Source organism: Sphaeramia orbicularis, chromosome 1, assembly GCF_902148855.1.
Source record: "Sphaeramia orbicularis chromosome 1, fSphaOr1.1, whole genome shotgun sequence".
Classification (NCBI taxonomy): domain Eukaryota; kingdom Metazoa; phylum Chordata; class Actinopteri; order Kurtiformes; family Apogonidae; genus Sphaeramia; species Sphaeramia orbicularis.
The window spans coordinates 26,649,151-26,937,508 of record NC_043957.1 but is presented as its reverse complement, the minus strand read 5'-3'; the positions used below and the strand labels follow the sequence as shown (position 1 = coordinate 26,937,508).

Here is a 288,358-nt window from a genome sequence, read left to right as displayed (position 1 = left end):
CACAATCTAAAGATAATGTTTCAGACATCGTTTCTTGTTCTTGTGGGTATTGACAGTTTCATGCTGCGGGAACCAACAATAATCACCATTTATGGAGAAATGAGTCTACACAGACAAGAAATGTTCATCCTGAATCGAGGTGTTTTCTACTTTGATTTTGATTTAGAAATGGAAATTGGTTATAGAAATAGATATAATCCTATTCCTTTTCTGCCCTGCAATAACCTTTAGAAGTACAAAGTGCATAAAGTGTCATAGAGACAAACTGTTACATTTAGCTTTATTTAACTCAGATATACATGTTGCCTAGGGCTTCCACAATGATGGGCCATGCATGTGCACAACAGGAGATGTTATCACTGGTTAGCTGTCAAGTCAGGAAATGAATAACTTAGTGGCAAGACCTCGCTGCACTGATGGTGTCGCCTAGGCAGCAAAGTCCTTCCTCACCTTGTGGCTCTGTGTGTGGTTTAGTATATGAGTTGTTTAGGTTGAACTCAATAACCTTAATCAGAAGATGCTATTCTCCTCACATGTTCAGCAGCACCTGAACTTCACGTATCAGGAAAGAAACAAAATCACTAATCATTACTTATGTTGGACACTCTCAGCCATAGATTTGCCCAAACACCAAATCAAAACCTGACAGCCAATGTGTCAGAGTGTTGTGATAAATGATCAAGGATTCTGTGATCAGTCAGTTTGTATATATACATTTAAAAACACCTCTTGTATCTTTATGCCGTATATATCTTTGCAAGCTTCTGCTCATTCATTCTCCGCATTTGCACCTGTAGAACAAAAAGAAATCAAATGTTATATATATGCTCATATAATACGGCAGTGGCAGTGTCACTGATAATCTGCACAGAACTGCTTTTTCCCCACACAGAACTGATCAGGAACTGAGACATAATCAAGATAGCACAGTTCTTATGTAAGAAGACAGTGGAAATAAAAATAGTGTGGTGCTGACTAAGTTCATAAAGCATCACGGATAATCATGACTGAGCAACTGATTGTTTATTTAGCATTTTCTAGCTTCACAAAGCATCTTAGTAATTAGTATTTTGCTTTTTTTTTTGCTAATGTTGATCAGAGACATTATACGATTGTCTTAGTGGAGGTACTCCTCAGTTATGTAACAGTTCTGTGCGCTGCATATCAAGATAATGATATGGTTCATATGACTCAAATGGTTTGACATGCAAACTAGAGAGAGCGGGGCTTATAAGATGTTTTCTCATTTGGTTTAGAATTTACTAAATCCATTTATCTAATTGAGTGCCTGATGAGCAGAGGATGATTAGCTCGGTATAGCCAATCAGTGACAACAGACGGGATTAATTCTGTGAATTCTACTCTGATCAAAGTACAATAAATGTGATTTTGATGTCAGCCTGTCATTGTACTGTACTACAAGGATGTTCCTATGTAATATAATATGATATATTCAGAAGACATCAGTATCACCTAATTAGTTCACAAATAATGCTGTGTGTTCTAATAATACTGTTTAATTCAGCAGGTGAAAATTACATTTGATGTATTGAATACACAATGAACATTCACTGCTTGCTCTCTGTTGTTGCATGAGGCATCTCTAAACCTGTCACTTCCCTTTCTATCCAACAGCTTGCTACATATATAATATGTGGGTGGCATTCATACCACTTTCTACAGCTGCAATGTACTTAACAGGGGGAAAATTGAGTTCTCCTTTCATTACTACTTTAATTAAACTGCAATAACTTACAGTTATATTGGTTGCATCTGCAGTCGCCGCTTACATTCAAGTCATTCTGACTTTTAATTTAAAAATTGCCGGCAACGATTACCTGATAGTCCAAGATGATAATATGTGTCCACTGGCTTGTGTGAAAGCAATTCTGACTGTGCATATATGTGTCTTTCTGTATGTAGTCATTTGCCCCTTTGCCATTACAATTATGGTTGGTTAATGGAAACACCATATAATAATATATATATAATAATAGACACAGCCAATTTTATTGTCCCCAGATAACCCCCAATCCCGCCAACTCACTCCCCACCTGAAGAAGGAAGACACAGCAGGAGAATCACTATGAGGAGATGAAAATCAAGCCCAAACCGGTAATTGTATATTTGGTTGTAATAGCAATTTTTTCATTTCCCTTTTGACAAGACATATTTCTTTGCAAATCAAATAACTATTATAAATTACAAACAAAATAACTACACACGATAGTAAAACTACACAGAAACATTTAGTTTAAAATAGCAGAATTGTGTGATGGTAAAACTAGAGCCATGCTGGCTCTGGTTGTGATCTATAAACTTTAGATTCTGTTCTCTGCTTTGAATGTCGACATAGCCTATTACTTCACCTGATTTTCATTCAGTCATTCATTTTCCATCCATCCATCCATCCATAGGACTATGGTCTGCTGGACTCTATCACTACCAACAGGTGAAGGTGAACCAGTTCATTGCAGGGCTGATGTACTGAGACAAACAACCCTTCACGCCCATGGATTTAGGTTGATGAATCCGCCTATGTAAAGTGCACGTCTTTGGATGATGGGAGGAAACCAGAGTATCTGGACAAAATCCATGCAGACATGGGGAGAACATGTTAACTCAGAAAGGCCCTGGGGTGGTGCTGAATTGAACCCAGTTGAGAATTGACGGTGCTAATCATTGAACCACCTGTGTCACCCTTTATCTGACTTCAGTTATTTATTTTTCTCAGTTATGTGCAAGTTCCATATAAGAAGGTCAGTGAAAAACCTGCTTTAACCCATAAAGACCCAGTGCTACTTTTGTGTCAGTTCCCAAATGAAATTTTCTCTCTTTTTAACCATTTTTAAGTGATTTATAACTATTTATTATATTATCCTCTTTATTTGTGAGTTTTTTTCCAATATAAATCGTGTGTTTGTGTGTGTGTGTGTGTGTGTGTGTGTGTGTGTGTATATAGATAGATAGATATTTAAGTTTAATAACAACTTTACAGAAAATAAACAAACAAACATAAAAAACAGTTGGTAAAAATTTAAATTAAATGATGCTACTTGATTGGTTTATATACTATGCTTGTGCAACATCACTAGCACACTGAGGCAGTACTTAATGTTTGCACAGTATGTATGTGAATTGAGAATGTTATTTCTTTACAATCAAAGTGAAAAGGTAGACAAGCAGAGGAAGCAAAACAAAAAGTGATAGATATCCATCATCTATGTATTTAAGTCCAATTAGAGCTCAGCGTAAATTCAAAGGTTATTATATCAAAACAGACAAAACTGAAGTAAATGTGACTTTTTCAGCAAAGATATCTAAACTTTGACCTACGTTTCCCAAATTGTTATGACATCTGTTCTGGGTCACTGGCAATCTATAAACCCAATTTGGTATGAATTCAACTAATTGTTTTGCTGCTCCGGACATTTGAAATGTCACCTATAATAAGCAATTGGGAAAAAAATAAAAATTCGTTAAAATTGGAACTTTGACCTACTTTTCCCAAAATGTAATCAAATCTATTCTGGGTCACTTGCAACCTATAAATCCAATTTGGTATGAAATCAACCAATAGTTTTACTGCTAGAGTATTAACAAACAAAGAAAAAAACCAAACTGAACCAAAACCAATACCTCTTGCCTCTCCTTCCGGGGGCGAGGTAATAAGTACAAGACACAGATAGCAGAACTCACACAGGAGTAAGGAGATGACAATCCTGAGGGGGAAAAAAAAGACTGAAGCAGCTGAAACTTACTTTATAGGCAAAGCAGTATTTGCTTGGCCGTAGTGGTAGGTGTAAAGTATAAAGTATGTATGGATGTTTAACTCCTATGAAGAGATTGTACTCAAATACTTTACCTAAAATAATCCCTCATAAATCGTTGTTCCTGCAGATTTATTTATTAATTTTTTTAACACATTCAGCCAAATTCACAAAGAATGAATGGTATCAACTAATTGGATGGAGAACGGTGTTAGATTTGCACCCTCAATCTACTCTGTGTTCAGGACATATCAACATGAGAAACACCCATTTCTACATAGAGGCATTTATTTATTTTTATTAGAGCTTGTCAGATTCAGATTCCTCATATCATTTTCATTTATTTATTCATTTACTTATTTATTTATTTTTTATTATTATTTATTAATTGGCTCACTTATCGGGCTGATCTCAGCCATGACAGCCATTAGAGGGAAAATACTGTCTATGCACAATACAATGATCCTGGAGAATTAAACCTGACCTCTGTATGACTGCCTTTTTCTGCATTCATCCCTGTCATTGCTTCATAGTAAACAGCAATCCCAATTCCAAACATCTGCATTATGATTTGATTTGCATTCATATTTATATATTTTCTAGATAGATAGATAGATAGATAGATAATCCCAAGGGAGATTCAAGTGCTGCATTATCACAGATCTTTGGTTCATAAATAAAAGCAGAACAAATACACATTAATGGGACATATATGGGCCAAAATGTCAACAATGTGTCTGCTGATGCTTTGAGTTGAAAAGTTGAAGTTAAAATCAAACAACAGAATAATTTAGCAGCCAAAAGTATGAGATTTTGATTGTGAGGATTAGTCACTGCTGGTTCCAACAGCTTGGCTGCATTTCCACCACTCATTTGTTCATTTTCTCAATTAGCTGGGAGCTGCAACAGAGTCAATCCATAGCATCTGTAGAAAGTCTCTGTCACATCTCTGAGCAGGAACATCAGAAATGATTAAGAGTTCATTTACTTGCATTTGCAGACTATTTGTGCTGTAGATGATTGCCTCATAGGCTCCAGCGACCCTAGTGAGGATAAAGCTAGTTCAGATGATAAATGAATGATTGCCTCATTATAAATGAAAGGAGTTTAGAAAATGTAGGGAGAAACCAAATCATTTACAATTAAAGAAAGAAAAAGTTAAACATCCGCAACAGCAACTGAATGAAAAGCTTCCAGTCTTCAGGTTTTTGTCCTGGCTCATGCATCAGGAGACAGTTTCAGCCTCTAAAAAGGGTTTCTGTCTAAAAATGTTCTGTTGCATTGAAATGAACTAATTTAAGGTATTTTTGGCAACTGTTAATGACGACCCATAGATGCCTCTCTCTGCAGGTATTTCACTGTTGTCCAACTGAAAGGAGAACTTGTAGCACAGCCAGAATACATTGGAGTGATTATATCCCATCTGGCCAACCTCTGAAATTCAGCTTTAGCTGGGAGAAACAGCCAGGACAGAGCCACTTGGGTAGGACAGTGGATGAATACATGCATGAATGGATGGATTAAATAATAAATAGATGGAGTACTTACCCTTATAATCAACACAGCTTATGGAAACTGTGATATCCTCCTGAGACCCAGCAATGCATTTTTGTCCTCCGTAGTGGACAAGTTTAAAAACTTTACTTAAAAAAAAAAAAAAGTGCTCTGAAAAGGACATATATATATATAAAATAAGAATAAAAAATGTATCTGAAAAAACTGTTGCATCATGCTGTTTCCAGTTAAGGCAATTATTTAATGTAAAATGGCAAAAATGTTTACTTGTTAGGTCTCAGGAGGTTCTGATTATCGCATACAAAATGTCCTATAAGAAGCTGTTTAGCTGTAGATTTCATACCTCAATATGACTTAAAAGTGCTACATGTATCATGTAATACGCATATACATATACAGGGTGGGGAAGCAAAATTTACAATGAACATTTAGTTGTTTTTTCTCAGCAGGCACTACGTCAATTGCTTTGAAACCAAACATATATTGATGTCATAATCATACCTAACACTATTATCCATACCTTTTCAGAAACTTCTGCCCATATGAGTAATCAGGAAAGCAGACGTCAAAGAGTGTGTGATTTGCTGAATGCACTCGTCACACCAAAGGAGATTTCAAAAATAGTTGGAGTGTCCATAAAGACTGTTTATAATGTAAAGAAGAGAATGACTATGAGCAAAATTATTACGAGAAAGTCTGGAAGTGGAGGAAGCAACAAAAAACGTACCAAAGCTTTTATTAAAGCTCTCAAATCCAAAATCCTAAAGGATCCAACCAAATCCATGAGAAAAATGGCAATTGAACTTGAGGTAGACAACAAGACCGTTAGAAATGCAGTAAAATATGATTTGAAGTTAAAATCTTACACAAGAACACCAAAACACTTGTTGACAACAGCAACAAATCCAACTTTAGCAATTTTTGGGAATCTTGTTTATGGCCGCCTTCTAGCCCAGATCTAAACCCTCTGGATTCTGCTATTTGGGATGTTTTAGAACATGCTACCAATAGAACATCACACAGCAATGTCGATTTTCTTAAAGATACTATTAAAGAAGAATGGGAGAAGTTGTCACCTGAATGTTTTAGGAACACACCAAAGGAGATTTCAAAAATAGTTGGAGTGTCCATAAAGACTGTTTATAATGTAAAGAAGAGAATGACTATGAGCAAAACTATTATGAGAAAGTCTGGAAGATACTATTAAAGAAGAATGGGAGAAGTTGTCACCCGAATATTTGAAGAACACTTGCGCAAGTTTCAGGAAGCGTGTGAAGGCAGTTATTGAGAAAGAAGGAGGACACATAGAATAAAAACATTTTCTATTATGTCAATTTTCTTGTGGCAAATAAATTCTCATGACTTTTGATAAACTAATTGGTCATACACTGTCTTTCAATCCCTGCCTCAAAATATTGTAAATTTTGCTTCCCCACCCTGTATACATAATACACAGTTGTGACTTCAGCAAACTTCACAAGAATTCACAGTTGGACCACAAAATGCATTTCACAAAGGCTAATTGTGCAGAAAATTCCGCAATCTGCTCCATTTTATGGATGCATTCATAAAAAATGGAGCCACTGATATGCTGGTGCAAATGTGGCCATAAACTTGTGCATCTGACTGAAATTTGCCTGTTTTGTACTTGACTTTCTAGTGTTCCAGGTGTTTCCCTGCATATGAGCACATGGACTGGCCCATAGTGAAAACTGCAATAGAGCAACCATAATCCAGTAAGTGTTTTTTTTTTTTTTTAAATGAGACATGCACACACAGATCTCACGACAAATACAAGCCACCATCATTTGTTATATAGTATGTTTAACACATATCTAATCACAATCTTATCACACTCTGAAACATTCTATCGCTATTTATGCAAATGTTAATTGATTGTATGACACCAAGAGCAACATGAAAACTGATCTGTCACGGCGTCTTCAAACTCCAAAAGAAGCTGCGCACATTTATTAACAGTGGTAACTTCATTAACAACAGATTGGCTAGATTCTGCAGGTAATTAAATATGGTGGGTGGTGCAGCTGCGACACTCCTGAATTCCAGTTTAATATGGTAAAATGTTTGCAATAAAGCAGTCTGACCTCCATCAGCACTTTTTTATTCAAGTAGCTATAATATAACACCCACACTGACCTGACGCCTTCATTCCTCCATATATGACTGAAGATTTTACACTTGATATCGTTAAACATTAATTCAGCTCCAGCTTCCTGCAGGTGTTAATTGCACCAGCTGAACTGCCTGTGGCAATTTGTGCTTGTCTTATGAATTAGATTATTTTTTTCTTTTTTACAATGAGCCTTAATTGCATTAAGACAGGATGATTTTATTCTGAATGTAATCATAATTTACGTCGATGTGAATGACCTAAATGTAATATCTGCTGGGCAGCACAGTTTGCAGAGAATTTCACTTTTGCTTCATGAAATACATTCAGCATTTCTGATTCATTTGCACTGGTTTGCACCAGCAAAGTCCTAAGTACTGTTTGCCATTTGTAAATCTTATTTTCAATTATAGATGATCTATGACCATTCTGAGACTGTTTACTATCTGTATTATGGCACTTAACCATGACTGCCACAAGAGAAAAATTACAACAGAAAAATTAAAGATTACACATTTAAGACAAGTGCTGCAATCCCATTATAACTTATCCCAACCACAGATATTATCGTTACCTCCTGGGGTCACAACACATCTGAGTTCCAGTCTTATTCCAGTGGGCCAAGCACACGTTATCAGCCATCAGTTCTCAGACTTTTGATTCAGATCCGGGGCCATGTTTGAACAATGAGCCCATTGCCAAAACTCAAACTCCACTGCAGCTCAAATAGTATGTCTTGGCATCTTAGTGTTTGGCTGGCAATTTTTAAGCTTCTGAGGGAAAGTCAGAACTCCGCTACATGATTACTCTCATCTCTCCAAATGGGAAGGTTTGCTTAGAAAGCATATTCTTCACTATAAAGTAGAATTAAGAAAGTATCCACAGGAAATAAATGGGTCGCAGCAATTACAGTGATAAACAGCAAAGTGAAAGGTCAACAATATAACATTTCTATAAAAATAATAGTTCCAACTATTAAAACTGAAGCTGTGACTCAATAATGGATATAGAATCTGGATTCCAGTATATGTTTAGTTTAAGCGTGATTAATATAACTGCAGATAAATTGTAATTCAAAATTTTGACTTAGTAACACAAAATGATATCATTTCTTACAAAACTCAACACAATGAACTACTACTTTGTGAACATAATCACAGTGTTTTCAAAATCTGTCTTTGTATCTCAAAATGATGGGACATTTACTGTTTAATTATACTGACTAAACTCCACTCTGTGATTATTCAAGTAATGCACGACTTCCACAAAGATCATAATTGCTGGACAAATCATGCCAACAAAAATATATACAGCTTTAATGAGCACCCAACAGAACCACGTCTCTAGATTCTTATAAACCATCAACTGAAGCAAAGCTCCTCTTCAGCTGTGAGATGGATACAAAACAAGCTTTGAAGCTGTCAGCCGTCTGCTCACCAGAGATGCTCCTGAGTGTTACAGCACAATCTATGTAAGGCTTCACACCTGTTTCATCATAATACCTTTATCCTCTATCTGCTCAGTGCAACTATGCAAAAGGTAAAAGCGTAACTAAGCAGCTGAAGAAACATACATATTGTTTGACTTAAGCTTGGAGGGATGTTTACTCTGAAACTCGGCAATTACCGCAGTGCGTTGACAGTGGAATCTTACACCTACACCTTGCAGGCTACTACCCTATTTATTAGCAGTTAGAGCCATATTCCTATACAGTGATAGATGTGTTAGCAAAAAAGAAAAACATGTCTCATAAAAATGTTAATGTGAGACTAAAGCCAAGTGAGGAAGATGGAGAAAAAAAAATGCAGAGACAATACTTGTGTGGAAAAAAGGAGACAAAAACTGCTTAGTCATGGCATATGGTTTCTTTAGTCCATCAGCGTCTGCCTCTGCAGATAGAATGTCTGTTATCTTCTTGAGGGACATTACTCCAAAAGTGTTTTGCAAACACAACATGCAAATCATTACCCTAGTTGCAAAAAAGTTTTTGCTTTAATTTCTCAAAGACCATGCATATCAAACAAAAGTTTTGCTGATGCTCATGAAAGCAAAAAGACGCCATGCTTTCCTTGCAGATCATTCAGCAGTGCTTTGAATGCACTTAAATCACAATAGTCAATATTCAAAATGGAACACCACCCCCATTCCCACCCCCTCCTTACCTCCCATGGGTTTTGCTTTTCATGTGTGATTGACAGGTTCATTAATTAGCTCATTAGAATAGCAACTTTCTGGACTGTGTAATGCTAAGCAGTTCTTCACAAGACGTGTTGGAGAAGACGTGTACTTAATAATCCTACTTGGCAGGTTATTTCACCATAGCAATTAAAAGCAACCCATTTTGAGTGACCAGTTGTATACATAATGTCTCTAAAGGCCAGAGGCACCTTCATTCTTAACAGCATTGTTTTAAGATTCAATTTGTACTTTGTGTAAATTAGATTGTTACTTGACTTAATGAGAGTTAGTTAGTAGTAAATGAGAATGTCAATGGAGGGACTCCAAGGTGGAGATTTAAGACAAGAGACTAAAGGATATGATCACAATTTTTCACTAGCTCCCCATCAACGTGACGTGGGATTTTAATGTGTCTCAAAATATGACCCATGCATTTTGACTTTTTTTTAATCTTAATAACTATAACTCATATGTTAAAAAGTCTGTCACTGATGCACAGTACTGTGCAAAAGTCTTAGGTGAAGATTAAGTTTGCTGGTTTAGAAAAGTTATAATAACCACACAAATGCATTTCACAGTCTCGTCTGTACAGCATTAAAAACAAATGTTTCAGGGAAAAAAAACAACCTCTATGAAACAAAGTGTTTTTTAGTGTGACCGTCCTTTGCACTTTATCTCAATCAAAAAAGTAGGCATGCAAGTTTAACACTTTCAGTGCCATGGGCCGATTAAATGGGCTTTACGAAAACAACCTGTAAAGTGCCACGGGCCGATCAGATCGGCTTTGGAGAACACGCCACATTTGTGTACAAACAAACCATCCACCCCCATTTCTTTCTCACATTTCGATGACGTTCTTTCTGTGTCCCCCTTTTGAGACCAATCAGACGGGAATTTGAGGTCACGCGACCGAATAATACTTTTATATCTTTTTAATGTTTCTTATTCTCCGGTGTTTCATCAGAGGGAGCCCTCCATGCCGGGGGGCGGCTGTGGACTCCGGGGGCTGTGGCGCCTTCTCTCACTGGGGTCCGCTCCTTTCTGGTGGGTGGGGGTCCCAGTTGGCCCTCTCCCACTAGTTGGGATGCGGGGCTGTGTTGCTGGTGCCTGGTCGCCGGGGTCGGCGGCTGCCTCCTGGTGCGGATGGCTCTCTGAGACAGCGCCTCCTAAATTGATGTTTTACTTTACTTGTACATTTTTGTTCTGGTCTACCCGTGCTCAGTCAGTCTTCTTAAGTATGTGTGAGCTTGTGGGTTTGCATGTATATGTGTGTGTGTGTGTGTGTGTGTGCGGGTGAGTGGGTGGGTGTGGGTGGGGGGCGGTACTGATTTTTAAACTGATATGTAAAGCACTTTGTGCTACAGTTTTTAATGTATGAAAAGCGCTATATAAATAAAGATTATTATTATTATTATTATTATTATTATTATTATTATTATTATTATTATTATGAATTATGCAAATTACGATCAATAATGAATCGGCTGCGTCCGGTGCATTTTGAATCTAATTAGCAATCGGTCGGATGTTACCGAGCGGTTTCCTGCAGGATTCTTCAAATATTATAAAAACGACGTGAAATACTGAAAAACGGCCAAATTCTGTGGCACTTTTAAGGCTTATTAGCCCCTTAACTGTCTGGCACTTAAAGAGTTAAAAGTACATAAAGTCAAGGTCTTGGGGAAAAAAAATTTAGTTTTGAAAAGTCTGGAATTTTTATTTGGATAAAGAGCAAGCACCCTGCATATATCTGTGATACATTCAGATGTGTAGAGTTTGGAAGTATAATAAAAGGCTTCAGTTATGTAACATATTGCCAAAGTTACCGTGATCTTTTTACTGTCTACATTCTCCACAAACCATCTTACACATAACCATAAAAAAAAAAAAAAACATGTCTCTTGTATTTTATAAATGACACGCTGTTTCTCGATGCGTGACACACACCAGATATGCTCACAGTTGGCTGCTCCAGTCTGTTGAAGAAAAATGGACTGCCATTGCCAAATCTGAAAAGCAAAACAACTGCACACAAGAGGCTATCCACCTGAAACCTGTGTGCTCCAGGTGTGAGTATCTGGATCTTCATCACATTTTGATGAAGTGGCACAAAACTCAAAGGGATATTTACTTTTTTTGGGTTATAATATGTATGTAATGTATGTATGTGAACATAATAATTGGGTTAGTCCAAACATGAATATGCATGATTGTCGGTGTCTATATTTTAGGCTGACAATGAACTGGCAACCTGTGCAGGGTGTAGACCGCCTTGGCCTGATGTCAGCTCAGCTAGGATCAGCTCCAGCCCCCCCGCAGCTGTTATAGACATGAATGGGTGCATGTTCACCAACATAAACATATGGCTCAGTTGTGGACTTGGCCAAAAGCGTTGAATCGAATAAGTTTCTAAACCTGTGAACAGTGGTTTTACAGTCCTGACTGACAACCTGAATGATAACAGTTCTATGACACATTTGAAATGAATGGTTTTCAGCTTTAGAAAACAGGCCTAAAAGCAACACCTGCGCACCACTGCAGCTCAAACCCTTTTCAGCTTTTTTCTGTTAAATTCTGGAAACGTAATAAAATATAGTCAAGAAATCATCTGAAAAACTGTTCATTTTACGGCAAAAAAAAGACACCAGTTATCATTTGCAGATGATAATGCACTAATGAGAACATAACCAACAATATATTTCCAAAGAAAAGCAGTGATAATCCACAAAAAATAAGAAATGCAACAATGTATAAGAAAAAAATGAAATAAACGTGACTGCATTTTCTATTGCAATTAAGTGGAAAACTATCATTGCAAATCTCTATCATTAAAAAAAAAAAAAAAAAGCTGCATTCTCTCTCTTTACAGTCCTGAAATATGTATAACAAGAAGGCTGAGAGGGCAGTTTTCTGTAACTGTAGTTTTTATGTTGCCTTAATTTTACACTAGACTGCGATAGAAACTCATTTTACTGCAAAAATCATAGCTGTGGTCAAACTAAGTGTTAAACGGCTTGTTGGCATATGAACCCCTGCTGTAAATACTCTCACACATTGCCAAAACAGAGGACTCATCAGTGTTCGTTAGTAAGCTGGTTGCAGTTGCTGCAGGTAACCCATTCATTCATCGGCATGTGTTTATTAACACATCGGCTAATAATAAATATGAGTCTTACATTTCATGACCTGTATATATTTGAATATATTCCCCAGAAAATCCTTGAAATACAATCTGTAAATGCATCTCAGAGATCATTTTCAGTTTTAGGTCAGTTTTAGGTTAGGGAAATTATCATTATTATTATTATATTACTTTATTTGTGTAAGTGTGTGAGCGAGACTGTGGATCGATGTGCTTATCATGTAAACCTGTTCTGTGTGAGTGTGGGTGCTTGAAAAGGGTGGGTGTTTTTGGATTTGTCTTGCTGTAAAATGTGTTGCAGGGTCAAAACACGATATTAAAAATCTCCCTGACAGGACATTTTACAGACAATTTGACAGATTAGTGTTGCTAAATGAGCCCCAATTTTACTTAAATTATTCCTTACTTTAGTTGGACAATAAGGGATTATCCAAAACAGGGAGCCACTTTATATTGAAATAAAGTTTGGAATGGCAGTCAATTAAAGTTCGCTCTCTGATGGGACATTACTGTGTTTTGACCTGCATTATTTTTACATGTGTTATTTTTTCTTTGTGCCTGGGCCCTCTCATAAAGCTCTTCAGCTTCCCAGGGTGTCCCATTTCACATAATGGAAATGCAAAATGTAATGTTTTTACACTTGGATTCTCTAATAGATATGTGAATAAAATAAAATAAATGAAATCTCCCCATGCCATTCAGGGCTGACCTCATTTTAGTCATCAACAGTCTTCTCAAAGGTGCCGCTATCACCAGCAGATTTCTCAAGGGCACTTGGTCCAGTGATGCTGAGCAAGCCACATCCTACATGCAACAATCTCCCTGATGGTGCCTGCTGACAGCTGGAAATCAGCTTGCAGTTGGACTGATCTGGGAACTGCTAGTTCAGACTACAGCTGCGAAGATTAAATGAAGAGATTACTATCACGTATGTGCTGAATCTGTCTGTTCATTATGTAGGTGGAGTCTTGCACTGCATCTACAATTTCATACATATTCAAAATGTGTATGTGTCTGTGGTATAAAGCGTTCTGTGTGAATGCATAGTAGCAGTCATCCTGCTTTGGGCATAGATCCACATCACTGCAGGTTGGACTGTGGTAACCGTCTCATCTTTACTGACATCTGCATTACCTGAAAGACAACATCAGCTGCTGAAAATGGAAATGGTTAGCGTTTTAATGTGAGAGATTTCATTGTATTAACTTATAGTGGTTATTGTTGCACTCAGAAGCGGACCATGCATTTGGTACCTGGGCCCTCAGTGGGGACTTACTCGACTTGATCTATGTGTTAATACCACCACTATGATGTTACAGTTATAGAAACCCTTAATACTATACAAAAAATACAAAACATATGGTATTTGGTGTGTTGAGGGTGAGTACCATTATTACTAATCCAAGAAACCCAGTTAAGAACTCCAACCCTCTATATAACAACCACACCTGTACCATGCACATCATCTGGAGCAGTTCAGAACCAACATTTATCTAATAACAGGACGAAAACATACTAAATTTAAAGAGTGATATTTCGCTTTTTTAAAATGGAATTATGCATTTCAAAACATTTCCCTGTGGTCTACATAAACTATAAATGCTCTGCTTGGGTCTGAATTCTTCATTAATTCAACTCCACAGGTCCATCTTCAACCCTATTTCTGAGTAGTGACACCAGAAAGGTCGTTTTGAGCGCTGGCCCTTTAAATGCAAATGAGCCACTTCACGCCCCACCCCCTCCAGGTTGTTGACTGTACTGCTCTGTCCCGTTCAACCAACAGCTGAACATTTTAGGTAATCAGCTCAAAGTTTGGACAGATTTTCAGTGTGGACTACAACCGCTGCTGCTGACAAACAATTATGTCGTACTCAAACAAATGTTTGTTGGAAGTCTTGACCATATTTGTGCAAATATTGTGACGTAACTAGTTATAGATGTAACAAATTAAGCAGGAATTAAAACAGGTTGTAGAAATCCACTCAATTTTTGCCAAAATGAATATAAAGACAGCTTTGCAGCACCTGAAGGGTTCAAATTCAAACTGTATGAACTATTAGGGACCAAATACATAAATAAATATACCAAAGACTAATAAAGGTGGGTTTAGCAAAATATGACCCCTTTAACACTTCAGTGCCATGGGCCGATTAAATCGGCTTTACGAATACAACCGTTAAAGTGCCACGGGCCAATCAGATCGGCTTTGGAGAACACGCCATATTTGTGTACAAACAAACCATCCACCCCCATTTCTTTCTCACATTTTGATGACGTTCTTTCTGTGTCCCCCTTTTGAGACCAATCAGACGGGAATTTGAGGTCACGCGACCGAATAATATTTTTATATCTTTTTAATGTTTCTTATTCTCCGGTGTTTCATCAGAGGGAGCCCTCCATGCCGGGGGGCGGCTGTGGACTCCGGGGGCTGTGGCGCCTTCTCTCACTGGGGTCCGCTCCTTTCTGGTGGGTGGGGGTCCCAGTTGGCCCTCTCCCACTAGTTGGGATGCGGGGCTGTGTTGCTGGTGCCTGGTCGCCGGGGTCGGCGGCTGCCTCCTGGTGCGGATGGCTCTCTGAGACAGCGCCTCCTAAATTGATGTTTTACTTTTACTTGTACATTTTTGTTCTGGTCTACCCGTGCTCAGTCAGTCTTCTTAAGTATGTGTGAGCTTGTGGGTTTGCATGTATATGTGTGTGTGTGTGTGTGTGCGGGTGAGTGGGTGGGTGTGGGTGGGGGGCGGTACTGATTTTTAAACTGATATGTAAAGCACTTTGTGCTACAGTTTTTAATGTATGAAAAGTGCTATATAAATAAAGATTATTATTATTATTATTATTATTATTATTATTATTATTATTATTATTACTATTATTATAAATTATGCAAATTACGATCAATAATGAATCGGCTGCGTCCGGTGCGTTTTGAATCTAATCAGCAATCGGTCGGATGTTACCGAGCGGTTTCCTGCAGGATTCTTCAAATATAAAAACGACGCGGAATACTGAAAAACGGCCAAATTCTGTGGCACTTTTAAGGCTTATTAGCCCCTTAACTGTCTGGCACTGAAAGAGTTAAATAAAAACACCACAGCCTACTCAGAGATGCTCATTATTTATACACAAAATCCAACCTTTCTTTGAGGAAAATTTCAGTGACTCTGTCATAGAGGTGATCTGTGTGTTTCAGTTCCATCAATAAGTCCTTTTTTATGTCCATGGAGGACAAGGCTGAGAGTCTCCTCTGTCCAGTTCTATTCCTGATATAAGTTTCTATTTTCTTGAGGACAGAAAATATCTGCTCAGCCAGCTAGCTAGCGTCGAGGTTGGCTGACCTCTCTTCACGATGTCTGACTTTTCTGAAAAAGTCCACCTTGAAAATGGATTTTTAAATATGACCGAGAGCATATCATTTTCTTCTCCTCCGTCACCCATTGTGGGCATAAAAAAAAAAAATTCTACCTCAACTGTATAAATACTTAAATTTAATTAAACTGAATTCTCTTTTTTGGTATGAATCAAAAAGAATATCAAAGCTATATTAAATAATAGTTGGGGGGAAATGCAACTTTATATCCAAAAATAGAAACATAAATTATGACCCTGGGTCATAACACTGGGTTAAACAGGGGCCAGGCTAAGAACTGATGATGCAAACCCCCCCCCATCATCAGATGTTTAAATGCAAGCTAGTGGTATGTTAACAACAAGCTAACAATAACATTACCATAACATGAGTATTGTTGTCTCCAAAACAATGTTTCCTTGGTGGATTCATAAAAGGCAGAGCTGAACAGAGTCATGAACTGAACCATGTTACAGTAGACAGGGTTATTATCCACACTGGGGAGAACATGTAATATTAAAGTACACTTTCTTTGTTTTGTTCGTTCCAGAGTTGTTGCCCATGGAAGAGGAGACAGATTCCGAGTTGCTGCGACCTTTCATCTGCAGCTTGCCAACTCCATCCTGCAGTACTTCTTCCACCTCTTCCTCCTCTCATCAAACCAGATCAGATAAGATTAGTTCAGATGGCCCAGTGCACGCACACACACACACGCATGCACGCACGCACGCGCACGCGCACACACACACACACACACACACACACACACACACACACACACACACACACACCATTTTTAAACTACTCACACCACCTACACTTAACTAAGCATAGCATTGTTATGTCATGCTGATGGTATGTAGTAACTGTTTCATTGTTTTGCTTTTACATTGGAAAAAGAAAGCAGGATTCTACCACTGAGTTGATAGTATATCTTGAGAGGTCAGAGGAGAAGTTTCTGGACCAGGACCTCACATCCGCTTTCTCCAAAACATCCACAGGCTGAATGAAATGGCCAGCACACTTGTGGGTCTGATGGGGCGCATGGTTTCTGTGATGGAGGGTCTGTCACAGAAATGAAGACGTCAAGATTGGACTTACCACTGTTTTTGCACAGCAACAGCACCTTGATTTTTCTTCCCCTTTGTTCACATTTTTAAACATTTTTACTTTTTTTTTTTTTTTTCCTATTTATCTGTCTTTACTTGTGTGAATTTACCCATTTGAAATGCAAAAAGCTCATTTTGTCCATGTTTTCTTATGCCTCACATAAACTTGGGTAACAATACTGCTCTGCTGACCTCAGTAATTATGTTTACAGATGATCCTTGGGCCAGATCAAGTGGTGGCATGGGGACACATTTCATGTAGCTGTCTTGAAAACTAAATAACTTATCTCCATGTTTAATACATGTATGAATAGGTCACAGTAAGTACTTTGACACAACATTACAATTTACAGAAATAAAATGTTGGGGTAAAAATAATTACTGCTGTGTGACATGGGGACTCAAAATGAACATAATTTTTTTCACTTTACACAAATGTACAAAACATGCTGTACTCATAAGAGATTTATACTAAATGAAACATAGGACTTTAGCTATAATGTTAAACTACAATTGTGATTGATATTGGATAAAAATGCTTAAATGATAAGATTTTCTGAACACAAGTATGTTGTGACAGGCACAGCAGTTTGTCACTTTGTTCAGTATCAGAATAAAAGAATTTACTGGAACTAAAACACTACAGATATGCTCATAAACTTTTATTTAACATACATATTACAAATGAAGTGATATATACAGCTAATAGCAGAGCATATTTGACACTTGCATAGGTACAATGAGGTCCTCCATGTTTGTTTATGTGCTTCCATACAAGCATCTCCCATACCAGACCCACAGTCACGTGTTCATGTTTTATTCTGATGTACTGACTTGGCTCTTGGTCTATGGCAGCGCTTTTCAACCTTGGGGTTGGGACCTCACGTGGGGTTGCCTGAAATTTCTAGTAATTGATAAAAAATTTAAAAAATTAAAACTTACTAATAAAAACTGACATTATATAGCCTAAATGTCATCTAAAATTAAAGTTTATTTGCAACATGTTATAGCAAACTATTACATGATCAAAAACAAATTGATTTTAGCCAAAAAAAAAAAAAAAAGTCTCTGTTTTGAATGTCTGGGGGTCACCAGAAATTTGTGATGTTAAAATGGGGTCACGAGCCACAAAAGGCTGGGAACCACTGGTCTATGGAAAAGCAAACCGGTTCTTTGGAGGCACCAGGTTGGAACCAGTTAAGCACTGGCTCTAGCACCAGCACCAAACTAGCACCAGGTTCTTTTTGGTAAAAAAGGGGTAATAGAGACTGAAATCTGATTGGACAAAATATCTTACATCCACATACCAAGGTTATAATAGTTTTGCATTTTTAATTATAGTTTAGTTTTAATTAGTTCTGACTTTTTTTTCTCTTATTCAGTTAGTTTTAATTAGTTTTTAGAGCAGGTTTGTTAGTTTTTATTAGTTATCGTTTTTTTCTGAATGCTTAGTTTTAGTTTAGTTTAGTTTTAGTATTAGTTTTAGTTATTTCATATATTTTATCTTCTTCATCATCCTATTCAAAGAAATTAGTGAGGCGCGGATATGGGTTACCCTGGACACTGTATTTGGGGGTCGGGTTAGGGCGGCTCATGGACTGAGCAGAGACACAATGTACCGTACAATGTATAAATTCACTATAGCAGGTTGAGGGGGGGTGCAATCCATACACGTCACTTACGTGAAACAATGCGAAGATGTGCAAAGCATGAGAGGAGATGCACAAAGCAGCCAGCAGTTAAAGCAGATAGAAACATATATAAACCAGCTAACCAGCAGTTAAAGCAGACGGAAACATATATAAACCAGCTAACCAGCAGTTAAAGCAGACATAAACATATATAAACCACTTATAAACATATATAAACCAGTTCCTCATCAGTAAACCACACCTCAGCAGATATCTCATCTCTTAATCATCTCCAGTTCCATTATTAGCCAACTTTGCTTCAGTTCAGTTTAGCTAGCTGTAGCTAGTAACATCAAACGTTTTTTAACATTCTAACAGGTTCCATACCTCTGTAATTTGATTAGTTTTCCTCCTCCTCTTTTCTCCTCTTCTAAACTGTGCAGTTCAGGGCTTGGAAGGCCTTTTCATGGTGATAAACTCTCCAGTTTTAACCTGGATGCTAGTCCTGTCTGACTCTGTCCTTTAGCTCTGCTCTGTCTCTCACGCGCACACACACGGTACGCCAAAAAAAAAAAAAAAAAAAAAACCCCGACCCATGTATCACTAAAGTAAATCCCAGACAGGACTGTGCTGCTTTGTCCCAGCTTTAGTCTGTATGTTCCAGGTAGAGTGGGGACCAGAAGACGACTGGAAACCACCAGTGACCAGACATGACAGACTGAAGTGTCGTATGGTGTCACCAGCTCAAACTGCTGGAGCGAAATAAATTAATTTCATATCAATCCGACATTGACAAAGATGAAAACGAAGGGAATTGTATCCATAATTTTTATACGTTTTAGTTAGTTTTGTAAGCTCACGATACAGTTTCAGTTAGTTATCGTTTTTTTCTTTTAATTAGAGTTTTTATTTATTTCAGTTAACGAAAATGTTTTTTCAATTTTAGTTTTCGTCATTTCGTTCGTTTTCGTTAACGATAATAACCTTGCCACATACACATACTAGAAGCAGTGCAGCCAAGAAAAACGCTTAGAAATGAAGAGAATCGTCTATTGGGAATACATTAACACAATTTCATGGAACAAATATTAGCATTAAGTTTGCAGATGTAGCTTAGTGTTTCCCCCGATGGCCTACCACGTGTTGGACTGTATTTTGTTCTGACAGCTAATTTGTTTCTGTTGATGCTAAGCTAAAAAGTATCTTTGTTGCCTAAATTCATCATAACAGCTGCACTGATTTCTTTGTAGAGGAAAATCCTTCAGCACACTCCATAGTTCTTCAGTACCTCTCAGCGCTCCCGTACAGCTGCAACAGTGGCAATACTAGCCACCATTAGCTGTAAATGCAGTCAGCTGACATTGTTTGTGTGCACATTTTGACTTGAAAATTTCACACCGGATGCTCAATTCTTACATGAAATCATAAAGTCACATGTCCTGTAGATTGAGTTATTTGATGCTAGTGCAGGTGCATCAATTTCTCTTGCTGAATTAATGTTTTTTTTGTTTTTTTTTTCCTGTCTCAAAGTCTTGTAAGTCACATAAGCACTTCAAAACACTGTTTTTTTTTTTTGTTTTTTTACATTTAAAACATGCTAGCTGGGTGACATTGTTACTGTCAGACAAAGAATCCTCAGTTCATATTTCACCATGGTTGAATCCACTTGATGTTGATAATAATATAAGTCTGAACAATAAACCTTGCTTTACCCTTGTCCAGAAACCTAAGAGATAATGACAACGACTGTACAGCCCCTGATAAGTCATGCCTTTGTAAGCGAAGGGCATCTCATGATCATATTGCAGCCGTTCACTCATCTGCTCAATCTCAGTCAGTAGTAGGTGTGTCTGATTTACACGTGGCCCCTGAATTCTCTCTTTATCCCTTCTGGTTCATGGTGCACTTCATGCTATGACAGTTGTAACGATCACTTATCCTTTCCAAAGTCATACACATCATGAGTCAGCAAGGTTTCCTTACTGCACAAGAGACATGACTGCAGGCGAAGACTGGTCATTGGTTTTTTTCTATATACAGGAGGGTCATTGTCTTGCAAGGGCACACTGCAAGGGTAGCATACTGTAAGGTAAGCATGTCAATAATGGTGACGTCCATGAACATGTATGCCATGTAAGCCCTCATGAGGAAATGGAAGGGCAAAACTCATTTTACATCCGTGACTTAAATGTTTTAATATCATCATGTGTATCACCAGCCATCTTGTGTATTTCTAGCTAGAATATTCTTCCCAAACATTTTTTTTTTATCTTTGTCATCTAAAACAAAAAACTACTTTTGAGGGCAGGAAACTGGACACATAACTCCCAACACACAGGACACAGATGAATAGTCACGATGACCCTTCAAATCAGAGGGAAATGAAACAGACAGTGACTGCTGGAGGTTGAGGTCCGCTGCCTGGAGAGTGGAGAGCCAAGACCTGGCTGGACTTGCTTGGCTGACTGATCACAGAAACACACCTTAGTGGAGGGTCTTGCCGGCTCAGAGGGGTCCCCAGTGATTGGAGTGCGATTGGCGTAGCTCAGTGGCAGATGGCAATGCACACAGCAGGCAGACCAGTGGAAACATTCATTTTACATGGCTGACGGGTGAGATGTGGCACACATGGTGTATGGTCAGATGGCAACAGGACACTACAGGTGGAGTGGACATTAAGACAAGTGGGTAAAGCTGTTTTTAAACTGTTTGTTCCTAAAGCTCATCAAATAGCAAGTCAAACTTTTACGACAAACCTGTATTTATATCAAACCATCTAATAATAAAGGATTTTCTTTGGATTTTAGTGTGTACTTTATCTGAAATGAACTACAGGGTGGGGAAGCAAAATTTACAATATTTTGAGGCAGGGATTGAAAGACAGTGTATGACCAATTAGTTTATTGAAAGTCAAGAGAATTTATTTGCCACAAGAAAAGTGACATAATAGAAAATGTTTTTATTCTATGTGTCCTCCTTCTTTCTCAATAACTGCCTTCATACGCTTCCTGAAACTTGCGCAAGTGTTCCTCAAATATTCGGGTGACAACTTCTCCCATTCTTCTTTAATAGTATCTTCCAGACTTTCTCGTAATAGTTTTGCTCATAGTCATTCTCTTCTTTACATTATAAACAGTCTTTATGGACACTCCAACTATTTTTGAAATCTCCTTTGGTGTGACGAGTGCATTCAGCAAATCACACACTCCTTGACGTTTGCTTTCCTGATTACTCATGTGGGCAGAAGTTTCTGAAAAGGTATGGATAATAGTGTTAGGTATGATTATGACATCAATATATGTTTGGTTTCAAAACAATTGACGTAGTGTCTGCTGAGAAAAAACAACTAAATGTTCATTGTAAATTTTGCTTCCCCACCCTGTACATACTTAAAACATTTTTTAAACTTGCCAAAATGATAGACATTGCATACAATGTAAATGTAAAGTTATAAAATATAAAACTGAAAATGTTCAGAGGCACCTGTGGATTAGTTGAACCTGAAAATTGTGGAGAGAACCATCTATTTAAACAAAGGGAAGGAAACAAAGACTAAGTTTCTCAAGTATAAAATCCTGAATTAACAATGTGCACCTGAATGCATCACTTAGTCCTCCAGTAAATGGTGATTATGTATGAAATGAACTTTTGATTCAGTCAGTATAAAAGGATTGCATTAAATGTGCCCAAAACAAAGTACAGACTGTGTACAATAAACTTTAAATAGCTCTTTTACTATTACTACTTTTTTTCCTGTTTATATATAATAATATTGATATTTGGCTCTCACAAAATCCTACAGCGCACCCAGAGTACTGTATCACATACCAGTTAGAAACCACTGAGGTAAAAGACTCTTCGTACCATGTAGGCAGTTGTTGGTGGTGTAGAAGCAGCAGCTGAAACAGACTCTCACTAATGGAGAAAAAACAGTAGTGGGAAAGTGGAAGTGGGCAACGCCGAGCCCTAGGCAGGTGTGGAACACAGGTGGGTGGAAACAGAGAGGCAAAGACACCAAAAAGCAGCTGGCTGAAGGTGTAGCTGATGGAGCAGAGAGAGGATACAGAAGCCTCTTCCACCAAGAAGCCAATTTCAGGAAAAAGTCACAAATTCTGGACAGGAACAGATTTGGCTTAGTAAAGCAGCGGATCAGGACAAAGTGGTAAATTAACAGAACTTGGCTACAGAGACTTCAGGTACGGTTTTCTGGCTGGAAGCTTTGCCTGAGAGGGACACAATGATCTGGCAGAGTGTAAATGTGGAGAGATGGCAGTTATACTGGTATGACTGCCTGAAGAGCTGCAGATGAGTGAACAGGTGCATGAGGAGAGCAGATGAAATATGACTGTTATGGTTTTAATAAGGCTACATTTGTCATTACAGGCATGCACCATGAAATTGAAGTTGTCAGCAATATTTTTTTGTGTTTTAGTTCAGACTGATCAACATCACATCTTAAGAGGAACAGTATGTAGGTCATTGACAGAAGAAATTATGCCTTTTCTATACAATTACTGTTTGATATCCATTAAAATAACAGTAAAGTAAAGACTGGTTGGTTGATTGATCATACTAATCCATTATTTTCAATCCCCATACTGTGAAATCTAACAGTTTAGTATGTTTCCAAAGTCACTCCTGGACTGTGTGCAAAACTAAACTGTGTACTTTTGCATTTCTTTTGTACAAAATGCCTCACTCACTTCTTCCAAAATTCATGGACATCATTCCCAGTGTTTCCTACTATAACTGCACAATCACAGCTACTGCAGCCAAATGTAGATATATTTATAGAAGCACTAATTATTTCACAGTAACCTTCTGATCAGTTGATTTAGATGTAGTGACATGGCATATATTATAGAGTAGACATTCTCTGTTTTATCTGTGCACACAAAAAAAAATACAACTGAGTTTTCAGAAAACTGTGGTGCAAAATTGTGCACTCTCATACGACAGTTACTTGGATCTGCACCAGTGTTGATATTTTTGCATCTGTCAGTATCCCACTTATCATTGCCACCTACTGCCAATTTGTTACTTTATTTTTATTACTACTATTTTTTCTCATTTTTAGTCACTTTTACAATTTTTTTTTTTTTTTTTTTTAAATTGTATTTGATATCTATATTGTCTTGTGTTGCTGTACTTTTGATTTCTCCCCTTAGGGATCAATAAAGTATGTCTTATCTTATCAGCGGCATAGGTCATTGCTGGGATGTTCTTCCACTGTTCTGTGTATGACGTCGGATAATGTTTGTACATCCTGTGTTTCAAGACGCTCCACATGAGCTGAGTTGACTTTAGAAGGACAGTGGTCTGCTTGGAGCGCTACTGGGGGTCACTGTCATGCTGAAATACACTCCTCTGACCAGATCCATCACAAAGCATAGACAATCTCTGCCTTCAAAATGCACCGTTGAAACCACAGTTGCATCAATTAATTTATTCTCTCTAGTATAATAATCTTTCATACAGTTCCATTGTTTGACTTTAGACACACATTGTAGCGAACACACTTTTCTTTCAACTTCCTTGAATCTGATGGAGTACTGTGTATTTGGCTATGACTTGAACACTCAGCCTCTGCCATCAGCCTATGTGTGATGTAGGATCTCCAACTGCCGTAAGATGGCTGAACAATTGTTGTTTTTTTTTAAGTATCTGGAAACAGATACTCAGGGCCAAGCTATTTTTTAATGTTCTCCATGTGTGGTGAGAGGATAAATCAATGCCACTCACTAAAGATGCGAACATGTGGTACTGATGGTGCCTCCTCAGTGACTGACTGATACCGTGCCTTCACTGCTCTTTCAAGAAACAGATCTCACAGTTCAGCGTTTTGCACCGCTACAGCTTTGTTGCCTTGTTGCCGGTGTAGGGCAGTCATGCAGTTTCACCCCCAAGCTGGATCTCCAAGCTGACCAAAGTGATATGTTTTTTTTTTCCATCATAATTTCTTAAGTAGCTGCCAAAAAACACATTACACAATCTCTGCAAGTTAAAGGGTACCTGTAGTGAATTTTCATTGCGGTAATTTGCATTATAGCTAACTGTCAAGTAAGCACATGTACTAAGTTGCTGCTCCATCACTCAGATGTGGTCAGAGACATGTTGCCTCCTTCATGGAATGTTCCTATTGGCTGCTTTATGTGATCAGCAAAGACATGCAATTTAAGTTTGAATATTAAATTTGTAACATTTGTTGCATTTCTTTAACACTCACTAATACGGTGTGTTTTCTGTTCACATGACCTATTACCCCTCATGAAACTAATGCTAATGATATTCCTGTTTAATCAAACCAGTTTTCCTGAAATTAATAATCATCACACCTTTACCCTACATTGTATTGGATTCAGACAGTGAAGGACCTGGATAATGAATAATGGGCATTGTTTACAAAAAGGTTGTGAACTACTGATTAAAGTAAATACAAACTAGCCAAACAACTCAGAGGCTCTGTCTGAGTCATCCACTAAATTGTGATTTTTCTATTTTGTAGTGCTGTCTAAATATATAGTAAAGACAGAGCTAACTCAAAATGGCCCACAATGGATAATAAAAAATAAGGAGTATGAAATTTATGCAATTATTTCTGTTAACAATCCCACAAAGTTTACTTCTCACTACTGCAACTACTTTAGTATTCCAGGATTGAGCCAGATCTATCTGCTTAAAGCTGTACCTACTGATGTGGCATGTAGCACAGCACTTGGTAAAAATTTGAACCTGAACAACCCGCCTCCCTCCAAAGCCCTGCCCACTTCACCCTGCCTGAGCTCTGACGCTCCCCTCCTCTCACATGATGCACGCAGTGGAAGTAGAGGTGGAGGTCCGGTCTGCTTCGGTATGGCCACAGATCCCTCCCTCAGCAATCAGACAGATCATCCACCTGCTGCACAGCAGCGGCTCCTGTTTCATCAGTAGACCCTGTATTTAAGGGTCTGGTCTGTGCAGCGCTGGGTCAGTGTCTTCACTGCACCTCATCACCTGGGTGGAGTGGGCTGTACTGTGAGCGGTGCAGACTCCGCCACTGTCCATAGACATTTGAGGTTTCATAGTCCATACATTTATCATCCTTCATAATCCTACATTGTGTAACACCAAGTACATGTATGTGGAGTCCTGCTCTCGCAAAAATTCAGCTTTGAGCAGACGTGTCAAGTACACCCGACTCCCGGACTTTATCTCCATCCTTCATTCACCAGACTCTTGCTCTGTTAATAAATCAGTTTTTTCCCTTCAACACCGTGCATTTGACATCTTAGACAGGAGACTGCAGTCAGTGACAGGAGGAGCAGTGTGAGTGAAACGTCAGATTCAGAGGCACCGGACGGTGGTAATGGATGACTAACAAGAGGCTCAGCCCAGCTCAGCCAATTATTTTATTTGGACCGAATAAAATGATTGGTCAGACTTTTATCAGAAATATATGTGAATTAAAAATTTCTGAGTTTCAAAACCTGGTGGATTTCTTGTACATTTTAGTTTGACACACGCTTATTAGGAGCATTTTAAGAATACAAAAGAAAAGTGTAAAAATGCCACATCATACAGTATAGCTTTAATGCTCCGTCCATTTTACAAATTTTATTTTATAAAATCAGATCATTTCCTCTTGTCCATATGTGAACAGTGTTGTAAATCACAAGCACAGAAATGTTTTCTAAACAGATTTTAAAAATAATAAATAATTAAAGCTGCAAGCAGCATTGGGCGGGACCTCGCACCGGGCGTTCCGCCTCCCCCGCAATCCGCCTTCCGTGACCATCGACACCTCAGCTCCACTCACACCTCTCCGTCCCCATACCAGTTCCCACCCTTTAGTGTCTGTCCTCCTTACATCTGTACAGAACACCAGCGACCCTCTGCTGAAACCACCATCACCTTTAAAATGAGACTTTTATTTTGGAAACCCTACTGTGTGTATGTGCATTTGTTGTGTATGTGAGAGAAAGAATCAGTTTGAAAAATGAATTGAAATTGTATGAATAATTGAGCATTAAAGTGATGATTTACCACATTTAAGGCTTTTATTTTGGAAAACCCCTATTGTGTGAGCATGTGTGTCTGTGAGAAAGAGTACTTTTGAATGAAGAAACATTGTACAAACAGTTGAGCGTTTGGTCATAAAAATGAAAAGAAGTTATGTAATAGACATTTTGTATTATTCTTAATTGGGGTTTTATTTTGAAAAAATGTACTCTGTGTACTTTGTAATGTGTGCAAAATTTCCAATATCCACAATACAATGCAGTAAAACCTGTTTTAAAATTAAAAAAAAAAATAAAAAAATTGGATGACCTGGGACTTCAACCAGGGTCCTCTTGTTACATAGGCAGCTACATGAACCACTGCACTATAGACAGACACTTACAAGTGTGCACCAGGAAGACTTTTATAGGGACTTTGTCATTGTTAAAAGTGAAAGTAAACATAGTCTTAAAAAAAAAAAAAAAAAATCGCCATAATTCCATAACCGTACGTCGTATCTGAAAAATTCTTTCACTTTTGGATTCTACAGACTAGTGGGAATTTAATGAGGTATAACTTTTTTGTGAAAAGTCTGAAATGAATAAGCAGTAATTGCAGAAATGTAAAGTAACTTTCAAAGGCAGATTGCCAACTTCCTGTTGGAGTTAGCTCATGAGTGTCAGTGTATGATTTGTCGGGCTCAATCAGACCAACATTTTGGCATTTGTTTCATGTTTCTGTGACATTCCTACTGGCCGCTAGGGCAGATTTTGTGTTTTTTAGTACATAGGTGGCGCTACAGAGTCCATTTTGGCACCCAAGGGGTTAATTTTGATATTGAATCAAAGTGTTCAGCAGCCATGACATACATGGCAAATTTGGTGAGTTTTGGAGCATGTTAAGGGGGTCAAATGGCAGTCTAAAGTGGAAAAAGTATGAAAATAAACAAATTGTTATAAATCAATAACCGTACATCCTATCTGAACAATTTTTGCATGTGAGCGTTGTGCTGAGTCCTGTGAACGTGTAGATATGTCACGTGTGGGGAAAAACTCCAAAGTAAAAAATGAGTTCCAAACATCGCAACTTTGCGGGCTTCTAAAAAAAAAAAAACTAAGACAGTTATGGAAAAAGTGCGAAGTAACTTTTTTGAGGAGGGTTCACTCTATCTTTTGGTGCTATTTAGAAGTCAATATGACAAACGGTGTCATCGGAGTTAGTTTTAAAAATTTTATTTTGAAAGGCATATTGCGAACTTCCTGTTGGAGATAGCTCATAGGTGTTAGCACGTGATTTGTTGGGCTCGATTGAACAAACGTTTTGGCGTTGGTTTCGTGTCTCTACGACATTCCTACTGGAAGTTTGCAATTTGAGCATTTTAGTTTGAAAGGCAAATTCTGAACTTCCTGTTGGAGTTAGGTCATGAGTGTCACACGTGATTTGTCGGGCTCGATGAGACAAAAATTTTGGCGTTGGTTTCATGTTTCTACGACATTCCTAGTGGCTGATAGGGCCGTTTTTGTGTATGTAGGGGGCGCTAGAGAGCTCATTTTGGCACCTATGGGGTTAATTTTTACATTGTATGAAATTTTTCGCCAGGCTTGACATGTGTGCCAAATTTGGTGAGTTTTTGAGCATGTTTAGGGGGTCAAAATCCAGTCCAAAGTGGCGGTCGGGAAAAAAATATAAAAACGAACGAAAAACAATAGGGCCTTGCTTGCAGGCAAGGCCTCTCACTGTGTGAGAGGGCCTTACCTTTCGGCTCGGTCCCTAAATAAATTCTGGTCTGTGTGGAAGGGGAAAATGTAGAGACTGGAAACCATGGCATCTTTCTCCATCATTTATATCCATCTATCTATCGATAGATATAGATTGTATTAAAAAAAACAAAAAAAAAACAAACTTTAACAGCCATAATATATCTTAATCTTGTAACCCAATATGCTATTACTGCTCAGCTTCATGACAGATTAAAGCCTCTGCATCTGCTACACACCGTATTATGATTAATAAGTCCAACAGAAACAATCTGTAAACATTTTTTATAGGACAATATTCATGTTAGTGTTGACATAGGAAAAGTCTTGGTATAGTTCTGGCCATGCTCAGGTGTGTGTTTGTAAATCACAGTTTATGAAGAGTTTTCAAAATAGACATGGAAATGAAAAATGTTAAAATGGGTATAAAAAAAAAAAAAATAGTAATACACCTGTTGACTGTTTACATGCCATGCTCTTTATACAAACCATGTTATGACTGAGTAAAATGCTTCACTAAACTCCTTCAGAATCACTCACAAAGCATTCATGCACCTCAGAGTGTGTGGTAATTTAAAATAGGATCTAGAACACAGGTGTCAAACACGCGGCCCGGGGGCCAAATCCAGCCCGCCAAAGAGTCCAATCTGGCCCCTGGGATGAATTTGTGAAATGTAAAAATTACACTGAGGATATTAACAATCAAGGATATTCAATCTTAAGTGGGTCAGACCAGTAAAATACTATCATAATAAGCTATAAATAATGAAAAAAAGCTATTTTTTTTTCTTTTTGTTTTAGTGTCAAAAAAGTAAAGTTACACAAAAATGTGTACATTTACACACTAGCTTTTCACAAAAAATATGAACCTGAAATGTCTTAAGCAAAGTATGTTGTATTTTAACAATATTCTGCCTATTCTCAAATGTTTTGTGTATTTGTAGATCCACTGTGATCTGTGCGTTGTGATGCACATGTATAAATGACAAACTGAGGTGTAATATTGTTAAAATTACACTTATTTTCCTTAAGCATTTTCAGGTTGTTCACATTTGTTCATGTTATGTACAAGTACAGTTCATAGATGTAAACATTTTAGTTACAGAATTTTACTTTTTTCACTCAAAAACAGAGAAAACTTTGGAGTTGATATTATTTCTAAGTTCTTATCCTATTATTTACATTATTTATTTACTGGTCCGGCCCACTTTATTTCATATGAGGCTGTATGTGGCCCTTGAACTAAAATGAGTTTGACACCCCTGATCTAGAACATAACCTCAAGACATAGTTTCATCTATTAAAATTGCATACGTGGAACCAAGTGCTTTAGAACAGGGTCACCAAGGCCTGAATAAATCATCATTTTTTACAGCAGCAATTAGCTTTAGATTTGAAAAACAAAACAATGATATGAATTTATTTGGAAGAAATGTATTGAGACACTCGTGAAAAATTAAAATATTAAAATAAAGCACTTGTGAGATATGCCAAAAGTATAGCTCTGAGTTCTGAGAGCTCTCCAGTCAGTGGGATTGAGGAGGATAACGGAACGCTCCAGTATGCCAGTCGAAGTGATTCAGACACCCAGTTACAATGGGATGCCGTGTTCATCTCAGCGCTTTGTATAAGTAGGGCATTCTTTTTACACTGCTGATAAACAGTGATAGAAAAAAAAAAAACAGTACAATTTGAAAACATAAATGAATAATTTGCACTCATTTCAGAGTTGTGTTTCAGAATCACTTGAGCCAAATATGGCGGCTAATGTATTCAAACAAATTCCAGGCACATGATATCTCATGGCTTCAGGGGTTTGGCAAAGGACTTGGTGGATCTACTTCTAACAGGATGCCCTTGTGTTTGGATGTCTGTGTAATGTGTGTGTGTGTAATGTGTGTGTGTGTGGGCAAACAATAGGCCAAAACAGATAGAAACTTGGCTTCAGTTTTAAGCCCTGTTGTTCTAGACTCAGAGGTCTTTGAGGAGCTTTTATCTCCACAGATCAAAGAGAGCTATAGATGGCACGATGTCAGTTTGAGAACAAACTATACATTATGTCACGGAGAGAGACATATGAGGTCATCTGGAAAACCAGGACATATTGACATGTTTTTCTCACTAGGTTTAGAAAAATAGGACCAATGGCCCTGTAGCTTACCGGCCAAATTATTGTATCAATCCACTTCCTACCTCTTATAATGGGGAAATTTTTCAAAGTCGCACCAAATCCAGAATCAGATCTGGATCCAAATAATTTCACTAACTTTTGTTGACATCATCATAAAGAAGCTATATACCAAGTTTGAAGTCAATCGGAATTGTAGTTTCAGAGAAGAAGACAATTGAAAGTTTTGTAACGGACAACAGACGCCGCCACCGGACGCCGCATGACGACAATAGCTTACAGCCGGTAAGCTAAAAACAGCCGAGAACATGTCGAATCAAAGTTGTTACTATATTTTACAGCTCATTATCTACTAATTTTGAAAAGTTATCATTGAATCCAATTTTTAAATTTACATCATAACTGGGATAGGCTCTAAGTGAACCCCGTGACCCTAGTGAGGATAAAGCGGGTTCAGATAATGAATGAATCATACAAACAATCTCTTTACAGTAACTTAAATTTATAATAATAATAATAATAATAATAATAATAATAATAATAATAATAATAATAATAAAAAATTGGCATGCTTTTTTTTTCTTACATTAAATTTACGTTGGAGTCTATGTTGAAGCTGGTCATTTGTTGACATTAGCTAACTCCACTTCTGAGGTAACAGTGGTCATACCATTGATCAGGAAGTGAACCTTTGAAAGTACATCTTTTTAATCTTTTCAAAATACCTAAAGAACCCACCCAGAAACCTGAAGAACATAGAAACTCCACCTAGAAAAGGTCCCCGCTGGACAGCACTTGGATCAAAGCCATGGACCTAATTGCTTTGAGACAGTAGTCACTTTTTAATTGACCCTCAAATTGGGCGACTAGAACTTGCGCATAAAAATTGCCCAATGGAAAACAACAATTTTGCCAAAAACTCTTGCTTTTTGATTAAAAGTTTTTGTGCTGGCAAGAGGTGGTTTTTCTGTCATAGTGAAATTGGTATATCATGCAAAACTGCAATGCAAGACCTTTTACCGCAACTAGAGTCACGTGAATTAAAAAAACAAAAAGGAAGTTGATGGACGTTACAACAAGCAAACATGGTGCAGTATGTGTGGACACACCAGGAAACCGAATAAATTTTTAATTTAGTACAGGATAGAGCAGTAATGTATAATAATGAATATATCTGTAAATCAATATGATATTAACGTTTGTCACCATGTTTATGGAATGATTTCTCATGTCATCTCGTGATAAACAAATCATCGCATTTGTGATTTAATGGGAAAACTGACATTGCGCACTTCTGTTTTTTTTTACATTAAGTAAATATTGGTAAAGTTTTGCGCATATGACCAATGGAAAAGCCACTACTGTCAACTACTGCACCACAATATATTTCTAATGCATTTTTGATCAAATTAATTTGTTTAAAGTAATATTAAGGGGGCCAGCACCCATGCGCCCTCTATGGACCAGCTGCTACTGGCCATAATTAAGTTGCATTTATTATAACAAGCATGAAAGAAGAGATTCATTGAAAAATATTGTCTATAGATATAAATGCACAGGTTGTTAACATTAATTTCGGCAAATGAGATAGCCTGTCATATTATATATACCACATGTCATAACCTGGAAGCTAACATTATCAAACATTTGGCTCAAAACTCAATCCAACACAAACATCATGTAAGCACATGTAAATGTTGCATTACTGAGCTGCATAAAACAAGGCTTTAGCAATGTATGATTAATGGATGTCATTCATCACTGTATATTTTAATAAAGATCACAATCAAGGCTTGGCAGTCCAATATCATAACTTCAATCACACCAGAAAGATCGGAAAAAAAGGGGAGGAAATGAGTTATAAAACAGACCAGGAGGACAACAGACTGTGAGAAGGGCCAGTACTTCTTGTACAAGAAAACACACATGAAGTTAAAAAAAAAAAGGGAAATCAAATATGTTATTCAATATATTTTCTGGAAACTGGTAGTTACTATTATTATTGAAATAAACAACTCTCTCCATGGCTACACAGTGCTGAAAGATGCACAGCAGGCAACCGCATCTACGATTTATCCATTTTCTTCTTATTATTTTTATAAATTGCAATAAAAGCAAAGCAGAATCAGAAAAAAGCCACAGTGTGGTTTTATACGCTGGTTAAGTTCACCAGTAACCAGACGTGTCAAGAAACGAAGTGCAAAGACTTCGGTACGTTACTTAAATAGAAATTTTGGTTATCTGTATCTTTACTGGAGTAATTGTTTTTCAGCCGACTTTTTACTTCTACTCCTTACATTTTCACGCAATCATCTGTACTTTCTACTCCTTACATTTTAAAAAATTGCCTTGTTACTTCTATTTCATTTTGGTTTGTCATCATTCAAATGGAAAAAAAAAAAAAAAAAAAAAAATCCAGAAGTGAATTTGATTGTGGTTGGATAAAAAGTATAAATATATACCATTGTGACACTATTGGTTTGTACGTGATCATCCCACCTGCACATGACACAAGTCACGTCACACTCCAGCAAGAACAGAACAGATGTATGTTGTCACGGGGGAGGTTAGGACCCAAATGCAACACAAAGAAGCAGGAGTAAGTTTAGTGTCCTTATTAATTCCAGGAAACACAGGAATTACTGAGAGGATTAAGAGTTCAAACAGTCGTACATCTTCAATAGCCTTAGTGGTGCTGAGACCAGGCAACTCACCGGGATGAAGGCGAACACGGAATAACGCCGTGATCAGGAGTTCAGCCACAGCAGACGAGCAGCCGACGAGGAGCACGCAACAGGTGAGTCAGGGACGAACGAGGGGTCAGAACCAGGAAAGCCAGACGAAACCAGAGGAGCAAAGACAGAAGACGTAGGCGGGGATGGAAGGCAGGTAGGTAACCGGGAGGCAGGCAGGAAGACGTGGTCAGGACAAAGGGCAGGTAGGCAGAGCAGGTATATACAGGTACTGAAGAACAAACTGGCAGAGAAGTGAATATATACTGTCAGCCTGATGAGCTGCAGCTGTGTACACAGGTGAACAGAGTTGGCTGATGAGGTGGGTGTGGCCGAGTGAGGGAGGGAGCAGACAGGTAGAAAGTGATTGGCTGAAAAGGTGTGGCACAGTGAGGGACAGGACAGCAGCAGAGAGTCCCAGGTGAAAACAATGAGAGTAATGAGGTGACAGGGTCAGAGAATAGAGGGAATGCACATGCGTCACTTCCCCCCTGGGCCACGCCCCTCTAAGTCAGATTGAGTGGCAAAAACAAACTGGCTCTACATGGCGGAGCACAGCAGTAACTACCACAAGACCAGGAAAAATGTGGAATATAAAATGAAATTAAAGACAATTGGACTGGACATGGATCCATACAACTACCAAACAAGTGGTCTACGAACATCGATATGTGGCCGGAAATCACCTATCCTGACATTTATATGAACCTGATTTCAACACCAGGAAAATACCCAATGCAAAGGCTGAAAGCATACAAAAGACAAAGAGTTGTTGACATCCTCGTCATCGTTAATTAGAGGATTACAGCTGGTGAGTGCTTTAATTCAACATACTATTGTTTTGGAGGTTTACTGTCAGTGCAGATGTATTTTCTTGGCGGTGATTGCCAAGGTAAAGGCCCAGCAGTAGTGCTCACAGTTCACTACTGATTTACTGGAGTTGAACCCTTAGTACTGACCCAAGTGAGTGGATGATCTACTGGTACTGTGGAGATTTAAGTAGAGTTAACATCAAATACTTGGTCCAACACAGCTACAACAGCTTTGTGCTAGAGTACCCCCTTATTTGGAAAACTAGGTTAGCCTCAGTTTAAGCTAGTTCACAAATTATGTAGAGCACAAGGTTCATAATCACACAATTGAAGACAAAAACGTTTCAGTTATGAAACATAGAACTAAATGACAAATGCTAACATTAAGAGCTTTACTAAGAAGTAACGTTAGCCAAAACGATATGTAATTTAAGGTATGATTTTACGCAAGAACACAGCATAAATTAATGTTACCTGACACAAAATGGCAACCACAAATCCAGGTTTCGTTGCCTGGATTCCAGTTATTTCTACGAATTGCAGCAATCCATCTGCTTCTTCTGTCTTTGGCTTTAGGTCGCCGGTAAAACGATAGCTCCGAGTGCTTTTTAAACCTATTTGTGCAATCAATGGTACAACAGCTCTGCCCCATTTTTTAGATTGTTCTAAAGTTTTCACAGTATTCAGGCCAAAGCTGCTACTCGTCTCCCTCTTTCTGCCACTCAGTGGACGTAACTGCGGTGACTTCTGCTAGTGGTGACGTCACATGCATACCCGCTATAACTGGCAGAGAAACTAACTGTGACATATGTAGCCTAGTATGTCAGTGTCTGTGGCACAGACTCAAGACAACTTGAGCAAAATGTCCCAACCAAGCACCAGCGAGGATGTTGGTACATTAACATTTTAATATGACATTATAGTCATTAGTTGGTTTTCCATTGGACATCTGCGCAAAACTTAACCAATATTTACTAAATGTCGAAAAAACATTAGTGCATAATGTCAGTTTATCCATTAAATCACTAATGCGATGATTTGTTTATTTATTATCACCAGATGACACAAGAAGTCATTCCATAAACATGGCAACAAACGTAAATATGGTGTTGATTTCATTATTATTGTTATTATTATTATTATTATTATTATTATTATTATTATTATATATATTACACCTCCATCCTGTACTAAATTTAAAAATGATTGGGTTTCCTGGTGTGTCCACACATACCGCAACATGTTTCTTCCTCTTCTTTGCTTGTTGTAACGTACGTCAAAATTTTTTTTTTTTTTTTTATTCACCTGATTCTAGTTGTAAAAAAAGGTCTTTCCGCTGCAGTTTTGCATGGTATACCATTTGTGCTACGCCCGAAAAACCCAATCTTACCAGCGCAAAAACTTTTAATCGAAAAAGGAGACTTTTGGCAAAATTGTCATTTTTCCATTAGGTAAATTTTTATGTGCAAGTTATATTTGCGCAATTTGAGGGTCAATGGAAAAGCGACTACAATGGCCTTTAGAAAAATGTTTTTTGGGGAGGTGGGGTAGTGCACTATAGGCCCCTGTGGTGTGGCCTGAGCTTTTGTCCTTATGGCATATTTTTTCTCCTTACATTTACTTTTATACTTTAAGTAGTTTTGAAACCAGTAGTTTTAGACTTTTACTGGAGTAAAAACCATGAGTTGATACTTCACCTTCTACAGAAGTCTTTTTAAACCCTAGTATCTATATTTCTACCTGAGAAATGAATGGGAATATTTTTGACACCTCTGCATGTAACACTAGCTGAATGAGTGAGCGATGTCTAGGAACTGTAACGCTGACATTTTAAGAACATTTACATAGATGGAGATGAGCTGTTATTGCCAGCTCATGTCTGCTCTAGAATGAAGTGAACACTGGATAGTGAAGATGAGTTGAAATAGTCCTATGACATGCTTAGTTACACACATAAACATCATACTCTCTATCCACATACTAAGGAGTATTAAATATATGACTGACTGTTGCAGTTGCAAACCACTGATGAGAATTTATCAGATACGACCTGGAAATTCTGTCATTTTTCCTCCTGTTTTTCAGAACAACAACTCATCACTTAAACATTACATCCACAAAACCAATCATAGCCACTACAATATCCATGTGGTATGTGCGTCAACCCCACACCTTTAAAAAAAAAATATATATATATATTTGGAGGCATGCCAACTACAACACAACCCCCTAAAGTCTGTACATGGGAGACTGAATTAATTTTTGTCATAGTTGCATTCAGTATAGGTAGAAAACGGTGCTGCTGTTAAGACATTAAAGATATTGAATTCATGTTATTTTTTCTCTAATGAGCACTTGCACTACAGCGTTTGACTGCAATACTTCAGTTGGAAAACAAAAATAAGTCAACTCCAGAGTAACACTTAAGTTGTTATGTACTGATCATTAGTTTTAATGTTTCAAAACCCACCTTGCTCTGAATCACTGACCTATATATAATGTGACAAAATGATGGAAGCAAAAATTATCTCTATAAGCGACTACATGCCGTGCAGTGAACTTTGAGGAATAAGTGTTCTTTTCTTCTTACCCTAACAACTTTGAATATGGATGTGAAAAGTTGAAATAATTCTACAGCTTCTATGTTTGTGTTGTGCTTCCATAAAACTTCTCACCAGGTCAAAGTGACAATTGTTTCTGTTCGCTGGCATCCTGTCAGGATTAAAACTCTCACCTCTACTCAAAAAGCACTGAATGGTCAGGCTCCTGTGTGCATCTGACCTGCTCCGCCCTTAAACTCCATGGTCAAACAGGCTAATTTTACTGTGTGTCCCATGAACCCACGCTTCTGCCTCTCCTGGCCGCTGTTGCTCAGGGTGACAAATGACCTGCTGATGCGGGATCACCGTTTTTGCTCCTTGTCCTCGACCTGACAGCGACTTTCGATACAGTGGATCATACCATCCCCCTGGATCGTCTCCGCTCCTCAACTGTCAGCTACAGCCTTACAGTGGTGCCAGTCCTACCTATCTGGCAGAACCGAGTGTGTCCAAATGGGGCCATGTAAGTCTAGGCCACTCCCAGTCACATGTGGGGTTTCACAGGGGTCGATGCACGGCCCCATACTATTCATAACCTACATGCTCACACTCGGTAGTGTCATCAGCAAACATGGGATGTCCTGCCACTGTTATGCAGATGACACATAACTTGATGTTGAAACTGTTCCTGCTGCAAAAAAAAACTTGTCCATGCTCCTCAAGGCTGGACTACTGCAATGGACTCTTTTTTGGGATTCCTGCCAAAGAGTTGCAAAAGCTGCAATAGATTCAGAACAGTGCAGGTAGAATCCTAATGTGAGCCAGAAAGTATTCCCACATTACACCCGTTCTGTTTTCAGTGCACTGATTTCCTGTTTCTGTTCAGATTGATTATAAAATCTTGCTCCTCATTCACAAATGCGTCACTGGACACACCCAATCACACCTACAGAAACTCATCTCACAGCAAACCTCCACCCACACCCTCAGGACACCCAGCAGCCTCCTCCTTTATGTTCCCACCACCAAGCTTCAAACCATGGGGGGCAGAGCCTTCTGTACTTTCTCAGGAGGCTGGCGTCATTCAACATCTGCAAAAAATTGATGCAGATGTTCTACCAGACTGTTATGGTGAGTACCCTCTTCTATGAGGGAGTGTGCTGGGTAGGCAGCATGAAGAAGAGGGACACCTCATGTCGGGACAAACTGTTTGGCGAGAAAGGCGGGCTCGGTTGTGGGCTTGAAGCTGGACAGCCTAACATCTGTGGCAGAGCGACGGGCACTGAGCAGGCTCCTGTCAATCATGGACAATCCACAGTATCTATCTATCTATCTATCTATCTATCTATCTATCTATCTATCTATCTATCTATCTATCTATCTATCTATCTATCTATCTATCTATCTATCTATCTATCTATCTATCTATCTATCGCTGCACCTCTGCTTTGAAACAGCCTCCCTGTTAAGCTTAGACAAACCAAAGCCTGGACTCTTTTAAAGCTAAACTGAAAACTTATCTATTTAAGAAAGCCTATAATTGTTGATGTTTTCATATTTTTTAAATCTATCCTTTTCTGCTGTAGCACTCTGAGATTCTCTGAAGGAAAAGTGCATTATAATTCAAATCTGTTATTATTTTTTATTATTATGATGATGGTACTACACGAAGTATCAGGCTTAATATTAGTAAGTACTCAAGAAAACTGCTTATACAGAACAGCAACTATTATTGTGAATAATTTGTACACCTTCATTTCCTTAAAATGTCTGGAATTTTCTTTTAAGTGAAAAAAAAAATCATCACCAAATTCATTGCCCTTCACCATCCAAATCAGCTCTTAGACAGCAGTGCTGAATGATGAAGCCAAGTTGATCATAAATCGGAGGTGTATGGTACATAAGGGTGATAGCTGCCCTCATATAAGAGCCATGTCCACGCATTCTTGCACCCAGGAATTGGAGAGATGCCAATAAATGAAAGCTGTGAGGGGAAGAACTTCATTTACAGGAAAATCAAAATCCAGACAAAGGAGCAAACACCAGTAATACTGTAAATGTCATGTAAGCAGAGTGAGGCTCACTAGCTGAAATTACAGCAAAATGGTTTGACATGAAAATGGAAGCAAGCCAAGAACTTCATGAAGATGACATACAGGATTGTGAGGTCTCACAAGTGGACCTAAAAACTCAAGAAAGCTGGTACCAACAGATGTTCAACCAAATGCTCAGTTTGATAGTGATACCACCCTAGATTTATCCCTTACTGAGGGCACAGGCACACAATGTTATCAGGGTTTTAAATCGCTTAAATATATAAATGATGTCGAAAAACCTCTTGCTTTTTCCTATTCAGAGAGCTTGGGTATACATTTCTCCACAAGTCTTTGATTGCACCCCAGTTCTTCACTGGATACAGCTGCAATAGTAGGTACCGTTGTTAGAAAGGCTCCAAATATTTATTTGGACTATTAGTCTTTACTATGTGTCGCTTAAAGGCGCAATGCATTATGGTTAATGGAGTAATAACAGAAGCATACAGAGACTGTAGTTGTTTCATCTCTTAATTTACTGTCGTGTCGCATTCCAGTGTTAGTGTGCACTCTTGAATACCAACCACACACACACACGCACACACATATGCATGCTGTCAGTGTTATAGCACATGCTGTGCTAGTCACCTCATTCCTGTTCTGTGCCCAGCCTCATTCAGTAAAGCTGCCTTAGACTGAAATCAAATCTCTTGCCTCTTGTGTCCTGATTGATGCCCTGGGAGCAAATGAAGCATACACCAATCAAACTAGCCCTATACAGTCCATTAGTTACCCTCACCCACAACTGTACTGTTTGCTTAGTAATGGAGTGTGCAAACATTAATCAATGATCATTTTGAAGAGCAACACACACAAAACAAATACCTTTCATAAAGTTGTAATGGGTAGTGTAGATTGAAGTGCCCATAGAAAAGGCAGAACAGTCTTACATAAAACTGAGGACGTAGTGGTAGTAACAGGAAGACAGGGCTTACACAGTAACAATGACAAGAGTTCTTCCTCTGTTACTTGTTGGCTGGGTTGAGATGAATTCAGGTGAACAGTGCATGGCCTGGATTCGAACCCATGGTTCCTAGGTGGCAGACAAGGACATTGCTGCTTGGCCAGAAGAGCAGGCTGGATGCAGTAGCAGGTAGAGGAAGCCGAACAACCAAAGACGACAGGTAACTGGAACACAGACTGGAAACTGACTCAGACAGAAATGTGGACTTGAAACAGACCCTGTCTTGGACAGGAACACAGGTGTTAAACAAAGAAACAGAGCTCAGGGAAGCTGGGACTGGCAAATGCCATGCTGTCACAGGTAGACACGAAAATGGGTTCACACTAGCAGATCTCCTAATCCAAGGTTGAAGGCTGGTCAGATTTCTGGGGCAGAGACAAGGACATGCGGTCAAGAACTGGCAAGATCAGAACCAAGGCATCAGGCAAGAACAAAGTGTTGGACAGTCTGGCATGCTAGGAGAACAATCTGACCCTGGTTGAATGAAGAGGTTTATATGCCAGCCAGCTGATTAGACACACCTGGGAGCACCAGGTGAACAGATAAGGCTGATGAGGTGTGGCAAGGTGAGGGAGGAGACAGCTAGTGATGAGCAAAGTGAAGCTGTCTGAAGCAATGAACCTTTTTTATCACAGTTTGTATTTTTCACACATGACCTGGAAACTGTTCAAAATTATTTAGCTTGTGTCCGGCCTCTTCTGGTCTCCCTTTGCAAACATAGCATCCTGCACGGATATATTTTTTAATTCATCCCTTCAAAATTTCCCAAAGTTATCTTCATCAGATGTGATCTGTTTAGTACTAGAACTTTAGAACTCCCTTCAATTAAATAATGATGATAATAATAATAATAATAATAATAATAATAATAATAATAATAATAATAATAATAAGAGTGTTTTACGCATTTAATTGTGTGATGGCATTGCGTTAATGATTGTTAATGTATTCTGTCAGTCTCTAACACCATAAACAGATAGGTTGCTGTCAGGCCTAGGAGCTATCATAACAATTATAATAATAATAATAATAATAATAATAATAATTATAATAATAATAATAATAATAATAATTATTATTATTATTATTTACCATTACTCTTACAATGCATACATGGATATTTATCTTAATCAGGCTAAATAAGTGGCAAGATGTTAATGTAATGTTTATTTGTACTGACTATATGTAGTGTTAGTATTTTCCATGTTTGGAGTACTCAACATTTTATCAATTTTGTTAAATCAAAAATTTTGAATAAATCCATTTCATAGTTCTTTACAATAATGATTGAAATCACAGAACAATTATTTGACCTATCATTATAGCATCATTCAAGGCTGTTCCCTTTTCTATTGAGAGGTCCCTGAAAATTTGTCATGAGACAATAGTTCGTCCAGTACCAGTTCACTGTACCAGACAAAGTTAAAGGGACAGTGGTATCCCAGATGTGAAATTCTTTTCCTCTCCTAATTGCTCATTCCACACCAATTGTGAGTCGAGCTATGCCTGGGTTTTGAGGACATCCTCCTCACTGAGTTGTGCATTGTGTTTAAAAGGAGGCATGATGAATAGAGCACCTCTGTTTGAAAACATTTTCTCAGTGTTGAAACCCTTATTAGCCATACACCCATCACCTGGCTCCAAGAAATCGAGGAGGCCGCACCGCTCTGTTAATTTGCTGTCAGAGATGGACGCAGTGAACAGGTTGGAGACAAATGTTATAGATCCACAAGGGACAATGCCAATCAACCCCTGAATGTCATGTTTTTATGATTTCAAAAAACCTGTGACTGGCGAGTTATAGATGAAGGCCTCTGACAGCGGATCTCTGTGCAGTCAATGATGACCCTCCCCTTCTTGTAGTATTCTCTAAGTTTGAGAGGCATGGTGTCCTACACACTCTCTCTACTCCTCCTCAGCAAGGATCCGAGAAGCAAGTAGAGATAGTTGGCCCAACTGATCACAGTGTGGCTAAATGTTGACACGCTGATTCCAAATATCTCTGCTTTTACCCTTTCTTGCATCCACACTACATCCCGGCAGCAATACAGAAAAAACTCATCAAGTAAATGCAGTTTGCGTGGGGGGCTAGGAGAGGTAGGAGAAAGTGGGTTTCCTTTTCTTTGTGCTTTTGACCAATAGACCAGTATCAAAGCTGATGGCTGAATGACCTCCCAAAAGCTACTGAAAATCTGCCCTGATGGAAATCTGGTATAAAACCTAAAATCTCTTAAAAATGACACGGTTGACGATCAGCTTCTCAATTTCTTTCTGCAGCTCCTCCACTTATCCTTCCAGCTCCTGAAAGCACCCACATGCCGAATCAAGGGCACGTTTGTAAGATTTAGGACAAGAGAATAAGAGCAGAAACATATTTTTGAGCCATTTTTATGTGTGGATGTCAGAGGTTGAGGGACGAAGGAGTGATTGGTGCAGTATGAAAACATATCTTTCTATTGGTAGACATTGATTGTGACTACATTAGGTGTGACCCTATGTATGAGTGTTTGGCTTTGTAGTGTCTGTGACAGCCCCCCACCTTTTGCGCACTAGGGGCACTGTCTAGTTCCAGCAGGTCCAGCAGTTAAGATTCACAAAATGTTTTCTGTCTGTTATTTTGGTGTGGTCAGGGCTGACAGTAACCAATATTGAACTAACAATAAAGCGACCAGTGGAATAAACTCTTGTCTAACCTTCTGACATCCAGTTTGATGCTAAAATACTACAAACTTATTGATACACAAATGTTCACATCTTTTTACTTCATTGGGTTTTAGGGATGTGGACAAACAATACATTAGTTAATCATTTTTTTTTATTTGCTTGTTTTGTTTAGGTTCTTATTACATCACCCATACAGATTTATCAGCAGTGAAGCATGAACTGCTACCAGTGAATCAGTGTTTGAACCAGTCATGTGGTGTATATGTCAAACGAAGCTTCGGATGTCATGGGTCACAGGATCAGCAAAAAATGAATCAAGCTCCAATACAAAGCACCTCTGAAAACTGGCTCGTTATTTTGACACGTGTCGAAGCTTTGGTGTCACAGGTAACATCGCTAGAGACATCAGCGAAGCGGACTGTGACAAAGGTATTCATGTGGTGCATGTGTGCCACATAAAATGTATGAAAATATGTTCACATATTACTTGCTGACTGTATTTTTTAGGTTTCCATGCTGTGCCTAGAGCATGCAGTCTTTTATATTTGGTGATGTGATGCAAGTTGAAGAAAACCCTACATTTTACTGAACTGACCTCTTAATATTTCAAAATTAAGAGGTAGTCAGCTAAAATCGTAAATCGCTACCGTGTTTTCAGACACCTTTAGCATCTCCTGTGACATGATGGATGTTTCCAAGATTCCTACCAGAAGCACAAAATGATTTTATCCCGAGCAGATGGGAGGGTGATTTACCAACTGTGGATCCTCGGTCATGTGGACTGGATGTCAGCTGAGTAGTCGTTTCTTGGAAGCTACAAAACTGATGGTGCGTCATTGTAAACGTGGGGAACATGAGTCAGGTGTTATAAAAATAAATCACTTCAGACTTTTAGTCATTAACCATTTGCAAAGGTTGAGAACTTCCAGTGAGCTTTTACAAAGTGGCTGAACATATGCCTAATGCTGTGCTTGCAAGTCTAGTTATTGATTGAGTGGCTGTGCAGTTGAAATGGTCTAATTTTTTACTCTTCACACAGACACATGTATACCAGGAGTAACGTGTAAACATAAAAACCCTGACATTTGATTTCATCTTTGATGTATGTAATACTAAGAGCAGAGTAGCAGTAAGTTGACATTCGCTTCTAATTCACATAATGAGATGGGGAACAGATGTCACAGCACGTACAGTGGCGGAATTAATTGGAAAAGATTGAGCAGGTAATTGGCAGTATCAAGGGTGATTTTCTGCTGAGAAGGTATATGCACAGTATGCACTCTGCATTTTAAAATGTTAAAGATGAGAGCAGAATAACATGTGGCTTGTAGCATCATAAAAGCATGTAAAGGAACTTGATCATTCTCTTCTTTGTATTATCAAATACATGCATGCAACAAGGTCATTACAGTCCTGTTCCTATTCATGAAAAACATGATCACACAGTGCACGGATAAATTAGTACGATAATGTCCTGTCTATATTTCACATGTACGTGCCATTTTAGTCTTTCAGTTGCTCCTTCTTGATGTTCTTTTACGAAACATAACTTGTTCTCTGCATCACCTCCCAAAACAAAAACATACTTGATTAACAAGACGTGAATCTTTCGTCAGTGTGTTCATTACCAACAAGTGGTGCCAGGCACAACAAACCCCACCCCTCTCACATGTATTGTAGCTTATTGTGGCATCGATCCAGCTGATGTCATCATGTCTATGCATGTGCTAATGTCAGCATATCAACTGCCTCAATATATGTGCCAAGTTTGAAGTAGATTGAAACAAAATTTATGTTTTTATAGACATATGAAATTTTGTCCAATATAAGGAAATGGGAGAAGAAAAAATATGTAAAAAAAATTAATAAGAAATTTAAACTTTGACCTGTTTGTCCTAAAATTTAGCCCCATCTACTCTGGGTCACTGAAAATCTCTAAACCAAATTTGGTATGAATTCAACCAATGGAGTTGCTGCTACAGACATGTGAAATTGCGCCCATTGTAAGTAAATGGGGAAAAAAAAAGATTTAAATAATTCATAAAAAAAATTTAACTTTGACCTCTATTTGACATCTATTGTGGGTCCCAGGGAATTTATAAACCCCATTTGGTATGAATTCAACCAGTAGTTTTGTTGCTACAGACATTTGAAATTTTGCTCATTATAAGTAAATGGGGAAAAATCATTTTAAAAATTAATAAAAAATTTGAACTTTGACCTACTCCTCCCAAAAACTTAATCAGATCTATTCTGGGTCACTGGCAATCTAACCCAGTTTGGTATGAATTCAATCAATAGTTTTGCTGCTAGAGTGTTAACAAACAGGCTATTCACACTGGGTCAGACATACTCAGGCCCAGTATGTATGACTGAGTACTTTGATAGTCAATGGGTTGGATTTATTTAATTGCATACCTCATTTTTTTTACTTTATAGATTAATACTGAGGACATCAAAACTATGAGGAAACACGTGGAATAATGTAGTAAACAAAAAAGTGTGAGACAAACTAGAAGGTTTTTTAAGTGTAAGATTTTTTAGAGTAGCCACCTTTAGTTTTGATGTTGGAATTGCACACTCCAGGACTGAGATTTGCGAATTAACACATTTCACATTATTCGTATAATTTACAGGTTTTTACAAAGATACATCCTATATGCCATGTGTTTATTTACTGAGCCTTCCTTATATTTGTGGCTCCTAAATCACTGGTCTTTTATTACCTCTGTCAAGGAGGTTGTGTTTTTGCCGGCGTTGGTTTGTCTGTCTGTCTGTCCATGTGTAAGATAACTCAAAAAGTTATGGACAGATTTGGATGAAAATTTCAGGAAATGTTGATACAGGCACAAGGAACAAATGATAAAATTTTGGTGGTGATCGGGGGGAGGACACTGATCTGCCTTGGTGGAGGTCTGGGCTCTCCAAGTGCTTTTCTAGTATTCTATTGCTTTCCACAAAAAATAGAGCAATTAACTTTTTGGGATTGTTTTATTAACAGTAATTTACTAAGATTCACCAATTTATTTGTACATGCACATATTATGGCTTAAATAGACTCTTCACCTCAAATAACCTTATTTAAATAAACAAATTCTATACAGGCAGTATTGGGATATGTTTAATTCGTGTGCTACATTGCTAAAAGGGGGCTGAGCCACAAACAATAAATATCATCATTTAATTTTACAGTGCAATAAATGTCATTGAATTGTCTTTTTTTTTTTTTTGTCAGTTTAATTCTGTTTCATTATCATGTACCAGATGAGAAACGGCCTGGTTTCTTCAACTCACTCAAGAAGAAAAATCAGCCTTTACTCTTAAAATAAATATTTTACATTCATTGCGATAATTAACCACTGACATGAAATTATAATCATAACAATATGTTAACCAGGAATTGTCCTACAAGCGATACATGTGTCAATTCCCAATACTTTTGTGCATGAAGTATATTTTATTTTGTATTATGCAGTATTATGAATTATGCAGAAACATCTATCTATCTATCTATCTATCTATCTATCTATCTATCTATCTATCTATCTATCTATCTATCTATCTATCTATCTATCTATCTATTTTTTTTAGATATTACAAATGTTTGCAACAAATATGCTTGACAGTTACAATGCAATTCAAAACTAAGATCTGTTTTCATTTACTCAAATCTTTATTGAACTGACAAGTTATACTTTGACATAACCATATATTGATAGGATTTTCCCTCTGTAACTGGACAACTCAAAACACTGACACTATACTTGTTTTGGGCAGAATATTCACGTCTGTCATGTGTTCTGCTGGTCTGTAATCCAGGCCTGTGTGGTCATTTGAGGAATATGTTGCTCCACATGTGTAAAGCATCTTGGATGTGATTTGCAGCGGTTATTATCTACGAACAGCAGGACAATATGGACTCCCACATGCATCCTGGCTCTAAAATTCATCAGTAAATCAAAATTAAAGGGTAATTATGTTACTTTATTCCTTCAAGTGCAGAATTTCAAGTTTTAGAAATGTTCTATCCAATTGGTTTGTTTTGTTGTTTTGCTTGTGCAGTCCTACAGTGAGCTAATCCGACCTCTGTAATAGCTTTAAAGTTCAAGGTGAGTGTGGTAACTGTTTTTTCTGTGAATAATGTTATGATGTATCAGAAGTAGAGAAAATCACACACCAGTAACACACAAAGTAATATCTCTAATGTATTAACAGACATAATGTATCATCAGCTTTAGCAGTGAAACATCTGCTATGCTTCCACCGCTTGCCCCGATTGCTGTCTGTCACACGCACACACACACACACACACACACACACGCACACACACACCTAAAAGCAACCGTTACATAATGTGTTAGGTAACAACATGGCAAGGCTTTTTTTTAATAGGTCTCTGCCTATTTCAGCAAATCACTCTGAGATCAGACTGTTTTGTCTTAATTTGACTCACCCTTACAGAAAACATAGAGGATATCTGAACTCTTCCTGCCATCTTCCCTTCATCTGTGACAGCCTTTAACACAATGATTCAGTGCCTGAATGGTTTGCCCCCCCACCCTTTGCCTTTCAGAGCTTTTAACTGTGTGCATTCTATCCAGAGAAACATCATCCTCAGATCTCCTGATTTTAGACGTACCAAACACCTGTTTAAAGACTAAAGGTGACAGAGCCTTTTCTGTTCAGGTCCGAGGCTCTGGAACATTCTGACCCTAAATCACATGTGCACAGTCCACTGAGCACATTAAATCTCTTTTGAAGATGCACCTATTTGCACTGGCTCTTAATACAAGTGTAAGACTTTTATTTGTTTAAGCTTTTGTCAACTATTTATCCTATCACTGCAGGGGTGTCAAACATAAAGCCTGTGGGCCAAAATTGGCCCTCCAAAGGGTCCGATCTGGCCCACAGGAGGAATTAGCAAAGACACTCAAACTGGGTTTCCATTACAGTTTTCCGCAAAATAAAAGCAATATTTGTACAAGTATTCCCACTTGTAGGTGTTTCCATTGAAGAGTGTTTGGCTTCTGATGTGTGATTCTAATAAAGTCCCTTCTATCCATCTTGCGATATGTCGTAGTTCTCCGGGGGGGGGGGGCATCCCGAAGGAAAGGCCTTATTTATGGCAGTGGCCACGCACTTGTCATGACCGCGACTTCTGAAAATGGGCAAAATGTGTTTCCATTACACGTTTGCAAAATACTTCTATATTGAAATGTCTCAAAAACCGCCTCATGAGCATAAAAACTTTTTTTGGGAATGGTTTTTGCTACATTTTTGTGTTTCCATTACCTGTTTTCTATTGCGCAATTTACATTTCTGAGGGTGATGGAAACCCAGCTACTGACAGCCAAGTTGTATTGATCATAAAGTTTATTGCTATTTTTTGAGTTCCATATGCTTGTTACTAAATCTTTTGTGCAGAGCTGAGACATAATATTGTTAAAATTCACTTATTTTTCTTAGTAAATCCCAGCTTGTTCATGACTTTTCAGGTTATTCACATTTTTTGTTTAAGTTGTAAAGGTAAATATTTTCATACTGTAATTTTACTTTTTACACTAAAACAGAATAAATTGTAGTTGGCATTATTTGTAAGTTATTACACTATTATTTTGCTGGTCTGGTCTGTTTGAGGTCAATCTAGGCTGAATGTAGCCCCTGACCTAAAATTTGTTTGACACCTATATGTTATTGTGACCATTTTTATCAGTTTTAGTGTATCTTGTATTTATTTTTATTGTATCAGTTTTAGCATGTCTTGTATTTGTACGTACAACTTTGTACAGCACTTTGTGCTGTTTTAAATGTGCTAGAGAAATAAACTTGACCTTAACCTTTCTATGAGGAACAACCAGAATATGATGAGATTTTGAGAGATGCAGGTTGTTGGATTGGGAGGAAAACTTAAAATCAGTCAACTCTGGCCCTGAAGATGATTGTATCGTGGTTACACCTGAGACCTGACAGGTTTCTATCCATCATCTAAGAATATGGGCTGTATTTTCATTATGGTATGCCATGTGGTACCGCAGTACCTTAAGGTATTAAAGTCCCCAGAGCAACTAGTCCTAACAGTAAGGCCCAATCCTACTTCACCCCTTTGCCCTCCCCCTTACACCTGCCCCTTGGCCCTTGCACTTGGCACTACCCCTTGAGGTTGAAACATTCCTTTATGAAATGGGACAACCCTGCAAGACCTGTTACATCATCAGCAGTCATCGATGCTGCTATGAACAAGACAACTTTGTTTCCAAAAGAATTCACCATACTGTCAGCAGCTGTAACTGCCTCTGTTTCATGGATTTTGGGCATCTTTTTGCAACTATCAACCACAAACCGCAGAAATGCAATCTATAACACATTGAAACGGCATTAAATGGTCGATCAAATGATTAAGTAGTTTACGCAGAAAATACGGACATTTGTGTGTTTCTTTTGTCACATTGCTGCATGTTTTGCTGTGTTTACCTCCATCCTGCTGATGTTTTGAACAAAATTATGGGAAATTTCTCATACCCCTCCATTTGTACTGAGGTCCTGAAAAATCTCTGTTTTGAGGGCCAAACCACCCTCCCCTTTAGCCCTTCCCCTTCAACTCACTGAGCATCAGGACAACACTACCCCTTCACATGAACACGCAAAATGGAGGGGTAAGGGTAAGGGGGAGGACCAAGGGGTGAATTGGGACCGGGCCTAAATTTAGTAAACTTCATTATGTACATATCCATCATTGAAATGATACAATTTTATGGTCAGTATTAGGAACACTTCATCTATATAAGACAGCCATTATAAGATGCTTGAAAGAGGTATATTTTCAAATCAAATTCTAACCCTGAAATCAAGAAAAGAAAGTACACTCTCCTTGCAATTCTGTGGTTTTACAAATCAGGACATAAAAAAGAACAATCTGTTGATGTTTACCAGCTTCTGATATAATTTAGATGTGATGTCAAGAGTAAAAGAACACACAATAAATTCAACTGTGCCATTAGTAACGTAACAAAAATTAAGCCAGAATGGAGAAACAGTTTGTGAAAAACTAGGTACTCCCAACTGCTTCCATAAAAATTAAGAGGGTAAGTATGAGCCAGCGAGTGCAAATCAAATACATGTGATTTAGTGATCATAACGTGTGATCACTTCCATAAAAGTGGAATTTTTAGCAGTTTGCTGGTCTGTGTGTGTTAACACAATGCCAAGTAGGGAAAGACATCAGCAGTGAGCTTCGAGAAGCAATTGCTGCCCATCAATCTGTGAATGATTCTAACGGCATTTCCAAAAAATCTGAAGTTCATAATTTGACAAAGAATGATTATTCACAAGTGGAAAGCACTCTAGGTAGTCGTCAATCTTCCTTTGAATGGACGTTCCACTGACTTTACCTCAAGGTCAGACTACACTGTGATCAATGATCAGACCTAAAAGTAGAAGAGAAATATACTTATACCTGGGCTGGGCGATAATACGATAACGATATATATCGCGATATAACTTTTCATGCTCGATACAATGTCGATAGAATCCATTCGCCCATGTTTTGACACACATAAGAACAGCCAGTAAGTAGCGCCTCACCGAACCAATCACGCTAGAGTCATGTCAAGTTAGGCTGACGCACACAGCACAAGCGTAAGAGCAGCTGCAGCACACGCTAATGTTTGGGCTACAGCGGGAGGTAGTGAGTGTTCCCTCGGGAGAAAATATAACAGAACTCAGGTGACCATTTTGGTTTCAGCGTACAACAGAGTCATAAAAGCTGGGAGTCGGACATTCAAAGCATGTTGTCTTACTTTTGGTTTATGCCAGTTATGGCACAGAGATACGCACGGCTCAACGGGGTGTGGGGTGTCGGGGGGGTGTAATTACCTCCGCCAAGATTATGTTTTCATCAGGGTTTGTCTGTTTGTTTGCCTGTTAGCAAGATAACTCAAAAAGTTATGGATGGATTTGGATGAAATTTTCAGGAAATGTTGATACTGGCACAAGGAACAAATTATTAAATTTTGGTCGTGATGGGGGGGGGGTGATCTGCCTTGGCGGAGGTCTGTGCTCCCCGAGTGTTTTTTTAGTTCTAAGAGCAGAGGAAGGGACTTCTCCATAAGTACCGCAGCATATGCATTTCTTCCTCTCTCTCTCTTTCTCTCTCTGATGTCTTCACAACTAACTTATGAGTAATGGAAAATTTAAGCTTGACAAAATTTTGTGATTTGATTTATATCATGATACATATCGATATTGTCTGATATGAAAAAAAATTATCCTGATATGATTTTTTTCATATTGCCCAGCCTTACTTATACTGTATATTTAATTAAACACACACACAAACATACGGGCAAATTAATTCTGTTAAAAACTGGACACAGTCATTAACAAGCAGTAAAGTTCAGTTAGCGGTGAACTGCATTCACCCTCATCATGACAAGTTCACTAATAGAAACAGGTTAAATTACACCACATATCTGTCAAGAATTAATAAGTTAAATAAGCAGCGGAGCTCCATGTGCATTTGGTCCACATGACAGATCAAAGAGCCCTGACAGGTGGTCATTATGGGATGGGTTTTTTTTTCTCCTTGTGCATACAAGCATGAGGTCAGTGGATCATCTACTACATATGAGCCCTACAGCAAAACTTACTAATGCCACTGGGTGCATTCCAGCTGTCTAAGCATGAGATCACACATTTATACTTTTCTGTTCATTCCACACTCACTCAGGGACTAAACGCACACTAGTCCTACACTATTGAGTGTTTGAAGTGAAATATGAAGCTGTGGTTTTGTTAAGGGTGTGTACACAAAAAAAGAAGAGAAACACTTTTTCTTCTTTGCCTTGAAACATGACTATCTGATCTGTCTCTTGTATTGACTAGAGTTCAGTTGCTCTTACTATGCATGTTTTATTCTCTAACCTCTAAGAGTACGCATGTTCTTGTGAAAAAGCTTTTTTGATGATGGATGCAGTGGAGACATTTTTAATGACAACTTTCTTGCAACGGTCCTCCACATTGCATTTAAGAAGCTTCTCATTATTTCACATCATGTGGCAGGAAAGATTACCTGAACCTGTCCGTTTGACAGTGGAGCTGTAGTAGTCTTTTTGAGAAGATGCTCATTATTGTCTGTGATGGAGATCAGTTTTTTTAGTGACCTCCACAGTCACAAAATTGTCCAGCCTCAAACCGAATACAGAGCCAGCCGTCTTGATAATTTTATCAAGTTTGTTGGTGTTGCTGGCAGCCACAAAGAATATGACGCTGGCCACAACAGACTGGTAGAATATCTCCAATATCTTGTTGCATACGTTGAAGGATCTAAGCTTCCACAGAAAGTAGAGTCGGCTCATCCCCTTCTTGTGCACAGCTACAGGTGTTGGATTTCCAGTCCAGTCTGTTGCTGTTCACCATCCTCAGGTATTTATGCTCCTCCACCTCCTCCCCCCTGATCCGTACATGGACTTGCAGATACAGTTCATTTGGAGCACTCCAGAGGTTTCTTCACAGTGTTTCCAAAGACTAAAGGATGACTGATTAGGATCATGGAATAGGTGAGAAGCTGCAAGGAGAAGATTAGACATTTGAGTTTTACAGTTTGAATCTACAATATTATGACAGTTAAGTATCTACTGCTGAAGAACGTTTGTCTGTGTTCAGAAACATACCACTACTTCCTATAGTAGTAGACAGTGCAGTATACTGCATGCAAAAATTATTACGATGTACTACTTTACCACATTAGAATCAAAGGAGACTGAAAAGGCATTCGGTTGCTTCTGAAAACTTAACATTCACTTTCTGTGGCACTCTGTTGTATATTCCTGAAATATAAAATGTTAAAACTAGCTTTCATAACTTCTAATGGTTGCTAAAGTCTGTAGTTACTTACAAACTCTCAACTGTGTTATATTAGCAAGATGTTTCAGCACCATATGTTGGACATACTACAAATAAACCTCAGTGCCCATATGCACATTGTGATGGACACAGCCACACAGGGTAACATCTTTACAAACACACCATCACCTACGGAAGCGTACTGCATTCACAAAAAAAAATTATTTTGGCTCTGTTTTTCTGAATTAATGAGATCATTATCTCATAATTACGAGAAAAAATAAGTTAAAAAAAAAAATCGGCGCTGTTTTTCTGAGTTTACGAGATACTGTTTCCTGAAAAAAAAAAAAAAAGCTCTGTTTTTCTGAGTTTACGAGATACTGTTTTCTGAAAAAAAAAAGCTGTTTTTTCTGAGTTTACGAGATACTGTTTTCTGAAAAAAAAAAAAAAGCTCTGTTTTTCTGAGTTTATGAGATACTGTTTCCTGAAAAAAATAAAATGTGGCTCTGTTTCTCTGTGTCAGTGGGACAGTGGTCCCTGATCCAACAGGAGCTCCTTCTATCTATGCTGCTGCTGAAAGCATGAAGCGAGGAGCGTGAAGTTGTTTCCGTTCTTGTAACCGGTTCCGATTATGGATCATGGAACTAGTTTCGTTTACAGAAATCAGAACCAAGCTGTGCTCTGACCTCCAAGCCCCGCTTCGTGCACGGATCAAGCCCTTCAAGCACACTGGCGCTCAGAGCCTGTAGCCCTGCTTCCTGACAAGGCACGACCGCGGTGATGGGAGTTGGCATTAATGAAGTCAAATAAAATGACATTCACCAGCATTAAAGAAAATATACACAGCAGAAGAGTGCAAATGAGTATTCATTTATTTGTCGGACCTGATGGAAAGCATTAGTCAGAACTAGATCCATGGAGGAGCAGCTTGGTGTACTGGTTCGTCCCCGCCCCCGGATAGCTTTCCATCAGGTCCAGGTGGACAGGTATCCGCTCCCCGGTGTGCAAGCCAGACTGGAGCGGGTGGATGGAGCAGCTCAACTCGACAGAACACCGGCGCTCGGAGCCTGTAGCCGGCTTCCTGACAGGACACGACGCAGTGATGGGAGTTGGCATTAATGACTACCACTACTGGGACTCCTGCCATGGGGCGGGTGTCCTGTCCCGGTGCATTGGGCCGACCAGGTGAACCATTGTTTTCCATGGCTGGTGGTCCTGTGCCAGCTGCTCTGCGTCCTCCATTGTAACTCCATGTTGTTGGAGGTCGCCTGCAATGATGTCGAACCATCGGGTGCGGGACTTGCCTTGTGGTCGTTTCCAGTCTGCGGCCTTTGGGTCAAACTGAAGGATGGCTCTTGTTGGATGGTCAGGAGGGAGGCGGAGGACATGACCGAACCAGTGGGTGCGACATTGCGCGGCCAGGCTGGATGCTTTGGGCTGGCGTGTGCGGGCTCCAAGCACCTGATTGGAAACCCGCCGGGTCCACCTGATGTTTTCAATGGTTCTGAGAGCCCTGCTATCAAAGCCATCTATTCTGGCAGCCAGAGTCTGGTTTAAGGGCCATGTTTCCGAGCCATAGAGCAGGATGGAGAGGACGGCAGAGTTGTAGATCCGGAGCTTCGTCCTGGTGAGATGGTCTGGTGCCACAACAGTGGTTTCCAGAGAGACTGCAGAGCTGATGCTGCCAGGGCCCTTCTGCGGGTAATCTCTGGTTTTAGGTCCCCGTTGTCTGTCACCATCCCAGATACACAAAGCTCTTGACAGGTTCTACAATGTCATTACCAAGCTGCAAGGGAGGTGGATCCGGCCCATCACTGACATGCATGAGGTTGGTTTTTGTCCAGTTCACTTGGAGGCCAAGCTTCTGTGCCTCTTCACTGTATCTGCCCAGAGCATCTGTCAGCTGCCTGTAGGATGTGCTGAGCAGGATGGTGTCAGCAGCGTACTCCAGGTCCTGGCATTAATGAAGTCAAATAAAATGACATTCACCAGCATTAAAGAAAATAGAAACAACAGAAGAGTGCAAATGTGTATTCATTTATTTGTCGGACCTGATGGAACGCATTAGTCAGAACTAGATCTGTGAAGGAGCGTCTTGGTGTCCCGGTTCACCCCCCCCACCCCCATAGCTTTCCACCTGGACCTGATGGAAAGCTGTCCGGGGGTGAACCGGGACACCAAGACCCATATTTTCTTTAATGCTGGCGAATGTCATTTTATTTGACTTCATTAATGCCAACTCCCATCACCGCGGTCGTGCCCTCCAGGAAGCCGGGCTACAGGCTCCGAGCGCCGGTGTGCTTGAAGGGCTTGATCCGTGCACAAAGCTGGGCTTGGAGGTCGGAGCACAGCTTGGTTCTGATTTCTGTAAACGAAACTAGTTCCATGATCCGTAATCGGATCCAGTTACGAAAAAAGAAAAATGAAAAACAGAGCTTTTTTTTTTTTATTTTTTCAGATAACAGTATCTCGTAAAGTCAGAAAAACAGAGCTTTTTTTTTTTTTTTTTTTTTTTTCAGAAAACAGTACCTCGTAAACTCAGAAAAACAGCGCCAATTTTTTTTTTTTTAACTTATTTTTTCTCATAATTATGAGATAATTATCTCATTAATTCAGAAAAACAGAGCCGAATTTTTTTTTTTTTGTGAATGCAATACGCTTCCGTAATCACCTTATTAGCTTCATATCATATTATTTTTATAAGTTTGGTTAGCAGCACATGGTCTTCAGTTGCAGTCAGTCATTGAACATACACAGTTTAGTTTATTTTGTATTTCTTTATTTTAATCTTACATTGGAACATAGGTGCACATATATTAACAGTGTAAGGGGGATGATTAAATTATTTGTTTTGTTATATTAATCCTTGGTTCTTTTGTTTGAGTTACCATGTGGAGTGTCCTGGCACCATGCTGATGTGGGGAAAAGGTGTGGCTAAGGGTGGAGCAGAATTATATACCGCAGCCGCCTCGTCAGAAGGAACCAAGGCCTGAATTGTCATGGGGGGATTTAATGCTATCGGAGCTTCAGTTGTATTTGGTTATAGTTAGTGTCCATTTTTTTCCCCTTGTTTGTTTAATGGTTTAGCCAAGCCACTATGTTCCCCCTTTGTCTGATTTTGTTAGGTCAGTTTTTGTCAGTTTGTTTGATGCATCAGTTCGTGTTCTCAGCCTTAGTTGCTATTATTTTTGAGCGCAGTTCTGTTATGTTGACCTGTTTTACATACTTACTTGTTAAACTATCATTTGTAATCATTTTTTGAATAATTTTGGGTGAATAAAAACCCACATGTGAAACTTTAGTCCTGTGTCTTGGTCATCTTACTGCTTGGTCCTCAACATGCATCATGATTACAAATGTGTTCCCCAGTGCAACAGCTCACAGAACAGCAGTGACATGTGGTACCAGAGAATCTAGCTTCTCAGGGCCCTTGAGCACATTTCTAAGAGGCCTTGCCGTGTGACCTGAGATTCATTTAAACCATTTGTCACAGTCACATCCGACACCCCAGTCCTCCCACTACAATCTTCTTTCCCTCAAAGTAGTTTGCTTCATCTGTCAGTCTGCGAATAAGTGGAACCAAACAGACCGGCTTCTGCCACTTCATCATCAAGCATCTTCTCTACTGACAAACTGAGCCGCACCATCTTGGAATGTTACATAAAACTACTATAACTGATTTTATCACTTGCATCAGTCCCATTCTAACTATCTTTTCCAAATTCCCTGTCATTTTCAAACACAAAGCTTTTGGCGAACCAAATTTAGTTTTAATAAGCTTATGCAATGTAATAACTTTTATTTCCATCATTTTATGGACGCGTAATGTTGCTGAACGATGATCACACTGCTCCCACAGGCTTAGACTGCAGGTGCTAGGCATGATGGGTAATCACTTCATCCACCTCTCTTCTCACCTTAGCCCCTTTTACATAGGATTACTGTTACGGGAATATTCTGTCTTTATTCTGGAATGACACCTGTGTAAACAAAATGGAGGGATCATTAGGTCCCACCTCTGTCACAGCTCTGTAGGTAGTAACAGAGCCATGATAAAGGTGGAATCATGATTCCAGAACGCTATGTACAAGGAACACCTCTCGCTCTGCAACCAAGGTGTCAATTTGATAACATATTGATAACATAAAAATGAGCGTGGGCCGTGTACAGTAAACAAATATATCAATGTAACCAGAAAGATGAACTGGGGAGACGCTGAGATCTACGAGCTGTTGTCACTTCAGGCAGAGGACTCTATCCATGCTAACATTTGTGGAACTGTGAAAGACTCTGGAGAGGTTAACAACACCACTATGCTTGCGGTACTTCCACCGTACAAGTTATACGTCGCACTATACGTTGCACTGTGTCACCGCCCCTTTCATTCTGGAACACAGGTCCGCTGTGTAAAAGTCCAACCTCTCTCACCTCTGTTACTCCTTTGGCTTGGTTGTGGAAACCAGTCAATGGTGGAAAAAAAGTGGGATCACCATCTCACCTTTTTTCCCTGAGATCTCTGTAAAAGTGGCTCTTGATGCAACCATCAGTCTGGACTCATCAGACCATTTTCTTTTGCTACACAGTCCACTCTTTAGTTTCTCTAGCAACCAGATGGTTTTTTAAGAAATGAGAATCTACTCACCGGCACTGCATCAGTTAGGGTTAAAGAACTTAAGCATATTGACCACTGCAGTAATTATCCATTGGAAGGGTCCTACCCGTTTGCTCAGTTAAGACCAGATTGACTTTTTTGGCCCAGCTAATCAACATTTTAAAATCAACACTTCAGCAAAAGTCAATATCAATCTATTGCTTTCCATCACACACTAGTCCACTGGTTGTGGTGGCATGGTGGTGCAATGGACAGCACTGTTGCCTCCCAGCAACAAGGTCTTGAATTCGACTCCAACACCAGGGACCTTTCTGTGTGGAGTTTGCATGTTCTCCCTGTGTTTCCGTGGGTTCTCTCTGAGTACTCCGGCTTCCTCCCACCATCCAAAGATGTGCACTAGTAGGCCAATTGGTTAATCTAAATTGCCTGTAGGTGTGAATGTGAGACTGATAGGTTGTGCGTTTCTACAGGGTGGGGAAGCAAAATTTACAATGATCATTTAGTTGTTTTTTCTCAGCAGGCACTACGTCAATTGTTTTGAAACCAAACATATATTGATGTCATAATCATACCTAACACTATTATCCATACCTTTTCAGAAACTTTTGCCCATATGAGTAATCAGGAAAGCAAACGTCAAAGAGTGTGTGATTTGCTGAATGCACTTGTCACACCAAAGGAGATTTCAAAAATAGTTGGAGTGTCCATAAAGACTGTTTATAACGTAAAGAAGAGAATGACTATGAGCAAAACTATTACGAGAAAGTCTGGAAGTGGAGGAAGCAACAAAAAACGTACCAGAGCTTTTATTAAAGCTCTCAAATCCAAAATCTTAAAGGATCCAACCAAATCCATGAGAAAAATGGCAACTGAACTTGAGGTAGACAACAAGACCGTTAGAAATGCAGTAAAATATGATTTGAAGTTAAAATCTTACACAACAACACCAAAACACTTGTTGACAACAGCAACAAATCCAACTTTAGCAATTTTTGGGAATCATGTTTATGGCCGCCTTCTAGCCCAGATCTAAACCCTCTGGATTCTGCTATTTGGGGCGTTTTAGAACATGCTACCAATAGAACATCACACAGCAATGTCGACTTTCTTAAAGATACTATTAAAGAAGAATGGGAGAAGTTGTCACCCGAATATTTGAGGAACACTTGCGCAAGTTTCAGGAAGCGTATGAAGGCAGTTATTGAGAAAGAAGGAGGACACAGAATAAAAACCTTTTCTATTATGTCAATTTTCTTGTGGCAAATAAATTCTCATGACTTTCAATAAACTAATTGGTCATACACTGTCTTTCAATCCCTGCCTCAAAATATTGTAAATTTTGCTTCCCCACTCTATATATGTCCAGGTTGTTATTGAGAATGAGAATCAGTTCTCAACTAACTTACCAGGTTAAATAAATAGACTAAACAGCAACACTGCATCATCACTTAAAGGAGCCGAAAATAGGTTTGTGGCCAAAACTGTTACTGCAATCACATTCAAAATACTGTAGAGCATGGTATCTCCTCTGCGTCCCCCCCAGACTAGAGGTTACCAGATCCAGCATGAGTGTCTACTACAAGAGACAAGCATTTTCTATTATGAATGAATGAATAAATACAATTGCATTACAGTCAATAGTGGGAGACAAGTAATATTTTTATCCTCTTTGAATAATGTCATCACTTACATATATGATGTTTGTCAGTTCGAAAGATAATTTTTACATGATGTAACAGATTTTGAAAATACATGGATAGAAAGACTACACACATCTCTTGAGAGCTGTTAAAAATGTCTCTGTAGTTTTAGTGTGACCAGACCAGATTTTCACCCTTTTTTTTTTCACCTGTCCTGTCCAACAATTTGGCCTCCAATATAAGTGTACTGGGAGCCATGAGTTGCTTGACAGTTTTGATCAAAGAGGGTTTTGAAAACAGGAGAGGGGTTATACACAAACAAACATTAATACAGATCCTGAAACAGAAAAAAACAATTGGCAAAAACTAAACAGTAACAACAACAGAAGAACATCAGTGAATTTCAAGACCAGAATAGTCACCCATTTTAATACTTTCAGGATTTTAATATCCAGGAACTTTCACCTCCCAAAGATTGAAGTAAAATGTCGCAAGGTAACAGTCATTATGGACTTGGTGGTGTTTCTTTACTATTTTTTTAACCACAAACTCCAACTTTCTGGCTTCATAAAATGATCTTTTAAATGACAAACTAATGTGTAAATAGTGGCACAGTTGTCACTTTTGTCTCAATTATTTCTATAGTCACACAATCTGAGTCCAGAAATTATTGCTAGTGACCTACTTTCATAATTGTCCCATTATCAGGTCCCACAGAAGCCCCACCCACTGTTTATGCTACATTACTATGACAACTGGCCATGCTGAAGGGCTTCTATCCTGCAGTGAAAGTGTCAAAACTGAGCCAAGTTGACTGGATTCCATCAGTGGAAACATAATATTATTGACACCTGCTTTGACACAAGGGGGGGATCAGGCACTTGTGTGATTTGCAGCAGATCTGCGCTGAGAGTTACATAATACACTCCACTGACATATGTTAATAATCAACTGATTTTATAGTCTTCTCCCAGTTAAGTTTTATGGGATAAGAAAATAAAAGGCATTTATTACATCATAAATGTCAAGGCTTGAAAAAATAGTGGTTCAGATAATAAGGATCTGACATAGAAACAGTGAAAAACAAGGGGCGATAGAGTTGCTATTATTTTTCGGTAGACATTCTGTCAAGAAATATAATTGCCATCAATCAAATGTGAAAAGCTCATTAAAAACAATGCTTTTTTGATTGTTTTTGGAAGTAAAAACTTGCAACACAGAAATGAGGAATAATTTATCATGCTTTATATGCAGTCTTTTGAATAAATTTTGAATAAAACACCCATTTACTGTACAAACAGACAACAGCTATTCCATGAAAGTCGTGATCACTAATTTTATTTCAAAGAGCATAGTTTGAAACATTCATGTAATTTTAGAGCAATTAGGAATGAAAACTTATTTGGGACAAAAATATTTAGAAAATAGATCAGATTAAAACACTGGAATATAGGAAAATTTCTGATTGTAAAACATGATGAACATGCTTTTAAAAACCTTATTATTGCAATTTTAGAAGGATAACCACACACATATATCAACCCAGAGCTCCCAAACAGAATCGAGTAAATGGAGGAAGTCAAAAAGTAGGTTAAAGGCATTTTAAGGTATAGCTTAGGAAAGCAGTCATTTCACTGGCATTTTGTACTGGGCCACTGTCACATTATTAAAGCTAAAATGACACCAATTAAATAGATGTTAACACTGATATATGTAGTACATGTGGACACAAAGCTATTACTCCATGCCAATGTTCAGAGTGAATCAGAGGATAAGCTTTTGATACTTCACAGAGAATGAGGCCTACATGGTCGAGAACGTCATGTGTAGTTTCTCGTTCATTGGAAGAATGTGGGATTTTAAGGGTGTATTCACATCTGGAAAGTCCTTTGGTCCGCTTATTTGGTTCAGATCGAATGCAGACTATTTTTTTCGTTTGGGTCAGATCCCATTTTCATTGCACTTTTTCCTAGTGGACCAAAACTTGTAAACAGAAGCACGTATATGATGAACTGTGCTGGCACTGGACAGAAAAGTCGGGGGTGGGGTAAATCAGAGATGGCGGGTATTGATAAAAAAAAAAAAAAAAAGAATAAATAGAGGTCCTAGATGACCATTGACCAAATGTCAATGAGACATTCAATCTCCTCATTGCTCCACGTCTGTCCATGGTTCATGGCTGCTGCTCTGGCTTTTCATGCGGTTCGGCTACTTCCAGTTTTTGTTTATTACCCACAGTATCACACGGCTATGGTGGCTCATCAAGCACAAAAAGGCACATGGCTTCTTGGTTTGTTTTGGCTCGAGGCTGGTTATATTCACACCAGAGTGATCCGACCCAGAGTCCGTTTGGAAACAGACTGAGACCATCTCTTCTAGGTGGTTTGGTTCAAATCAGAGTTTGCGTGTTTGTATTCACATCTAAACAAAGTCTGGACTTTCCAGGGAAACACTTACGTAAAGATATGCTTTTATGTACAGGGTGTCGAAGCAAAATTTACAATGAACATTTAGTTGTTTTTTCTCAGCAGGCACTACGTCAGTTGTTTTGAAACCAAACATATATTGATGTCATAATCATACCTAACACTATTATCCATACCTTTTCAGAAACTTTTGCCCATATGAGTAATCAGGAAAGCAAACGTCAAAGAGTGTGTGATTTGCTGAATGCACTCGTCACACCAAAGGAGATTTCAAAAATATTTGGAGTGTCCATAAAGACTGTTTATAATGTAAAGAAGAGAATGACTATGAGCAAAACTATTACGAGAAAGTCTGGAAGATACTATTAAAGAAGAATGGGAGAAGTTGTCACCCCAATATTTGAGGAACACTTGTGCAAGTTTCAGGAAGCGTGTGAAGGCAGTTATTGAGAAAGAAGGAGGACACATAGAATGAAAACATTTTCTATTATGTAAATTTTCTTGTGGCAAATAAATTCTCATGACTTTCAATGAACTAATTGGTCATACACTGTCTTTCAATCCCTGCCTCAAAATATTGTAAATTTTGCTTCCCCACCCTGTATGTCAAATATTTGAGTATAGTTTTAATTTATAACAATTTTGATTTTATATACTGGATATTTGGAACCAATATTCACTTTTAAAGTCTCTGAAAAGGTTTGTTAAGCATCTTTGTGTTATTTATGCAATAAATTATATACATTTTTCAAATCGGATTTTATCTGTTTTGTGTTTTTTTTTTTGTCCTTTTGTGTTGATGTAGTAGGTTAAAGGGAAAAAATAACAGGCAGATGAGAATAATGAAGTTCTGCTGAAAAAAAAAAAAAAAGATACCAAACATGGGTATAGAAAACATTTCTTTATATAGTATATAAAGGCAAAATCAAAAGCACTCAAAAACGGCCAATACAGGCTCAGACCCCTAAGGGTTTAACGGCCAATCAAAGTAGGTCTGAATACAACTTAAGACTGAGAGTCACCACTCTGAGATGAGGTGCTCGAAGATGAAATGCTGTGTTTATTTCAAGGCCAAATTTGTGCACAGATAAGAGCTCACACAGCAACCAAACACAGTCGGGAAAGGAAGACACCAGTCGTTTTTCCATTGACCCTAAAATTATACAAATATAACTTGCGCATAAAAATTTATCTAATGGAAAAACGACAATTTTGCCAAAAGTCAAATTTTTCGATTAAAAGTTTTTGCGCTGGCAAGAGGTGGGTTTTTGGGTGTATTGCAAATGGTATATCACACAAAACTGTGTTGAAAAGACCTTTTTTTCGCAACTAGAGTCATGTGAATAAAAAAACCTGGATGTTGATGTACGTTACAACAAGCGAAGAAGAAGAAACATGTCGTGGTATGTGTGGACACACCAGGAAACCCACTCATTTTTTAATTTAGAACAAAATAGATATATTCATTAATAATAATGAATATATCTGTAAATGAACACCATATTTACATTTGTCGCCATGTTTATGGAGTGACTTCTCATGTCATCTCGCAATAATAAATAAACAAATCATCACATTTGTGATTTAATGGAAAAACCGACATTACACACTTCTGTTTTTTTGACATTTAGTAAATATTGGTAAAGTGTTGCGCAGATGTCCAATGGAAAAGCAACTACCTTTATACCCAAAGGTTGCTACGTCAGATGTTTACTGCACGCATTAGACACATGATAATGATAGTAGTTTACACATTAGATGACATTTAGTGTACAGGATGATAATGATGAGAATACCCTCTTCTTGATACAATGAGTAATCACACTACAGGACATACAAAGACCATAACAGAATAGGACGCTTACATCAGACCTAATCAGTAGTAAGAAAACAACTGGGACGCACGGTAATGTTTGTATCAAAGAGTCTCATTATTCCCCATCTGATACCGGTTAACAGCAGGAACAGTGTGTGCAAAACACAAACCTGTCATATTCATGTGTTGCGCATGCTCATGGAACATAGCATAAGCAGATGTTATCGTTTGTGTGGCAGAGACACAGAGTGAGTAGAATTGGTAATGTAGTCATTAGAAAACGGGCAGTGGGAATCTCATTAGTTTTGACCATTTCATAATTAGACAGGGGATTTATTATTAATCAGGCCATTAAGCATGGAAGGGCTCAGTCTTGTCCCATGCCCCCTCTTACTCTTTATCCCACAGCTCCTGTTCACACAGGTTTGAGTGGCATTGCCAGAGGTGTGACTGTATGAAAATGCGACCTCGGCTTCACGACCCTGGCCTAAGTTGAATACTAAATAGACTCAATGCATGCATAGAAAACCAACTTCCTATACAATGACAAAGAGGAGATTGAACTTACAGACAACAAAGGAAGTTTACCTGCCTGCCATTTCAATCATCGTCACTATATTTTTGCAATTACACATTCGCCAGCAGCTTTTCATTGCCACCTTCGCTCATTCTTAGGCATGTTGGAAAAGGACAAAAACGCAAGAAAATGCGGCAACCATAAGGACCTGCATACTCAAATCAATCAGATGGGCTCCTTAATTCAGCTCTCAGTATTGAAATGATGTTTGTATGTTTATAGATAGAGATGCAGATAAATTTTATTAATCCCCAGAGGAAAATTCACTATCTTTCAGCTGAAGAAAAGAGAAAAAAGCTAAATACATTCTGACTCAGTCTGGGCAATATATCACATTAGCAGTGTTTTTCTTTCCAATTAATCGTGTTTTTGCATTCTGAAATCCATCAAATTGAAATTAGGGCTTACTCTGGAGTCCTTTCTCAACAAAAAGTCAAAATGCACCAGGTTTGTTGTAAGATTTTTAATATGAATATAAATAAATACAGCTCTTTTTTTGTTATTTATTGATATTCCACACATATTTTGTATATTTTAGTAAAACAAGCAATTTTTATGTTTTATTATGGGGTCATGTAGATAGAAAAAAAAAAATCATAAATCATCTGTAATACTGAAAGAAACATTAGAATTAGATTTTTTGGCCATATCTCCCAGCCCTCATTCAGCCAATGTAGAAATAACAGGGATTTGCATATAGCTACAGGGGGTCTCAAGGCAGAAGTGTTTGCTGCAGGCATATTTTATTTTCACTATTCCATCATTTACACTGATCTGACTTAATGCATACTTTAATGATGTTGCCTATCAGACTGAATTACTGAGGCCTCTTGTATCTTCAAACACAGATGTGTGCATGTGCAATTCAACAATCAACGTCACACATAAAAAAATCCCACTTTAATTAACTTGTATATCTGAGTAATCTAAAACACTCAGCAGGTTTATACCAAATAATGAACAAATTAACTGCAAACTGCTTTTACAGCCATTCCTCTTTTCCGAGTGAAATCAGGATTTTCTGTCTCTGTATCCTTCTAAAGAAACTGCAAAGAAGCTCATTTCTAGTCAGTTTAACCCATAAAGACCCAAACAGCCACTGGCAACCAATATCATCTACTGATCTAAAATGTTAAATACCTTTTTAACCAGTAAACCTAGGCTCTGTAGTGACCGTGGAAACACCGTCATCATCTACAACATTGATTCACCAGTAAAACCCATGGAGTTTGATAAATAACAGTGATGGAGATTCTTCTTTTTACATTCAGTTATTGATATCTTCACTGAAAAAGTCACTGTTTCTTCAGTTTTCTCTGTTTTTGATATAAAATCCCCCAACCTTAATCCTTTATGGGGCAAGTGACTATTTTTGGTAATGTTCACATACAGCAATAGTTCCAGTGAGGAAAGTGAGTCAACAATCTCAGGTCCAATGTGGTCTACAGGGTCTGTAAGGTCCACCTCTGCATGAACAGTGAGTGTACCTGCTTTGTTAGGTACCATGGAGTAATGGTACTAATGTAAGGAATGATGTTCAAAGGGATAATGTGGATGTGGACAGGTGTCTGGATCAGTACTTATGTTGTTGTGATGCTCTAAAAGTGATGTTCTAATGTTCTAAAACGCATGTTCCTTTCACCTTACACCTTTGTTTTTTTTTGTTTTTGGGTTTTTTTTGGTACTTACGGGTAAGGAACCAAATATGCTAACTTCACTGACCTTGATTTTCTCCATAATACATTTTTTTTAAATTCACAAAAGTAATGAAGTCTTGTCAAGTCCTCCAATAAAACACTAAGGTTGAAATTTAAAGAGTCAAACTGAGCTTTTATGAACATCTACATGATCAGTAAATTAAATTAAATGTGGGAAAATACCCTTTTTTCACTGAAAAAACACACAAAAACTGAGGATAATATAATAATAAATGGTGATAAATCACTTACAGTTAAATATAGAGAAAAGTGCATTTGGGAGCTGCTGCAAAAGTAGCACTGGGTCTTTATGGGTTAAAACCAACTACTTGAGCGTTTATCATAAACATCCTTTTAGATATTTGGAAAGGCTTATATATTGTGGATCGGCATGATTGATGTGGATTACATTTAGGCATTTAACCTGAAAGTTCAACTAACAGAATATTTGGTTTTTGATTTTAATGGCATAAAGACATAGTTCTACTTTTGTGATAGTTCCCAAATGATTTTTTTTTTCCTATATTTAACCTTTCTGAAGTGATTTATCACCATTTATTGAAATATTGTCTCTTGTGTTTTGCTTTTTTTGGTGAAAAACTGGTATTTTCCTGTATTTAATTTACTGATCATACGGTTGTTCATTAAAGCTCAAATTAAAATTGATGGATTATTAAATCTAAAACAGTGAAAACTGAAGAAAAAGTGACTTTTAATATAATAATATTATAAAAAAAAATATATAAAATATATCATTAACTGAACATAAACCCAGTGTGTCCATCCACTGTCATTTTTCAAACTCCATGGGTTTTACCGTTGAATCAGTGTTGTAGAAGATGATGGTGTTCCCACGTTCACTACAGAGCCTCTGAACGTCCAAATGGGTCATATCTGATAACCATGAAAAGATGACAAACTTTATTTTACATCTATTATTTACACGGATTGATAGGATTAGTGGATGAGCAGGTATTAAACATTTTAGATCAGTAGATGGTTTTGGTTAATGAAGGATGTTTGGGTCTTTATGGTTTAATAATCATTAAGGTAATCCTGTAGAAGCCTCCATTAGACATAGACTTGAATTAAAACAGTGGTGCATCCTGTCACACACAGCCGACGTCAGGCTTATGTTCAGCCTGGCAACTCTGCATTGTGGGTCAGTAGCATAGCTGTGGCTAGGCTAGCAGGTTTGTTTCACTTTTTTTTTTCCTGTGATTCTTTAGTGTCTGTCAGCACTAGAAGTGTTTGGTTCATTCGCTTTAACCTGCTTTAAGTTTGTGTGTTTTTACAAATGCCAGTGCGTGAACATCTGACCTGACTCTGGTACAGCCATGCAAGATTCACACAGGAACTAGGGGACATTAGTGAAAATGTTATGCACATTTCCCACATTTTGTTGTTCTACTGTCATGCTTTATCATCTCTACGAAGCCACAAGTGTGAAGACTGTCTAAATTATGAGTCACTTTCTGAGTGGAACATACACTATGTAAAAACTTCAAATTTGTGTCACAGCAAACCATATATTATAATATTGGCCACATAAAAGGTTTTTATGCCAGCCATAGTCACATTATCTCGTTGGCAAATCCAAGAATCACATGCATGAATTCTGTTTTTGGCCTTTTCCAGGAGCCTGCGGTATTATTTAGTTTCACTGCATCATAATCTTCATCATCATAAACTGTCCTCAAATCTTCCCTCGCTCTGTGCCAATGTGTGTGCTGCTTTTTGACCTATGACATTTGTTTCACTAGTGATGCTTATTGGCCTAAACTGGCCTTTCAAGTAGAAGCTTGTAAAATCAGTAATTTTTACTTATGTGTTGTGTCTTTAAGGATGAAAAGTCAGGCGTTTTTGCTGGTCCATCATTTCAGTGATCTGTGGTATTTAGTAATGTGACTGGAGACCTGCAGCGATAAACACTGATCCAATATGATGCACATAGAACAATAGCACAGGTCTGTAAATGTTTAGTTTCATTCACACAGCCCGCATGCTGACAAAGAAATCAAAGAAATGTGATCTAACTGCAAGGTTTTGAGACTGTGAATCCATGAGTCCCTGCCTGAGCTCTCCTTTGGAAATGTTCACATAGAATGTAACCTAAAAATGGCAAATTCCCCCTTTTGCACTACTGCCAGGAATTAAATGTTCCAAAGTACGGACAATTAAATACATTTTCACCCTGGACTGAGGTGGAACAGAGTACAGTGAGTCAATAATGATGCAGTTTGGGAGGTAAACGTAAGTAAAAAATGCCAAAGTAAAACAGTATTAATTACCTGTTGTTAGCTAACCAATGGGCAGTCTATGGTTTAGCTTGACAAGGCTAAGTTAACATAATACTAACTAGAAAAGTGCTCGGAGAGAGCTGACCTCCGCCAAGGCAGATCAGTGCCGCCCCCCCCGATCACCACCAAAATTTAATCATTTGTTCCTTGTGCCAGTATCAACATTTCCTGAAATTTTCATCCAAATCCGTCCATAACTTTTTGAGTTATCTTGCACACAGACAGACAGACAGACAGACAGACAGACAAACCAACGCTGGCAAAAACAACTTCCTTGGCAGAGGTAATTAATGTTAATGTTTTTTCTCTCTTGTTGCCAGCAAAGGCATTTGCACAATTTAAATGACCATCTACTGACAGCCTGGACTGCAATAGAGGAGTGGGACACAATACTAGTTTGGCATGGCTGCGATAGCCACACTCCGGCAGTTTCTCAATATCAAGGATGCAGAGTACAGTTTAGTGAACTCAGTGAGTACGGTGTGGGTAAGAACGGTCCCAGAACTTCCTACTTAATAACTTTCCTCCCTGTCTCTGCTGTATTTCTGTCATCAGCTCCCTAACGTATAGGGATGGGAATCGGTAAGAATTTAACGATTCCGTTCCATTATTGATTTTGCTTATCGATCCAATTCCTTATCAATTCTCTTATCGATTCTCATTCGGTGAGGGAATAGAGGAGTACAAACAGGTGTGTTTGCATTAACTGTCTTTTATATTTACATCTCTTCACAGAAAATATAACATATACAGTATGTACAAATAATAATAACAGATGACGTCACGGCCCGGTTTGGGGGGGGGGGGGGGGGGGGGGGGGGGGGCATACAGTGAAAGTGAAACTAAAGATGCTTCACTAATTCCTCTATTGCTGCGTTTCCACTACGTATAACCAGTTCGACTCTGCCCGTCTCTTTATGCATGCACATTTTCTTGTACTTTACCGTGTTGCGGTCTTAATCAGTGGATTTCCCCATGCCGGGATCAATAAAGTTTAATCTAATATTATCTAATCTAAACAGTAAAGGACATCATGACTTAATAAGTAGATGAGAATGTAATGTTCTATAGAGAATACAGCTGAAGCATTCACCATCTTCTGTCTGCTGAGTGTATTGTTGGCAGCATGCAAAGAGGTTTCTGTTTGGTTTGTGTTTTGCCCAGAGTTTTGTCTGAGACAGAACTGCACCATGCTGAAAGTAGTGCAGACAGACAGAAGAACGTAAACAGCAGAGGCCATTTAACTAGAGTTGCATCTTTTCTATTCCTCTGCATGCACACTCTGATGTTGTCTGGAAGTCCATGTTCACTGCCAAAGGATTGTGCCCAGAATCCTCTTGAATACAGCAACACAAGAAGAAAGTAAGAAATTACAGAGTGTGATGTAGTCCTCCTAGTGTTCTACATGATGGATGAAAATGATTGCAATTATATGAGTATATGCATTGCTGCTTAATTAGAATGTTATGCATTTTGCCTATAAATTGTGTTTTATTTGTTTCACTGCAGGTTTCATACTACTAAAGGCAGTTGCAATGCATTGTCTTACCACTAAGAGCTGACTAAGTAGTGCATAAGGTCTATAGTAGCTGATGAATATGCTACAGGGCAAACATGATTCAGAGAATGTAAACTAACTTATAAATGGAAAAAGTAAGTGTTTACATCTTACACTTAGTCTAAATTACTGAAACTCATTTCAAATGATTTTAAAAGTGTTTAGTTCAATTTTTCTTAAAGCAAAACAAGCATTTCTTCTGCCAGAGAGCTTTAAAGAAATAACTATTCTTCACTGATTTATTTATACACTCAGGGACTCAATGAAAGCCTGAAACTAAGTGTACCCAAATTAAATGAAGAGCCATCATTGGTTAAGCCCCCTCATCATTTGATTGAAGCAGCATAATATAGGTTACCGTTGCACGGGCCACACTCCACCTACGCAGCATGTGGATGCTCATATATGCACAATCACACAACAGACCACATGCACTCCCACTAGCTTAAGCTGAAGGATTAGTGATTGAAAGGCTAAAGCGTGGGAACCTCTTCTTCTCCGAATGCTTCCACGTGAAATCAGGTCTCCTGAGGGAAATGACATCAGTGCGGTTCAAAGAAAGATCTGTGCTGTAACAAAGGAGGTGAAACACAGGGATTCACAGAAGGTCAAGCCCTCAGCTATTGCAGGCAGAGAGTGCACAGGTCTGCACCTATTCAACCACCACGAACTATTCAACAAGTAGGAAACGTCTCTCTGCGTATGCGTCATACACTTGATCAATAACAAAGTATGGCAAATGTGTGTGGGCAGCTCAGACGAGTTAAAGTCCCTATAATCATCATCTTTTTTTCCCCTCTTCTTACACACGAGTTTATTTTTTGTCTATTTTTTGAGGTCACCACAGTTGACACTAAATGAGAAGCTTTTGATGAAAAAAGCCTTGAAAATATTTTAGTAGAACTGAAAAGTGGCTAAATTCATCCAGAATTTGTTGCCTGAAGCCTTGGAACTAAAGTGGGTAAAAGATTACATCATTGATGTTTTAATATATTTTTAAAATGGCATTCTTTATTTTACATGTGATGCTTCCATGTAAATGTCACATCTAGAGTCTAGGGCAAACTTAAAATATTCCCAAAAAGAGAAAGACAAACAACAACAACAACATTCAGTGAGATAAGTATAGTGTCATAAGGTGTGTGTGTGTGTGTGTGTGTGTGTGTGTGTGTGGGGGTATGAGAAACATTACACATGGCTAGAAAGTGCAGCAGCAACTTCACTGCCAGATGCTATTAAACATACATACTGAACCTTAAGGATCTTGACTTGTTTTCCAGAAAAGTTTTCTTCCCTGTTTATTACCCTGCCCCCCCAAAGGGAAGGCATGGGGTATTGTTTTTGGTTCAGTTTGTTTCTTTGTTTGTTAACACTCTAGCACCAAAACTGTTGGCTGAATTCATACCAAATTGGGTTTCTAGATTGTCAGTGAACCAGAACAGACCTGATTACATTTTGGGAAAAGTAGGTCAAAGTTAAAATCTTTTATGAATTTTTAAAATCTTTATTTTTTCCCCATTCACTTATAAATGGTGAAATTTCAAATGTCTGTAGCAGCAAAACTATTGGTTGAATTCATACCAAATTAGGTTTATAGATTGCCAGTGGCTCAGAATAGATGTGATTACATTTGGGAACAGTAGGTCAAAGTTCAAATTATTTATGACCCCCCCCCATTTACTTATAATTAGTGAAATTCAACATGTCTGTAGCAGCAAAACTATTGGTTGAATTCATATCAAATTGGGTTCATAGACTGACAGTGACCCAAAATAGATGTGGTTACATTTTGGGAAAAGTAGGTCAAAGTTTACATTTTTAATGAATTTTTTAAATCTCTTTTTTTCTCCCATTTACTTATAATGAACAAAATTTCAAATGTCTATCAAAACACTAATTTTGTTTCAGTTTACTTCAAACTTGGCACATATATAGAAGCAGTTGATATGCTGACATCACCACATGCATAGACATAAGCTACAATACGTGCGAGGGGTGGGGTTTGTTGTGCCTGACACCACTTGTTTCCTTCGAGCTTTCCTCACCTTGTCGAGGCTGCCAGCTTTTGGACCAATGCCAGGATCTCTCATGAGGACCTTAAGATTTCCCCACTGTCTCTAGAGTTCAGCCCTCTTGAACGTTGAATAGCAGTGTTGACATTGTAGGTATGCCTTTACAGTTGTCTGATTCAGGGGCTGTCTCCATATCACTATCTCCCCATTTTGTTCATTTTAAGATTATGTTACAATTTGCTCCTACTGAGAAGCGATTCTAATTGTTCCTTTCTTTGTTCGAAACAAAGTGGGAAACATGAGGCGTGGGCAACAACTCTATCAATACTGTGTTGGCTTCCCATTATCAAATTGGACTTTTGTCAATTTACACAGTAATGGGCTTTGTCTTGGACCCTTTCACCATTGTTATCAAGTTATTTTGAGTCCTTTTTTTCCTCCAGAGTGCCAGTTCAACAAATTTGGCTATCTCACCTTGATTTCATGAGTCTGGATGATGAACAACAGCGGCCTCTCTCTTTGTGATGATGGTGATGATTGGGGGCCAATAGGCTTTCTCATATCCACTGTAACTGGTTAACTCTCCTCACAGTGTTCTTGTACAGTAGATCAAACACAAACTCAGCACCAACTGAGCAGATAAAGATTGGACTTTCATCATTATATTTTTCAAGTCCTTAAATGCAACATGATGAGAACTGAAAAATAAAATATATACAGGGTGGGGAAGCAAAATTTACAATGAACATTTAGTTGTTTTTTCTCAGCAGGCACTACGTCAGTTGTTTTGAAACCAAACATATATTGATGTCATAATCATACCTAACACTATTATCCATACCTTTTCAGAAACTTTTGCCCATATGAGTAATCAGGAAAGCAAACGTCAAAGAGTGTGTGATTTGCTGAATGCACTCGTCACACTCGTCGAGATTTCAAAAATAGTTGGAGTGTCCATAAAGACTGTTTATAATGGAAAGAAGAGAATGACTATGAGCAAAACTATTACGAGGAAGTCTGGAAGATACTATTAAAGAAGAATGGGAGAAGTTGTCACCCCAATATTTGAGGAACACTTGCGCAAGTTTCAGGAAGCGTGTGAAGGCAGTTATTGAGAAAGAAGGAGGACACATAGAATAAAACATTTTCTATTATGTCAATTTTCTTGTGGCAAATAAATTCTCATGACTTTCAATAAACTAATTGGTCATACACTGTCTTTCAATCCCTGCCTCAAAATATTGTAAATTTTGCTTCCCCACCCTGTATTTAGAGACATTTTGCATCACAAATAGAATAAATAACCACAAAAATGTATTACTATGAAGCAAAAAACACCAAAATAAACCAATAAATCATTTATCACAAAACATGATACATCAGAACCTTGCTAGCTCAAACATACTTGGCACACTGCTTCTTGGAAAGTTCTAATAAAGTAATTCACAAGGATCAAGCCCAACCCTACTTCACTGTGACCAAGGGTGGAAATAGGAAGCACCTAAACAGGAACTTAAATAGGAAGTGGCAAGAACAGGAAGTGACATCCAATACCAAAGTGACAAAAATTGATTAAAAACATCTATTAACCCAAAAAGGTGATATTTAATTTGTAGTTTTAAGCAAAATTGTATACAGAATCATTCAAAAATAAATAAATAAGTGAAACGCCCTCAGAAGAGCACACTCTTCATCTAGATCAGGGGTGTCAAACTCATGTTAGTTCAGGGGCCACATAAAGCCCAATATGACCTGCAGTGGGCCGGATCATTAAAATGATAACATAATAATACATAAATAATATCAACTCCAAAAGTTGTATGTCTAATTTCTTTGTTTTAGAGTGAAAAAAGTAAGATTATATTATCAAAATTTCTACATCTACAAACTATCTTTATAAAAAATAATGGAAAAACATGAACCATGACCAAAATTAAATTTATTAAGAAAAAAAGTGCAATTTTAACAATTTATGCCATTATTTGGCCTCAGCTTCTCAGTTTTACATGTTCATTACAACTTCCAGATCACAGTGGATCTACAAATACACAAAACATTTAATAATAGACAGAATATTGGTAAAATTACTCTTAAATCTCTTAAGACATTTGAGGTTGTTCATATTTGTTCAGGTTTTTCACATTTTTTGTAAAAGGCTAGTCTGTAAATGTTACCATTTTTGTGTAAATTTACTTTTTTTTTTTTTTTTACACTAAAAGTGAAAAATATGTGGTTTTCATTATTTATACTTTCTTATGATAGTATTTTACTGGTCTGACCCACTTTAGATGGAACTGAACTAAATTTATTTTGACATCCTTGATTGTTAATATCTTCAGTGTAATTTTTGTATTTCACTAATTCATCCTGCGGGCCGGATTGGACTCTTTGGCAGGCCGGTTTTGGCCCCCAGGCCGCATGTTTGACACCCCTGATCTAGATAATGCCATCTCTTTAGACAAGTCTGACCTCTCAGCACCAGGGGGTTTTTGGATCAGTTGTCATTTTTGATGTGATTAAACACAGATGACAACACAATTATTAGAATTACATTCCATTTCTTCTTTTAAATCCTCCTAGATCGTATGTACTGGACCTTTAAATAGGAACAGCTCATTAGGGAAAATCCTGGAGCAGCTATTGCAGTGAATGGCTGCGGAGAAGGCTCAGTGATATTGATCTTATACTATTTGAGCCTTTTTGCTGTCTGAACTTTGCATTACAGAGCAGTCTGTGTCCTCAAATATGGAGAAAAGCCTGAAACAACAGAAATAACTCAGCCTGACAAACTTTATAGATGTGATTGCGCCAACCTTTGTGAATAGGACCTTAAAAACAGGGCAGACTGGGAGCACAAATGCATCACAACTGGTGCACTATCAATGCTTTTATCTTTTACTATGTTGTTTTACGAAGTTTTAAGAAAAGGATAATAAACATGACTGAATGTCTCAAATGGAACTTGTCTCCAACCCATCTGGTTTCCTTTAACTTCTCATCCATCAGCTGCTGTTAACAAATCAAACACTTGAAAGCCTTACTGTTTAGTTTTTCCTCTACGTTCTCTCCACCTGTTTCTCTCTGTTATCTTGTTCATGAGGATGTTGTGACCCACTTTGAGAAGACCAAATGACTTGGGTTTAACTTGTAGTCTCAATAAAGCACCTTTATAACAAACCACTCCCTATCTCCTGCTGTTACGGTCAGTGTATCTTTTGGCAGTTGGATTTTCTTTTCAGAAACAAAAGAAAGACTAGTGGTGAATTGATTTTCGTTTTAAAATAGAGGAATTAAAATTGAATTTCAAGGCGTTTTTCTTTTTCAGTGTCAAAACAGATTAACCAACTTTAAAAAAAAAGGATTGATTTTTATTTTTTCTTTCTAATAACAAAAAAGAAAGTTACTACCTGACAGAAGTCGAAAAACAGACCAAAAATGGCTTTTTTTTTTTTTCATTTTCTGAGATCGGATGTTGTCATTTTCAAAGAAAGAGTGCTAATGCCTAGGTCACAAAGATTCTTACGAGTGATAGGCTTGTGCAAATCTTCCAGTTCATATGAAATCTGGACATCGTAGATATGCTCCCTCCACGAATGTCTACAAACTGGAATATTTGTACAAGCCCATCGTTCATAAGAATCTTTGTGACCTAGGCATTAGCGCTCTTTCTTTGAAAATGGCAATATCCAGTCTCAGAAAGTGAAAAAAAAAAAAAAAAAAACAGGCGTTTTTGGTCCGTTTTTTCCATTTATATCAGGTAGTAACTTTCTTTTTTGTTATTAGAAAGAGAAAACAAAAACAAACAAAAAAAAAAATCAATTTTTAAAATTTGGTTTATCTGTTCTGACACTGAAAATGAAAAACACCTTGAAATTTGATTTTAATTCTTGTATTTTAAAATGAAAGTCAATTAACCACCAGTTTTCTTTTGTTCCTGAAAAAAAAAAAAAAAAAAAAATCCAAATTACTAAAAGATACACTGACCTGTTACCCTTCCTTCTTGTCATTCAGCACCCAAGATTAAACAAACAAAATCCACCCCCCAGCATGTATCCTTTCTGTTCTCTCAGACCTATTAATTCCTCAGATTGGTGCAAATTATGCTCCCACTACTCCTTGCTTCTTGCCAAATGGTCTGGTCCAAAATGGCAGGCATAAGCTGTGATACATCTTCCCACACCTTATCAGCTAACTACATAAAATGAAAGCCATGAATCCTCTTTCTGGAAGCAAAACATGGAAATTTGTCTTTTCTCATTTTCAGGCTGATGCGACAAACTACATCCACATCTGGTGTCATTCTGTTACAGGTGGGTCTGTCTTTGATCCTCTCAGCCTCTTTTCTCCTTTACTAATTTTTAGTAAATTAATATGAATTAGTTCTACTGCTAAATAAATTAAATATGTAAATTGCATAACTTTGGAAGTGGGAAAGTAATGACGTTCTTAAAGTTTTAAAGTGGGGTTGTGTGAGGTATTTACCCACAGCCAAAGTGTTGCTTGGATCATAGTCATAGACTGGATATAAGATGTCAACGGAGGAACCAGGATGTCACACAGGGGTTCTGAACTGTCACTTTTAAAACCAGGATTTAACTCTTTGGTCTTTTGGAGCCGTATTTGGACAAAAAGATCAGATCTGCTGGGGTGCAAGGGATGATGGGTAAGCTAATGCTATATTCCAGCGTACTGATTTGGTAAAACTGTAAACTTCATCAAGCACCGTGTAGCAAAGTCTTTTAACATTTAATAGGCTTTTTGGATTAACCTATTAACCACAACCCCAGTCTGTTAAAAAAAAAAAAAAAAAAATCTTTTTCATTATGTAAATAGAAATGCCAAAAGTTCAACTCTGTACGTGAGCAAGCTGTCAATCAAAGCTTGACATGCCAGACATAAAACTCTTTAACTCGACCTGATCTCTTAATCGCAGAGCAATTATTTGAAGATGGATCAACAGATCACATATTAGAGGTCAGTGAATGTTTTTTATGCTCACCCTAGGATTCGTCAATGCTTTTCTTCTGAACTAGTGTCAGGCTTTGTAGTCAGGAGGATAATAACTGTGAGTGGTATGTTGAATAATGACAGCTGTACAAACCCAATTCCAAAAATGGGTGCTGTGTTTGCAAATCTCATGAGCCTACATTGTTATCAGAACAGAACACTGGCCTTCTATTACACTCATTTTTTGTGTTGGGAACTCCTCTGCTCTAAGTTACCACCAAAGAAAACACGTTTCATGCATCAAACACTAATTTACTAAAGTTTTTATAGACATATATACTTTAAAAGCATTAAATTTCAAATGAACAGAATGTCTATTGTAGTCACATACATTTGCAGTTATTGGAGATCCCTACTACACTCACCATTGCAGTCTGTACTCACTGCACAACTGCCCCCCCCTTCACTCCTGTAGACAATTACATTGGTTGCTATACATCTACAAAACCTTTATTGCTAAAACACTGCCTTGTCTGCGCTCACTACTCACCACTGAAAAACCCTACCCATCTGTACTCTTCATTCCAGCAGTTTCATTAACCTCCTCATTCCCAAAGCCCGTACCATTCTCAATCATCATTCCACTTTTCTGCCACATGTAACTGCGATTCTTTGCAATGATCCTTAAAACTCATTCATACCGCTCTCATTATTTAACTCTTGTATGGTGTTTAGGTGTGTGGGACCCCTTTTTATTTTTTATTAAAAGACAAATAATGAGTAATTATTTTTTTTATGATTTTTTTTCCTCTCATATCTTGATTATAATACATTTTATTAGAAAAACAAACTAAAAATGAGTCGTACTTTAATTCATAAATGTGATCTAGCAAAGGCAAAAGGCAAATACTAAACATACATGCTTTTTGTGTTGCTTGTAATTAGGATGAAGTAAACATCTGTTGAGTATTTTAGCATAAAATTGTTTGATTATGTTGAATTAAAAACCCACAAATGCAGCGGGTCCACCACACCCACGAATACTGGCAGAATGACAAAAATTTGAACACCACACAAGGGTTAAAAGATCAGTGAAAGATACACTTCTGGACCACTGCACCTGTTTTTAGCTTTTCTATTTGTTATATGTCATTGTGATTGGCTCTGCTGTGTATCCTGCTTGTTTGTTTGTTGTATAATTAATCTGTTCTGTCGTTTGTACATGCAACCTGTGCTGCTACTAATTCTGTTTGTGCGCTGCCTCTTGGCCAGGTCGTTATTGTAAATGGGTGCTTCTATGAAACTGGTCCCTAAAAACAGGACTGGGGGGCTAAAAATTCAAACCAAATGTAGACTAATGTTATGAAGCAAGTTTAGAAGCACTTTGGGTCTATTTTAAAAATAAATATTTAACTGAGATAAAAAAGAAACAATTTTTCAGAAAAAACACATTTTTAGATTTTTTTGAATTATTTTTTATACAAAAATCTGTGTGTAACACAGTAAAAAGGACATGAAAATTATGCACTATTATTTGTTTTAAGTATCTTTTTATTCTCTCACAGGTACATTTTGGGAATCAAAGTAAATATGCAGGGCAGAGTGTTTCACAAAAATGACTGCTGTTGCAAAATCACTCACGATTTATTTGTGTTTAAATGGGCAAGTTCATCGTGTAACACGAGTGGACACAATGAGTTACATACGACACCTGGAACATTTATGAAAAACCTGTATGTGTGGATTAGAAAAACCATGAGGATTGCCAAAAATTTAACACAGTGTCTTTATTTATAGTAGAATATAAAACCATTTCAAGCCATGTTTTCCAGATCAAATGCACTGACACCTGGGTAGCTCTTCCTGTCCCAATTTTGGTCCTATTTTTGGCCCCAATATTTTATTAAAAATTGATTAATTTTGAGATAACTCAGTGCAAGAGTAACTTTTTTTTTTTTGCATTTATCTGAGGTCATCATTAGGTACATCTATAGGAGACAGATGTAGGCTTGGTGATGTAGCAGCTACATAATGACGTATTTTAATTGGATCACATGGTGTTGGTGACGGTAGCAATTTGTGATATATATCACTGGTTCACTTTAGGTGGGGGTTTGGTAGCGAGTGGGTGATGGGGGGTAGCTCACTTTTTTGCTGACCGCTTTGTTTTGTCCTTTTAAGTACATTTTCTTGTTATGGATTAACTTAACACCAATGAACTAAATTGCAAGATGTTTTAATGCTTGGATGCCTGAAGATTTTTTTGTGATACAAAATAAAGGAGTCTTGTTTTAAACCCTGGATTGTTCTTAGGACTGAGGCGCATCGGGCAGTTTCCCCCAGTTCAGCCGCTCGGCAACATGAACTTTGTTCGATAGTTGCCAAAAACATCCTTGGGAGAAATATGTCGAAATTTCTTTTTTTATTATTGGGTCTAAAAAGCTGGTACCAAAATTAACCCAGTTTCATAAAAACATCCTAATGAGTATCAGTTCTCAACTAACTTACCTGGTTAAATAAAGGTTAAATAAAGAAATAAATAAATAATATAAATTGTTTATGCCAGTGTTTCCGTATGCTTCCAGAATGAAACTGTGCTGATCTACTGTAGGAAAACACAGTAACTATGGATAAGTACCTCAAAGTATCCCTTTAATCAAAATGCAGTTTGTGTTATTCTACGATATGGTTCCTCCCTTCCTGTGTCCTTGAACATAAATTTTCGCAGCACCATCCTTCTATTACTCACACTGGCTCCTGTTTACCTTTGAGAAGTTATCTCAATAAAGAAAAAAGTGAGCCCTAACAAAGAACAGCTTTGGAATAATGCTTGTAAACTCGGCTCAATCTTGGCTTGTCACTTCAAAACAAGCTGAGGAAGTAAATGTGAGGAAAACAGTGGGGGAAGGAGCGAGTGGAAACTGGGACAGATACGTGAGAGAGAACAGATCGAGACAGATACGCCACTAGAAAGCGAAATCTTTCAGACCTAGCAAAGGGTATTTGTCTGTTTTGAGTCAATCTGTCAGTATCAAGAAGTAAGCCAAGAAACAGGGTAAGCTTCACGTAAGGGTGACCTATTGACTATGCCTCAAGGTGTGTCCCATGGTGGAGCTTAGATGACCGGTTTAAGCAGAAAGAGAGGATTTACTGATGGTAGACAGTGAGTCACTGGGGAAAACATGACAGCAGCTATGACTTGCAATTACAGCAGTAACCACCCAGAGGAGTCCAACCATCTGAAGGGTGTTTGAGGCAAAAAAAAAAACAAAAAAAAACATGAGCATTGATGGTGTGGTCCAGAGCACAGAGCACAAGATATAACAGCAGACAGAGTGATACAGCAGAGACATTTCCCAAGTGGCATTGCACATCTGCTGTCAGCCTCATTAGTGTTAATGACATACGTGTACTGCAGAATCTGTGATGCTATGTGATATACAACTCTGGAAAATAAAATGATGTACCACAGGTTTTGCTATTTATAGGTATGTGTTTGAGAAAAAGCAAACACTTGTGTTTATTCAAGAAACCACTGACAATGTTTTTCCCATGTTTCGTATTAAAGCATTGTGTATTAGCTTGCAGAAACTGATAAATGATCAAATAACAAAAGATTTTCAGACCTCAAATAATGCAAAGAAAACAAGGTCATATTCATTTTAAACAAACAAATAAGATTCAGTGGAATAATAATGATTCTCAAGACCCTTTTACACATTTTTCTGTTCTGGGAATATTTACTTTATTCTGGAATGACATCTGTGTAAATGAAATGGTGGGATCATTTGGTCCTACCTTTATCGCAGCTTTGTAATGCCTCTGGAGGTAGTAACAGAGCTGTGTTAAAGGTGGAATCATGATTTGTGAACACTATGTAAAAGGAACACCTCTCGTTCTGCAACCAAGGTGTGACAATTTAATGCTGTATTACATGTGTGACCCCTGCACCGGGGGGAATTTAAAAATGAGCATGGGCTGTGTACTGTAAACAAACATATCAATGTGACCAGAAAGATGTCGAACTGAGAAGACACCGAGATCCACGAGCTGTTGCCACTTTGGGCAGAGGACTCTATCCATGCTAACATCTGTGGAACGCTGAAAGACAGGCTGATGCCTGGAGAGGTTAGCAACACCGCTATGCTCCGGGTGTCTCCGATGTGCAAGTCATACGTCACACTATACGCTGCATTGCGTCACCGCCCCTTTGTTTCTGGAACACAGGTCCGCTGTGTAAAAGTCCAGCCTGTCTCACCTCTGTTACTCCTTTCATCATCACCACCTCACCTTTTTTCAGGGATCTCTGAGTAAAAGTGGCTTCAGTCACAGCTTTCGTATGTCATTCCTGGAGCTCAAATACAAGCATTGTTTAAGGCCACAGTTTATCGACTGAGTTAATGTCTGTGAAGAACACCCCTAGTGCTCTGTACAGTGTATATGTCTGCACATGAAAGGCCTCTGTAATAAATCTTGCATGAGTCTTCCATGTAGAAGACTAGGGATCATCATCAGCTAATGGCAACCCAGTATAAGAATGTATCCCATCATTTACAATCGTTTCTTTTCCATCAGTGGATGCTTTGTCATCATTATATCACCCCGTAAGGTCAAGGGGAATTTTGCAATTCACCCACCAAAGCTTAGAGTTATAGTTCATCATCATTTAGGATCAGTCTTATCAAAAGTTTTTACACATATTAAAAAAAAAAAGGCAAAGTAAGATATTTAATCATCCTCCCACAGTATCAGTATTTGTTTCAACCAGCCAGTGTATGCAAAATCACAAAGTGTAGATGATTATATTCTAACTAATTACACAGTTCAGTGTACAGTAATTAAATACTCTTTGATTTCACACATTAAAACTACATTAAACCCAATCAAAAAAAATTTACCCAAGGCTCTCAGTGGTCACAGCCCATGACATAATACTGATTTTATTCACCAGCTCTCAGCACAGGTCAGGCCTCGCAGATCTGACAGCATATCTGTTTTGGATGTCCTTTGGCCACGTCTAAAATTAAAAGGCAACAGAGCCTTTGCAGTTTCTCCTCCGAGTCTGTGGGACTGGCTGCCGTTAGACATTAGATGTGCTGTTTTTATCTCCATTTTTATATCTAGGCTAAAGACATATTTTTGTTCTCTGGCCCCTCTGGCCTACTAATCTCTCAATCTGTTGCTGTGTCTATAATTCTGTATGTGTCCCTTCTTGTTTATTCTTATTGTCAGTATAACTATAATAAATAATCAATATATCAGTGTGTTATTATTACTTTGTCCTTGTGTTTTACTTACATATGTATTTACCTGCTAAGTAAATGCATTTATTAGCTTGCTATTTGCCAGTAAAATGTGCCCTTGCACAGCATTTTAATGTGTTGTGAAATTACTCTTACTCTTTTCAGGGTTTATTTCAACTAATTTCACAGGCACAGGTTTGGCCGGTTATGATAGCGCTGTGCTCCCCAGAGTATTTCATGGATTTGCATCATAGTGATAGTCAGTCAAAAAGTCTGAAAAAACAGAAAAGTGACCAAATAACTGAGGCAAGCTCATTTAGAGTATAAACAAGTTTATGGAAAGATTTTTTTTCTACAACTTTCCTTTACAAATAAACATTATTATTTACATAAATGCTTTCATTTTTGGTGTGGGATTACAAACTAACACTCCAAAAAAGACTGAAAGTTTGATTAAACTTCTGTTGTACATGATTGAGATCACCATGTTCCACTGTTTTATGTTTGTAGTCACTTTGGCTGTAACCCCAGACTAGATAAAAAAGAGTGGATTAAACTATGCCAAATCCCACTGGTTTATAAACTACTGCTCTGAGGCTTTGAGTTTTGCATTTTAGCCATCAGCATCTTTTTTGGAGCAAGAGGTAACTAAATTTGGACAAGAGGGTGGAGCTGGAGAAGAGTGAGGGGTCAGACAAATGTATATGAAGATGCATTGCACATTCTAACAATGACAGGAAGCTGTTCACTTCCTGTCTCCTAAATGGGCATGGCTATAAGGGTTTATTGTACTGGTAAAATAAACTATCATCATGCTTTTACAACAAACAATATTTTATCATTATTATCATTTGTTTTCCTGCTCATTTTTGCCTCCAAAAGACTTGTGTTGTGAAGTTTGTTACTGAGACAGGTATTATAAATAATACTATTTTAATTGACATTTTTGAAAACTAGAGCTTTTTTATGTGACTTTGGGACAAACAAAACGGGCAGAATCTGTAAATAATGTTCATGTGTTGGAATGAATGGGGTAGGATCTGTGGATAGTCTCTTAAAGGGGCAGGACTATGGATAAACTCATGCAGCATTAAGAAATAAAACCATTTCCAGTGAATCATCTTGTTCTTGGTGAAATTTGCCAAGTTAGCATTACTGATAACTTACTGAAAACAGTGCTAACTAGCAAATACTTATATGGTGGTGTAAATACTTGTGTTTGATAACAGTGATGTCAAGTTTATGTAATGCATAAAAACACTAATTAGCAGTCTCGTTTACAGGCTATACAATCCTATAGGCTATCTAATTAATGCTAACATTAGCAAATGTAAAGTAACGTATAAATAAACAAATAAAAACATGTCATTTCATAAAACATTTGTGTGACACAACTCAGTGTTTCTACTGGGAAGTCGATGCTTTGGTTCAGGTCTCAATGGAGACTTTTTTTTTTTTTTGAATCACCATCTAGTGCCCATCAGCAGGATTACATTGTAATCTACATTGTTTTAGGAAAAAAAAAAATCCCCACTTGGATTTAACTAAGCAAATAAGTGAAATCCTTCCACTGAATAATTACTGCAGTGATTTCTATGCTTCAAATACAAAGAAGTTATTTAAACCTAACTGATGCAATGAGTAGATTCTAATTTCTGAAAAAAACAAAACAAAACAAAAAACACCAGTTTGTAGAGCACAGGTGTCAAACATGCAGCCCGGGGGCCAAATCCGGCCCGCCAAAGGGTCCAGTCCGGCCCTCGGGGTGAATTAGTGAAATGCAAAAATTACACGAAGAAATGAACAATCCTAACAATATTGTCATGTATTTACACTAAAAAAAAGTATAATTTCACAAAAAATGTGAAGACCTGAATAAATATGAACAACCTGAAATGTCTTAAGAGAAGTAAGTACAATTTTAACAAGATTCTTTCTGTTACTTAATGTTTTGTGAGTTTGTAGATCCACTGTGATCTATAAGTTATAATGTACGTGTGCAAATGATAAACTGAGGCAGAATATTGTTAAAATTCCACTTATTTTTTCACATTTGTTCATGTTTCTCACATCTTTTGAAAGGATAGTTTGTAGATATAAACCTTTTCATAATGCAAATTTACTTTTTTCTCTCTAAAACATAGAGAAAAGTTTGGAGTGGACATTATTTATATATTATCATGTTATTATTTTACCGGTTCGGCCCACTGCAGATCAAATTTAGGTGAATGTGGCCCCTGAACTTAAATGAGTTTGACACCCCTGTTGTAGAGAGTATAAAGACTGTGTTTCAATGGAAAAAGGTGATGACCTTGACTGACCTTGTTCCATTATGATGGTGGCATTGAAGTTCGGCAACAATACGTTTACAAAAGATGATGGAATTAGGTATACTACCTCATTTATTGAAAAGACAGTTCAACATAGTATTAGGTTGTGGACTTTTCTTGGCCAGGCTGTATACTTTCACATTAACTTTCAGGCTGTGTTCATGGGCTGTAGTCAGAAATGGTAAATGGACTTACATTTCTATAGCACTTTTATACCTTAATGGTAGCATTTTACAATATATCACATCCATCCATTTGCAGACATAAATGTACACACAAACACACACACATCAGTGGACACAACCGGGAGCAACTTAGCGTTAAGTGCCTGGCTCAAGGCCACTTTGACATGTGGAGTGGGGCCAGGGATTGAACCATCAACCTGTAAGTTTGTAGATGGCCAACTTCCTGAGCTACAGCTACACCTAATATTTTCATTTTGTACTTCTCCAGTTTGAATCCAGTCAACCATGAATTATATGTGTAAGTGTGCAGTTAATTCTATGATCTATCACATTACTGTGTTATTAACTGGGGGGGTGTTAAGTGGATGGGTGCAAGCAAGTGGTCTCAAAGGTCACTGTATCCCCTACTTAGTAATCAGGAAGTGTCAGGCCTTGCATCAGATACAGTGGAATTAATCCTCCCCACTTGGCTCATAAAAAAACTCTTTCTGTGTCAAACCTTACTGTTTCCACTTAGTTAGACAGCTCCTCTCTTTCATATGAGTGTCTTATAAACCCCAGAGGCAACTGTGTTATGTATAATGGTGAATGAAATTATCAGCCATTCCTCTTCCGGCAAAGCAGGTGGAAGAAGAGATAATATACCCTGTTTCCCAAACACATCTTAAGGCTAGAGTGATGCATGTCTAAGAAGTAAATTCAGCTCACTCTTCAGATGCTTAATGGCCTTGTGACAGGGTAAATATACAGTAAATGAGGGATGGGTAAATAGGGACTCTTGTGGCTCCTTAGGACCAGGAGATATTCAGGTACTACTGATAAAAGGATGCTATAGCGAGAGACTCACATTTAATTTGTATGACTATATGCAGGAGGAAGTTGCAGTTTAACAATGTGATCCACTGCTGAATGCAAAACTAAATATATATATTTCAGATATTTTAGAAAAATGCAAAACGTACCCATTGAATTCACTGAGTGCGCCTCAGGGTACTCTGCACTGAAAGTGTATTTCTACTGTGATGAGAGCCAGGTGAATAAGTAGTATGAAGATGTTGTTTTCCTCGACTTGGAAATTTATGATGTGCAACCTAATGTTAATATTTATTTTTGTCCATTTGTATGTTGAGATAAGGCTTGATTGCATGTCAAATGATCAAATTAAAGACTTGATAGTGCATCAGCATCAACACACACATTACTCTACATTTCAGGAAATGAATGGGCAGAATTGAACTGTTGAATTTACAATAAAGATATGAATTACATTTACATTAAAATTGTGCAAGCATGCACTTAATTTTATGGCTATGTTGTTCTGGTCAGCTGTTTATTGTTTGCTTTACGACATGAATTCCCTGATACATTCTGGTATCAGTAGTCTACACTGTTGAGTTCCCCATTGACGTCAAGTGTCAGTGGGTTGTCTATGAGGCAGCACAGAGCTGTTTTTTTTCACTGCAGGGAAGCATGGTGGTCATTGGCTAAAATGTATAAAATCATTCCACGTAAAACCCTCCCACAGACGTTCTGCATCTCTGGGGGTGAATGGGTCAGTAGGTGGGCCAGGACGCTCGACTTTGGACGTTGGATTGGATGAACTGTTTGAAAGAGTAGGTATTGGTCTGAAGGGCTGAACCCGATTTGGCTGACGCTGAAACATGCCGGCATCAGAGCACGTCGGAGCTCAGTCCCATGTGGGTATCAGAGGAAGAGGTGGTTTACCAAAGTGCCGTGACTACATCAGTGGAAGAGAAAAAGGGTCAAGTCATACACCTCCAAGTGTGTGTTGCTGTGGCTTTATGGTATACAAGATGAAGATGAACAGCCTCAGTTAAGCATTCCTTTAATTTTTAATTGCTTTGCTATAATACAACTTTTATGATGGAGCCATAAGATGAGCTTCCCCTGTTTTAAAGACCAGCAGCCACCACTGGTGTATACATGATGCAAATTAAGGAAATCATTACAAAAACAGACATACAACACACCTGTAAACATCCTTGTGTCACCAAATGCTTAGTTAAGTCAAGGACACCTCTTACTCATCAGAGAACATTTGTGCTAAAGGCTTTTGTCTTAAAGCTGGATAAGCATGGGCCCTGAGACAGCTGATTGTGCATCTTAAGAATCTGGGAGGATGCAGGAGGGATGCGAAAGATCACTTTCAGCATCTTCTGTTTGGACCATGAACTACATGACACAGTGATCCTACTAGATGTGCATTCAGTGCTGTCTAACCGTGTTCCCTCATGGGTGGTGAAGTCGCCATAACACACTGTAACTGAGAAAGTGAGAACACTCCTCACTACATTTCTGTTAAAGTGCTTCACTAAACATCCAGTTGCCCCCAATTTTTTAGCTGCCACATTAAGAAACGTCTCTAGCGTGCATACATATTTAAATAAAATACTTTGGTTTGACGTACCACTTGTGTGCAGCAGAGACTAATGTCAAGAAATGCACATGTACTGCTGCAAAGCAACTAAAGACCAGTGATTTTTCAACATTATTGTAGTACTATAAAAGCCTTCTTAAGGTTTGTTTTGGATAATACCTTATTTTGAAGGCAAAAAGGTGAGAATGTCATCAGGTGGCATGAATTTAGATGGAGGTAAATCCTAGAAGCTGAAAGTGTCACTGAACGATAAAACCTGAACTGAAAGTATATGACTCAATTTCATGATGTTAGAGCAACAAGAAAAAAAGTATACAGTTGGGAATAAAGACACATGGGATTAACAGATTACATCAAACAGCACAAATCAAGTTAAGGATGAGTTATGTTCACTCAGAACACAACAGGGACTGTGTTTAAAGATTGCCTCCAGACATGTTACAAGACATAATAATAATAAAAGAAAAAAACAACAACTCTGAAGTGAATAAGAATTTGAGTCAGATATGGTTCTCTTACAGAAAGGTTCAGTGACATCATTAAAAATGGTTAAATTAACATCTCCCTCCCTCTCAGAAAAAAACACAAAAACCATCAATATGCAAATAGTGCAAACCATAAAATGTTTACTGTTGCCCTTAAAGTCCACTCATGCACATGCAGTGGTGACTTCAAATTTATTATCATAATGCTATGACTAAGGGTGGGTGATGCTGCAAATTTTGGTAATAAATCTGATACCAAGTAAATGAAGGGTCAGTATTACAGATACCAACACTTTTTTCTTGACATTTCATGATCATTGAATGATTTTGTTTGAAAAATATAAAGTCAGTAGTGCAAAATTAAACAAAATTAACAATAGACTATATCTAAATATAACAATATCAGCAATGTGACATTCTCAACAACACAACAAAAATACCTTTCATTCCACACAGATATTTGGGAAAAATAAAGTCAAAAGTGAAAATAAATGGCACACTACCATTGGTCCCATATTCCTCATTCACAACCTTTGGCTCTTTGTCCACAAAGCCCTCTATGGAATTATCCCTTGAGGTGCCCTTTTGGGCCCTATTCCACTGTTGTTGACAATAGATTTAAAGATTTTTGCTCAGAAACAATAACATGTTTACATTTTTTCCTGTTATTGCGCTTCTCCTCTGAGTTACTGTGTCGTCTTAGAGAAAATACAGTTTTTTCTGCAGGTACAGATGTGTCAGTTACCCCCAGGTGTTTCTTTACAATCTTGCCCAGAGAGGGTAGTGGATCTCCATCCCATGGAATTGACTTCTCTTCTGTGTACCAACACATTTCAATGATGGCATCAATGCCAACTCTGTCCATATCCCACCTTCTGCTGCAGGTTGGGATGGAGAATCCCCTGCATGGGAGCGTGAGGTAGATGCAGGAGCCACTGTTGACACAGAGCTGGTGGCAGAGCTTGTGTTTGGTTCAGGAGCCAATACTGAATGAGTCAAGGTGTCACTGGTTGCATTTCAGTGATCAGTCGTTTTTTCATATCTTCAACATTTGCTGTGTCCCAGAAGCCAAAGTTTTTAAGTCTTGTGTCCAAGTAGGTGCTGATACCCAGACCAAATGTTTTGACTAAATGGTTTCAGTAGCTCTGAAACGGTGCTAGTACTGTGTTGACAGCACAGCAGCTAGATGGTTATCTACTTTGTTACTCCTTCGATTGTTCTCAAGACATCAAGAGACATCAACCATGGACCAACCTTCCTTACTCAAGCATAGTGAGCTCTTTCCAAAAAAGCAAAGTACAGAAGTAACAGATTTCTTTTACTGAAGTAGTCTCTTGAACATGTTGAACACAGTTCCACCTTGTTTTAATTGACTGTATGAATTTGCGCTCTGGAAACTTCTGTTGTTTCTGAATTTCTTTGAGCTTCTCTTTTGTGATTGTGTTGTGGTGAAAAATAGCTACAATAGCACTGCATCACTGCTGGATGTCAAGAAGATCAGGGAGGGCCTTAATGAAAGTCTTTCATGGCAAAATTTTTGGTGTGTGCAAAGCATAGATGATGAATGCATAAAGCAGCAACTGTATTGGCACCATAATGTGTGATTACAGCCTGAATTTTGGTAGTTCATCAGTTGTTCTTCATTCAGAGCATGTTGTCATCACTGTGTTTTTCCTGAAAAACTACTGATTTCTAGCACATACGCTTGCATTTGCCAGTTCTCATCAATAATATGGCATGAGACAGTTATGCACGTAAGCTTCTGTGGTTTTTGATGTCACATATCAGTTGTCAATACAGCACTGTGAGCAGAATCTAGACTTTTTTTTTTTTTTTGAGTGACACTCTTCATACAGTGATAGTATTTTCTCTCCCATGAAAAATGTCCAACTTGGAATCTTACAGTGATAATTGAGTGTCTTAATTACATTTTTAAAACCCTCCTGCTCAACAACAGATAGAGGTTGTAGGTCCTTCACAACCATTTTGGCAATGCTCTTTGTAATTTCTATGGCTCTTTGTTAGTCGTCTAGGTGAAATAACAAAATAATAATAGATAATTGAGTCTATAACCTATCTGCATGTAGCCTAAGTAGGAATACTAATGTTCCTTCAACAGTTAATACAAAAGGATTATTATACTGAGCCAAATTGATATTTCAGGTGTGAAGTATGCATTTTTTATATGAGCATATATTTCTGAGTCCCAGTAAAACATTTAAGAATTAATTCAACACACTGAATATATTTTAATAGTTTAAAAAGTTTGATAAAATTACATCTCTGATCACCAATTGCACTTTGAAAAAAATAACAATAATTAATGCTGGGGACTGGTAAATCTGAATTGTCACTTTTATAAATCACCTACCTAGATATTCTTTGAGTCTTTGACCTCGGCCAGTGACCTTTGTCTCAGTACCAGGATTGCCTTAGTTTGCAGCTCTGAGTTTGTCTTGGGTGCGCTGCTTTCATATGTTTGTTCAGATTTGGTACCACGGTACATATGTGACCTGTATCCAATCTGTTAAAGACAGTTTGAACTGCACAAATCTGATTTTTTCAAATTCAACCCAGGCCACTTTCATATGCGGTCCTAAATCCGATACGTATTTGATATTTTGCAATGCCACTTCAGTCAGAATGGCCAGGTCGTATTTATCTGACCTTTATGTCATTGAAATGCGACAAACTTCACAATTCTGCCTCCCAGGAGCATCACTTCTGTAAACAGTGCGTGTCTGCCTGGTCACATATTACATCAGGACCTTTTTTACGCATGTGGGTCACTTCAGGATAGGGCTGCACAATTAATCAAATTTTAATCATGATTACGATTTTGGCTACCACGATTAAATTAATCCGATTGTCGGCAATATTTACATTTAAAATGTGGGCTCTGCTGCATATCTAATTATGCACTTTCTCAACCAGTAATCAGCCAACCACCAGGGGGCGAACGCATGGTTAAGGCTTCATTAAGCTGCCTAAATAACAAGCGATTGCATCCTGCAGCGGCAGCCTCAAGTCACTCAGTCACTTTCAAGACTAATGAAAGTGAGTAATGTCGATAGAAGAAAGTTCAGCAGCGATCGGATATGAGGAGCATCATGGTGAGGAGATAGTGCCTCGAAAGGGTTCAACATCCATTGCTTGGACTTGTTTCAGATTCAAGTGACATTAAACAAGAAGTCATATGTAAAGAGTGCAGCAGAGTTGTGTCTGCCCCGCAGGGTAACACAACTAATCTGTTCAACTATCTGAAAAAACATCACAAACACAAATACGAGGAATGCATGAAGGCCAAAGCTAACGTTGCTTCACAAAATCCCTGTCTGTGTCCAGCAGCAACCCAGACAACCATAAAAGTGACCCTGCAGCGGGCTACACCATGTCCATCTGCCTCTCAGAGACACACTGAAATAACAGATGCAGTATTGTTTTATTTGGCCAAAGACATGTTTGAAAAATGGTGTGTGTGTGTGTGTGTGGGGGGGGGGGGGGTAAAGAGGGAAATCATAACTGTCGAGTTCTTTGCAACCATGTTGACCTATGGCCAAGCAGAACAATGGAGCTGTACCTGTCCTTGACAATTCACAATATTGACAAGGATTTTCAAATGATTCATTATTCCCATAGGACCACTCAGGAGAAGCTATAGCCCAGGTACTGTGGGAGGCATTGGCTTCTTGGAGCCTGCAAGAGGAGAGACTAGTCTGCATCACAACAGACAGTGGCTCTAACATTGTCAAAGCAGCTTCTCTAAATAAATGGCAGAGACTTCAGTGCTTTGGCCATAGGCTCCATCTAACAATTGGTGAGTAGGACGAATAAAAAAATAAAGTTATTTTAAAAATAAAAAAATTAAAAAAAACAGTTTAGTTTATTATTCACTTGTCCTTAGAAATAATACAGATTGCAAGAAAACATGAAAAAATATATACATATACAGGGTGGGGAAGCAAAATTTACAATATTTTGAGGCAGGGATTGAAAGACAGTGTATGACCAATTAGTTTATTGAAAGTCATGAGAATTTATTTGCCACAAGAAAATTTACATAATAGAAAATGTTTTTATTCTATGTGTCCTCCTTCTTTCTCAATGACTGCCTTCACACGCTTCCTGAAACTTGTGCAAGTGTTCCTCAAATATTCAGGTGACAACTTCTCCCATTCTTCTTTAATAGTATCTTCCAGACTTTCTCATAATAGTTTTGCTCATAGTCATTCTCTTCTTTCCATTATAAACAGTCTTTATGGACACTCCAACTATTTTTGAAATCTCCTTTGGTGTGACGAGTGCATTCAGCAAATCACACACTCTTTGACGTTTGCTTTCCTGATTTCTCATATGGGCAAAAGTTTCTGAAAAGGTATGGATAATAGTGTTAGGTATGATTATGACATCAATATATGTTTGGTTTCAAAACAATTGACGTAGTGCCTGCTGAGAAAAAACAACTAAATGTTCATTGTAAATTTTGCTTCCCCACCCTGTACATGAAACAAAAGTATGAAAAACAAAAAGATATGATTTAAAAATGTTCACATAATTGAATTGTATGTCACCTATGCTAATATAATGGAGTGCATGTCAGTGAATGAATTATCAAATGTTATATAATATGTAAATATTTAAATTTAATTTAAATACATATTTTACAATTTTTCAAAAAAGTTAAATAACAAAAAAAAATAAGTTTAAAAAAGTGATTGGATGAATGTACATACAAGATAAAATTCTGTTGTAATTTAACATGAGTCTAATGTTCTTTTGTAGAGAATGCAATGAGAGATCCATGGATTGACTGTGCAGGAGGGTTCTGCAAAAACACTTGTCAGTAGTTTCTCCAACAGCTGGAGGCATAAAAAGGAGCTAACACTGGCTCAAAAGGAGCTGAAGCTTCCAGAGCATGGGCTGAAGACGGAATACCCCACAAGGTGGGGATCAAGGCAGGCAATGATCGTAAGAGTCCTGGAGCAGCAGAGGGCCATTTCGCAAGTCTTGTCCTCTGACCGAAAATCAAGACACCTCATCCCAACATGGCAGGACACTGACATCCTGGAAGCCAGCAACAAAGCACTCCACCCTCTGATTGGGTTTACTAATGCACTGTCCAGTGAGTAGTATGTCAGTGTTTCTTTTGTGAAGCCAGTCCTCCACCTGTTCATCTGCTCCATCCTCAAAGTGAGTGATGATGTTCCAGACCTGACCAACACCATCAAAACAAAAACTTGCTCTTACTTGGAGGAAAAATACAAGGATCCAGGGACAGAAGAACTGCTTGACATGGCTTCTGTTCTTGATCTACACTTCAAGCTGAGATACATCAGTGAGGACAGGACTGCACCAATCCAGACCAGACTTAAATCTGAAATAGCTGCCTCTGCAAGCATGGTTAGTGATACCCGTGGATACATAGATACAGAATTTATAATAAATGAAAGATATTAAGTGGATTAAAATGCGCTAAAAGGTCACTGATGTGTAATAATCTGAATATGGATGCTAAATATGTTTCATAAGACTAAATTAGTTTTCTATTTTATTTATCATGTACTTTTCAAGGAGAAGGGCCCAACTGATCCATGTGGAGGGACTGCAGACAGTGCAGAGAATGCTCCCAATACATCTACGAAAAAAAAAAAAAGACCTCGGGGAGCTTCTTCAAGGTCACTGGGGCAGCCACACCAAGATCATCTCCTCACCTGGAACAACAGGCTGTGGCCTTTGAGCTTCAGTCTTACCTACAGTGTGCCAACTTTGACAGTGAGGAGGACCCACTGGACTGGTGGAAGGAACATCAGAAACTCTACCCACGACTTTCAAAGCTGGCAAAAAAGTAGTTGTGCATTCCTGCAACAAGTTCCCCATCAGAGAGGGTCTTTGCACTGGGAGAAATGTCGGGACCTGCCTTCACTCGTCTCTCAAGCCAGAAAATGTTGAGAGGCTGCTGTTTCTTGCCAAAAACCTGCAGGCTTAAGCCTAATGTTATTGCCTTTTCTGTATAAGCTGTAATTGTTTCCATTGAGTTGCACTTTGTGACTGCACTCTGTAAATTGCTTATTTATTCAGTTAGCCCTTGGTAAATGTTAAATTCATGGGTAAATTTTATTTTATCTTTTTTATTATTTATCATTTATTCTTATTTAAAGTTTCATTTTACACCAAAAACTGCTTACATATTGTTTATTTAAAAGTAGTGCAATAAAAATACAGATGTTTTTCCTAACATGATGAATAACCGTGATTACAATATTGATCAAAAATAATTGTGATTATCATTTTGGCCATAATCATGCAGCCCCTCTTCAGGGTCGCACTCTTCAGGGTCGCATTCAATTCGTAGTCAGAATTGATAGAAGTTTTATTTAATGTGTAATATGAATGAGCATACAAAAAAAATCAGATTTCACCAAAAAATCCAAACTGGTCATTAAGACCTGCTGCCCGAACATAGCCTTAGTGTCTAATTGACTCTTGACCTTGGTAGAGGTCTGTGCACTTATAGTTTAATTGACTGTTATTACTCTCTCTTATAAATTAGCTTGGTGCCCTTCATTGTCAGAGAAAGTAAAACATGATTCTTGCCTCTGCCCTTTGTATGATTTGCTCTAAAATTTAAAAGGTGCATCCTTGACCCCTGCCCTACTCTTGCACCAACTTTCATGGAAACCAGTGCTGTAGATTTGGTGTAGTCTTACAAATATAGAGAAAATATAGTCCTGAGAAAAGGAAAGTAAACCCTCTTTAAATCAGGATGTAAGGAAAAATCATATAATCCTTACCTTGTTCTATAATTATTTAAATCTAATTTCAAGTGTAAAATAACACACAGTAGATTCTACTGTATCATTATTTATTTAACAAATATGAAGCCGAAATGGAGAAGCAGTGCATGGTCGATCCCATGGTTCTATAGCTTGTGGAACCACAAGTAATCATTTTCTGTATGACTGAATAAGTCTCACACATTATTGTGGAGGAATTTTCGCCTATCATTGGTGTAAAGAGGTTACAAAATTGCTTCAGTTCTTTGAGGACTGTTGCCATTCATTTATGCACAGTTCTTTTAAGGTTCCACCACAGCATTTATTCAGCATATTTATTATCTGGACTTGGACTGGACCATTCCAACACCTTGAGTCTTTTCTTCTTTAAGTGGTTTTATTTTAGATTTGCTGGTGTGATTGGGAACATTGTCCTGTTGCATTATCCAATTTCAGCCAAGCTCTAGCTGTCAGACAGATTTCCTCAAATTTAACTCTGTTATACAGAGGAGTCCGTGGTCCACTCAGTGACTGCAAGGTGGCCAGGTCTTACGATAGTAAAAGAAACCAAAACCCTCCCCATTCCACCACTGTGTTCGACAGTTGGTATAATGCAGTGTTTTTCAACCTTGGGGTCGCCTGGAATTCAAATGGGGTCACCTGAAATTTCTAGTAATTGATTAAAAAAAAAAAATACTGATAAAACATATCTTTTAATGAGATAACATATATTTTCATTCATTCATTCATTTTCTGAACCCGCTTTATCCTCACTAGGATTCACGGGGGTCGCTTGTACACCCTGGACAAGTGGCCAGTTCATCGCAGGGCTGACATTTAATATATTTTAGTATAATTAAAACATCAGGCTAGAGAAGCTGTTATACCTTTTATGTTACGTTATTTGTATATTTGGATACGTGTTTGGTATTAATTTATTCTTGTCCTAACGCTAGAGCAGCTGCTGATTATGCAGAACATTTGAGCAATACCTTGTTTTAATAAACAATTTAACATAAACACCGTATCCATGGGGGCCACCATTGTTGTTTCACAGGCTATGTGACGTCAGAGCTCAGAACTGGGAGTACATCGATGTAGTATGAGTTCACAGGTGGGAAGTCATGGGTTTGACTGACATTCCTGCACATTTCCACCAGTAGAAGGTTGGAAAAACACGAGTTATGGGTGGCCTGGAACGCATCATAAGTAATCTCTGCACAGTGGGCCCAGGTGTGCAGCTTCACTCTAATGAGCTACAACTCACAGCCACCAGTTGGAGGTACACCTCCAAGTTGACATCACAACCTGATGACAGTCATCACAAACACTCCAGAACACCACTATCACTATTATATACAGTTGTTTACAAGATTTCACCACAAAAAAACCAAAACCTCACTAAAACACTGTTAAAAGTCATCCAAATCTCCCATCTCTGTCTTACCACCTGTGCTCTGCTCTGCCTGCTCTTCCCCAGCTTCTCTCAGCTCCACTCACTTCGACCCCTCCCCCACAGGAAATGGGGGCCTCTACCATAAAGTGCTATATAGTGTTGGAAAGCTCAGAATCTCAGCTTTCTGATGCTGTGTGAATTTTGTGGATAGAGGAGTTAAGGTAATTTGAATACTGTAAAGTGCAAAATGTGGCGCCGGAGTGACACCTGTCGTTAAAGGGTTACAGTCATCGCTGAGGTCTTTCGTCCTTGACATCGTGCTAACACACAGTCTGTGCATTTACATGACAACTTTTATTCCTGGTTTAAACTGATTAAAGGTTAGATCCTATCTAAGATGCCCACGTAAACACCTCATTTCAATTGAAAAAGAAAAGTTTGGATTAAATTTAAACCCGATTAAAGTCACTGGTTTAATCCACTTTTGATTCCGGGCTAAACTATTCCCCGGACATGTAAACCCTTTATTCCGTTTGGACTTTATTCCTGCCATTCTGCACATGCTCGTTGTCTTGTCCCGTCACGATGACGCACACATTCTGCGTTGGCGGAAGACTATGCAATGCAGTCTAGTCAACCCAAACTGTTCCAGTGGGATATTCTGATGGGATCTACCAGCCTCTAAAACCCTGAAGGAATAATTCATTCACCACTTGTTTTTTATTAATTCATTTGTCATGGACTAATGAATTCGATAAGTGGGCAAAACAGTTTGCACTGCAGTGCCTTGTTTGCCTTGTTCTCGCAGCCCTTCCGTTAGCTTAGCTTAGCCTAGCTTAGACGTAGCCAGGCTTTTATTGGTGACTTGTAGTATTTTGTGAGTGATTTTGTGAAATTCAAGTCTCCCTAATCATTACTTTAGTCCAGTGGGGTCAATATGATCACAAATTAAGGCTCAAATCATTGCGATGTGACTTACTGCAGTAATAAAATCTTGGGAAATAAAAACTAATGCAAAGCTAAAACAGTAAAGCAAAGCTAATTTAGCGCATGCATCCCTTCCAACAAAAAGATTTTCCAACTTCCATCAACACAACAGTCCCAAGATTGTATGAGTGCAGTAAGTCGTGGATCTAAAGAAATAATTAGGGAGAATCGGATTTCACAAAATCACTTACAAAAGACAACAAATCACCTTTAAAAAAATGGCTATGTGTGACCATGGAAATGCAGTGACTATGCTAAGTTAAGCTAACAGAAGGGCTGCGAGAACTGAATGAACGTTTCTCATGTAAACCTTTATTCGGGTTTAACATTTCCATGTAAACAGAAGAGAAAGTATAGTTCTGGATTAATTTCTTCTGGAAAAAGAAATCGGATTTAAAAAACATCATGTAACCGTACCCAGTGAATGCTCCAGATCGGCACACTGCTAAAACTTTTGCTTATATAAAAGTGTTTTTTACTCTTGATGGATAAATCAAAGCCATTCGATGAGCAGCAGATGGCTTGTATTTACCCTCTTACCTCCTATGGAAAAAGCAAGGGTGTACCACTTTACTTCATTTTTGTGAAATAAATAATACCACGAAGGAAACTGCCGCATATTGGTTTATATTTGAGATTCTATTTTACCCGACCTGACACATAAATCCATAGAACCAAAAAGGGTATACTTTCTTTTTCTCACAGCAATTGCACTTAAGGATGGAAGATGCAACACCACTCCTTGCAGCGAGGTTAAAATAAAGTCAAAACACTAAAGTTACATAAAGTTGTTGTGACGCTTCTGTGATGTGATTTGGAGATAGTGTGTGCATCGTCGTCATGGATATCATCAATTAACTTCATACCAACTGAATGAAAAACAAAGTGATACAGAAAAATTCCAACATGATCATGTAACAGTCTGATGCAGTCTACCTCAATAAAAAAGGAAAACATTTATTGGATGTGTTTATTTGAGTTTTCAATCACACTGACTAACATTGAGAGGGTAGGAACCATGACCAGACCAGTTACCATGTTAGTATATAAAACAGTATCATTGGATTAAAACAGTAAGACATAATAAGAACAACAAAAACACAATCAAAGCCAGAACATTTAAGATAGCCCATATGCATTTAAAAAAAAAAAAAAAAGTTTTGAAGGGTTCTTTGAAGGACTCCACGGGCTGTGGATTTGTCTGTCAAAGATGTGAAGTAAAATAAAATGTTAAAGTACAAATAAAATGTTTTTATTATTGTTGTTATCAAGTCAAGACCTTAACGTTTAAGTTCGATAAAGACAGTAGGACATTTGGCCCTTTTCAAGCTTAGTTACTCAGCAGCTTTCACCAATGTAAGTGTTGCATTATAACAAAAACACTGAGGTGACTCCAGCTCAAAAGTGTCGTCTTTTTTTTTTTTTGTCTTCTTGAAAGAAAGACAGGATACTATAATTAAAGAATTAGACTTTTCCAAAACACTTTTACATCTCTAGTTATAACTCTTCCATAATTCTTCAGAAAATCCTTTCATGTTGTTAAAATGGATTTGCCAAGACATTGTCCTCATTTCACAAATTCTAATTCAGTGCTGCCTCTGCTGATTAATACAATTACTCTGCAGTTTAACTTAAAAGAAGCGGCTGCTACATGACTCCTTTCTTGTCTTGCTTTAAACCTTCAAAGGATTTTTAGATGTGTCTCTTTAAGGTGACGGTCAGTCCATAGGCCCTCATTACATTTAAAAACACAATAGCTCAGTAACTTTCTGACAGAATTTCATAAAATTTGCATACTTGTTGACATGAACTCAAGGAGGAACTGATGAGATTTTTATGGCCAGAGGCTGACGTAACTGTAGCAAAACAAAATGAGTTGAGCCGTGTCTAGTATTGAGATTATTAAGCAACGATAGTGGTCATCCATGGTTTAACTTAGGGTTCTTGGTTAAAAAGTTACTAGTACTCACAAACAATGTACAATGCAAACTAAATCATACACCAGTCATACATTAGTCCTGACTATAACTTGTATATCAAATGCAAGATAACTGGACGACAACGTTAATATGTTATTAATTTTAGAATATATTTAAGGTACACTGTTTAAAGCATCCATATAAAGCAGACTGTCATTTAACTTTGCCTTTTAAAAGGTAAAAGCAATGCAATGCCTCTCCATCTCAGGGAATTAATCACAAAAATCAAAAGAAAGTGTAGTAGAAAAGATAGTGTTAAAGTGTCTTGAAGCATAAAACCACCGATGCCCACTATAAAGAGCAACTGGAGATACTGGCTCCAATTGCTCTCTTACAAAATGTCAGATGTCAACTTGACACTGCTAAGTACACTATGACAGTAACAGACTGAGAGAGACAGTGGCTCAGAATTGAGTGTATGCAATTAATACGAGTTTTCTGCAAATGTGAACTGCATTGTCTAACTGCGTGTAATAATTTTTTTTGTGGTCTTTTGTGAAATAGATGGCTTTTGTAATAAGGAATATTTCTATAGAGAAACCATGTAAATGACAGAAGCACAACACTGGTGTTATTTCCTGGCAGTGAAATTTGTAGTTTCTGTCACGGTGTAGCAAGGATCCACAAGCAGACTTGAGGTGTAACAGAAAAGGCTCTTTACTGAGCCACAGGGAAGTCTACAAATAATAGAATGTGTGGTGTAACACGCTCAGTACAAAAACACCAGTAAAAGTGGTTGGTGACTGAATACAGAAGAAGACACGCAGAGTACAACCGGTTGGTGCATTGGAAGGGTGTGTCATGTCGGCTCCCAGACGGTGTCTGGATTTTTGTCTGTCTTGTCTGTCTTTTATGTTGTCTGTCATTTCCTGTTTTATTTTGTTAAGTTTCCCTCATGTGTCATGTCTGGTGTCTTTACTTCCCCTCCTTGATTGTTTCACCTGCTCCTGATTACCTGACTCCACCCTGATGTGTTCCACCTGTGTCTAATTGTCTTCCCTTCCTCTTGTGTATTTAAACCCTGTGTCTTCCCCTGTTTCTCTGCCAGTTTGTTTGCTACACTCGTTGTGCTTTACTCACCAGTGTTTTTGGATCCTGTCAGTCCGTCTGCCCATTGTGACCCGTTTTGTCAACCGACCACCTGTTCTGTCTGCTCGTCTGTTGTGAACTGGTTCGTTTATCCAACTTCCGATTCTGCCTTTCCCCTGTGTACCTCAGCCTCCAACGTCTACCTGTGTGTTTTGACCCTCGCCTGGATTTTGACCGTGAGTAAAGCCTGCTCCTCATGTCCCGTTGCCTCCTGTTTTGCTCTCCCGTGTATGACCTGGCCTGTTTTTTGACATCCCTTTGTTTTGCCCTAGTCGGGTTGCTGTCGGGATTTCTCCAGCTCTGCTGTGCTGACCGCCCGCTGACCCCGCTCACAGCCCGGATGTCGAGTCCAGAAACCCACGCCTTCTCAGATGTGTTAATTATTCTGTGTTGTGTTTTTACCCCTGTGATTGTGTCTAAAACACTCTAAACTTTACATCTGTTTGCTGGTCTTGCATTTGGGTTCAGGCTTTGTACTCAGTCCGTTACAGGGTGTTGCTGACAATACCTGGTTGAGAGAACGGAAACAAAGAGGCACCAGCATTGCCAGATGGGAAATGACAAATTATTTTATCAGAAGTTTAAAATTTATTGTATTTTGAGGAAAGGTATCGTACACCTTCATAAACTTTTGTTTATGTTTCGTGTTGCTGTGCTACATCATGCATCACTCGTGCTACGTCGTGCATTGATTGGCTGTAAAGAGGCATGTGAGACAATGCGTAACATCAGGTGCAGTGCAGGATGTATTCTGTTTGTGTTTACTAATGTACTGAAGGGGTCAAATTATCATACATTATGGGATTTTTGGAATTATTGATCTTACAAAGGGCAAAATTATCGTACAAATACAAAAATTATGTCTAGCAACGCTGAGAGGCCCAGCTAAAACATGCAGGCAGAGACGAAGGAAATAAACCAACGAAGGGGAAAAGTGAACTAAAATGGTGTGTGCTGATTGGGGACAGGTGTGTGTGTGAAGAGCGGCAGGTGAGGTGAGTGACAAGTGATGAGACAGGTAATGAACAGATGTGATAGTTTGCACTCTTTGTGGGTGCTTTGTAAATTACATTATATATTTTTGTCTCATATGCTCTGGTTTTGTACATTCCAAAATCATGGAAACAGTCGTGGCCCTATATTAGAACATTTTGCAAGTTGCTGAAATTACTTGCCAGCATTTGACATAATATTTCATATTTCATATATTTCTGTGGTATGTCAGTATCTTCAATAATTCAATGGCTGTATTAGCTGGGCAAGTCAACCCCCTCTCTCTGTTAGCCTAGCTACATTAGCAACTGTTACCATTAATTTGACCTTTACATTACATAGAACAATTTCATGGGAAGAGTTTCATACAGTAAAACTTTGCTTTTGTTTAGTGCAAATAATCATTTCAGGCTAGAGTTAAGTAAATTTGACTTCTGAACATGAAAGAAATGTTGAATAATGTTTTCACTAAAAGTGGCTGAACCTTGAAGTATCAGTGCTCAGGGAACAGATCTGATTGACATATCATATATTGATTTCCGTGACGCCCTGCAGTGTTACTGGTCATCCACAGTAAAGAGCTCCCACTTCACCAGAACTTTAGGCATGCATTCCATGCAGTAAATCAGATATGAGCTCAGCCATTCAAGTCTAAACTGATCGATACAAGTTGCATGTGTCTCACCTCTACAAAACACTGCACAGTGAAGCAGCATATGACTTTCATCACAGTTTTTTTTTTTTTTTTTTTCAGATTTGTTAAACCCCAGTGATAGCCTAATTCTCACTAATCCATTAGTCTTTCCGTGCTTATGCACCTGAATCACTTCCCTCACCAGAAACCTGAATCTACTTACAACCCTGTGGCATGCAGCCTTGATGGTAACCATTTCAGGATAGGATTAAAGTTTCATGAGAGTATAAAAAGTGGCCATGCAGAGTGGTAGATGAATGTTATGTTACTTTATGTTGATGTGATGTATTCTATATACCATAAACAGGTCCGGTGGTGTGTGTTTACAAGAGCGGAAGCACACAATGAGAGCTGTTTTCCAACGAGGAGGAAGAATCTGAGTGTGGGTGTATGTCTCCCCTGATGTTTTGATTAATGTCATGTTGAGTCGCACAACTTCCTGTCAGATCAGAAGTTGTGACGTCAAAGGAGCCTGCAGGATAATCTCAGTTATTATGTGTGAAAGCTCATCTTCACTTAATCTACTGCTGTGAGCATGTTTATTACAGAGAAAGTAATAAGTCAGATCCCCGAGCATATGTGTGTGTGATACTAAAGTGGTTTGGATTATGACTGGAAACAAATCCTATGTAATGATGCATAAATACGTAGATTTTATTATTCAAGTCAATAATTCAAGGTTTGAAAAAAAAAAAAAATTCAAGGTTTGCAGGTATATAGCAAAATATAACTTCTACTCATACAGATGTAATGATCATTCATTGTACAGTGTTTATGATCAAGAGTACCAAGGCTTCGACAGTCGAGGCTGTACTTGAAAATGCACTGCATTTATTAAAATCATCTATAAAGAACTGTTTGGTATTTTCCTCTTCTTAACCCCACAACACCAAACGTATCATATTTGATACATGAGTTTTGAAGCCCTCTACATGATCAGTGTGATTTTTTTTTTTCTTGAAAAACCTGATGTATACAATTAGATACATGCAATACACAGATAACCCACCAGGGGGGAGAGATTTGTTCACCAGAGGCCTTTCCAGTGACACTACAAGACTGTCATCAATGAGCAAGGAGGCAGAACTTTGACAGGTTTGAAAAGGAATTTCCAATTTGTTAGACATGTTTGTGTTCTATTATGTTTTTGTGTGTTCAAAGATAATATTTGAGCATTGAGACCCCATGATACAAAATTGAAACTCATACATGGAAATTCACATTTGAAAAAAAAAATTTGGGAGTTGTTCAGAAGGACCAATAAAGGCTCCAGTTTCAAATAACTAGAATTTTCCATTAATAATTTAATGGTTAAGGCTTCACAGGGTTAAATATATTTCAGTTTTGTTTATCTCCTTCTAGATTATATCAGTGATTCCCTCAGTGCAATAGAGGCCTGGTGGGCCGCCAGGCCTTGCTTGCCCAAGCATTGCTTGTTTATATATTTTAAAGGAGTTTGTACATGGTAGAACTAGTGATACCAAAGACGCTATTTAGACCTTTCAGCCGTAGGCCAATCTGGTGGTATGGTTGAAAGTGCAATGGGTCAATACGTGAACACATCGGGGGTGTGAGGTCAGGTGTATTTTTCATCACCTGAACCCCGAAAACCACTGCCTGTCTCGATGATGAGGTAGAACCAGTGCGAGCTAGCATGGATGTTGGCACGTCATCAGAGCAGCCTTCTTCAAGCCACAATGGTAAACATTGAACCAGTGGATTTAATCCAAAATGGTTAATTGACCCTCAATTTAGCAGATGGCTCCACAAGACCGAGTACAGTAAGCATGTTTAGTACCCTATGAAAATATTAACAATATTATGTGTGCTAATTTCATGTTGGTTTAGCAAATGTTGCTATTAAGTTCAGCATTAGATATGTTTTGTGCTTTGTTTTGAGCACAAGTATTGTGTAAGTATTTTGTTTTCACTTTTCTGCTTGCACTTTAAGTAGGTATACATTTTTTTAATGTCAGTTATGAGATTATTTTTTAATAGATCAAGACAGACCTCAGAAACAGCCTGCAGGGGAAAAGCCTCACTGACTGCTTGCGCATCAAAATAAATGGTCCCTCTGTGGCTGAGATGGACTACCAAAAGGCTCTGGAAGAGTTCTTTCAAAAGCCCAGACAGACTGCATGCACTAATATAGCATGCAGCCTGTGCAACAAAAAGTAGAAGCGATCACACGGTTCAGCATACCTTTTCAGCCTCTGTTCAAAGAGTTTCCTGCTTTTACCCCGGGCCTTGGCCATGTTTGCATTTTTATTTATGTTAATTTATTTTACTTTTAAATGTGACCATTGCATGACTTTTTAAGATTCACTGGCCAATTATTTAATTAGGATTTAACTTAAGTGAAAACAATTGATACCATTTATTTTAATTGCATTTTTTGTGTTTGTTAAAACAGTATTTCAGAGAGTGCCTTTTTGTTAGACTCTATAGTTGGTGTGTAAGTATTGTTAATAAATGTCTTACAATAACACATAACTGTCATAATTTCATATTATCTGTTAACTTTTAACTTTTTTTTTTTTTTTTTTTTTTTTTTTTTACAAAAACATGGTGGGCTGCCAGTGGGCTTCCATAGTGGCCCTACCACCAGGCTTCGCAAGATTTCTGGGGGAAACCCTGAATATCCTGAGACATTTTGGTCATCATTGCCATACCCTAAATCAACCAAACACCAGTGTATAAGGGCATTTGAGGTTCGTCCCAGTGAGCAGACTGCCCTATAGTCCCAGTTCTAAAAAGCTGGGACATTCATTCATTCATTTTTCCTTAAAGTCTCATAAACCAATAGTTATTTTATAATTCACTAGCGACATTGTACCCGCGGTGCCATTGTATGATAGCACCCTCCCGTGATGCAACAGTGGCATTGCACCCGTACGCCGTCCTGTGCTGCAACATCGGGACATTGATCGGACAAACACTTGTCGGACACAGAAACGTCCATTAAAGTAGGATTTAGTTTAACAATAGAAAAAAGAAACAAACAAACAAACACACATGTTACATGTTTATTCCCAGAAAATGAATCATTTTACAAAAAATAAATAAATAAAACAAAAAGATAATGTTAGAGCATGTCTCCCAAAGGTTGAAGCAGTGACCATGTTTACCACTGTGTAGTATCTGCTGTTCTATTAACAACAATCCTTAAACCCTGGAATTGAGACCAGTTGCTGGAGTTTTTGGAAAGGAATGTTGTCCCTTTCTTGTCCACTAGATAATTCTAGCTGCTCAAATGGTCCCTCTCTTCTTTATTCCGAAGCATGCAGTGTCCAAAAAAAATTTTGATTCAATTTTTTGTGACCACAGAACAGTTTTCCACTTTGCCTCAGTCCATTTTAAATTAACTTTGGCTGAGAGAGGACTTCTGTGTTTCTGAATCATGTCCACATATGACCATACCAAATTCTAAATTGGGTTTACAGATTGCCAGTGACCCAGAATAGATCTGACTACATTTTGGGAGCAGTAGGTCAAAGTTAAAATTTTTTATGAATCTTTAAAATTGTTTTTTTCCCCATTGACTTAGGATGGGTGAAAATTCAAATGTCTGTAGCAGCAAAATTATTGGTTGAATGTATACCAAATTTGCTTTATAGATTCCCCTTGTCCAACAATAGATGTGGTAACATTTTGGGAAACATTGGTCAAAGTTTAAATTTTTTATGAATTTTTAAAATCTTTTTTTCCCGTTTACTTATAATGGGCAAAATTTCACATGTATGTAGCAGCAAAAATATTGTTTGAGTTCATACCAAACTGGGTTATAGACTGACAGTGACCCAGAAAAGATAAGGTTACATTTTGGGAAAAGTAAGTAAAAGTTAAAATTTTTTGTGATTTTTTTTTTAACCCCCCCCCCCCCCCCCCCATTTACTTATAATGGGCAAAATTTGAAATGTCTATAAAAACATCAATTTTGTTTCAATTTACTTCCAACTTGGCACATATATAGAGACAGCTGATATGCTGACATCAGCACTTGCATACACTGTAAAAACTGACTGTAGAATTAACACAAAAAAGTTGTAAAATTGCAACATAAAAAAACTGTATGTGACAATACCATGCAAAGTTGTTTATTTGAAAAGATTTTTGTGTTAACAATTGAATCAAATATAGCTGTATTTTTTACAGGAAGAGTATGTGAACAAAACCAGATTTGTATGTAGAAATTATGTATTTCTATTGTTTTGAGAAAATAAAACTGTAAACTGAAAAAGAATGTGATGCTGTTTAAATTGCAAGACCATAATGTTGAAATAACAGCCTATTTGCTTTTTTTTTTTTTTAAATAAAAAAGTTATAAAAAAGTAAACATTTAACATTTTAAATTTGTAAATGAATGGGCTGGTAGAGTTGGTAGAGCGGCTCGTCCAGTAACCAAAGGGTTGGTGGTTTGAATCCTGGCTCCGACTGTCCGTATGTCCAAGTGTCCATGGAAGAAACTGAACCCTAAATTGACCTGGTGGCTTTGGACACCATGAAGGTGTATAAGATGCACTGAATAATTGCAGTCCATTTACCATTTAAATCCAGTGTTAAATCTACATGTTTAAAATGTTAAATCTACATGTTACTCTGTAAATATGTTTTACAGTTGGATGTTTTTTACAGTATTGCTCTGGAAACCACAGCTGCCAGTTTTTTTCCGTAAAAACAACAGGATTTTTTTTTACAGTGTAGACATGATGACATCAGCTAGATCGATGCCAAAATAAGCTACAATATGTGCAAGGGGTGGGTTTTGTTGCGCCTGGCACCACTTCATCAGATCTTGAAATTACTAAATTGAATTTGAATTTTTTGCCATTTAACAGATTTAGTTGCAAAATTTTCCTCCAGCTGCTTCTTCTTAATACCATATACTTTTCTTTTTTTTCCCTGCCCTATCTCAAATTGCCTTTTTGTTTACTCTGAAAATAGTTGAATTTCTCAATTAAAATATTTAATATGTGCTCTATGTACTGTTGCAAGCTAAAAATGGATTTATGATGAGGAGAACCAGAGGTAGTAATATCTTCGTTAAGTAATCTTTTTTTTCCAATACATAACCACCAAGAGATAGTAGGGAATGACAGATGTTTGAAAGTCACACCAGGATCTCATGAATGAGACTGCTGATACTGACTATTAATATTCACATTTATGGTAATATGTCAATCCTACAGTTATTACCAGCTTTGTTGACTTTTCATCAAACTGTGAAGCAGTGTAAATTACCACCTTTTATGGTTGTGTGATTAGAGAACTGAAGTACTGGAATGAGAAATTGAGATCTGTTCATGGTTAGAATTTTAAAACGTGCATGACTAACACATAGTAAGCCCAGCAGCATCAGTTAAGGTCGTTCAGATTTTATACATGCAAGTTGAGGACAGCCTGAGCATATATACATATATAGAAGTCTGCTTTAGTCCATACAAACAGGGTAGAGAGGTTGCATTTGTGTTCCCATCATGCAGAGTTAATATTTGGCCAAACATTGCTGCCAGGATAAATATTCCATGTTGGTTGTGGTTATTTAGCCAGGCAGTTTAAACCTGTCACTCTTGATTCCATATCCCTCCCTTTTATGTGTTGTGACTGGTTACTTATATTTATAAAGACAAAAACTAAATGGACACAGTGTCTTTAGTAAGAAATACCATATTTCTTTTGTGTTTTTTTTTTTTTTTTTTGCATTCACACAAATAGCACGCATCTTTTTCCGAGGTCCAGCACAGGCTTGAGATTTATAAGCCAAAGAGACAGTAAAAAGCTGGAGGACAAGCAGACAAGCATGGGAGCAGCTTTTCTAATTCAAGCTCTGTGATTAAAGAAAAATAAATTGCTTGGCAGAATAACAAAGTAACTGGTTATAAGGAGCCTGAAGCTAACGTCTGAATATCCATCTTTGGAAAACCAAGTCAACTTTTAGACAAGAGTGTGCTGAATTAAAGAACAGTCAGGTCTTCAGCATATATGGAGCTGAAGCTGCTAAAGATTCACTGCTGCTTTAACCTTGCTTTGGCCTTAACTTTGACACTTTTGTGCATGTCAGGGACTTCTAATCACTATGCTACTTCGCCTCTCTTAAGAGACTTCTTTGCCCTTAAAATGGTAATCGCTCTACGCTTGGGCCGATTTCAAATGCAGTGCTATATTTTCTGCATGCAGTCCATTTCTTTCTTTCCATTTTCTTTGTGCCCATTGGGAACCTTGTGACGGAGCCAGTCATGAAGAGCCTGATAAGACGCAGACTTAGAGAGGAATGTAAAATCCCTCTTCGCTTTCCTCTCTCTCCATTTGTACATATAGGAGAAATCATAGATGATACCACACCTGATGGAACTCTTTTTTTTTTTTTTTTTTTTTTTTTAAACACACAGGCCACCTTGAATATATAAAGTTCATGAAAAACTCTAACACATTTGCACAGCATATTCTGTTAAAGTTCTTATATCATCATGGATATCAAATCCACTTTTCTAAAAGATCTACACAGGAGACAAATGAAATGATGAGTTTGAAGCAGTGATTCCAGGTGGTCTCTTACAAGGTAAAAATGGTCACAGATTTATTTGATGACTCTGAAAATGCTAGGAAGTCGAGTGAACATCCTTGGTAATATACCCCAAAATCTGGTATTCTGCTCTGAAAGAAAGTTTATTGACATTTAACCAGTTTTTTTTTTTTCATTTTTGACTTAATTCCACAAGGTTTGTCATTATACAAGACAGTCATGATGCCAGAGCATATACTTTCTGCACAAAATATTTAGCTTGTTCCAGTGGCGGCTGCTCGTCTTTCAGACAGGGGAAGCTCATTGTCGGCTTACATCAAAAAAAATAAAAAAAATTGTCAAGTTATTTAAACATAAATTCGGCCCTCCGTATCTTTTTAAGAAAATGCTCAGTGACCTTATCGTACCAAGTAGGCGTCTTTTCCAGGGACTGGACCAGTGTCCTCTCAATGTCCAGCAGAGCTAGGCTGCTTAGACTAACCTTGGCCCATTGTGTTGTGGGTGTAAGACTTCAGCCTTTTTAAACAAGAGATGCTCCTTTCACTCCGACCTAGCCGACAGTTTGACTGATTTAACTATCTACAAAACGATATTAAACTCGAACTAGAAATGATTAAATTATGTAACTGAAACAAGAAAACGCTGAAATTATGTTAAATTGAAACAAGGAAGTCCAATGAGTGGGTTTTATTCACAATGCAAGAAATGAACGAGTAATTTCGTAGTGGTTTCTCTCTGATTTCACAGCAGAATGTGTGGCGGTATTAAACTGAACTGTGTCAGTGAAGGAGTAGATCTGAAAACAGCTGTCAATCAAACGGGATTCAGCCTTTCGACCGATCCTCCAATCAGTAAGTGGGATTCTGGCGTCCAGCCTGGCCGAGCTCCGCCCACAGCTCCATTCACCCCCAGAGACGCCCGGCCTCTGGGGGCGGGACAACATCGTGACATTTATCCAATTACCGTCCAGTTTTGAGGCAATGAAAAAAACTGTTCCACTCAGTCCCATTGAAGCCCAGAGACGCCCACAGTCTACAGACAAATGCACTGAGCAGAGATCGAATGAAAAAACAGCGCAACAGGAATGGAGAAGTGAACAACATTGTGTTCGTTGATTTGTGATAAACCTGATTCTGAACAAACTCGTCTTTGAGATGAACGTGTTCTAACACATTTGTAGTCAATAAAATGTCAACACAACCGAACATATTTAACTATTTAATTTTCGTAATTTTAGGGGAAGCCGGGCCTCCCTTGCAGTCTATGAGAAATCGCCACTGGCTTGTTCTTACCCTATCCCAGCAAATAAGACCTACAAAAAAGTTCCCTTTCTGAAGTATGAGTTTTTAATAGTCATCTAATATAGTGCCTTCCTTGTGTCAGAAAGGACAGTAAAACCAAAAAAATAACCTAATCTTTTTCAATTTGACCCTGCTCACTCCACAAATTAAACCTGTCTTCCTATGCGGTGGCATTAACTCTTCAACCCGAGACATTTTTTCAGGTAAACGTGCTTCTGTGAATTTGTGTCTGTTTCAGTGTCATAAAAGCTGCTGTGAGTATGTGTTTGTATTCTTTTTCTTCAGCGGTTTTGCTTTACTGTGTGTTTTAGGGTCAAAACAGTGTGGAATAACAGAAAAAGACAAAAGCCCCTTTTACACAGCACTTCTGTTCTGGTAATATTTCACCTTTATTCCAGAACAACGTCTATGTAAACGAAACGGTGGGATCATTTGGTCCTGCCTCTGTCATGGCCGGTGTTGGGCAAATTACTTTTTAAAAGTAATTAATTATAGTTACTAGTTACTTTCCCAAAAAAAGTATTTGAATTAGTAATGGAATTACTCCTTCATAAATGTAATTAGTTACCAGGGAAAATAATTATTGCGTTACTTTTTTGAAAAACCTCAACTTGTCCATGACCATCACATCTCTCGTGCCTGGCTGAGCGAACCAGGACGGATAACAGCTGTTAGATCTCAGTGCATAGTAACAACAACAACATTTTACTGCTGGTAACGCTAACGGCATTGTAACGTTTCAAATAGTAATTCATTAGATTACCCGCTACTGGAAAACAGTAACGGTGTTAGTGACACCATTATTTTTTAACGTGGTTATTCCCAACACTGGTCATGGCTCTGTAATGCTTCTGGAGGTAGTAACAGAGGTGGAATCATGATTCTGGAATGCTTTGTAAAAGGAACACCCCTCGTTCTGCAGCCAAAGTGGGATGTTTTGATAACGTATTGCGTGTGTGACCCCTGCGCCATTGAATTTAAAATAAGCGCGGGCCATGTACAGCAAACAAATATCAACATGACCAGAAAGATGTTGAACTGGGGAGACGCCGAGATCCGTGACCTTTTGTCACTTCGGGTGGAGGACTCTATCCATGCTAACACTTGTGGAACGGTGGAAGACGGGCCGACTCTGGAGAGGTTGGCAACACCGCTATGTTTGGGGTATTTCCAACGCGCAACTTATACGTTACACTGTATGCTGCACTGCTTCACCACCCCTTTGATTCCTGAATGCAGGTCCTCTGTGTAAAAGTCCAGCCTGTCTCACCTCTGTTACTCCTTTAGCTTGGCTGTGGAAATCAGTCAAAGCTGGAAAAAAGGTGGGATCACCCTGTCACATTTTTTCCAGGATCTCAGTGTAAAAGTTGCTAAAGAGAGGAATTGAAGTTTTATAGGTTTGTACTAAATAAGGCACTCAGAATGTACATCGATAAGAGATTTAAGATGTTGAACATGAACTGTGAACTGGACCAAACTGAACGACAACAAGTATCGGAATTTTTGTCCAGTAGTTTTTGTTTTGGGGCTCTTTTTTTCTTAATCAGTCCAGCTGCTTTTTGGCACCTGGGTGAACTCCAAAAAGCGGTTTCATGGTCGAAACTTGGTAAAAACACAGTAAAAAAAAAAAAAAAGAAAAGGAAAATCACCCCGACACTGTGAACAGTAAAAACAAAAAATGACAAGGAAAACTGTGTAAAAAAAAGAAAAAAAGACTAAATCATCTATTTTTATAGCAAGTCAGTCTCACTCACGACTCTGTGTGTTGTCCCCATTACACAGGCAGCTGGGGGTGCACTGAGCATGCTCAAATTTCTATGAAAGTACAAGGTCTATTCTATTGGCACCTTTTGAAATTTTTCCAATTGACCAAACAGTTCAATTTTTATGAATATTTAAAATAAATCATACACTCAGAACAGTCATCACAGACACGTCAGGGACTAAACGGTTAAACCAGACCCTTTTGCTAGTGGTAATATTTGTGCTCACAACTGCACATATAGGAATTATTATCTTTATTTTAGCAGGTAGAGTAAACACTGAATATCCTCAAGGTATTTTCCAGTCGTCGGGGAAGCTCATCATACGGCAGCTTAAGACAACACATATAAATAGAAGAAGAAAAAAACAAATCAAGAAAACATAATTTCATAACACAAGCTCCAAATATTCACATTGCAACAAAAAGGCAAACATCCTACATGAAAGCACAGCACAGCTCAAACAAATATATGAACACATGGCCATAAGTCCCTCAACCAAATATAGAAGGACACTCTATCCATATCAGCACTGGATAATGTTGGGAGTTACTGTGACATATTTGACCACAGTTGTGTTTTGGGTATTTGCATGTGTTTTATTAAGGTGCAGTGAAATGAGTTCTTCTGGACCAAAGTGCATTTAGACATTTAGACGTTATTATTGCAAACAGCAGTCAGTAGTAAATAGAACAAAATGATAATCAATGCACTCTACCTATACAAATAAGCTAAATAAACACATCAGCGTCACTGTTGTTGAATTGTCACCAAACCATCATAGGCAAAAGGTAATTAACATGATAATTAACTAGAGATTCCAGAGCTTTGCCCCCATCCAAATCCAGAACATGTTTAAGACACAGTACTAAGTTTAAGTGTCCTATAGTTAGGGCTGGTTATCATGGATAATTTCCTTAACTGATTCAATTTCGATTCATAAGGTTCTGAATCGATGGATCACAATTCGAGTTCAGTAATAATTGATTGATTTAGATTCATTTAGTGATACCAAAGTACAATTTTGAGCTGTAACCTGATTATCTGACTACCGCAGCCATGCAACACATCAATACTGGTATCAATAATGACTTTAGAAAGGAAATAAATATGAAACTTCAGCAGTAAATAGCTGAATCTGCTCTTAAATAATGAATGGGACAGAAACATTGTCATGTTTCTACAGTGGTTCAGAACGGACTTCTTCATCATCTTTATTGTGTTATATGGCTGCTGCTTCTAGTGTTAAGGCACGTTACTATCACCTATGGCTGAGTGTGGATCCAAGTTAATATTCCTACAACAACCGGCTTCCGCAACCTGCCTCTGAGAGCCTCCGCCGACCAGACGGTCTGGGTGGCCAGTTCTTCCACACCCCTCCCACACCAGAACTGTTGCGAGCAAGGTCAAGACGCCCAGTCCCCCCCCCCCCCAGGGCCCCACAAGATGGAGCCAACCGCACCTCAGCATCGACAGTACCCGGGTCAGGTACTCGCCGTCCTGCTCCGAAAAATCGATCTCATCCACTATTACTTGATAATGCAAAAATAAAATAAATTCAAAATCGATCAAATTGATTTTTTTTTACCCAGCCCTACCTATAGATTTAGATTTTCAGGGCGGACAGACATGTAGACAGACTGAAGCAATGACTGATTGCAATGTCCTTGTTGGGGAAAGAATAAATTAAAGAAGAATGGGAATAGGAGCACAAATCACACCATCCGAAGCACTTACATAACAGCCTTATTTATACTGTTAAAAGTCCATGGGCAATAGGCAGTAATGAGGTGTCCCTCCTGGGCTACCATAGGGCAAGACACATATTTGCTTCCTACTTCTACTGTTTGTTTGATGTGAAGTTTGAGTTGTTCCACCCAATTCTCAGTTAGCTGTTCTCTGCATTCTGCTGAGATGGTTTTTGCTGTAATTTGCAAGTACTTCTCTTTAATTTAAGTTAAGATACACTATAGCAGCTGTTTTTCCTAACTGCTGTTGCGTATGTACTCTAGGTCCCACTCCATAGATCCCTGTTCTGAGTAAACACCCTCCCAGGAGTCTGGTGCACTAAACCACATTATGCATTTATCTGGCAGCCTGCTAATTCCTTTCGTCTGTTCTCTTCAGAGATGCTCGGTACCATGTGGTTTTGTGTTTTTGGGGGGTATAGTAGCAGCATCTCCCTGCTCTCACTCTTTAGTTTTGATCAACTTTTCACACATCCTTCAACTACTATGGAAGGATGTATACAAATACTCTTTTAAAATAGAATTTCTTTTCAGTGTCGTGTATAGATTTACAGGATGTTCATAAATGAAAGTTTGTTCTCTAAATTTTGTACCATTTCGAAATGTTTGTTGTGTATTACTATACATACATACATACATACATACATGTTGTAATTCACTTCAGGATTCTTTGGAACCTTGGTGTCATCTGAAAAACCAGCTTATTGTTCCACCAGATGTGGTTGGAACCATCGCACTCAAGGATGTGACATTTGTGAAGGTTGTTGAAAAATACACATCATAAAAAATTAACACACCCCATGACATATATATATATATATATATATTTTAACCTGTTTTTTGAGCCTCCGTAAACATTTGTGAAAGGGTCAATATGTACATGAATAGCATTGACAATAGCTAGCTCTAAGTCAATTAAACATTCTCAGTTAGATGTCCATAACAGTGTGTCCAATGAATGAGGACTCTTTGGTTTTGTGTTCAGTTTCTTCTACTTCAGGGACACTGGTTCCACCACTCCACCATGTTTTCAAATGTGGAAATAAATAGTTTATTATTTATTTTTGTCAATTGGTGGATTGCTTTTCTACCTTGAGCTGAATAACTAACCATTTATCAGTGCCATAGAATGACTTCAGATCATTAGTTCATTAACGCAGCCCTAAAGAGAAAGTTAGAAAAGGTGTTAATGCTGTAGCCGGATGACGGTGGAGTGAGTGAACAGACTCAAAAACAGAAGTATAAATTATATTATCTTCCTCTCCGTGTCAAACCAAATTCCTGAACAACCATGCTGATTGGTCCGTCACCAGGTCAGTACTGGGACATCCTTTGCAAATGACATTTACGCAGACAGATGATCTTAAAGAATGAGCCTAATGGACTCGGTTTTGACACTAAGCTGACCTTTTGCCTCTCAACATCTGTGTCCCATTATTCTTGCTTATCCAGAGGTGAAGATGAACCCAGAAACGAACAAAGGACTGAATGATAAAATCACTCTATGTGCCATGTAAATAATGTATTACATTATGTGTTAATGTTGATTAACTCAGCACGTTAACTCTTTTATGCATGTAATACTTAAGCCATTTGCCTGACCTGTGGTTTCACATATGTGTGTCCTGATCATGTTCACGGTAAATTATGTGAAAGTAAGAGTATCACTGCTTATAGCATGTCTGAATAATCATGCTATTATTTTACTGATGCTTAAGTGAGGTTACAGGTGATGTATGAAGTTTAAGGATCTTATTTGAGGATGCAAAGTTTTCTTACAAGGCTAAGCCACAGTCCTCTCCCCCTCTGTCTTCCCAAGAGGGAAGAGAAACGTGATATTTTTGAATATTCACGAGGAGGCGTTTTCCCGCCGAAAACAGACAAAGAAGGCAACGCCCCAAGGCATCGATAACTCATCTATATGCACGAGGAAGGCGTGGCAAGCTGGTTTTTGGACAAACTATAAAAGTGAATGAAACCAACTTTTCTCCAGAGCTGTTCTATCCTCTAAGCTCTCCAAAGAGCTTTTTCCACCCTGGCTGCTCTCACCTACGCAAAGAGCTTTCTCCACCTCTTCTGAGCTCTCACCTAAGAACAAAGAGCTTTCTCCAAGGAGTCTTGACCATCTCCTTGGCTCTCAGAGCTGTTCCATCTTCTCCTGGCGAGCTTTCCAGAACCAGCCGCCAGAGCCAGCTGTGAACCTCCTCCAGCCAGCAGAACTTCAGAACTCCAGACCTTCAGGCCTCCAGCGCAAGCACGTCGCTTCACAGCCTGTTCCTGCTTCGAACTACGTCAGAAGACTTCATCCATCCGCCGTCAAGGCCGTGCCAGTTGCTGCATCCGCACCGCAACAACTTGTAAGAAAACTTGCTCCTGATTTATCTGAGTTGGTGTTATTCCAATTTAAGTAGGTTTACCTCAATGTAACCTCACTAACATTATAATATCTTGAATATAGCTGTCTGCCAGCTTAATCTACATATTCTCCTGTCCATAATCTCCTGCTCCTTTGGTTGTATTTGTCTCTTGTCTTTATGTTATTTGTGTGTCTTAGTTTAGTTAATAAAGTAGTTATGTGTATATAAATCCATTGCCTCAGTTGTGCTTTGTGTACTATTATTCACACATGGGTTCATCTGTGCAGTCAACGAACTATCACCTATGCAAGATTTCCAAATTATTGTTTTGAGTTGATTTAAGTTTAAGTTTGGTTATAAATCTATACTTAAATTAATCAATAAATCAACATTCAATTAATAAATAATTTGGTATCCAATTCTTGCTACAATGCACACTTTGGAAGAGGAACTGGTTTCTGTGAAGGCTGATGTCCAAACCAGTTAAAGCAATGTTCATTCTGCCGAGGTCCTTACCACATCAACTGGTGCTACAGGGGAAGTACTGAAGGCACACAATAGTGATCATATGGACAACAACCTAACGACCTGCTTATCGAGACCCATGACATACACATGTTACACAGGTGGGATCACCATCTCACCTTTTTTCCAGGATCTCTGTGTTAAAGTGGCTTATGACAAGTTCAAGCTCCATAAAATACTTTTGTCTTCCTCATAGTTGTTGCTGTTGTATCAGTTTCCATCCTTAAAAGCAAATGACTGTAGTGTTGACTGGAAGTCTCACACAGGTACCTGGAAACTGTACTCTGTATTTATGCTTCAAAATAATGTGGTGATAGTAGTTTTTGCTGGCAGGGACAATTAATTTTGTGACTCCACAAAGTTAGTCCAACAAAAACAGTTGAGTATTTGTTCAACCGACCAACTTCTCACCTATTTTGGCTTACACCTTTCTCTTTCTCGTGCTACTTTCCTGCTTTTCCTGATACTCGGGAGATGTCCACGTCACCACTACACTATTTTTCCCACCACTTTCTCCAGCAATGGACTTCATTGTAATTGTCTTCTCCATCCTCTTTTTCCAGTCCGTACAATATGACATGTCCACCTATGTTGTCATGGTTCATACTTCAACTGGGAACCAACTTTCCAGGTTACGAGCCAATTTACTTCTGGTCAAAATCCTCCAGTTAAAAATTAGTTGTGTGAACTGGAACAGTATGTATTCCATGTTTGAGGTGAAGCAGTATTTGAGTCCATTCTGATAGTGAACTGAAATGAAGAGAAACCAGTTCACCCCTAGAAGGTAAGAAAAACTTGTTGGAAAATTGCATAAAATTGCAAAACGGGTGTAGGTAATATAAACTGTATGCTGAGAAGTAAAAGAAGAAAATTTTTTATTATTAAATATTCACTTTCACAAATGTGTTTTTAAAGTGCACAATCTCTCTTTGCAACTCTCATCAGCAGCTTCAGCAAATTGTTTTGACTCCAATCCAACTTTTGTTTACCTGCGGCTGCTCGTAATTGAAATTTAACATGAAAGCATGGCCAGATTAATGAAAAATGAATATAGACAGATTATTTCCAAGTCAAGGTACATAAGGAACTAACCACAGATATACTGAGCTGTGGATGATGTTTAAGTTTTACAGCACTGTAGTAAAATTGGAGCCATGACCTATATTTCAAACAATTTAGCTGTGAGATTAAGTATTGGTGCACTTCAAAGGAAGCAAAGAATGCATGGCCTTGTTGCCTTCAGCAATGCACACTCGTCCACCTCAAAGTTGGTGTGGAGCTGGCTCCCACGTTTCTATGGAAACACTACAGATGACAGGCAGATGGGTTTACTTTATTTGATATCTTTATCTGATAGATCTGGATGACAGATTATATGGTTTGTGTGATCAGTGCTTCACAGTGATCCTCATTTTCAAATCATCCTTTCTTTTGACTCTCACACTATGACTGACTATGATATCTCATTTGCTCTCCCTGTTTTTAATCTCAGTCACTTCCTGTTCACCTCTTTCTCTTTCACTCTCCAATCTCTGCTGCCTCCTTCCATATTAGGCACCACAATCTCAATATGACGTTGGTCTCTAATAGGGGCATTCATTTGATGTGAAAATAGACTGAACTGAGGCTGAAGAGAAGGAAGTGCAAATGGGAGAGGGGCTTGAAACAAGTGGGTGTATTAACTGTGAGTGCTGATGTGTGTGTGTGTGTGTGTGTGTGTGTGTGTGTGTGTGTGTGTGTGTGTGCGTGCGTGCGTGCGTGTGTGTGTGCGCGCACATGCATGTGAGTGTGGGAGAGTGACTAAAAGCAACCAATAGAGATAGCAGTGTGTCATAATGCTCCAGCATGGTGCTCAGTCAGATCCCGGGATACTGTCACTTCCTATCGTCCTCAACACTGGTGTGTGCTCTGTGGGCCAGCAAGGTCTATAAGCCATCACAGAGATGTAGATATAAATACTACAGCCTCTTAGCTACATATTCTAATGTCCTCAGGTACACGCTACCTTTAAAATATTGATTTTTAATGAGTCATCAAAAGAGTTGGTTTTAAGCAATAATATCAGTACTCTGATGCTGTTGGGATATTTTTTGATAATACACAAATCAAAGAAAATACATTCACCATACATACTGTGATGGAGTCAGATTTTACACTGAGTCCCAGTATTATGCAGAGGATACACAGACATATCATCTAATGCCCCTTTTCCACCACCAGTGTCAGCCTGATTTGTCTTGACCTGGCATTGCTATTTTGGTATTTCCACTGTGTGAGCACCGGGACCACCACATACTATCAGATACTATTTCTGGTCAATCCAAAATCCCTACTGTGTCAGTATGTATGACCAAAGCTAACATGAAATCTCCAAAACCAACCCAGCAAGTGTTTAAGTCGTCTATCTTCAAAAACTGACTAGAGGTTTGAAGTATAAACAGTTATATTCTAGTCTGGAAAACATCTTAGATTTCATATCCAAATTTAAACTTATAGTTTTAAGATACATTCTCCTCCATTAATACTCATAGTTACAGTTGCACTTAAGACAACGTCACAATAGTTTACTCTGCTTTACTATGACAACCAGCAAGCTGAGCAAGCATGATGCCTGCAGTGATAACGTTGCTCACTAGCAGCCAAACCAAGCCATGTCAAACTGATACCAACAGAGAAAAAGGGGCATAAAAGACTCACTATTAGAGTAAATTAATGGATGCTTCACTAAACCCTGGTCGTTTCCTACATTAGCAATCATAACTAGTGACAGGAGGAGAGTGAAGGTCAGTGTTGTTAACTTAGTGATTTATGTCATTAGATTGGAGGATTTGGTGAATTTTAAAACCCCTTAAGTAATAGCACCTTGTGATCAATCAAATTTATCACTCAAATTGTATTTATATAGTGCCAAATCATAACAAAAGTTATCTCATGACACTTTACATATCAAGTTGGTTGAAACCAAACTTTAAGCCAATTTACAGAAACCCAACAGAATCCTCCAGGAGCAAACACTTGTGACTGGTGACAGTGGAAGGAAAAACTACCTTTTAACAGGCAGAAACCTGGAACAGACCCAGACTGCGGAGGATGGACGTCTGCCTTGACCAGTTGGGGTTAGAGATAGAGGGTAAAGGAGGAGAAAAAGAGAGAGCGTTAGAGATAGAGAGAGACTGGGGGAGAGGGGGAGAAGGGGGGAAGTAGGGGGAGACACATGGATGGAACTGATGCCCAGATAACTGTACTAGAACTGTCAAAAGTAGATCAGCTGGTGTTAGTATAATTACTAAAACCAGAACAAAGGTCCATGACTGTTAATACTACTACTACAAATACAAATACAAGTACTAACAGTGGATATACTACTATTACAACAGTTAGTACAAATAATAGAAACCTCTTCCATCTATGGAACTATATAATAAACACTATCATAACTATATGGATAAATGAGTGATGACGATGAAGGCAGGAGAGAGGCAGGACCACAGCAGCAGGTCCAGAGATGATCCAAGGAAAGCCTGTCATGATCCTGTGCGAACCTGTGAGGAGATAAAGCACAGAGACTTTGGGGGAAGAAGTCAAGTCAGTAACAAGTATGAATCTGTCAGCTTTTTTGAACAAGTTCAATTCCTTCAAATTTAGTGTCAAACTGATTCTAGAGGATGTTTCTACCAAATCAGTTCTGGTTCATTTTGTTCAAGATTCCTGGAAAGTCAGCAAATGAACCTACTTCCTTTTCTATATTAACAGGATCCAGTGCATAATGAACAACAGACCATAATAAGAAACTTTTTTTCAGTCAAAGTAGTCTGTTTTTACCTTTTCTAAAACATTGGTAAATTAGTTATTGATGCAGTGAACTAAAACCTGCCTGTTAACTCTTTCTTTTGCAAATTTCTAGTTTTTCTTTAAAGTCCTTAAAGAACCACATGGCACCAGTTCCATGTTGATGGAGGAGGGTGATATATATGCCCTACCAGTGATCAGAGACCCTGCTGGCACACACACACACACACACACACACACACACACACATATATATATATATATATATATATATATATATATATACAGGGTGGGGAAGCAAAATTTACAATAAACATCTAGTTGTTTTTTCTCAGCAGGCACTACGTCAATTGTTTTGAAACCAAACATATATTGATGTCATAATCATACCTAACACTATTATCCATACCTTTTCAGAAACTTTTGCCCATATGAGTAATTAGGAAAGCAAACGTCAAGGAGTGTGTGATTTGCTGAATGCACTCGTCACACCAAAGGAGATTTCAAAAATAGTTGGAGTGTCCATAAAGACTGTTTATAATGTAAAGAAGAGAATGACTATGAGCAAAACTATTATGGGAAAGTATGGAAGATACTATTAAAGAAGAATGGCAGAAGTTGTCACCCGAATATTTGAGGAACACTTGCACAAGTTTCAGGAAGCGTGTGAAGGCAGTTATTGAGAAAGAAGGAGGACACATAGAATAAAAACATTTTCTATTATGTAAATTTTCTTGTGGCAAATAAATTCTCATGACTTTCAATAAACTAATTGGTCATACACTGTCTTTCAATCCCTGCCTCAAAATATTGTAAATTTTGCTTCCCCACCCTGTATATATACACACACACACACACACATATATATATATATATATATATATATATATATATATATATATATATATATATATATATATATATGCTCATACATTTACATACCCTGACAGAGTGTGCATGGGTCTTGGATGTTCCAACATGACAATGACCCAAAACACAAGGCCAAGTCGACCTGTCATTGGCTACAGCAGAAAAAAGTGAAGGTGAAGGAGTGGCCATCTCAGTCTCCTGACCTCAATATCACTGAGCCACTTTAGGGAGGTCTCAAACATGCAGGTCATGCAAGAAAACCCAAAATCTTAAAGGAACTGAAGGTGTTTTCCCAAGAAGAATGGGCAGCTTTACCAGCTGAGAAAATAAAATCCCTCATCCACAACTACCACATAAGACTTCAAGCTGTCATTGATGTTAAAGGGGCCAATACAGAGGATTAACAACTAGGGTATGTCAACTTTTGATCAGGGTCATTTGGATAGTTTCTGTTGTCAGTATGATTTAAAAAGAGAAAACACATTTGATTGATAATAACTGGCTTCACCAAACCACTAGCCACAAGTGAAAGAAAAGTTTTTGTATTATCATTCATGTACTCTGAGAAATGGCCACAGAATCACAAAAATTCTGCTAGGGTATGTACACTTATGAGCACAACTGTATGTGTCCGGTTCAGAAACACACAGACAGCAGCTGCTAGTTTCAACTTGACCAGTCATCTGTGAATGTATGCACCTAAGGACCAGTCATACTCCTCATCTTCAATTCTAAAGTACTAACAAGTAACTTCAGTCGCCTCTAAAAATGCATTCACAGTCTTGGATAATTGTGATATTTGTCAGTTACAATGCCACAAAGATACAGATTAGAAAGTAGTTGACAAGCTACTCACCAAGATGAGCAGGACTTTGTGAATGATGAGCTGGATGGGCTACATTTTTCAGTTAAACAAGGACAAACCAGACCTTTTTTGTGTTTGGCCAAAAAAAGAATCGAGTAAGCATTAGTCAACACCTCAAGCCTCAGGCTCTACAAGCACAAAAACCAAGGCTGAAATCTTGGCAGTTAGCTGTTATGCTGCATAAACTGGAGCAAAGTGCCAGTAGATAGTTGTGCACCCAATTTAGCAATTTTAAAATCCAGGTTAAAACGCTTATCTTCTCATGCACCTACGACTCAGCCCTAAAATCCAATTCGTACAACAATTCTGGTAATATCCTTTCTTTTATTTTTACAGTATTATTCTATGTACTTTATTTATTACATATAATAAATATAACATGAGGCTGGTATTATATAACAGTTGTAATGTTGAATGTTTATTAATCTTTTATTGCTTAAGCATTATGTTTTTTGTTTTCTTCCTTTTGTTTATGTAAAACACATTCTGTTCTTTTTGTGCATTAAATGTGGTACAAGTACCTTTACTCAGCTTTGCTCATACGCTACATAACCACACAAGCTGATATTGAGGTATATTTGATGTTCTGACAATAGGATGAGAGGATGTGGGCTGTATCTACGAAATTGTGTGGATTTGAGCTATAATTCTTTTTATTTTGCTGCATATTCTTTAGGTCTATTTCATGCGTCAGGATGCTGAAAAATAGATATCCAGGTTACTGTCTGTGCACGTGCTGAGTGCAGCTGTCATTCACATTACACAGGAAGCTGCCGTGTACTGAGACAGGGAAAAAATTGGAGATACATTTTGCTGTTTGTGCTGTTCCTTCATCCCCCTCACACACTGTCTGACACACAAGCGCACACAGACTGTACCACACAGAGCGACCTCTTGGATTTCTTCACCTTACACTTGTTTTGAAAAACAGCCACTGCTGCCTCTCTCTGGACATCAGAAGGAACTGCAAAGTGTTTGTGAGCAGGGAGAGTAATGACGCTCCTCTTCGGCTTCACTGACCTTATGACCTTAATATGTCGTACAGTGTTTTACTTTTACTGCTGACTGTAACACCACACAATCCATTCAGAAAAAATTCAAATTTGGAAGTAAAATGTAAAATCTGTCATCACTTTGCCCTTCAAAGTGGTTTCATTTAATTTCATCACAGAGCCCAAGGGCATATGTATCTCAGACAAAAACTGGCTGACATTAAAGACCGATTGAAGTCTTTCATGTTGTTTTTCATTGTTTTTTTCATTGTATTTCACATGTGCCTGGGGTTGTCTTAAAGGACTACCAGGCAGTATATAGAATAGCTGAAAAACAACATAGCTAAGCATATGGGTTACACTATCCTATCTGTCTCTACATTTCTCAGCTTTGTTGTTGTTCCCTGGAGTTGAGCACAATTCTGCAGTTTGTTCAACCTTTCTGACTTGTAGCTTGTTGGAGATTATCATTGTCTACTTGGAACGAAGTGAAAAGAAGCATATGGGAGGTCTGTGAGCAGAGCTGTGCAGATGTCATGTTTGCCAATAGTATGAAGTTAGGAGGAAACCACTGTTTGTTTATGTTTTATTATTCGTATTTGTAACCTACTCAGTGTGATTCAGAGCATGATGTGTATCTATATGTATAATATATTGTCAACATCAGTGTTTGTTATGGTGGTTCAATCTGGATAGAAGCAGAGGATGACCAAACATCACTGTTCTCCCCAGAGTCATCGTGTAGATGGAAAATTCAACTGAAGTGGTGCAAGTTTCCTGTATGCAGCATAACAAAAGCCACATTTAAAAAGCATGTACATGAGATCGTTGCATGCATCTTCCTCAAAATAGAAAATATAAAATAATTTATATATAGCAACTAAAGTAAACTAGAAGTAGATATCCCATTTCTTTCTTTTTCTTTCTTTCTTTCTTTCTTTCTTTCTTTCTTTCTTTCTTTCTTTCTTTCTTTCTTTCTTTCTTTAAATGCGGTTGTTAGAATAGCACTCATAGGTTACACACATCTGTATTTGGATATCATCATGATTTCTTCTTCAACCAAAAACTCAAACATACCTGGTTATTTTGATAGAAAATAAAATAATGTATCTTACAATTTTCAAATTGGTTGGTGTATCTGATAGTTTACATCAGTGTTTTTCAGCCTTGGGATCTCAACCTCATATGAGGTTGTCTAGAATTCAAATGGAGTCACCTGGAATTTCTTGTAATTGATAAAAATACAAACAAAATTACTAATTAAAAATATTTTTCAATGATTCAATATATATTTCATTATAATTAAAACACCATACACTTTCCTAATAAAAATCAAGTTTAAATAAAATAAAGGATATAATATCTGAGAGGGCATATCTTGATCGACCCGATCATGTGACCGTGTGCATTACTACACTTCAACCTGCCCGGATAGAGAATGGAAAGTTTTCTTCGCCCGCCTGGCCCGGCTAAGACATCTCCAAGAGAGAAATGTCTCAGTTTTGAATGCCTGGGGTCGCCAGAAATTTGTGATGTTAAAATGGGGTCATGAGCCAAAAAAGGTTGGGAACCACTGGTTTATATTATAGCTCTGTTAGCTTCTCTCTGCTCTGTTTTTAGACATAAATCAGCCACAGTAAAACCACAAATCACCTCTGTTTTCTGTACGGTTTGTGTTGCCGATGGTTGCACGAAAAGTCAGTTTGGAATTGAACAAACAAGGTCAGAGCTGTCACAGTTTAGTCTATAGTCCATGGATCAACGGCAACTTAGCAAAAATAATAACATCACATAATGCCTTCATACCTTCATAAGCCTCAGAATCAAACTGCCTCGTGTAGAAGAAACACTGACTTTTCACCATCAAATTCTATTATTTCAATTTAAAGCTGTGTCCAGAAAACAACAGTGCTTCTAGATTTTGTCATTGTCACTTTATTTGACTCCAAAGGTTGTTTCTTAATGGTTCTCATCCCATCTGGACACTTCCTGACACTTTGCTCAAAGGCCCTATGGTGTTAAGTTTTCCTCACCATTCCTCACTCACTACTCCCTCTAGTGGTCACAAAAAATCCACCAATCAATCAATCAATCAATCAATCAATCAATCAGTCAGTCAGTCAGTCAGTCAGTCAGTCCGTCTATAAGAGGTTTACACTTCATTGTATTAAAGCACAGGGAGCCTTCCTGTGCTTCTGGCTACAAGTAAGTGAAACAACTGTATTTATTTATTTATTTATTCTAAAAATTATTATGTAACAGCACAGTAAAATACAACTGCTGGGCATGGAAGAGTTGAAGGACCTTCAGCAGTCTGATGAGGTCAGTTGTATTTATTCTCAAAAATTTACCATTAAACACTTGGTGATCAAATATAAAAATAAACCTGCAACTGCTGCCAAAGCTGATGGCATGCATACTTTTTTCTTTATTTATTTGCTTATTAAATTCAGATTTTGAAATCGCATTATCATCAGAATATAAATCAGATTAGTACCTTCTCATTGTGCAATCCAGCTGCTTAAGCCACATCCTACACTAAACCTGTGCAAAGGCTCCTTTATCTGAGCTATTTTATTAGAGATTCTCAGATAAATGAACTCATCCTGCTTCATTTGGAGCTCAGGCACCTCAAGTCTATCCAGCCATTGATTAGAGATGTGCTCAATAATTCAAATAATAGCATCTGAAAAGAGCATGTAATTCATCATCAGTCATGTCACTTTGGTGTTAGGCAATGACCCTTGCAGACATGCCAGCTAAATCATCCTGTGGCATTATGGATGGGGTCATTTGTAACTGTGTCATGCTATGATTACTACTTTGTTACAATGGATCCCTCTGACCTCAATGGGATTTAGAGAGTAAAGAGTTTTGTTCATTATAATCAGAAGGGTGGGTGTCTGTAATGAGTTGAAGTCAACAAGGTGATGATGCAGGTTGTCATGAGTTTTACCGAAAAGTCAAAGTTTTGACCTACTTGGAGGGGTGCGTTTGGCATTCAGAGGTAGCCTACTGTGAGAATGTGTTCAGATGTGGTTCTTTAACAAACACTGAGGTTGTCATTAGGCTTGTATTTAATAACAGATTGAATTATAAGTAATAAGAATAAATGAGCCTGTGAGGTCCTATGTTACTTCTTATGAACTGTTTAATGTGTAATAGATGCTGTGTTGGCCTCATATACTGGATATTACATGCTATTTCATCAGCAGTATGCAGTGCAGTATATTATATGTGAATGTTAATGCAATAATTACATAGTGATTTTGGTAAAAAAAAAAAAAAAAAAAAATATGAGATAAGGAAACTGTCAAAAAGAATCATGTGCATAAGATAGAAATATGGGCATATTATTCTATACTTGTGCAATAAATAAATATTTGTAAACTCTTGAATGAGTTTAGTTGTACATAAAATGTATTGTGTGTATTTTATCTGTCAGAATACGAATGAAAAATTTTTGACATCAAGAATTACAAACACGAAATGCAACTTCACGATTACGCTTTCTCCATTATGAATACGAATTCACCAGTGTGACTCTACTGTCAGAAATATGTCACCACTTCTCAGGTGTTATTTATCGAGCACAAGATACAGCGATACCCACAGACCGCACATAATGTTATGGGAATGTTCTATTAGGGTCAGCTCCCCCTACTGTTTATATGAGTACGTTAGTTCTTGCTATGTGACTAGATTTTGTCTGTAGGAAATGCATGTGTATTTCAATCAAACAATCAATCAATCAGTCAGTCAGTCAGTCAGTCAATCAATCAATCAATCAATCAATCAATCAATCAATCAATCAATCAATCAATCAGTCAGTCAACCAAATGTACATGTAATGAATAATAATCTTTGATTTTTCCAAAGATAACATTATTTTGTATAAATTACAGAATTAACTGTAAATTTCTGGCTAGCCACATTTATCACCTTAACACCTGAATTTATTTACAAATATAGTAAATCATAAATAATTTGTGTTTTTGCTTTCAAGCAGCTGCTAATGTAAGTTGAATTTGTTAGTTTGACTATATCACATAAACCAGATAGAAATTTGGGTTTGATGCAAATTTGCGACAACAGGCATAATGGTCAGTAAAGGCTGTCCAAAGGTTCCCAGGTAGTTATCAACTATGTCCAAATCAGCATTGGGGGAATACATATGCTGTTTTGACTGATTCCGTAATGGATGCAAATTTATGACAGTGGATGTTAAGGGGTAAAGAAAACCACTGCTGTTATTCTACCACTTTGCATATTATGATAAAGAGGGACTTTAGTTAACTAATGATAATTCCCACAATATCTACTATTCTGCCCCTGCTTGTGTGTGTGTAGTGACTAGCTCGGCAGATAGACAACAGGTTTCCCAAGAAAAGTCGGACGCTGAAAACTTCTCTCTAAAGCTTTTACTTGAGACTCACTGTAAAACTGCAAACATACATACAGAATATGTCTCAGTTCTGTTCATTGCCTTAGTACATTTACATGGCATTACACATTTAAATGAATAGGAAATAGATCACTAGCTTGATGCTAACTTGAATGGGAAAATTCATAGACACGCAAACGATTAGCATGTACAGATTAATTTAAGATTTATAACGTATTTTTATCCTGCAACAAAGGTTTACATCAGAGATATTTTTACTATTCATTCCTACAAGGACTGAACATAAAATAATCACAGGCAAACATTTTCCTGGCCATACAAACAGAGTGAGAGAAACATGTTCGTTTAGTTCCTTCTTATGTCTGAACTGACTAGGGGAACATCGAAAGTACAAAATATACGTTACTGCAACTTATTCTGACCACTAGAGGGCCCCCTGTGCTTGCTTTTAACAACAGAACATCACATCTACCAAACCAGATCTTTGTGGTTTCCCCTGAAATGGAATATGGCATTTGTTCATTATTTAACATTTTCATTCATTTTCATTTTGGTATAAATTGTCCAGTTCAGGGGAAGGTAAATAAAACAGTGGAGAGCACAGTGTTGCAATATATTGCTTTAAAATGGGAAATGACATTTAAAATCACATTCTATTGCAGATAAAACACTGTGCACCAACTGTAACTGAGTTAAAGAAATGAGTTTATCCCTTCTGAACCCTATCCGGTATCTCACTAAATAATAATGTTATAATAAAATGGCATACAAGTGTGCTGTTGTTGACTCAGACCCTGACATGGGTTTTATGGCACAGTGAATCAGACTTAACAGTGGGGCTTGTCAAAAGTATGTCAGACAAAGCAGAAAGTAGGCTAAATCTAACTTTATGTATAGGGCCATCTATGCAAGATTTTCTCATATTAACTATTAATATAAAGTTATCTCTTATTTTCGAGAAACACCTCAGACCAAATTCTAATTGTTGGAACAGCTATTACAAAAGCAAAAGTCCAAATATTTGCAACTATAGCATTATTTATTGCCATAAAATAGATTCACAAAAGCAAATATAATGTTTCCTTAACATCACCCTAAGTTACATGAATAAACATTACATACATCTTGAGGATATGAAAAGTACAGTTAAGGAGTTAATTGTAAATAGATTTTCCATAGCATACAGAAATAGACTGATAGAAGAAGTAGTGCAGCTCCATAGACAAAAAAAAAAAAAAAAAAAAAAAATCTAACCTAGGGGCTTGAAAATTAATATTCAGGAAAGTACAGCAGATATGAGAGGCTCATCAGTCTGCACCACAGTGGAGTTTCTAAATGCAATGAATATGTAAAAGTGTTTGTTATTAAGGCCTGCTTTAAAGTTTCACGCATTTAATTAGCAACAAAAAACACAAAACAAGTATTGAGTTTCATATTTATCTTAGGCTTTCTCCAAATGTTTTCAGTGCTTAAAATTGTATAACATTTGAACATATATTTAAACATTTATTATTTCTACTAATATTGTTTAATAATTTCAGCGCAGAAGTAAACAATAAATTCACACAGCGAGATTAGTTTATCATGAAGCTAATCCCCTAAAGCTAACTATGTCCAAGAGAGATCCCACTTTATTTTGCCAAAGTCTAAGTTTGTAAATTATGATAATAATTATTAAAGAACTTTCCAAATACCAAGCTAATTCTGTCTGACCTCTTGAAGGTTTAGGAAAGTTTCCACCAAGCGGTATTTAAGGAGCTTCTGTAAATAAAGGAAACTGAATCAGAAAAAAAAAAAGTAATTGCAAAGGAGAGGATGTTTTATGTAGATGAGGACTGAGGTTTCTTCTTTTCCAGTTTGATGAGAATGCCCTTTTCTGGTCGTAGGATGAGCTCTCCGACCGGACGCAGCTCTTCACGTTTCTGACAAGCTTCAATGTTGAAGTTACGCAGAATGGATGCTAAAACCACCTTTTCTTCCATTTGTGCAAAACGCTGGCCTGGATAGTAAAAAACATCCATAGATTTATTGAACTAAAACCATCTCTCATTGGGAAAAAAACAAACAAACAAAGAAAGTAAACAGTCCTTGACTTACCAATACAGTTGCGGAGTCCGGCAGAGAAAGGAATGTATGCATAAGGAGGCCTTCCCACTGAGTTTTCAGGCAGGAAGCGCTCTGGTCTGAACTCCTCGGGTTCAGGGAAGTATCGTGGGTCACGATGGAGGGCGTAGGTGATGATGATAGCATTTGCACCTTTGGGCACTTTGAATCCTCCTACAAGTACAAAACAACTTAGTCAAAACAAACTGATCATAATTATTTTCTTATTTCCTCCATCTTGTTTTATTATTCACATGATATTATGACTTTTACAACCTTAAAGATAGAATGATGAGACCAGTGCTTCTTTTGTGGCAGTTCCAATATAGTTTTTCTCTCTATTTAACTTTTCTTTAATGATTTATCACCTTTTTACTCAAATATTATGCTCTGTGTTTTGCATTTTTAAGTGAAAATCTGGTATTTTCCTGCATTTAATTCACTGATCGTGTAGATGTTCATTGAAGCTCAAATTAAAGTTGAGAGTTATTATATCAGAAACAGAGAAAACTGAAGAAAGGGTGTCTTTTTCAGTCCAATCTGTCATTAACTGAACACAAAGCCAGTGTTTCCATCCACTGTCATTGATCCAACTCCATGGGTTTTACTGGTGAATCAATGTTGTCGAAAATGATGGTGTTTCCATGGTAACTATGGAGCCTCCAAATGGCTCATATCTGATGTCCGTGAAAAAATGAATTATTGTATTTTACACCAGTTATTGACATGGATTGATAGGAAGAGTGGATCAACAGGTATTATACAGTTTAGATTAATAGATAATAGTGGCTTTTCCACTGAACATCTGTACAAAACTTTACTGATATTTACTAAATATTGAAAAAACAGAAGTGCGTAATGTCAGTTTTTCCATTAAATCACAAATGCGATGATTTATTTATTTACTATCGCGAGATGACACGAGAAGTCATTCCATAAACCTGGCGACGAATGTAAATATCACGTTGATTTACAGATATATTCATTATTATTATATATTACCCCTCTATCCCGTACTAAATTAAAAGATGACTTGGTTTCCTGGCGTGTCCACACATACCACGCCATGTTTCTTTTCAAACTCTTCTTCTTTGCTTTTTGTAACATCCATCAACATCTGTTTTTTTTTTTGTTTTTTTTTGATTCATGTGACTCTAGTTGCGGCAAAAGGTCTTTCCATTGCAGTTTTGCATGGTATACCAATTGCGCTATGCCCGAAAATTCACCTCTTGCCAGACCAAAAACTTTTCATAGACAAACGAGAGTTTTGGCGAAATTGACGTTTTTCCATTAGGCACATTTTTATGCACAAGTTATAGTCATGCCATTTTAGGGTCAGTGGAAAAGCGACTACCATTGGTTGCCAGTGGATATTTTGGTCTTTATGGGTTAAACACTGCAAACACTGTATTTAAAGAATTCACTTGGCAAATATTAACTTGATACCAATTTTCATTTTTTCCATTCAGTTCTAGTCAGCTTCATGGATGTTGCAGTGTGGTAAAACTGAGACTGACTACTCAGGGGCCCAATGTGGAGACTTCCCTCAAAACAATCTGGAATAAAAAGTACTTCTGTTTGCATTTTTTTTTTTTAATTTTATTTCATAAATTCATTGTTAATTAATTATGAACTCCAAACAAGAAGTAGACACTCTCTGAGGCCCTTGTCACTCCTTAGATACAACATCTATGCTTTTGAAACCCAATAGTGTGCATTTGGATATATGATGATGATTAAAACTAAGACTAAATCTCCAATGGATGCAGTGATTATAATTAGGTTTTAGCTTTGTCTTATAACTTGGGAATCATGTATACATACCAATACCACTTCACTCCCTCTCTTCAAATCCAAACTCAAAACCCATCTGTTTTGGACCGCTTTCTCTATGTGACCACAATTGCATTGTCCAATTTTTAACCTGTCTTTTGCTTTTTACTCTGTTTTATTGCTTGTTTTATATTCTCCTGTTTACTGTACGGTGTCCTTGAGTGCCAAGAATTATTATTATTATTATTATTATTATTATTATTATTATTATTATTATTATTATTATTATTATTATTATTATTATTGTTGTTGTTGTTGTTATTGTTATTGTTATTATACATGAAAAATATTTCTCTCTTAAGTATGGTATTCCAAACACAAAGAAAAATATATCAGGGCATAACTAGTTTATGGTATGAACAATTCATTTATGACGACTCCATGGATTTATATGTACCGTTGTTGGATGTAATCACCTGGATCAAAAGAGGAAGGGGGGCAGAGAGACTTCTACTGTATGTACAGGCCATCAAGTCTGGTATTACACACCTGGATACATCTCAGTTTGAGATGCTAATATAACCCCTTTGTTAAGGACTATCACTTGACCCTTCATCAATTTAAGCCCATCTTTAAAGTATCTTGCCTTGGGTAAATTATCAGCACAAATATTTTCTTGTCCTGTGTCTTACCAGTCTTAGAGAAAAGCATAGCACCATTACAGCTGATTTAATTGACATTCTTACAGCTGCAGCTGTAAGAATGCAGCTCTTTTTTTCTTCTTTTAGTGGATAATTTTTTTGGCTGGTCTCTTTTCTTTCTTATAGTGGATAATTTTTTTAGGCTGTTCTCTTTTTTTCTTATAGTGGATAATTTTTTTAGGCTGTTCTCTTTTTTTCTTGCAGTAGATAATTTTTTTGTCTAGTGGATAATTTTTTTAGGCTGTTCTCTTTTTTTTTCCTTATAGTGGATAATTTTTTTGGGCTGTTTTTCTCTTTTTTTTTTTCTTGTAGTAGATAATTTTTTTCATCTCGTGGATAATTTTTTTAGGCTGTTCTCTTTTTTTTTCTTGTAGTAGATAATTTTTTTCATCTCATGGATAATTTTTTTAGGCTGTTCTCTTTTTTTTTCTTGTAGTAGATAATTTTTTTCATCTAGTGGATAATTTTTTTAGGCTGTTCTCTTTTTTTTTCTTGTAGTAGATAATTTTTTTCGTCTAGTGGATAATTTTTTGGCCTGTTGCACCTCTGGGCCACCGTACTCAATCCCAGTACCAGTTGTATTTTCTTTTTAAATACATGGCATTGTTTCTTCTGTAACTGGATTTAATGCATGTGTTATACAGCTGCAATTCCTACACCACTGAATGTTCTCTATTATTATCACGTATGATTGCAATTATCAGTGTGAACTATTAAATAGGATGGCACTGGTTTTATTTGTTTTTAAGGTCATTTATTTGTGAAAATACTGCATGCTGTATCACTTCCTTTTATCTTTATCTTTACCTTTATCTTTATGTGGGCCCTTATCATACATTCCTAGCTGATAATTTTCAGCGTTTGGTGCAATGGTTACCATGGTAGAAAAATCAAGTTTGTGTTCTTAAGTCAAGGTTAGGGAACCAAAGCACAAAGCAATGCCTTACATTCCCTTTTAAACTTTACTTTTAAACATAGGTTTAAGAGTAAACACCAAACACACATTATTTCCACATCAGTGATAAAAAAAAAAACACCCAAGAACTACTAAAACAAGACTGTAGTTTAAATAAAACTTTAGTTTTGTCACATATTATCAGTCTTATTATACAAGGTTCCTGAATAACAAGTGAAATGTTGGACATCCTGTTATTTTCTAGTATAATTTTCTGCATAGAAAATCCACTGGGTTAATTTTTTTGATCCTGTAGTGCAAAAATGGTTCAACAGAAGTGAAGCTTCACAAAATATTGCAAATATAATTTTTTTCTTATGTGTAATACAATCATAAGATTAAACTTGAAATGTATTTCTAGTCTTTACTTTTGCACCTTAGAAGCTGATATGGTACTGTATGGAAATAGAGACACTGTTTTAGTATATTCAGTAACTTCTTAAAAACAAACATCAGCATACAGGAAATGTCATGAGTCACAGTGTCTTAGGACATACTAACTTTTTTTTTTTTTCTAAATAAATTTAATATATTACGGGTCATCTTGGTTTTATTGCTTTCTTTTTAATTTCATTCTACAATTTCCTCCGGGATTATAAAGTATCTGTCTAATCTAATGTAATTTAAAAATACCACTGCCCTAGGGGGGTTTGCACTTATATAAATAAATATGTCATTCAAGTGCCATCACTCTTCTGTAACTCACTGAAATGGCAGTCTTCACAGAGGCTGCGAGCAAAAAAGGGCACAGATGGATAAAGTCGTAGGGCCTCTTTGATCACACACTCCAGGTACTTGAGCTTCTTGAGGTCATCTGTGGTAATGGGTCGCTCAGATGCACCTTTGCACAAGAAACAATACATGCTATTAGAGTTTTACTGCACAACATAGCTAAACCAAACAGAGAATAAATAGGTGCATAGGTTAATAAGGTGTTGCAATGATTAAATTCATAGTTGCTGTGGCACTTTGTCCCATTTACCTTTTACCTTCATGTTAGATTAAAAATCAAACACTAATGTGCTGTCCCCATATATCTGATGTCATGTTTTTGATAAGACTATAAAATAATGATAAAACTCATTATTTTATATGAGTGTGTTATCAACAGGTGTGGTAACTTTTTTCTTTTTGTTTAAATAAGAAAAGCAAATGCCCACACACTCTATACTACAATTGAAACGTGAAACTTTAAGTGCATAAATAAAGCGACATGAATATAGTACACATGACTGTTTGCATCACAAAGAGATTTTTCTTGCCATGTACAGGGTGAGTCAGAAAAAACGCTCTTTCCATTTAAAGAAATTGTACTGCTAAAACGGAAACACTGATTTTTCTTTTGACCATACAGTCATATTGATGTGGTTATTGAGCATGTCTGGTGATCTAGTCATAGATTTATTGCATTGCATAAGAGAGAGAAGGTCCATTGTTTATTGGGCACTGAAATACCTGCCAACACAATGTATGCCACAGTGAACAAACTTGAAATTGACAACAATTACAGGAGTCGGGGCTTTGCTTTCACATTCAGGACATAGGCCTACATGACAGTGCCCAAGGAGTTTTCATCATGGCAAGACCACAGCGATTGCAGGTATTATTTCCTCATCGAGTTGTCTGTTTGGGTCAGGAGAGAGAGTAGCCACCTAGATCCCCGGACTTGACCCCCCTTGATTTTTTCTTGTGGGGGTATCTTAAAAACCGTGTGTATCGGACTGTTCCACAAACTCTTCAGGAACTCCGAAATCGCATCACGGCTGAAATCCAAGCCCTACGACGAACACGAATGGCGAGAAGAGCTGTGTTAGAGATGCGACAATGAGCACAGATTTGCATCAATCTGAATGGTAGCCAGGTTGAAGGTCGAGCCGGACGACTTCGTTGAGACAAAACATTTTGATGGCGAGTAAACATGCTGTGATGGTTGACAATTTCAATTTCATTCACGGTGGCATAAACTGTGTTGGCAGATATTTCGGTGCACAATAAACAATGGACATTCCCTCTGTTATGCTAAGCCATAAATCAATGATTCAATCGCCAGACATGCTCAATAACCACATCAATATGACTGTATAATCAAAAGAAAAATAAGCATTTCCATTTCAGTGGTACAATTTCTTTAAATGAAAAGAGCGTTTTTTCTGACACACCCTGTACAGAACTGGGCTTTCCTTGTTTTGCTTTCACTCTGAGGTTGCAATGAAGAGACTGGTTATGTTAAATACTCCAGTAAAAAGTTTATGCTTTCTTTCTTTCTTTTTTTCTTTCTTTCTTTCTTTATTTATTTTTACCTTTATTTAACCAGGAAAACCTCATTGAGATTAAGAATCTCTTTTTCAAGAGTGTCTTGGCCAAGACGAGCAGCAGTACATTAAATAGTTACAGACAGACTTCCATACATAAAACGAATACACAAAAAGCATATAGACAAGTCAAACCTTCTAAAGTCAACTCTGCAAAAAGTGCTCATGAAATGTAGACCAAAGTGCATCAGGCAAAACATCTGCAGCCAGATATCTCCCTCTCTAAGTCATACAACATCCTCTTAAAAGTGTCCAATGAAACCAGATCCTTCAGTTTCAGGTCTTTTTGTAGTTCATTCCAGGTGAATGGGGCCGCATACCTGAAGGCCTTTTTCCCCTGTTCAGTTCTAACTTTAGGAACAGACAAAAAGAAAAGATCCTGAGAACGCAGATTATAAGCGTCTGTGGTTCTGCGACTGATGTAGGTCTGAAGGTAGGATGGGAGCAGACTTAGAACAGACTTGTAAATTAAAATACGCCAATGACTCAGTCTGCGAGCCGACAAGAAAGACCATCCTACACGATCATAAAGTAGACAATGATGGGTAAGAGATTTAAAATTGCTGATGAACCTCAGACCTCCATGATACACACTGTCCAGTGACTGTAAACTATGGGTGGAGTCATGCATTAATGTTTATTTAACAGGGACAATACATACAGCATTGACACCAAAGGGAAAATGTGATGCATATAAGACATCTAGCTTCAGCTAATTTGCAGTCTTTGTCCTTGGTCAGGCCTTTGAATACTATAAAATAATATAATGAACATTATAAAATAATATGGTTTGTAGTTTGATAAGGAGCTGTGATCATTAATTTGTCTTGTCTATTTGGAACTGGTCATTTGTTGTCAGCTAATGCTGCTTCTAAGCTAACAGTAGTTAATTTTGTCCACTGTTACTGCTGTAGATGAACAGAAAAGAGGAGGGAGCAACATTTTCCCATGATGTTATGTCCAAGCTTTGGAAATTCAAAGATATTTCTCAAGCACAGTTCCAACGTTTTATTATTTTGTGATATACTCAACCAGCGCTTAAGGGTAAAGTTATTATTATCATTAGTCACTTTTCCATTGGACACATGCAAAACTTTACCGATATTTACTAAATGTCAACAAAACAGAAGTGTGTAATGCCGCTTTTTCCATTAAATCACAAATGCAATGATTTGTTTATTTATTGTCACGAGATGACATGAGAAGTCATTCCATAAACATGGTGACAAACGTAAATATGGTGTTGATTTACAGAAATATTCATTATATATTACCTCTCTATCCCATACTAAATGAAAAAATGATTGGGTTTCCTGGTGTGTCTACACATACCCCGCCACGCTTCTTTTAAAACTCTTCTTCTTCGCTTGTTATTACGTCCGTCAACATCCTTTTTTTTTTTTTTTTTTTTTTTTTTTTTTAATTCATGTGACTCTAGTTGCAGAAAAAAGGCTTTCCTTTGTAGTTTTATGTGACATACCATTTACGCTACGACCAAAAAATCACCTCTTGTCAGCGCAAAAACTTTTAATCAAAAAATGAGAGTTTTGGCGAAATTGTCATTTTTCTACGAGGTAAATTTGTATGCGCAAGCTATATTCATGTAATTTGAGGGTCAATGGAAAAGTGCCTGGGGCCTTACAAGACCTTATTATGTCAAAAACTCAATCTGCTGATGATAAACACTCTTTAGTCTACAGGAAATAATTGGCCTTTGTAACACACAACAAAATATGACAAAAATTATATCCTCAAAGAAAGACAAAACCACCCCTCAAAAAATCCTTATAATGCAGCAGTAAGTTCATGAAAGCTGCCAGGAGAAAGCCTCTACTGTCTAAAAGAACATGGGAGTACAGCTTAGGTTTGCAAAGCTGCATCTTAGCAAAAACACTTCTGGAACTTATGGTCCCTTGGAGAGATGAGACCAAAGTGTAGATATCTGGCTATGATGCAAAGCCCCACATTTAGGCAAAAACCAGACACAGCATATCAGTACAAACAGTTCATATCAACTGTCAAGCGTGGTGGTGGAGGGGAGATGATTTGGACTTGTTTTTCAGTCACAGGACATTCAAGTCACTGCATCAAACATGAACTCCTCTGTGTACCCTGTGTATTCCAGGGTCAAATGTGAGGGTCATCTGTCCGACAGCCAAACCTTGACCGACATCAGGTGATGCAACAGTACATTGATCTGTAGCAGACCACTAAATCTACAACAGAATCGTTCAAAAACAAAAGAAACAAGGTGTTGCAGTTGTCTAAAATCACAGACCTCAACTTGACCATACCAAAGAATTCATAGAGGGTGTACTTTCTGATTCATTAGGTCACTGAACCTGAGTGCTTTACGTATCAGTATAAAGGCTGTTATCATTGATGAAGACAACCAAGACATTCACTGCCTTAGAAATGGAGAATGCTAATAAATTACTTTCTGCCAGCACAATTGTTACCACTTTTTGCAAACTGGATCGTAAGCTGCTTTGAAAAACAGATATCCTGCTTGGAAATTCAATCAGAAGACAATGTCCTTTTCTTCTCAAATGTTCTACCTTGGAACCAACACATTTAGATGTCTACTCTTCGTTAAAACTGTGACATTCAGGGTCAACTTTTGTTCTTAAAGCAGTCATCCTAACCCCTATTCTGTCAAGCTGATACATCAGAACTGCTAATGCTACTAACTCCTCACTTGAGGTGAATCAGAATCAATGTAGCCATTCACCTCATTATCATAATACTGCCTTTTATTGATTTTTTGGGAGTCCTTCTGTCTTTCTTGAGGACATAAAGCCAATAAGTCATGTTTAGCCCGTGTGTGTTATAAAAGGAAATTGTTTCCTATAGACTACAGCTTGCTAATCATCGACAGATTGAATTGTTCGCATAACAAGGGTGTGTAAAGCAATTACAGCGATAATTTTAACCTAAGTAATTCATCGGGTATATGACAAAATAATAAAAACTTAATCCTGTGGTCCTGAAATGTCCTTAAACTTGCATGTCTGGTGTCTTGCTACAAGGGAGTTACGTCATGGAAAAATGTACATTGGCCATTGTAAATCCACACAGAAATAGACTTAATTCAATTATTCTCTATTTATTTTGGCAAGGATTTTCACAGCTATTATCCCCGTATAAGCTTCCACTGACTTGCGAAGAACAAATGAGTGTGGAAAAAAATGAGTCAAAAGGGCCTTTGGGCAGGAAAATAAATGATGTCATGAAAGTGAGAAGGTGTGCAGTGACAGAGAGAGCCAATGTTGCTTTTACCGAAAACCTCCTCGAGCTCTTGTTGCACTTTGCGGTGCGCCTCGGGGTGGGAGCCCAGCAAGTGAAGGGCCCAGGTCATAGAGGATGCCGTAGTATCATGACCCTGCAGACAAAAAGCGATTAGCTGGAAAAAACAGCATGCACCAGCTGCACTAAATGCTGTTTTTAACCACTTACAGCATGATTTAAAAGCTCTAAACACATTATAGACACATTATTTAGAGGGAGTGTGTGGTCAGTGTCCAAACAAACCGTTAAGTATCGAACTGACAGAACATTTGCAGCAGAGCTTTTGGATCTGTGGCTGTTCCACTGTGTTCAGCAGTGAGTCTTTAACTTTGTTTATCGGCAATTATGTCCTTGGCAAAGAGTGTACAGTCAGTTATTACTGAATGTTCCAAAGTTGATCAGAGTGAGGTAAAGCGGGACGCGTGATAGTTGAAACTTCAGAAACAGATACAGACAAACTTTATTGATCCCAAGGGAAAACTTTTCATCAGCTCAATTAAAAGAAAGAAAGAAAATCAAGTAACTCAGACATTTCATTCCAACTAAAGTTACACATAGTTATTCATTATCATCCAGTTATATGGAAAACATTAAACATACAAATAGAACCTTTAGGAGTATGGAGCTAATTTCCTGCCAAAACTCAACAAAGAGCTAAAACACATTTTACAAACACCTTGAGATTCACTCATGAACAAAGTGTGATTTGAAAACACAAAAATAAAAAACTGAGTAAAGAGGTCAGTGCTTACAAATGGAGTCATGGTACCACCTTTTGTTATTTGTGAGAAAAAATTTGAAAAGTTGTGTTTTTGTTTTGGTATTATTATTATTATTATTATTATTATTATTATTATTATTATTATTATTATTATTATTATTATTGTAGTTGTTTCTAAAGCTATCAGCAGTATACTATATATATATGTTTGATAGATATATTTAATCTTTAATCTTTATCGATAAACAAAATGCATTCATGTGTTAATCCTGATTTCTACGTACCACCCACTGTCCATTCAGTTAATGTGAGGACAATCACAAAACATGTTCTGTTTGTTTTAGCAGAAAATGAGTTCCATTAAAAAAAAAGAGATGCTACTTAATTGTCCACTGTAATAATATCTGAAATGGATTTAGAGTTGGTTGGACACATGACATGGAGAACACGTAACATCCTTAATATTAATATAAAACTGAAGAGATGAAATCCATTAAAAATACACATATGTGATTGGTCCGGTGTACAAATGTTTTTGGTGCATGAATTATATGTTATCAATTTAAAATGGGGTTTTCTTATGATTAATCAATTTGCATTAAATAAATCAGTGAATGTAAAATAACTGCTGTAGTTCACAAGTCATGTGATCTAGTGACTCCACATTTATCCAAATAAGATGCATTTCTATCCATTGGATGATTGAGCATATTATATTATATGATATTATATGATATTATATTATATTATATTCATTTCTTTATTTTTTCTATAACTTCTGTTACTACAGTGGACAAACACAACATGCATCTTTTTTTCTTGAATTTTACTTTGATCTTAAATCCATATTTCATGTGTATTTATTGTCAACACGTTCTGTGTTATGAAATGGTAATTTATAAGTAGGCTGATTTCATCATATGGCATATGGGCATGGCATATGGTACTAAAGCACTCTCTGTAGGTACATTCTTCATTCAATGTTAAAATGAAGAAAACCACATTGAGCAGCTTCATCAGTATCATTTGTTGTACTGACCTCAAACATGAAAGTGTCCACTTCCTCCTGAATGTCCTGATGGCTCATAGTGTTGCCGTCTTCATCTATAGTCTTCAAAAGCATGTCCAAGAACGCCCGTCGTTTCCTCATGCCCTGTTCAGACTCACTGTCGGATTCAATGTTTGAAATGTTTTCTGCTCTTTCATTTATCACCTAAAAAAACAGAGAATCGGCATGGAATTATTCACATCCTTTGCTTGAAAACTAAAAAATGTTGCGCAATAATCAACTGATCTCACTGACTTTGTATGTGAATGAGTGAAGGACTCTAAGTGTCTTATCGTGCTCTTTGCCATCACCGAAGTAGTTGTATATAAAATCAGGCCAGAACCAAGGCGTTCTTTGTCTGCGGCTGATAATGTCACTCATTCTGAGAAGAAAAAGTCAACAAATACATGTAAGCATTGTGAAATACAATTATGTCAACTAATTTATCTCCTTACAAATGCAAAAAGTCTCTTACTTGTACACGCTTTTAACATATTCTGATTCCGAGTTACTCTGGGCATAAATCTTCTTTCCCATTGCAGTTTCTAAAAAGAGATTATGTTAAAGCCATAGTTTAATAGACATGTACTGTAAGACACTTTTCACTGTAATTAGACGTGGAACTTAAAGGAGTCATATTTTGCTAAACGCACTTTTATTAGTCTTTGGTACATTTATTTGTGTATTTGGACCCTACAGGTGCTGCAAAGCTATCTTTATACTCATTTTGGCAAAAAAAGAGTGGATTTCTACAACATGTTTCAATTCCTTCTTAATTTGTTGCATCTATAACTAGTTATGTCATGACATTTGCACATATAAGGTCATGATTTCCAAAGAACATTTCTCCAAAAAGAACATAATTGTCAGCAGCAGTTGTTGTATTCCATACTAAAAATATGTCCAAACTTCGAGCCCATTACCTAAAATGTTCAGTTGTTGGTTGTATTAACGAACACAAGTGGCTGAACGTGACAGAAAGCACAATGAACAACCTGGAGGGGGTGGGGGTGTGAAGTGACTCATGTGCATTTAAAGGGCCAGTGCTCAAAACGACCTTTTTGGTGTCATTACTCAGAAATAGGGTTGAAGATGGACCTGTTTAATTAATGAAGAATTCAGACCCAAGCATAGCATTTACAGTTTATGTAGACCACAGGGAAATGTTTTAAAATGCATAATTCCATTTAAAAAAGCAAAATATCACTCCTTTAAGTGCTTCATCACTTGTGTTATGTTGATTTCACTTTCTGTTCGTGCTTATGTAAATACTCAATGCACAGACCACAGATAATGTCCAGGGCACAGAGGGTGATGTAGTTGGAGCAGTTAAACGGACCCTTCCCCACTTCCTTCTCCAGCCTCTCCACCAGGATCTCAGCCTGCTCGTTCATCACCTCCAAGAAGTCTGCCAGGATGGAGAAGTGGAAGGTGGGGGTCAACATCTTCCGTCGTTGACGCCACTTGAGGCCAGTGCTTAGGAAGAAAAACAAAACAAAACAAACCAGAACATGTCACATGTCAAGTGTTATGAGGTTTACGAGGAAAAGAGTGTCAGACTGTAAATGATTAATTACAAATCCACCAAGGTTTCGTCACTAGGTCTTGACCCTCATCCTGTCTTGAAGGAAAACAGTCAATGTTGTGTTTACTGACCTTACATACAAAGGAAAACGGACAGAGGTTTGTTTTATTTTAGCTCATAAAAGGTATTCTTTTTGCATTTGATGATATTACTGAGAAAAAAAAAAAAAATCTTAATACTTTTGGTCATTTTTGATCTTTTGTGTCAGGTTTTATAACTGCCTGTAATGAATAGAAAATGTGTAATAATGAGCATTGCAAACATATTTAACTCTTGCTTTCCTATAGTGCCACCTTCAGGTTATAATCGGCACTTAGCTCATAATGAAATCTTTTAGACTTTCTACTACACAATAGAAATTTTAGGCACATTAAATGTACATCATATACAACTTTACAACTAATTATTAGACAACTTTTTTTTTTTCTAAAGAAATGTAATACAACAGCCCTTTAACATGTCTCTTTTATTCCGTTCAGAGTTTATATGACATGTGTTATTAGTAAAATAACGTTTTTGTTGTCATGAATTTAAATACAACATATTTCTTTATATGATTTGTGAAGCCAACATTACATATCACTGCATACGCATTTTTGCTTCTAGTTTGCAAATAGAATCCCTAATGGCTCAGTAAAACATGTCAAAGGTGTAATATTAGAGAAGACACACACATATAGAACATTCTGTACACAATAGAATATAAATAATAGCCACAGTTATTTGAGGCAACTGTAATTATTTTTGCATGATAGTAATTGTCAGAATTCATTTGACTGTATAAAAATTGACGGCTATTTCTAGATCAGCTTCCATTATCTGAGATTTGACTGGCATTCTATAATGACCAGTACCTCATCATCTATTCATGCCCATCATTATCAGTAATTTATTTGTATACTTGAGTAATAGGCTTTCTATATTTAAGCTATTATTTATGTCAAATCTGTCCCAAACAATCCTTTTGAACAAAAACTAAAAGACAAGTAGAAATGCAATTCTGATTTTTGTGTTAGGTGTGCATTAGTTTTGCTGTAAGTTTATAAATAAAGTACAAAAAGGCTTAATTCTATGTTAGTGCATAAAGTCAATGGGAAAAAGCTAGTTAATCTCTATTATCTGTCTGATGATTAATAATTATTTAAAATTTCATTCATTATATAACATCTATAGGATCTGACCTATTTTCTGGAGCTCGTGTGACCTTTCATTTTACTTCCCACTAGTTTTCATAACAGTCTAATATTCAAATATACTAATATGGGAATCTAATTTGAATGATATTATTATCTTTTATAAATTAAATCAGTGTATGTTCTTATTTAGGATTTTTTTTTGTCTGTTACATACCTGGTGAGCAGACCAGTCCCAAGCCATGGATGGAGGAATGTGTATGAATAGGCTTTGTCCATATGAACAGAGTTGGTCAGAAGAGGCTGCAAGATTTAGAAGATGAAATAATGTGTTCAAGAGTCATTTACAACAGAAAAGCTGTTATTGAAGGACTGAAGTGCAGGCTGTTGCCCCCTGGTGTTTAACAAAGGTACTGTAGGTCATTAACAGCCAACAAAAGGTTTTACTTTTCAATTTTGTGATTAATTTTGAGATGATTATTGTTGTTATTGTTGTTCATTTTTACTTTCCAGAGCAAAAAATATGCAAATGTGATAATAGGTTGAAAAAGATGACTATGACAAAATTCCATAAAATGGAATCAGTTGAAAAAAGCTGATTTCTCCACAAAAAATATTTACAAAAAGAAGTAAATGTCAATACAAATGACTTATGTGTCTTTCCAGTGTGGTAACAATATGCAATAGTTTTATGTTGTTGTTTTTTGACATAAATATTTAAGTAGAAAATCAGTGCATTTGTTTTCAGCCTCTTCTTTGTCATGTAACTTAAATGCATCTCACTGGGTTTTACTGGAGTTTCTATTCATTTAGAGCATTTGCATTGGGTAAGTATTTGTAAACGTAACAAATATCCATCCTAAAGCTGAAATACTGATCAAAATGGATGATATAAAAGGAGACAAAAGTCTAAGCATAATAGTTATTATTTTGACTATTATGTTAACTGTATTATTATATTGACTCACTGATTTTATTGGACGTTTTATTAATTGCTTTTCTTCCTCTCATCTATTTATTTATTTATTTTTCCCTTTTGCACTGAAGAGGGTAAGCTCTACCCAGTTTTGTTCTACAATGACATTAAAATCTATTCTATTCTATTCTATTCTATTCTATTCTATTCTATTCTATTCTATTCAGTTTTTCAGTTGAAGAGCATGCACTGGGAGAAAAAGTGCAGTGACATCTTTACAAAGAGACTAACACGGGTTAATGTAAAGTTAAGGTAAACCCACGTTGTCACGCTAAATGAACTTTGTCACTGTTAGTGCTTGATCAAAGAAAATGCACACCTACACACACACACACACACACACACACACACACACACACACTGAAAAACACTGCAATGCGTGCAATGAAAATGTGACATTTCTAAGTGAATCTTAGATATTCACAATAAACAACTGTATCAATAAGTGTATGAATTAAATGCTGTAAATGTGGAGGGGGTGTTAATCATCCTACCTCGACTGTTTCATGGTGATACAGAACAACAAATGGAACTGGTCCAACCCAGATTTTAAACAGCGGTGCATCAGAAAACTGTTGAGTAAAGTCCACAATCTGATTGAAGAAGTCTGAAACAAACACAAATAACATGGTGATACTGTGCAGTATATGGAAACTTTGTCTAAGCTGATGAAAAATACCACAGAAAGCTCTTTTGTTTTTTCTTCCCTCTTACCTCCTGCATCGGTTTTAAACATGAGTGCATTCCCAATCAAAGGGTACGTTCCCTCCAACGCAGGAATGGGCTTCATCTGAATCCATTTGTGCAGGTAATCGCTGAGCAGCTTGTAGGTGAGGTAGGTCATCACAGCGATGAAGACGCTGGCTCCGAGAAAAGGGAGCGAGAAACTACCTGCTAAAATGGTCATCTTGTGCAGTGTGTGTGTGTGTGTGTGTGTGTGTGTGTGTGTGTGCAGTTTGTGTAATGAATGACTGCACCGGCCACTTCTTGTGCACGTTCACTGTAGAGAGGTTATTATAGCAGAGGTAGAAGGAGGAGCTACTGATTTCACTTTCCTCTGCCTCTGATGACCTATTACCTTAATAGCACCTACTTATTTTACATGTGTGTAATGCATTAGAAATTTTATATGATGTTTTATGAGATACTAGAGTTGTAAACAGAAATAGGGCACGATAATTGCTAAAAAAAAAAAGTTGCATAAATATGAATTACATAATAAACATGTTAATTATTTACTATGAGATAGCTGAATGGCCCTGACCAATGCTCTTAACCTGCTTAGCCTCTCCTTGGTCATTTGATGTGGATTTATTGGTTAATGATTAACAGCCTTAGTAACAGACACATTTAACGATAAGACAAGAGATTTCACTATTTGGAGCTATGAAACTTATTCTTTTCTTTGCAGGTTCATGATGATTTACACCTTTATGCAGAATGTTACTACAGTGTTTTACTCTTTTGAACTACTGTCTGATAATATATGTTGTTATGCTGACAATGCGTTGAGTAAAAACCACAAAAAAATACATACAGTTGGACTTTTACAGAAAAAATCAGATTCTTCACTGAGGTCAAAGCCTGAGTAGTGAAGTTTTGCTGAACTGAATTTTCCTTGAAATTACAATTAAAATAGGACTATAATGAAATTTAGAATTAGAAATAAATGCTAGAAATAAGAAATATAAATAAATACAAGCTAGTTATGCTGATACCAAGTAAAGAACCCACAACTCTTACACTCAGCATGCTTAAATTCAGAAGTTGTCTCTCTCCACTAGTAAATCCTGCTCAGTATCCACTGGAATATGTTATTTTTAGACAATGCATTTTCCTTAAATAAGATTATTTTTGAAATTAAATGCATGTTTGACAGATTTGATGATTTTCTTGTTCATATAAAAAAATCCCACTTATATTCCAGAAACAAGGCTGGTTACTTCCTTAAGATTCCAAACATACTGTGTAAATATGTACTATAAGTGTAACTCCACTCAAAACCTTAAACAAAAGTACCTAAGTATATCCTAATATAAGTTTGAAATTTAAAATAAAATGACTGTGCAGTAAAAGTTTTTGATTCATATCTTTGTGCTGCATTTATGAGTATGCTGTATTTTTTGCCATATGTGTTTAAGGTTAAGTTTTTTTTTTTTTTGAAGTACTTCGTAAACTGTCTATAGTTTAATAAACTGCATCATGTTCGGTAAAATCATTATGTTTTTAGCCTCTATAGCCTCTATAACCATATTAACAAAAAAAAAAAAAACACTTTTCTTGAGTTGAGAAAAGCAATACCCTGCATTTGGACTATACCTGGGGTTAAAGCGGCCTAGGCCAGTGTATACCGCCCCAGGCCAGATTATACCCCCATGATATCAACCGTGTTGAGCGATATACACAAGATTTACTTACATTTTTAGGTGGCTTCAGCTTTAAGTAGCTTAAGCTTTAAGTAAACTGAGAAAACTAACTGACTTAAATCTTCAAACTGTAAATAATTACTTTTATTACTTCAACCAGAAAAACCTCAATCAGTAAAAATATTAGACTTCCACAAAGATCAAAGATTACTACCACACTTCTCAATAGTGTTTTCACATTAAAATAAAAGCACACAAAAAACCCCCCAAAACATTAAAATGCAATTAGAACATAATGCTCAATTAATTGGATGGTTCATTATATAATAAAAGTCATAATGTCCTGAGACTTCAAGTTCTTAGACTATAAAGTCCTCCCTACAATGTAAATGTTCAAAGTTAATTTTAGGTTTACGACACAGTTATACTTCTTCATGTTGCTGTAGTTTATTACTATGACCAGTAGATGTCAGGATTACAAAAAATAAATCAGTTGACCACTTTTAAAGGGTTGTAAAAATTAAGTTTAATTGTTTTCTGTACATTGTGTTGTTTGTCAAACTAATATTTTCACAAACTGATGTATTGTATTCATTAAATTGTATCTTTTTTTTCCCAGCTAAATTTAAATAAATAATTAAACAAACAAACAGCAACAACAAACCAATAAATAAATACATTCAGTCACACAATTGATTGGTGATCATTTGAATGAATATTAGTCTTTAGTAACCTGAACCTAAACTGAACATGCTTTCACAGTTAATTAATTGTCACGTACACAATGGTAGATTGACCTACTGACGCCCTTCTGCCACACCCTCTGTTTGAACATGTAAAATGTTGAAAATAATGCAACTGCTTTTGACAGGACTCAAAGCTTGTCTCCCATATTGTAATCTGTAGAGTTACTTACTGAGCTATCTGTCCACATATAATTTGATATGCAAATTTATGTGACCCAAGGCTCTCCTATCTCTTGTATTGCTTCACACATGCCATGAGTCTATATGGTGAGAGTGTTCACTCACACTCACATGGAATATTATAGACTTTTAATCCTTTATCTCATTATATATATATATATATATATATATATATATATATATATATATATATATATATATATATATATATATATATATATATGTGTGTGTGTGTGTGTGTGTGTGTGTGTGTGTGTGTGTTTGTATGTATGTGTATGTATGTAGACAGGTATGCATGTTAGTGTAAGCATGGATGTTGTTGTTATTGCAAACATGTGTTTGTGTAGATTTATATGTGTGAGTGTATATACAGATATGTTAATTTTATTCACCATTGTGAACATGGGCAGTTGTATGAATATGTATACAGCTAAGTACAGACTAGTATATTTATGTGGGGTGGGTTTAAGGCAAGTGTTTTGTAATACTTTACAAATCTCCTTCAATCAAATATAGGTCTTAAAAAAAGTAAGAGAGTTCAATCTAAACTAAAGTCTAATCATGAAGGACAACTGTCTATTCAAGCAGCATTTGGGTCTGCATGAAAAACAAAGAGGCTGCCACAGAAGGTATGGAATGTAATATTATACAGTGGAACTATACAACTGCATGGACTGAATATTAAATATGTTTGAGTTGCCATGGAACACAGCCAGTGATTGAGTGAATCACACAAAGTTGTCAAACAAAGGTCTGTACCGCTACTGTATCCTGTTGTTTCTCATTTTTAATTATTTAGAATGCAATCGAATTCAGTGCCATAACTGAGGACAACCTTAATAAAGTGAACTATTTGATTTTGTTCCAAAATGGTCACATTAATGAGGTTAAATTGTATTCATTTTTTTTGTGTATGATACTACTACTACTACTACTACTACTACTACTAATAATAATAATAATAATAATAATCATAAAAAAGTTTTATGTGATTTGAAATATTTACAATTGAATCCCTAAAGCCCCACCGGGGCTCCGACCCTGTACTCCCCCCACCACCACCACCCTTCTATTTTTTTCTAGATCCGCCACTGTGTACAGATTAAACAGTGTTTATAATCTACTTCAGGGATGACTGCCAATTGTCAACAATGGACTCAAATTACAACATACAATAGTAAGGACAGGATTTCAAACCTCTAAACAAAGCCTGCACCTTTCATTCTCCATAGGGACCATTCTTCTCTCTCCACCCAGTTGGTATCGTCCTCTGCATGAATAATCAAAGGATCAGACTTACATTGTAGATAAATATTTTAATACACTCGCACCATGACACATACATTTTTATGAAAAAATAGAATAAAATAAAATCCTTCACATAAGCTCACAGAGAGGACTTCCCCTCTTTGTGTTGCTAAATCTTTGGTTTCAAAGTTTAATATTTTATACTATTCCCTATAAAATATTAAGTGGAGTTTGTTTAAATTGACATGAAGCTGCTGTACCTACCAGATTTAACTTCTGTTACTTGAATAAGCAACGCACAAGCAAACATAGTGATTGCTGGGTGAACATGTGGCCAGCCTATTTGCCACTTTTCTACATGAAATACTTTATTATCATTGGAATCTCCTTATATAAAGCTGAAGAGACAAGTACATATAAACACAAAACACAAGGTAAATGATGTGTAAGTTGACTGATAAGTTAAAGTAATGTGTAATTGTTATGTATTTTATGTATATCTTATAGCCCTTTAGCCATGAGCCACTTCATTTTCAGGGGGTCCTAAAAATATACACACAAAGGACATATGTAAAATAAAAAAAATAATGTACAAGACCAAATATTGAATCAATTACATTAACATAAAAAGCAACAGTTTGTCTTCATTTATGTTTTTGAGCAAACACAATTATTGTAAATTGGAGGGGTTTTTTTTGTTTTGTCTTTGTTTTTAAGATAATGGAATAAACACGGCCTGAACCAACTGAAAGACAAAGCTGTATTGCTTTCTTGGAGGGAGCACATCTGAAATCTCTTTACATTTTAATAATGCAAATTTCAGTGAAAATGAAGATCTACACATAACTAAAAACTGTTTCAAGTAAGATAGTAAAAACATTAGCAAGTGAAATGCTAACAGAGAACAGTCACTGCTGCAGTTGATTAGTCATGCCCAGTGCTATGAGGAGCTTTTGATGAAAGGCAGGGATCCTTTCCTTGTGGACCGGCCAGTCGAGGATGCAGCTGGAACGTAGCATGCCTCTGCGCAGGAAGAGCGAGTGGGATAACTTGTAGTCGTGGACATCCTCAAGGAAGACTAGAACCACACAGTCCCTGCTGGCTTCAATGACCTGGTGAAGTGCATGATGGGCTTTAAATCTGGATGGGGGTGGGCAAAAAGAGTCATAACTGAGAACTCACTGAACTGGTATAAAGCACACAGACCAAACTGTACAGTGATTCTGTCAAATAGAACACAATTCTTTAACCCATAAAGACCCAGAGCTACTTTTGTGCCCATTCCCAAACAAATTTTTCTCTCTATTTAAACCTTTAAGTGAATTTAACCTTTATTTCTTATAATATTTTCCCAAGTGTTTTATGTTTTTTTGCAGTTAAAATTGTCTAATTTCCGATATGTAATTCACTGAACACGTAGATGTTCAAAAAAGCTCAGAGTAAATTCAATGGATATTGTATCAAAATAATGAAAATTATTTTTTCAGCAAGGATATCATTAACTGAACATAAACCAAGTGTCCCCATCCATTGTCATTGATAAAACTCAATGGATTTTACTGGTGAATCAATGTTGTAGAAGATTACGGTGTTTCCACATTCACTATAGAGCCTCTGAATGTCCAAATGGGTCATATCTGATGACCATGAAAAGATGACAAACTGTATGTTACACCAATTATTTACATGTATTGATAGAATAAGTGGATCAATGGGTATTAAACAGTTTAGATCAGTAGATGGTTCTGGTCGCCAGGGGATGTTTGGGTCTTCATGGGTTAAAGTTAAGTAGGTATGATCTGTGTATGTACTTAGGTTAACTTTAAGATCCAGTCTAATGCTAAAAAACTGCAGCTAAATGTATCATTAATTAATATTGTAAATTGATAAATGACCTTAGAATGCATTACCCTAACCTATACACTTACAGTATATTGAAAATCATGTATGAACTCAAGCAGTGTTTACCGTCTACACCAAGGATCCCTGAGAAGACTTTCAGTGACAACAAACAAGATTTTCTTGCTCTTTCTCAAATTATCCACAATGGACTCCAGCTGTGACATGCCCGGGATTGAGTCTCGATCCTCTAAGCAAAACCTACATCTTTCATTTTCCAAAGGGATCATCCTTCTCTCCACCCAGTCGGCATCTTCTTCTGAATGTATGATGTATGCGTCATATTCATATCCCCTGTCCTCATCAGCTGTAGCGTCACTAAACCCCAAAGTACGATTGATTAGAATATTCCAATAAAAATGGATCCTCCAGCCATGGAACCGTACGAGAAGTGCAGTTACCATCAGCATCAACACTGCTGTGCTGCTCAGTATGTAAAGAGCTTGAAATGGGGTCATGTCCTTACAAGACTGAGTATCAAAATCCATGATGGAGTGGTTGAAGTACAGAAGCGGAGTATTGCATATATACTGGTCACGGATATCGGATACAGAGGTATTTGTTGTGTTCAACCAGGTCACAAACCATAGGATGCTGTCACAGGTACAGTCAAACGGGTTTTTATTCATAAAAAGTTCGCTGAGGTGGCTCATAGGAGTTCTGAATACTTGTGGCCTTACAGCTGTGATTAAATTCTTCTGTAATTGTAAAACCTGCAGTGACAATAGATCTTCAAAAACTGAGTCCTTAAGGCTATCTAGGAGATTGTTGGAAAGACTTAGTGTTTGGAGGTGGTTCAACCCTTTAAATGCCTCCAGTGGGATCTCATCAAAACCATTACTATCCATCACCAGAGTTACCAAATTTGGCACCCCTTTGAGAAATAATACAGGCCCACCTAAGTTGGCACTCTTCCACAACCGGGCTAAGTTATTGTGTTGGATCAGTAGAACGTCCAGGTCCAGCAGTCCATCTAGCATATCTTCTCTGACATTTGCAATATTGTTGTTGCTTAGATCAAGGATTTTGAGTTTGGAAAGTGGCTTGAATGGAGATGGATCCAGATCCACATGTGTGCCAGTGAGACTTTTTCCTAAAGTCAGAACCCTAAGATTGGGTACATTGGCAAATGAATCAAAATGTAAAGAGAGTTTCTGGTTTCTGGACATGTAGAGCTCTTGAACTTGGAAGAGATTTGTGAATTCTTGCCCTGAGAGAGTCTGATTGATGAAATTGTGATCTAGATGTAAAATAGTGAGGTTTCTTAAAGCAGAGAAGGTTCCAGGACCAATCTGTTTTATAGCTGTTCCTCTAAGATTTAGTTTTGTGAGAGGTGACCCTCCAAGTGAGACAAAGGTTTCTTCTGTGATTGTTCTCGGGGATCCGTACTTGCTCCAACTCATGTCAAGTTCTCTTAAACTTGTCAGGCCTGTAAACATGTGTGCTCCGATTTCACCAACTGCAGATTCCCGCAGTGTTAAACTCTCCAGGGAACCTAATGGCTGAAATGCAAAATTATCAATGACTGGACCTGAATGGGTTTTGCTTTTGGTGAGAGCTCTGGTCAGATTTAGTGTCTTCAAACTTTTGAGCCCTTGAAATGTGTCCTTATGTAGGTGCTTGATGTTGTTTTCTGCTAAACTTAGAGCCTGAAGTTTGGCCAACCACTGAAATGAGCCCTCTTCTATTTTTTCCATGTTATTCCATGTCAGATCCAAAATGCTCAGGTTTGTTTTCTGCAGCCCTGTAAAGACTGTAGTCGTGAGCGAGACCAGCTCAGTCCTCTTAAGCGACAAATAGTTGATTTCGGTTCCTGACAGTTCTGCGCAGAGTTTGGAAATGACTGGAGTTCCCATTTTGCTGCCATCCAGGAACAATGTACGAAGGCTTGAAATGGGTTTGAAGCAGCCGGACTCCAACTACAACAATACAAAACAGACACATCTTTTCAGTTAGACAAAAAGGGGAATCAAAAAGACATGTGAAACTAATAACAATAACTCCACTACTTCCAATTTTGCACTATTTCATTTCCCATTTCATGAGCAGTTTCTTACTGTTTGTAGTGACACAGATGACAGGTTGAGGACTTGAAGAGATGAATGGTTGAGAAAGCTGAAATCATCACTCTTCAGGGTGTTGAAGTCATTGCCTGCTAATCCTAGATATTTGAGGCTGGGAAGCTGAGGCTGAGAGCTAAGAGCAGCATATTTAAATTTGTTTTTGGCCACTTCAAGATATTTCAGATTCTGTGATTTAAGAAAAAAGACAAAAATTAGTTTTATGGATTGCAAACGTCTGGAGTAGAAAGTGATGTTTTACTTAAACTACAATGCATATTTAATGCTAGACACTCTGACACAAAACAAGGGCAAATTGCGCTTAGGTGCAAAACTACATAACAGCGCCAAACTTTTAGCGAACAGATTTTTAAAAAGAAGCAGATTTTGTTAGCAAATGCTGTGCAGTTGTCAGTGCAATGCATTCTTTGTGGATTCAGTATTAAGACTTAGATGAACCATATGCTCTCTGTGGGGATCGTTTTAAATAAACAAATATTGGAATAGTAAATAAATATTACATACCTGAAGAGCAGAAAAGGGTTCGCCTTGTAGTTTTAGCTTATTATTAGCCATATTCAACCATATGAGACTAGTGCAGTGGCTCAGGGCTTCAGTCTTTAGCTCATACAGTTGATTGTGCTCAATGTTCAGCGTCTGCAAAAGAGGCAGTGTCTGGCATAATCCAGAATGCAGGCTGCTGATACTGTTGAAGCTGACGTTTAGACTGAGGAGGTCAGGATATGGTGTTAGCCACAGATAGGAAATCTTCACCAATCTGTTGTGAGACATATCCAGGCTGGTTATGTTCCAGGGGAGATCTGCAGGAATTTCACTCAGGCTTTGGTGGCTGCAGTAAGCTGCACCATTGAACACTTGACAGGGATTCTTTGCAGAAGTAATGCAATGGAATTGTCCAGTCAGGGAACAACATAAGACAATCAGCCTCAAATGGAGAGGGAACCATGGGGTGGATATTGCTTTAAAAACCTTCAAAAAAAGAGAAAATATATTTGTTATGAATGTTATTAACCCATACAGACCCAGTGCTATTTTTGTGGCACCACCCAAATTCATTTTTTTCCTATACGATATGATGTGATTTATCACCATTCATTATAGTATTATCCTCTGCATTTTGTGTTTTTACAGTGAAAATCATTTATTTTCCTATATTTAATTTACTGATCATGTAGATTATAGAAAACACCATTTAAAGTTGAGGGTTATTATATCAAAACCAGAGAAAACTGATGAAAAACTGACTTTTTCAAAAAAAATATCAATAACTGAATGTAAATACAAGTGTGCCCATCCACTGTCATTGATCCAACTCCATGGGTTTTACTGGTGAATCAGTGTTGTTGATATGATTAATCACATGGTGGCTGTGGATTTCGATTAATCACAATTAAATATCATTCATTTTTTTAATCTGTGTTAATCACATTTCATTTTGCATGAGCAACCAGACTCAAGAAAGAAGGAAATATATATGCACTTTATGTGTTTGTCACAAGCTGGGCAATGCATTAGCCAAAGTGCTAGCAGAATCCCTGACTAACATATGCTAATGTGGTATTTTAAGGTGGAAGTGCTTTGGTGAAAAGAAAACTCCTTCCTACAGAGCGTGCATAATACTTTATGTCAGTCGACTGTTCCATCTTGGTTTCTTTTGTCCTGTTTAGCATCTTCTATTTTTATGGGTTGGTTCTGCTGCCTGTCACTACCAGATCAACTGCCCATTTGTTCATGTGTGACGGTAACTCTACTTGGACAAACTGCCCCAAATGCATTGGCAGAGACATTCAGAGTCATTCTGTGCTGCAGATGGGTGAACTGCGATAAAATTTGTAATCAGATTAGTCATGATGATGGCTCAATCCGCGTTCGTTAATGTGTGAATTTTGACAGCCCTCATTTTTACATGATGAAATATCAGCGTAACACAAAATACTTGACATGGTTAGACCTAGTACAGTCCTGATGGTAACTTTATAGAAAAGAATCAGCAGTAAAGCCAATCTGAGAAGGTGTACCTGAGGCAGATTTAACCAGCTCCGTCTCTGAACAGACTGCAGACTGATTTCTCAAACATTTCAGATTTGTTAGTTCTTAAATTAAAATGAACTAAGCCTATAGGTCAGATTCCAATTTGTTTGAAGGTGACTCATCTACACAAATACACTGAAATAATTGTATCTCTGGATTTTCTTCCTCTTTGGGAATTCTGTAGAAACACCTCAGTCTTGTCTCCACTGTGAGATGATGAAAGAACAAACTATCACTGTGTTCACTGTGGGTAAAGTTCACAGACTTGTAGAAGAAATGTCATGAGGCTGTGAGGTAATACGTGATAATGTTGAGGGTTTTTTTGTTGTTTTTTTCTTTTCTTTCTTTTTTCTGTCTCATAGGCACATGTAGCTGAAAACTACTGCTACAAGAATAAAGTTAACTGATAACAGTGAACCCACAATGACAAACAGAAGGAAACAAATATGCTTTTTTAAGTTGAAACAGTTATTTTTCTCAATGGTTTATGCACATTAAGTAGGTGCTGCAATACTGACCAGATATTACATCATTAATTCCTTTCAATGAGGAAAAGAAATTGATCTGAACTAATGTATTGCCATTACAACTTTGATACAACAACTGAAACTGCAGCTGTATATGCAGGCCATGCACAAATATATGGACTGCACATATCGGACATTCAGCACCACAGTACGACAGTAAATATGAAGTGTGTAGTAATATTCTTAAATGTAATTCCTGTAGGATTCTTACCATGTTTCGTGTTTCATGTAGATGCTGGTGCAGATTCCAGATGAGAGATAGATTTTATTTGCCTCCGTCTCCTATATTTCTTCAAGTATGCGGAAACACACACTTTTGAAGCAGCCACTGCAATAACAAAGCATGGACATGAGGAAATGAGGAACTGGTAAATCCAGTTTCACATCCACATTACTGTGTGCTACAACGGAATTAACTCTTTCATGCATTTCCATTTGAAAAAGCTTAGCACTTTATTGGGTAAGTAACTATTTTTGGTCATTTCCACACATGTTACAAGACAGTGACAGCACCAGTTCCAGTGAGGACAGGGAGTCAACAATCTCAGGTCCAATGTGGTCTCCAGGGTCTGTAAGGTCCACCTGTGCATAAACAGTGAGTGTACCTGCTTTGTTCGGTACCATGAAGTAACAGTACTAATGTAAGGAATGATGTTCAAAAGGAAAATGTGGATGTGGACAGGTGTCTGGGTCAGCACTTACGCTGTTCTAAAAATGTTGTTGTAATGTTCTAAAATACCTATTCCTTTCACCTTACATGTGTTTTTCTTTAATTTTATATATAAACTTCATGGATTTTTTTTAACTGTGCATAGAACAACTCAAAGTGTTCTAGCTGCACTCTTCTCTTTTAATTTATTTTAATTGATTATTATTTATGCTTTATTGGTTATGTTTTACTTGTAATTGTGTGTTTTTAACTTGTCTCTTTTCCATTTTTGCAAAGCACTGTGAATTGCCCTGTGTATGAATTGTACTATACAAGTAAATTTGCCTTGTCTTTTTTTTTGTTGTTGTTGTTTTTTGCCACTTATCGGCAATGAACCAAATATGGTAACTTCACTGACCTTGATTTTCTACATAACAATAAACATTTTTGAAAAATTTCACAAAAGTAATTACGTCTTGTTATATCCTCACATAACACACCATGGTTGAAATTTTGAATTTCAGAGTATTTCTATGAGTGCCCTTTAAAGGGTTAAGTCAAACTCTCAGAAAACAAAAACAAAAAACTATATTCTGATGTTTTTGTTTCCACCTACTCGGTCAGATGCTGTGTGACATATAATGGGATGAAGCATTCATGTAATATACTGCATATAAGTGGTTTTTAAGGCTGTGATACAATCACATTTAGGCTCAAGAGCCCATTGTCGTGGGAATTAAACTAATTAATTCATTTCTGGAGTTTGCATAATCTGACAATGGTGGTTATAAAATAAAACAAAACTGTGCATGAGAAATTCCATAAAGCCACAAGAAGACATGCAGTAAATTTGTCACGCAGCACATGACATTTGGATGTCGTTAGAGTTATTTCATAGTTTAAAAATCTTTGTATGGTCTTTTATAACTTTAATACAGGTGGGTGGAGTCGAGTGGAATGTGTTTTATTTAGCTTTTGTGCCTTTCAACATCCGTCCAACAGCTTAACTGTCTGCAGCTGACTTTCTGTAAGTGTCTGATTTCTGACAAGAACAAACTTGTCCTCAGTCTGTGATATCAGCCAGCACCTACAGTAAAGTTTAGTTCAGACGCCATGCAGGATATATGGACTTTGGTCATAATTTTATCACTGGCAATGATATATCTCTCCAGTTTCACCAAACACTCTGAAACTGATCAAATTTAACCTTTAAGGATCTGAAAGAGGGTGGGGATATTACTGGTGTCATTGCAGTTATATGTAGTAACTGCATGGTTTCTGTGTGGAGAAAAAAAGTTTCACCTAACCAACTTTGTTTTTTTTTTTTTTTTTTGTCCTGCACATACAAGTGTTATTCACCCACCTGATCCATTTGGTTCCTCTAAACTGCAAAAGCCAAAATGCAGAAGCAGCCCCTTGGATTCCAGAAGAAAAGAAGTCCCTATGTGCCGGATAACCTTTATTTAATACGCTCAGACACACACAGAGACACGCCTGCGACTGCTACACTGGAAGGAACAGTTTTATTACCTCCGCCAAGGAGGTTATGTTTTTGCCAGGGTTTGTTTGTTTGTTTGTCCGTTAGTGTGCAACATAACTCAAAAAGTTATGGACAGATTTGGATGAAATTTTCAGGGTTTGTTGGAAATGGGATAAGGAAGAAATGATTAAATTTTGGTGGTGATCGGGGGTGGGGGGGCCCACGGGGGGGCCACTGATCAGCCTTGGCGGAGGTCTGCGCTCTCCGAGTGCTTCTAGTTTAACTTTGTGAGTCATAAAACAACCTCAGGAAAATGAAACTTAACTGACTCAAGATAGGAGATAATGTGTCTTAAAATCGCCACAAGATGGAGGCAAAGTATAGTCTTGGGCAACTCAACTCCAGGCAACTGTGCAGTTATGTTAAAACTCCTAATGCCTTGATTATGTTCTTTGTTAGTATATGCACAGTGTAAACTATAATGCACAGAATATTTATTTGCCTTTGATGCCCAGTGTACTGTATATTTTTGCAATTAAAAAAAAAGAAAAGAAAACACCCATCAGTGATTCTATATTAGGATAGTGGGAGGAAGCCAGAGTACCCAGAGAGAACCCATTCAGACACAGGGGAGAACATGCAAACTCCACAGAGAAAGGTCCCACCCTCATTGACTGGTGTTGGAATCAAACCCAGGACTTTCTTGCTGTGAGGTACAAGTACTGTCCACTGCACCACTGTGTTGCCACTGTATTATTGATGTAAATAAAACTACCCTATATAAAACCAAGTTGCTCTATTAATTGCTAGTAGTTGAGGGGTTGAACCTCTTCGCTAAGGCCTGAATGCATGTCTCATAGTCCTGGGGCTCTGATCCCAGGATCATATTAGTCCTCCCTGTTCCCCTGTTATGGCAGTATTCATCTAAATACTTTTAATATAAAATATTAGATCAATAATTTCCCCCCTTACAGAAGCTTGATGCCATCTGATTAAATGTAACGAAAAAAAAGGGGGTGGTGGTGGTGTGTGTGTGTGATCTTCTTGCTACAGCTGCTAAATGGAAAATCCTGTATAGTAATCAGAGCAAATGAGGGCAGAGACTCCTATTTATATAAGAGCGCACACTTCAAAGATCGTTATATTTGTTCATTACTGGAAAATAAGTAATATAAATGATAATTTATGACACTGGAGTGTTTTGGTTGCTGACCATGTAGATGCATAATGGCTGGTTTGGATTCAGTCACTGACCTTTGTCCACATCTGATCCCATTCTTAATGTAATATAATGCACTTCACCCAAAAGATTCATGTGAGTAAATGGAGGTGCAATTTACTGAACAGTAATTATTGCTATCATTACAGATTCAGGCTAAAAGTGAGTGCATTAGTAAGATAGTGAAAACACTGAAAAATATATGGATAACGGAAAGGCCAAACCCATTTTCACAGGTCAGCAGAAATGTATAAGCAGAAACGAAGCGTTGTTGCTGAGCTGTGAATTTAATCCATGTATACATCAAGTATACATTTCTGCAAGCAACAGTAATTAATGCTGTTACTGATTAGTAGTTGTGATCATTTAATTGGTGTTGTCTCTCCTTGTACTCCTGTTGACAGTTCACACACAGAGAAAACTTCTGCAATATCTTTATTCACACTTCTCCATTAACTCTAAGGAGGCAATTAATCCACATTTACACTGTGTCAAACTTCTGCAGAAATTAATAATTTATTTCACTGAAATCCATAGGGGGCTTTAATTACACATCTGTTGAACTTCTAAAGGTTTTTGATGACATTGTTCAGTACATTTATCCAACTACAGTTTTTAAGTAAGCTACAAATATCAGTTACTTGTTCTATATTTCTATAATATGCCTCTGCTCCACTATATTTCACCTGGAAATGTTACACTTTACTTCACTACATTTGTCTGAGATAGATATATATATATATATATATATATATATATATATATATATATATATATATATATATATATATATACACACACATATAATATTATTATTATTATTAATTTTTTTTTTTTGTATTTTATTTATAAAGCTTTTACGCAATAGATACCTCACAACTTTTTGGACTACAACTCAATGTTACAGATTAAACCAATGGTTTTATAGAAGGCAGTATGTAGTAACTCATATTTGTGATGTCTATGAACTGGCAACATCTCCACCAAAAACCCACAAACTTCTTCTTCATTTCAACAGATGCTCATATCTTCCAACATGTCAAAATCAACAATTTGAAAAATAGTCCACAAACTGAAAACTTTGTAAACCTGGATATAATGCAGTTCATATTAGGTCCACCTACTGCAGAAGCAACAGTAACCTGCTGTAACAACACTGACGCTTCACATGTAGTAATGTAATGGTGTCAGACATGAGGTGCCAATCCATTAACTAACTAAACATTTTTTATATGCATATATTTTTAAAATGAATTTATTTTTTCTTTTACCCATAAAGACCAAGTGCTACTTTTGTGCCCTTTCCCAAATGAATTTTTCTCTCTATTTTTACCCTATATTTACCCTAATATTTCCCCTATATTTAATTTACTGGTCATGTAGATGGTCATGAAAACTCAGATTAAATTCAAAGGTTATTGTTATTATTGTTATTATATATACAGAGAAAAATGAAGACCTAATGACTTTTTCAGCAAGGATATCAATGACTGAACATAAAAACAAGCATCTACATCCACTGTCATTTATCAAACTCGAAGATGACGATGTTTCCACATTCACTACGGAGCCTCTGAACGTCCAAATGGGTCATATCTGATGACCATGAAAAGATGACAAACTGCATTTTACACCAATTATGTACATGTACTGATAGGATTAGCGGATCAGCAGGATTAGACATTATAGATGAGCAGATGCTTGCTGACCTTTCCTGAACTCAGAACTCCGATAGTTGATTAAGTTCATGGAAAAAGCAACTTATTTCTGTTGAGGTTTATATTTTTCTAATGTGCCAAACAGTCATGTTGCCTTGAGATTAAGAATGACATAACGTCCTCACCATCATCATTGTCCTTAATGACCCAGCCACAAACATATGTACTTCGCTCCATACTCTAACCTTTTTTTTTTTTTTGTCTATTTCTGCTTCCATCTCTTAAATAGCACACATCCTTGCTGGGACATACCTCAGGCCACCTGATTGCTTTAACCCAGTGCTAGGCCAAGCCAGCTTACAGGGCACCGTGCCAGTGACGGGATTGCTGAAGATCTGTAAAACAATGGAGTGTGGCTGCATGCTGAACACTAAGATAAAGTTTATAATCTGATTATTGGGTGTTCTGTGCAGGAGGAACAGCTACCAAACACTAAGACAGCAAAAAGTAGATGCAGAAAAAAAAGGCCCTGATGAGCACTACAGCAAATGATGCAGCAGGGAAATGATGCAGCTCCATTATCCTGTGACTAAATCATGATGTGTACCATCAACAGCTGAGGAAGCAGAGGAGGCTCGAAAGCTTGACAGCAATCGGGTACAGATCTGACTCCTGCAGAGACAGAATGAGGGATTAAGAGTAAGAAAAACACTGTACAGTCCTGTGGACTGAGTGACAGGCAATTCTGTACATGGTTCCCTTACACTGGCTCGACAGAGACTAGTGTGTGCCATGAATATGTGTGAGTGAATGCAGCCATGGAAATGATATATTGGGAGGGGCATCAAGACCATCAGTGGAATGTTGCTCATGTTCCCAGTCTGTCTGTCTGTCTGTCTGTCTGTCTGTCTGTCTGTCTGTCTGTCTGTCTGTCTGCCTGCAGAAGAGCAGATTTTGGGCTCAAAGCAGCCTTGGACTTTTTCGTATGACACTTTATACCCATTTTCATTTGACTGATGTACTTTCTATGTCTGGTTGCCTCTTGTACATCACCATGTGTGTAATTAATCCCTATAGATTCAATTTCCATGGGTTCAAATGTTCCAAAACTCTCAGAGTAGAATCTCTTTTACTTGCACTTTTTTTAGAGCTAATGAAATGAATTGTAACCTCACAGCAGTGCCATGTCACTGTATAAGAGCATAAGATTAAGATTTTCATAGATGCTTCAGTGGAATAAAGGTTATTTCCTTGGTTATATACTATATCCTGACACTGGTGAAGATACTGATACTGGTGAAGATGAAACAAGACATTGGGATATTTTACAAAAGGGAACAAAGAGATATCGAAGAGATGAACAAGGTGGTGATATTGTTTATGCAAGGAGAGGTGCAGTCAGTAGAAGCAATGTTGTAGCGTGTTCTGCCCTCTGCAGAAAAAAAAGACACTGCAGTAAATCTCCCCCTCCCCACTTTGCTGACCAATGATGTTTGGAGGTCAGACTCCCAGCTCTCTGTGACTGGTGTCACCCACTAACACACAGCCCGTCAAGAACACAGTAGTTATTACACCTTAGAGACAGGGTGGAGTGTATGATTAAAAAGCAGTCTATGTAAATTAGGTTTCTGGAGAGAAAACACAAGATAGCATGGAAGTGTCTTATCATTGTCCTTCATTAAGGACACGTTCGCACATCCACAGCGCCAATGACTCACTGTGTGTCACACTACACAGGAGATGACAGTTGCGTTAGATACAGCAGAATGAACAATGCCATTTTATTCCTGACACAGATGTAGTACCCCAGAGAATTCAGTTTTGGGTTTTTATCATGTTTTGTATTCATTCAATACATCTGATTAAAAAATAGTCAAAATCAATACATTTTTGGCTCATTATTAGTGAAAACATACACTGTCAGCTGCAACTGCTCCACAATTATCGACATAGTCATTGTATTTTTTTATTTGAGCATTAGCTGATGCTATGTATGTGTGTCTCATCACTAGCTAGTGCTCAGTAAGTGCTGACTCAGGTCTCTTCTCACTATAAGTGGTCCCCCAGGGTGACAGGACATCAATACTGAACTGGAATCAGTTGCATGGATCTACTACTGTACTGTTAACTCTCTGCACTGCAGCTCAGTAAAATGCAAAGAAAGACATTTCAGCGTGTATAGACTGGAAATTTAGCAATTGCACCTGAATTGCATTTTTAGTACTGCAACCTCTGCACATTTTTGGATGGCTGATAATTGATTATTTTTTCAGATTAATTGCTTAAACTTGTTGTCAGGGGCCATGAAGAGTCTTAAAAACTGAGGTGAATAATGATAACATGTAATCTATTTGCAATGTAACTAAAAGAGAAAGAAATTGATTTGAACTGTTCTACTGTTCTACTCTCTCTATCTCTATCACTCTCTCTTTTTCTCCTCTCTCTTTAACCCCAACTGGTCAAGGCAGACGGCCATCCTCCAGGAGTCTGGGTCTGCTCGAGGTTTCTGCTTGTTAAAGGGAAGTTTTTCCTCGCCACTGTCACCAGTCAAAAGTGTTTGCTCCAGGAGGATTCTGTTGGGCTCCTGTAAATTGGCTAAGAGTCTGGTTTCAACCAACTCTATATGTAAAGCATCATGAGATAGCTTTTGTTGTGATTTGGCGCTATATAAATAAAATTTGATTTGATTTGATACTGCAAAATAATATATTGGATAAAAGTCAGAAATATTTAAATCCACATGCACTGATTCCTGCCCAAGATGAATGCATTCAGTTTTAAAGGTGCAATGTCTTACAATATACATGTATTAATTACTTCTATATTATCAGTATTTGAATAGATTACATGCTTAAAAATGTAGCCCCTTCCCAGCTCCTTTGTGTGCCTACATCCATGCTGATTCTTCACTGCCTCTCCTCTGCTCTTCTACAATGACAACAGTGTCCAACACTATCTACCTCTAGTTCAGTTATGCAGTTGACTGGCAGTTACAAACAACGGCCGCCCAGCACCACAGGCCCAATCTCAATCCCTTAATCACTTAATTGACATTGCCTGGCAAGAGAGGCTGTAGAGGCTCAGAGTGGTCTGAACAGGAATGGTACGGACACAACATATTGTATTACATGGCCCTGATAATACCAAAACTTGTTTCATACTACTGTGCCTTTTTGAGTATTTATTTTCACATGCTTACTTTCTTAATGTCATAGTAGACTTGACCTGAACACTCCTCAGGGACTGTAAGTCAAGAACTCCAGCAACACTTGTTGCGTAGAAGAATATTATTTCATTTTAGACATAGAACAACACATTTTGGCTAGTGGGCTTAATCAGGGTCATCAGGAAATACATAACGAGCTGTATTTAAGCAAACTATAAAATGTAAAAAAAATACCCGGAAATATCCAATCTTGCACATCTACATACTGACCGACCAGTATGGTAATTACAAATATGGACTGGGCATATGAACTGGTGGCTCCCGGCCAATCTCCATATTTGCAGAGAGACAGGGGGAATGTACAATTCAATACAGGGTTTATGCCATATTTGGGGTGAGAACTTACAATAGGGGGTGGAACTTGATTTTCAGAAAAAAAGGAATATGGATGATAATAATGTCTGTCACCTACTTGAAGACCCACATTTATATATGTAAAAACTATATGTGAAAAAGCAAAGGGAAAAACAACATTAAAAACCCGGACATGTGGTGCCACAGATCAACAAACAAAAACAATCAACTAGTGTTTAAAATAACTAACAGCGGTGGAATTCAGAGTGTGATCAGTAATATGTAACGCAGGAACTCCACAAAAGTCAATGAAATAATAACAAGAAAAAAGATGTATTTCCTGACCCTGATGAAGGCCACTAGCTGAAATGTGTTGGTCAAAATCTAAAATTAAATAACCTTCTTCTACACCACATGTGCTGCTGGAGTTCTTGACATACACATAGTTTTTCCTCTTCTAAAAGCTCCATGGACGTAGGTGAATCTGTGCAAAAGCCTTCTATTTACATTTACTTAATTCTCCAGGCTCTTCCATTAAAGAATGGATCAGAAATGATTGTTATATTCATGCCCCCCTCCCCCATTGTTACACATCATTACACATCCAGTTCTTGGAAGTCACACATGCTACTGACTTTATAGGCTGCCTAGATCCAGGATAATAACCTGTGTAGCTGATTTCTGAGGACTCTGGATAGTTTTTTCCACAATAGTCTGTAGGATCAGCTCTGAGCTCTTCATTGCCTCCTAGCAGTAATACTACACAACACTAGGTACAAATAGGATTTGCTAATTTAAACATATATCCAGCTCCTAGACTGCAACACAGACTTTACGTAAGAATTTTTCACAAACATACACACACTGACATTAACATTCATTCCTGATTTGTTGTAATGCACCTGCTTAAATCCCTCTTAATGGATTACTTTTTGTAAATTTAGGCGTATCAGTCCACTCAATTTTATTTATTTATTTTAAGGTTTATAGCGCCACACCACTGTGAACTGTGACTGATTTCAGAATATGTGCGTGAAGGGATCAGAATTTGTTGGGCTCGTTTGGTGATTTCATAATGGGACGGTCCTAAGCCCTCATGGACTTCATAAGAATGCACCTCAAACTCTGTGAGTTCCTGAGTGTGGACATTGATATCAGGCCACAGATTCTAGCATTAAATCCATGAGCACATGAGCCTGCACATGAGAGCATGCAACAGGATGCCAACTGCAGTTCACTTAAAGGGGTCACATTTAGCTAAACCCACTTTTATTAGTCTTTGGTACATTTATTTGTGTATTTGGTGCGAAAAGTTTGAATTTGAACCCTCCAGGTGCTGCAAAGCTATCTTTATATTCATTTTGGCAAAAATCAAGTAGATTTCTGCAACCCATTTTTAATTCCTGCTTAATTTGTTGCGTCTATAATTAGTTACATAACGACATTTGCACATATAAGGTCAAGACTTCTGATGAACGTTTCTCCGAGTATGCCATAATTGTTTGTCAGCAGCAGCAGTTTTAGTCCATACTGAAAATCTGTCCATGCTGAAAATCTGTAGAAACTTTGAGCTGATTACCTAAAATGTTCAGCTGTTGGTTGAACGGGACAGAGCAGCACAGCCAACAATGAAGAACTGAGAACCAAGCAGCATTTACAGTTTATGTAGCTCACAGGCAAATGTTTTAAAATGCATAATTCCATTTAAAAATAGCAAAATATCAGCCTTTTAACAGCCATGACTGTTAATATTAACAATAGTTTTCTGACAGTTGAATATCGTACCTTTAAATAAAAAAAAAAAAAAAAAAAAAAAAAAAAAAAACATGCTGTGCAAAGGGTTACAATATTGTGTGTGCACACATAGTGAAGCTTGTTACCCAAAGTGCTGTGTTGGCCCATTTAGAAACATTTTAGCACAAGAGCTGAGTCCATGAGGCTTTGACAATGAGCTAAAAGCTGTGAGACAAGCAGGGAGATTACACCTTTCTAAGTCCAGACAGAGAGCACGGAAGGTAAGCTTCTTGCCGACACCCTAAGCTGTGGCTACAATAGTCTGGCAGCACCAATAGCCCAGCCTGTCATTGATAGTTATGTAACAGATAGATGGGAATTCTCCTCTCACAATGCAATGCAGTATAAACTGACTGTTGGGGATATAAGAGTTCGTTTTGCTATACAGAAAGTCATAATTAGAAAAATGTAAGCATGGTAAGTGGTATTAAATGAGTGTCATTATATCCAGGAAAGCTCAGCTATTTCCATTCAGTTACAGAAGCTGCAGCCATGTTTTATTGCTGCTACAGTATGACCATTATAGATTGTATTCAGATAAACTGACTCAATAGATTCTAAATATTGATTGCATTTGGTAGTCAGCTAATAGAATTAAAAGAAAAATAAATATGCAGTGGAAACATTTGTGGCTTTTTTCCTTTGTTCACTCCTATATTGAGTTCAGGCCTTTTGGATAAATACACAAATATTTCTCTGGGTCATGTGCTCAAAAGTGATTTAGCGATTTAGGGCTCTTTTGATGTAGAGGAGTAGCATTGTTACCAAAGAAGGAGAGATGGGAGGGAGGGAGATTCATGGGGTCACATTCCTCATTTTAAAAATGGGAGCAGGAGCAGATTGCTTTGCCCCAAAGACACATGAGCAATTTGCCTCTGCACTTAAACATGATTACCATTTCCTGTCAGAGATCTGTGCTTAAGGATACTTGCTGTGAATCAGAAGACTGGAATTAAAAGTTAGCTATTGACTTCTTGCCAGAAATAATTGTTTCTGCTGTTCATTAGGAATGAATTGATTTCTGTTAAATAAATCAAATTTACTGGAAGTCATGTCAGAGAGACAACTATACAGAATGTATTAGTTTATTCATTCATGTACATTGTTCTCTACCCTATTGTGTACTGGCACAGCATTGTGTGGTCTGTATTAATCTCTTTCTTTACTATATAATGAATGTCCCTGCTCTCCCCTCTGGCAACGCAGGTTTGATAGGATTAATTGACCCATTACTTAATTACAGGACTGAGAAGAAGCTAAAAATCTATGAAGAGGATTTACAGCTTTACTAATAAATAAAGAACAGAATTCTGAAGCAGATTTTTTTTCATAAATACTTTCCACCAACAGACTCATTAGCAAGTAGATGACGGAAGGAGCTGGTAATGCAGTCAGTTCTGCCAATTCTGTACAAGGAAACCCAGCTGGTTCTTCTGCTGAAATGGAACATCATGATAATAGTGATTAATATGAATCAGGGAGATGGGTAAAAATAGATCAAAATGTTCAGAATGTGGTGAGGAATTAAAAAGATCTGTTGTTAAAATGGAACAAATAAATAATGCATGTGTGACTAGATGTAGGTACAGTCCTCAAGAAACATTTTTAATTGCTTGTAAACTGAAGAGGAATATTGAAATTGATGAAACTGTTCTATGAAACAGAGGTTTAGTCATTTACACCACCTTTCTGCAAACCCTAATCTTAACATAGGGTAATAAGCTCATTTGTAGGCTTAATTTGAGATGAAAAATCTAGTTTCTCTAAGACTATGTGACTTAAAGGGATTGTATATTGTATTTCTACAATTAAATATTAAAAATGACCTGTAAGTATTATCAGAGCACTTAGAATATAGAGCACTAAAGTTCTGCCAATAAGATGACAACGGACTTACAGTGGTTCCTTCCTTTTCTTCTTACCTGGTAGCAGACATGGTTCCATTGCTTGTTGTCTCCATGTTTGTTGCTGCTGTGGCTGTGTGGAATTCCCATTCCTACAATGCACTTTGCGATGAAATTTCCAAAAAGACCCAAATGACATATTGGTTTGCTATGTAAACAAATGGATTGCTTGTGATGGAGTCATCTTCGAAGTTATTCACTGTGGGGGAAATGATTCAGGTGTGTAATCACAGAAAGACCAAAGGCATTTTCATACTGGGTATCTGGATCTGTGCTGTACCTGGATACGCTCACACCTTTCCCACAGATGTTGCATTCACAAGCATGTACCGCAGCCTGTGCCCAAGAATGCATGGGTGGTACAGGGCCGAAACAGTATGTGGCAGTGTGGAAGGAATTCTGTAGCTGTCCAACAAATGCATAAGTGACAAACCCTTACGTCATCAACCAAGAGACTGTTCTGTTCCCAGGCCATACTTGTCTATCTGTTAGCCTGTTTGAAGCAAAGAGAAGAAGAGCGACCTTTGTTGTCCCTGATATATCACTGAGTGGTTCGGTCGGTAAGGCGAGCCCATGCCGCATGGATCTGAGGCTTTTTCAGGAGACAACAGGAGTGCCATCTATGTTCTCGTGGTGATTGGGTCATTTCCATTCTTGGAGTGGTGATTAGGTCTCGGTGTCAGGTACGGATTGCTTTCACACGGCAACGTTCTGTACTGGAATCCACACAGTCTGTACCCAGGTCTACCTTCTCAGCTGGACTAGGGTACTGTACTTCGCCATGAATAGTTTGCATTCACATTGATAAAATTAAGTGGACTTTGGGGTCCAACGTACTTGGATACAAACTTGGATACCCAGTGTGAAAACGCTCTAATGGATTAGTGATAATTAGGCTATCATTTTAAAAATTTGAAGAAAAAATAATGATGAAAGTCATATGCTGCTTTAATATGCCTATTTGTTGATCCACAGTTCAGACCAAGCAGTGATAGTTCTGATCTTGTTTGTAGAAGTTAAAACAGATGTTTATTTCAACTATTGACAGCACAAATTTTATAGAAAATTAAGGCAAGTTGTGGTTTTACTGTATCTAAACTAACAGAGCTATAATACATGTCAACTACCTTGGGTGTGTTGCCAGTTCATTACGGGGTATGTACTATTACATAATATATTGGATTTTTTTTTACAGTAAAAATGCAATAATGTCAGTCATATGAATTCACATATTAGCTTTCCCTATCACTTGCCCCTCTGACCATCACCATTTTTTATTTTGTTTTCTTGGCGAGGGTTCTGGCAGACTCATCACCAGCATCCAACAATGCAGCATTTCAACAGCCGCAACACCACTTATCAGTCCACTTCGCAGCTGCACATAAGGGGTCTGGCTTACCCATGGTAGTGAGGTGGATGAAGTGCAGAGTAATATTAGAAATGTTTCTAGAGAGAGGCTGTCTATCAGTATTTGTGCTAAGAAGACACACGTGGGAAACATGAGGAAGTATGTTGCATAACAGCGGCTGCCATCCCTCCATGCCCCGATAAGGAAACATAGAGAGGAGCATGAGTTTGGAAGGTTCCAGACTGAGATTAGATGCCCCAATATCAATCTCAGGCACAAATAGATCAAATGCAGGATTATCACAATCACATTTGCTGGATGAAAGTTTTTGTTTTAAATTACATTAAGAAGTCAGAACTGATATTTCATATTTCACCTCCATGAACCTTGAGAAACTTCAGGAAATTACAGCAGGGACAGACAGAAATTAGCACTCCAGTTGCCTGAAAGCATCTTTATCCCCTGCTGTTATAATTACAATATTTGGCTGCGTTCATTATACAGCCACCGCCTCTGTGTGAGCTGCCTCTGAATGTTCGACAGCTGCTGACTCCTCATCCGAAAGGAAGAAACAGCAAGATCTGCTTTGCACTGTGCTATGCAGATGTGCTGAACATAAAAGTGTCACCACTTCAAGAGAGGCTACTGTCAGCTTGATAATTTGAAGAGAAGAGTCTATACTGACTTGCAAAGATGGTGAAAAAGTCAGTAAGTAAGCAAGCAAATAGATGCTGAAATTATGCATTACCATCTCATAATTATAATGATAATTATGATGATGATAAATGGCATATAACTTTCAATCAAACTATAAGATCAGGAGCTTTAAACATGGGAGATGTTTATTTTTTGTTTTGTTTTGTTACATTTGTTTTTGTTAAGTGTACTTAACATATGCTAAACGAAATACACGGTCAAAATTTGGGATCTGACATTTATTTGATTCATTTATTTTACTGACATTAAATATGTAAAGTTGAAATAGAAAATAACTGCACATTATTCTTATGCTTGCATGACAGTGACTCAAAATCTATAACAGATATTATTACAACAGTAGACAAATAAGACAAGCGTGGTTTTGACTGATTCTTCTACTTGATGTTAATACTTTTATTGAGAAATCTGCACTTTGTCAGTGCTTCCACATTTCTCATAGACTTATCTCACAATTTTGAGATCTTTTTCCATAATTACAAGATGGCAACTGCTAGTTACACAATAAAGGGCCAGATCTACAAAGATCCCAGTTTGTGTGTACTAATTTGCGTGTGCAATCTAGAATTTTGCATGTAAGGTTGAACCGCAGTTTTCGGATGATTTACCAAAATTGCTTGCGCAAATGACAACAGGCTCAAAGTCTTGGAGACCGCCCTATTTAAATGAAGATTTTGTGTGGACTACTGATTGTCGTCATGGAGACAGTAGAAAAAGACAGTGGAAAAACTGCACTGGGAAATGCCAGCACTGATGGCAACAGTGCACTGGAATAATCCAGACACACGGATATGTAACATTGTGAGTTTTGTCATAGAAGGTATTGCATGACTCCTCCTTCAGACTGGCCCCAATTTCATCCCTAGTTCATCTAGCAGTTCTAAAATGGCATTGCTAGGCCGTGGCAATGGATTAATTTTAGAAGTTGGGGGGCCATGGGGGTTGTTGGATTGAATGACTGTCAGGCGCACATAATTTTCTCACATTGTAGCCTAATGTTGGTGCATATTTTTAATCACAATCATCAAATCAAGTGGAAAAGTAGCCTTTGGCACAAGAGTCCCATAAAGTGGGGGGTGGGGGGGCATACGTCTCAATTATTTTTTCTTCCGTCATTCCAAAGATGTTCACACAAGGGTGAAAAATGCGTTCTCTGCATTTCAATGTCTCCTTCTTGCAACAATAACCGCAGCAATGTGTATGAAATTACACATACAAACCTTTTGCACCTCCCTTTGAGACGTGTTAAATATATGCAGTTTCTATGAGCAAAATTGCTTTTGGGTTTGATAAATTACTTTGCGTGTGCTAAATTAATATATTTACGTTTTCTCCTCCCATCACACGCACAATTGCGTGTAAATGCCGCATATTGCATATTCATTGTGACAAACGTACTAACTGGATGCAGACGCACTATTTTGCACCTTTGAAAGACTCAGCCCTTAGTGCGTACTGTTGGTAAATCAGTTTGTACATTTTTTTGTATGTGCAATGAGTTTGCATGTTTTTATACTCGCAAACCTTTAATAGATCCGGCTCAAAGTGTCTAATCCTTTTGTGAAACCACTGTTGGTCTATAGTTTTACTTCCAGGAGGTCCAGAGACTTTATAGATTTGTCACTATGAGTGCAAGTGCACCTTTTCACACAACACTTAGTCATTTAATCCTTTGTTATTATATAAAATATTGATGAATGGAAGACTCGGCAAGCAGTCAGTTGGCTCAGCAAATGTATTTATACTATCAGGAGGCAAGTTGCTAATACAAACATTATATAAACAATGAAGACTCTCTTGCTTTTGCTTTTTGTCACATACTATCAAACACCTTTAGCTCCAGTGGATTATCACTAATTCAAATATGTTAAAATCCAACTTGGCAGTGATTGTTTTGCATCCATACTATATTAAATTACTGCACTATGAAAAAGGTATAAGAGTGTATTTCCCCTTGGAAACGACAGTGTGATTTAGATTGTACTGTATTTAAATGCTAAGAAAATACATACATGGGTTACTCGTATTTAATCCGTTTATAGAATGTTTTATCCACACTCTTTGCAATGCAGACATTCATGAACCCAGCCCTTCTAGACAAGTGGACAAATGATGATGTCAACTTGTATAAACTAAGCCTAGGATGTTCATCGTGTTTCTCTGCGGCTCTGTCCTTCACTGTGACATTTGTTATTCTCTTTTCCTTCTTCTTTCTTCCCCCACTTGTCTTTGTTTTGTTTTTGTTTTTTTTTACACAGAAAAGGCAGGACCAGAATTGCAATGAGTGATATTTGTCATATACCAAGGAAATACACTCTTTCTGCTTAGCTGTCATTTAAGCAATTAATGGAAAGATACTGTATTAAAGAAATATAGAAAGCAGATTATATGACAACATAGTAAGGACAAGGTAATGATGTAAAATTACTTTTTATTAACTACAACTGTGGTAATATTTACAAAGAGGTAATAATTAAATAATGACATTTAATTACCAAAGTGCTGAGTGTATGAACTAAGCAGGCAGAAACTTATATTTTTAGGCATGAGTCAGGGTCATCACACTGAAACTGCCAAGACAAGTCACAACATTAAAAGTACAATGTGTAATATTTAGGGGTTGTGTGTCCTGTTGCTCTGGTGCTGCTCGTGTGTTGGAGTGAACTTATTTCTAAGCTGCAGTGACTAATGTGGCACAACGTTGTTGCTGGAGAGAAACAGGAAAGAGATGCTAATGATTTCTACCACATAGAAAGTATAGGACTCAGCCGTCACCAACTGAGACAGTCATTTGGTTAGAAAATAGAGTTAGCTAATATCAAACAATCAAACCTCACCACAACACATGGATATTACATACTGAACGTTTAATTATATAATTTGTACAGTATTACCTTCAAACAGAGGGGAATGCTTTGGGCATAAGGGAGGATGAAGGTCAATATTAAGATGGTGATTTGGCTTCATCACTATCATCATCATCATCATCATCATAATGAAACAATATTACCTCATTACTATTAAGTTAAGATTCAGTTATTAAAGATGGTGCAGCGAATAGTATGCCTATGATATGAAAAGGTTTGCTCTCTGTTTCTTAAGTGGGCATGGTCAGACGGATTGAGAATGTATTGTGGATATATTAAAAAAGTCTACAGGTAACATTTTATTATGATTATTATCTTTATAACACTCAACACTTGATTGCTTGCTTTTTACCATGTTGGCATGATATCTGTTTTGCAAGAGCTTGTGAGACTTCATTGCTGAGACACTGACAGGCCTCTGACATAGTTAATTTTCGCTTAATCTATGTATATCACAAATTTTATTTGAATATCAGAAAGTGTTCATGAAAAATTAATACCTTTGGGGTAAAGACATGGGACAGTGGATGAACCCATGTGAAATTACTCACCAGTAAAGTGTCCTTTTTCCCTGCACTGATTTTAATATCTTGAAATCAAAATGTTGCAGATTACACCTTGATGCAGCCATTGTTAATAACCCACCCCCTGAAGGGGAGGTAAGGGGTATTGATTTTGGCTCGGTTTGTTTGTTTGTTTAACACTCTAGCAGCAAAATTGTCGGTTAAATTCCAACCAAATTAGGTTGATAGATTGCCAGTGATCCAGAACAGATCTCATTACATTTTGGGAAAAGTAACTTAAAGTTCAATTTTTTTTTTATAAATTTTTAAAATCTTCTTTTTTCTTCCCATTTATTTATAAGGGACAAAACTTGTCTATGCTGTCTTTTTCTATGCTGACTTCACCACATGCACAGACATGCATCATGCATAGACATGCATCATGCATAGACATGCATCATGCATAGACATGCATCATGCATAGACATGCATCATGCATAGACATGCATCAGCTAGATCGATGCCAAAATAAGCTACAATACGTGTGATGATACTTTTTTGGTAATTACATAGTAATCCCTAAGTTACTATTAAACTATTATCCCACTATTACAACTCTGCAATGTAATGTATTGCTGACCTTTTATAAGGACATGTGAAAAATGCCAAGAAATGCAAAAATTCAGGGTTAAAGAAGATGATGTACATCTATGCGCTTTATTTAGTGACACTGCTGAACAGACAGATGACGCAGGACTCTACATCAGCGGCCTAGTTCCCTCACAGATTTGTTCGACATTTCACCTGGTCAGCACTTACACTTCAAAGCCAGTCTGGAATGCAAGTGGAAGTGGCATGAAGTCATGGCCACACAATGTCCATATGCCATTCACTCCTTTATCACCAGTGTCATACTTAAACACTGACCAGACGGGTGAACCTCAGTTCCAAATGTGGATCTCTTTAGAAAGCAACAGTGGAGAGACATGAGTACCCCCCATGCCCTGATAAAGGAGTTATTTTCTCATAAGATCTAAGTGCAGGCCTGTTTTACTGTACTCTAAAAGAAGATATGGTCAGAAAGGGGTGGTGCTGTGTGCTAGGGCTTGGAAGTTTGATAATTGCAGATAAAATGTAGATGAAGATAAAACCCTGACATATGCCAGGTGGTGTCAGTCCCTTTAAGATAAGGACCATGTCACTATCCTTAAAGGGGATTATAATCGTAAAAATTATTAGAACACATTTGCATACACATAAAGCTCTGGCACGTATCCAAATTTTATCACTTTATACAAGTGGCACCTTTCAGGCTGAGTGCCAAAACCTGCATTTCCTCTAATGGCCACTTGAGGCTTAAAAAGCATCAGTCTCAAGGGGTAACACGTGTTAATAATCTTGAAGTACCACTACTGAACACTAGATGCTGGATCCATAAAAACCCAAATTTCCCATACATATCAGTCAAACTTTGCTGTAGAAAATAATCATTCCATAAATATTTTTCCTGGAGTCTTTCTAGTGTTACTTGTTCTACTTGTACTTTGTAAGTATTCTAGTGATCATTTTGTAAATTATTTCTCTATTAATAAGACTTGAGGTGATTGACAGCTTATTCACCTGCTGAGTCAGCCTTTCAAAGTATCTGTTCATTGAGTACAATTTATTTGTTGTGTAAATGTTTCAAGAATAAGTCAATGAATAAGTCAGAATTCAGAATTAGAACCCTTACACTCACAAATGATCCCTGTCCAGTGGTTGATGTCATGGTTCTTTTGTCCACTTCTTATACAGTCTATGATTCAAACATTATAGTTGCACTAAATCAGTCTATTAACACTTAGCAGATTCATGCCATTGACAAAATTTACTGGTGCATTATTATAATACCCAGTTTGTTTGTGTAATTAAACTTTCTTTAATTCTGTCTTGGTTCATTGTGGTTTGCAAACTGGCCTGCAAAGATAGCTAATGCTAAGTAGAATGTATTAATTTGACACCAAGTTATCAGTATTTATTAAACACAATCTAATATGGTAATCCAAGGTGTCCATTAAGGCGAAGACACACCAACCTGATTTTCAGCAGTCGGACGTCGTCAGGCAGTCTGGCGAGGTTGGTGACATGACTCTGGTTGGTGTGTTCTGTGCGATCGGCCATCATTAATGCTGTTGATAGTCTTTTCGGTCAGTTCAACATGTGTAATCGGCCGCTACCTGTCATTCAGTCGGATGAATCTGATTGTTGGAGGGAAAGCCCTTGACTAGCGAATCAGTGAACGAGAAGTTTACATGTGAATACAGCTATGCCAAAGTACTTCACTCTATTATTGTCTTCTATAATAGGCCATTCACTGCTCATATCGTATCTGAATGAGTGCCAGTCAGTGTTTCCTATGGACTTCATTCATTCCATGAAGTGAACACTGTTAGCATTGTTAGCATAGTATGATTTCTCCTTAGTTTTTGCCTGCGACATCTTTCTTCTTCCACAAGAAGAAGCCCAAGACCTGACAACACCAGTATCCTCTTAGTACTAGCCATCCGTTCAACAAGCACAACAGCAACCCTTTTTAACTACTCAACAATCTCTGCTGACAACAGTGACCGATGACAGCAAGTTCTGTGTTTTGGTCAAGAGAGATGTTCCGTCATTTTCTACTTTTACATCTTACGCAAGTGCAGAATTTACGCTGAAATCGGTAGTCAATTTGATGTGTTCTTCACACGTTTTTGACCGCAGGAGACAGTCGGGCTACCTTTCTGGTGATGATCGGTAGTGGGGTTAGTGTGTCTTTGCCTTTAAGTCTCTTTACAATTGAACAAATGTATTACAAATGCAAATGAATTGACAAATCTGTGGAAATTATTGCAAAAATCATTGCACAAAGCACATCAAGACAGTCCTCAATTTCTTGCCATGTTCGCTGTAGTGTAGCTTCATCAATGGTGTCAATGGCATCAGTGATCTTTTGCTTCAGGTCACTGATGTCCCTTATCTCTGTTTGACACACGAAACCTTTGACATAACCTCATAGAAAGAAGTCCAGGTGAGTGATATCTGGTGAACAAGGTGGCCAGGGAGTTGGGACTTTCCTTCCAATCCACCGTGTTTGATTTAGGAACCCACCAACATGTAGTCCCCAATGTGGTGGTGCACCATCTACCTGGAAAATGATGGTTGGTTGAAGGTCATCCAGTTGTAGTGACACATATTCAGTCAAAAGGTCAATGAAAACATTTACAGTAACTGATCTCTTGTTGAAGAAAAATGGACCAATGACTCGATTGCACATGATCCCACACAGTGATTAAAAACTGATAACCACTGAGGACATAGAACAAATCTGATTAACATATCTCATCAACTGGTTTCATAATTTTTTTTTTTTTTAATTGTAAAGAGACTTTGTCGACTCCTGTATTTATCAAAAACAAGGACTTACTTGAGCTGTTTAACATAACAGTGATAGTTTACAGACGTGGCCTTAGTTTTCAACTTGTCCAAATATGATCACTGCAGACTCCAACAAACTAATATGCTAACAGTCAAATTCTAACCAATGGGCTTCAATATAGAGTCTCCCACAAAACAATGGGTGATATCATGGTGACTATGTTTGCTTCTTTTGTCCTTTCATCACTTGGGGTTTTCTCTGTGTATCTGGTATCCAAAAGGACAGCTTTTGGATGTTATTCACATCAACACAAGACACCTTTATAAATTCATGCTACACAGTGGCTTCCACCTCTGCTTCCTATGCTTAAAACACATCCTTGCCTCTCAAAGGGGATTGGTAAGGATTCTTGTGGCTACATGTGGTTATACGATCCACAAGGCCTTGCTTGCCTGGTGGTCTTTTTCATTCCAACATCCTAACTTCTGTCACTTATCTGTCTGCACCCATATCACCAATGGATCTGACCATACCACACATTGTGTGTCGTAATCATCTTTGCCAGTGCTGTCACACTGGACAGCTCAGAATATGTCTGTGGATAACATACCACCTATAAAAAGGCACCTACTTGACAACACTACGATTCAGTAAGGGCTCTCTTTACAATAGTGCATGTAAGAGCTAGTGATAAAAGACCAAACACACGGATGCATGCACACTCACTCACTCACAAATGTGGTCTAGCTGACATTTTGCAAAGGTCAACTATCAATAACAGTCTAAATTTGTTCACATTCAATGCTGACAGAAGAAAGGATTCTTCATGCATGTGTTAACAACAAAATAACACTGCAGCTGTTAAAGCTGATTGGGTTGGGCACCCTTTTGTTTTTGTCATTTGTAATCAAAGGCATTTATTCAAGTTGACAATCAACCACAGAAAGGAGATTTTTGATTTCTGGTATTATGTAGCTGCTACAGTCACTTTGAACTGGAGAATCAGTTAATTTTGAAATATCATTAGAACAACTAATTAACATAAACATCATAACAGAACCTATCAATGCACAAATGTTTACAATAACATGTGATAACCAGTATTTTTTGGGATGGTAATGTAAACTGTCACATCCATAGGTCAAAATGACAACATTTTTATTTAGTATCTGACTCCATTTCACTTCATTTCTAGCCACTAGACCATCTCTAACATCCATCTAAATGTTTAAAATATTCATGAGCACCAGGAGCTTTCACTGCCACACATCTGCCAATAAATTCTCTGACTATAGATAGATAGATAGATAGATAGATAGATAGATAGATAGATAGACAGACAGATAGACAGATAGATAGATAGATAGATAGATAGATAGATAGATAGATAGATAGATAGATAGATAGATAGATAGATAGATAGATAGATAGATAGATAGATATGTGTTCTGTATGGCTATGTTTCTGCCTTGTGCGGATTATGGAGTACTACAATCCAGTCTATTAATAATTTAACAGTCTGCTGTCTATGAGTGGAGGAAACAGAGGGAAAACAGTGAAATAACCCTAGTTAAATCGTCAAAAATCAAGACAACAAACAGTACCTTTGTTTAATGATGCAAAACAATACAATTTAACAAGGAAACCATGTTGGGAGACAAAAACCATAATTGAATTCAGTGTTTACACAGCATGGGCAGCAGGCCTTACAGCAAAAGTGTCAGTTTTAATTTTGTGTGATGTTTGCAACACCCTCTTCAATGCCAGTACAGATAAAACCCACACCTACCAGAGCCACCATAAATCAACACATTCAGATTAAAGCTACGACCCCCAAGTCATGTCAGCTATCTGTCTGCAACACTAAACTCAACAGTTGCAGTGTCATTGCTTGTCTGCTGTGGAAGTTATCAATGATTAATAGACTGTAACTTTAGAAAAAAACATATTAATCCAAAGCGCTGAAGGACCACTGTAATAGACTTTCTAACTCCATTCTTGAAAGATCACCTCAATTTCACCACAAAGAATTAACATTAATTTCATATAATTTGTGTTTTCATTAACCCTTATAGACTTACAACTCTTTTTGTTTTCAACTTTTCTCTACATAAAACCTGTTCTAATTGATTTGCTACCTTTTAATATAGTATTATCCTCTGCATTTCACTTTTTAAAAATGGAAATCAGGTATTTTCCTACATTTAATCTACTGATTGTGTAGATGTTCATAAAAGCTCAGAGTAAATTCATAGGTTATCAAATTTTAGCCAAATATTTAATTAACTGAACATAAAAACAAGCATCTAGACTCACTATCATTTGTCAAACTACATGAGTTTTATTGATGAATCAGAGTTGCAAGATGACAGTGTTTCCACATTCACAGCAGAGCCTCTGAAAGTTTAAATGGATCTTAAATGATGATGATGAAAAGATGAGAGACGGTATTTTACCTACATTTTTTACACATATTGATAGGATTAGTGGTTCAGAATTTATTACACATTCTAGATTAGTAGATGCTTTTGGTCACCAGTGGATGTTTAGATCTAAAAGGGTTAAGAAAAACACAATTATGATTGTTAGATTCCCTTTCTGTCAAACAAAAAATGTCCCTAAATTGGACCTTCAACCCATAAAGATCCAAACATCCACTGGCAACCAAAACTATCTAGTCATGTAAAATGTTTAATACCTGTTGATCCACTAATCCTATCAATACATGTAAATAATTGGTGTAAAATGCAGTTTGTCATGTTTTCATGGTCATTAGATTTGACCTGTTTGGACCTTCAGAGGCTCCGTAGTTACCATGCAAACACCGTCATCTTCTACAACATTGATTCACCAGTAAAACCCATGGAGTTGAATCAATGACAGTGGATGGATTTATGGGTTTATGTTCAGTTAATGAGAGGTGTTGCCAAAAAAAAAAAAAAAGTCACTTTTTCTTCAGTTTTCTCTGTTTTTGATGTAATAATCCTCAATTTTAATCTGATTTTATATGAACATCCACATGACAAGTGAATTAAATATAGGAAAATACCTGATTGTCACTGAAAAAAATGCAAAATGCAGAGGATAATGTCATAATAAATAGCGATAAATCACTTCAGAAAAGTTAAATATTAAGAAAAAAATATTTTGGAACTGCCATAAAAGTAAAAAAAAAAATCATGGGAAGGAATCCTTCTAGGACCCAAAAAAAAGTTTGTTTGAGGTGCTCTTTGGAAAAAGGGATTCATCAAGTAAACAGGAAGAAAACTCCAAGGCACTCTCTTTAAGGATTAAAATGCCTTTATTCTCATGGCATGGTCATATGTAGACCTTAGGGTCTATCTTAGGGTCTAAATAGGACCATGCCATGAGAATAAAGGCATTTTAATGCTTAAAGAGTGTGCCTTGGAGTTTTCTTCCTGTTTGTCAGATACAAAAGTAACAGTGGGTCTTTATGGGTTAAGATAATCATTAGCATCCAGCAAGACTATTTTGTAATGGTTTACAACATTTATTTCCCTTGGAGCCCCTTGATGACAACATCATGAAGCTACTCTCAGGAGATTGTTGACTCAAATAAATAAATAAATAAAATATAGCTGTGAAAGGGCCATTAGTGCCGCGGGTGTTGTGTGTTTTCTCTTAGAGGATGAGTGGCACTTTCCTGTTCTCAGAGCTGTACTCTGGCCTGTTCTGTGTCCTCTGATTGAGCCGCGGGCGTTGCCATGGCTACTCGTTGACCCAATGAGAAGCTCGCGGTAGACTGTTGCTGAATGAAAATGACAGAGGCCATTTTGCGCACGAAGCTTCGGAATCATTCAACAATATTTCAAACGGAAACAGGAGGCAGGTTCCGTCCATTTGTGGAGAAGGGGCGAGTGCTTTGAAGCCGGCGGAGTAGCACCGCAGTGGGTTGTGTTCTGGCGCATGTGGACAAACACGGCATGCGGTAAGGCTGATGTAGTGCCACGCCGCGGCTTCCCCGGGGGTTTGTGTCGCTAGAAAACAGGACAGGACAACTTAACCGCATTGCTATACGAGCCCCTGTGACCCCCGAGAGAGCAGAGGGGAGTTGGCTTTAGCCACTTAGCTAGCCGACACCGGCAACATCCATGCGCGTCGACGAAACAGGTGTACGGTTTCATCACACGGACACAACAGCACCGGCAGCTCCGGAGTCGGCTCTAGCCCCTTGTGTGTTTACTTCAGTCCCCATCCGAGCCAGGACTTCACCCATTTCACATGGAAGAAGCTGTTTACTTGACTATATGTTGCGGAATTAACCGAGTGTGTTTAAGGTAAGCACATAACGCTAAGCAGTGCTGTTGTTGTTGTACCGGGGCTAATACCTCTGCTCTACCTTTGCAGCGGATCGGACCCATAGCTAAATAACAGGCTATTTGCAGAACTAAACGGGCTATTTCGAGTGTTTTACGTGCGTTACAAGCAACCGCGGAGTCTTAGCTGTTATCTGCGAGACCAGGGTAAATGATTCAGCTCATCCGGGATGCGGTGAGGTCTCCTCTGTTTCCACTGAAGTGCATTCCAGTGGATTGCTGTTTCCAGTGCATGAAAGGAAGATGCGGTTGGAGCTGGGAGCATGTTTTATACTGAAACCACAAGTTTTTAAGCTGTAGAAGGAATAAATATTGCTGAATTTAGTAGCAATCACATAATTAGAAAAGAAGTGTACATTAGCAGTAAAGCCCCTTTAATCGTAATACCCGTATGAATTTAGAGATCCCTGTTAACCTACATTTCAAATGCTTAAGATAATCTCTATTGTTAGCCTTTACAGTGGACTACAGTAATGTATGTGTGATAATAGCACGCCATATAGAGCATGCTTCACTAGCTTTTACTCAGCCCAGGAGTCTCCTGATGTATGAATACCTTCTAAGATGCCATAGTGCATTATAAAAAATGCATGAACATACATAGGAGAACAGTTGTCCACTTTGTTGTTACAATAGTGTTTGTTTCTTTAAGATTTTTCGAGGTTTAAACAAGGCAGTTTGTAATTTTTGACAGTGAGCCTGAGCGCCACTAGGGCTTGTGCTGTTGCTGTGATATGTTTTTAGACTAATATGATTCTGTGGTGTCTTCTTCATATACATTATAGCTTTATCCCTACAAAAACAGTGACGGATAATCTGGTCCTGTGTTCTTTTGATGCTGCCTGCAAACCAGTTTAAAAGGGTGATGTAATGAGGAAAAAAAGGCCAGCAGCCACGGATGGTATCTGTAAGACCCATTTGAATGCCGGGTGAACAGAGAGTGGGGAGGTGTCCAGGATGCACAAAGTGTAACACTATCACTACGGGAACCTCATACCACTCCCAGTGAGGCCTACCTGGCTTTTGTCATTGTTTAGTGTGTGTTTTGTAGACTTCACTGGACGGTGTCTTTGATAGAGCATTTGATTTATTTCTGTGACCACATACAATGTCTGGCGGAGAGGAAACGGCACAGCAGGATGCAGTTTGATGAGCAACAGTTGGCTGCTATCTTTCTCATGAGAGGCTGCTGTACCAATAAACAGCCTCTCACAGAAGCTTAAATATACACACTTAATGGGCGATCATAGCATTTTGACTTGATTGATGGCCAATGAGACAGAAAGTATGTCTGTGTTAGCGTTAAGTCAGTTGCACCTGCCAGTTTAGAGTTAGTCAGAGTGTCTGTGCATGCATGTTTCAGTGCAAGATATGAAGAGAGTGAGAGCAGGAAAGGGGATCATGGCAAGCCATCAGGGAATTGGAGACTGTGATACATTTTCTCCGGAAAGTACAGAATGTAACAGGGAGTTCCTCTCACAGATCACTTTCTTTCTCTTGTCTGTTTGTCTCAAAACAAACACACACAAATCTTTTAAATCCCTTTTTTCCTGTTAGTTTCCTTGTTCTGCTTCCTTCTCTTTTCACATTGACCATCTGTTTGGTTTTCCCTTTTTATCTTTCTCCTTCAGAGGCTGATGTAATGGCTTAAGTGATGTGTGAAAAGCTTGCCTAATTTTCAGACTGACTGATAATAGAGCAGCACATGCTGCTCCCTAAGCCTTCCCAATGACCACAAAGTTCTGAAGCTTTGGTGATAATAGCATTTTACCTAAACTGTTAATTCTGTTTCTCCTTTTTGACAGTATTATTTTAAAATGAGTACTTATTATTATTATTATTATTATTATTATTATTATTATTATTGAGGGCTAGATCTGTCCACATTTACAATCAACTGTAAGGTAATTACAAGCCCTCTATTATGTAATTAATGGTGGATAACGAAATGATACTATAATTATCAAATTTAGAATATAATTATAATTCTTTTAACCAGAAATGATAGAACTATGCAAGTATTTACTGAAATGAAAATTACTCAGAAGAGGAGGTGATCAATACGGAACTTTTATAATTTAATGGTTCCAACTGAATTGGTTAAAAGCAACTGAATTTGGAAACATATCTTTTTTTGGTGTTTCAGCATTTGATGATTGAATCTCTGAGGGACTTTTATATATGATAAATGTATCTGTGATAATAGAGTATAAAATACTATCCTATGTATTGCATGTGAACTGGAAGGGCATACTAATAAAGATACAGGAGCATATTGAGTGGCCAAATGCGGAAAAAAAAAAAAAAAAAAAGTTCACTTGCTTTAGATGTGTTATGGCTGGGGTTCGCAAAGTGGGGTACACATACCCCCAGGAGTAGCCTACTGGAAAGAAGCCCAGGGGGTACTTGAAATTTTTTTGGAAAAATACATTAAATAAGTTAGCATTTACCAAATACAAAATAAATAATGTGAAATAATGCTGAAATTAACACAATAAATACATTCATATAGGCTAATAGTTTTATTGTCAATCATCTTGTTTAAGCTTTGGTAACATTTTAAGAACATTTCTATTTTATATAATTCAACATGAGTTTATTTGAGTAGCTAAGTAATTATTTGTTGTTGATGAAAGGTTAATTTATTAATTAATGACCAAGTTATTTATTTTTCTTATCAGTGAAAGAGGGCACTTTTCAGTTTAGATTTTGCACACAATATTTACTTTAAAAATTCTTATTTTTTATATATTATAGTTAAATATGTGGTGTTTGTTGACAAAGGTTTGAAAATATAAACAGACACCTTTGGTACAAGAACACATTTTGCAAAATTTTTTTCCAGTCAAAAATGGTGAAGCGAGAGTTGGGGGTACTTGGCTAAAAAAGTATATTTCATGGCTTTCTCAACTATAAAAATTTTGAGAACTGCTATGTTATGGTAACTCAAGATTTTATTAAGACTGTATATAGAGTGGAGTGAATTTCCAATTTGAACCAACATTTGTCAGTATGACAGGTTGTGTATCATCATCAGCAACCTTTTGGCAATGGTGGCACATTATTGGTGGTGGTCATTGTACCGTATATGTGATTCTGAAGGGTTTTTACTAAGGCTAATATTAATGGTTGACTAACATCTCCAAAACTCTGGAGTAGAGATGCACTAATTGACTTTCTAATAACAGGAATTGGGCACTTTCTAGCTTGATCAATTATGACCAGCTGATCAGTAATGTGTTTCTGACTGAAATTGTGATTTACAAGTAATACGAAGGAAGGGGGAAAAAAGAGATGTATACCAAATTTTTTAAATATAACTCTTCTCTGCACTAGTGATACAAGGCTACTTGTGTCTACAGTAATTGCTTATCTGGTACTCCTATGGTGATGATATAGCACAAACAAGAGAGATGAAGTGGGGTGTAGCCTATTGCAATTGATTATCTGTTGGATTGTAAATTGAAAATTTTAGGAAATGTGAAACCTGCTGTTCTTTTTTTTTTTTTTTTTTTGAGAAAAGTTATTTGTAGGCAATGTTTATTTAAAGCAGAATTAGGAATGTTCATGCTGTCAATTACTGTTTTCGCAAAGTGAAGTTGTCAGTCTGTGCCTCCGAAAAGGATAATTGAGGATAATACAGTACTTTCAGTTGGTCTTAGTAGGATTCAAATGTAGTTTACTTATATCTCTTAATATTTGGCTAAACTTGGAGCTCTTAGTTCAATGTTGCCTGAATTGTGTTGGCCGACGTGTTTTTTTCCAATGAGTGACACTTACTAATGTGAACATGCGCAACTCTTCTGCTTTTTATATCTTGCCACTTACTTAACTAGGAATGGTAGGGCCTTGCAGAAGCTGATAATGAATTAGGTGTTGAACTGTATAGGTGAGACCATGTCGACGCCACCAGTGTACTCCAGAGTGACTCATAGGTCAAAGTGTCGGTGCGTTTGAGTGTGAGTGTGTGTCGGTTGCTATAAAAATAGTTTGTTCTGATACTTTAATGAGCTCATTCTGAAGCTGCTGCTGTGCCATGTCAAGTTTAATGTTTTCTTTTTGGAAACATCTTACCAAATACAAAATGTAGCCCAAATGAATCCATGATGAGAACCTCATGTCTAAATCTACATCTTTGGGCTCTAGGAAATATAATCATCAAATGTAAGCGTTAATAATGCTAAAAGGAAAGCTAAAACAAGTTGTTGAGTTGTAAACAGAATCCTATGACCTAGTCATGGTGAAATTGATGCTGGTAATAATATGTATATAATAATATGTATATTATTACCAGCATGTAAATTTTCATGTGTACATAAACGTATAGAGCTGCATCTCAGCTCTCCACTTCCTGTTTGTCTTCGTAAAGCTTTCCACCGTGATGATATGTAATCACTCTTCAGTACTGAAGTAGAGTTTGACTCTACATCATGAAATTTATTAAAAAAAAAACAAGTCAGTGTTATCACTAATCCCAGGTCTTTGGTCCACCAAATCAGATATTAAATTGCTTTTGTCGGAACCACTGGACTCACACAAGGACAGCAATTTTGCCTGATAAAACTGCTGCTCTTGTCAGCTTGAGTCTAAAATAATGTATTAAAACACCACAGTGACACAACAACATGGGCTGCAGAATTGGTCTCTTTGTTGATTAATTTTGTTAGGTCGAAGAGTCTTTCACAGCTTCAGGTTCCTGTTGGAAAAGACTATGATGGCAGGAAAAGGCAGCAAAAATATTCTAAAACTAGAAGCACTCGGAGAGCGCAGACCTCCGCCAAGGCAGATCAGTGCCCTCGACCCCCGATCACCCCCAAAATTTAATCAATTGTTCCTTATGCCAGTATCAACATTTCCTGAAATTTTCATTCAAATCTGTCCATAACTTTTTGAGTTACCTTGCACACAGACAGACAGACAAACAGACAGACAAACCAACGCCGGCAAAAACATAACCTCCTTGGTGGAGGTAATAAAACCCACGTTTAAACAGATATTGAAGTTTTAGCTAGGCCTGTTTCAGGCTCCAAACTAATCCTTACAGAGCATCATCTAGTTTGACATGTTTTGTCATGTGGATGTCCCTGAACTACTGCTGTCACACATCCACACCTGCACATTTAAGCTCTGATCATCACACTCCGAGACCATTTGTGACTTGGAAGCTCCTTTCAGAATCCTGCAGTGGGTGAACTTAGAACAGGAGTTAAGTCACTCTTAAACTCAGGTGCTTTGGCCCTTTAGTGCTTTTCGATTGGTCCCCTGATACTTCCCAGATTCTGCCCCAAGGATGCATCATTAGCACCTGTCAGTTGTCAGCTTTTCGCCATACCTCAGTGATCCTTGGCACGTGACCAGAAGATTCTAGGGGCAGCTGCTATTTGATCATGTCTGCCGACACACCAATCACTGTAGTGGGGTTGTTTGAACCCCATCTTCTAAAGCTCAGCTGTTTTGACGTTTAGTTTGCAAGGGTGCTGCTTACAACTGGAGTCATCTGTGGCTGTGTAGATTGGATTTTTGCATTACCACTTCATTACTGGCACGATGACAGCAGACGACAGCACAGATCGAGTTGATCCGGGACAACTCAACCAGACTGAAGTGCATCTCTACTTGATTTAAAGAGAGGCAACATGTTCAAAGCCTGTAGAACTATTACATGAATTAGTGTTTTATGATTGTGGCTTTGTTGACTCAAAATACTCATTGCTGACCCACTCAAATCCGTTTTTGGGTATAATGAGTTCATTTAGTATTGGATAACATAAAAAATCATGGTTTTGCATTCCATCCATGATGAACTCTGGACCATAGTGAGGTTAAGAGACTGAGAGAGAGAACTGTGCACATAGAAACAGTTTGGATTACAGTTATAGGCTACTGGCTATCAGCATTTGTTGTAGAAAAATAATTAATCAGCATTGAGTAATTTACTTAGAGGTGGTTCTAGGGCTGCACGATTGTGGCAAAAAAAAAAAATCCCGATTTTTTTCCTCTAAAAACTCAATTTTCGATTTCGATTTTTGGGTAAAACTATAAAAGACAACAGAAGTCAGCATGTGGTTTTCATGAGCAGCCCATAATGCAAGGCACTGCTCTGACTAAATCTGTGATGGGATCATGTGATGAACCCACAGAAGTTTAATTTTTCTTAATTAAATCTTTATTGAATGAAGTCGAGTATACACACAATGTATACAAGGAAATAACAGAAGTTTGTCAGGGGGAATACACTATAATACAATGTCCAAATCAGAGCAAATACTGAATGTTTTTACAGCCTTTTGTTCCAGATTTATCGAACAGCTTTAAATAAAGTTCAACATCTTTCAAAAAATAAATAATATTTGGTTTTGTGTTACAGAACTTACATTTGTGAATGAAAAATTTAGCAAGAAAGAGGACTAAATTAATAATTTTTATATATATTTTTTTCTTTCTTTCTGGGTATCTGGTCCACAGCAGTGATCCCAGTGTCAGTCAGTGACAGGCATCAGTCGTGTGTGTGTGGACCAGGTTCATATGAGTGATCCACATGGTTCTGTTTAAATATGAGTGATCCACATGTGGTTCTGTTTAAATATGAGTGATCCACATGGTTCTGTTTAAATATGAGTGATCCACATGTGGTTCTGTTTAAATATGAGTGATCCACATGGTTCTGTTTAAATATGAGTGATCCACATGGTTCTGTTTAAATATGAGTGATCCACATGTGGTTCTGTTTAAATATGAGTGATCCACATGGTTCTGTTTAAATATGAGTGATCCACATGTGGTTCTGTTTAAATATGAGTGATCCACATGTGGTTCTGTTTAAATATGAGTGATCCACATGGTTCTGTTTAAATATGAGTGATCCACATGGGTTCTGTTTAAATATGAGTGATCCACATGTGGTTCTGTTTAAATATGAGTGATCCTACATGGTTCTGTTTGAATATGAGTGATCCACATGTGGTTCTGTTTAAACTGGAGGATCTGTGCGTGGAACAGACCGACCCAGGACACACTGGACGGTTCTATGTGTGGAGCTGGTGGATGTGTGTGGGCAGTGGGCTGTGTGGGCTCCTCTGCTGAGGCTGAGGACCCCGAGACCCGGACCTGGACCCGGTTCGGAAGAAGACAGTACGGTACGGATCCGGGACAACGGAAGATGAATGATCCGCATGCAGTTCTGTTTCAGTTGTGGGATCCGTGTGAAGCCACGGCTTATATTGGTATAAGTACTGTGGGCTCATGAACACATTTAAAGTCCAGTCATTACACGGACTTCTGTGACAGACCGCTGTCACTGATAGGAGGAGGAGCCTACGGGAGCCTGGAGGAGGAGCCTACGGGAGCCTGGAGGAGGAGCCTATGGGAGCCCGCAAGCGCGCGGCCCGGAGGCACGAGATAGATGAAATTGATTTTACGATTTCCCTTTTTTAAAAATTGTCCTAATTTAAAAATCCGATTTCGATTTAAAATCGATTAATCGTGCAGCCCTAGGTGGTTCCTTACTGAGATCTTTTTGAATAGTATATTATCACACTATTTCATAACACAGCATAGGTATCTCTATTACTTTCATTAGGTATAATGTTTCATTTGATACGGAGTAGATGCTGTATTGTGCCTAAGGCTTAAAATATTTATATTTTGATGAAAATTATTGCACGAGTCATAAATGTAGAGAATAAATCAGCAGAAATGCATAACAACAACAACAACAACAACAACAAAATATGTACATATTGCAATGAATCCTCCTAGCCTTTAACACAACATTTTCCAGCTGCTCAAAAGGTAGGCTAGATGGTAATTAAATAAATTAGATAATTGCCAAAGTCACTGTAAATGATCAACAAGCTAATTTCATTTCAGTTATAATCAGATCTGCATTGCACTGAATAACTGTAGTAATCAATGTTGCCAACCATCTACAGTGATAAGTAGTAGCTTGAAAGGTCACTAGATGTCACTAGATTGTGTCATATGCTAATTTATGTATTCATAATGTCATCCTTACACTACTCTTGTATATACTGGAACCTATAGTAAAAATAGGACCAATGGCCCTGTAGGTTACCGGCCAAATTAAAAACTTTGGGAAATGTATCCAGATGCCATTTATTGTCACCCAGTTATGTGTATTTATTATATTACAGAAATAGCCCACGTTTTGATCCTATTCCAATCAGATCTGTAAAAAATTCAAATTCCAACTTGATATCATCGATACTTACTGATTTATTGTATCAATCCACTTCCTATCTGTTATAATGGGAACATTTTTCAAAGTCGCACCAAATCCAGAATCAGATCCGGATCAAAATAATGTCAATACCTTGTGTTGACATCATCATAAAGAAGCTGTATACCAAGTTTGAAGTCAGTCAGAACTGTAGTTTGGGAGAAAAAGATGATTGAAATTTTTTCCCTGTAAGAGCCCATGTTAAATTTTCCGTAAGTTCCCGAATCCAGAAGAAGATCCTGATCAGCATGTGGCCATTATGTTTTGGTCATCTCCCCATCAGGGCTGTACTGTAAAAATTTACACTGGATATCATTTATATTTATTGAGTTATTGCATTGATCCACTTCCTATCTGTTATAATGGGGAAATTTTTCAAAGTAGCACCAAATCCAGAATCAGATCCGGATCCAAATAATTTCACTAACTTTTGTTGACATCATCATAAAGAAGCTGTATACCAAGTTTGAAGTCAATTGGAATTGTAGTTTCGGAGTAGAAGACGATTGAAATTTTTGTAACGGACGACAGACGATGATGACACCACCGGACGCCGCATGACGACAATAGTTTACGGCCTTTCGGCTGGTAAGCTAAAAAATAGTCATTACTCGCTAGCAATGTAAATTCATGTTAAATTTAAGAGCAACATTGTTGTAAGACCTTTTTTAGTAATTGAAAACAAACGTAAACAAGAACATTATGGCAAACAAAGGGGATCTGTGATTGACACAGTTGGTTAACCTCTTAATTTGGTTACTGATTGGTTGACTAAATCAGCTTTTGCTCTCCCCCTTTGTGATTTTCTCAGTGGCAAGTGGGAATGAGTTGAAATCCACTTGAAAACAGGTGACACATTCTTAGAGAAGTCTCTTAACCCTTTTCTGAAACAAAGTTGGTAGATGGGTTTTAAAAGTATTTTAATCTAGTGAGAAAATTTGCCAACCCTAATAAATCTGGTAGTAAGTCACTGCAATCAGTATAAGATATATTTGTAGAGAGTCAATGTAGGAGTACGTGACGGGGATGCTCTGTTATTGTCACAACAGGCATGACAGACTGGAAGAATGTCAGTGAGAGGAAATGCACAAACACAGACATCCCATCTATATTTTTACTTTCTTTTTCTATTGTTAGAAATGAATCAAAGTGAGATACTCTGGGCTGACTGCAACTCCTAAGTACCTTAAATAACTAAATTATTGTACGTAACACAGACATCAAAAGTATCATACACATATGATAAGTATGGCGCATCTGATAACATTCAACTCCAATGACCAAAGGGTCAGTGGTTCAGATCCTGGCTCCAGCTTTCCACATGTTGAAGTGCCCTTGGTCAAAACACTGAACCCCAAATTGCTCCCAGTAGGGTCTGGGAGTGCCTTGCATGGCAGCAACTGCCTACTGGTATGTGAGTGTGTGTGTGAATGGGTGAATTTGAGGCTTTGTAAAGCGCTTTGGGCACCACAAAGGTGTATAAAATGCACTACAGCCTATAAGTGCAGTCCGTTTACCATTTACACACAGAACTTGGGTTACATCTGGTAATTGTGAAGGCATCATTTGATATAGAACTTTTAACTTGATTTCAACATGTGTTCTTAAATATTCAATCACAGCATAGGCTACGTAAAGCTGCATTTTTGTTGGTATTTTTTTTTAGCATCTTTTCAATAACAGAGCTGGCAGGGCAAGTTGGATGTGTCGTATTTCATTTACATTCTATTTTCATCAGGCAGTTCTTCCAGATCACATAATCTTTAACAAGCTTCTTATTTTTAGTCTGTATAAAACCCAAAGTGTCGCCAAACTCTGGAATGTCTTCTTCACTGCCAGCTACAATTGTGGTTCTTCTGACTGCCACCAGTCCATCGAACACCCACACATGAAGGCATATGAAGGAAGATGCTCTGGGAATCCAGAATGATAAAGTCAATAAATCTAGGTTGAGTTGTCTTATACTGATACTTATAGACTGTCTGTACAAAATACTGTGAAACATTTATGTTGTCTTTTCCTATCCCAGCCCCTTAACACTATTACACAGCAACTTGTCAGTTGTAGATTTTATTTATTCTCAAGTATAGGTGTGAGGGAACTGACGTGGAAGTGGTCCAAATAGCATATTACACAGTAGCTTCTTGGTTGGTTTTAGGTGTCCAGGCTCTAAATATGAGATGCTAATAGCAGTAGTTACATCATCATTCTGGGAATAGCAGGGAGCCTGAGGTCTAGAGGTGCTTCTGGCTGACCTCTCTCTTGTGTATATTCAGCCTTGTGTGTGTGTGTGGTCACTTCCAAATATACATTCCCATATGGATTACACAGCAGTAAGATTATTAATGACACAGGTGAGTGGACACATAATTCGTCTGTATATATTTACAGGCAGATACGACACTGTGACTGCTCATAGTTTATTTGCAATAAAAGAGAAAGACCGTCTTTACATGTATATTTGGGTATCTGTGAGCCAGCTAACCCTTACCCTTGTCAGCAACAAGAGATTGAAAGAAAACCTCATGCATGAACAATTCAGCTCTCCTGTCAGTTTTCGTGTGGAGGAGGCCACTTTACATAGCCACACACTGACGACATTGGCCACTGTGTGACATGAAAGGCCTGTTGAGGAGAGATGGGAGTATGTGGCCGCTTTCTGTCTGATCACACCTCCAGCTATGTTGCATTTAACCACGCATTACTTGATAAAGATGTCCCCAGTTTGTGATGCCTGTCACAGAGTGAGTTATATACTGGTGTTTGTTCGTTATTTAAATGTTTCCGTGGATATATTCAGTGTTTGCGTGTTAGGGTATGTGCGTGTACTGCGTGGTATGCATGCATGCAAACATGTGTGCGTGTGATAAAATAGAGATAGTCAGCCCTGTCACTTTAGCCCCCACCCATTACACCAGGGGGTAACTTTCCAGTCTCATAGACGATGCATGCCTGAGTCTGAAAATAGCTGTATCTGATCACTGCTTCACCCAAACAGGGAACTACTCTTTCCCCCGTCTCTCCCTCTATCTGGCTCTCTCTCTAACTTTCTCCTCGTTCTGTTGTCTCTGTTGCTTCCCAGGCATTAAACAGGGGCGAGATCTGGGACTAGGAGTCGCACGCAGAAAAGTCAGTAAAAGAAGAGAAAGGGGAAGGAAAAGAAAAGAAAAGCCTGCCAGGCACTGAGCTCACCTTTACCTGAGTCGCCATAGCAAGTTTCCAGTCGTTTGGTTTTTATGACGGTAGGTAAGAGTTAACTTAGTTTTGCTGCACCTGCACTCAGCTGGTTGAAAGGTCAGGGTTTTAGGGTTAAGTGTCACAAAAGACCATGATTGCTGGGTTTCACTCAAACAGTGAGCCAGTGTACTTTTCATGACTCAACACAAAAGAACTTTATCGAATTCCACTATTTTTAAGAGGATTGAAGAATGCCCTAGGATATGCTTTACAAGCCAAAAAGCTTCACTCATGACAGCATTGAATTCATCAGCTTAAAATAAGTCCCTTAATTGCTATAATGTTTCATATTAATCTTTAAAAAGTCACAAAAAACAGTAGTAGTTAGGTCTGCAACTTGTCAATTAATCTGTGCATATGCATAAGTCTAAAAAAAGCTTTCTCAGACACATGTATTCAATGTAATTATTTATTTATCAAAATAGTTCCCAATTAATTTAATTGTAGTGATGCAGATCTGTAAGTAGCATTTTGCTATCCTACTTAATCCTGCTTTTTATTGACATTGCAAATCAATATCTCAGCATTATCTATTCTTTAGAATTATTTATCAAATGCATCTTACACTAATGTTCACTATCATGATAGTTTATCTACGATTATAAAGCCAAATTTAAAAACATTACATTAAATACAGGACAAATAGTTTAACCCTAAATGTCTTTTTTCTTCAATTTAGGTTAGTGTATAGTCACTCTTAAATGTTATCCTTGTTATTTTCAAACTCTTAAGGTCTTAAATCTAATTTGCCTCAAGCTGTGGGGACACTCATAACATACAAGTCTAAATTTATTGTATTGTGTCTGTGAGTGTTAAAATACTTTTATTACATGCGACTTACCATAAACATATGACATTCTTTGTCTGCTTTTTTGCTTTGAGCACATCCATCCTAAAAGAGAATACAAATTAGATGAGGTTTGAATGGGTTGTACAAGCCGAACACTAAAATGGAATTGTATTTATCTGTTCTGCCAGGAGCCACAATTATAGACCATGAAGATAATTTTTGTCTTTTGTGACAGTGTACAGGGGAAATGGTGTCAAATAAAAACATTGGTTTATGCCACAGCCACCCTTGGAATAGCATCTGTAACTAGCTGGTGCTGCCAGTTATAAAGTGAAAAATACTGTCAGAAGGAGAAATTGTATTTATTTATAAAGTTTATTTGATAGGAACAATGCAAATTACATAGTATCTTGCACCTGTTCCAAACAAGCTGTAGTAACTGATGATTCACATAAAGAAATTATAGCTATTGCTAGTTTTCATCTCCAGTCACTGCTTTAAAAATATATTGATTAGGTGGAGAGAAATTATCAAATGCAACAAAACTTTTTTTTTTTTCATTGTATATTCTGTCCACAAACACTTCCCTTTAGTTTTTACCTTTCCCATAATTTTGCCCTGGAATCTCATTTTCCTGTCTTCCTTTTTGTCCCTTTTACATACTTCTATCTCTGGTTACACCCTCTTTCATGGTCTCTTCTTTCCCACTCAACAAAAGCCATGCACCAATCCCTCCATTAGGCCAGTCTCAGAGGTGTTGTGGAATGTCACCTTGACCCCTTGGGTACACAGTGAGGGGTGGTTCCCAGCCTCGGTCCGGAGCACGGTTCGCTTGGCTCACTTTCACCTGGACCTGACATACACAGGGTCACTTTATCCTCTTTTGCTATGGTATTTGTGGCTTCAGTGTTCACTATTTTACCTGTGGTCTAAGACATAAAAATGGTTACTTAGTTGGAGTGAGCCAAAAATGAACTATGCAATGTCTGTGCATACATTTTTTGACTTACGAAATTATAAATAATTTGTGGTATGTGATTTTGCAAATCAGGCAAAACAAGCCAAAGTTGAATTCCCTTGTCACTGTCTCTCTGTTTTGCCTCCTCCTCTTCCTCATTCCTGCCTGAAAGTGGGTATTTGTTTAAAAGCTGATGCATGAAAGGATAAAGACACTGAAAAGTTGCTGTACAAAAACGGCAAATACACAGCTCTTGAGTTTCAGTCTCCTGTGAATGCGTGAAATAAACAGGAAACTGTTGTCCTTGTTTGGTGTCTTTGACATGAGAATACCTTAAGAGATGCCTTTGTGTTTACATAGGCATTTAAAGAGTACTTATGGGAACACAGCTCTTTGAGAGGAAGGTTGTAGCTAATTGTGTAGCTGTGTTGTTTAAGACTTTCTGGAACATATAAATAGTTTTTATAGAAGCTGCAACAACAATAGACATGGTTTGAGCTCTACAAATCAAAGCTTTGATGATTTGAAAGAGAAAAGAGTCTGTCCATTTTACTGTTTCTCTTTTGGATAATGTCAGTAATTAAATATGTTAAAATGACGATATAGTCTTTTGCCTTCAATCAGATATTTCTTAGACAGACTCTTCTGGAGATCTGGGCCACCTAGAAGGTGAAGGGTCCTGTCTAATGGCAGTAAATATAGCAACCCTGCTAATCAACCTCCTCTTATCTTCATGCTGGACGCTTACCACTGGTACCTGGAGAATCCAGACTATGTATGAGGAATGTAATCTTAGCCTCAGCTGATAGCATTTCTGCTTTAGGCCTTTCCTCAAATGTTTACTTTTCTCCAGTATATTTAAAATGTGATAGAACATTCAAAAGAATATATTTAACACACTATACTTAAATCTTTGAAAGCATCTAGGTCTGTGTTATATTTTTTTGAGTTGTGTTCTTAGATTCTGTCTCTGTCATCTTTATTTTTTTTGCGCTCTGTTTAGGGCTTGAATTGTGAAAGGTAGTCATAAGATTTTGCTTTGCTTTGATTGAGAAATTCTAAATTGTACTTTTTAAACAGCATGCAAAGTTTTTTCCAAACAAACATCAACCGTGATGTAATATAGCCTATAGCTAAGGTGATCATGTATATGTTTTAGAAAATCTCTCATAATCTCTCATAAATTACTTCCCTCCGCTTATGTCAGTTGGTGTGGTTGTTTAAGTATTTATTGGGGTGTTTGGTGTTACATACTATGATGGAGTGTGAGGGCAAAATTAGTTATATTTTTTAAAAATATGAGAATGAAATGAACATTTATTATTAGTATACTTTAAAAACTATAATTTAGTCACATGCTGTTTCTTGCAATTTTGTGTGTGGTTTACTGTTGCAAAAATAATTTCTTTGTAATAACTACATTATTTCATTCTCAATATCTCAGGTGTGTAAAAAAATCTTGATATAATATTTTGTGCAGTATTGACTCTCAAAAGTGCAACTTTTTAAATGAATAGTTTACATGAAAACATTTGGTGCAGCAGTATTTTAATCTATTTATCCATGTTAATCTTCCTTGTTAAGATTGCATAAAATGGTATATTTCTTTCTCAGATTTAATGGTTTTGCTGTTTGAATCATGATAGTTTTTCCTAAACTTACAATGATCTGCATGTTAACACTGTTGCAGTAGATTGAATCCCAACCCCGTGTCATTATGTGTATCCTGTCACTAAATTCTTGCTGATACGCAGCCGTTACTGTGGCCCAACACTCCATTTAATTACTGTATAACTGAAGAAGGAAAACTGCTACTTCAGAAAATCTCCACCACATTATTGCTGAAAATGACTCGCTACTTTGTCTTTTGTAAGGGCAGGAGTATACATCTGAAATGGGCCAGGTCCGCTCATCACAACGTGTCTTTGTAACTGTGCTTGGATTTCATTAACCTATTAGCCGGTTGTGTTCATCTCGGTTTGTAGCCTGGGCTTCTATGATGTTGTAATTAAGTTTCTTACAGTGCTGCACATGTAGTGCCCTGATGCTCGTGAAGAGATGAAACAGGCAGGCAGCTCTAGAGATGTTGTTTACTGGTAGTGCTGTGTCCCCAGACGGCTTTAGCCAGACAGCTTACATAATCCTACATGCTAATATTCGCCTTTTCCTGTTTTCAGTAGTGTAAAATAGAATTTATACTTGCTTAAATTTGAACTCTGGGGTGTGCATGGCTTTTTGCATCTCTTGCAATTTTTTTTTATGTGCAATTTCTTGTAATACATGTTTGTTTGTCTCGTGCTACCTCTGGACATTAGAACAGTGAATGCAGCCTTAGTCCTATAGAGGAACAGTAAGACAACAAACCCCATGGATTGTCACATCGAATTCATTCTTCTTCCATAGCCCCGACTCGCAGTCCAGGGGATTGTGTTGCATAATTGCATTAGCGCTCTCAGGCCAATGGCTTTGCTTGTTAGTGGGGTTGTGATGCAATCTGCAGAACACACGGGCTTCTGTTGTTTGCAGTATGGGCAGTGAGTGGGTATGCAGGGTCAGCGTATTGACCTCTCCTGTCCATTCATACAGCCAGAGGGGGGTCCACTAATGAGTGGCAAGGTCGAACAAAAAGGGCTGATAACATGCACATTGCTGAAAATGGCTATAATGTGCCAATAATGTGGCGTTGGAGCAGTTACTTGGTGTTGATAAAACCTTAATTATAAAATGACCTACATCTAATAAGCAGCAGCTTTGTGTTGTTCTGAAAAAGGGTTGAAACAAGTGCTTATCAGATGTTGATTCCTGCATTGAATACTTATTTCAGGCAGTGCGTGTCCCAAAATTCTTTGTGTACAGTGGAAACAGCATATAGTGATTTCCTCTGTTTGGACAGTGTCTTCTGTATTTCCTCATGCAGGTTACAACTCAGTTTTTCATTAACAATTTTTTTTGGCAGCATGGGGGAACAGTTTTATTGTACTTTGGAGGTATGCAATATTGCACTACCCCTGAGTGCTCTCTCTCTCTTTCTCTATCTCCAAGTCATGTTCATTTAATTGCTAAATTGAGATTAGCCAACATAAGTCAATGTTAAATATGCAAAAGCTTAAGCAACCAATGAAAATGAGTTGTGTTAATGTAGATGAAGAGCTTTTGTATACTTAGTTTTTACACCATGCACTCATTTTGAAGCAGCCAGTGCTATTTACTAAATGTTATAGACTGTATGGTACCACTATGACTGTCCACATTACATTAGTTGACTGTGTGTAATTCAAATACACAATCATGCACTACAGTGCTGAATACTATGTAATGTGTATCTTAGGGCTGCACGATTAATCGATTTTAAATCGAAATCGGATTTTTTAATTAGTACGATTTTTAAAAAAGGGAAATCGTAAAATCGATTTCATCTCTCTCGTGCCTGCGGGCCGCGCGCTTGCGGGCTCCCGTAGGCTCCTCCTCCTATCAGTGACAGCGGTCTGTCACAGAAGTCTGTGTAATGACCGGACTTTAAATGTGTTAATGAGCCCGCAGTACTTATAGCAATGTAAGCCGTGGCTTCACGCACGGATCCCGCAACTGAAATAGAACTGCATGTGGATCACTCATCTTCCGTTGTCCCAGATCCGTACCGTACTGTCTTCTTCCGAACCGGGTCCGAGTCTCGGGGTCATCAGCCTCAGCAGAGGAGCCCACACAGCCCTGTGCCCACACACATCCACCAGCTCCACAGACAGAATCCGATCCAGCGTGTCCTGGGTCAGTCTATTACACGCACGGATCCCCCAGTTTAAATAGAACCGCATGTGGATCACTCATATTAACGTGGTCCACGCACACACGCACACACGCACGCACGACTGATGCCTGTCACTGACTTACATTGGTATCACTTCTGTGGGCCCAGATACCCAGGAAAAAAAAACAAAACAAAACAAAAAAAACAAATATATATATATATATATATATATATATATATATATATATATATATATATATATATATTTATATATTTATATTTATTTATTTATTTATTTATTTATTTATTTATAATTTAGTCCTCTTACTTGCTAAATTTTTCATTCACAAATGTAAGTTCTGTTACACAAAACCAAATATTATTTATTTTTTGAAAGATGTTGAACTTTATTTAAAGCTGTTAGATAAATGTGGAAACAAAAAGGCTATAAAAAACATAAGTATTTGCTCTGATTTGGACATTGTATTATATAGTGTATTCCCCCTGACAAACTTCTGTTATTTTCTTGTTGTATACATTGTTTGTATACTCTACTTCATTCAATAAAGATTTAATTAAGAATAAAACTTCTGTGGGTTCATCACGTGATCCCATCACAGATTTGAGGTTAGAGCAGTGCCTTGCATTGTTGGCTGCTCACGAAAATGGCATGCTGACTTCTGTTGTCTTTTGTAGTTTTACCCAAAAATCGAAATCAAAATCGAAAATCGAGTTTTTAGAGGAAAAAAACGGGATTTTTTTTTTTTTCCAAAATCGTGCAGCCCTAGTGTATCTTATGTAGGCTAAAATGTAGACTACACCAGCTAGCCAGAGGAAAAGAGTTTCACTGGCCCATTTTGTTGGCTGTTTTTTGTCATGAAATTCAAGGAAACTATGATTTTCTTTTAAACAAAATGACTTTCCCCTGCAATGTTTTTAGTATGCATGCAGTAGCACCAGCCACAGGTAGGCATCCAGTACAAGATATGATACTATCAGACAATACCTAGAGGGAAGTTTTAAAGCAACTTTTTTTTTTTTTAATGTAGATTACTATAGCTTTATTTGATTTTACATAGGGGTACCAAGAATGACAAGGTATCAAGTGAACACTGCAAGTGAAATATTTCATTACTTTACTTTATAAGTAAAATTTAAAATATATCTTTGTTCAATAAGTGATACTTAGTGTTACATTTGTTCAGGCAAGCAACAAAATCAAGTTCTGGCCACAAATGAACCCATGGCTGACAGCAGCTCATCTTAGAACTAGCCCACTTCAGCTGATGGCCCAGCTGATTCTCTCTTTCACATCTGATTGTTTAATTTCATTCAGGGTGCCATATTTGAACTGTTTGGCTAATATTACTGCTTCAGGCTGCTGCCATTGCTGCTTTGCTTCTCCATCCACCTCAGCACCTTTTGTTATCATTGATGCCTGAGCTGTGCTCTTCCCTGTGCTGCTCCTATTAGCGAGGCTTCCATGAATAATCATGAAGGAACAATAAAACCTGCACTTCTTGATTACATTTAGTCCAAGTCCAACAAAAATGTCAATAATGATCAAACCGTAAACTGTACAGTAGGGATTAATTTCCAGTTTAGCCGGGCTATTGTGGTGTAGGGGCTTAAACCACTTTAATTTATACAAACCGGCTGAACCGACATTTATCACTGTGATGAGATGTATCAAATAAACTGACCTAGACCAGTAAGCTGTTCTGATGCTGTCAGATTGCTATGTCCAACTTGATGTGCCTTAAAAAGAAGCAACCCGGCAAGATGATGAACGTAACATGCTTGTGTATAAACAATGATAATGAGAAATCTAAAACAGCACCGACAATGCTTCAACATGTTTGAATTTACAGATGAAGAAAGAGACGATCCAAAAAATAGGTGAGGCAACATGTGAGCAGGAAAACAATCCTGGAAAAACTGACTATTGCGATGCATTATCTTGCATAGTCAGCCCTGCCAGAGCTGTGCCAGCACCACTTTGCCACTGCTTCTTCTTCTCATTACTGGTTGTTAAACCATCTTAGAGGTGCAATACCACCACCGAGAGGGCTGGAGTTGCTATACTGACAGGCTCTGACATTTCTTCTGCTCTGAAACATCTGCTGAGCGAAAGTATGACACCTAGAGGTTCAATTTGGCGTTAAGCTTCATATGAACCCAGTTTGACGTTTTTTGTTGTTTTTACTCCAGACCCAGTCTAGCTGTAAATATAGTGCCCACTTAAACACAATGAATAGTCTAGTTCTTTTTAGTTAGACTCATATTTTGATTCCCAAGCCATTTTTTGCCCTCTCCACAACCCTGCACTCCCCACATTTTTACCACAAAAATGCTCCACTAAAATAACTTGGCTCCAATTCAGTAATTAAGGAATGAAGCGATTCTGAATTCTGCCTTTTTTGGACAGGTCACTCTCCCTGTCAGCTGGTTTTCAGGCTTTTAGGCATGTCTCAAATGAGATTTATGCTGGCCCTCTGGGGACTTCCTTTTGCCTTGTTGAAATAAAAATGGTTTCTCTGGTTCTAACTAAGCTTGCATGTGTTTTTTTTTTTTTTTTGTTTGTTTGTTTTTTTTTTCTCTATTAAAATGTCTTCTAGATTATGAGGCTTTTAGCAGTTAGCAAACTTGTATCTACACACCAACCGAATAGATGCCCATATGAATGTCCTTTTGGTTGGGTCTTAAAATAGATTTTTCTAAGGAGCTTAATCTGTTAACTTCCTGTTCGTATGTCTCAGTCAGAGTGAGCACTTCAGGGTCAGGACCCTTAAGGCCATGGTCGGCTTATCTCCAGTTACTGTTCACTCTTGCTGATTGACCTCACACACGCACACACACTAACACTCTTATCATGCTTTGCTCTTATAAAAAAAAATTCCCTGCTGATAATATTTTCAAATTTCTTAATAAAACTGAATATTAATCCCCCGTTTTGTTTTATGTATTCATAGTATGGTTTATTTTGTGTTTATCTTGTGGTTTTGCCCTGTTGTGGTTTGCAAACTACTCTGAAAACACCATTCCAACTACAAAAAACATCTTGCGCAGGCGATTAATAAGAGAGGAGTGCATTTATCAACAGGAAGTAAGAAGACAAAACAGAATCCTTTTTAAGATTAATTTAATTGTTTTTAGTCATTAAATATTATACCAGGTGCACATGCTTAAAAGGAGCCAAAAAGAATAATTATATCATTGATCCATCAAAATAGATTTGGACAGATTAACTTGGATTGACACTGGAAAACTAATTCTGATGTGAAGAGCTGAAATGAGAAAAGTAGACCATATGTAAATGGAACAACATGGGGGCATCTTAGAGGGAAAGGAACAGATGTTACGATATGTCTACTGTGGTGAAACCAGTGAAATGCCTCTGTTCTGGAGTGTTCAGTGTGAACATATAATTAATGTACCATGCCATGGGCCTAAATGAAATGGCATGAAATCCTTAGATGTTGCTAGAGAGCATTTTTGGGGATTATTACTTGTTAGTATCATTGTTGGCATCTTTCTCATGGAGGCATTTTTCTCTAGACTCTTGTTTTGTCTATAAAAGGGTTGGCATTCAGTGTCTAATGGTATCCCAGTTCTGTTTCCTCTCCTTTTGTTTATTCCTTACTCAGTCTTAATGATCACACTGCCAGGAAAATGTTTTCCTTCAGGGTATTGTTTTTGTCCAGATATTTGTTTTTACAGTGACACTTGGACAAATGACTCTTAACTTCACAGCGTTTTTTCCTGTGCCTTCAGCTCACTTTAGTTTTGTTGACGAATGTCTGCATTGTCACCTAAATGCTGTCTCCGCCTTAAAGCTGAAAGGCTGTCAAATTGATTGTGAATGCAGTTTGGACACAGCGACTGATCAGGATAGACTGATTCAGGTTCAATCTCTGTTTCCAGCTGACAGATTATATCATATGGTGTGAGCTGTTAGAGTCTTGTCTTAATTTGATATGTTAGAACCAAGCAAGACATTGGTGATGGATGATGTCACTGCTGTATTAGAGATGTAAACACACATAAGTGCAGAAATTATGGGTACTTTTTGTGTTGTTCAGTGTGCACCTGAAATGGAGGAGAAACAAGTTAAAAGGGTCATATTTTGCTAAACCAACTTTTATTAGTCTTTGGTACATTTATTTGTGTATTTGGACCCTAATAGTTCATAAAGTTTGAATTTGAACCCTCTAGGTGCTGCAAAGCTATCTTTATATTCATTTTGGCATAAATTGAGTGGATTTCTGCAACCCGTTTTAATTCCTTCTTAATTTGTTACATCTATAACTAGCTACGTCATGACATTTGCACATACAAGGTCAAGACTTGCGACAAACATTTCTTCGAGTACGCCATATTTGTTTGTCAGCAGCAGCGGTTGTAGTCCATACTGAAAATCTGTCCAAACTTAGAGCCGATTACCTAAAATGTTCAATTGTTGGTTGAATGGGACAGAGCAGCACAGCCCACAACCTGGAGAGAGTGGGGCATAAAGTGGCTCATTTGCATTTAAAGGGCCAGTGCTCAAAACAACCTTTCTGGTGTCATTACTCAGAAATAGGGTTGAAGATGGACCTGTGGAGTTGAATTAATGAAGAATTCAGACCCGAGCATAGCATTTACAGTTTATGTAGACCACAGGGAAATGTTTTAAAATGCATAATTCCATTAAAAAAATGCAAAATATCACTCCTTTAAGGTTTAGCAAGATAATTAATACTGTTAAAGACATGATGAGGGCTGTAGTTGCAGGGGCTGATGTATCAGGTAAGCTATTTCTGTAGGTTTATTTTTGGTTTAGTATTAATTATTTTCATATATAAATACTATACCATTATGTGGTTTATATTTACTTTCAATAAATATAGTACATAAACATATAGCACAGTAGTGTTGAGTAACTGTGCCAGCAAACAATGGTCCTGTCTTTAATTCAAGATGACCAATATGTTTTTACTGGGCTAACATTGATTAGCAATATTCATGGAGGCTGGAATCAGATATACATATGCAGTACAAATGAAAAATACTGTTTAATGGAGATGTGGTTAAGCTGACTTCCAACTCAAATAAAGAGCAATTCAATAATCTGCAATATTTAATGTCAGTTTTCACACTGAGCTCAAGGTATTATGATTATTACTATTAGGTATTCGAATAAGATACAAATATTATTTTCTCATTTTAGTGTTGCACATCATGTGGAATAATCAAATAGTGCTATTGGCAGGTCATAGAGTAATGACAACAGTGAGACAGCTGCAAGGAGCAGCATATTATATATATATATATATATATATATATATATATATATATATATATATATATATATATATATATATATATATATATATTCAGATAATATAAAAATGTGAATATTGAATCTGCTATTTGGCTGTAGGTGATAATCAGTGTGTCCCTAGTTTCAGTTAATAGCATGCTAGAAAATAGCTGCTGTTAGCTGAGTGTGTGAGTCTAAACAAGCTGCTGCCAGCTTTCTGGCTGTAGTCCAGTGGTTATGAGCAGTTTTTAGGTGTGATTTTGTGGTGGACTGACTCAGGTTAGTCCTCCTTTGTGGTCCTTTTGACAATGTGTGTTGAGCTTTTTATTAGATAATTTTTATACAGTGCACATAGACATTCTGTGTGTTACACATGAAATGAAACATAATCTTACCATGTCTTCTGTTAAGTGACTATATTATCACAGTGATAGTAACTGTTTCTGGTAATGAGTCCAAATCAGTGGTTTAATGAAATGTACTACATGTAGGAGGGTGAGCTTCCTATCATAGCTACTGCTGCGTCTTATGTTTCCAAGGCTTCATAGCCTATTAGTCCGCTCATATAACGTGAGTCCACTAATATAAAGTGAATGTGTCCCAGTGGATCACTCTGCAGGCTAATGGGATGTGATGGGCTTGTGGTGTTGGACATCACGGCTTTCTGGGGCTTATAGCTTTGACTTGTGCATTTGCAGTCCCACAGCTATTACACTCAGTAATTATATCCATACTAGTCACCATAGTGGCCTGCCGATACCTAAATTACAGTTGGTGAATAAACCACGGCAAAGTAAGAAAATAAAATGACTCAAAAGCAACTTAACATACCAAACGTTTTGGCCAGTGTAACTAGGACAGAACTGAAAACAACTCCTTAGAAATTTAAAAAAGTCTATTGACAATGGTACATTTGGTTTACTTTAGAACTGAATCTATAGAATGTCTATGAGAATTGACAAGGAGATACACTCAGGTGTGTTTCTTTGCATTTGTGTCAGTGTTACGTTAAGATGACATTTTGTGATGGTTTGCAAAGGTTTACTTCTCCAGTTTTATGCTGAAATAAATAGCCAACTGATAATCTGCCACCAATCTTAGACAGAGGTCTTTTTTTGTGTTCAGAAGCTTAAAATATTATAGATGTAAACGCTACAGTTTTCCATAGTATATAGTGCTTCCTAGGTTTTCTTCCTGTGTCCAGCCATAACATTACACCATGGTCACAGCTGCTGTGTCGCCGCCAATCTGTCCCCTAGAAACATGATCCTGTTTATAATCTGACCATCATTTGGACGCCGACAGCCTGTGACGCCAGACCCATGATTTACCCCAGTGGGGTGTGTGTGTTTCTCACAGATAGATTTATGAGGACGTACTGTATGTGGGTGAGGATTAGGTCTTGGGGGACTGAAAGAATTCCACGATGTCTGACTTGATGTAGACCTCAACTCACAACACCTCACTGACAATAGTGACGCCAACTGTATATATGCATTTAATAGTGATATTAAGTTAGCTCTTACTTAGACCTTTTGGTGTTAAATAGCTTTTTGAAATTTTACCAATATTTAATAGTGTAGATAATTGCAGGGTTTTGTTTTGGTACCAGCAAGCCACAGCTGAAGTCATTGAATTACTGCACATTCATGAAAACAGCAGCAAAAGCCCCTTCACTCCTTGCCATTTCCTCTGAGGAGGATAGTTGCTGGATGTCTGAAAATATCTTTTGTGCTGGCTGCTTTGAAAGCACCTGTTTTATATGCACCTTCTAAGTTCAGATGAAGAAATTATTGAGAGTATGACAAGAAAACACTGGCAATACAGTTTTAGTGTTAATTAGAACAGTTTTAAAGTGTGCTGCTGTTTTTTTTCTGTCATGTGAAGCTGAATCTAATGCTGCCTCTTTTCAATACATTTAATAATGAAAGCTTATTGTTGCAATGTACAAGTGTGTATGAATTATCAATATGTATGTCATAGACCTGTAAAAGTAGTCACAGTTGAATACCATGGGGAAAAGTAACACAGTAACACAACAACACAATAATGCCGAACACTTGGTCCTATGTCCTCTTTTCTCACTGAACCTGGAATTTTTCTACACGGATGAGATTGTGTGTATGTGTGTGTGTGTGTGTGTTTGTGTGTATTAGGGGTGTAAAGGTACAGAAAAATGTTGGTTCGGTATGATTTTGGTACAGGGGTCTTTGGTTCAATAGATTTTTTTATACGTTTTCGGTACAGTGAAGGAGATCAATTTCATTAAAAAAAACAAAAAAAAAAACAAAACGTAACTGATAACCAATCTTAATGAAACAATGCTACCATTTGTTTTATCGTCTTGTCTCTCTCCGTTGACATACTGTAACTGACAGGGAATCTGAAAAGTTCCAAAATCGGAGACTGTAGAAAAGACGGAGGGTCTTCCAACTCTGGCTTTGTACCTGTGATGCTGTTCTGAGTTGCCATGCTGGTTCACCTTCAGCATGTGTATGGCACATGTACTGTTTAGACGTCTGTCCACCCAGCTCATACTGTGTGCGTTCCGCTTCAGTGTTCGTGCGGAAACTTAAAACGAGTGTTTGCGTTCTTCACATAGGCTACATGTATTTGTTCGGTACACCTCCGTATTGTATTGAAGACGTGAATCAAAACGGTTCTGTACAAATGAGTGCACCGTTACACCCCTAATGTATACACACACACACACACACACACACACACACACATACACACACACACACACACACACACACACACGCACGCACACACACACACACACACACAAATGAAATGAACATTGTATTGTCCTTGTATTATCATATACATGTAAAAGAAAAAACTAAAAAAAACACCTTAAAACACAGCTTGATAAAGCACCAATAGTAATGTGGCTCCCCACATTGATGTTACATGAATATGATATAGATGCTGTCAAAATGGCTCGGGTACTGCACCTAACCATCATAATTCTATGGGAAACCCCTGCACAGAATATGGCTGCATGCTTCATTCAGTAAATCAGTCCGCAGCTATCAATGGTTTACTGTCAATCCGCACCAAAGCTTGTAGCTGTCAAACTATAGAGATGCATATCTAGCAAAACTTAGCTATCATTATAGTCACTTTAGATCCACAGCTTAGAAGTGAATGCTAAACATGCGAACTGGAAACATGCTCTCCTGCTCTGTAGCTGTCTCACCAACAATTAAAATACTACTGTGAATTCCCTGTTCTTCACAGCAGTATGTGTGTGTAGGGAAAGTTAGCCGTGTGTGTGTCAGTTATTTACATACCAGACATATAAGATCCCCACTGCAGCCACTGTAGACCGTCACCTCTAGTATCTGTCACACACCCTAAGTCCCATGATGACACACATGAGCATACATTCACGCAGCGATGCAGCAATCTGTAATGAGCCTCTGGCTTTTGAAGTCTTTCCCATTTATATCAATCATGCTCCCTACTGCAACAGTTCCAAGAAAAGGCCTCCATATAGCAGGAGATGAGCATCTCATGAGTACAGTTAAGTTATCACAGCACTCTGTCCCATTTATCAGTGCCATTTATATTATTTTAGTTTTATCTATGTGATGTATGCCTTCCTTGAAGGACAATAAGAACAACCTTCATTCCTACATTTGGATTCTGTTTAGGTTTTAGTCTAAATTCGTCCATTCCCAAACTAGAATTTAGGACATCTTTTGTGACATTTCAAAACCTGTAGGGCAAAAAAAAACTGGACACAATTCATGAATATTAAAAGTAAATTAAGGCTTAAAGAGATGTAACACAAAATCTGGGCTTCTGTACTTTGTGCTTTTTTTTTTATAAGATGATAAACAACCTATTCTGCACTTACAAAAAAGGTTAATGTAGCAGATTATTGTAAAGTCAGGATAGTAAATGAATAACACATTTTAAGTCATATTTTTAATATGTTATCACAACTGTCAGCATTTACAATTCACATTATCATCATTTAACTCAAATATTGCATAATGTGGGTTCAGAGTCAAACATTGTATTATGAAGTTCCAGCCTATAATTTATTTAGATACTTTTTTAAGCTAAGACAACTTTATTTTCTTCTTTAGTGTCAGACTTGTATTCATATCCAAAAAATTAATACAGTTATAATTATTAGAATGAATATATTTACAGGCCAGAATGCAGTATTAGAATTCAGTGCAATAGTGTAAAAAAGAATCATATACATTTTACAACTATTCATCCTGTTCATTATCCTGTCACTAAATGATTTTGTCCATCTCTTCCAATTCTTTTATTTCTGTGTCTAAAATGCCAGCATTTCCTCCCAAGTGGGTTCTCAACATTGGGAAAAATAAAATGTGCAAGTGGAGTTAAAATAGAGCTGACCTCAACTTCCACTTAACATATGTCAGCGGATAGTCTCCTCACCGCTAAACATCATCCATCTTTCCAGACTCTCACTGCACACAGGCTGTTTAAGCAACAGTATCATTCCAACCTGCAGTGATTGTAGCTTTTGCTCTCTGAACCTTTTGACATCAACCTTTTTCAGAGACCCCAAGCAAAAGTTCATGGAGCTTTTGCCTCAGGCCAGGTCAACTCTGAGGCCAAAATGTATGTATGTCTTGGACTTTTGAAAGGGAACATCTAGTACTGTTTAGTTTGTGTGTGAAAGACAACCTAAACATAAATGTGAAGCAAAAAATATATAAAAAACCTGCTTTTGTAAGTCAAGAGAGTTGATCTGTCTAAAATATGTTTTCTCTGTTTTGCAGAAAATTGTGCCCACTTGTATTGGATCAGTAGGAATTGCTCTTCAGTATGAATACAGGTAAACACACACACAGACAAACACACCGCATATCACAATATTGGGATTGGTTCATCGAGCTATTGTTTTGGTTGTTTTCTATTCCTTCTATTGTACCGTTGCTGCTTTCCTTTAGAGTTTATCCACTGAAGATAGAACTATTGTTGACATTATAATGCTTGATAATACATAAAGTCTTTTTCCACATTTGAGGCCACTTAGCTATTTTAAAAGCTGCTATGCGTGCTAGTTTCCCTCTGCCACAGGCGTCAGTGTGTAACTCTAACCCTGACCCTGTTTCACCACTTTGGTGTTGGTCCATTTTGGGCCTCGGATATTGTGACTGAAAGCATCAATAAGTATAGTAAGCCTTTTGCTTTTAACCACAGTGGTGTATTCCTCCCTCAATACATGTCCAAAGCTCTGTTCTCAACTTGGCAGTCATCCTGCACTCAAGTGTGTATTTCAGCTGCCGAATCAATGATGAGCCATCTTTGAGCCTTCTACACACACTGCTCTGTCAGCTGCCAATGATAGCTTGACTCATCTTGTTTGCCTATATTTATAATATAGAATACAACACAAAAATAGCCTTGTCATGAGATGTTGTGGTTGAGTGACACAAATAACTACCAGTAATAGTACCAGAAATAGGAACGCAAATACATTTGATGGAATATCAAAGCAGGTTTGTGTTTAACCCTCTGCACTGACCAGTTGCTTATATTTAAGTCTTGCAATTATGTTTTCTTATTTCTTATCATAGTTGTGTATGTATCGAGTGCTTAAAAAAATGATAATTATAATTAATGCTGCAGGAAATTTGTCTCTTGTACCAAAACATGTTCAGTGGATGAAGTATATCACTTCAGATATGACAATAAATACCACACAATAGACAGGTAATTATGCATAATAAATAATAGTAAGTAATAGATAAATAAAACCTGTGTTTAAGAGTTAGATATGGATCTTTAGATTGTGTGTATGAAGTAAAAATATTGTAGATGCCCAACTTTGGAGAAGCAGGGTACTTGACAAAGAAATTAAGTTGCTATGTCACTGTTCAAAGCCACCAAACTTCTACAAAAACAGTACTTCTACATCAAAGAACTTGAAGTTGTTGACCTGCACTCTCTTGATAAATGCTAAACCACTCCTTCGTATAGATAACACATTAGTTATGTTTAAAGCTATACCGTATGATGTGGCATTTTTACACTTTTCTTTTGTCATCTTAAAATGCTCCTAATAAGTGTGTGTCGAACTAAAATGTAAAAGAAATCCGCCAGGTGTTGAAACTCAAAAATGTTTAATTCTCATATATTTCCAATAAAAGTCTGACCAATCATTTTAGTCGGTCCGAATGAAATAATTGGCCGAACCTGACTGAGCCTCCTGTCAATCATCCATTACGGCCGTCCAGCATCCGATCCATTATCGCCGCCTCACATCCAATATGTGTCCCTCTGAATCTGACACTTCACTGGCGCTGCTTCTCCCGTCACTGACCACAGTCTACTGTCTAGGATGTGTTTGGATAGAACTGACATGCACATGTGGAAGGGAAGAAACGGATTTATGAACAGAAACAACAACTGAGGGGCACAAACGGGAGTCAGATGAATGAAGGATGGAGATAAAAGTCCGGAAGTCAGCTGTACTGGACTGAACAGGTCTGCATAAAGCTCAGCTTTTATGACAGTGGGACTCATACAGGTACATGTACATGGTGTCACACAATGTATGATGATGTAGGATGATAATTGTATGGACTATGAAACCTCAAAATTCCACGGAAAATTTGCGGAGGCCGCGCGTTCACAGTGCGCGCGCCCATCCCCTGGGCACTGCAGTGAAGACACTGACCCAGTACTGCACAGACCAGGTCCACTGATGGAACAGGAGCCGCGGGCCCGCGGCAGGTGGATGATGCATCTGATTACTGAGGGAGGGGTCCGCGGACACGCCAAAACGGACCGGACCTCCACCTCTGCTTCCTCCTTTGTTTCCATCGCGCATCAGGAGAGGAGGAGTGAGGAGGAGGAGCCTCAGAGCTCAGGCAGAGGGAAGGGGGCGGGGCTTTGGAGGGAGGCAGGTTGTTCATGTTCAAACTTTTACTAAGTGCTGTGAGAAATGCCACATCGGTAGGTATAGTTTTAAGTAAAGATCACCGCCCTCGGAGATGACTCTGATCCCTTGTGTTCATGCAGTTACACCCTTTTTTGTTCAAATATGGTCATTTATGGTCATAAAAAGCCAACATGGTGATAGTTCAAACTACTGTCATCAAAACGACAGTTCAGAAACAAAAAGATTAACATCATGGTTTTTCTGACAACATGGCACAACATTAAATAGTAGGTTACTGTAAGTTAGGAGTGCAGTGTTTTTTAAGGTGTTTTAACCACAATAACTTTCAATTTCTGTGCTATTAACACATGTTTCTGTGTCTTATTGTATTGATCATGTTCCTCATAAAATAATATTAAACAGTGATTTACTTTACTTCCCTTAATGAATACGGAGAGACTTTATAAGCTAACACAGTATGCAGTAATACCTTTAGACATCTTTGATATAATTATCAAACAGCTTCTCAATTCTCAGCTTCCATTTCTTTAACCTGCTGCAGTAAAATTCAATCATTTTTAAAGCATGTGCTTTGCCCTTCCCTTGTCTGGGTTTTCCTTTGGGCTGGATGCAGTTGTGTGTTTTTGTGCCTGTGGAGTTTTGGATTTGCATGTGCATGCTGCTGTTGCTGCTGCCTCTGTGATCACCTGCCTGGCTGTGATTTCTCAGATAGCGGAGGATGTGCTCGCAAAAGCGTGGCCTTGTCACTCATACTTTCTCCCATGAAGAGGGTCCAGAGCTCACCAAATCTAGCCACAGGTACTAACACGCACAAACACTCTGACAATTAACTGTCTAAGAAAGAAAGCTGGAGAAATACAGCAGTTATGTCCTGGACAAGTGGACAAAGTATAAGGTAAGTAGTAGTTTAAAATGATGGTTTAGCTTGAGCATATTGGAGATGCTTTGAGTTAGGCTACGGTTGCTATTTGGACTGCTGCATTTTCTAATTATTTTTTGTGGAATTCATTCCTTTTTGTCTTATTCATTATCTTTGACCTTAAGCCTATTTGCTTCCTCACTCACACTCTATGTCCTGTTGAACCATACCTGTCGCCAATGTACATCTTAACATTTGACAGGTCCTGTCAGGTCCTGTCACTGTTCCCTGCCATCTTCCTGTTGTCTTTGGAGTTTATCTCTTATTTTTTTTCCATTGCTCTGCCATCTGCTACAGCTTCACATTAGTTAATTCAACATGGCACAGCTCCATTTCTCCTGAAGAACTCTCAGAGAAATATGGAAATGTACTTGGATCGGCTTGTGTGATGAAGAAAATGCTATCTCTTTTTGTAATTATTTCTAATAAATTCTTTGGGGTTATGCTTACATACTTCCAGTATCCATTATATATGCCTCTTCATCCTAAACACACTTTATTTACATTTACATTTAGAAACTGCAGGTTGAGTTAAATGGAATAACTAAGAAGTTGTTATGTTGTCTTGGATAGAGTTAAAGCTACTTTTTCTGTTACAGCTGGCCATTATCAGCTGCCCATTGCTGATCTCTGCTGAAAGAGCAGTGTTTGTTTTTGCACCTTGTCAGCACCCAGGTTAACAGCTGCTCACATGTAGACATTTTGGCTCAGTCAGCCTCCTGGACACAGTGTGTCCATCTTCTTCCCCTTCTGCAAAATCAACTGTTTCCAAAATCAGTTGACAGGGTAATTACATAGAAAAGTGCTACTGAGGCAAGGTTACTCTGCCTTAATATGAACATTAAATCATAATCATTTGGTAATTTTCCCAAAGTATTAGTTTTGTCACTTTGCTATCCTTAAAGAACGGCAGACATAATTTTTGGAAAAATTATGACTGCCCTCTATACATAAATGAAGCCATCTAAAGACATAAGGACAACTATCAGTGTTAATATTAGCCAAAATACAAGTACTCTCAAATAATATTAATTCATTCATTATCCATTGCTCTCAGGATTCCCATAAACCTCTTATTTATAGAAGTACTGATGGCATAGTTGTGAAATTAAAATATCTATGTATTATCAGGGCAATGTACTGAAAGGATGAGAAGTCAAGCCATGCAATAAAATGGTTTCTGCTGCATTTTACTATAATAAATAGTTTTTAAATTCACATTACTGCTGTATTCATGTGCTTGTTGCATTTTGCTGTTGTACCTGTTCAATGTTGAACTCATTCTTTCATATACTAATGTGTAGTTTAATCCACAGGGATACATTTGCTTTGTGTTTGTGTAAAGGTTTGAACTTTTAAGAAACTCAGAAAAACAGCCCTTTTTACCTTCCTGACCATGCATTTTACAACTAATTCAGGAGTTTTGAAAAGTTCATTTTGCTTAAGAAGTAGGAGTTGTATAAACTTAACCCATTCATTCTTCTTTCAGTTTATCATAACAACACATTTGGGGACAGAAGGGGATGAAAACCCATAGCCTGAAAGGTTCCTAAAGCAGTCAGAAAAATGTAGTTGAGGAAGTACAGTGTTTTCCACTTAGATGTAGTAGAGTGGAGCAAAGCTGAATAAAGTGGAAATAAATAAATCAGATTTGTACTTGCATACATTACTTAGATTCATTTACCTTCCATCACCTCTGCTTTCTAATTCAGATCACAGAGTTCAGAGTAGATATAATCTTATTTAGATGAGTAACAACTCTTTTCTTTGCTTTTGTTTCCAAGTCTGTCTGTGCTTTTTAACACCTTTTTTCTTCCCCATCTCTGAGTCTCTCTTTCTCAAGCTAATTGTTCCTGCAGTCACTTAAGGAGATGAAAACTGAAGTTTTACTAATTACTGCTGTGTTTTCTTTTCCCCAGGGAGTGATTCTCACTCATCAGACTTGGGTAAGTCTGTTATTGAAGACAGTAGGGACTTCTCATATTGGATAAGATGGCAGGAGCTATAAAACACCCATCAGAGACAGAAACTCTTCTAAAACAACACAGCAGTGTTAATGCTATTAACTTTATCCTCAGATTCTTGGCGTTCACGAAGTGTCACAGATGGCCTTAAGAATGGAGATGCCAGCAGCTCATCTCTTGCTGCCAAAGGTTTCCGCAGTGTCAGACCTAATCTGCAGGACAAAAAGTCACCTACACAGGTAAAAATGTCATATAACACCACCACAGTTTGACATATTGATTTGTAAACTTTGTTCCAAAGATTGGAATTTGTTTATGCATTTTCATCAGATTGATGTGTCAAGGTCAACATTTATCAAGATTGTACTTACCATATGATTTTTGTTGTTGTTGTTTGACTTTGGTTTGGTTTGCTGCATTGTCATTGCCCAATAAGGATATCAATCACTTGCCAATCCCACCCCCGAGGAGAGAGAGTTTTCAGTTCTCACCCACTGGCACTAATCCACCAACCTACAGCTCCCTCGTTGCTCTGGATAATGATTTGACCCCTGGAACAATAACATTCACTCAGACCCAGAATTCAGTTATGAAAGAATCCTACACTGTTAGTAGCACATCTTCTTATGCCTACTCAGAGATCGGTGAAAACCCCTCTGCACCTCCACCAGTCCAGCAGATACACCAGAGCACTGTCCCAGATGAAAAAAACAACTGTAACACATCCACAACTGCCAATACACGGATCCGGGAACGAAAGGTGTCCTCTCTCAAAATAACCCCCCTCACCATCCCTGATCCCCCTGCTCACCTCAATTCTTGCCTTTACCCCCAGCCTAAAACCACAGCTCCTCATCTTTCTCAGCCCACTTCCCCATCTACACAACACAATCCCACCCCCTCCCATCCCTCAACACAGAGTGCCTCCGTTTCTGTCAACTTGGGACAAGAAGCCCCGAAACATCCCGATCTTCAGCCTTCAAAACCCACAGTGGAAGTCAAGGTCGCGGATCAAGCCCCTAATCAAACCTTACATGCAGCTCTTTCCCAGATGGAGACGATGAAGCCTCCTCCTGCTGTTCCTCCAAGACCCTCACCTGCAGAACTGTTGGTACATAACTGGCTACACACTGTTACAACAGAACAAGAAGAGAGTGCAATATAATGCAATAACACTCTGGTTTTATCTTGGTGACATCATGACTGAATAAAGGACAGCATCCATTAATACTATTTTATCATTTGACATCAGTAGGACTCTCTGAATGAATCGCTTAGATGACTCGTTGTCGATGGGGAACAGGGTCCAAAATAACTTTGATTTTTCTGTCAATGGCAACTTTTTTTTTTTTTTTGTCAGAGACCATAAAATTCCATACTGCGTTATTCTGCTAAAAATAATCTCATGTTGTTAGTTTGAATCATTATTCATAACATCACTGTAGACAAGTATGAAAAGACAAGATCAGATTTAAATGTTGTATTCTGACTTTTCTGTAACAAAACAGGCTATAGGGCAGGTAGACAGAGCTAACCAGCCAGCTACTGTTTGAAATACACTGTATGCACTGGAAACCAAGAAATCCACTGGAGCTTTGACAGTGGGTGCGTTTCCAGAAAACATGTCTCACAGTAGAGCAGGAAGTGTGGATTAATGAAGAAACTGTATTGTTCCTGTCTCGTTTGTGACCAAAAACATCACAGTCATTTTAGATGAACACAGCAGAATGCTCTACTAATTCCTGCTGATGACAGAACGCAGCCTAGAAAATTCGCTCCAAAGCATTTTATGGAAATCCATATGATATGTATTTCCTTTTTCTTTTTTTTTCTTTTTTTCTGATGTGCTTAGCCTGTTATGGACATACGTCTGTTGACTTGACACTGTTGGATAGGAATGGACCGTGTTTTCAATAGTACCAATAAACTTAATCAGGGTGATAGCTGGGTTGGTGAGCATGGTGGACAGTGAAGGCCACATTAGTTTCAATCCCACTGTGATTCCAACCCATCTGCTGGAGGAACATTTACCTATATTTAGTGCGATTTAGTGTTGATTTTGGACCCTGATGGAACGTCTGATAACAATGTTTACTGTTGTCAGCAGTCTACAGTACAGCCTTACACAGAACACAATTGAATTGCATGTGTAGGTTTTTGTAATCTGCTACTGTATTTGTTCCTCTTCAATTTTTTGGTCACTTTGTTGCCATCCAACCAACCAAACTAACTGTGTGAACTCATATGTGATAACCATTTAATTGATTGTATATCAGTGTTACTGTCTGTGTACTTGCTGGCCTCCACACAGTTTGAACTAACCAAGCCTCTTCAGTTCACAGAGTGGTTCAGAAGATTGTGCTGCAGCCTCATGACACTTCTGTTAGTCTCCTCAGCACATTCTTTGTGGCAGCGTGGCTAATGAGTGACATCACTAAGCACTCTCCTCCTTTCCTTCCTCCTTTTCCAACCAACTCCAACACCAGGGGCCTCCCTCCCCCGAACCCACAGCACGGCACTCCCCCTATCGTTTCCACAGCTCCGAATCACTCGACTACCTGTCAGGCCTAATGCCCAAGGCGCTCTCGCCCACTCCGTATGTCCCTAGTGGAGCTGGCAGCACGGCTGGCGCAGTCAGTGGGCCGAATCTTACCGCAGTGAGCAGTGCGAGCATCGGTGGCTGCGTGTCACCTTCAGCTTCCCCCGTGACGGTGTCCGCTCTCAGCCACTACTCGACATCCACGGCGGGTCTGCTGGACGAGCTGCAGATCTGTAGCCTGGACTCACCCAGCGCTTCACCCACACCATCGCCTACCCTCAGCCATGTCTCTGCCTACACATCCACTGCTGGCCCCGATGATGTGCTAACAACCTCTGTGGTCTCCACTGCTGCGGCAGCCACTGTCACTAACGTAATTATCGCAACAAGTCACTGCTGTAACACACATCATTAGCAAAAGACAAATGGTTCCCTCCCTCCACTCATTTGGAAGGCTGAACCAAACCTCCACAACGTGTTTTATAACAAAAAAAATGTTTACCTTTCACTAACCATCAGCCGCAACCTTCCTGTAAGATACCAGAATTAAACTCCGCCCACTATGTTCCCCTATTATGTCAATGTGTCTCTGCTCATTACAATGCTTGTTGTGATAATTTTGCTTGTCTGTGCTTTTCTTTAACTTCCAATCCATGGCAGTTGGCCAGTTCATGTCAAAAAATCACTATGAAACAGAACCATTTTCCAAACAAAGGTGCAGTGTTACCATTTAAAACAAGGGAGAAATGAGGTTGGATGGTCATTTTATAGAGATAATGTTATTTAATCTAGAAACAGGCTTCTTGGTAGACAAGCAGTTACAATTGTGCTCATAAGTTTACATACCCTAGCAAAATTTATAGCCATTTTTCAGAGAATATGAATGATAATGCAAAAACGTTTCTTTCACTCGTGGCTAGTGGTTGGGTGAAGCCATTTATTATCGAACAAATGTGTTTTCTCTTTTTAAATCATACTGACAACAGAAACTATCCAAATGACCTTGATCAAAAGTTGACATACCCTAGTTCTTAATCCTCTGTATTGGTCCCTTTAACATCAGTGACAGCTTGAAGTCTTTTGTGGTAGTTGTGGATGAGGCACCTTATTTTCTCAGATGGTAAAGCTGCCCATTCTTCTGGGGAAAACACCTTCAGTTCCTTTCAGATTTTGGGTTTTCTTGCATGAACTGCGCGTTTGAGACCTCCCTAAAGTGGCTCAGTGATATTGAGGTCAGGAAACTGAGATGGCCACTCCTTCACCTTCACTTTTTTCTGCTGTAGCCAATGATAGGTCGACTTGGCCTTGTGTTTTGGATCATTGTCATGTTGGAATATCCAAGAATGTCCCATGCGCATTGTGTCAGGGTATGTAAACTTATGAACACAACTGGAACTTTATCTGGAAACTGGCTATGTTGTCATGGCCTGTCTCGAATGTTTGACTGAGGTTTGTTCGATGTTATGTAGACACAGTGTAGCAGTAATCTATGCAATGCCAATCAATCATTTATTTTTGTTAATTTGGCCTACATGTATGTAAAAACTGCTGTTAAGTCTGTCACTTTAGTAAGAATGGGTCATTTTAAAGTGTTTTTACATTGGATTTACCAGTTTCTTTCTGTAACATTATGATTTTTTGAGGTGAACTTGCAGAATTAAAAGGCTGTGTTATCATCCTTTTTTTGTCTGATGAACTGACATGTACCTGTGTGATGTTGAATGGGAGAGCGTTGTTCACACGAGCCTCCCATTGTAACAAAATCACATCTAATGTCTTATATTTGTCATAACTAATTAATAATCAATTGTATGTGAATGTCTTTTGTTTACCGTCTCATCTGTCAGTTATGACGTGATTCAACACGTACCCCTTTTCCACACTAACATTTCTCACATTGTCCTTCAGTCATTTCTGTACATTCTGTCATTTACGTTTCAGTACCTCCTCATCAGTCACATCAGACCCATCATTTGTCTTCATGTACATCCATTCTTGTATGTGATCTGCTTCTTCCACCCATTTTAAATGTTACATTTTGAGTCAGTATGATGGTGGATGGATTTGTTAAACTAATCATTCTGTTGTTTTGTTAATGATCTAATATTGTATGGCAGAACCACTACAGTTGTTACTGTGTTAAATGGAAGTAAGTACATTTTGCTGCCATCTGTTGTTGCAAGTATGTGACTGATTGCGTTTCTGCCTTGTGGCTAACTCTTAGGGCCAGGTCCTCTCTCATGCTATGAATGGAAGCACTGGTCATCCACAGAGGCCACTCTCTCCTCCGTCCTATCCTCCTCCCCCCACATCACTTCACACTGGGCTGCCGAGACAGAGCAGGAGTTCAGGTGAGTCACAGTTAGCTTTCATTTTGATAGCACCATGGCTTTAGCTATTGTTTGGTTTAGGTCATTTCTCACCGATAAGACATTGTTAGCCTCATAGCATAAATGGCTAAGTCATATGTTTGGCCAAATTGTGATATGTGCATGAAATGAAGCAGCAGTGTTAGGAGAGTAAAGTTACACAGATATTACAATTTGGCCAAAAATATGACTTAGGCAATAATGCTATGATGCTAATGACATGCATAAACGCATCCTTTAGAAAAAGCAATACAGCTCTTGGTAAAATACAGTCCTTCTCCAAATATTGATTTTATTGTAGATGGTTACCGTATATACAGGGTTCCTGTTGGGTCTTAAAAAGTCTTAAAAGTCTTGAATTTGCAAATCTACATTGAATACCTTAAAAAGTCTTTAAAAGGTATTAAATTTGATATTGTAGGTCTTAACTTGTGTTGCCATAAACGTAATTGCTGTATTCTGTTTAAATGTGTCTGTTAAATGTCCAAGCTGTAAAGAAAGTAACGTTAGTCAACTCAGTTCCACCCGTTCCAACTCAACAATTTATACTGACATTAGGAACCAATTATTTCTAATTTTGCAGCCCCCGGTGAGAAATGACTCAGAACGGTGGCGAATCAAGACGTTGGAGTAAATAAATACATTTTCCTAAGTTCTAGGAGTCACAAATTTGTGCCAGTATGGCTGTGAAATAGGCATTAAATTCTGTTCTATGTAGTCTTGTAAAGGTCTTTAAAAAGTCTTAAATTTGATTTCTAGAAACCTGTAAGAACCCTGTATATATCTGGCTAAGGATGCATTGAATTAATTATGTGGAATAATCCTGACAGTATTTCAGTGCATATTGTAATATAATTGTCCATATAAACTGAAGGCAGTGATGTATGATATGATCAAAATCTCATGTTAGTCACTTCATATTCAGACAATGATGCACATATCATTGGAAGTAATTATTAGACCACTGTGACAAAGTTGTGACGTCAACATTTACTATAAATGTGACTTGTAAACCCATCCAGGCTTTCTTGAATAGAAATGAGCTGTATATAAATAAATAGCCATTTTCTCATTAACAAGTGCAAAACAAATATTTTAAAAAAACTGAATATTAAAAAGTCATTTGAAGGACTGTTTTGCTGAAGTGATGTTGAACATTATAAGTGATCTAATGATTTAATGAATAAAGACGAAATGTACTTTGCCACAACTGCTGTGTTTTTCAATTATATATCGACAAATAAAGGGTACAAAGTCATATTTAATAATCTTCTCCTTTTGTTTCGAACTGTAGTACAAAACAAAAACAAAAAAAATATTTGCATACTCTTAAATAATGTCTTTTAACAATAGAACAGTAACAATTGTGACAAGAGACAGAATAGTCAGTGATGTTTGAGTCTCTTTTCATTTGTCTATTGTTTTAGTCCAGTTTTCTAATTGTGTCAAACTTGCGATAGCTGAACCACATTTGTGTGACAGACATTGCCAACCTGAGGTCTGTGAATACACATGTGTGAAATAAACAGTAAATACTTAAAGAAACAATATGTTTTTTTTGTCACAAAATATATTGTAATAACAGTTGTAACTTTAATTGCAGAGTTAACAATTAAGCATGTTTACCCAGTGGCAGATGTCAAAGATAAATCACAGCAAAACTGAGTTGGTAAGAGAGATCATGCTGGTTTATGTTCTTCATAACTTAAAACACAAAAAGAAGCATTTAGAGTTAACATAGATTTAACTGTTTTTCTGTTAATGCAGCTTTGTTTATGGTTTAAAATCCCATTTATGCCACAGACTCCAAGTGTATAGCGACCCATTCTTTGGTAAAAACTCTGTGTACTTAGTTTCAACAATTCACTGGGATTTCCTTCTTTTCTGTTTAAAATTAAAGTGCAATTATAATATTTTAAACACAGCAGAAACATATTAAACACATACAGCAACGTGGTCAAAGGCTAGTGTTCTCACCAGTAACTCACTGAAGTTACAGATGGCTTGTTAAACATTTTAAACCAATCAGAGGCCAGGCAGGGCTGACCACTTTCATAATTGGTTCTAATTAAACTCACTAAAATAAAACCAGACAACTGCACAACAAAATACCAGCTATCATCGCCTCTTGCATAAATGTGCTGACAATTTCCAGTTGACTGTTTCTTGGAATAACTGATGGTGTTTCTTTCTATTCCCATGTTTTTCCTCCTCCTGTCTTAGAAGGGAATGAGTCTGTCACTAGAGAATCAGTGGTGTCAGGCCACACTAGCGTCAGCAGCACTGTGCCCATCGCCCGCTTCACAGAGGAAGAGAAAAAGGTGTCAGTCATCAAAGCCCCCCATTACGAAGGCATCGGACCTGTGGATGAGTCCGGCATACCTATTGCCATCCGCACGGTGAGATCACACAACACTGGCTAAGGACACGTTTTGTGGTCTGCTCTGTTCATCCATGTTTGTTGTCTTCGTATGCCATCAGGCTCACAGCGGGGGGTTATTTTCAGCTACTAGTAACTTTTGATAGTAAAAACCCTTTCACTGTCCACTGTCCTTCCATCTGTTCATTCAGTTCTTGTCAAAGTGGTATCTCAGGGACACTCGACAGAATCTTCAACTTCGCCACAAATGTTTCTTTGGACTCAGGGATAAAGTTATTTTATTTTGGTGGTCAAAGAACAAGGTCGCTGTAGCTCATGTCTGTTCAATCACGATATCATTTCAGAATGTAATTAGGGCTTTCTAAATTAATTTGTTAAAACAGATTAATCCATCATCATGATTAATCTGATTAAAAATTTTAATGCAGTTAACCCATCTGCAGCGCAGAATGACTCTGAGCGTCTCTGCCAAGCATTTGGGGCAGTTTGTTCAAGTAGAATTAGTGTCGCGAATGAACAAATGGGCAGTTGATCCTGTAGTGACAGGCAGCAGAACCAACCCGTAAAGATGGAAGACGCTAAAAAGTATGTTGGCCCTCTGAATGGAAATATGAGGACAAAAAAACTCAAGACAGAACAGTTGTTTCAAGTTGTTTTGTTGAAACTGTTCAAGGTGTTTAATAAACACGTAAAGTGCATATATATTCCCTTCTTTCTTGAATCTGTTTGCTCATGCAAAATGAGACATGATTAATATAGACTAAAAATTAATGATATTTAATTGTGATTAATCTAAATTAATCCAGAGCAATCCTGTGATTAATCAGATTAAAAATTGTAATCGTTTGACAGCACTAAATATAATTTAATATAATAATATTATATAATATTATATGATTATTAAATTTGATTGTTTTATGTATTTTGTTATAAGTGAGGGATATCATGCCATGTAAATCTGAACTATAACTTCAAGGATTAGCTGAGTCATATAAATATGAGGCAGTAATTCTAGTTTGTTTTACTTCTTTGTGATATCAAGTCTTGCCATGGAACAGCAAGGTCCGTCCTGTTCATTCGTCAGATGTGCAGCGTGTGTGTCCGTTAGTTATCACTGTTAAGGCTTTTCATGGATTAACACTCACTCAGTTTTCTGTTTCTTGAAGAGCAGTGTTAAATGGTGGATGGTGTTAAAGTATGGCATAAGAAACTGGAAGAAACAGAAGAACAGAAGAGTTAGAGAGACAGGCAGTAAAAGTGGAAAAAAGGTGAAAAGGGGTAAAAAGCAGGAAAGACGAAAAACAGATGCGCCTTGTTGTGCGCAGACAAACATTTTTGTGGCCACTCTAGTTGGTAACCGTGGAGAGTGAAGTGGTAATTGGCCGGTCTTAGGGCCGAGCCAATGGTACATGCACAGTCACACACACTCTTCTCTGTGGAGCCGAACTGCCTCTTCTCTGACCAGACTCCAGACACAGTGTTTACTGCTACTGAATAAAGAGAGGATTAAGTCTCCCCCATTTGATAGCTCTTTTTTGAAGTGGCTGTTAGATCTATACTATGTACACAAAGAAACACATACCAGCGTTTCTCCTGGATTTTCCAGGCAGAAAACCAAATGCTACCAGACTCCCTCTGTGCTGCAGAGTGGGCCCTGCTCATTCCAGTCACATTCCACCTTCACATGGAGTTAAGGTCAGAAGTTCACATCCACTTTGGTGAAATGCATTTAAAGTCAGTTTTCTTTCTTTTCAAAATTTGTGCCCTTTATTAGTTCAGTTAGCCTAATTCATCGATGTTAAAATTTCAGAAAAAGAAAAAAAAAGAACATCTTTTTGTGTGTATTTCATCAAATTCTGGTGGCATTGTCTCAAGCACCAGTCAAATTCTGACTATACATTACTGTCTGTACTACGAATAGAGATATTTTGGACTAATTCTTCTGAATCATGTTAAGACCAGACTTGTGGAAGTCTGTTATTTCTTTTCATAGGCTTTCACTGATTTCTTTACATTTCCAGTAATGACTAGTGAAAGTGCATCATGCATAAATATTTGCTTATTGACATTAAGTCAGTCTGAAGTTCCTGAATCATGACTATGGCTTCCAGAAGCTTCCAGGCTGTGTAAAGACAAGCTGGAGCTCTCTTTACTCTTTACTATCGTTCTTGAATTTCACATTATCAAAATAAATGTGTTGTATTAATCAAAGTGCACGGTCATTTTATTTGATATCCTGACACTTGTTTCATTTCATTTTTATTTGGGTTGGTTTATTTTTTTTGAGCTGATGGAGAATTTCTCTTTGGGATAAATACAGTTCATCTGTACATGGGTGCTTCTATGAAACTGGGTTAATTTTGGTATCTGGCACTTTGCCAGCTTTTTAGACCCAATAATAAAAGAGAATTTAGACATTTTCCCCCAGGATGTACCTAATGATGACCTCAGATAAATGCAAAAAAAATAGGACCAAAACTGGGACAGGAAAGGCTACCTAGGTGTCAGTGCATTTGATCTGGACCACATGGCTTGAAATGGTCTTATATTGTGCTATAAATAAAAACACTGTGTTAAATTTGAGAATTTTAGTGGTTTGTCTAATCCAGACGTGGGTTTTTCATGAATCGGCAGTCTCATTCCAGGTTTTGTATGCAACCCATCATGTCCACTGGCGTTACATGCAGAACCTGCCCAGTTAAACACAAATAAGTGATTTTGCAATATTGGTCATTTTTGTGAAACACTCTGCCTTGCATAATTAGTTTGATTCCCAAAATGTACCTGTGAGAGAATTAAAAGAAATTTGAAAAAATATACTGTTAAATGTCGATTTTTGTATAAAAACAATATAAAAATGTGTTTAATGTGGAAAATAGTTTCTCTTTTATCTCAGTAAATATTTATTTTTAAAATAGACCTGAAGTGCTTCCAAACTTGCTCCATAACATTAGTCTTCATCTGGTTTGAATTTTTAGCCCCTCTGTCCTGTTTTTAGGGGCCAGTTTCATAGAAGCACCCCTACGTGTCTATAGTTGAAACGAAAGAAGGAATATGTATAAGACATAAATTATGGATGTATATAAAAGAGATGCTGAATGCATTTAGGAAAAGTATATATGAAGTCCTGATCTTCACTGTAAATAAAGCTACACAAAACTAACTGCCATTCATAGTTGGGCTTCAACCAGTAATTGTTTTTGATTATTTTCAATGTTGAAATCGATGTTTGGTCAATAAAATGCCAGGAGATGGTAGATGTCTTGTTTGGTTACAAATCAAACATATTCAGTTTACGGCCACAAAGGAGAGAAACCAGAGTATTCACGGTGGTATTTGGTGGAAGGTGGTATTTGAAAATTCAGACTTTTTTTTATTACAATCAAATCTTATTAATTATCAAAATATTTGAACATTTAACTTAGTAGTTGATATGTCACTGAATGAGAATCTGCACTGTCTGCAAAGTCAAACTGCAGGTTGGATGGTTCAGTATCAATATCAAAATAAAAAACTATTTAATAATAGAAAAAAAAAACCACACACACACTACATACATTCTTGTACAAAACAGACACATGTATTTTTTTATTTTTTTATTTTATTTATTTATTTATTTTTTATTACCATTAACTGGCACTAATTAATGGGATTTTACAATGATGAATGAGTATAATATGAAACGTTTCACATTAAAATGGAAAGGCTTATATTGTATACTTGTATACTGTTGGCTTGTGTACCTCCATTATATGAAGTGTTGGCAATGGTGTTCTTATTCAGAGAACTCCCTATTATTATCAAATAATGTCTTTTGTTATTATGATTGAGAGACCCCAGGCAAAATAAATTGTACACTGTACATCCAAATAGCAAACTTATGTAGTTTAGATGAAAAAATACCCTTAGAGTAAGACATCCTTAACAGCTATTATGTCTTACTTTGATATTTTTTCCCATGAGCAGATTGGATCCACATTTCCTAGAGGGTAGGAAATACTGTACCTCCAAAAGCAATCTTTATAGATAATTTATTCATGCCTCAGCATGGTGCAGGTTTAATTCTGTTTAATATCTCACCGAAGATATATAGCTGTAGAAAGGCTGAGGATGTAATTTCTTTTGCGTGGTAATGCCCAATAAAATAGTAGGGAGTCTCTGAAGTTTCTGTCTTAAGCTGACCCATTTGTAGTAAATTTTACAGAGCATAAATCTTTATGATTATTTCTCTCTGCAGACGGTTGATCGGCCTAAGGACTGGTACAAAACGATGTTCAAGCAGATTCACAAAGTTCACAAAGCTGGTAAGTGTGTACCGAATCACTAAAAGGCAGACATTTCCCTCATTTTGATGTGATGGGACTGCCAGACATTATGAGTGGAATGCACGCACAGCGCATGTTTGTTGGTATTTTTCTTTGTGTTACTGTGCATGCTGGTTCGTGTTAAACCAAAAGACCTAGTGAACCTCAGAGCCAGAGCTCATTAGAGGGGACAGCAGAGTCTGGGGAGGAGGAAAAATTGGAAGAAACCTCTAATAGACACAGAGCTGTCCTGGGAAATGTGCTCTAATTTTGCGGGCTTGACAGAATCAGTCAGCATAAGGCTTGTTTGTTCTAAACTGTCCAGGCTGCTTCCACTTGAGCAGACACACAAACACACACACACTGTTTCATAATTATGTGTACCTAAAAAAACATCTACAGGCCTGTAATGGTTTCTTTAGTCATTCTCACAGAATTCTCATGGCTCTTTGATTATTTTCATAGTGTAGTGGGTTTGTAAAGCAATATTCCTGGTGCTGTGTTTTCCTTTTCTGTAGACTCATTCTGGTTTATCTGCAGTTTGTTTGTTTGCAATAAACAGCAGCTTTGGTTAGATTGCATACGACGTGCTATGGGATATTATATACCCTCTTAAAGCTCGCCAGTAAACACATATATTGGAAAAAAAACAAACAAATCAGCTGACGTTGTGGATCAACAAAGGAGTTGTGAGTTATGCTGCTTGAATGGTTTAGATACTTTTCTTCACTGTGAAATTAAAGCTGACTAAAGCTGCTGCCCTCCACAAGAACGGAATTTAGAGGAGTGATATTTTGCTTTTGTAAATGGAATTATGCATTTTCAAACATTTCCCTGTGGTCTACATAAACTGTAAATGCTATACTTGGGTCTGAATTCTTCATTAATTCAACTCCACAGGTCCATCTTCATCCTTATTTATGAATAGTGACACCAGAAAGGTCGTTTTGAGTGCTGGCCCTTTAAATGCAAATGACCCCACCCCCTCCAGGTTGTTGGCTGTGCTGCTCTGTCCCATTCAACCAACAACTGAACATTTTAGGTAATCGGCTCGAAGTTTGGACAGATTTTCAGTATGGACTACAACCGCTGTTGCTGATGAACAATTATGTTGTGGTTGGATAAATGTTCGTTGGAAGTCTTGACCTTATATGTGCAAATGTCGTGATGTAACTAGTTATAGACGTAACAAATTAAGAAGGAATTAAAACAAGTTGTAGAAATCCACTTGATTTTTGCCAAAATGAATATAAAGATAGCTTTGTAGTACCTGGAGGGTCCAAATTCAAACTTTTTGAACTATTAGGGTCAAAATACACAAATAAATGAACCAAAGACTAATAAAAGTGGGTTTAGCAAAATATGACCCCTTTAAAATCTGCACAAAGGAAATTCAGGGGTTTGTTTCTAAAACAGAATATTATACATATGGCGAAAACTTGTGAACAGACTAAACTGCATACCCCTTTTTTTTTTTTTTTTTTTTTTTTTTTAACTTTTCTTATTTTACTACAATCATGGTTAAACATACATAACACAAACAGCAGGATCAGGGAGTCACAACTTACATGGGAAAAATAATAAATGAGTATATAAATAAACATGCATTCTCACACAGTGTAAATGTGTATATACACTATATTGCCAAAAGTATTGGCTCACCCATCCAAATAATCAGAATCAGGTGTTCCAATCACTTCCATGGCCACAGGTGTATAAAATCAAGCACCTAGACATGCAGACTGCTTTTACAAACATTTGTGAAAGAGTGGGTCGCTCTCAGGAGCTCAGTGAATTCCAGCGTGGAACTGTGATAGGATGCCACCTGTGCAACAAATCCAGTCGTGAAATTTCCTGGCTCCTAAATATTCCACAGTCAACTGTCAGCTGTATTATAAGAAAGTGGAAGTGTTTGGGAATGACAGCAACTCAGCCACGAAGTGGTAGGCCACGTAAACTGACGGAGCGGGGTCAGCGGATGCTGAGGTGCATAGTGTGAAGAGGTCGCCAACTTTCTGCAGAGTCAGTGGCTACAGACCTTCAAACTTCATGTGGCTTTCAGATTAGCTCAAGAACAGTGCGCAGAGAGCTTCATGGAATGGGTTTCCATGGCCGAGCAGCTGCATCCAAGCCATACATCACCAAGTGCAATGCAAAGCGCCGGATGCAGTGGTGTAAAGCACGGCGCCACTGGACTCTAGAGCAGTGGAGGTGCGTTCTCTGGAGCGACGAATCGCGCTTCTCCATCTGGCAATCTGATGGACGGGTCTGGGTTTGGCGGTCGCCAGGAGAACGATACTCGTCGGACCGCATTGTGCCAAGTGTAAAGTTTGGTGGAGGGGGGATTATGGTGTGGGGTTGTTTTTCAGGAGCTGGGCTTGGCCCCTTAGTTCCAGTGAAAGGAACTGGGAATGCTTCAGCATACCAAGACATTTTGAACAATTCCATGCTCCCAACTTTGTGGGAACAGTTTGAAGCTGGCCCCTTCCTCTTCCAACATGACTGTGCACCAGTGCACAAAGCAAGGTCCATAAAGACATGGATGACAGAGTCTGGTGTGGATGAACTGGACTGGCCTGCACAGAGTCCTGACCTCAACCCCATAGAACACCTTTGGGATGAATTAGAGCGGAGACTGAGAGCCAGGCCTTCTGTCCAACATCAGTGTGTGACCTCACAAATGCGCTTCTGGAAGAATGGTCAAAAATTCCCATGAACACACTCCTAAACCTTGTGGACAGCCTTCCCAGAAGAGTTGAAGCTGTTATAGCTGCAAAGGGTGGACCCACGTCATATTGAACCCCATAGACTAGGAATTGGATGTCACTTAAATTCATATGCAAGTCAAGGCAGGTGAGCAAATACTTTTGGCAATATAGTGTAAGTTACACCTGCAGGTAGTGTTTTTGAAGTTACTGAGCTAAGAAGAGGGTCCACTTTTTCCAATGTCCTTCTCCTACATCCTTTCATAGCCTCAGATTATAGGTCATCTGCTCCATATGATGTAACTGATTCACAATATTTATAAAGGTGTCTGCAGAAGGGCCGTGTTTTTGAAGACAGTATCTTGTGATAGCTTTCTTACTGGCTACCATTAAAATTGTTAGTAAATAGAATCATTCTTGTTTAAATCCACTGGGGGAAGTCCAAGGTACAGTGAGGAAAAAGACATATTAACCTCAAAGCCTAGAGCTTTAGAGATTGTTCTGGACACTTCCTCCCAAAACTGCCTGATAGAGGGGCATACCACTGTTGAGATATTCTGTTAAAATAGAGGAGAGGAGGTAGGGTTTCTTTTGATAACCCCTAGGAGATTTTAACATTGTGTTAATGTTTTCCATCTGAAATGTCTGTGGTTTGTTTTTCAAGGGTATCCTGCATTATCTGTTTATTCTACCAGCCATATTTTAATGGATAATATCTGTGAAGCACTGCAAACCGGTAAAATTTTGCAGTCCATCTTGAAGATATTTGTTTAAAAAAAAAAAAAAAAAAAGTGCTGGATTGGTTAAAATTACCACTTTAAGATAAATAACTATTTTTGTGACTACTTCCAAATGAATTTTTCGTCTAAATTAAAATGTTTTAATGTGATTAATCGCCACTTAGGTTAATAATATTTTGGTATTTTCTGGTATGTTCCTCTGTTTAATTTACTGATCAGTTTTTGGCACAATACCGTTTCTTCCTCTTTTTCTCTGAAAGCGGAAAACAAAAAACAAAACAAACAAAAAAAACCATCATTTGAAATAATTGCTATTACAGATTTTTTTTAATTGGTGTTTCCAGCTCCTATTAAATGTATTAACTCTTGAAAAAGGCAACAAAAAACATGTTTTTCGAGTAGTGCTCTTTCATCTTCACTGGTGGTAACAGTGACACATATTAATAATTTGCATAAATGGGAGTAATACATAACCCTTCCATTGCAGTAGGAGAAGACAGATGTTGATTCTTGGGTAGTACAGTGTTCTCTGGCTCCTAATGTATGGCTGTACAGTCCATTAAAGCTGCTCAACAGAGCATCTATTCTCCAGGTCATAATTTTATTTAGCATTTGAATGAGTCTTCTTACATTGTAGTGGGTTTTCAGTGCCAGCTGTGGACACCCCCCACCCCCATTCCCCCCGCATTGCTCATTTGGAAACCTTATTTTATGTTCCTGTCAGTTTTTTATTCAATTAGATTTGGCTGTATGGTTAATTTGTACATTATTCTGGGCTGTTAGCACATATTTATCACTGCTTTATACAGACTTGAACCTCAAACTCAAAACATACAGGCAGCACAGAATGTTTTATCCTATACCTCATCCAGTCTTTGTTTTTTTTCTCTACAGATGATGACTATTCTGATACATACAATGCAACATATGCTGTCATAAACAATGGTGAGAAATACTTCTATTCAATAATTTTTTTACCTCTTTCCCTCACCATTTGTCTCCTCCTCTTTGGCTTGCTCTGTGTCATTATCTCTCCTCTGTCTTGTCTGTAGCAGATGATTACAGCCTTTCATCTAATGCCACCATAGCCCACCCTGCTCCCAGGACTCACACATACCGACCACTTGCCAAAAGCCCCTCAGACAACGGAGGGCATCCGGGGCCTCAGGAGCCTTCGCCTTCCCCTGTGCCCCCGCCACCCCCACCAATGCCCTCCCTCCTCCAGCTGAGGGCTAGAGACAGCGACCGTGACAAAGACTCGCCAGACATGTAAGATGGGCATAGAGTTAAATCTTTCATTTGTTACTCTCTTCATTAGTCACAAAATACTAGCACACATCTTTGCAGTGACTTCAGTCAGTAAATACCAATAAATACTGAATTAACACATTGTTTGTGTGAGTATCCAAAGATGAGATACTTATACCCCTTTGACACTGGACAAAAGACCCAATAACATCTGACTGCTTCAGTAAGGTACAGTCAGATACAATCAGCATTCAGTCCCATGACCAAGTAGTCACAGGTATATATCTGCTCCAGCTCCATGCAGCACTGATAGAAATGCAACTGCCAAGTATTCAAATATTTTTATCCTTTTTCCAGTCATAAATCACACATGTTTCTGTTCAAGCAACATTTAGAAATAATCCAAATAGTGTTGTGCCTGAAAGAGGAACTAAAATAAAAGCTATATGGGCGGCCGTGCCTCAGGAGGTAGAGCGGGTCGTCCAATAACCGAAATAAATAAATAGAGGCATTTAAATACAGTTGAATGTGTGAATGAACTAATGAATGAATGAATAATGAACTAAAAGGCTGCATTCTCAGAAGGTTTTCTTCTGCTTTGTTTGCAGCAGGAATGAATGGGGTCCTCCCGACAGGAAAGTAGACACAAGAAAATATCGAGCTGAGCCCAAGAGTATATTTGAGTATGAGCCTGGGAAGTCCTCTATTTTGGAGCAGGAAAGACCTGTAAGTGTTTTGATTTATTTACTGTATATACAGCCAATACTTTGATCATTCACAATGAATTATTAAACTGAATAATTGCCCTCTATCATGACATTACCTCTTCTTTTTGTGTTTAATCACACAACATGTGCAGGATCCCATCTGGAGTAAGCTGATATTGAGCATTTCTTATTTTTATACACTTTAATGATGCCTGCTTTTCTTCACTCCAACTTCTTGGAATTCTTGAGTTATTGTGATAGTGATGGTTCTTTTTCTTTACGTCTCTGAATATTGTTCTTTTGAAGACCTAATTGTCTTGCTGTGTGGTCTACTGAAGACTAAACATTAAACAATATGAAAGAAAAACATTTGGGCAGCAGAACAGTTGTACAAGATAGTCATATATGTTCATCTTTTTCACTTTCTAGTGTTTGCGCCATTGCTGTGTGAATATATTTTCATATTATGGTCGTCTTTGTGGAACCTTTTCCATTTGAAAGCTGTGTAGGTGATAAAAAGAGATGGTTACCACTGCTGCATCCTCTAATGACTGTACTGATGGACCAGTGTGTGTGGGGTGAATGACACAGCAGTCAGCAGAGGTAATTACTGTGCATAGGCAGGATTGAAAAAAAGAAAGAAAAAAATCATCGGGTAAAAGTTGTAGAGACAGTCTGTTCTGTAGGAAAACAAGAGGAAGATGTTATGGTAAAGGTTTTTCACATCTTGATGGTGAATGTGATTACTGCAGGGAGCTGTTCCAGGGCACAAACGTATGAGTCAGACGCTGATAGACAGGAGCAATAAAGAGCCGATGCTGTAGAGAATAGAAGTGAACCCACGCTGGCTAATCTGCTGTCTGAGAAAGCCAATGCAGCCATTTCATGCTGTTCGTTTCTTGCCTGTATATCTTCACTGTTGAAGGAAAGAAACACACACTTTTTTTTCTGGGTGTGATTTGTTTTTAAGAGCTGCTGTAAAAATGGTTTCCTTTATATCCCCTTTATTTTGTCTTTTTTATTTCTTTACTCCCATGTGATTAGCACTCTTCACTGTAGCTCACTTTTTTTTTTATTTACAGGATGACACATTTGTCTCAAAGCTGAACTCCCTTTTTAGTAAAAGAGATGTGACACTGCAACACCTACCACACATCCCCTGGAACTGTTTGGTTGGGAGTGAAAACTTGATTTTCTATGTAGGAACTATGTTAGAAAGAGAAGATAAAACCAGAAACATCACCTACTGTGTGTATGAAAACATTTTTTTTTTTAATCTTCTATCTGAAAAGCATGAAACATGAACCATTAGATAGTAGATAGTTAAGCTGCTACACAGTGGTAATGTGTTTTGGCTCAATTATTTTCTTTTGCTCTGTGTAAATATGTCTTTTACAGTTTATTGCAGGTTCGTTTGATGAATTGGAAATTGTGCTTCTCACTTCATACCATATTGAAAGCAGCAGGGTATTACAATCCATAGTCAGAGACAGCCTTCTGTTTTTTAACTTTTATTTCGCCTCTGACAGGCAATGTAGGACATAAACTTAGAAGCATAAACATGAAAGATACATCTAAAATTTGTGTAGAGCTATTAAAAAACACATTGGAGTCCAGTGTGCAGATACATTACAGCAGATTTGTGGTCACGAGTTTACCCATGAACTCCATACCTATGCATCATGTATGAACAAAAACCTAAAAAAAGAGTAAATTTTCACTTCATTATGTAATAGCAACCACATTTTGGATGAATTTGCAACAATATCAGGGTTCTCGTGGGGTCTTAAAAAGCCTTAAAAGTCTTGAATCTACAAATTTGCATTTAATACCTAAAAAAGTCTTTAAAAGGTATTACATTTGATATGGTAGGTCTTAAGTTATGTTGCCATAAACGTGTTTGCTGTACTGTGTTTAAATGTGTCTGGGAAATGTCCAAGCTGCAAAGAAAGTAACGTTAGTCGACTCACTTTCACCCATTCCAACCCAATAATTTGTACTGAAATTAGGAACCAATTATTGCTAATTTTGCAGCCCCCGGTGAGAAATGACCTGGAACGGTGGGAATTAAGGCGTTAGAGTGCATAAATATATTCTCCTAAATTGAAGGAATCGCACATTTTTGCCAATTTGGCTGTGAAATAGGCTGTGCGATGGGCTTTAAATTCTTTTCTAACTAGTCTCAAAAAGGTCTTAAAAGTCTTAAATTTAACTTGTAGAAACCTGTAGGAACTCTGAATATATAACAAATAGCCTGAACTTCACATGCAATGAATTCCCATGCATTTAATGTTACATTATTAAATACTGCAATGGTTATTATTAGATATAAGTTGTATGCTTAGCAGCTCTAATATCATAGTTTTAGTAAGGTGAAAGTTTTAGGTGATACAATTTCTGTCAAAAAGAAATTGCATTGCAAAATAAAACTAAATCCGTTTTTACCCAATTGATTTTTGACATGAAGTTCCTGAACTCAACAATGAACAAAAGCGTAATCTTAATTATCATGAAAATGATTGCAGTTAATTACGACATGATCTTTTTTTCTGTTTTACACCATTGCATTTATGTAAAGAGCAACTTTAGGCTTTATATACAAAAGTCAACCAGTGCATAATTTATTAAACATATAAAGCCTTTTACTAATGTGTGCAGAGAAATGACTGATTGTAATATTTACCCATGAAAGGTAAGTGGCTGACAAATATAAAGTAGATGCAATAAATGACTATGAACTAAAGGAAAATGATGTGCAAATAATCTACTTTAAGTTTAATTTTGATGTATTGTTTAAAACGTGTCATGTGATGAAGGCATTGGTTTTAGTCAGTTTATATAATGCACTGTGTCGTTATGTCTTTAACATAAAAATGAGAATTCCATGTTTGTAACAATAGAATTGCGTAATTTATCATAAAATTTGGGAACATTTAGTATATTTGTGTTCAAACTATATCCTACAAAGTCTGAGTTATTTTTTTATGAAGTGTTAGTGGATAGAAATGCAGGTTATGACATAATGTGCTGTAAAATGGGTAATTCACTCATCTGATTTTTGATTGTGTTTGAGTTCATACACATGTGTTCAGTTGGGAATGATTTTACTTTTTAATTTTTACTCTGCTGTTTGCTGAAGTATATTTAGTATACCATGCGATGAGCTTGAAAAAAGGCATAAATACTCAGCTGGAATGTTAAAAAAAATAATGCTCAATGTAACATGCAGATTTTCATTCGGTCAGGGCTGTGGCTTAAAATCTGTCACTGGTTCACATTCCTGCTGATTTGTATGTACATGGGACTAATGAACATCCATTATTAAGGGTTGGAGCCACTGTCACAGTGTTGTATTGTGTGTATGATTTTACTTAGTGTCCATAAATTGAATTATCATTTGGATTCACACCAGTGGAAGTCGTGCAGCGACAGCATCATCAGTACTCTGTCCCCATGGGCCAGTCTAAGTCTTTTCATCCTGGTTCATTCTATGCCCGTCTTCCTTTGCCACCTTTGCCCATTCCTAACCATAAGGTCCATGTCTCTCTTTGTGTGTGACTTCTTTCCACACCCCTCTCTTCTGTCTTTTTCTCTTCTTCCTCCTCTTCCTCCTCTTCTTTCTGTCACTCTCATGCTTTCCCAGACCTATGATGACATAGATTTAGAGAACGAGCCTTGGTATAAGTTCTTTTCCGAGCTGGAGTTTGGGCGGCCGGTAAGTCAGGGCCATAGCTACTCCTTCAACCACAACCCTGCTATAGGCATACACCCTCTTTCTCCACCCCACCCATGACTTATTTATTTATTTATTTGTTTTTAATGTCTCCACCATTAGAGTGGGTGGGCTAGTTGTTTGGGCATGTGGTACTTGTTGGGTGCTGTGACCCCCTCCCCCATCTCCCCACCTCTGTGACAGGCTGTGTTTTGTCTCTGCGTTGCTGGGTTTTTTGGTCTGGTGGCTAGTAGGCACTTTAATGTTCATCTACACTAGACAGTTTTATTTTATTTGGTTGTAGATGAAGGACTCAGAGTTGTTAGTTAAGTGAAGTAAGTAGCAATACCACAGTGTAGTTAGATACAGTATACCTAGTTACATTACAAGTTACATCTTGACTAAAAGTACAGAAGCCTTGAGGGTCAAAATGCAACAGCATGTCAACATATTTTATAAAACATGGCAACTATTCACAGAAGACAACCATATTTCACTAAAGAAAACAATTTCAGCAGTCGCTTTTCCATTGACCCTCAAATTGGGTGAATATAACTTTTGCATAAAAATTTGTCTAATAGGAAAATGACAATTTCGCCAAAACCAGTTTTTGCGCTGGCTAGAGGTGGTTTTTCAGGCACAGCGAAATTGGTATATCATGCAAAACTGCAATGGAAAAACGTCTTCTGCAACTAGTCACATGAATTAAAAAAAAAAAAAAGAAAAGAAAACAGATGTTGACAGATGTTACAAGCAAAGAAGACTTTTAAAAGAAACATGGTGTGTGGGCACACCAGGAAATTGAATCATTTTTTAAATTTCGTATGGGATAGAAGGGTAATATATAATAATAATGAATATATCTGTAAATCAACGTTATATTTATTTTTGTCACCATTTTTATGGAATGACTTCTTGTGTCATCTCGTGATAATTAAACAAATTATCGCACTTGTGATTTAATGGAAAAAACACTATGCACTTCTGTTTTTTCGACATGTAGTAAATATTGGTAAAGTTTTGCACAGATGTCCAATGGAAAAGTCACAAGTTTTTGGTAAAATATTGTGGTGTTTGACCTTCAGGGCCACCGTACAGAACTGTCAAGAAACAGTTACAACGCTGATGAGTCAAGTGGTGTTCATGCTTTTTAAAATGAATAAACACCTTCTCGCCATGAGATTGTGGTCCTCAAAGTTCATGGATATCAAACATACACACATCAGCTTCATGTATATGCCGGAGTAACTGCAGGTCATTGACACAATGGTGTTCACGATGCTTTCATCTGCAGAAGTAATATGATGTATTTACTATAACTTACTATAATCATTTTACTTTAAATAATATTCAGGTTGAGATTTTTTGCAATCAACTATTTCATCATTTATTTTTACGCTTATTTCTGTTTGTCTTTACCTTTTGTAACAAAGAGGTCTTATTTAATTTACAAACCAAATGTGTGTAGTGCCCTCTGCTGGATTTAGGTGGTTACAGCTGGCAAGTGGCTCAGAGCAGGGATGCCTCTAGCCACTGAACAGGGATCAAATTACCCTATCCTCACTGATTTACAAAGTGTCATAAGTACATACCTCTGTCCACACCAAAGCATGACATGAGGTGATGACTTGCTGGCCTTACTCAAAATGTTCAGGTGGAGATGTCACATGTGGATTTGACAAGATCTGCATCTCTCAGCTGCATGTTGATATTTCTACCTGTAATGTTTTGGAATGTTTCATATCACTGAATGGGCCTTTAGAGTGTAGATGTTTTTTTTTACATGCACTGACTGGTCTAGCCAGGACCGACACTCACAGTATGTGTAGTGTTTGGTTGAATATTGAGGTGAAAAGCCACTCTAAGTTTGACTGTGAATCAACAACAGTGAATGTGCACTAGCAATAAAACAGCACTAAATCACAAGATTTGAGGGTGAAAACCACTGCACTCTCAAATAATTACCACAGCTTGTGCTTCACTTGGCGTTCTGCTTACTGCTTGCTCTCACACTCTGCATGTGTGTGTGGTAAATGGACACATTTCAGTGCGTGTGTGTGTGTGTGTGTGTGTGTGTGTGTGTGTGTGTGTGTGTGTGGTGTAAAGGCTGATGCATTAATTTATCAAAGTATAGACATATTATAGCTTGAATGGTGCTTTTGTAAGATCAGGAATAAGTAGAAATCATTTGTATGTACGTACAAGACTGAATAAATGATCATGTAACCACCGTGATGGCACCCATTGGTGAACTACTATTTTGAAGCAATATTTTTTGCATTTTGGTCATTGCCATTGTGTTGTTTATGAGCTTTAAGTGACCATATTTGAAGAGGACTGTGGAAATGAGGAGGAGCAAGGAGAGAAATTCGCTAAGCTGTTGCTGCATTAACTTACCAAAAACACCAACCACATTGCTAACTTTGAAGCATAAAAGCCACCAAATTTCAGCCATTTGCCACTCTTGAACACCTGCAGCTGTGATCGATAACACTAATGTCAGCCTCCCATAATGTCCATACAATAGTGGTAGCTGTCTAATTAGCCTGACAGACTGTACAATGAAATACCAAATTAATGTTAACTTTTAGCCAAAAAGTCAAACAACTAATAGACAAGGACAGCATACACCGAGTGTCTATACCTTTACTTATGCATAAATTTCAGCCATAATACAGTTTAAACTGGTGATGGTATAAAAAATTACCATGCAGTTGTGATGAACAGAGAAATTGTCTATAGAAAGCAAGACTATTTCTGGACATGGCTGTAAGCATGTATATTCCGGCTGTAAAGTTGGCATTTTTACATGCGGTCTATGGGGACTGACTCATTTTATTAGCTAGCCTCAGATAGACATTTGAGAAACTGCATGCTTTGACACTTCTGCATTGGCTTCATGTTACAGCCCCTGTGGTTACTACTTGGAACGTACATATAAATGAGTTTTTATCATAAGTAGTTGTATACTTGTCAGTAAAAGTGTGTCTGTGTATGGACTGGATTCACATTTGTGCATTGTATAAGCAAAGCACATGTGTAATGTTTGTGAACTAGTCCAACTTTGGTTACTCAGATTCTCTAACGGGTGTCACTCTCTCCACATGTTTCTTGTTTTTGGTTTCTCCCATGATGTCACCACTGCTTCTCCTCCTTCACCTCATGTTCACCTTCCTCATATTCCTCCTCCTCCTCCTCCTCTCGTCCTCTTCCTGCTGCTCACTGCTGCTGCTTGGGGCTCAAGCCTCCTAAAAAACGGCTGGATTATAATCCAGACATCTCCGCTCGCCAACGCATTGAGGTAATCTCACATTCATAAGTGTTCCAGCATTTTTAATCTCACAATTCCTAACAGAAGTAGCATAATTATCAGAAGTTTTTCCATTGAAAAATGTAAGTTATGGTTGCATTAAATGAGGAAAATGTGATTTAGCAGAAATGCCATGTAGTCTCATTTCAGCACATCAGCAATTCACCCCAAGATGAGTGTTTTATCGGTTGGTGAAGATGTGAAGTTTGGAAATGTAATCCATCTGTGCTTGGAGCTGTGTGACAATCTGCTCAATGTACTGTCCGCATTTTTTTTTTATTGTCTGATTCTATTTTTCACTTATTTCTCACTTAAAATATCAAGATCTACAGTAGACATTTGATTTTATTTTACTTGTCCAGCTCTAAATCTCTATTTAGAGGGACAGTGGTTGTAAAGTGTATCTACTACAAAGACCCATTCCAGCTGCTCCATGCCAGGTTTTGCAGTGCAACATTTACCCCTTAGCTGAGCTCAGACCATCCTTTTGCTATTTCACCTTTGCCATCATCCTCCCGAGCAGCGTAACAGAGAGCAGAGATTTATCTTCTCCGTGTGCACCGGTAGGCCTCGTCTTGGTCAGGTGTGCCATGTGGAACCACTATCCATGGCACCTTACGCTGGAGGAGCATTTTGAGTGTGGCACAGCAACAACTGCATGCAGGCTGTGCGTTGTGAACTGCTCTGCCTCGAGTGAGTCTTTGTTCTTGCGGAGCTCACTTTTCTCTTTTGTTGTCTGCCCTATTTCCCAGACATCCCTGCATATCGCTCCTGCTGACAAGGCTCCAGAGAGACCTGCAAGGTAACCTCTGTTTCTTTTATTTTCCTCTGCATCACCCTTTTCCCCCTCCCCCCATCGTCATAGCAGCAGTGGTCCTTGTTGTGATTCAGCACCGTATCCAATACTCAGCTCCTTCTTGCACTTTCTCCTTTTAAGTAGCCTCTGTGTCCGCTGTTTATGATGGTTTGCAAGGATTAGTGTTAGTCTGTATTTGCTTTTGTCACTAAAGGCAGAACAGAAGCCAGAATAAATTAACCCAGCAGCCCTATTGATTCTGCCCTTCACCTCCTATCCTTCCTCCAACCCCCCCTTCTTCTCCTCATCCCACTCCCTTTCACCAGTGCCCTGCTTATTCAGTCGCATTTTCCTCGGTGAACAGAAAGGACAGAAATGGGATGTGATGAATAGGCCATGTTAGTGACATGGAGTGTGTATGTTCTGAATAGAAAGCCCATTACTGAGTAAAAAAACAGTCATCTTGACTCCACTGAGTTTTCTCAGCAAATAATAAGCTAATTTATATTAAATTGGGTTTCAAACTCAGGTCTTTGTAGTCAAGCAAAACTTAAATATTTTCTACTGTGACATTACTCATGGAAATGATAAAAAGATAATGAATTATGTTAACATGTTAGTAAATGATACAGTTAGGTTGTACTGATTATGCATAGGTGGTTATGGTCGGGATTAGTTTGTGTAGTAAACATAGTGTCCCTCCCTGTGGCCCATTGCACCAGCTAACACCAAATATATATGTGGCCTTAGTAATAAAATAACTAGTGTTAGTGCATCACTTTGTGTGGACTTGACATCTGTTCTCATGACAGAACTTCATCTAGGATGTGATGTCTAAAATAAACAATTCAGTAAATCTAGTTTGTTTAACACTAAAAGTACCACCACAGAGGTTCAACTTAACTTCGCTGGAGTAAAGACTGACCAAAACATTGTTGCAGAAAATTACTTGAATGGCACTGGCCATTGAAGTAGTATAGAAGACAGTGTAGTTTCTTTTGGTTTATAACCTTGTTGTTTCTCTTGTTTAGTTGTCAACAAGAAAGTATATATACAAGACTAAAGCATCACAGGTGACAACTATACAGCCTTAATTCACAGCTTGTGAAAAGTAACAACAGTGACACCCAGTGGTTACACTATCTAGTAAAACTTACAGTAATATGACTGTACCCTATTACTGGCACAGGAAATTGTTAAGCATAACAAACACATGATGATAAATCTTCACTGATAGACTGTGAATTTGTAGCTGTAACACTTTGGTTGTCAAATCATACAAAGTTAGTATTTAATATAAAATTTACTGAGGTTATCAGCTTTGCTAGACGTATAATACAGTGTAAGACTACATTGACAGTATGTTTGTACACTGTTAGAGAGAGTTAATGGTGTAATCCATCACATAGATTATGTTGCTGCATGTCGTCCTGAGACCCAGCAATGCATTTTGTCTTCTGTAGTGGACAAGAGTTTCACAGCTTTACTTAAAAAAAAAAAAAAGAAATAAAGAAAAGAAAAAAGGTCCACTGAAAAATACATTATATAAATTTGAAAAAAAAAAAAAAAAGTATCTGAAAAAAACTGTTGCATCATGCTGTTTCCAATTAAGGCAATTATTTAATGGAAAATAGTGAAAATGTTTACTTACTGAGTCTCAGGAGGATATAATTCTCTCCCATCATCCACCAAATAATCAGCATGCCACCACCACAGGATAGGTATACAATTTAGGACAAGGTAGACTTGCTTGTAATAGACAGGTTTACATTTGGATTTGCACAAAGTGCAGATGTTTATTTAAGCTGCTTCAAGCTAGGAACTTGACTTAACAAGGCTTATAAGTTTTCATTGATGCCTGTTTGTCTTGCAGTTCTGCCAGTGACTACAGAAAGAGAAGGAAGTCAGAGCCATCAAGTTCCCAAGCAAATGCTCAGAGTAGAGCTGTGACCTCCCCTAAACCAGTAGAAACCTACAGAGTCAGTAGCAGCCTAAAGAAACCTGTCATTCGTTCCTCACCTTCCTCACCCTCCAGAGCCAAAGGTAAAGACACAAGCACGATGACATTTTTTTCTTACCTATTACATTTAATTTGGGATCTGTTATTCACTCTCTTTTCCCTTCTTCCCCTCCACATTTTCTTATATGGGTATTGATGACATTTGTTGCACATATGGGTTTATGTTTGTCTTTTGTGGCCCTAACCTTTCTTGATGTCCGGTTGAGAAAGTCTGATGACATAATTTCATACCATCTACTTTTTCCTGTCTGTTTTCTTTCCCGATTTCTTGTCCTTCTCCCCAGCTCTTTTACTTATTGCTTAACATGATTTCCTCCTTCTTCTTCTCTTACCACGCTGCTCTCTTTTGGACATCTGAAAGGTGGGGACGCATGCAACATGTATTCAACCAGTTTAACCTCTCCAGGTTCTTATAAGCGCCCCTGTCTACCTCCTGTCCCATCTGATCCTGGTGATTGCAATGAGGATGCCAGTCAGGAGGGAAGCTCCTCCTCCAAGCAGTCTGTTTGTTGTAAGAACAGCTGGCAGATAAAACATCAGGATACAGAGACATGGAGCAGTGTTGAGGAAGTGCCGCCCGCCCCTGGCAAGCTCAAATCACGCAGCTGTGATGACTTACTAAATGATGGGCATCCTGGCTCAAGTGGACGCAGTGCTACCCGCTCAGAAAGCGCAGGGTCATTATTATGTGATGGAAATCCCTCCGGTTCAACTGGATCCACCTCTACTCGTTCTTTGCCCCGCCTCCACCGGCGCCGTGCACACGATTCACCGGGCTTTCTCCAGTTGTACCGTAAGATGCACCACATCGACCGTGCTCAACTTATCCCATCTGAAGTCATACGTTCAGTTCGCGCCCGTATCTTGGAGCTCGAGCGCCAGCCTCACCTGCATCGCCTGTCGCCTTGGGCACCTTCATGGGGTGTGGACGTTCCACGTGATATGGTGCCAAACCGTATTTCTGAATATGAGAGACTTATTCAGAAGTCCAAATCCATGCCCAACTTGGGTGATGATGTGCCTTCAGGCACTGTGACCCCTGGTGGTTCATCGTCTCGAGCTAGCAGTGGTGGTGGTGGTACACCTAGTTTCCCAAAACGGCGTTTCTCCATAGAATCTTTATTAGAGGAAGACAACAATGGTAACAGCGGAGCAGTATCACATGCCCTGGATCACTTGCATGGACGTCGTAGTCCACCTGAGGGCCAGCCTCGTGTTGGGCCTGAGCCAGGCCGTGGTAATTCTTTTTCTGTTCCTCCTCTTCCTCAAGGCCCACAAGCCAACGCGGACTATTCTGACAGTGAACAGGACGCTGTTGCATCAGACCTCAGTGACTTTATCCAGGTGGAGGGATCCTCATTTTGCAGTGAGAGTGACTTTGACCATTGCTCATTAACATCCTCTGAGAGCTTGTATGGCTCTTCTAACCTCCACCACCACCACCACCATCATCTCCGTCATCACCACCACCATCACCACCACCACTCTGCTCATCAAAGTCTAGGCCAGAGCCAGGGATACCAACACCGGCACCTCATCAGCACATGCAAAGGCCGTTGCCCAGCCTCTTATACCCGTTTCACAACTATGCTTCGTCATGAGAGAGAACGGGCACGTCAGGAGCACCAGAGACCGTCACAGCCAAGTCGCAACAGACATTCCCAAATCCAAAGCTCACAGTCCCAGCAAGCGATGTCCAAGCTGGCCTTCCTGGTCAGCCCAGTGCCTTTCCGCAGGAAAAAGGGCTCACCACCTACCTCTAGGCGAAGCAGTAGTGGTGCAGGTCGAGGTAGCAGACCCAAATCTAAGCAGGCCATATATGAAGCACTAGACGCAGCCTTGAGAGATATATACGAGCACATCCAAGCAGAGAGAGGCCACAGAGGCACAAGGGCACCTGACGACAGCATCCTGAGGAGAATTTTGGCTGAACTGCTGCCAAATGTGCCTGAACGAAGCTCCTCCTTGCGAGGAAGAAGGGGGTGCTGGCATGGAGGTCACTCTTCCGCATCTTTGTATCCAGATGGAAGCCCCACTGGGTATGCCACTTACAGAGAGGATCCCTCCACACCACGGTTACAGTCACCACGGTTACAGTCACCACGGTTACAGTCACCAGTCAGTGCCTGTTATGGACGCCATTCTGAAACCTCAAACAATAATGATTATGGAGAGGAGCAGGGCAATGGAAATGGTCTCTGTTACTCAGGTGGAGATACTACACTTACAACATCTCATATGTGTATTTTTCCATGTACTTCATATTTGTTTTACTATGTCAACAAAAACACTCATTCACTCACCCAATATGCAACCACAGACATGGAGACACAGTAATGGACGTCATCTAGTATTGCCTGCGCTTGCCACACCATTCCCTCCATTGGTTAACACCTTCATTACTGTGGTTTTCCATGTGTACAGTATTTACCTGCCTACCACAAATTCTCAAGTAAAAGCCATTACTCAAATAATTACTGAAATGGCTTTTTATATTTTCCAGAAAGTTACTCTTTTCGTAGTTTCCTCCCTTACACTTAAACATTTCTGAATTTTTTTCACATCAAGTTACACTACTAGGTAATTTTATCCTAATGACTTTACAAGGCTGTTGAATGTGGAAAACAAATTGTGGAGTTTTGACAAAAGAAAACAAACTGGGAACTGTTGGAATTAATGACTCAAATGTTACTCTTAAACAGGCCGCCAATGACCCGGTGGATGTTAAAAGGTTAAAAACACTAAATGAGAGCCCTGGCCACAGTTTGAGAATTTATGGTATATTATTCATGGTTAAAGTAAATAAATGTGAATATTTCTTTATTTGTTCTTGATTTCTTTTGTTTTGTCATTTGTGTGCTTTACAGATTGATTTGTGTGGAGTCGTTACGTTACTCTCCTCATCATTTTGTTCCTTTAAAGGCATTTGCTTGTATGCTCATATTTATAAATGCATTCATTATTTATTTTTGGGGCTGTATACCCTTTATTTTGTTATTGCTACTTGTATGATTGCATGTGTCGCTTTGTGTCATATTGTGGAAAAAATCTAATCTTCTTGTTTGAAATGGAAATAAAACAATGATTTTGTTTTTTCACCCCAAACTTCCATTCCCTCATTTACCTGTTGGAATGATGTCATCGCTGTACCATTTAGTTCTATTCTAAAGCACAATGTTGTGTTGTGAGCATGCATATGGCATTATCATGGTAACTTGTGTGACCTTTGTCATACGTCTCTGCCAATCACAGACCAGGATGTCTCCAGGAGTTATTCTACTATGGACGGACGGCACACACCACAGAGTAGAAGACCTACTCCTGACAGAGAGGTAACGCAATGAAGTCAGTCATGGCTTTTCTCTAATGCCATAAAGATTCTCTATGTTGCACTAAATCAGTTCGTCTGAACTTGATTTGTAATTTTTCTCACCTCGATTCAAAGAAGGTAACATACTGTCCCTTGCTTAACTGTGGCCTAGAAGGCTAGAGAGTTTGCTTGTGACCAAAGGGTCACTGGTTTGATTCCCTGGGTTCCCTGGCAGGAAAAAAAAAAAGTTAATGTTAGTCTGGCCAACCATCCAGTTTTCTCAGTGTATTCAATACTAGGAAAACAGTCTGGAACTGCTTCATTCACTGTGAAATATACCCGATCTCTTCTATACCATACCAATCACAACTCCTTGGTGGCGGATGTTTTGCAATGTGTCATATGCACCAACTTCTTTTTGTCGTGAGTCATAGTCAGTTCCACGTGCACAAATCTCTTTGCAACTGTTGGCGGTTGTTTGATTCAAAAATGAGGACTGAATTACAGATTACACCCTGTATTCTTAAGTTTCTCTGACAAAAGCATCACATCCGTCTTATCTGTGATTGGTTTACTCTGCACCTGTTAGTCCTGCCTTCATATTTGGATTCAAGCCCTGCAATTCCAGACAGATTTCTTATTGAGAAAGACAGCTGGCTGGCCAGGCTAGGCTGATGTGCCTTTTAGCAAGGCACTTTACCCCCCATTTGCTCCCCGGCGCTTGATATGGCAAGCCCACTACTCCTAGTCTGCAGTGTGTGTGGTGTCTGCGTGTTCTAGTGACTGGTTAAAGGCAGAAGGGTCAAAACAAGGTATTCGAAATCTTTCTGACAGGACATTTTACAGACACATTGACAGATTACTGTTGCTAAATGACCCACATTTTTACTTTTAAATTCATTTTTGCTTTAGTTGGGCCATGAGAGATTATCCAAAACAAGGAGTTACTTTATATTGAAATAAATGTTGGAATGGCAATCAATTAAAGTTCGCTCTCTGACAGAACATAACTGTGTTTTTACCCAGAAGCTTAATTTTGGTGTGTGGTGCATGTCTATATACTGACAAATAAAGAATCTTAATCTTCTCATCCAAATATTGCACTTTGTGTCAAACCTGGTATTACCTGTCAACTGTTTCTCTCATTCTTATCTCTTAGGTATCCCATAAACAGATGACACAACTTATTCTCTTCTCTCTCCTTCATCAGAAACAGCCCGCAAGAGCCATTTATGATTTTAAGGCACAAACAGCTAAGTGAGTACAAAATGCTTTGGTCACACAGAGCTTTACTGCAGGAATGTCTAACTGCACATCAGCACATCTCAGCTCATTGCATTAAATGCTCAAGATTGTTTAGCATTTCATTTGTGTAAAATTTATTTTGGCTTTCTCCACCTCACCTGGATGGCTCTGTTAGATTTAATTTGCTCAGTCTTTGCATGAAAATGCTGACGTAGGCTATCTTTACTGATCCGGCTTCATTGGTTGGCACTTTGTTACTGATGTATGCATAAATTACACTCTGGTTGAAGTGGTGTCTTGTTTGAGTCATGGCTTTTTCATCTTGCATATTGTTGCACGGCAAAGGCATTTTCTTAACAAGACTGTGTTGCAGGGAGTTAACATTTAAGAAGGGTGATGCGGTGAACATCATCAGGCAAATAGACAGCAACTGGTATGAAGGGGAGCACCGTGGGCAGGTCGGCATATTCCCCATATCCTACGTAGAGGTTGGTGTGCATCAGTCATTTTTAACTCTGATTACCCCTTTGTCTGACTTGTATGGCGATAAGCAACATCATTTATTATACACACAGAAGATGCCGTCCTCAGAGAAGCAGCAGCCGATCAGGCCTCCTCCACCTGCTCATGTCAGAGAGATCGGAGAAGCAGTGGCTCGCTACAACTTCAATGCTGATACTAATGTGGAGCTCTCTCTCAGAAAGGTAGTCTGAATAATGCTTATGTGTGAGAAGTTGAATTTTTGGAATTTATTTTTTGTAATGGGGGGAAACGTGCATTTTGTAAAAGAACTCTTGTCTTTTGAGTTGGGAAATGGTTTTATGTAAGTGTTCATTTTCTAAAATTACAGGGAATCAACTTACTACCACTTTCAAAATGCTTCATTGAAATACTTCTACTCTGTGTACTGCTTTGGAGTGTGTAGTTATAGTTTCAGATGTGCAAGTACATGACCAGCTTGATTAATGTTCATTAAAGGTGGGGTAGGAGATCCTGGAAAAACGTTTCGAGCAAGCTACATTTTAAAAATACACAACTGAAAAGTCCAAACCCCTTTCTTTAGACTTCCACACCTCCAGAGTACCAGAATGCGCAAAGCTTATTCCCGTGGGTTCACGAATGCTGCGCAGCATCAATCCCCTCCCCCTCCGTCTGTGGATTCATGTGTACCTCATTCATTCTCCTCCAACACCCCGTGCTTGTACGACGCCCCCCCCCCCATGGATCTGTGCATACCTCTGAATTCATGGCTGTATATTAGATTAGAAGCTGGACTTTTCACTTGTTGTTTTGATACGTGTTCTAAGTCATCTCTGGCTAGTAAGAACAGCTGATTGCAGTAAGACTGATGTCAGGCTAGCAGCCCACTAAAGTTTGCTTTGAACGCTGTAATCTGTGCATTTCACCAATATGTTTGTCAGCAGAACAGCCCCAGTTCATACCTATCTGGCTAACATTACATTCCCAACTGATTTATGTTCGTGACAAAAGAGTTTGCCGGTGAACTATACATCCTAATATAACTAATATAGCCAAGCTCTGGCTCTGGCTTTGTTTTCTGAACAAGTGCTCCAAGCCTCTGAGAACACGTGATTTGTTCATGAAGAGGGGTATGTGCAAAGGGGAAGGGGTGGGGGGGTGGGGGGGGGCAAATGGCAGTTGAGTTAGATAGACATCACCATTCAATCATTTAGATGTAACGGTTAAAGTGATTGGATGGTGTTTTTTCAGTCTTGTCTGTTCCATATGTGACTACATTTTTTATTTTTGTGTTAGAGCATTTAATTAATTGGTTGCAATCGGGGTGTGAAGGGGATTTTAAGCAACAGAGAAAAAAATGCTCCAGAAAAACATCTCCTACCCTACGTTTAACTTGATTATGCCGTTAACTTCACGCCAGAGTGGAAAACCAATAGAAATTCCACTCTATTTTTTTTTTTTTTTTTTTAATGATTGATTTATTTAGTAAATACATTTGCTAATATTTTACTACGATTGCTGTCCAGTGCAACCATCTTACGAAATGTTGAAGTTGCGTTTGTTATTTTAGTTGATCATTAGATCCCTCCTGAGGTAAAAGAGACAACATACTGTACGTAAAGAAAACCGGGAGGTAAACAGATCAACATATTCACATAAACATAAATAAATACATTTATCAACAAATAACCCCATCCAAATGCACATACAGTTTTTTTTTTTTGTTTGTTTTTTTTATCAAAACTTTGCAACTTGGTGCTACACTGAAGTATCTTTAGCATTATATAACTTCTCAGTCTTATTTTATATTTGCTTGCTGATATGCAGGTAGATATTTCTGTCCGTATACGTGACCTCAGGGAACATTTCAGTTAAAATTTCTGACAGGGTGCTTGAACTTTCTGACTCGCTATTTGGGACACATTGATAGTTTTAACCAGTTCCGTCAGATTTTCTTTTTTTTTTTTACTGTGGTAGTGATGTGAATTAATTTCATTACAAGTGCTGCTGATGTTGACAGTCGTGTACTACTGTGTGTTCTGCAGGGTGAGAGAGTCATTGTGATAAGACAGGTTGATCAGAACTGGTATGAGGGGAAAATCCCAGACACCACCAAACAGGGCATCTTTCCCGTTTCCTACGTCGACGTTGTTAAGCGTTCCCCATCCAAAAGCTCTGCCCACCATATAGACCCACATATGTATCCTGGGAACAGGACACCGAGCTCTACACCCATCAAGGTAAGAAAATCACAACAAATGTGACCTTTAGAATGGAATAAACTTGACATAAGACTGAATTTCTCTGGAAAATTCAGGTTTCTCATAAATTAATTTGGTTACATATGATTCTGTTTAATAATATTGCTAATAAAAGTGTATTTGAAGCATAGCAAAGATAACATTTACTCCATGATTATTAAGAGAAGACAAGTACATGCACATTAAGGTCTTTTTAGCACACAAATTAAAAGGCATTACACTTGTGAGTTCACGTTTTATAAATCACACTCTGCCTTATTCTTTTCACTTTACTTTCATGGAGCCTTTCTACCATCTACCTCCATTTTCCACCACCCGCGACCCACCATCCCCTCACCCTGCATCGAGACTGCTCGATCTGAAAGCCATCACCAGCGAGTGGCTCGCCCTCACAATGGAAGCTTCATCCCGATCCCTCACAGCCACCCCCATTCCCCCCACCCCTCCTCCTCCCCCTCTCCCAACTGACCTCACACCTTTCCTAAAGGCTCAGGAGTCAAAGGCGCCCTCACCTGTGCCTTCACAAAGAAACTTAACCTTTTCACCCCAGACATTTTCCAAAACAGCTCCGTCTAGAGAAGAGAGAAACAGTCCAACAATCCTGCCCTTTTCCCAAGTGGCTTCCTCTCCTCTTCCTCCTCCCTCCCATCCTCATTTCTCATTTACCTCTCCACTTTCAGACTCTTCATTACCATACAGTGACAGAGGGCTACACATAACTGAAACACCCCCAAAATTACAGCCAGTTATGCCAGAGGTTTTGTCCCACACAAAGCCAGAAACTGTCAAGTCCCCCATCCATGTTCCTCAGAGGCACAAGGCAACTGCACAAGAAAACAAAAGCAAAGAAACCCCAGATGTAAAGCTGCAAGTAAAAGACCCTTATGATGAGCTGTTGTTGATGATTTTGGATGGATCTAGCAGTACAGAGGATGATGATGCTTTGAGATTGTCTCCAGAATATTCTGAAAGGCTAACCAGTGAATCCCAGAGTAGGTTTAAGTTAAAACAGGAGAACCAGAAGAAAAACCTCATCCTGCTATTCGGCCCACCAGGGAATCAGCCGGTCGATTACAGATGCAGGTTCTCAAGCCTGTTTTCAAGGAGCCACTATCAGTCATGTCGGGGGAAGAGTCCGAAACGGAGACATTCGAGTCACAAAGCCCACGGTCTGTCAGAGGGAAGGGCCATACTGAGTTGTTCATTGAGGAAGAGGAGGATGTTAGAGAGGATGACAAAAAGAAGGATGTTAGCGTTTTGAGTGAGAGGCTCAGTCCACAGGTAGAGCATGGTGTGAGCTAAGTCTGTTTGCTTTGAAAAAGTACAGGAACTGAAAGGGACATGGAGGAAATATGAGAGGAAGTAGATGTACGTAGGTAGAATCCAACACCAGCGCGTGAAGGGCTACAGATGTGAGCCAGGAATGGGTTAAAAATACTGACAGGTCACAAAAACAGGAAAAAAAAAAGCCTGATAAGTTTATGTTGTTGTATAACTTTGTAAACACAGTTTAACTTGAGTGTCATGCTATTATGGCATGTACATACTGTATTTCCTCAAATAATGTCATGAGTAAGTTATAAACTGGGTCTTGAACAATAGCTGGTGTTGAGGTCCACACAAACAAATAAAAGCTTGGTCTGACAGGTCACATAAAACTAAAATGGATACATTTCTGGTGCCTTACATGTAATATACTGTCAGTTAAACACAATGTTCACTTCTACAAATCTCTACAGATTTAATACATTCAACAATATAATTGACTATTTCAAGCATTTTGTTATTCTATTTTGTCAAAGTGTTGTTGTCTGATATTGGTCACTGCAGGTGAATGTCTTTCTTTGTCAGTATAACTGTTGTTTTTATAAACTTGCAAGAACTACAGGACAGCATGTACACAATATTAACACAGTAAGGCAAGGCAGATTTGTATAGCACAATTCATACACAGGACAATTCACGGTGCTTTACAAAAATGGAAGAAAGCTAAAACCATACAATTACAATTAAAACATAATAAATGAAACATAAACAATAATCAGTTAAAATAAAGTAAAGAGAAGAGTGCAGATAGAACCCTTTCAGTTGTTTTATGCACAGTTGAACAGAGCTGTTTTCAGCCTGGACTTAAACATTGTCAGTGTAGAGGCCTGTCTTACGTCAAGAAGACTGTTCCACAGTTTAACTGCATAGAACTGAAACGCAGCTTCACCCTGTTTAGTCCTGACTCTGGGCACCAGGAAAAGACCAGTCCCTGAGGTTCTCAGGGTACAAGATGGTTCATATGGGACCAACATGTACTTTGGTGCTAGACCATGGACAGACTTATACAGGAGCAGAGCTGTTTTTAAAGTCTATTCTCTGAGCCACAGGAAGCCAATGCAGAGATCTGAGCACAGGACTAATATGGTCGTACTTCCTGGTTCTAGTCAGGACCCGAGCAGCAGCGTTCTGGGTGTACTGCAGCTGTCTTACAACTGGTTTAGAGAGTCCAGTGAGAAGGCCGTTAAGTAGTCTAACCTGCTAGAGATAAATGCATGGATAAGTCTGTCTGAGTCTGGTTTCGATGGTAAACCTTTGATTCTATCAGTGTTTTTGAGATGGTAAAAGGCTGATGATGTTATTGATTTAATGTGGCTGTTACAGTTTAGGTCTGAGTCCATTATTACCCGTAGATTTCTAACCTGATTTTTAGCTTTTAAAGTAACAGACTCAGAAGTAATGAATAGAATATATCTTCTATAACACTAAAGGACTTTTATTTTGAAATGGTTAGGGAAAATATTGTTTTTAAAAAAACCTATTACAGTAAAGTGAATGGATAAAAATGGAAATTGTATTAAATTATTAAACTGAATAATATTAAATAATTGGAAATTATAATTAAAGGCCTGTGTAATGTAAGCCCCTTTCAAATAAGGTCTGGTCCCTTCTGCAGTGGACATAATAAAGGCCAGGGCCACTATTTGAGGAAATAGAGTAGTCCTATGAACATAATGTTATGAAGCAACTTTTCTAGAGAAGGAGTTGCTCATTTTGCATCTGAACTCTTTTCCTCCATGTGCCCTCTCAGGTTGAGCAGAATACACTGTTTTAAATGAAAATCAATGTAAAAGGTAGTTTTTGTCTGAATTCATCATCTTTGATTCAGCTTCAGATTTCATGTGTGTCATTGCCTCCTTAGGCTGATGTCTGTCCTTCCACCCTGACTCGGCACTCTCACCTCTGCCACCCCTCATCCCCCTCACCTTCCTCACCCTCCTCACGGTCACCCTTATCCTCCTTACCTCCCCCTGGTTCTTCGTTTACATCTTCTTCTTCATCATCTTTCTCTCGCGTACACCAGCACAATTACATCCCCTCTCCCCCCAGCTCCCCTCGACCCCCACCAGCCCTTCCTCTCCTGTCTACATCACCCCTACCTGCAGTCTCCCCCTCCCCACCGGTCTCCCCCCCTCCCCTCCTCGCCTCCCAGTCGTCTCCCAGCCCACAGCGTACTGTGTCTCACCTTTCAACCTCTTTCTTCGTCTTTCGTCCGGTCCAGTCCTGCCCCGAGTCAGAATCCCCTGTCCCCCTACAAGCCCCGTCTCCCCCTCTACCGCCCTCTCCTCCCCCACTGGCCACTCCCCGGTCTCCACCCACTCCCCCCATTGTCTCCCATCTAGGCCGTAGGTCTCCAAAGGTGAAGGTAAACTTTGAATGTGGAACGTGGAACTGAGTTTGCTTGTTTGTGGTGATGAGGAGTATAATAAGGGCTCATCTGATAATACCTTTAACTTTTGTGCTGATGCTATTAGAATCTGTGGTGGGAATTATTAATTTCAATTAATCATTAATTCTTAATATGAAATGAGAAGATTTGCTGCATTTTTGCTTTTCATTATTATTGTTTCCTTATGTTTGTTTTGGACGTTATGTTGGATGTGGAGAATTTATGTTGTGTGTCAAGCATTCTTCAAAGTGTTTAACATTTAATAGATGAACAGTTTAATAAGTATGGAGCTGTGACACTTGATGAGACTTAGATTTAAACACTAACATATATGCAGCACTCAGTAATGTAATATATCTCACCTGATCAAAAATACAGTTAAACCTATCGCTATAACATATTAAGTTGAATAATAAAGGTAGTAAAAATGCCCCAGTAATAACATTTTGTTAGATCTCCTTTTTAAAACAATAAACTGGATCCTTACATCATAATCCACTTGCTTGAGATTGAGTAAAAGTCAGTATGCTTCTACTTTTACATATATTGAAGTCTGCCTTTCCCAAACTTGAAGTTAGGATCCAAAAGGGTTGGCAGCGCTCTTTTTATTGGACTTAATGGCACTTTGTATGTTCTGCATTTCAGTTAAATTTGATCTGCAGATGACAGTTAACATTAGAGTGAGTGATGTCATAGTCAGTTCAATGTGTGAAATATTTTCTTTTCCATCTCATTTAAAGTTAAAGTGAAGTAAAGAAAATACTCAACAAGTGGTGCCAGACACAACAAACCCCGCCCCTCACACGAATCGTAGCTTACTTTGGCATCGATCCAGCTGATGTCATCATGTCTATACGTGTGCTGATGTCAGCATATGAATTGCCTCTGTATATGTGCCAAGTTTGAAGTAAATTGAAGCAAAATTGATGTTTTTAGAGACATTTGAAATGTTTATAAAATTATACGTAAATGAGAGAAAAAAAGATGTAAAAAAATTCATTAAAAAATTAAACTTTAACCTTCTTTCCCCAAAATGTAACCACATCTATTCTGAATCATTGGCAATCGATAAACCCAATTTGGTATGAATTCAACCAATAGTTTTGCTGCTTGAGTGTTAACAAGAAAAGAAACAAACAAATAAACAAACCAAACCAAAAACAATACCCCTTGCCTCCCCTTTGGGGGGGTGGGGTAAATACCAAAATTTAAATTGACAAAGTGGCCAATACCACTGGTATTTTGCGTTTCTTTATTTTGTTTTTTTCATCCATTCCTCCCTTAACAAAGACATTTTTGTTTCATAAATATAATGTAGCTATTATTTTAAAGTTTTGCAGCCCTTCATCACATATTAAATGAACACAGATGATCAAACATGATAAAACCTTTAATAACAGATATTGGAAGACATATTGACACATTCTTATTTGTGACATTTACTCACCATGAATTACAGCAAGATCCAGTAACAGCTTGGCCAAACAACAGTGGTTTAGTTTCAGTTGTTATTACAATAATGATATAACAGTTAAGACATTTATTATATTATAGATCAAGTCATTCTATTATTGGGTTTTATTGATCAATTGTTTTATTATCAGATCCAGAAAACTATTAGAACAAGCAAACAAAAAAATAGTCCCTTTGAATATTGTGAATAGTTATTTGGTGCGATGCATACAGTATATGTACAGCCTTTCTGTGTGGACTTTGCATGTTCTCCCTCTCTGGGTACTCTGCCTTCCTCCCACCATCCAAAGACATGCACTAGTAGGTTAATGAGTTAGTCTAAATTGCCCATAGGTGTGAATGTGAGTGATTGGTTGTTCATCTCTACATGTCGGCCCTGCGATGAAGTGGTGACATGTCTAGGGTGCTCCTTCGCCTTCACCCAAAGGTAGCTGGAATAGCCCCCCCCCCCCCCCGACCCTCTCAGGAGATGAATGAATGAATGACTGTACCTTTTTTTTTTACCTTTTTTACCTTTTTTGTGGACAGTTATCTAAAAGAAACATTGGTATTATTACTCAGGATTTCACGAGGCGTCTGCATGCCGATGGGTGACCATGTGCAGCATGTCATGATGTGCCCGTGTGTTCGTCTTCTACTGAAGGCACCGGCTGGTTCAGTTACAGTTAAAGATGATAGGTGTGTTGCTTCTGGTTTGTGTTAAGCAGGATCCAGTTGTTGGTGGTAAACCTCCTCGTAGCCCCATCTTGTCCCGGAGGTCCCACTTGTCATCTGTTAGAGGTCGAAGGGTATGGGAGCATGTCTTCATTTACTCATGCTCTTGCTGACTTCAGAAACCATTTCATATATGACTGATTTTTACATATTCTATAACACACAGGGCAAAATATGTTACTTCTGTTAAATGAATAGACTGTAGGGATGAAAGCTTGTTTTTGTTTTTCTAAAAATATTGTAGACACCAGTGACGTCTCAAGTGTCTTTGCTCCAAACAGATGTCCCTGAATTCACCGTCTGTGTCTTTTTCTTATAGCGATTAGTACAGGACGCTCTCCATGGAGGAGGAGACCCGTAAGTCATGATCATTCCATCGTTACCATCATGAATAGCAGTGATGTTCTGTGTTACTGCTACATCACCTGTCGATTTCTTCTCCACGCAGATACCAGGCTCTGTACAACTACCTGCCTCGCAACGAAGATGAGCTCGAGCTGCGAGAGGGAGACATTGTTGATGTGATGGAAAAGTGTGATGATGGCTGGTTTGTCGGTAAGCAGAGGGATGCTCTTCTGATTGAAAATAGACATAATAGTTGTAGATGTAATTGATTTCTCTGTCGTTTAAGTCCAGTCTTTTACAACTGTTTGAAACCTACAACATTTGTAAGACTGTCAGTTATACTAAGTCATGGTGTACAGATTAAAACGTAATAAACTGTTTCCAAATACAGAAATAAATGCATGTTATTAAGTGTTATAAATGTCTAGATATTATCAGTAGGGGAAAGCAACTTTTGCTTGAGGTACTTATATATTTACCCCGCCCCCCAAAGGGGAGGCAAGGGGTATTGTTTTTGGTTCAGTTAGTTTGTTTGTTAACACTAGCAGCAAAACTATTGGTTGAATTCATACCAAATTGGATTTAAAGATTGAAAGTGACCCAGAATAGATGTGGTTACATTTTGGGAAGAGTAGGTCAAAGTACACTTTTTCTTTTTTTTTTTTTTTTTTTTTTTTAACATCTTTTTTTTCCCATTTCCTTACAATAGGCAACATTTCAAATGTTTATAAAAACCTCAATTTACTTCAAACTTGGCACATACATGGAGGCATTTGATATGCTGACATCACCACACGCATAGACATGATGACATCAGCTGGATCGATACCAAAATAAACTACAATTTGTGTGTTGGGTGGGGTTTGTTTGGCCTGGTACCACTTGTTTATGTAGCATTTTCACTTTAGGCAGTTTCATACTACATCTCTGAGGCTAATATTAAATTTTTGTTCCACTGCACTTGACTGACACCTTTATTTGTTTTTTAAAGATCATACTTTTCAATCCTTCTACTGAAAAACACATTTAATTTTTAATATTTTCTTTTTTAGAGAGATGTGTGGGTCTCACAAGAAAGTGATGCTTCAGCCTATAATGATATTTCAAAAATATAGAGGGCGGTCAAGATTTACTGACATTTTCATTAATAAAAGTGTAAAGAATTTTTTTGTGAGTACCTTTTCAGAGTCAATATGATGTACAGGTGTAGATTAAACTAGCTCACAGTGTATAAAGTCCCTCAAATGATCTCCTCATTTACAGCAGTAAATTAATACCAACACATCATTTACTGTCATGTTCTATAGTGTTTACACAGTGATACAAATGTTGTAGTTTTGCCTTTGGACACCATCACAGTGATCTGGAAATGGAGCAGTTCAGATGTGATTGAAGTGTGGGCTTTCAGCTGTAATTCACAGGGTTTTAACAAAATATTACACTAACCATACAGGAATCGTACATTAATCCAACTTTTTAATTATGCAGTGTGGCTCTACCTAATCCTGAATCTGGAATGACTCAGCCTAGTTTCACTGGTTCCAGAATCAGAATCAACTTTATTGGCCAAGTACGTGAACACATAGCGTACTTTCCGGACTATAAGCCACACCTGACTATAAGCCACACCCACCCTGTGTCCAACTTCTCACCATCGCTTCATTGATGCGAAGCTTACATGAAGTAGCTCTATTTCCTTCTTCGTCAGCCGGATCGATCGTTGGCCCAGAAAACATAAATTAGCCACATCATTTTAGAGCTGCAGGTTCATAGTGTGTGGAAAAAAGTAGCAGCTTATAGACCGGAAATTAGGAATTAGGAATTTGGCTTCAGTTTGTCTTGGCTCATGACGTACAATTTCAACATAAACCCAAACACACTTAAACATAGACTTAATATAAACAAACATTTGACGAGAGACAAGGACAACAATGGGTTGAGAATAGTTAAGATAAATATGAATAACTGGGTAGATGTGTACAGAGAACCGGTCTGTTAAAAATATTTGTATGTATATATTATTTACAGCTGATTTATATTGTCTACAATATACAGAGTGCAAATTTATACAGAACTAATCTAAGATGAAGTTAGTCTTCCAACCCAGTTTTTGTACAATCTACATGTAGTTGATCGCACTGTGGTATTAGTACCTGTACAGAAGTAAAGGCTCTTAATATCTTTCCAACACTGACTATAATGTCATCAAAAATGTTTCAGGGGAATTTCAAAAGCAGATTTTGGGTGTTGTTTAAATTTACCTGTTTTCATGTGCTCAGCCTAGATCCTTAACATATTTATAAAATTCCATATTAAATTATGCACAAATGTAAATGCAGGTTTTAACAAATTTCAGCCACTAGATGGCAGTTTAGTTTCAATATTGTACCACCACTGCTGTCCTTGAATGAATCCGTTTAGAAAAGCTTAAACTATTACATGTCGGTACCAAAAAAAAACATGTAAATGTGTTTTGATTTTAGTGTTATCTGTAGGTTTGGCTGTTTTTCAGACAGCAGTGGGCTCAGACCCACATTCCCACCGCTGACAGCCATGTTTTATTCCTGTTTGTGTCTGAAGGTACCTCTCGGAGGAGCAAGTTGTTCGGAACCTTCCCAGGAAACTACGTAAAGCAGCTATAATGATGATTCCAGGCCCCCTGGCCCCGCCCATTACTGTCACATCATCGCCCAGCACAGCAGTCGCAGGATGCCATTTCTCAAGACTCTGCAACCGACACCCGTCACATATTCATACGTCCCCTGTGGCCGTGCAGCTCATCAGCTTCACTCAGACTGAACATTTAGCTCTAACTAGCCACCTTTAATGGAAGACTTCTATGAAATAATGTTGTTTTTTTAATCTTCTCTTTATATCCTTATTTTTCTATCCCGGAGAACCCAAACTTTGTGCTCCAGTCAGTGACCTTAAACTTTGGACAGTGATGGAACAATATCAGACAAACTTTGCAAACACACAGCGATAATCGACACTGCAGAGATGCTCTTCTGTCTGGGCAGTGGTATCTACAAGATCTTTGATCATTATTTTGCTGATTTTTACACAGTTGTTTCATTTCATTGTTGTTTTCATCATAAAACATCTCCAAAGCATACAGTGTTTTAACAGTGTTCCTTCCGCAGATCTGTTGTAGGGATCACAGCCGATGTTTGAGGTGAAAGGATGTCGATGCTCAGCTGTTCCATGAGGGAAACAGTCTGAATGTGTCACTGCTACATGTTTCTCATTTGGTATTGATTTGTTGATATAGATCTGGGGATATCTGTACTTTAAACACTATTATTAACCATAATCAAGACATTATTTAAAACGATGCAAATAAGGCCGTGTGGATGGGGGGGTGCTGTACTTTCTGTCTGCACCTAATATGTTAACATAAAATTAGACTAATCAGATCCTTTCATCTTGTTGGTTTCAGTGTTTTGTCATCTTCACACTAGGATTGATGCACTTTAACAAAACTTTAACACAGTTTTGTGTTTTATTTCAGATTTCACCTGTAGGTTTTACACACACTAAACGTCACTAAGACCCTGAGGGGCTTCGGGGGGGATATTGGTCATATCTGAAGTGTATGCAAAAAAAGGTTCAGAGCCTTTTAGGTATTATATTTATTAGAGAATGAGTGCTGTCAAACTTACTCAAAAGATGGAACAAGTTGCTTTTTTTTTTTTTTTTTTTGCATTGATGAATTTTATAGTCACATATTTCAGCCACAAATCTGCATTTTAAAGGATTGTTATAGCAACAAGTGATGTTTAAGTTTGTAAATCCGTGCAAATAAACATGACGACAAAGGAGGACTAGGGCCAGACTGAGGATTAAAGAGTCTGGAGAGAATGAAGTTGTAATATTGCAATACAGTTGCAATATTTAGAGAAAAAAAATCCATAATATAATGACAATAACAGCAAACTTGCACAAATAACATTGTGTGATTTAAAAAAAAAAAAAAAAAAAAGGTTAAATATTACAAGAGTTGTCAAAATTCCTGACTGACATGAACACACCAGTCTGAGCTGACTCACTCAATGCTGCATTATATTATTTTGTGCTACATGACCTATAAATTTCTTTTTAATTTTCATACAGTTACTATAGCTTTATTCTCATGATGTTGACTTATTTTTCACAATATTATGGCTTTTTTTTTTTTTTACTTTCTATGTAATACCAATGGCTTTTCCTCCAAATACTACAACTTTATCTTGTAATATTTGAACTTTTTTCTCTAAATATGGCAACTTATATAACATAACTTTATGACTTTTATTTACACAATATTCTGACTTTTTTTCTCCAACTTTATTCATGCAATACGACCTCCTTTTCGATATTAATACGACGCCCAGTGTGGCCCTGAGGCTCTGTTGTACATATAGAGCTATAATGAATTGCCAGGTGTCATGGAGTTATATGTTGAACTTATTTATGTCAGATAATAATGATTTATATCAGACGGTGCAGCCACGGAGCTGCATTTTTTTTGTAGCGCCATTGTCGACGCTGCTGGCGGAGTAGTGCGCCTCATTGTTCATGTGTTGGTAAACTTACTAACAGTTTCCATCTTAGATTGGTGAATATGATGTATGTTTTTTTTTCTTTTTTTTCTCATTATACATGTTTCACATAGGCTGGACACTGACAACAAATCAATTGTTAAAGCACCTTAAAATGTATTTTGTTGAGCATTAATTGTCCTTCACGTCACTCCCTGTCATTCACAATTTCAGCCGGTGTGAGAACACTGTGTGTGTGTGTGTGTGTGTCTGTGGTGTTTTTGTAAGCCTTTTGTATGAGAGCTGTAAAATGGCCAACATCCACTGCTTTATAAAGTCATCTTTTTCTCACCCACCATCATATTTGGTTTCCTCTCTTTTGTTCATCTCGCCTTTTCATTTACCGGTTGTGCTAATTTCTACTTTTTTTTTTTTTCAAACCGTACTATAGTAGCCAGGCGTGTAGGCCTTCTTTGCAGTTATTTGTGGTTCTTTTGTTTTAGGAGTTGGTGATGTATTTAGACTTGAGTTACTGTAGGCAGATCAGGCAGAGTGTGGACTGCTGCCTTACATTGAACTCACTAATTTAACAGCCATGTACTGTATATGTAAACCTCCTCTGTAATGCAAAAAAATAATTTATGCGTATGTAGTCTAGAAACATCAGGAAAGAGTATGTATGTGTGCACAAAACGTAAAGTCGACAGTGTTGAAACCTATGCCTCCGACATGAATTTGACTCCTGAAACATTTGTACATGTAACGACAAAATGTTATTAATGCTAATCTCAAATTTAATGCACACTTGGACCTAAGTATTTCTACAGTATCCTAGCGTTTGTTTGATGATTTTATGGGGCTGTATTGCTAATAAAATCCCGCTGGTAGATGAAATATTTCCTTTTTTCCTTTCACTAGAACTTTTTAAAAGTAGTTATTGACAAGAATGTGGTGCCGAACCATATTTCCAAGGAGTAGAGAGCTGTGTCTGGAACAGAAATAGAGCAGATCATTCCAGTTAGTATACCTCTGGGAATAGTACAGTAGAGGTATTTTGTTTATTTTTTTCTGTGAGCTCTCAATGCTCTTGTGGGAGTCTTTCTATTTAATAATGTGTTTCTTGATCTATTTAACAGTTGGATGAGTAAAAAAAAAAAAAAACACTTCAGAGTTCCTGAGCACAGTCATCTAATACTTTGTAACTTTTTCACTCAGATATTAAGTGGAGTAGTTTTTCAAACAAAAGCGATGTCTCCCATTTGCAACAACATACATCATTAAAAAACATGAACATACTGTAGCCAACTACTGGTAAATGGTGAACTACTCCACACAAATGTGCCATTTTAAAGCAGAAAAATGAACAGTTTACAACTAAAATCCACTGAATATGTGTTCCTTTATATTTACAGCCCTCTGTTTAATGCTTCACCCAGAAAATAGACTCTTGACATCAGATTTTCAGCCAGAGACCAACCAAACCAACTTTTCCAGCATTTGACAGTGGAACTGAGCACAAGAACAGCTGAGAGGAGCACACAGCCACATACAGGTCTAACATGACCCAGGAGAGAATACTGACTGTTTCATGCATCTGTGGGTTGGTCTGTGGATCAAAAATGGCTCAGTTTGCCCCATCACACACATTTACACACACTCACACAGGCACCTGACATCAGCCCTCTCCCAGTGGAATACAAACTTTGCGGAATATTGACACATTTAGATTAAAAGTAAAGATTGTCATGTATAAACTGGGTCTGAGTGAGATGTTATCAGTTTTATTCTGCAGTAGAATCAGTCAGCATGAGGAGGACGTTCACTGTCTATGAGACTACTGATCATATTTTTGATTACAAGAGCGATACTGAGGACAGAGAGCTGAGTGAAATAGAAGAGAATGATGTTCAGTGTGATCCTGAACATGATGACACATCAGATGAAGAGGACCCAGATGACACAGGTGCACAAAGAGAGGTCTCCAGAGCCAGAAAAAGGTGACACGTCATGGTCATCAAGCCCTTATGACACCCAATGCAGAGCACCACCAGAGAACATCAGAATGACTCTGGGGCCCAGGAGGTATGCTGTCACATGCCCGAGGCATCTGCACTGCATTTGAGTTATTCATCCCACCATCTACTGAGAAAACCCTGCATGAGTTCCATAACCTGAACTCAACATGAAGGAAGAAGGGTTTTCAGCCGCAGCTGGATGGAGATGGACCCAACACCACAAGGACACAAACCATCACATACTGTGACTCATGCACGTAAAAACCACACACCACAACACAAATATTCAGTAGTGTTTCATTTATGGTTTGATTTTCAATTTGCACTCCTATTCTGAGTAAAATAAAGTAGGATTTATGTGAAATAAAGTATTTTCCTATCACACACCAACACCACAGATGTCATTATAGTTAAAAATTTTAAGTAAAAAAAAACAAACAAAAAAAACATGCAACTTTTTGGTAGGTGTTCTAATATTAGTCTGTTAGACTTACTGTTGTCAGTATAGCTAAATATAATTGGTGGATTTAAAAAGTCTTGCAAATTGTAAACAAGTGGAATGTTGTAAAATAAAAAGGCTATGGGGCCAAAACTAATTTAAAACAAGGTTTACATGGATGTGAATGCATATCATTATCTATGTGGCAAAAACAGAGGAAACCTGTTTGAGTGTTTTGGGCAGCATTAATTCATGGTCAAGTTTGGCCCACTAACACTAAAGATGAGGAAAACTTACTGAATTAACACAGTACAAGGGTTAATCCCCATAAGTGATATATCTGCTAATATCAGTTATCCTCTGCTACTTTAGCGCCGTTAAGTAAACAAACAGGATTACAGCAGTAAAGGACTGACTGGAATGTCTGAAATACTATAAATACACTGAACAAGGAGCTCTTTGTGTCCATGTGTTGGCTCTTAAAAGAGCCGTTGTGTTTAGTGGTGGACATCTGCTTAAGCTCTCTCTCCACGGATGCGTCTGGCCAGCTGGATGTCTTTGGGCATGATGGTGACCCTCTTGGCGTGGATGGCGCACAGGTTGGTGTCCTCGAACAGCCCCACCAGGTAAGCCTCGCTGGCCTCCTGCAGAGCCATGACGGCGGAGCTCTGGAAGCGCAGGTCGGTCTTGAAATCCTGAGCGATTTCTCGGACCAGACGCTGGAAGGGCAGTTTGCGGATCAGCAGCTCGGTGGATTTCTGGTACCGGCGGATCTCACGGAGAGCCACGGTACCGGGCCTATAACGGTGAGGCTTCTTGACGCCGCCGGTGGCCGGGGCGCTTTTGCGGGCAGCCTTGGTGGCCAGCTGCTTCCTGGGGGCTTTGCCTCCGGTGGATTTACGGGCAGTCTGCTTAGTTCTAGCCATGGTTCTACTTTTCTCTTTACAGAAGAAATGTGAGTGTGCAGCAGACTGACCCTGTTTTTAACCCGTGCTCTGCGGTGAAACGGTGACGCGTGTTCAGATCTCCGGCTCCTGATTGGTCACATACTCACCCTGACCATCAGCTCCCACCTCCAGACTCAATATCAGCTACTGATTGGAGGAAACTTCTTTCAAACTAACCGCCAGACACGTGAGGGTCAGCCCTCTGCGGGTCTGAAGCCCCTTTTCTGATTGGTGCACACACACTGTCGCGCGCTCAGCAGAAGCATATATTGGAGAGTTGGTGGATCCCTCGGACACTTCTGTTTGAATTTTGACTTTGAAACAATCTGTAATCATGAGTGGTCGTGGCAAAACCGGCGGGAAGGCCAGAGCTAAGGCCAAGAGCCGCTCCTCTCGTGCCGGACTGCAGTTCCCCGTGGGCCGTGTCCACAGACTGCTCCGTAAAGGGAACTATGCCCAGCGGGTGGGTGCCGGAGCCCCCGTGTATCTGGCGGCTGTGCTGGAGTATCTGACCGCTGAGATCCTGGAGTTGGCAGGAAACGCCGCCCGCGACAACAAGAAGACCCGCATCATCCCCCGTCACCTGCAGCTGGCTGTCCGCAACGACGAGGAGCTCAACAAACTGTTGGGAGGAGTGACCATCGCCCAGGGAGGAGTTCTGCCCAACATCCAGGCGGTTCTGCTGCCCAAGAAGACCGAGAAGGCCGGAAAGGCCAAGTAAATGTCAGCCTGCTGACCACAAACCCACAACGGCTCTTTTAAGAGCCACACACCCCACAGAAAGAACACAACTCCCGTTGACACTTATTTAACAATGTAATTAGTATTCCCTTCTGTGTAAAGGGGAAAAAATAAATCCCCTCGCTGAGTTGAATGTAAACTCCTTTTGCTGATAATAGTATATTACTGGTTATCCTTCACACCCTTGTTATAAGGTAAAGTGTCACAGAACAGATCATACATGTTGTGTACTTGCCTATATGTAATCCATCTAAAACTGGCCAACTGGTGTGTATTTTTTTTTTTTTTTTCGCTACTTATACAATGAATAACTTGTGTTCCTGGTAGTGTTCCGTCTTGTTGCATATATTCACTGTATGAAAACATGTACCTGCTGCTTTAATACAAATAAACTGAACATCAGTCTGTCAGGGCTTCTACATGTCCATTTTATATTTTACTTTCATGAAATATATCAGATGAATAATGAACTAAATAGCAGAGGTCTACCTTTTAAAAAACTTAAATACAGAATGAAACAGAAATTCTAGTTTTATCTGCGGTTTGATGATTATCATTAATATCTTAATTAAATAATTTACCACCCGGTCCCTCATACCGAACATTATTATTTAGTGGAGACTGTGGATGAAAATTAGCACTGACGCGAACTCTGGTTTATTTACATGTTTATACTGAAATGTAGAAATATGTTCATTCATGTGCACTGTCCCGCCTAAATAAAGATATAATAATAATAATAATAATAATGATAATAATTTATGTCCATTCACGTTTGTAATGCTTTTGTTTTATCCTATAGAAATGATGTAAATAATGCTTATCTATTTACAATCCAGTCAAAACTTTTCTAATTTAACTGGTTTAATTCAATAGTCACTATTGTGTCCAAAGGCCAATCACAACTCGGGGCCACTGCAGCTGGGTTTGCATGGAGCTTCTATAAGTACTGTGGCTCTGCGCATGTCCGTTATTCTAGTAGTAAGAAACCATGCCTGATCCCGCAAAACCTGCGCCCAAGAAGGGCTCCAAGAAAGCCGTGACTAAAGCTGCCGGCAAAGGCGGCAAGAAGAGGAGAAAGACCAGGAAGGAGAGCTACGCCATCTACGTGTACAAGGTCCTGAAGCAGGTCCACCCCGACACTGGGATCTCCTCTAAGGCCATGAGTATTATGAATTCATTCGTCAACGACATCTTTGAACGCATCGCCGCTGAGGCCTCTCGTCTGGCCCATTACAACAAGAGGTCCACCATCACCTCCAGGGAGATCCAGACCGCAGTGCGCCTCCTGCTGCCCGGTGAACTGGCCAAACACGCCGTGTCTGAGGGCACCAAGGCTGTGACCAAGTACACCAGCTCCAAGTAAATCCAACTGGACTAGAAGATCAACCCAAAGGCTCTTTTAAGAGCCACCCACCAAGTCTGAAAGACTAACTTCAGCTGGAGTCAGATTACTGTTAATCTTATATTTTCCATGTTAATGTGAAGTGAATGGAAGGTTTCATAAGTTGTAGGCCTTTGACTGTCCACTTCAATAACTTCATTTAGCATTAAAGACAATCAGATCTGTGAACCTGCTCAGAAATGATAATAAGCCATGTAATAATGAAGGATTATGTGCCATTTTTGCAGTTTTGTTCACATCCATTGTGATAAATTGAAGAAATAGGATACAGAGAACCTTGGACTTGTGTTCTGATCTATAATAACTACAAAATGGCTAGGATATAGGGCCTTGGAATGTAATAATTATCCAAGTTTTAAATATACATAAAATTCCATCAGACTCTTCATGAGGAACATGATCCTGTACTTGATTTCAGAATGTACAACGGTATGTTAGCAAGACTGAATAAAACCTTGTTTACAGTTACTTTAATTCACTGGTTACAGTTAGTTCTTTTTTTAATTTAGGAAGAACTGACTTAATCCCCAAACACCTCAATTTTAAGTGGTGAGATGTTTAAAAATACAGTTGATTTGTTTAAAATGCTTTGCTTTATTCCATTATCACTTATTTACAGTTATGTATTTCAATTTAAACACTTTATCGAAATGAGATTTGATTAACTCTAACTTTATTGATCCCTTTGGCAGAGCGCTCAGGAAATGAAGGTTCCAGTAACAGCATAACACTGAATGTACACATATGAGAAATATTACATTGACAAAGGAAAGAAAATATGATTAATAATAGATATAAAGATAATAGTGGAAAAACAGGCATTTGCACGTTAGAAAGTACTGGTGTAAATAAATAGGTTAATAAAGCAATAACAATGATAAATAATAATAAGCACTAATCCTGTTGTATTATAATATACACTGTATTGTTTAATAATAGCAGAACTACTATAATAATAATAATAATAATAAGTGCAGTCCCACTGAGCAGAACTAGAGCACATGTCTAATCATCTATGACAGTCTCATGTCCTTGCAGTGAGGTCCCTTGTTGCTGCAAAATGGTATTAATGTTATTGATTTGTCAAAAATAGATGCCATGTCATTTTCATATTTTTAGATCCATGTCTATTCATTAAAAAACAAAAGTTTTCTACTAAACCATGATCCCAGTGTGTGTGTGTGCAGACCTGATCCCAACTGCACTAATGTGCGCTGTAACTCAGTGTGTTTGGTGTCGACGAAACAGCTTGAGTTGTATCAAATCTGTCGACCGTAGGTAGGGTTTTAGACTTTGAGATTCTAAACAGGAATGTTGAGCAACTGCGCGGCAGCTTTTGGTGGAGCTTGGATCCATGTGAAATCCTTTTATGAGGGAAAGAAGGGTGAAAATCCGTCGATCGGTGTTGTCCGTCCCGGTGGATGTGTGAGGTTTGGAGGCTGTTCAGAGTGAGTCCGCAGCTCATCAGAGGTCTCCATGAGTGGAACACGAAGAGACAAAGGTCCGCTATGGGCTGCGTTCACTGTCAGCCTCCAGTCGTTCACCTGCAGCTGTTTTCTTGTCTTTTATGTGTGAAGAGAAAACACAAGTATCACAGCCTTCCGAGCGGAGCGAGGACGCACGAGCCCAGTTGAGTCTTCACGGTTCTCATGGTGTGTTTATGGACACCCCGTGCTCTGGGCTCCGCTTCAGTCTAGTCAGACACTTATTTGAACGGACATCTCCGACTCCAACTATGGCAGAAGTAGCCCCAGCTCCCGCCGCGGCTCCGGCCAAGCCCGCCAAGAAGAAGGCGGCCAAACCCGCCAAGAAGGCCGGACCCAGTGTGGGGGACCTGATCCTGAAAGCCGTGTCCGCTTCCAAGGAGCGGAGCGGCGTGTCTCTGGCCGCCCTGAAGAAGGCTCTGGCCGCCGGAGGATACGATGTGGACAAGAACAAGGCCCGCGTCAAGACCGCGGTCAAGAAGCTGGTCCTGAAGGGGACCCTGGTCCAGACCAAGGGCACCGGGGCCTCCGGCTCGTTTAAGATGAGCAAGAAGACCGAGACCAAGGCCAAGAAGCCCGCAAAGAAAGCCGCTCCTAAAGCCAAGAAGGCCGCCGCCAAGAAACCCGCAGCCGCCAAGAAGCCCAAGAAGGCGGCGGCGGCCAAGAAGGCCCCAGCCGCCAAGAAGGCTCCGAAGAAGGCCAAGAAGCCCGCAGCGGCGGCCAAGAAGGCGGCCAAGAGCCCCAAGAAGGCGGCCAAGAGCCCCAAGAAGGCGGCCAAAAAGGCCCCCGCAGCCAAGAAAGCCCCCGCGAAGAAGGCAGCCAAGCCCAAAGCAGCCAAGAAGGCCCCGGCAAAGAAGGCAGCCCCCAAAAAGAAGTAAAGAGTCACCGGTCTGAGACAGGACCACACTGAGCAAAGGCTCTTTTAAGAGCCACCACCACTGCTGGAAAGACACACTTCCTCCTTGTAAATATGTGTATTTATTTAAAATAACTTTCAGCTTAAATGGTGTACATCAAACCGCAGACTCCCTTCCTTTGGACACAATAGTGACTATTGAATTAAACCAGTTAAATTAGAAAAGTTTTGACTGGATTGTAAATAGATAAGCATTATTTACATCATTTCTATAGGATAAAACAAAAGCATTACAAACGTGAATGGACATAAATTATTATCATTATTATTATTATTATTATTATTATATCTTTATTTAGGCGGGACAGTGCACATGAATGAACATATTTCTACATTTCAGTATAAACATGTAAATAAACCAGAGTTCGCGTCAGTGCTAATTTTCATCCACAGTCTCCACTAAATAATAATGTTCGGTATGAGGGACCGGGTGGTAAATTATTTAATTAAGATATTAATGATAATCATCAAACCGCAGATAAAACTAGAATTTCTGTTTCATTCTGTATTTAAGTTTTTTTAAAAGGTAGACCTCTGCTATTTAGTTCATTATTCATCTGATATATTTCATGAAAGTAAAATATAAAATGGACATGTAGAAGCCCTGACAGACTGATGTTCAGTTTATTTGTATTAAAGCAGCAGGTACATGTTTTCATACAGTGAATATACGCAACAAGACGGAACACTACCAGGAACACAAGTTATTCATTTTCTAATGTGGCCCTAATATTCAGTCGTACCAAGGGGAGTCACAAACTGGAGATATGTTGTTTTCACTAGGTTTCATTGACTGTGCTGTATGTCATAGATGGATTCTCTGCACTTCCCTGAACTCTACTTCTGAAATCAAATAAATGAATCAGATGATTTTTGACGATATGATATAAAATACACTTAACAATATTAAGGGGTCTAACAGTGATATTTAAAATGTCACAAAAATAAAGGAAAACTTCTGAGCTTACCAGTGGTCAGAACTAGGGCTGAACGATATGGACAAAATTTCATATCTCGATTTTTCATGCCAGATATCTCGATATCGATACGATATGACTACGGGTTCGGTGAAAACCAAGCATTTTTCAGAAAAATACAAACATCATAATACAAAAGAATGTGGAAAGTGCAGTTTTATTTATAAGAACTCACTGCCAGTCATCAACATTAACATAAAGTACGGATAAATGAAATTTGTTGTGACTTCCAGAGCTGTACATGCAGGGTGAGCGCAGGGGAAATCTATATCGTTTATATCGTTGCTTTTTCAACATTAATATCTTGAATGTTCATATCCAGGTATTGATACGATAATAATATATCTTTCAACCCTAGTCAGAACTGTTGTTATGAAATGTGACAGAAGAGTACTCGCAAAATATTGGTTGACTCTGGGGTTTCTGATGCCGAGGTGCTCCAGTGTTGGAGTAAACAGGATTAGCCTGGTTCAGAGAGAAGTCCACAGCGGCGTAATGAAGGCTGTCCTGCTTTTGTGGCGGTTTGGGACTGGGTGGACACTGTGGGGACACAAATACCTAAAGCAACATATTAAACACAATGTTAAAGATCTGAGACTTAAGATTTAGTGGGACTTAGAAGAATCTAACTGCAGAAATGGAATATAATTCTCATCATTATGTTTCCGTTTTAGTGTGATCATGTGAAAAATGATAAGATTTGTGTTTCTGTAGAATAAGTCCTACACCTACAGGATGAGTTTTCCCTCTTTTTCTGTGTGATAAGTGATTGCATCTAGAGTTTAAGGTTAATTACATTACTTTTTTTTTTTTTTTTTTTAATATCGTAACAAGGTGTCTTTCTTATCCCCAGGTCAGTTTGTGCAGTAATATACATACCGACACGTTCCATATTACACAATGTCGCTTACAAGGCTGAGAGCAGAAGGAACCTGTTCATTCCGCATCATGGTAGACTGTATCTACATCCTGATGCCAACAACAATTCACACCACAGGGGGCGCACTAAACCACTGCCATCAAACATCCAGACCTGGGGTACAGGTTTAGTCCAGGGCCACAAGGTCAAAACCAGGTATGGTGAAGCCACTTTTGTTTATTCTATGAACATGAATCCTGAATATGTGAGGTCATCATAAACATCGAGGTGTTATTGAATCTAATAAGTGAACTTGTGACTTTTTTACTTGCTGCTGTTTGAACTTCTTTTATTTATTTGAACCTGGGGTGTCCAATCCTGGTCCTTGAGAGCTACTGTCCTGGATGTTTTAGATGTTTCCCTCTTCCAGAACACCTGTTGGTTGTTATGAGGCTTCTGCAGAGCTTGATGATAGGCTTATCATTTGAATCAGGTGTGTTGGAAGAGGGAAACATCTAAAACATCCAGAATAGTAGCTCTTGAGGACCAGGATTGGACATCCCTGATTTAAACCTTTGCTTACTGTCCTATTATTTGGGTGTAAATGCAATCTTTTTTTTTTATTATGGGTGCTTCTATGAAACTGGGTTCATTTTGGTACCTGGCACTTTGCCAGCTTTTTAGACCCAATAATAAAACAGAAATTTAGACATATTTCCCTCCAGGATGTACCTAATGATGACCTCAGATAAATGTAAAAAATATATACTCTTGCTCTGAGCCATCCTAAAATTAATGAATTTTAAATAAAATTCTGGGACCAAAAATAGGACCAAATTGGGACATGAAAAGCTACCTAGGTGTCAGTGCATTTCATCTGGAAAGCACAGCTGTAAATGGTCTTATATACCTCTATAAAAAAAAAGACAGTGTTAAATTTGACAGTCCTCGTGGTTTTTCTAATCCAGACATGCAGATTCTTCATGAATCTCAGTCTCATTCCTGGTTTCATGTCTAACCCATTGTGTCCACCGGTGTTACATACAGAACCTGCCCATTTAAACACAAATAAATCGCAAGTGATTTTGCAACAGCTACCTTTTTTTGAAACACTCTGCCTTGTATACTTAGTTTGATTCCCAAAATACCTGTGAGAGAATAAAAAGATATTTGAAAAAAAGTTGTTTGTAGTTTTTGTTTCCTTTTTACTGTTACATGCAGATTTTTGTATAAAATTAATAGAAAAATAATGTAAAAATGTGTTTTATCTGAAAAATAGTTTCTCTTTTATATCAGTAAATATTTATTTTTAAACTAGACCCAAAATGCTTCCAAACTTGCTTCAGAACGTTAGTCTACTTCTTGTTTAAATTTTTATCCCCCATGTCCTGTTTTTAGATCCCAGTTTCATAGAGGAACCCGTATGTATTTCATTTTTGTGTGTTTTTCTGCCATGAATTTCCATGTGTTTGAGTAGTGCCATATAATAAACGCCTTACTTAAGATCTATTCTCACCTTTTCACCGCTTTGTGGTTCCACTTCAGAGTCAGCTGATTTTTTGGAGGCCCTTTTTCTTCTACAAAAAAGAAAATGTAATTAGACCAATCTTACACCTCGATGGTCTGATTTAGCTATGTAATGAACAATGATGTTGATGTTAAATGGAACTACTTACCTAAATAAGAAGAAGACAGTGATGAGGATTATGAGAAGGAGGATGGCAACAGTCACTCCAGCTACAACGGATGTGGATGAAGCTGAAAAGATGTGGCATTAGTTAATGTAATTGTCTGAGATCAAGATCAAGATTCACTTTATTGTCCCATAATCAAGATGAAATTGTTTTGGGCGTCTATCCTTGCTGCGTCTACACAAACTTAAAGGGGTCATATTTATCTAAACCCACTTTCATTAGTCTTTGGTTTGTTTATTTATTTGTGTATTTGGACCCTAAAAGTTCAAAAAGTTTGAATTTGAACCCTCCAGGTGCTGCAAAGCTTTCATTTTTGTAAAAATCGAGTGGATTTCTACAACCTCTTTTAATTCCTGCTTAATTTGTTACATCTATAACTAGTTACGTCACAACATTTGCACATATAAGGTCAAGACTTCCGACGAACATTTCTTTGAGTATGCTGTAATTGTTTGTCAGCAGCAGTGGTTGTAGTCCAGACTGAAAATATGTCCAAACTTCAAGACCCAAGCATACAGGGAAATGTTTTAAAATGCATAATTCCATTAAAAAAAAAGCAAAATATCACTCCTTTAAAACAATCAACATACATAAAGAAGGATATAGTGAGACAGATTACAAAAAATGTTAATGTGCCCAGGGAAAACCCTTGAATACACATATAAATAATTTCAATAAATCTTTAGAACTTCAAAGTTCTTCTACATGACAAGAGCTGCTGGAGTTCTTGACTTGTAGCAACTTTTTTTTTTTTTTATCTTTCTCCATGCGTATTTGAAGTAAGTGAATGTTGCACCTTCTGCCCAGAGAAAATACTAAAATTAAATAGTTAAATAGTTGATTTAATTCACACTCATTTAGTGAGAAAAGCCTGTGCAGCTGAACAGTACCAGATAAATTAACACAAACATCATTACAGCAGCTCTCACTGCTATCCAGGTTATTCTTCTCAGTAACACTACATCAGCTGGAGAAAACAGGATCAGATTTCTGTCAGTAGCTGCAGTTTCACTCACATTTCACGTTTATAACGATGTATTTTGATGTCGTCTCTTGCAGCTTGTTTTCAGCTTTACAGTAATACTCTCCAGAGTCAGAGGATTGGATGGACTCAAAAACAAGCGGATTCTTTGCACTGACAGGTTGTTGGTCTGTGTTTCCGTTGTTCTTGTACCAGGTGTATTTAGTAACAGGTGGGTTAGCGTCACTGCTGCAGGTCAGAGTCACTGAACTGCCTTCACTGATTTCACCAGAGGAATTGTGGGTTATTGTAGGAACACTTGGAGCATCTAGAGGAGAGAACATTAACATATTTTATGGAAAAAAATGATGGTACTATTTGATTGTTGAATGTCTGAATCTGACACACTGCAAAAAAGGGGTGTCTAAAAACACTAAATCTGAGGAAAAATACACTCAAAACAGGTGAAATTATTTGTCCTTGTAGCAAAACAATTTGACGGCAAGATTTATTGAATTAAGATTGTTAAATCTAGAAATAAGATTACAGTAAACTGAACACTTAAAATAAGAAATTAACTCCTAATTAATTAACTCCAAGATAAATTATCCAACACTTCTAAATCTATGTTGTTGCTTTTTTTTTTTTTTTTTATCTTGGTAAGAACCAAATAATTTTGCAGTGCAGATGGAAAGGAGTTTTAGAGAAGTGTTGAAGACACGAGGTGATCACTTATAGAGGCTGTAGTTTGGTAAATTGAACTATTTTGGAATATACTGAGATAGGGCTGTGCAATTAATTGAAATTCAATTACGATTTCGATTATTACACGCAACGATTACAAAAATTATGTAATCGAGAAAAAACGATTATTAATTTTGAGTTGTTTAATTCACGCGCACGCAAGCTACCATGAGCTGCTCTGCCCCGCCCCCCTCTAAGCTACTGCTGCCTGCTAGCCGACAGGTCCACCCTAAGAGGAAAGTTGTACCTAGCGGTCTGGAAAAATAGCAGGAGAATCGCAGCAGAAGTGCTTGGTAAACAAAAAAGGCAAGTCAAATTCAATTGTATGGAATCACTTTGGGTTTGATGAAGAGCAAAAACCCATTACGTGCAAAAAGTGTTTCGTACTTGTGTCCACACCGACCGGTAACACAGCAAACCTTTTTAACCATCTAAAGTTTAACCACCGTGACCTTTATCATAATCTTATGAAAAACTAAAACACATAAAAAAAACTCCGTCTACAACTTCGTCCGCAATACAATCTTCAGTCTCCGAATCTCTTTACGCTGCAACTCCCATATTAACCTAACCCTAACCTGTATAACCCTAACGTACATATTCTAGATGGCTGATGTATACAGAAGACCTTAACTGAAACCTCATGGCACGCCACTGAATTTACTATGTTTCATACTACACTGAACATACTTGAATTTATAATTTGCACTTTACGTGAGTTTTTTTTATTGCTCCAGTTCTATGGCAAGTCTAGAGCAGTTTAATTCCAGTGCACTATTTGTTTACAAAAGGAAACATACTTGAATTTACAGTATACTTATTTGCATTCAAAGATTTTTTTGTTTCGTACAAAAGTGAACATACTTTGTTTTAATGGTTAAAAGCTTTATTTATATTTAAAGAGTATATCTTACATTGTTTTGCAAGAAAAAAATAAACAACTTTAAGGTTAACAAATAATCGTTTTTAATAATCGTGATTTCAATTATTGCTAAAATAATCGTGATTATTTTTTTTTTCTATAATCGAGCAGCCCTATACTGAGAGACCTTCCATAAATACAACCAGTCATGTTATAGTGCATTAGATAAAAGCCTCCACTAAATGGTGACATATTAGAAGAAGATTGTGGAGTAAACTCACACACTGGAGGAGAGCGGAACGTCTCATAACCTTTAACAGCACAGGAAATTTTGTCTTCAGAGGAAATGTTGGTGGAATAAGATGATGTATCACTCTGAAATGTATCCATGTTCTTAAACCAGATGTATTTGTAATTGTCAGGTAGAGGACAGCTGCTCTGACACCTCAGCTCCACTTGGACACAAGTATCACCTGAGTAGCATGAAGATCTGCTCACATGAACCTGAAGATGTGGACGATCTATGAAAAAGAAATGTCTTACATCAGTCATTCAACACATACACGTTCTATTTACTGACATCTACATTTTAACCAGTAAAGACCCAAAGAGCCACCTGGAAACAAAAGCATCTACTGATCTAAACTGTTTAATACATGTTGATCCACTAAAACTATCAATCCATGTAAATAATTGGTGTAAAATACAGTTTGTCATCTTTTCATGATCATCAGATATGACCCATTTGGACGTTCAGAGCCTCCATAGTGAATGTGGAAACACTGTCATCTTCTACAACATTGATTCACCAGTGAAACCCATGGAGTTGGATCCATGACAGTGGATGGAAACACTTGTTTTTGTGTTTAGTTTTTGAACTGACTTTGCTGAAAAAGTCAGTTTTTCTTCAGTTTTGTCTGTTTCTGATGTAATAACCCTCAATTTTAATCTGATTTTTTATAAACACTATGATCAGTGAATTAAACAGAGGAAAAGACATGATTTTCACTTAAAAATGCAAAATACACAGGGTGATATTTTAATAAACTGAGATAAATCACTCAAGAAATGTTAAACCTAGAGAAAAATGAAATTTGAGAACTGCCACAAAAGTCACCCTGGGTCTTTATGAATTAATTACTAATAAATTGATTAACTTACCTATGACAGACAAATTGACTCCAGGTGGACCAAAATATAACTTTTGGGGTGATATGATCCTGAACTTGTACTGAGTGGAGTCCATCTCTTTCAGTTCTATGATTTTCAGACTGCAGTTCTTGGCATCACAAATATACGTCACACGACTGTTGTAGTTAGAGTCTTCTTTTAGATCCAGAAATTTGCCATCTGATTTAGTAAACCAGAATGTTTTAGTAATTTTAGCATTCACTGGGGATGTATAGGTGCAGTTCATGTAGACTGTTGATCCTTTTAGGGCACAGATCTGAGTCGAAGTGTAAGTGACGCCCCACCCATCCTGACCCTGAACAACTGTAAGACAGAACAAATCAGAAACAAGAAACACATGTAAATTAAGTTAAATGTTAATCAGTCAGATGAAGTCAATCAATTTATGCAGCTTTAAATACGAATCTCATCACATTACGTTAAAGGGGCTATATGTTGTATTTCTAATTTCAAGTATTAAATGAGAAAAAAGAAAACTTAAAATATTATTAGTGTTCAGAATGAAATGCTTTGAATTTCTACCAAAGATACCCATGGATTGAATTGTAGAGATATGAACTAAATTTATTTAAAGGGCCTTTGACCAAAGCATCCGAAAGTGATGAGAACCACAAAGAAACAACTTTTGGAATTGAAGAAAGGGAATTCTAGAAGCACTGTTGTTGTTTTCAGCTTTAAATGAAAAGAAATGAGTTTGATGCTGAAATGGCAGCATTTCTTCTACAGGCATGAGTTTGATTTATGAGGCAGAAGTGGAAACATTTCCAAAACATTTTAAGTTTCTCATCTTTTTCTAAATGCTCGGACAATCCTACAATATAATGCACGTTCTCTGTGTCTGTCCGATCAGTGTTGCAGCACAGGAGGGCGATTGTACAGGTTTTCCTCAGCCGTCACAGGCCTGATCGCTGCCAAACTTGCCAAACGAATAGAAACATTACCTGACTATCTACTAGGCACAATTTTATGTCCATATTCAAATGTTGTGAGGTATGCTGGGCAATTTTAGCCTCTCATGCTATCGTACAATGGTACCATGGGTACAATGCTGCTAGTGCTTCTTAAGTTGAGTTGTTAGATAATTGTGGTGGTAAGGAAGACAAGTTGTTTGTGTTGAGAAAAAGTGTTTTCAATATGAAGATTTCAGTCGATTTAGTAATAAATTTGTTCAGTTGGTAGAGTATCAGACTTTTAATCTCAGGATAGAGAGTTTAAGACCCACATTAGTCATTAATACAAAGCCATTTGTATTTGCTTTCCTAAAAAAAGTCAGTAAATAATCCAGTGTGTTTCCAGTCTATGTTGTCTTCACCTTTTAAAGACCATAAACTCACTGTTGAACACACAAAGTTGGAATTCGTCTAAAATCAGGTAAATAATCTGTTCATTTCATAATTGCTATGAATAGCATCTTGAGTTGAATTGGTGGATATTTTTTTGGTAAGAAAGAGAAATTGATAGTGGTAATAAAAAGTGTTTTCACCACTGGGCACAGCTCTAAATGAAAAGAATGGAGTTTGACACTGAAATGGCAGCGTTTTTTCTACATGGGTCTTTCAGTATGAGGCTTATGAAGGTATAAAGTTATTATGTGATGTTCTTATCTTTGCCAATTTGGCTGTTTGTTAATCCACAGTTCAGACTAAACTGTGACAGTTCTGACCATGTTTGTCAGATTCCAAACAGATCTTCAGTATATCTATATTCAGTGCCAATGAAAACGCAACACTTGAATGTGTTTTATTGTTCCTGAGCTGCATCAATATGTTTAAGTTTCACCTGTATAAAATAATCCCAGACAATTTCTTAACAACCTGAGATGGGTTAAGATATTGTCACGCTTGAATGAACTTGTCTGCATTCATAAGACTTGTTTTTCTCATTGCTCAGCAATGAACTGCTCAACTTAAGGAACTGTGCTCAGTTAAGGAGTGGTCATGTTCTGTATATAAAGGCAAGCTGAAAAGCATGAAAATCATTTGAAGTAACTCAGCGATGCCTAGACTGACACGTGACCAAAGATGCCATGCTATGGGGCTCCTGGAGGCCGGAATCTCTGCTCGGCAGGTGGCGTGCCGTTTTGGATACAATGTGTCCACCATAGTCAGGATGCAACAGAGGCATGAAGAAACTGGCTCAGCTGCAGACAGACCTCGCCCTGGACGAGCACGTGTGACCACGCCACAGCAGGATCGCTACACTGAGCTGCAGCACCTCCGCTTTGTGACTTTTGGTTTTGGGGGTCCTTGAGTTTCTTTCTTTATCCTTATTTTTTGTCAACAAATTTGGATGTGATTTTCTATTTTTACTGTATAGAAATGGCCTATGATTAATTCCAAAGAGTTTATGGAATAAAAATCCTCATCGATTTAAAAAAATATAAGAATCTGCTGGTGTTGCGTTTTCATTGGCACTGAGTATATTAACAATGCATACCGTACATAAAACAGAGGTGATTTGTAGTTTTACTGTGATTTTTTTCTGTCTGAAAAAAGAGCTAAGCTAACAGAGCTATAATGTAAACTATCAACTGATGCAGCACTTGAAGATTATAATAAGACAGTGTTATTTTTAGCGATTGTCAAAAAAAAGCATCTATGGGTTTTAGTTTGAAGAAGAAAACTTGATGATACCATAATACCAATGTGTGGAAACATGAGCTTTACACATTATTCCGTGAGTAATGCAGTCTGTGGACATAGTGTTGATTTGTTGGTGGTTTTGGTGTTATCTGACACAATACTATGTAGAATCCCCTAATGTTCACTTCCTAAAACCTCTACAGACTTTTTCTGCATTATGATCATCTCACCATGTCAGTGTTTGGGCCCTTTGATTCCATTTAAAACACCAGACCACCAGTAGCCTAACAGCTTGTTTCCTGCATTCAGTGTTTGGTCAGGGGGATGATAAGAAACCCACAGAGAAATGCAGAGTACCGAAACTGTGTGACAAAAAAAGAGTTCAAAGCCAAAGCTCAAAGGAAGGAAGGAGGCACTCAGTGTAGCTCAAGCTATGATTTAACTGTTTACTCTTTTATGCATTTATTTGAAATATCCAGCATGTCATGAAATTTAGAGGAAGATCTGTGAGATGGGGCTGGTTAGGGTTAAGGGGCTATAAAATATGCAGGTGTTCTGTGTTATTTTTATTTTATTTTTTATTGTTTTAAGTATGATGGACAATTGTAATGATGCACTTATGCATGTGTATACGTGTGTACATATGTTTATACATATATCTATTATTAATTATTTATTTCTTTACTTTAGTGTGTTATATCTTGGTTAATCTCTTGGCACATGTATGTATGTATGTTTCAATTTCTTGTCTGCAGTGACAGACATATATTGATTCCCAATAAAAAAGGAGAGAAAAGAAAGGAGGCCAATAATAACCTGCTTTCATGTATACAAGAAAGCATTTTGTGTTAGTTAATTTCTTTTAATAATAACTTTAACTATTGTAGTATAAAGCAAACATATTCCCATTATTTACAGAACAACTACATGGCTTTGTGCAAAGTATGTGATAACACAGGAAACATGATGTGTATAGAAATTCTTGGGAAACACAAGTAAGGGTTTGGTGTTGCACAGATTTGACATGCTTTGCATCAGATTTTCTAACATGATAAAAATAATTTTCTTTTAAGACGCTCCGGTTTCTGTGTAAACTGTACTGACAACCAAGACTAGATACAAGTCACTTACTTGAAAAAAGCTACAGAAAGCAAACCATGCTGTCATCTAAAAAGCCTATGGATAGAGAGGTATTTGAAATCTGAAGGTACTGTTTTCAGTTCTTTAATGTAAATGAAGAAATACACACACCTGCAACAGAGAGAAGAATGGCGATGAATCCTCGTGTTGATGTTAAAGTCATCGCTGCTGCTCTCATTTCCCTGTCATCAGATAAAGTTAAAGCGGTAGCAGGTACAGAGAGTATTTATCCTGGTATGTTTTCTTGTAACTGTGTCTTTTCTCTGTGGTTACTAAGCAGAAGTTGTGCCAAATGACTCAATTTCCTTCCTTTTTATAATACTCTTTATGACAGTTAATACAAAGCCTTAATGTTTGTATTTATCGATCCAGTCTAATGCTGTGGCCTGTTGGTAACAAACCCTCATCATCTGCAACACCCTTTTTACATCGGAAAAACAAGTATTTATAGACAGAAAAATAACTGATGATGCTCTTAAAAAAGTCCTGTTTAGACACAGGCTCAGTTGTGTATCAGAAAAAAAGTGGGGAAATTTGATTTAATATATTAATATTTTATAGTGCATGATAAAATGATGAACACATTTATCAGTAAAAGAATGAATAAAAATTTGAAATTCATAAGATATGATATTTACTACTGAACACAGAGCATCATTCTAAGGTGGATTTTTAAACTCAAAGATCCAAGAGTCAGACAAGAGGCTGAAGGAACAAATAGAATAGAATGGATGTACTGTAAACATCATTAAAGAATATTAAAAAAATACACACCTGTGGTCGCACACAATTTATGCCAAAGCTTCTGATTCTAAAACAATACTCCCTGCTTCCTTCATTCTGTGGTCATGTTGCAAAAGCTCAAACTGTGTCACTGAATGTAAATGACGGCAGACGGATGAACAGCATGTGTCTGCCGAGATATTCTTCAACGCACAGAGGCTTGAGTCACAGAACTTGAGTCAGACTTATTTCACAATTTTCAGGACTTGAGACTTTTTTGTCAGGCACCAAATAAAGACTTGGTTTGACTTAGACTTATGATCAAATTTACCAAGGCAGCGCAAATGAGCAAGAGTGCAATGCAGAAAAAAGACACTTTTTGCAGGTGCTTTACTTACAACTCACAAAATTATGAACACAAATACAGTCAGTTCATGTTAACAATGACCAGCAAAAATGAGCTGTCGGATTGTGCGTAGATATACCTGATGAACTGTACCTGATTTTTGCTGTGCAGATTACCCATCACATTTAGTTTGTTGACAACAACCCTTTTGTTCAGAGGTCTGCAGCTAATTGTAATTTAATGAGCTGTTATTTGTGCTGCAGATGTTTGTTATCCAGTAGAAACATGTTAAAAGTCATTCAAAGTAAATAAATCACCATAAAGTACACCAGATAACCAGAGAAGTGGAAAAAATTGAAGCTACAAAAACTGTTCAAAGGTCTGCAAAATAAAACACTTACTTCTGTTTCCCAACCTAAGTATCTTTATGCAATTTAGGCTTCCACTATTGTCACATACATAATTGTCATACAATTAGAAAATCTTTAGAATAGAAATAAATGTCTTTCTGAAACATGCAAAGTCTGCGGTACCAGACACAACACTGAAATTAGTGCTGATTCATAATAATTATTCACAGTAACTGACTGACCACAGATTCCTGCACATACTATACAAGTTATTTTAAAATGGGCAAAAACTTTTTAGTGTGATAGGAAGTGACTCAACTAACTTCTGTTTTTTCATCATATATCAGACATGTTGTGCATTTCTTTGTGACTTCTCAGTAGCAACTCGTCCATTGTGTGAATAAATGAAAGACACTCAATACAGCTCAGACTTGAATAACACCAGTGTTATTACCACCTGTTATCATCTGCCAATTGCTTTTGACTGTTCCCTGAGTTCTGACAGACTTTAGAAAAGCAGTATTTTCCTACCATGCACCATGGGTGTGGAATTATCTTCCAAAAACTGTAAAACTACATACATCCATTTCTGTTAATGATTTTAAAAGTATCATGGAGAATGCAGTAAAGGAGGAATGACACTGTTTTCTTGATGTCATTATGGCTGAACAGTTGTTATTGTGTTTTATTGTTCATTGTGTCTCATGTATGTGTTTTATGTTGTTTGGACTTTGTATGGCTGCTACCTTGGCCAGGTCTCCCTTGCAAATGAGATTCCTAATATCAAGGGGACTTCCTGGTTAAATAAAGGTAAAAAAAAAAAAAAAAAAGATGGGCAGAACAGAAATAAAGCTCACAGCTCAAATACTTTTTAGGATATTATGGTTATTTATTATACAGGATATGTCTGCAGAGGTTGTTATAATGTGTTTGACTACATATTGTCTCTAGTTGCTTTTGAGGCTTGTCCCTTTCTAAAAATCATTCTGATACATGTAATCAGTCTTAAATCATTTTTCTGGATATGTTCCAGTGGTTCATGGTCAGACTGATGGAAAGTACCCTATATCTCAACTCAGATCTGTGCCTTAAAAGGATCCACAGTGGAAATAAGATATGAATGGATGAGAAACTAGAGTTGGTTTACTAAATTAGCCTTGGTTGCTGCAAATGACTGTCAATCTGAGACTAAACCCAAGGTACACCAATTGTGTGCAGTGTAACTGTGTTGCCAACGACTGCACTCTGAGAATCTCAAATGTGAGAGAGACCGACTCAGCTGGAAACAGCGTCAGGTTTATAACAAACCATCATGATGGGCCTATTACTGGTTCACCTGGAGCCACTTTGTCTGTCACAGGTAAATGGTTTGTTGATATATTACATAACCAGGGTGCAATTTGTAAAAAAAAAAAAAAAAAAAAAAAAAAAAGGGGGGGGGCAGCAGTTATAAATGTTAAACATTATCTTCATATTACTCACATCATGCAGTTTTCACTGATCATTGGTATTTTGTATAAATATGGAAGTATTTTAAGTGATTCTAAACACTGAAACATTTCTCTGCTGGAGTGAAAAACTGCTACAGACTCTGTCCACATCTCTTGGATGTCAGACAGCCTGTTGCAGTGGGTTTGTGCACACATTAGTTTGTTATTACAGAGCTGGATAAGGACTGTCCAGACGCTAAAGGAATAACTTGAAGTCACAAGGGAAGAGTCTTTGTGTCCATGTGTTGGCTTTTAAAAGAGCCGTTGTGTTTAGTGGTGGAGATCTGCTTAAGCTCTCTCTCCACGGATGCGTCTGGCCAGCTGGATGTCTTTGGGCATGATGGTGACCCTCTTGGCGTGGATGGCGCACAGGTTGGTGTCATCGAACAGACCCACCAGGTAAGCCTTGCTGGCCTCCTGCAGAGCCATGACAGCGGAGCTCTTGAAGCGCAGGTCGGTCTTGAAATCCTGAGCGATTTCTCGGACCAGCCGCTGGAAGGGCAGTTTGCGGATCAGCAGCTCGGTGGATTTCTGGTACCGACGGATCTCACGGAGAGCCACGGTACCGGGCCTGTAACGCTGAGGCTTCTTGACGCCGCCGGTGGCGGGCAGCCTTGGTGGCGGGCAGCCTTGGTGGCCAGCTGCTTCCTGGGGGCTTTGCCTCCGGTGGATTTACGGGCAGTCTGCTTAGTTCTAGCCATGGTTTTACTTCTCTTTGTATTTATTTATTTATTTATTTTAAATAATAACAAAATCGGGCTCATTTTCATAATCATAACATTTAACATTCAAACTCAAATAATTCTTACCTAATTCAGTTAAAGCTATACCGTATGATGTGGCATTTTTACACTTTTCTTTTGTCATCTTAAAATGCTCCTAATAAGCATGTGTCAAACTAAAATATAAAAGAAATCCACCAGGTTTTGAAAATCAAAAATGTTTAATTCTCATATAGTTCTGATAAAAGTCTGACCAATCATTTTAGTCGGTCCGAATGAAATAATTGGTCGAACCTGGCTGAGCCTCCTGTCAATCATCCATTACGGCCGTTCAGCATCGATCCATTATCGCGCTCCGCATCTGATATGTGTCCCTCTGAATCTGACGCTTCACTCACGCTGCTTCTCCTGTCACGGACCACAGTCTACTGTCTATGATGTGTATGGATAAAACTCAAATGCACATGTGGAAGGAAAAAAACGGATTTATTAACATCAACAACAACTAAGGGGAACAAACAGGAGTCTGATGAATGAAGGATGGAGATAAAAGTCCGGAAGTCAGCTGTACTGGACTGAACAGACAGGTCTGCAGGAAGCTCAGCTTTTATGACCGCAGTACTGATTCAGGTACATGTACTTGGTGTCACACAATGTAGGATTATGTAGGATTATAAATGTATGGACTATGAAACCTCAAATGTCCACGGAAAATTCGCGGAGGCCGCGCGTTCACAGTGCGCGTGCTGGGCACCTCATCCCCTGAAGACACTGACCTAGTACTGCACAGACCAGACCCTTAAATTCAGGGTCTACTGATGGAACAGGGGCCGCGGCAGGTGGATGATGGATCTGATTACTGAGGGAGGGGTCCACGGACACGCTGAAGTGGACCGAACCTCCACTTCCACCTCCGCTTCCATCACGCGCATCAGGTAAGAGGAAAGCGTCAGAGCTCAATGACACTGAGGGATTTACACGCAGTTCTATCAGGCTGCCCTCCGCGTCGAAATCCGACGCAGAAGGGGTACCCCCTGCGTCAAATAGTGCCGAACGGGGCTCTGACCATGCGTCCATTTCTGACGACTTGGGATGAGCGGGCGGGGCTTTGGAGGGAGGCGGGTTGTTCATGTTCAAACTTTTACTAAGTGCTGTGAGAAATGCCACATCGGTAGGTATATCTTTAACTAACTTAAATTTTAGTAAGCTCCCTTACTGGATGAAGAATAATTGGTGGCGTGAGTCCGGGCACAAATTCCAGCAGCCTGAATATTTCTGACTCCAGTTGCAATCTCTTGAGTCATTTGAGTCAAGACAAGAAGTTGAGCCTCGATTTTTCTCAGCCTTGCTTCTATGTCAGGACTGTTTTGCACTGATGCCCCTGTGTTTGCACGCCCGCCCCCCGGAGTCAGGTTTGGCATGATTCCTCCCCTCTCAATAAACATAGTTGAAATACCCTGTTCCGAAAAGAAATGAACGATTAAAGTTTTTGAAAAAATGAACTGTGATTACTAATTTTTGGACGTTCTCTTTTTACACAAGAACTGTGAGTGTGCAGCAGACTGACCCTGTTTTTAACCCGTGCTCTGCGGTGAAACGGTGACGCGTGTTCAGATCTCCGGCTCCTGATTGGTCACATACTCACCCTGACCATCAGCTCCCACCTCCAGACTCAATATCAGCTACTGATTGGAGGAAACTTCTTTCAAACTAACCGCCAGACACGTGAGGGTCAGCCCTCTGCGGGTCTGAAGCCCCTTTTCTGATTGGTGCACACACACTGTCGCGCGCTCAGCAGAAGCATATATTGGAGAGTTGGTGGATCCCTCGGACATTTCTGTTTGAATTTTGACTTTGAAACAATCCGTAATCATGAGTGGTCGTGGCAAAACCGGCGGGAAGGCCAGAGCTAAGGCCAAGAGCCGCTCCTCTCGTGCCGGACTGCAGTTCCCCGTGGGCCGTGTCCACAGGCTGCTCCGTAAAGGGAACTATGCCCAGCGGGTGGGTGCCGGAGCCCCCGTGTATCTGGCGGCTGTGCTGGAGTATCTGACCGCTGAGATCCTGGAGTTGGCAGGAAACGCCGCCCGCGACAACAAGAAGACCCGCATCATCCCCCGTCACCTGCAGCTGGCTGTCCGCAACGACGAGGAGCTCAACAAACTGTTGGGAGGAGTGACCATCGCCCAGGGAGGAGTTCTGCCCAACATCCAGGCGGTTCTGCTGCCCAAGAAGACCGAGAAGGCCGGAAAGGCCAAGTAAATGTCAATACGGACCGGCTGACCCAAAACGGCTCTTATAAGAGCCACACACCCCACAGAAAGAACACAACTTTCAAAGTGGGAACTTGTCAGATGAAACAATCCAGATTCTGAATCGCAAGTGTAATTTATTGTATAAAACTAGATCAATTATGAACTAAATATTAATATAGTGTTAGTATTTTATATGAAGGCAAACAAAGTTTAATTTACATACAAGAAACCTCCAGAATTAAACTGGTAAACTGATTTTAATGGTCTCTAATCATTATTGTAACTGAACAATTTACAGCTTAGTCATCAAATGTGACTTATGTACATTTGTGTTTTCTGGTACTAGTGGATTTGTTTTCTGTTGGGTTTTATTAAATTGTGACTATAGAAACAAACGTGAATCTATTTACAAACTAGTCAGAAGTTTGCCCCAGAGCCTTCTTCAGATGTCATCTGCTTCTAAAAAAAAAAGGATAGCAATACCAATTTGCTGCAACATAATGTTTTGATTAGGAATTAGTGCATTAAATTAAAATAAGGAACCTTAAAATAAGTGATAATGTAAACTTTTTATGCTAAGAACTTGAACTATGACCTCAAATCCACATCTCACCGCCTAAAATGGGGTTTTCAGGGTTTGAATCAGTTCTTCCTTTGTTAGAAAAATAACCAGTGAATAAAACTGTACAACACTTGCTTTATAGTCAATCTTGTAACCAGACACCATCCAGTTATACATTTCACAAATCAAATGCAAGATGTTTTTCTTGAAAAACATCTGGTGAAATTTTTAAACTTGGGAAAACTATTTTTGATGAACCAACTGACTTGAGATTAGGGCTAAAGGGTTTGGGATGTTATCTGTATCCTGTTTTCTCAATCCAAATGGATGCAAACAAGTCTGCTAAATGTCATTGAAGTCTTGATTAATAAATCATGTTATAATTTATGAAACACTTCATGCAAAAATTAAATTGGACAGTCTTCTACAAGTTAGATATAATTTAATAAAAGCTGTCAAATTAGCCACTACTAAATGTAGTGACATCAGAAAGTGAAAAAAAAACTCAAGTTTCACATTCAAACTGTCAGCATCCAGTTTTGTTACTATATATACACACACACACACAGCATCTGAGTTTCAATATATGGAACAGTGCTGTCCATTGAGATCTCAAGTTATTCTAGAAATTAATTTAGAGTTTCCAGAAAAACGCAGCATCAAGTGACTCCAGAAGTCAGCCTTTCAGATTTAGTGGGTGGCTCTTAAAAGAGCCTTTGGGTTGATGTTCTAGTCCAGTTAGATTTTTACTTGGAGCTGGTGTACTTGGTCACAGCCTTGGTGCCCTCAGACACGGCGTGTTTGGCCAGTTCACCGGGCAGCAGGAGGCGCACTGCGGTCTGGATCTCCCTGGAGGTGATGGTGGACCTCTTGTTGTAATGAGCCAGACGAGAGGCCTCAGCGGCGATGCGTTCGAAGATGTCGTTGACGAATGAATTCATAATACTCATGGCCTTGGAGGAGATCCCGGTGTCGGGGTGGACCTGCTTCAGGACCTTGTACACGTAGATGGCGTAGCTCTCCTTCCTGGACTTTCTCCTCTTCTTGCCGCCTTTGCCGGCGGCTTTAGTCACGGCTTTCTTGGAGCCCTTCTTGGGCGCGGCTTTTGCGGGTTCAGGCATCGTTTTCCGTCTGCGGTTGCAACGAATAATATCCATAGTTAGATCCACAGGTCTTATAGAGGCTCCATGCAAACCCAGCTGCAGTGGCCCCGAACTGTGATTGGCTCAACGTGTCGAAAGGGTCTCTGTGGGGAGGGGCTTATTTCCATACTAAGATGTTGAATCTGGACGCACACTGTGCCTATAGGAGGGAAAACGACCACAAGATGTGTGTGGAGACAAAGGAGTGGGGTTTTCTGTTGGATTAAAGTAAAGTGGACCTTAGTCTTTTCCACATACTCTTTGGTTTGTGTTCCCGCTCCAAAGACCAAAGTACGTCATCTCATCAATAAAACTGAGTACACAATTGGAAGGGATTGTCAATAAGCATGTTAATCTGTAGTTTATTTGTTCTTTATTGAATCATCATCCATTCACATCAGGATAGTTTATTAAACCCAGAGGCAAATTTTTGAAACATGAGATAAACAATTGAACCATTCAATATGTTTATTGTTGATGCAGAGTTATATTGTAATCAAACCTGAACATATATTCCACAGTACTTGTAATAATATTTCATTATTTCTCACTGTGATATATACATATATATATGTGTATGTATGTATATATATATATATATATATATATATATATATATATATATATATATATATATATATTAGGGCTGGGCAAGTTAACGCGTTATTACCACGTTAACGCATTCATTAAATAACGCCGACAATTTTTTAAAAATCTCCCGTTAATGCCGTTCTGCTTTTCAAGCAAGTCTTAGTTCATTTATACATACGGACTCTTATTTTGAAACTCATGCTTTTATTTTGGCGCTCCACGCACCAAGCGCCAGTGTTGGTGTAGCTGAGAGGAGGAAAGTGAGCGAACTTTCCAAGTAATGCTGAATCAAACTTTAACTCCTGCCGAAGCAACACCTGTATGTATCAATCATTCTGTTGTTTGCTAAATAATTTCACATGTAAAGTTAGAAACATGTTTATGACGTTATTTTGGATGTGTTTATTACCTCCGCCAAGGAGGTTATGTTTTTGCCAGGGTTTGTTTGTTTGTCTGTTTGTCTGTCCGTTAGTGTGCAACATAACTCAAAAAGTTATGGACAGATTTGGATGAAATTTTCAGGGTTTGTTGGAAATGGAATAAGGAAGAAATGATTAAATTTTGGTGGTGATCGGGGGTGGAGGGGCCCACGGGGGGGGCCACTGATCAGCCTTGGCAGAGGTCTGCGCTCTCCGAGTGCTTCTAGTTACAGTGTGTTATTAACATGTTTAAGCTAATTCGTTTATGCTAGCAGTTGGAGATAGGTTGCTAATTCTTTATGCAGGCTCATGTTAAGTTTATGTAAATTCATTGGTTGTGTTTAGGTATAATGTGCCAGCCTTTGAACTACCTTTACTTATTTACAATGTGATTGTTATATTAGCAGTCAATTTAAGTTTACAATAATGACATCTATGCATTCTCTGTGAATATGCGTACAATTAATAGAAAAAAACTAATTTAATTACTTTGTCTTTATTTTATAGTTTCACTCTGTCAATCTGCATGATGTCAGGTATGTACATTAAAGCTGCAAACTTCAAAGAGGACATATCTTGCATCGTCAATTCAGAGTTTAGCTCGCTGTCTAACTCAGACTAAGTACAGACGTCTTAGCGAGGACATTACAATTCTAATTCCTATTCTTCTGCCTCTGCTTGTGTGCGTGTAGTGATTAGCTCGGCAGATAGACATCAGGTTTCCCAAGAAAAGCCAGACGCCCAAAACTTCTCTCCAAATCTTTTACTTGAGACTCACTGTAAAACTGCAACATACATACAAAATATGTCTCAGTTCTGTTCATTGCCTTAGTACATTTACATGGCATTACACATTTAAATGAATGGGAAAAAGATTGCTAGCTCGATGCTAACTTGAATGGGAAAATCCATAGGCACGCTAACATCAGCATTTACAGATTAACTTAAGATTTACGTCTTTTTATCCAGCAACAAAGGTTCACATCAGAGATATTTAATACTATTCATTCTTACAACATGTGAACATGAAATACTCACAGGCAAATGTTTTTGGGGCCATACAAACAGAGTGAAAGAAACATGTCTGTTAGTTCCTTCTTATGTCCGAACTGACTACAGGAACACCGCAAGGACAAAACATACATTAGTGCAACTTATTCTGACCACTAGAGGGCCCCCTTTGCTTGCTTTTAACAACTGAACATCACATATTATTGGGCTTATTAGTATTAGTACTTATTAGTGGGCTTAAGACTCCTGTCAATCAGTCACAACCGGAAATAAACTGGTGTGGACATAAACATGGAGAAAAGTACCGGTCTTTTACATGGACATTTTCATTTTAAATGTCTTCAGATGGTGGGGTTGAGAAGGACAAAGTTGTTTGGAAGCACTGCAATGTGGAATTATTTTTTATCACCGGAGTACTTTGAGTCTGAAATATCACTGAAAGGAAATACACGCTGTTGATGCCCCCCCCATATAACTATGCAATTAATCGGGATTAATCACAGAAATCCACGTGAATTAATCACAATTAAAATTTGTAATCACTGCCCAGCAATATATATATATATATATATATATATATATATATATATATATATATATATATATATATATACATACACACACACACAGGGTGGGGAAGCAAAATTTACAATGAACATTTAGTTGTTCTTTTCTCAGCAGGCACTACATCAATTGTTTTGAAACCAAACATATATTGATGTCATAATCATACCTAACACTATTATCCATACCTTTTCAGAAACTTTTGCCCATATGAGTAATCAGGAAAGCAAACGTCAAAGAGTGTGTGATTTGCTGAATGCACTCGTCACACCAAAGGAGATTTCAAAAAAAGTTGGAGTGTCCATAAAGACTGTTTATAATGGAAAGAAGAGAATGACTATGAGCAAAACTTTTACCAGAAAGCCTGGAAGATACTATTAAAGAAGAATGGGAGAAGTTGTCACCCGAATATTTAAGGAACACTTGCGCAAGTTTCAGGAAGCGTGTGAAGGCAGTTATTGAGAAAGAAGGAGGACACATAGAATAAAAACATTTTGTTATGTCAATTTTCTTGTGGCAAATAAATTCTCATGACTTTCAATAAACTAATTGGTCATACACTGTCTTTCAATCCCTGCCTCAAAATATTGTAAATTTTGCTTCCCCACCCTGTGTATATATATATATATATATATATATATATATATATATATATATATATATATATATATATATATATACATATATATATATATATACATATATACTAGGCCTGTAACGGTACACAAAATTTTGGGTTCGGTACGTTTTCGGTTTTGAAAGCCACGGTTCTTTTTTTTTTTTCGGTTCGGTACGGGAAGAAAGAAAACCCCTCAAAATGTCTTTAATACATTTATGAATTTTTGAAAAATTTTCCCCCAATTTTTGGACACAATAGAATATAGAAAAACAGGAATATAATTCTGCTGCTATAAATCAAATAGAAAATAAAAATGAATTATTTATATGACTAAATATATTTTAAACATTAGTATTGCACTTTTCTCTGACAGGTAGTTTTGAGCAAACAACAAAAATCCGGGTTCTATTCCTCTGTTATACAGTGTGTGTGTGTGAGTGAGAGAGAGCGAGACACAGACAGAGCTAGTGTAAGTGTTGAACTACCGTAGTTCATAGGCGGCAAACAACGTTCGTCTTATTAACGTCTCTTTCCTCGTTGTTGTCTTTCACCGGGACCAGAACTGATCCCAAACAGGATTGTAATGATGGTGGAGGGTCTCCAGTCTCTTCCTTCCAGGCTCACATCATATATATATATATATATATATATATATACATTTTTTTTTTTTAACCTTATATCAGCCGCTATTTGGTATTTCGGGTCAATGTGTGCGTCCTTCAGTATGTCCGTGTGAAACTTGTGCGGATTAAAAGTTCCCCATCAAACAACATCTTTCGTTCCTTTTTCTTTTTCTCAACATACTGTGCCGTTTCGGTACAGCTGAGTACCGAACCGAACAGGTGTGTACCGAAACGGTTCGGTGCGTGTACCGTTACAGGCCTAATATATATATATATATATATATACATATATATATATATATATATATATATATATATATATATATATATATATATATATATATATATGTCTATAAGGAGAGGGAGTCCAGTCCACTTTAAAACAACACATTTTATGTTCAAAATAAAAATAATCAGTTGGCTGTTCATATTCAGAGCTTGACTAAAATATGGGAAAGTGTTTATAATTTCAGCGGAAGTCATGTGTTCAAAAAACCTCATGTTGGAACAAATATGAAGACATGTAGTCTGTGTGTTGTTGGAGCAAATGTTTGGAACAACTTAAATCCTGAGTTCAAAGACTGTACAACATTATTTATGTTGTCATGAGAATATATGAAGAATGTCAATGTTAATTTTTCCACTACTCAAACTACTGAATTGTTTAGTTTTTTGTTGTTGGTACTGTTACTAAGCTACAGGCACTGGCATTTATTTTATTTCATTTTGTTTGGTAATATGAATAGGGGGGTCAGGAGAATAAGCTTAGGCTTCAGCCTGTTCCTTTTCAGACTCCTTCATTTTTCAAACATTGTATCTTGCACAATGTATAATGCTTGAAATGTCGGAATAAAGACAATTAAAACGAACTAATCTAAAGATTAAAAATCATCTTATCATAATTTATCTTAAATTATTACAATTAATGATCACAAATGTTTAAATAACAACAGTGGGTCTAGTTAAGGTGATGCCATTGTGTAGTGGGCAGTGGAATGACTATTGGTTTCCATTTGTGGTGACTGTTGACTGAGATGAGGGATGGAATTAAATAATTTCTGCAATTCAGCCTGGTCTGGAGGAGGCTAGTTCCACAGAATAAATCTCCATGGTAACTTATATCATAACATATCCCGCTTTCCACTATTCCGCTTCTGTGCAGCCGGATCATGGATAAATTGAGCTAGAGTAACCAACATATCCCAGCATAATCCCTTATCCTAGTTTTGTGCAGTAGGCCCCAGGACTAGTTAGACTGGACCTCCTGTTTGTCTGAACACAGACTGGAACCATGGACCGGTCTGACAGAGTCTGTGGACACACAACAACAGAAACATGTTTAAAGACACAAAACACCTTCAACAGATCTGCCGAGTCTGTGGTTGGACTCCTTAAAAGCCTCGTCTCAGTCATTAGTTACACATGAACTAAATACAACTTATGGACCATTTCAATCAGACCCACAACATATTCAAAGAAAACAGAATAACAAAGAACACAACAATAAAAGGCAGTTTTATGTTGAATGTGGAGGTCTGGAGGTGAAGGACACAGTGAGTCTCTGCTGTTGTTGAACTGGTCCAACAGAGGGCACTGTCTAAAGGCGGCCTTACACTGTGCGAGTTTAGAGACGATTTCTCACTCGTGCGACTATTTCTGGGATCGGGCCCGATGTGCCTCTAATCGTGTGTCGTGCTTCGTGCAGTGTTCATGGGGTAAAGAGAAGCGATTAGCACCTCACGACCACCTCACGACCAGCAATCGTGTGTTTGCAAGGAAAACGGAGCTGTTTGAAATCCTGCTCGCTCCTCGTGAGTGTATCGTACTGTCAAAGCAGTGTCACGAACCGATGTGCCTCAAATTCTCACACTGTGCATGCGCGAACACAGACGCGTACAGTAGTGTACAAGCTGACAGTAGCTAGCTGTTGTCCTAGTGCAGTTTAGCTTTTGCAGCTTACCTCTAGTTCCTGCTGTAGGATGACAGCCCATACTGTCCACGTCTGGCCAACCAATTCCTGCACCAAACACATTGTTGTCTTTTCTTTTTTTTTGATTCCCCGCAGATAATGGCACATATTACCAAAGCAGCTCGTTGGTTTTTGTTTAGCACTACCATTTCGTGACTCATGCCAATACACAATCGTCTATGCACTTTTACGGATTCCTTGGTATTTTAACGTTGTATTTCCGGATACAACACTCAAACGTGTCGTGCGTCCTGTGGTGTATGGTCCTATAGTGTGAGCAGTCAGGTCGCATACGAGCGTCGGTCCGTGCAGTGTGAGAACAGGAATCGTGAGTCTGACTGTACGACTGATTCGCACAGTTTGAGATGGAGCTGCGTGCAACGATCGAAATAATTGC

The 288,358-nt window shown here is 38.0% G+C and overlaps 8 protein-coding genes across 15 annotated transcripts; 5 read left to right on the top strand and 3 right to left on the bottom strand.

Annotated features, from left to right (window-relative positions):
* Positions 1 to 127,184: 127,184 nt before the first annotated feature.
* On the bottom strand, positions 127,185 to 149,014 carry cyp4v2a (cytochrome P450, family 4, subfamily V, member 2a). The gene is given in 13 exon segments (XM_030131629.1): positions 127,185 to 127,603; positions 127,702 to 127,881; positions 131,843 to 131,977; positions 136,728 to 136,830; positions 138,497 to 138,670; positions 138,761 to 138,887; positions 138,981 to 139,050; positions 139,791 to 139,981; positions 141,441 to 141,526; positions 142,694 to 142,806; positions 142,914 to 143,133; positions 147,726 to 147,879; positions 148,881 to 149,014. Coding segments are annotated over 13 exon segments (1,866 nt in total). The 3' UTR covers positions 127,185 to 127,424.
* Positions 149,015 to 178,059: 29,045 nt separating this feature from the next.
* sorbs2a (sorbin and SH3 domain containing 2a) lies at positions 178,060 to 256,256 on the top strand. Of its 7 annotated transcripts, XM_030133050.1 has the most exons (28): positions 178,060 to 178,631; positions 189,992 to 190,151; positions 205,717 to 205,772; positions 208,554 to 208,643; positions 210,684 to 210,710; positions 210,843 to 210,967; positions 211,165 to 211,488; positions 211,648 to 211,839; positions 213,215 to 213,640; positions 215,492 to 215,618; positions 217,860 to 218,035; positions 222,254 to 222,320; positions 226,660 to 226,710; positions 226,818 to 227,034; positions 227,622 to 227,739; positions 231,364 to 231,435; positions 234,677 to 234,733; positions 235,495 to 235,544; positions 237,412 to 237,581; positions 237,920 to 239,767; positions 240,811 to 240,890; positions 242,028 to 242,125; positions 242,487 to 242,601; positions 242,689 to 242,817; positions 244,639 to 244,833; positions 251,076 to 251,113; positions 251,205 to 251,311; positions 253,682 to 256,256. In XM_030133050.1, exons 3-28 carry the CDS (start codon positions 205,763 to 205,765, stop codon positions 253,741 to 253,743), a joined length of 4,971 nt encoding a protein of 1,656 aa, XP_029988910.1. In that variant the 5' UTR covers positions 178,060 to 178,631; positions 189,992 to 190,151; positions 205,717 to 205,762; the 3' UTR covers positions 253,744 to 256,256. The 7 variants fall into 7 exon arrangements, with proteins under 7 accessions (XP_029988910.1, XP_029988917.1, XP_029988926.1 ...); XM_030133057.1 differs by lacking the exon at positions 211,165 to 211,488 and having other exon boundaries at positions 178,061 to 178,631; XM_030133080.1 differs by lacking the exon at positions 237,920 to 239,767 and having other exon boundaries at positions 178,065 to 178,631; positions 242,079 to 242,125.
* A 3,085-nt stretch (positions 256,257 to 259,341) lies between these two features.
* Positions 259,342 to 259,790, top strand: LOC115419012 (histone H2A-like). Its single transcript, XM_030133607.1, has one exon. It carries the CDS (start codon positions 259,357 to 259,359, stop codon positions 259,741 to 259,743), a length of 387 nt encoding a protein of 128 aa, XP_029989467.1. The 5' UTR covers positions 259,342 to 259,356; the 3' UTR covers positions 259,744 to 259,790.
* A 964-nt stretch (positions 259,791 to 260,754) lies between these two features.
* On the top strand, positions 260,755 to 261,239 carry LOC115419024 (histone H2B 1/2-like). The gene has a single exon (XM_030133633.1). It carries the CDS (start codon positions 260,755 to 260,757, stop codon positions 261,127 to 261,129), a length of 375 nt encoding a protein of 124 aa, XP_029989493.1. The 3' UTR covers positions 261,130 to 261,239.
* A 1,638-nt stretch (positions 261,240 to 262,877) lies between these two features.
* On the top strand, positions 262,878 to 263,679 carry LOC115418974 (histone H1-like). The gene has a single exon (XM_030133544.1). The coding sequence runs from the start codon at positions 262,904 to 262,906 to the stop codon at positions 263,528 to 263,530; it is 627 nt and encodes a 208-aa protein (XP_029989404.1). The 5' UTR covers positions 262,878 to 262,903; the 3' UTR covers positions 263,531 to 263,679.
* A 1,083-nt stretch (positions 263,680 to 264,762) lies between these two features.
* On the bottom strand, positions 264,763 to 275,416 carry LOC115418841 (B-cell receptor CD22-like). 2 transcript variants are annotated; one of them, XM_030133372.1, is made up of 8 exons: positions 275,353 to 275,416; positions 274,690 to 274,760; positions 270,827 to 271,159; positions 269,947 to 270,186; positions 268,115 to 268,387; positions 267,081 to 267,162; positions 266,921 to 266,981; positions 264,763 to 265,103 (listed from the first exon to the last, which is right to left on the bottom strand). In XM_030133372.1, the coding sequence occupies exons 2-8, from the start codon at positions 274,754 to 274,756 to the stop codon at positions 264,900 to 264,902; spliced, it is 1,260 nt and encodes a 419-aa protein (XP_029989232.1). In that variant the 5' UTR covers positions 274,757 to 274,760; positions 275,353 to 275,416; the 3' UTR covers positions 264,763 to 264,899. The 2 variants fall into 2 exon arrangements, with proteins under 2 accessions (XP_029989232.1, XP_029989224.1); XM_030133364.1 differs by lacking the exon at positions 275,353 to 275,416 and having other exon boundaries at positions 274,690 to 274,921.
* Positions 275,417 to 280,078: 4,662 nt separating this feature from the next.
* Positions 280,079 to 280,757, top strand: LOC115419053 (histone H2A-like). The gene has a single exon (XM_030133661.1). It carries the CDS (start codon positions 280,082 to 280,084, stop codon positions 280,466 to 280,468), a length of 387 nt encoding a protein of 128 aa, XP_029989521.1. The 5' UTR covers positions 280,079 to 280,081; the 3' UTR covers positions 280,469 to 280,757.
* A 773-nt stretch (positions 280,758 to 281,530) lies between these two features.
* LOC115419016 (histone H2B 1/2-like) lies at positions 281,531 to 282,172 on the bottom strand. The gene has a single exon (XM_030133619.1). It carries the CDS (start codon positions 282,142 to 282,144, stop codon positions 281,770 to 281,772), a length of 375 nt encoding a protein of 124 aa, XP_029989479.1. The 5' UTR covers positions 282,145 to 282,172; the 3' UTR covers positions 281,531 to 281,769.
* Positions 282,173 to 288,358: the final 6,186 nt, after the last annotated feature.

Bases quoted from the DNA above. Each gene is read 5' to 3' on its own strand.
- sorbs2a (XM_030133050.1), top strand. The intron at 215,619-217,859 runs GTGAGTCACAGT...CTCCTGTCTTAG, and splicing joins GAGACAGAGCAGGAGTTCAG to AAGGGAATGAGTCTGTCACT. The intron at 226,711-226,817 runs GTGAGAAATACT...TCTTGTCTGTAG, and splicing joins ATATGCTGTCATAAACAATG to CAGATGATTACAGCCTTTCA.
- LOC115419012 (XM_030133607.1), top strand. From the start codon at position 259,357: ATGAGTGGTCGTGGCAAAACCGGCGGGAAGGCCAGAGCTAAGGCCAAG.
- LOC115419024 (XM_030133633.1), top strand. From the start codon at position 260,755: ATGCCTGATCCCGCAAAACCTGCGCCCAAGAAGGGCTCCAAGAAAGCC.
- LOC115418974 (XM_030133544.1), top strand. From the start codon at position 262,904: ATGGCAGAAGTAGCCCCAGCTCCCGCCGCGGCTCCGGCCAAGCCCGCC.
- LOC115418841 (XM_030133372.1), bottom strand. From the start codon at position 274,756: ATGAGAGCAGCAGCGATGACTTTAACATCAACACGAGGATTCATCGCC. The intron at 271,160-274,689 runs GTGTGTGTATTT...TCTGTCTTACAG, and splicing joins CATTCTTCTCTCTGTTGCAG to TTGTTCAGGGTCAGGATGGG. The intron at 270,187-270,826 runs GTAAGTTAATCA...TCTTTTTCATAG, and splicing joins AGTCAATTTGTCTGTCATAG to ATCGTCCACATCTTCAGGTT.
- LOC115419053 (XM_030133661.1), top strand. From the start codon at position 280,082: ATGAGTGGTCGTGGCAAAACCGGCGGGAAGGCCAGAGCTAAGGCCAAG.
- LOC115419016 (XM_030133619.1), bottom strand. From the start codon at position 282,144: ATGCCTGAACCCGCAAAAGCCGCGCCCAAGAAGGGCTCCAAGAAAGCC.